Source organism: Dermacentor albipictus, chromosome 10 (assembly GCF_038994185.2).
Source record: "Dermacentor albipictus isolate Rhodes 1998 colony chromosome 10, USDA_Dalb.pri_finalv2, whole genome shotgun sequence".
In the NCBI taxonomy this organism is placed as follows: domain Eukaryota; kingdom Metazoa; phylum Arthropoda; class Arachnida; order Ixodida; family Ixodidae; genus Dermacentor; species Dermacentor albipictus.
In genome coordinates, this window is record NC_091830.1 from 83,508,953 (window position 1) to 83,797,310 (window position 288,358).

Genomic DNA, 288,358 nt, shown 5'->3' on the forward strand with positions numbered 1-288,358 from the left:
TATATATATATATATATATAAATATATATATATATATATATATATATATATATATATATATATATATATATATATATATAAACGAGTATGGCATTATTGGAGTTTCTTTTCCAAAAACCGAGCTGTGTAGGCAGAGCTCGGTCATTAGTATGCTGCCTCCATGTTAAGATCTTGCCACCGGAGGTGCGCACTTGGCCTCGACAAACTGGCAAAGTCAGTGCAAAAATCAGGAAAGCTTAGTTTGCGATTCCTTTTTACCGCTAAAACTCCCAGGAATGACAGCCCTGTACGAGTAATTCTAATGGAAAGAGAGACCTGGCAGATATTTGCCGCCATATTTGTACAGAATAAGCTTATTGTACTAACCATTAACGACCCCTATCTAGTAAGAAACTCGGACAAGGGTGTGAGGCCTTTTTTTCGATCGAAGTAAAAGACCTACATTTTTCCCTCCCACATGATGAGACCGTAAAACGTGTACAAGAATGCTTAGCGAACTTTGGATCGATAGCATTTCAGAACGAGACAGGAAATGTAGCTAGTAGGCTTTTTAGAATTGTTGTCGTTTCACCCTAAATCTACCTTTGTCTCTTAGGAGAAAAGCCAGTGCATTCAAGAAAGTTAAATTTCCATAACTTTATATCTTTCCCTCTCCACAGCGATATTTACCTCGCACGTAATGATCACAGTATACAAACGTTTCTTGATGTGACCAAGCTTGCGAAAGTGTGCAGATATGTAGACATTTTTTAAAATCTCATTGAATGTCCAGAGCTGGTGTTTGAGCAGCTTGCAGGAAAAGTGTTAGATATATTCATCAAAAACCTCAATCCGTTAGAGCTGACGCATGAGCTAACCAAAAATAACTGTTTCAGGTTTTTAGACGCCAGGTTTCCCATGTCCAGCAGCGATTTGTGCTGGTAACTCCAACCAAAGAGCGGGAAATTGCTTCTCTCTTTCCAGTCAGCACATTCCATATTAGTCAAAAGAAGAATCGTTGAATTGTGCCTTGTCAGTGCCTTCAAAAGGAGACGTCCGCATTCCATGTCAAAAATGTTTGTTGCTCAGGTTGACCGTTTGTTGTCTGCCGGATACATACAGGCCTTAGTATCAGCTGTCGTGGAAAACATTTTTAAGCAAATAAAGCCTGGCGAAGCTGATCGAGAGCCACGTCTGCCAGTTGAAAAGAACAAAAAGCTTGCAGCACTTCGGCATATACATGATGTGACCGAACAATTAAAGAGGGTAGGGCAACGCGCTGGCGTTGCGTTGGTTTTTTTTCCGCTCCAGAAAAACAAGCAAAGCTTTGCAAGTTTGCTTCATAGGTCAGGCGTGGCCATTGTACTGTGTAACACAGGAAGGGTTTAGTGTGCTGTATCTCTGGCGTGGTGTATATGATTCCTCCCTCTTGTGAAATAAGCTACCTGGGACAGACATGAAGGTGCTTAAATGCTCGTCTCAGGGAGCACGATAAAATGTCCACAACACGGTCCATGGCCATTTGGGTATTCACTGCCGCGACCACGGATATAAGTCCTGCTTTGAAAAAAAAAAAGAACGAATTGCTGGTTAAACATAGTTCGCAATGCACACGGTAAATCATTGAGACAGATTTCATGATGAAGTGTGATAGCTCGTGCCTCAATTCTGTTTCATTTGCACTTTCTTCTGGGGAAATGGCGCATCTTTACATGGTTTCAATGGCAAGTATTCCGTTTTCTCTGCAAGTATGTGGCTATCATTATTGGCATTGCGTATGATGTTTCAAGTTTTTTGCCGATCAATCAAATATTGCGCGTGGGAGCACCCTATATATTTATTTCTTCGTGCCTTCATGAATAAACTGTTGTAAGTCAGGCTTTTGTGCATGTCGCTCTCTCCTATCCTTGTCTTTATTGCGTTGCTTCTTTTCCAATGGCACGCCAGCAAGCCCAACTTCCACGACAAGCCTTTCCTCAGGCTGCAATATAAATCCACCGAAGTCCATGTGTCCACCAAAGCATCGATGTGCCCGCCTGGGGCAAAGACCCAAAGCATATTGAATGGGCGCGCTGGAAGAATTTTCGTCCTGTAGATGTGTGCAGCTCTTCTCCCAAAACTTGCATCGTTTATTTTTCCGGAGGATTGGTGCAGTTGACTGAGACAGGCCGCAGTGGTGACGTGCAGCGGCGTCTGGCTGAACGGTAAGTGCTTCGGTCTTCAGTCAATGCGGGCGGTGATTTAGAGTGGAGCGTAGGTGTAGAGAAACACCGGCTTAAGGAAGAAGTTCCACTGGAAAAGTTGCATTCAGACATTTCGCACCCCCCGACGCCCATATTGCTGGTGCTTCGGGCTGAAACGTGAAATATGGCCGCGATATCCGTAATAATAGCACTTGGGACGTGACAGACGCCAAGGCGGGTAGCTCAGAGTGCTAGGTTCTCCGGGACCCAGTGCATTCAGGTGCGCCGATGAGGGCTCAGGCGTTATTGACGGTTTGTTATGTAGAGCCACGGCAGCAAGGGACGCTCATGGTGTTACCGGCATTCGTTGAGTTCGTGTTTCCTGGAGGCGAGGCAACAATTTGCGCATACATTGGGAGCGGATAAGAGACGGAGGCTTGCACGTTTTTGGAGTAGGTCAATGCCGCCTGTGCATCCCTGATGGCTTCCCACAATGCCGTGCCAGAAGACGGCCTAGGGCACACCGACGGCGATGACAAGTGCTTTGATTGTAATTCTTCGTGGATCACTGTTCCTATCATGAGACACAACTATGGGTCCGTGGTGAAAGAATATCCGCCGACGTCCGGCTGAATGCGAACAGACTCAACATCGTCCAGAAGCGGATACGTTGTGAAGATGTCAGTGAGTGTAGTGGGGTTCTTATGGGCAAGGGAAATGAAGACGACTATTCCAATGCCTTTTATTAGGTGGCGTCCTTTGTCTGACTCTCACATACATTACCTGACACGGTGGCGGACCTCAAGAACACCCTCGATGTACGATGCTTAAGATTCACCTGGCTGTTGGCGAATTTCGAGGCTTTTCTTTACGATGGTAGAGCGAACCGCCGGGGTATGAAATAGATGGCGCAGCTGCTGCTTAAAGCAGTACAGTCAGTTAAGTCAATCTCGTGCTCGACGAAAACAATCATGTCTTCGCCACACCCGTCAAGTAAAATGAGACATGACAGATCTTGAGCGGGCGTCCCAACGATTAAGGGAACTTCATCGCTCATAGTCACTCTACCCGTCCTCCACATCTTCCCCGCGAGGACCAGCGAGGAGATGGGGTCCACGCTGGTGACTGCTTATAATGTAAGAGTTGTCTTTCGGTGTCGAAACTGTTGTGGTAGAAGTGGAGGGTCGGTTGGCCTGAGACATGCTAGTGGACAGTGTGCTCAATCGGCGACCTGAACGATGGTCCAGAGGGCAAACTGAGCGGGTAGAGGACTGAAGGTCGAGAAGTGAACTCCACCGCTTACGACGTCTCAGTGAGAGCGACGTGCATTTGGCCCGACTACTCGGCATAGAACCAGCAAATGCAGACACCCGATAATGGTGATCACACCGAAACGAAGATGAGGATCCATCAACGTAGCATGATGACGATAATATAAAGATGACGAAGACGAACGTAATAAACGCTCACATTAAGCTCTTCCTAATGAAAGTCTCTTGCAAGTTAGCACCTGTCCTCTCTCTTTGACTGCCTTTGCGCTTCGTTTGAATTTTGATCTTTTATTTGATGCGTTAATACCAGACCACCGAACCAAGGAGCTCATTTTATTAAGCTACATGGAGATTTGCGTGCAAGAAAGCTGCCTGAGCTCTGTTCTTTGGCCTGGTAAGAATGTTATGTTCTGCCATTTTTATTATATAAATAACATATAACCGGCCAACACAACGTACAGAGGTTGGACCCACGTGCTTCAGGTCAACCTTCTGCTATATTTCAGACCAAGGTCGCACACTATGAAGCTGCCGCTTCTGTGTACATCCAAGAGTGAAATCAGCGCTTTTAGGCATGTGTGCTGCAACGCTGCTGCCATGTGCGTCCGCACTTTTTTCAGCGCTTGTCAACGCATGGTCCGAGCAATCGGCCGCATTGACGATTACTTCACTATTCTGCACCACAAATGCTCGCTTTAGCGTACCATTGCTTCTGCGGCCCCAGCCAGCCAAGCGCTCTTCGTTTCGCGTCAGTGTTTGGGTGCTTCTTTTACGGAATGCAATCATTATTCATGCTTATGTAACACCGCATAACAGAAGCATGCGTGACATACGCACGCAAGTACCATGCACAGTCTATTTATTTCACCACCACCATTGGCTACAAGTCTACCCTTGTCCAAATGTCTCGGTCTCAATGTCCCAGTCTAATATGAAGCTCCAAATGCACTGTGCGTTTCGGGGGCACTTCAAGCAACTGCCATGGCTTTTATTGCAACCGAGGGTTAGCTATGGTTGTTTTTTTTTTCACAAACTGACGACTCTCGAAGTTACCCACTCTAGAGTGATAACAAAGGAAAGTTATGTAGTCAACCTTTATTCTACATGAGCGGTTAGAGGACTAGTTTAGACTAGTGTAGTTACTAGTCTAGATGAGGCTAGTGTAGTTACCCACACTAGACAGTTAACGAAACAAAAATTTTTACTCACCCTATAATGGTGATGGCTACTCAATATTCATTACAAGAAAATGGCATAATGTATAACTACTAGACAGCCAGAGTGGCCCATAGTAATTACCGAATCGACATAGTTCGTATTTCTTCTTTCTGTCTTTGACTTTTGTATAAACAATCCTGCTGTATTTGTCGCATTTTTATCAATATGGCCAAACGTGAACGATGGCGAAACAAAACGTCAGAGCTATAAATCAGTACGGGTTAGCATGCGCATAGCACACACTGCTAAGTACACAGAACACACCGCACTTTTTACTGTAGCCCTATCTCATATCAGAATTATCTGCCCACCACTAATTCACAACCAGAGCACAAATTCGACACCAACGATAAATAATAGGGAATCGGAACATGTAAATATTTTCGTTCTTCTGACTGTTTATACGTCTTCGCTGACAGTAGAAACCAGCCACGCTGGTATTGTAGCGCCTAGAACATTATTGCACAATAAAAAATTATGAAATTCGCTGATAACAGGAATAAAATATTCCAGTAGGAGCAGAATATTTCGTGGCAGTTTGCACTGTACTTTGTAGAGCGGTATATTTTGCCCCAAATACGTATTTGCCATCAGCAGGTTCATAAAATTAATACGAAGCGTTTAGGTCACACCATACCGATATCGGTCATCAACCGATAAAGACCTATATCGGTTGACAGAATTGATATAAAAAGTGGAGCCACCTTACTCTCATTTATGGTTGCGCGATAACAATCTCGCAGGATAAGGGTTGATATAAACAGACAATAATTTTTTGAACAAAAGTGTGAGCCTTCGCGAATTTCGTAAGAAGGTTTAATACATTGCACTATCTTACAGTATGTGAGCAGTGCTAATTTTTTATTTATTTTTATTTTATTTGAAAATACTGCCAGCTGCTCTTTAGCAGCCAAAGCAGGAGTGGTACATAGAAAATACAAAGGGATACTGTACAAGCAAAAAAGTCAAAATAAAATTCGAACACAGCAAGCTCACACACACACAGTGCTTCACAGATCATACTTGTACGCTACTGCGCAGAACAATATCTCTGAAGCTAATGACATGAGTTGAATAAAAATTCGGTACGAAAGGAATTGCGTGCTTCGCTCACAACTGAGAAATGGCCGATAAGAAAGAGTCAACAGTACGTTTGTTCGTTACCTCTTGTGGAAGCCTGTTCCATTCTCTTATCGTTCTAGGAAAAAATGAAAATTGATAAGCGATAGTTCTAGCCTGGGGTACAATAAGGGTAAGTTCGTGCTTTCCGCGGGTACTTCTACACGTGTTAAACTCTAAGTATTCCTCAAAATTCATTTTAGTTTGGCCGTTCACTATCGTGTAAAGCATCTTCAGACGGTGTAGCTTACGGCGTTCCTCCAGTGTTGGAAGGCCAGACCTTGAACGGAGATCAGACAGTGATACTTGTCTTCCGTAGGCATTAAAAATAAACCTGAGTGCTTTTTTTTGTACTTTTTCCAGCTTATCTGTATCAGTTTTAGTGTGTGGGTCCCAAACGACATCACCATATTCAAGTAGAGGACGCACCAGTGAAGTATAACCAACTAGTTTCGTCTTGCTTGTACAGTGCTTCAGACGTTGCCGCAGTAACCATAGTCTTTTTGAGGCTGTCGAAACTATCTTTTTAATGTGCGCACTCCATCTTAAATCGCGAGATATTTCAATGCCCAGATATTTAAACGTATCAACAAGAGTAACGCCGACGTCGTTAATTGTGTATGCATGCGATAGTGGACTCTTTTTTTTTGTTACGGTCATTTGGGAGCATTTAGGGATATTTAGGCTCATTTTCCAGGTCTGGCACCAATTAGCAATTGAGGTTAGAGAATTACTTAAGAGTAATTGATCATCTTTAGTTTGAATGGCATGATAAACAACACAGTCATCCGCAAAAAATCGGCATTGTACAGCAGTGTCAAGTGAGAGATCATTCAGATAAACAAGAAAAAGTAATGGTCCAAGGACGGACCCTTGAGGTACGCCTGAAAGGACTGGAAGCATTGATGATTTAGAGTCACCTATTTGAACATATTGTTGGCGATGCGTTAGGTAAGAGTCGAGCCACCTCAGAATACGCTCATTTCTAAAGAGATGCTTTAGTTTTAATATCATTTTGGAATGCGACACGCGGTCAAAGGCTTTTTCAAAGTCTAGAAAGATTATGTCGACCTGGCCACTGTTATCAAGAACTGCAAACAAATCATTAGTAATATGGAGTAACTGTGTCACTGTTGAAAGGCCACGCCTGAATCCGTGTTGACTGTTCATGAAGAAATTGTTGCCTTCTAGGATGCTGCTTAAATGTTTGAAAAGGAAATGTTCTAGTACTTTGCTAGCTGTGCACAACAACGACACCGGGCGATAGTTAGTTACTGTGAGCTTATCGCCAGTCTTGTGTATTGGTACAATTTTGCCTATTTTCCAGTCGGAAGGAACTTCTCCTTTCTCCAAACTTTTGCTAAAAATAACATAAAGATACTTGGCACACCACTCCGCGTATCTAAACAAAAGTGGGCACGGCGGAGGCACCGAGACCATGCGTCTCACGAATCCCTTCTTGTTTATTGTGCAGGCCGTCCTTTTCACTTTTTCACCTGTACCGGCCGAGGAACTGAACACCGACAATCAACCAAATGCCACTACGACTGCGCATCAAGTTGCCGGGTTTGACACATCGATTCACGGTGCCGACGATTGTCTATGGAGCCTGCGCGGTTGGAGAGCTACGCCAGACGTTCACGTGACACCAACGTCATCTACGTCTCCTACATGGGTGTACTTAAAGGACTGCAGTGCACGGATCACGACCAGTGGGCACGGCGGAGGCACCGAGACCATGCGTCTCACGAATCCCTTCTTGTTTATTGTGCAGGCCGTCCTTTTCACTTTTTCACCTGTACCGGCCGAGGAACTGAACACCGACAATCAACCAAATGCCACTACGACTGCGCATCAAGTTGCCGGGTTTGACACATCGATTCACGGTGCCGACGATTGTCTATGGAGCCTGCGCGGTTGGAGAGCTACGCCAGACGTTCACGTGACACCAACGTCATCTACGTCTCCTACATGGGTGTACTTAAAGGACTGCAGTGCACGGATCACGACCAGTGGGCACGGCGGAGGCACCGAGACCATGCGTCTCACGAATCCCTTCTTGTTTATTGTGCAGGCCGTCCTTTTCACTTTTTCACCTGTACCGGCCGAGGAACTGAACACCGACAATCAACCAAATGCCACTACGACTGCGCATCAAGTTGCCGGGTTTGACACATCGATTCACGGTGCCGACGATTGTCTATGGAGCCTGCGCGGTTGGAGAGCTACGCCAGACGTTCACGTGACACCAACGTCATCTACGTCTCCTACATGGGTGTACTTAAAGGACTGCAGTGCACGGATCACGACCAGTGGGCACGGCGGAGGCACCGAGACCATGCGTCTCACGAATCCCTTCTTGTTTATTGTGCAGGTGAGGCAGGACCATTTGGTTCATTCTTACCGTAGCAACAACGTATGCCTCTTGCTTCTGCCGTGCCCACGGTCCATTTTTGATCTTACATTGATGATGTATCACTGTTTTGTTAATCTGTTACCATGCTGTGGGGACATTGAATCTAATCCGGGTCCTTCTACTGATGACATTCTTAAAATCATACTCGACGACATACGAGACCTCAAGCAAACAACGAACAGTAAATTTAAAGAGTCTACCGACAAATTGAATGCCATTGACATGAAATTGGATAACTTAGCTTCAACGGTCACCAAATATACGAGTAAAGTTGATGCCTTGCAAGAGACAGTCGACAGCTTACTTTTGAAGATTGACGACCTCGAGAACCGAAGCAGACGCAGTAACCTCATCATTTTTGGAGTAAAGGAAGCAAAAGGGGAGGATATTGCCTCTCTTGAGCGGACTGTATCGAAAAATATCCTTGACGACCTGTTGAAGCTGCCCAACGTGGGCATTGAACGAATTCACAGAATCGGTAAGCCAACAAAGAATAAGTGTCGTCCAGTTATTCTCAAGCTTGTTGATGGGAGAGACAAACTTAGGATTTTGAAAAGCTGTGCTAAATTGCGAGATACAGAATTCAGTATTTCGGAGGACTTTTCGCCTAGGGTACAGTCTATCCGCAAGAAGCTATGGGCAAGTACCAAAGTAAACAGGTCCAAAGGGGATAAAGTCATCCTTGTTTTCGACAAGGTTAGAATCAATGGGACCCTTTACTTTTGGAATGAGGCGCGGAACGAACTTGTTCAGTCTACTAGGCAATGACCACGCTCTTGGGATGATTGCACCCAACAATGCAATCCAAACAACCCCCCTCCTCAGCCGACAGTTCCTCACAAACGAAGAGCTTTATCCTTAATGAATGTCAACGCTAGAAGCATTGTAAATAAAAACGACGATTTAGAAGGTTTACTCATTGCTTACGATCCTGACATCACCGTGGTCACAGAGACTTGGCTTCACGATAGCATAAATGATGCAGATGTTGTACCTGTCACGCATGAAATCATCCGTTACGATCGCTGTTCAAGAGGGGGAGGTGTGGCACTTCTGATAAAGAAAGGCACTCAGTATACGCTGGTCCCACACCATAAGCAGATTGAAATGGTGTGGATAGCTGCCAAACTTTCCGGCCAAAACGCACTTATCGGAGCTGTCTATAGGCCACCCAATGCTGATATTTCTATGCTGGAGGCACTACATGACTTCCTATACGACAACAAAAAGCGCTACAGTTGCGTTATAATGAGTGGCGACTTCAACATGCCTAATATAGACTGGGACTTGATGAGTGCTACTTCAACATGCCATCACGCGGATCTGTTGCTAGACATCGCATATGCGTTCGATCTACACCAGGTAGTGCATACCCCCACGCGCCAGACTGCCGCATCAAGTTCGATTCTCGACCTCGTCTTCATATCCGAAAATGTCAGTCAACTAGGTTATACTGTTGATATAGTGCCCGGTATATCGGACCATTTCTCTGTCCTTTTTAAAAGCCAACTGTGGCGTAAAGCTGAGCGCAACAAGCCAAGGGCCTACTATGATTTTAATAATGCAGACGATGTCAGCATATTAGATTTCTTAGAACTAGACTATGATTTCTTTTTACAGTGCCACAGAAACTTTACAAGTGTTAATAGTTTGTGGCAGCACTTCAAATGTTCGGTGCGTCATTGCATGAACAAATATATCCCGAAAAAACATAATAGCAAACGTCGAAGCCCCTGGATAACGCGCGAACTCATTCATATAAAGCGGCGCGTAAAACGATTATCGTCTAAAAACCAGAGAGATAGCGGCACCTTGGCTGAGCTGCGATCGGACTTGCGTTCGAAAATAAAATCGTCCAGATTCACTTTTTTTAACGTCAAAATGCACAACTTCCTTTCCAGCGATCCGAGAAAGTTTTGGCTTCACTTGACGCAAAAGAAGGAACCAGTTAACAAATTGAAAATACACGATAAGGACGTCATTGACGCAACTTGTATAGCAACGGCATACAACGACTATTTTTCGTCCGTTTTTCTGCGCAGTGCCGATAACAATATAGATTTCAGCCACGCAACTATGTATGAACTTCCAGAGCTAATAATCACAGCAGAAGGTATTTTTTCAGCATTGCTTAGCTTAGACATTAGGAAATCTTCGGGACCCGACGAAATCCCCAATGCGATCTACGATCGAAACACAATCATTAGTGACACTAGAATGCCATCATCATGATATCATTATCATTATCCTCATAATCAGCCTATTTGATGGCCGCTGCAGGTCGAAATCCTTTTCACTGCGATCTCCGAGAATCCCCGTCCTGGACCAAACGATTTCAACTACCACCGGCAAATGTCCTATTTCGCCACAGCACCTAGTCTTCTCTGGTCCTCTACTGCACTCCTCTTCTCTTGGTACCCAGTCTGTCAAACTAATGTTCAAACGATTTTCTCATCTGCGCATTACACGACCTGGCCAGCGCCATTTCTTTCTAATATTGCCTATCAAAATATGGTCTATACACGTTTGATCTGTGATCCTGACCATTCACTTTCTGTCTCCTTGCTCTCCTTAGCTTGTTCTCAAGCTTTTTTTTTTGTCAGTCTCCAAGTATCTCCGCACATACCAGCACCGGTACAATGCACTGATTATATACTTTCCTTTTTAATGCTAACAATAAGCTCCCAGTAAGGAGCTCGCGATGACTGCCGTCTGTGCTCCAATTGCGTTTTTATTCTTCTGTGAATTTCCGTCTCATGGTCAGGGTTCCTTGTGATTAGATTACCTAGGTAAATGTACTCCTCCACGGACTCTAGAGGCTAACTTACAATCCTGAGCTCTAGTTCCCTTGCCCGGTTATTTATCGTTGTTTTGCCTTCTGCACATTAATCTTCAACCCAGCTCTTACACTTTCCCTTTTGAGGTGAGGAATCAGCCATCGGCAAACCGAAGTTTGCTGAGGAATTCGCCGTCGACCGTTTATCCTAAACCGTCCCCGTTTAATAGCACGAATACTTCTTCGTAACACGCAGTGAACAGCATTGTAGACATTGTGTCTCCATGTCTGACCACTTTTCCATATACGTATCATACGTACTTCACTTGTGAAGAAATAAGGTCGCTGTGGAGTCTCTGTAGATATTTTTCATGGTATTTGCGTAAACGGTCTGTACTCTTTGATTATGGTATGCATCTATGAGTGCTCGTATCTCTACTGAATCAAAATGCTTTTTCGTAATCTATGAAAGTCATATGGACAGGTTCATTGTACTCTGCGGATGTCTGCATATTCTGATTAAAGACATGGATGTGATTCATTGCAGAGTATGCCTACCTGAAACCAGCCTGTTCCGTTGATTGACTAAAGTGCAGTGTTGCTCTTATACTGTTGGAGATTGCTTTGGTAAATATACTATAGTACTGGAGTAAGCTAATAGGCCTATAGCTTTTCAGTTGAATAATGTCCCCCTTTTTGTTCATTAGTAAAATATTTGCATTTTTCCAGTTTTCCAGTGTTGTCTTTCTAGAAGCCACACAGCACCAGCGATTACACTGGAACATTTGACTAGCCATGTGTAAAAGCCAAGACCCGCCGGTCAGATTTTCAACGATTGGCGACTCGGCTCCTTATATCTTTCAGGTTCTTTGCCCCAGTATAATGGTAAATGAAAACATGCACAGAGCTGAGGTCGTATTTTGCGTTAATATGGTGATCGTCAATGATGGTTTTTGGGAATATAAATCTTCTCCGTGAGAAAACAGACAGCGACCATCCTAAGCATACAGGCAGACAGACAGGCCAACTCAGCCGAAAGCATGCAGCGGTAGACAAAGAAAGCCTCGCTTTAGAAGGCTTCAAACATCCACAGAAATCTGCACTAACAAATTTGCGCAGCGCAATAGAAATGTATGGTAAAGAATGAGGTGGACTAATGTAGAATAAACATATTATTCACGCATGAAAAGAAAGAAAAATACAGCGTGAGGAAAAAGGACAGGGCATATATACTGTCGTTTTTTAAACTGTCAATAAGTGCAATGGAAAGAATATTCTGTATGCATGCGCTGGTGAATATAAATCAGACATGAGCGGTGCGTTCAGGGCTGATTTCTTTCTTTTTAGAAATAAACATTAAAATGTAATAAAACGAAGCCTCACATCTTTTTCACAGCTCCGAAATGGCTAAACATATCAGGGTTGCAAGGCGCCAGATGCTGCCGGATATAATATAGGACCTGGTAACAGGCACGCAATAGTTTTCTTGAGATCAAGAATAGTCAATACGGGTATGGCGAGGCGAACGTTACGTTTAGTGAAGTTTACCTACGCAGCAGGTGAAGCCTAAGAAAACTTGTCACATCAAACCATCACCCGAGAAGTTGCCAATTCTTGCAGTACTGAACAGCAGGAGATGAATGGAGATGTAGAATCATGAAAGATAGCATAGGCGCAACTATAAATTCATCGCACGTTATGCGCATAAAATTCTTAAATTCTGTGGTAATCTTCACAGGTATTTCTTGCGTCGTATTCGTGTTTATTAGATACGTATAATAATAAGTAAATCTAACATGGTACACGTATGTGTAATTTGATAGGTGACAGCGATGACTTTGAGGCATATTAATACTGTACACCAATAGGCTTGTCCGACGAATCTGATAAATAAACATACATCAATTTGTTTTATTCACCTAAATATTGAGCAGGAGAAATGTCCCTTTCATGTCTTCGATACCGTACTTCAACTGTTACATGCACAAACACCTTTAAGGCGATTTAATGAGCACACATGGCGTAGAACAATAAAGTATTTAACAGCGTCACCTATATTCATCAATAAGAAAGCCGTTTGGGGTATTTACATCAAAGCGCGCATATTTCAATATAATGCTCCTTAATACCTTCTCTAGTCTGCTGTGGATTTGCATTGGTGTTTGACGAAGAAATATATCCTTTGAGAAGTGCCTGTCTTCATGAGATTTGTGTGCTTATTTTGTAAGTTATAAGTGCTTCTATACCTATAATGCCTGATTCAGTTTAATCTAGGACGCTTTATTTAAATGACGACTGTACTTATTCTCACGCAATTTTTCCAAGGTTCTTCATCATCCAGTTCAGTATATTGCGCCGATCAGACAACAGGTTTCATCCATGAGGTTCACATTTTTGATAATAGTCATTGCAGCCATGCAATACATCGCTGATCCTGGATCAACCTGCAGAACACGACTTGCACGTGAGTAATCGTTTTCAGATTTCATGATTGCTATATTGTGGAATACATATGTTCATATCAACTCCTGGCCCCTTGACACTTGATGTATTGTGGTAATCAATGTATTAACGATCTGTCGCGGACATCATTACATGCTATTCTGCTCACCATTATTCAATCGAAATGCACGAAACATGGCCTTTTGCTTGTGCCTTTGTTTGTCGAAGTTCAAACATGTGCGTGCATGAAGAAGTGCTTCAATATCGGCAAAGTGTGTGAAGGACCTATTGAAAAACACTGCGCGACTTTGCAATTACAATATGCCTGGTAAAGAAACGCACACTTCTTGCACGTGTCTAAAGCAATATTGGCAACTTGAAGATAATGCGGCTCATTTTAGCCAGATTTGCTTACATTAGGTAAACTTTACATTCCTCGGAACCATAAGAATACTTCAATGACTGTGCTCGTCATTTAGTGTTTTCTATAGCAGTAGCTGAGTGACGGCTTCTGCGATGAATAAATCACACACTTACACATCACTATACGGCGAATGTTAAGGTGAGCGCCCAACTGGCAGATGAAACCGCTCAGTCTTGCTATTACCCTCGATGAAATTTTGGCATTCTCCTCGAAAGCGCGGCTCACGTTTGAAAAACTAGCACATCAAAAAGAATATGAAAACTTAGTTCTTTTTCTCCGAAACCAGGCAGCACAACTGTGCATGTGAAGCGAGGAAGCCTTCAATGTTCGATGTCCGCAGATCGTGAATTCAACTCTTTTGCCATTAAAGACTGGTGAATTAACAATCTATAAGTACAAGGAAACTTCCAGATAAACTATTTAGCGAAATTACGACCAGTTCTAGAGAATTACTTCGGAGTCTTTACTCTCACCTAAATGCTGTTGAATCCTGTAGAACAATGCACGATAACATATCATTTTGTGCCAATTGCCGGAGTGAATCTTATGGCACGTAAAAATGATCGCAACACTTTTTAGGCCATGCCAAAGTTCCCGAAAGAAAAACGGCGAATTCTCTTCTGTAGGACGTCTTTTGTTCACACCGGGGAGACCGTCTCTTTATTTTAGTACATGCATACAGCATTTTCCACTGCTGCTCTTCTCGCAGAGCCCTGACTAAAGCAACGCTCAGGTTAAATGATGAGCTTGTCTACACGTGCACTGCAAGAAATAGGTTGGCTATTGAGAAAATGTTGTGCGTGAACTTCATGCTTCTTGCAGTGGAGAACGTTCGACATTCAATGTGTTGCCCATTGATGACAGAAGTCTAAATATTTCAGCAACAAAGATATGACATGTAGTACGGCACTGCTTCTGTGCACCGCACAATGAAATTGTTACACTCTCAACCCTCATGAAAATGGGGGATTCCGTATCTCTGGAAATCAACAAACTACTCAAAATCGTGAAAACCCTGAGACTTCCTACTAGGCATCTGCAAGACATAGGATTTGATGACATTTCAGTTAACATGTAAAGTTAACTCAGCAAACCTAATTATAATGTGACGCTTGTGTCATTGGAGCTGTTGTACACTTTTACACGCACTAAATTTATTTTTTGTACATACATTTCTATACAGACTATACAGACCAAGAAGTTTGGCGTATATCTGCAAACGTTCACGTACGACAAGAATAATAAGTGTTCTTGTGCTAGACATATGAAACAGAAATAGCAAGAGAGCAAAAAGAAAAGGAACAAGTTGGCCTTTTTGTATAGCAAAGGAGATATTCACACCATCAGAAAAATGCAGTGGGATAGTCAATATCATATGAAAATAACAAGTTCACATCAGAACAAAATGCACTTGAATAGGGGATAGTAAAAATAACATGAATAAAAGAGGGAAAAAACAACATTCCATATTATTGTGCAAAATGCATGAGTAGTGCCTGCAAAATATTATCAGCAGAGAAAATTTCTGAGGGTAGATCATTCCACTGAACAACAGTACGAGGAAAGAATTAATTTTTAAACACGTTAGTGCTTGCACGGAAAGGGAGCCGTGACGTGACGGTGTCGAGACGCGCCTTACAGGCAAGGTTGAATGCACGTTCGTGCATTCAATTCAAGCGACTTGTACGTCGTGAAAAGAAATATTTGTCGTGCTACAGGTATTCGTGCTTCTAAGGTAGGGGTATGGTTTTCAGTCATTAGTTGTGACGGGAAATCAATGGACCTGAACTTGTTGAAAATGAACCGTATTGCTCGCCTCTGAACCATTTCAAGCTTGTGCTTTTCTTTTATGTAATAGGGGTGTCATACTATTAAGGCGTACTCTAATTTTGGCAATATATATGTTCTGTATGCTAGAACATTTAAATTTAAAGGTGCTGTTTTCAGTTTAAGACAGAAAAAGCCAAGCTTTCGAGAGGCGGATGCAGAAACGTTCGCAATGTGTCTCGACCACGATAGAGTGTTGGCAATCGTTATGTCTAGGTATTTATAATCGCAGACTTAGTTTATTTGTGCACTTTTTATGCAATATGTAAATATGATAGGTGGCTTTTTGTTCATGAGACGAAGTAAGACAGTTTTGTTAGCATTACGGTCATAGACCAGGTGGTGCACCATTTGAGCCTGGCTAAGGTAGTGCTTAACTGAACTTGATCACCACGGCAAGTAATCTCTTTAAAGACAAGATAATCGTCTGCGAAAAATCTCATGTGAACATGTGGATGAAAAGTTCGAGTTGTATCGTTAACATAGATTAGGAAATGAATCGGGCTGAGTACGCTTCCTTGAGGTACTCCTTATGGAACTGGTAATGCAGTAGAAGCATGGCCGTTCACGTCTACGAATTGACTACGATTTCACAGGTAGGCTCTTATCCAATTTATGATAAATGTAGGAAGGCCGAGCTTAGTAAGCTTTCCAAGAAGTTGGCCATGAGGGACGTGAACAAACGCTTTACTGAAATCAAGAAAGATGAGATCAACTTGTCCGGAAGAATCAGGCGTTAGAGCGATTTCGTGAACAGTTTTAAAAGTTGCGTAGATGTCGACAGTTTCTTTCGAAAGACATGCTGAAATGGTGAGAGCAAGTTGTTACTTTCAAGAAAATTACTTATGTAATGAGCGATGATCTGTTCTAGTGTTTCACAGCACGTGGATGTCCAAGAAATGGGATGATAGTTTTCAATGCTTAGGCCATCACCCGTCTGGTAGATGCAATGACACGAGCTATACGCGAGTCATCAGGTAAAGTTGCTGTGCTCATAGATAAAGAAAATACAGCTGTTAATATGTGTGCAATAGGCTCGGCATAACGGCGAAGAAAAGAATTTGGTATGCCATCCGGCCCCCAAGAAGATTTTTCTTTAACATTAAGCAATAAGGAACAAACGCCTTCAAAAGATATGAAACCTGAAACTTAGCACGCTTAAGAAGGAACCTCCGTGGCTCTATCAGCGCGAGTGAACACAGAATGGAAATATTCATTCATTATGTTAGATATTTCCTAAGCATGGGTGGCCACACTGTCGCGTTGCCTTATTTCTGGCAAATGCCTGTTTCCACTGCTAAGATATTGCCAAAATTTATCGGGGCTGGTTTTCATGCAATTTGGTAAAATATTGGAAAAATAATTTTGACGAGCAAAAGACAATGCGTCTGAAAGCTGGACTTGCTGGTGGCTAATAACTTCAGTGTTTTTCTTACGGCATTTTTGGCGTGTTTTATCCTGCGTTTTGTATGTACAATTTTTAGTGAATCCATGGGTTTCATTGTTCTGGTATAATCCGTTTAGTCAGCACGAATGCATCAATACAGTAGTTCACGCAGGTGTTCCTTATAAAGGTACTTCCTTATAGAGATGTATAAAGGTATACCTTCTTGAAAGGAGCCCTTCTTAGGGCGCGGAACGCACATGTGATTTGATGATTCATCGAACTGTTGTACAGTCTGCTCTGCAAGAGCCTCTATAAAACACAAGACCCATTGGCGATTCTGAAAGTACCAGACAATGAATTTTCTTCAAATCGGTAGTGGTGGGAATTTTTGTATAATGCGAGTTTTTCGCAACGCAATTGAGCAGGCAATATCCTTGATAGGAAGCTATTTCGCAGAACTCCTGTAATAAGTGTACTCTGATCCAAGAAGCAAGCTCTGCATGCCCTTCCTTCCGCTTTTCCTTCGAGAGAGTAGATAGCTTGGCTAGTTGGCAGAGATTCTTTGTGCAGACGCGCTGACAAATGGACACAAAGCACGCTTGTGACACTTGTGGTGCCTTGGTGTTCTGGGTCCGTTTGGAGAGATGAAACACTCTGTGTCAGGCCAACTATGATCACCTGAAGGCCAGTCTTTACCACGCACAAGAGTTAATGAAATTCGCGAAGAAAGAACGTGCTAAGAATAGAAAGTGTGCTAAGAATGAATTACTTTCATTTTAAGCCATAAAAATGTGTACGCCCGACAATCTAATCATTAAAGATCATTGCACGAGTTTCAGGGGCCGTGTGCCGGAATTTTTTGAGGAAATAGGTCGTGCAGTTCGATCAGTGAAGAAGTTATCCCCAATGCGCTGGTCAGCCTGTTGACTTCCGTTCGATATGTTCCTACCCCGTTACACAGGTACCTCATACGAGTTTGCCAACACGAATGTTGAGGTGGAGATTACACTCACCATTGTAACGACATAACGTATTGACGATAAACGGTATCACAGCTCTGTGAATTACATCTCATACTAAGAGATTGCGGTGCAAAGTTGTGATATCTTGAAAAATTTAGTAATAATAAGATACAGTTATACAGGTACAGATATCGCAAATCGCAAATAGAATCAGGAACCCTTTAGACTTCTGTCAAGCAAAGGACCAGGCAGGAGTTCGTAAAGGCTACTCAGCAAAAGATCATATCCACACTATCAATCAGGTGATAGAGAAATATGCGGAATATAACCAACCCTTATTATAGCTTTCATTGATTACGAGAAAGCGTTTGATTCTGTCGAAACCTCAACAGTCATGGAGGCATTACGGAATCAGGGTGTAGACGAGCCGTATGTAAAAATACTTAAAGATATCTATAGCGGCTCCGCAGCCACCATAATCCTCCATAAAGCAAGCAACAAAATCCCAATAAAGAAAGGCGTCAGGCAGGGAGAGACAATCTCTCCAATGCTATTCACAGCGTGTTTACAGGAGGTATTCAGAGACCTGGATTGGGAAGAATTGGGGATAAAAGTTAACGGAGAATACATTAGCAACTTGCGATTCGCTGATGATATTGCCTTGCTTAGTAACTCAGGGGACCAATTGCAATGCATGCTCACTGACCTGGAGAGGCAAAGCAGAAGAGTGGGTCTAAAAATTAATCTGCAGAAAACTAAAGTAATGTTTAACAGTCTCGGAAGAGAACAGCAATTTACATTAGGCAGTGAGGCACTGGAAGTCGTAAGGGAATACATCTACTTAGGGCAGGTAGTGACGGCGGATCCGGATCATGAGACGGAAATAATCAGAAGAATAAGAATGGGCTGGGGTGCGTGTGGCAGGCATTCTCAGATCATGAACAGCAGGTTGCCATTATCCCTCAAGAGAAAAGTATATAATAGCTGTGTCTTACCAGTACTCACCTACGGGGCAGAAACATGGAGGCTTACGAAAAGGGTTCTACTCAAATTGAGGACGACGCAACGAGCTATGGAAAGAAGAATGATAGGTGTAACGTTAAGGGATAAGAAAAGAGCAGATAGGTTGAGGGAAGAAACGCGAGTTAATGACATCTTAGTTGAAATGAAGAAAAAGAAATGGGCATGGGCAGGACATGTAATGAGGAGGGAAGATAACCGATGGTCATTAAGGGCTACGCACTGGATCCCAAGGGAAGGGAAGCGTAGCAGGGGGCGGCAGAAAGTTAGGTGGGTGGATGCGATTAAGAAGTTTGCAGGGATAACATGGGCACAATTGTACATGACCAGGGTAATTGGAGAAATATGGGAGAGGCCTTTGCCCTGCAATGGGCGTAACCAGGCTGATGATGATGATGAAGATTATACAGCTTAAGCGTCAATGATGCATTATGCGGCACCAACTGGCATGCCATTTTTTCTTGCTTTGAATGATATAATGTCGTTTGCAGAGCAGCGATATATGTTGTTGGTGCAGAGCTAATAATTTGTAAAATTCCTGCTGAAGTATTTTTTCAAACTTCCCAATTTTTGAAAATCTTTTTGCAAGATTCTTACCCTTAATTGAAATTCCGCTTCTACAAGTCACTATTATTCACCTTCCTCTCTCAAATCTAACAAATTTCTTCAAAATCGGTCTATTGGTTATTTCAGAAAAATACTTCTGTGTTTCCGTGTATTTGAATATCCCGCCTCTGCACTGGCCCCGAGCTAAACCTGCCTCTATGTTACCTTCGATGAAGTTCCTATTTTACGGTGCGAAAAGAGCAATTGAGTTCCTTTGGTGAAATTCGTGTGGCAGCTTTTGCTCAGTTTCCTGTGTCGTATATTGCTTTAGTAGCACACAAGCAATTTATTATTTCAATATCGGGCCGCATACTTTTCCTAATGACGTTTATAAACGTATCATGACATTGATGAGCACTGGAAATAAATAAAGTGTAAAAAGGCAGTTTCCATCAAGAGAATATACAAAACATCACTTACTAGTTTTCCGTTAAAAGTAGATGTTTCGCCGCGACTTCATAAATTATTTCTCAAAAGAAGGTGGTGAGGCTAGGTTACTCATTTTATAACATGAAAACTTGCAAAAGTGTGCGTGTCGCATGTTCTAAAGGCGGTGATTGCTAGCTTGACTAACGCTTCGATTCACACAGGCTCGCACATGGGCGTTGGTTATCAATCATTCAAAGATCAAAGTGATCATGCATTGTCACATCGCAAAACATTGCTTCTTAAGGACCCGTACTATACAGTGCAGCATATCATTATATTTCTTTGCCAATTTTACTTTGACTTCAAAACGATGGCACCCGCCATTATTTTTCGCACCAGCAAATTATTTCTGAGCTAGAATTGGCTTGAGTACGTTTACATCTATGCTTTTTCACCTAAGCGTGGTCCATCATCTCTTACAAGCCTCAATCATCTCAAAATGCTGCTTTCTTCATTTATTCACAAAGAGAGCATTCACTTTACTCTCGAAGATGAATTACACAATTGAAATATCTAGTATTTTAAATGTTTCCTTGCAGCTATAGGACCACGCCTGCTGACTGCTAAAGCTACTTTTGGTGAATTCATGCGAAGGTGTACCAAAGAAATGCATGCGTATGCAAAAACTGTTCCACCAGAAAAGGTAAATCAGGTACGTGCATTTCGTGGAGTTAAGAAAACTCCATCATTAGGATTGCAGAAAATTGATCGTCATGCTCTGGACACTTGCTCTCTATTAGGCATTTCTTACATTGAATAAGTACGCGTTTGATGAACTGATGCCATGCGTTTGAATATAGTCAGGCAATAAATTATTTCATTTGTGGGGTTTTACATGCCAAAACCACTTGCTGATTATGAGCCACACCGTAGTGGAGGACCCCGGATATTTCGACCACCCGGTTGTTGTGTAGGAGCAACTAAATCGAAGTACACGGGTGTTTTCGCATTTTGCCCCCATTGAAATGCGGCTGCCATGGCCGCAATACGAACCCGCGACCTCTAGCTCAGACGCCAAACACCGTAGCCACTGAGCAACCACGGCGGGTATAGATAATGAAGAAAACTGTTATATGTCGGTATTGGTAGAGCTGTGCTGCCCGAATAGGTGATACTTAAGTGCACGAGAAATCAAATGAATGTTTGGTTATTATGAAATATGGAAACAAATATATTGTATATACTTTTCGGCCGTTTGTAGCTTACACATAGAAGCAGCAGAGTGATGAAAGCCCATGCACTTGAAACAAATTTTTTAACTTTGTCAACGTTAAAGAACCGTGCCATCGAAATATCAATGAAATTATGTCTTGGACAATCTGATAAAAAAAATCTGTTATGAATTGCAGGTTCAGTCAGGCGCCCAGCTTCAATACACACCGAAGATATTTGTACCCGTCAAGAATTCAAAGCTAACATGTTTGCACGTGGTGCAACATGCACCTGTAAATAACGCCTCCGCTGATAGCCGACAAAAGTCGGCAATTTGCCGGCAACAGTCGCTGGGCCCTGTGACCTTCTTATCGAGTACTCCTTTTTACCCACACGATTATTGTTTGTTCTATTGTCTCCCGTGAAACAAAAGACAAGCGGGTAGATTGATGCCGTCATTTGGGAAGGAAACCAGAAAATTTAACAAGAGGCCTCGCTGAGACGGAGGACGTGTTCTGCCACCGCGCGAGTTCTCGCTCCAGTAATTCAATACTTGCGCGGAGTTTCAAAAAGGCACACTTTAAAATTAGCTCTTCTCTGTTAGGTACTTTGCGTTTCAGGTACACACGTTGTCGCAATTTTTATGCCCGCTGTGCACGCCAATAGTTGCGACCCCCTCCGCCAGACTGATCGGTTGAATGAGCAAGAGTCCCAGCCACGACCCCGGTGGTGCAGCACGCAGCGTCACAAGCAATCTGCGATTCGACTGGCTGTAGCCATGCGATCGCTACAGCCATCATGTGGCCACTTTCACACAATTTGTTGCTTGTCTGGGGGTCGATCTGGGGTCACATTTTGTCGACATCGATAGCAAATCAATGGTGTGCGGTGCTTGGTTCATGTCGGCCACCGTTTGATGCGCTATATCCCTGCTGTACTTTCGGCTAGTCACAGTCACCACTCGCGCCTTCCCTGTCGCAGGTATTTTCCATTCTTAGAGAACCACAAAGCATAAGCCTAATGCGTATGCGTGCGACTCTTATCTTAGCTGGGCCAAGTGTTGGCAGTCTACGCCTCTACGCTTTCGATCATCGCGCCCTCATAAACCACCGGAAGTGCGAGCCAAGACATGAGAAAGTAATGCGGCTAACACCCGAAAGATCTTACCAAAGTTCAGGTGTTTGGACAACATCACCACACTTGCAAGTGTAAACCTCGACGTATACAATGGCGTCAACTCGTTTGCGCGCAAGTGATTCAAGGCAGGCTAGCACGACATCCGGGACCACATGAATGTTACAAGTGCGTGTTTTACGAGTGCATTCCCGAACCACCACCATCCTGACCACTATCTTGTTCGTGATAGAAAAGCCAAACTTCAGTATCGCCTCACGTAATTGTCCCGGGGCGCCGATATCACGGCCTGGACCAGCCCAGGCCGATCACGTGAGGTGAAACTGAATGTCAGTTTTTCAACGCGAAAAAAAGGCGGCCCTGGATGCGAGAACGTCACGTGGAGTATCAGCTGCCATCTGAAGAGGCACACGTCAACTGGACGAGAGGTCGATCCCATCCGATTAGGGTTTATCGATGCCAGTCTTCAGCAGTGCGACGTAACACTGCGGAGTGCTGCCCTACGCCGTCATGTGGTCCTCTGGAATAGTTGCCGATGTCACGACTGGTTCCCCCGGAATTTGACCCGACGCCACGTCATTTTTCAGCGAAATTCTCCCTGAATCCAACTAAAAGTTCCTGTAATTACTTTTAACTGTGGCTTAACTATGTCCTACGTGCCCAGTCTACGAGAAAGTTTTGCACGCTACAGCCCCCAGCGAGCGTCAAATTATTCGGCGTAACCGGCTCATTAGCGCGAAGGCACACCCTCGCCATTTGGAGTGCATCGTCTGCGGCAACCGTGGCCGAGTAAACCGCGTGGTGAGTCCCCCGTCTCCACGCGTCGCTCTACACCGCTGCTGGTCCGACCACCACGTTCGCCGTCCCCACGTCGAAGTCCTTTACCTTCCCCACAGCAGAATACTTTTTGCGAATCAGGAAGGAGCTGTCGCCGAATGGCCAGCTTGCCCAATTTCTTCGTCTGTTATGCGAAATGTCAAGGTGTGTGTGTGTTTGTGTGTAGAAACGGAGTAAATAGTACTGCGTTTCTCGATACATGTACTGCTATTTCGATTATCAGCATTCGATTGAAAGATCGCTGGAACACAGGAAAATATACGCGCGCGACTGCTAAAAATAAAGCGTGTCGTAGACTTGGAGGGGAAATGATGCGTCCTGCTGATTTTTGGTCGGTTTCAGTCGCGGTTGAAGGACCGAGCTTTAGAGCATAGTATACTGCATTGGTCCACGCAACTCTCGATGCTAAGTAGGCAAACATCTCCAGCGTGAATTAGACGCTACGCTTGACTGTAGGATTGGAACGATTTTACTATGGAACCCGATGCCAACCGATATACTTGTACTTGCAGACCTATCAAGGCGACCTTATTCCGCGTTCTCAGTATGTGTTTCCTCCTGGTCGGAGAGTCTTGTTTTTTCGCGTGTTCTTAACGCTCGGGACGGGATGCTGCAGTGGAATTGTGCAGCCTAAGTACACTTGATCAAGAGAAATGTGATAACAGGAAGCACTACAGCGAAGCGTACTACCGCATTCACGAAGATGTATGCTTTTATAACATCGAGAGTTGCGTGCACCAGTACACCAAACTCAACATTTTCTTTAACGTATCGACGGTCGTGCTTTCTTGTTAGTCAACGGTTCTATTGAGCATGTTGCTCTGCCTCGTGGGCTTAATTTGGGAACATGTGAGAAAAAAGACGGAACTGACGTACGAATGGCAACAAGGTCCTGTGACATTAGTCCACCAATTCCCAACTATTCCGCTCTACTTTCCACGCATAATTGACATGCAGTTCTTCACTTCCGAGCAGGATAGGCACAAAGAAATGCTTGCCTGCGAAGTGTCGGCCTCATAAATCCCTCAATGCGAGCGTCCTAAAATGTTGCCAGAATCTCCCAGCCAATTTCTTGTCAACACAACTCAAGTTGGTCCGATGAATCAGAAATCATTGTATATCTCACGAAAAAGAATTACCACCGAACAGGCGGACGACGCACATAGTTCAGGAGTGTTGCATTGCTTGGGGAGCTCCGGAAATATTATAAAAAAGAAAGAGTACTAACAGACGTTTTGCGTCGACTGCCACCACCTTCAAACTATCACTAAGACAGACGTGAATCCCTCACCTAGCATTGACGATGCTTTTGACTGCATACCCGCCGCGAAGAACTTCATGTCGTATACCTTCGGTCATGGGTAACAAAAGATATCAGTGCGTCCGTCTGTCAAAGAAAATACTGGTTAGGTTACGCATAATAGACTCGGAGTTTAGGGTCACCTCGTTTGGCTTGTGTGACGCCACAGAAATATTCCAGTGCTTTATAGACAAGCTCCTACGGGGTCACAAATGAGACTTCTTTGTGCTAACCACATAATGTTATTATTTTTCGTAGAACTTTCCACCAGCCCAATGCGCAGCTGGTAGTTATATTGGACTGCGTCCAACCGGGTGGCCTCACTTTACGCCCTAAGTGTCATTTTTGTGAGCTTTGTGCTCTGACATCTCGTCGACAAGGACTTTCAGCTGCCAAATATTACTTTAAGCTTCTTTCCATGTACTCGATTTCGTTCGTTCTTCTCAAATGCTTATGTGACGTCAACAACATATCTCATATTCTATGAGCGTCAATCTCTTGTGAGAAATATAAAATATGCTAGTTTTTGTAAGTGTACAGGAATAGCATGAGTGACTATCATGAATATTTCAACCTTAACGTGTTTTCTTAATTTCTCGATATTGATCCGAAGGCTCCTGCTGGACGTATTTACTTTGATTCTACGCATATTGCAATAAATTTTACTGCTCACATTTTCAAACCCTGACACAGTTTTTTTTTTCAGCTGGTACCAATTGTATGCTCTATGTACAACACGTGCATTTCGCTGGCTGAGGATAAGAACCTGAAACCGGTAAGCCCTGCCTGCTCTGTTTTATAACTTTTTTGAAACAATAGGCTACTGTCACTTTTGCATTAACGTGAATGGCCTGAATCATTCTTCGCCTGTGGTACTCGCTGATGTGGCAGCAGCAGTCTAGAGTGAAAGCGCAGAATATCAGCCAAATAGTTGTGCATCTTGCGTTAGAATTGACCACTTCATATGCGCGTCAGTTTGTCGTGGTGAGGGTGCGTTCTATCTCCCGAATGGCTCAACATTTCTAAGTTCTAGCTGCATCCGCGCATGAAAAGAAATTTGAAGCATTTATGTGTTAGAATGTGTTGAAACTAAAGGCCATTCCTTAAGGTTTGAATTAGGTTGAAACTTGTTTATTCGATGTCTCAAATATGTGGACGCAGTTTTTCACAGCAAAGCTTTGATATAAACGCCTGCGGACCTATTGTCATCGCTGAAACTGGTGTCAACGTAAATTCTTTATTATATGAACAAACCATGTAATCATAAAGCATTTGATTTTCTGAAAAACATGTCAAACCTTCAAACACAACCTTCGAGCAATCATAATATATCACACCACCCTTAGTGATATGCTGTCGTATATAACACGCGAATTTTCGCAGAGCGCAATTTTTATGCTCATCTAATTTTTCTCATTTGAACGCGCATATTGGCAGCCTCTGGTTAAGGAGTACTTTGGGAAGTTGTGTTCGTGAGAAAACAAGTTGCGTTCAAGTTTCAATTACTTCGTTGAGGTATCTTAAAACAGATCCATTTTGAGTTGTCCACATAAATACATAGTTGAGCTAGAAAGTTTTCAATAAAGCTGCCCTGACACAATTTTATTGAAGCCTAGAAATGAACCTATAGAAACAAAGAAGTTAAGAATTACTATGGAGCGAGAAGTACTTCAGTGCCTTAAGGGGAACTGCAGGTATGTGTAATCAAAGAACCGTTTTCATCCCCATTGCGGTTTTCTCGCTCCTTCTTCACTCTTTTGCACTGAGAAGGATACATTTGAACGGGGCATGCCAACTCTTTGACTACTGAATGTGACCATTGCGCATAGCTCCAATCTGATTTTGCATGCTCAGGAAGACGCCATTACTTCAGATTTTGGTGCCTACCACGGGCAAAGTTCAGAGTCTACCGATCAAACTACACTGGATTGCACGGTGTCTCATCTTGCTCTGCTGCACTGCACCAGAAAGCTGGGCGAGGCCATATTTTTACGCGCAGAGGGACAAGGGGCGCATTTCCATTGGCATTTACCTCTACAGCAATCGCGCAATTAGGGAAGGTCAGCAGAAACCTCTTATTTGTGTTCATTCGTGTTGCGAGCGATGGGTGCCGCAATGCGGACACTTACGTAACCAGATTCGCTCGTGATGGCGAAACGGGCTCCAAAGTGCGCCGCTCAGGAAGCAGACGACCTTTGCTAGTCGGACATGGGCGTTCGGTCCGGCTCGACCCCTCCGCATATATATATATATATATATATATATATATATATATATATATATATACATTTATATGTACACATATACACATATGTGTGTGTGCGGCTCTGCTCGTACATTAGGTCAACAGAAATAATGACTGCGATTCAGCCATAGTGCCGGCAAATGTCATACTTTACCTCGATGGAACTCCTTGCATCTGGTTTCATACCCACGAGATCGATCTCATCAGCTGGAACACGTTCAAGTAGCAGTTCCTTGATTTTTTTGGCAACCCAACTGGTCCGCCGCTTCCCGCCAAGAAGCAAATAACGGCATTTGCCCAGACGTCTAGTGAGCCTTACCTCTCGTACACACCAAACGTGGAGGATCTGTGTCAACAACCCCAAAAGGACGTTTCATAGGCTGGCAAGATCGTCAACATTTTTGAAGGTTACCACATATGACTAGTTTATTCTGCTTGTCTTCACTAATGTGACTACCATTGACAGTGTGAACAAAGAGTTCCGGCCAGTAAAGCATGCGATATGCAGACGCATATCGGCTCAGGTCGAGCTTCTGCCGAAGACGTTGCAACGTCGTCCTGAGAGGCAACTCCTCCTCAACCAACCACATCGGCAGAAGTGACACGCATTGTATGCCGAGAGATCGAGGCCGCATATACGAATCCCTATAATTCCGTTCACCACGGTATCCGGCCCCTCGAAGACGGCTGTTTGAGTGATGTAGGCCATTTCTAACCAGAAATTTGTGAACCCTGGCGTCTTCTCTACTGTCTGCCATGCACACTACTGACGCCGCCCTATTCTATGCGGGCAGGCCTCGTTATACTAACGTGTCGGAATGGAGAACAGCCTATAATAAATGTATTTGTGGGCGCTACAGACGAGCTGGCCATATCGCTTGCTATGGCCGCAGGCAGTGGCCCTCTGTATTCTCTAGCTGATTTCCCACATACTCTGGCCCCTTTCTTACTACAAGCCGCTACCTTCCACGCATCAAATCATCTGCAACCAATGCCTCTGAGAAAGCCACCCGGTATGCCCGGTCGCCTCAGCCGCATCAATGAACATCTCGTTCCCCAATTCACCGCCACCCTACTTCGCCGTCCTTTAGTAGTCGATTTGCGCAGAAAAGCTATTCGCTGCGCAGCTTCTGGAGCTGAAGCTTTATTGTTGAATTTGATCCAATATCCTCTGTTGCCCTTATGTGCCGACCGGAGCACATTTCAAGTCCACGGTGGCGGCATCCCTGTCAGAGCTTTCGTTGTCTGGGACAGACGTCTCTGCCATGAGTTCAACTTTTTGTGGTCGCATGAAAAGAACGTACTTATACCTCCCCGACCCGACTTGTACGTCTCATTGACGTTGGGGTGTTCGCTGCTGGGATGTGCACATCTCGGGTTAGCGTGGTTGGATATCAGGTGGTTGGTATTGTTACGGTCCTTGTACAGTGGCCTCGCGAACTCACAAGTTGAATGAAATTTCCTTTGGCCTATTCCGCTCACATTCATTGCTCCGACAGTGGCCTGCGCCTTGAACTGCCTCGCCTATGTGATGCCAGAGACTTACCTCCTCCTTCTGGCCTACAATGCAGTGAATTTGTTCGCTTAACTTATAAAACCTTGACTCATGTCGCATTGTGACATTCGCCAGCTGTTGCAGATGTAGACTTCTATGGACACCTTTTACAGACGTCGCGCTCACGCGTGGTGTCAGTGCAACCTTCGAGTTCCTGAGCAGTAAGGCTAACGAACCTGCCTTCCCTTTGTGAATTTTGTCTTTATCAAGCAAGTACTTAGACGGGACTTTCCGTAGACCACCTTTTCTTTCTCCAAGACCATCAGGTAAAAGATTTGGTACCGGATGCTACACGTCCTCAGAAGGACGCTCTGACGCGAACTACTTACGGCAGCCGGGAAATTCATAGCATGATGACACTCCATTGCGCCTGAGCGTACTGAAAACTTTAGACTGATTCTTGAGTCGTATCAATATATTATTGACATAGGTAATGGGCCTTTCGAGATACATCCATTATCGGGCATCGTGTACACATTGATAATGCCAGCGCCATTAAGGAACGCCCATATCAAGCGTCTGCATCTGAGCGAAACGTCATCCAGGAGGAATTCAACAGGATGCTGGCGAAGGACATTGTCGAGCCATACTCCACTCTCTCAGCATCCCATGTTCTTTTATTTATTAAGAATGGATGGCTTCTCTTTTGAATGTACTATCGCCACCTGGACAACGTTACTAAAATTCTGTCTCATTGCCCGGAATTCTAGGTACCTTTAATTCTCTGTATGGTGCCGCGTACTTCTCTTTTATGAAGCTTCGATCTGGTTATTGGCAGAGGGGCATGGACCTGACGGAGATGGAGAAAATGGCTTTCGTAGGTCATGATGAGATTTACCAGTGAAAGGGCATGCCTTTCGCGCGCTGAATAGCGCCAGCCGCATTTCAAAGTATGATTGACTCTCTGCTTCACTTAATTTTGTTTCGCCTATCTTGCATAAACACCAAGAATGAATCTCACCGAATGTAGACATGTTCTGCCGTGCCAGACTAAAACTGAATTCATCGAAGTGGCGTTTTGGAAGTTGCCGCGTCACAATCCTTGGCCATATTGTGGATGTTGACCGTGTACATCCTGAGCCAAAGACATTCTATGGTGAAAGACCTTCCTTTACACAAGTCTGCTAATAATGTTCACGGCTTTGTGGCGCTCTGCTCCTATTTTTGCGGGTTTCTCAGTCAAATTGCAATAATTCTCTAACCGCTCCCAAATCTTCTCAAAAAGACGACTCTTTGGCTGCGACCCCGCACAACCCATGGCTTTCTCCGATTTACCCACACTCCCCACAACGTTCTCCATTCTGTTCCACTTCGATCCGTCAGTCCAAATCGAAGTCCGCTCTGATGAGAGTGGGTAAGGAATAGACGCAGTCTTGAGCCGGCGTCAACGTGGAGTGAACAGCACCATCGCCAATGTCAGCAGCTTGCTGCACGCATTGGAGCGAAATTATTCAATCATGGATCGTGAGTTCCTCGCTATTGTATGGCCAGTTGCAAAATTGCACCCGTATCCATTCGGCCGGCCATTCACAGCAGATTCTGACCACCATGGCCTCTGTTGGCTAGCCTCTTTGAAAGAGCTTGTACGAAGACTCACTTGATGGTCCCTGCGCCTGCTAGAGTACACCTACACGCCGGTATGGGGGACAAGGAACCCGCACACACAGGCAGATTGTTCCTACGAGTAGTTTGTCCACTACTGTGACTATTCGCGCCATGAATTCCTGGATTGCGTCTTTTCTGTGAGCCAGTTTCTTCACATCACCAACGAACAGCATCGGAATAACTACTGAAGATAAAGAACAAATTGCCTGCAATCCTCTCCCAGCGACGCCTCCTTGCGCATGTTCACCCTCCAGCGTGCTACCCTTCATCAGCGTCATGCGTGCCCTGGCGGTCTTGATCTCCTTCTAGCTATAGCATCGGACCTTCCAAATTTCATGCTGAGCTGCATGACGCCCCAACCACTGGCCACGTTGCTGTTACTCGTAAATTTGACAGGGTATGGCGTTGCTTCTAAAAGCCTACCCTAGCTATCTAAATGCGGCGTTACGTGAGCGCCTGCGAGCTCCGTCCATGCCGAATGAAACATTCTACGTTTCTTGCTGGGTATCTTGTGCCCATTGATATCCCAACTAAGCGCTTCAATAATGTCGGTTTAAATCTCCTCGGAACTTTCCTACATCTCCTTCAGGAAGCAAATGGGTTACTGTCGCTACCGGTTACGCGACACTCTACGCAATAACTCGAACGACGGCGAGAAGCTGTGCTACAGACGTGGCGTAGTTTTTCTTCCTGGACGTAATTTTAGTACACCGTACCCCACGTCGATTGTTGACTGACCAAGGCCGTACTTGCCTGTCTAGAGTCATCGACGATATCCCTCGCTGCTGTTATATGCAGAACAAGATCACCACATCATACCATCGCCAGCCTAACACGCTCAACAAGCCCTTGAATAGGACCTTAACAATTTACTTTCAAAGTATGTACCCGCTGACCCATTGATTGCGATCTTACACTGCCAAACGTAGCATCCGCATACAATTCCTCCAAACCCCACACAGCTGGATGTTCTCCCTTTTTCTTTTCGTTCGGGCGTAAATGAACTTTGCCACTGGGCCAATTTCTTGCTTCCATTGCACTGTCTTCTAAAGAACATGAACGCACCGCGATTGCTTGGGATCATTAGGCGTGGCAAATGGCACGTAGTTGACTTGCTGCTTCCCAAGAATAACGGAAGCCCCTTTGCGACCAGCGACACGGCGACGCAAGGTTTATTTCGGCTGCCCTCGTGCTACATTGATCCCGCTGAAAAACTTTCCTCGCTACGCATACCCACAGCACGCCCATCGACAAGTGCATGAGGACATGGACGCAACTGCGTCCTGCAGTCCCACTGCATCTCGGTTTCGTTGTCCAGTGAGGTTGTCGATGTTTCTATACTCAAGCATCACCACCCTTCCTCTCCTGTGGGTCCTTAGTAGCGCTGGGCCGGTGCTTTCGCTGTCGGGGTCATGCTACGTGCTACTCGAAGAAGAAGACGCCAACCCTGGGATTTATTACGTAGGACATATTAACGGCCACTGCCGGATGTGATGGCGAAGTACCTTGCTTGTTGTGGGGTGGCTTCCAGGTCGCCAGTGCTTTACACCCTTGCAATAACACCCTGTGAATAGTTTTCCTACTCGGTTTCTGCTCGTTATGTGTAGGTATATATGCACATATATTAGGCGGAACAGTTGTCAGTCACCATGAGCACGTCTATCATGATGCATATGTGCATGTGTGCGCGTACAGGCACATCATTAGAAGAAATATAACTGCTGCGACAATAATACAATGAAGAAGATTGTGGAGGAAATAGTTTTGCCTTAGAGAACTATAGCTATTTATGGTTGCAGAAAGAGAGCAGCTATGGTAACTAGGCAAAACATGACGTTAATTTTCATTTACCAAACAAGCTACGCATTATTAATAACGAACACAATATAGAAGAAACATCGCACTAATTAGCTTTTCAGGCTTCAATACCATTTGTATTGATGAGTTAGGTGGTGGTTTCCTATATGATTCTTCGTCTGCTAAGTTCGGTGATGATGGCGGTACACAGTGGTCCCGTGATGGAGCTCATTCGTCGATACAGTATGTACATCGGTGAGAGCAGTGCACAATAGCGATGACAAAAAGCGTGTGTTCCGTGACGAACTATGGCAAAACCCGAGCATATGCGTCAGTAACACTACAATTTAGTGAGTGAGCAACGGCAGAGTATTCATACAGTCGCAGCATGCAGGACACTTCAAACGGAAGGACCAACAACAAAAAAGTAAATTCCTTTTGTGCGTGCAGAGAATGCCTGAATGTTGTTTCGATTTACAATATTTCGGTGCTGTGCGCCTCCGACGACTGGCCCATAATTTTGTTTGAGCAAACGAAGGGAATCCAGCGCTACAGGAAATGGAGTCGCAAAAAAAAGGTGATGGACAGTTGCAAGATTACTATATCAAGGCATATGGGAGCCGTCTGAGGGGACGTGTAGAGAGTACACACGGTATATGTATCGATAAAGCGCAGGTAAGCTCCTTGAGCGAACCTGCATGAATGGTCGACGTTTCATGAGGGATGTGACTGTAAATGAACAACGGATGTGCCAGTATGCAGTAAGTGAGTTGTGGGAATGATTTTATCTGAAGGAAACAGTGCTGCAGTACACAGTATAATTATTTCTTTTAGGATCCACCCGTGCGCCGGAAGGCGTTCTTGTGTGAACAATTTGTATCGATGTGCTACAAATCTGCAGCACCTATTCAGACGGGTACTTCGTCAAAAAAGATTCTGATGTAGGAGCTCCTATAGTACATTCCATGAGCTCTCACGCATTCAGAAGAATTGCGGTGAGTGTGTTTGTTCGCAGCGAGGTGGCAGCTGCCACCGCAATGACAATATTGGCATATCGGAAGTGTCACAGGAGTTAAAAATGGGAAGGAAGAGTCTCGTGCACAGAGAACTGCGCTTTAACCACTCTAATGAATCGGTCACTTAGATGAACATGTCTGAGGGAAGTGAATTTAAAATTTAAAGTAATATCCGAGAGCATGCATAACACGTGCAACAGAAGGTGCCGGACGAGCATTGCCCTCACTGTTCAAGAAATGGTGCTGCCATAGAAGCAGCACGTTAGTTCCCGGTGATTTTGCTACAGACCTTTTACGCGATGTCCACAGCACTGTGCTCTCGCAAAAAGTTAAAAAAAATAAGAGACAATGGGTTCGCGGGGTGGCAACGAGGTTCCAGTGCAGACTACTGTACCTCGTTTCTAGGGTGTTCTCGCGTTCCACATGGGTTTGCAAGAACAAACTTCATTGCCTGAAACGGGATGGGCGACAATTGCATGCTTCCGCGCCTTCGCCACGATCGTGTCTTCGAATAATGCAATTCAACCTTGGTGACGGAAATGCTTCGACAGAATTTCTTCGAGCAACTGTACGTGCCTCTAGCTTCAATATTAGAGAACTACACGTGGGAGATGTAATGAAACCGTGAAGCGTGGCCTACTGTGCCCAATCTTATCTATGTACTGCTGTAGGCACATCACGTGGTAATCTAGTGCTGTTGAAGTACGGCCCTTCATTCGCTTGAGTATTCGGCGATACGATCGCTTTACGCTGTGGCCCCCGGTGTTGCCCGGTATCTCAGTGCAGGCTTCGGTAAAATAAATGTGAAGTCCTACTGTTTGTTAACAGCGCCCTTTGCATTCCTTGTACGACCGCGACCATATGGGTGGAAATGAGCAAATGTGCAAATCTCTGTGCAGGTATCCATAAAATTGGAGCATTTTATAAAATTATATTTCACACCTTGTGCTTTACACGCCTTCTTTCTTTCTTTCTTTCTTTATTCATTTATTCAAGACATTCCTTACAGAAATGCCTTGGGGGACGCGACCAACACATCCAAACATGCGCTGTATTTTTGGTAAACTAACTTGGCATCTATGGTGTGCGCTCCTATGACTGCCTTGTTTATTTCTGTGCAGGAAAGCTGTATGAACAGCTCAAAACATAAAAGCGTGCCTCGGAGCACGCGACCGCCTATAGAGCCAACCCCAGTATCACCCGCGCAATCGCAGCTGGAAACCCTTGTTCTGAGTTGTCGGTGATAGGCAAGTTTGTTACAGTGCTTCTCTATGTGCCCCGCATCAACAGAAGCCGAATGGTATGAGAGAATGGTGTCATATGATTAGTTACTGGCGACATCGCGCTTCCGCATAGGTGCGTCAACGAGTGAAGTTACACGTAGCGTTTCTTCATGTAAAGAAGTGAGAGAAATAAATGGCAATAACACTGTAATGCCTTTGCCTAGTAACATATGACTTAGAAATATCGGTGTTCCAGATTATAACCCGGCACAAAGCAACGTTTAGATGGCGACTCAAAGAATCGTGCCAAGGAAGGCACAAGAATGCGTTTGCCGTGCTAAGAATAGCGCCAGTCAGGGACTGCGCAGAATCGTGAGTGCCTAACTCACCGATAGAACTGTCATCAACATCTTCTACTACTTGGTCAAAATGACCTGGTTGTCATTGCATTTCGGCGTGTTTAGGAAGCGGAGGCACAGTGCGAAGGGCACGAATAAGGTAGAAAAATTCGTTTATACAATCGGACTATCCAGTTGGCGGCGTCGTTTTCCCGAGCGCTGGCGGCGTCTTTTGCTGGCAGTGGAACAAGCTCTCTAAGTTAGGTGGGAGTGGCCCTTTCACTGAAGTAAGCACAAATCCCAACGCTTCTGCATAAGGAAAATTTTATCGTGTTGTAGACGAGTTCATCAGCTATGTCAACATTTGTGCGTCTCGAAAAGTTAGCGCACATTTTTTTTTTATTTTTTGCTATGGAAACTTACATGCCAGGCTATTTTTGTTGTTCACATAGAGGAAGGACGGACGGCCCCGTGATAATCGGCAATTATACGCAATATTGCGACTACTTGCCGATTACCTTTTACCTCTTCCTCTTCCGATTTTACCTCTTCCTAATGATTCCAGTCCGAAGACTGGAATCATTAGGAAGAGGTAAAATATCATAACCTAAATTGAAATAGTAAACAGGCTGTAGGACTCACTACCACGCGAGCAGCTTGGTGTTTGTTCAAGTAGCCCATTGTCACCAATGTATGAGCTGCAAAGACGGCAGATCGGCTAAATATAATACGACATCCAGCGAACCAAGAGCAGCTGATAATCACAACTTGACCTCTCAGCATCCGTGCCAAAAGCTTCTTTGGTTTCCTTCACATTGTCCCCTCCTCTTTGGCTGTGCCGAACTAGTGCCCATTTGAAACCACTGAAAGACTTACCCGCAATGTTATCATTATGGGGCCGACTACATTTTATAGTGACCATGAGCACATACATGAACCATCAGAAAGTGGATCTGATCACAGATACCTTCTATAAAGACAAGGACACCTCGGAGGGTGCTATATACATGTCACTACTTCCAAGTGCGGTTCCAAGTATGGTTGAAGATAGGGAATATCTAGATACAGCGAAAGCTCGTTAAATCGAACTTCAATAATTCCAACTTATGGATAATTCGAACTGTACGATTTGGTCCTGCCAAGCACCGTAGAAGTCTATATATAAAAAAGTCCGTTAATTCGAACGCGAGAAGGTTCCCTCCCGGATAATTCGAACTACGCTCGCCTGGCACACGGCCAGAGAAACGCGCCTACTGCCTACACACAAGGCTGTATTGCCTCCGAAACGGAGAGAACGGCCAGAGAAGGCAAAATCGGACAAAAAACCTAACCGACGCGGGGTCAGCCAGAAGGCCGCGGCGGCTGCCGCCTCTCCGTTTTACGTAACCTCCGAGACTTCTTGCCCGTTGCTAATCTCGGAGGCTTTGCAAATCTTGTACAGCTGCTAATGTTGTGCGGAGATGGCACGGCAAGTGCCAAAACACAGCGAATCAAGTACGTCGCAGCTGCGCTTGCAATCAAGAACCGACGAATCAGGACCTTCGCCACCTTCACATGTTCAGCGTCTTTGTCTCGGCAGTCTTCATCGGTTGTGCACCTCTGTTTTCAGCTTAGGAGGTATTGGCCGTCGCGATTCATTGTGATGGTGTTAAGCCTCGGCTAACGTTCGTTTCGGCTGACATCGGTGGTGTGGCACAGTCGGACCCAGAGCTTCGACTTGAAGATGGCGTGTGCCCGCGGCACACGCCATCACTTTCTGACTCGCCAAATTGCTGACATGCCCTACTGCTTCCAAATCGCAGTGTACTGTTGCTCTCCTTCACTTTCGTTAGTTCGAACTTTCCTTAATTCGAACTCAAGTGACTTCCCCTTGCGATTCGAATTAACGAGCTTTTACTGTAGATAGGGACATGGAATGCATACAGCTATTTGTTAGCTTCCGCTCAAACCAAAGGCAGAACTTGCGCACCTTTTGATGGACATGAGAAACTCACGAATATGCAGCTTTCTTTAGAAAAGCTGCAACTCCAAGATGTGTAATGGTTGCATCTAGACGTGATGAATGCAGTTATTGGTAGTATGCTGTAGCAGTGATGGAATGGATCGAAATAACACTGTCGTGAGACATGTGACATATTTATCGCACAGGAGATGTTGAATGCAGATGATGAACAGTGAAATTAATAGCAGTTTCTGAGTGGGAGCGCTATTCTTCCGGCAGTTCAAATTTGTTACCTTTAAAAGTGGGGATGCTTCCCAGTTCTTTATCGCGCTGCCGGATTGTAGTAAATCTTGACCGCCAAGCCTCCACAGTTGACGTCTCGTTGGGCCAAATAAGTGCGGGGCTCTGGAGTAAATTGCCAGTGGCCTGGATAAGTAATGGCACAACGCCGCTGTGAACCGGTGCACTGACGCAGCGGTTCACAGCTGTTTTGAACCATCACCATTGAAGTGATCAGCAACATAAGAAACAAAAATATTTCGTTTTTAGTGGCAAATATATAGCTGTGTGTTCGGAGAACCTAGTAGCATTTACCTGAGAGCAAGCACTACAGGTCTTGAACTTCTGCCTTTATTGGCTTGTAAGTAATCCCTACTGACAGGCAACATATGTGACGCTTTTGCTAGTTTCAAACGTTAGATAGGACGAGTTTTGCAAATGCAATGCGGACGCCTAACATTCACTGCTGTACTTTACAAGTAAACGTTCAGCAAGGCACGTACATATGTTACGTAGACTGGATTTTCAGTCTTTCTGCCGAAACCGAAAGGAATCCAGAAGCGAGATCCCGCCTGTGGCTTCACGAGGTCCTTTACCAGAAAAAACGCCTTAAAGCGAAGCTGAAGAGTCTGTTGAATTCACTAAGACGCTCATATATGGATGCGGGAGCCCTATAAACCATGTAGGTAAAATTTGCGTTTTTTTTTTCAATTACGAGAGACGTAATCGTCGGTTGAAATTGCGCTGTAGCTCCGTCTCCCGTCGAATGCCGCGCGCTGCAGCTAACGCTGACGAAGCGAGCGGAGACCGAAAACCGCGGTGTTGTGACGTCAACTCTAGTGTTTCGTTCCTTCGTAGCGTCCGCGACCGTGCCTGACCGCGCTTGTTTCTGCGTGGGTGCCATCGTATTCTGCTTCGATCGACCCTGCATTCCTTTGTTGGTGCGTCTGCGTGTATGTAGAGTGGTAGTCAACGTGCGTGGTAGTCAACGTGAGTGGTAATCAACGTGAGTGGTAGTCAACGTTGTAGTCAAGAGATGAAGGTCACTACACGTACTGCATGAACCGGGAAGCTTTTCATGCGTTTAAACCATCTTTATAGATTGCCGACAGCTTTGGACAGTGCACAAATGCCAACGATCGCATCCCCGCTTACGTTCTACGAGGAGGCATGCAGGAACACAACACCACAGCTGGTTAACCGGAAACGAGCTCACTAGATCGGCGAAAGATCGGCGAGATTACTAGGTCGCTTTGCAAAAAACATACTCACCAAAGAGCATTTCCAAAACGAGGAGATCCCAACACTTTGCTTTCGTTCGCGTCGAAAGCACTGCTCGCACCAGCACCATTTGCTTCTTCGAGAGGCCGGCTCTTCGCAATCGGCTCGTACATGTCGGGAGTAACGCCGAACTCCTCAGAAAAACGCAGTCTCTCTAAATTTTCCATTACCTTCTCAGAAAAACAGCAGCAAACTACCTGGCACCACGCTTCATGTGTTGCGGCAGCGGTCGGATGCTACAGTTGACGTCACGAGGCGCCCGACTAATCACAGGCGGAAACGAGACGCGCGAGCTGGGCGTGTCCGCTGCTGCATTTTTCGTCGAAATAAAATATATTTGCGTTTTTTTTTCGCTCAATTTCGATACGATATACGAATTCGGAGGGTTGAAAACCATTATGTACAGTTGTTCACTCATTTTTTCTGGAAAACCTCTCAGCTTTCCTTTAAGGACGCTTTAAACTCATATGTGAAATCGTGTCTTGACGTCAGCCATTACATTTCAACAACAGCCATCTAAAAATATACGGTGGCTTATAGACACGCTTTAAATGACCTTTTTTATAATAGCAATATAAAAATGGCCTGACAGATAAGAGCTCATGTGTATAAGTGTATTTTAATCGATACACTTTGGATCGAATGCGACTTTTGGCGTTCTTGAAGAATGAAAACCAAGAAGGCTTCATTATTCTTGGCAGGCTGCGATTTGTGCATACTTTTCGCAACGCAGGTTCCGTTTTATTTCTTCTTTTTTTTTCAATGAGTCACAGTGTTACACTGTTCAATGGGTTACTTCTGCAAGCAAATCTCAATTAAAAGATAACCACTGAGCAGCATCCTGTAGCGCTCATTTACAGTGCTGGTATTTGGCAAGATATATCGTATGTAGCGATGACAAAGTTGAACTTGTATTATCACTGCAGGAGTAGTGTTTCTGCTGATACTGATGCCCGCCTCTCAGTTTCATTTATAAGTAACTTTCTGACGCCTTCCGACTATATATTGGAGCACAATAAATTATACAGCGAATTGCCTCCATACCTAACGTGTGTTACATTGCTGGAGTATGGGACTGGGAAATTGAACTAATATCGATAATAAATAGCAGTGGGGCTAGATTATTCTGTTGCAGCATTTATAGACGATGTCTCTATTACGAATATGAACTTTTGAATCATGGTGAGAGAATACAAGTCATTTGTAACTTAGTAAAGGCAGATAGCGGACGTAATATATTTATTCCCACAATGCTACATTGTAAAAGAAACCACATTTGTTGATTACAGGTACTTGATTGTATCCATTCTATGCTGATGAATAAGGTATGTATAGGTGCCTCTTTTGTTTCACGTCAATAAACACGCTCTACTGTCTCTTAGGTTAAAGTCTGGGCTGCATTAGTACTTATTCATCACGGAAGCCATACGTTGAAATCGTGCGCTATAAACCACATTTTAAAACATAGAACGATAAATAATTCTTACATTCGGGCTAGTTTGGTTATAGCCGTAAAATGACAGTGAAACACGGCTTACCAGCTATGATGGGGATCGCGCTGCCGCGATTAACACACTCATATTTTAGCAGGCTAGTGCAATTCACGGGCAAACACTTCTACTGCATCAATCTGAGGTTTCTTTTCATTATTAACGTACCCTTTGCTTGCCGTTACAAATGTCACCAAAAACAAAAAGAGGGCTCTCTAGAGGGGCCATGAGAACCTTGGCTTGTACCATTGCTGTTTTCATGTCTATGATGATTTTTCAGGTTTAATGGCGCAAGGGCCAGGTATGACCAGAGAGCGCCAGTTTTCACGTCTAGGCCACTGGGTTGGAAGGGAAAGTTCACTACTGCAGCGAAATTCTTCTTAATCTGGCTTGTTCTTATCACGATGTAACGCAGCAACAGCGCAAAAATGGGACGTCGATTGAAGAGATTGATGGCACGGATATGAACACTATATATTTTGTTTATGCACTTATTCTTTCCATTCTGGCACTTTTTCTCCTAATACCTCATCACTGGCGGTAACGCGTTGTCTGACCTACCTAGTCATCCCTTCTCTATCATTAATTGCAGCTCTGAACCCGTGAAATGTTGCAAATAATGTCTAATTTGTGTCTACATGCAAATTGCGCTCACTCGTCATTGCTATATAGTCATCTATAGCGCCGTAGCGTTGTGTTTTACAACGAAAGCTGTATATGACTAAGTTTCCGTAGTTTGTTCCTAGGTGAAATGGACAACAGATTAGAACGCCCGCCGAGAAAAATAGTGTAAAGACAAGGCTATTGCACTATATAAGCAGGAGAGGTATTGACGGTAGAAACAGCTGCGTTATCGATGGGACGGAAACCCACGCGTAGAACATGCATGCGAGGAGCGCCGGAGGGAACAGCAACGAGAGCATAAACGGCGCCGGCGTGAAACGACCACAGACGAACAACGTTCCCGCGATGCTTAAGGAAAACAAAAATCGCAAGCCAGGGCAATCATTCTACTTTGTGAAGATGGAACGGCAACGCAAGAACTTTGCTTTTCGTTCGCGAGCTTTGACTGTCGTCAACTTTCGCTGCCATTCGATCTTCACAGAATGGAATGGCTGTCATTTTTACCTTGTACATTGTGCTTAGCCTTGTGTCTAAAAAGACACAGCATGCTTCGGCATAAAAAAGCTACTCTGTGATCGCGCTCCCTCCTCCTGAGAAGAAGGGTAAGCTCCATGCAAAAGAAATTCAAAACAGGAAAACAATTACATGGAACCTTAAAACTGAAGGTGTGTTCGCTTCATAAACAAACCTGGTGCTGGAACTAAAAAAAAAACATTACGCAGTATACCGGCTGACATAGTAAGCAAGAACGTGGAGCCATTTCATTTCAGAGAATAGAGGCTAGTTAGCAGAGACAATCGCTCTTGTAGCCGATTAGTTTTAACGAGCGATATGTCATAAGCATGTTACAATGCTATAGTGTCTGAATAAAACCACTTTATGATTAAATCAGCATACACGTGCACAAAAACTGAACCATTTCCCACGCTTGTTAAGGTAACCACTGTACTATTTTCCTTAAGCGTGAGGCATAAGATGTGTGTCTGTGTGGCGACACTTCGTATTGTTGCCGATATGTTCATATATGAGATAAATATTTCCCTATTCAGTGGTCGGATCAAGGGATCTTGGTTCCGCTGAGCGAGACGCTAGGATCATGTTCGATATAGTTAGGTGGTCTTCCTCACGTCCGTACTCTCAGGACAAGAAGCTCCGACTTTTCGAGTGCGCAATGTAGACCGCAGTGCCGGAGGTATCTTTCGATAGTATCGACGGCTTCTTCTAGATAGCGTTCTTGTTGTCCAGTAGTAGGTGCTTTGGTCGAGAGCCTGACGTCATCGGTGTAAAGGGCATGGCATAGCTTAGGGATGGCGTTCAGTTGTTTCGGTAGCTTGATCATTGCGATATTGAAAAGGAGGGGTGAAATAACTGATCCTTGTGGAGTTCCTTTGTTGGGTAGCCGAAATTTATCGCTGCGGAGGTTGCAGACGCCTACTGTTGCTGTTCGGTGTGTCAAAAAGCTGCTGATGTAGTTATACATCCGGGCTCCGCAGCCTGTATCTTCGAGGTTGCGGAGAAAGGCTTCGTGGCTCACGTTGTCGAATGCGCCCTTTACGTCGATTGCCAGGATTGATGATCTGCGTCTGTGATCGAGGTAATCGAGCAAGTCTTCTTTGAGGAGCAGGAGTAAGTCCTGCGTGGAGAGGTGCTGTCGGATTCCGAACATGGTGTGCGACAAGTGTCCGTTGTCCTCGAGGTATGTTGTTAACCGGTCGTGCAGCATGTGCTCGATGAGTTTGCCCACCCAAGATGTGAGGGAAATGGGACGTAGATTTTCGATGAGAAGGGATTTGTTGGGTTTGGGGATTATGGTGACCTCCGCATGCTTCCAGGCTGCTGGTAGGTGCCCCTTTTCCCAGCAGTCGTTGTAGTACTGTAGCAGTGCTGTAGTGGCAGATTGCGGGAGGTTGCGCAGGAGCTTATTAGTTATTCTGTCCTTGCCCGCGACTGGTGTTTCTAGTGAGTTTGACTAATGCAGCGTGGGGCTCTGCCTGGGTGAATGGTCGATTGAGATCTGGGTTTGGTGCACCATCGTACGTCGTTCCGCTCACTGATGAAGTGGGCTTGTCGCTGCTTTTTGCTGAAGCTCACGAAGGAGATCATGCTCCGATCCAGCATGATTGTGGATCAATCTGCACAGATCTTGCCTCTGTTGCATTTTGGTGCGATTGGTAGCTAAGACAGCGCCTAAGAGAGAGCGCGTAGGAGGTTTTCTTGGTGCTGAGTGTCCCTTGCATGCTGTTACAAAAGGTGTGCCAATTTCGCCTGCTGAGTTGCTCCACCTAATCTTGGGCCTGTATGGTGAGAAGGGTGATTCGTTGCTTAAGTTTTCTATTGAGCTTTTGTCTCTTCCACCTCTTCAGGAGGCTTCTTTTGGCGCCCCCAGAGATGAAGGTTATGCGGGTCGACTGCGCGGGTGTTGGTGCTTAGCTGGATGCTCTTGGTGTAGTTTTCTGTGGTGATAAGAAGGCCCTTGAGCCAATGGTCGATGTCGTCGATTGTTGTGTCCCTTGAGGGACAATCGCTGAGGTTGTTCCTCAAGGACTTCCAGTCTGTTAGTCGAGCAACTCCAGTCTTGTTTGATTCCCGGTTATGCGCGATATCAAGTTGGATAATGTGGTGGTCGCTTCCGAGCATCTCCGAGAGTCGACTCCACTCGGCCGAGTGGACGTTAGCTGTGAACGTAAGGTCCGGGTTGGTGTCCCTGGAGGCTCTATTCCCGACTCTCGTGGCCTGCATTGGGTCGTTCCAGAATGTCAGCCTGTGTTGTTGAGCAGATTCGTGCGCTCGCGCTCCCTTCTTGGTGGTGTTAGGATAAGCCCATGCTGTATGTGAGGCGTTTAAATATCCAATTATGAAAACTTGATGGCCTTTCGCGCGTTTCCTGAGTTCACCGACAAAGTGGTCGAATTACGGAAGTTGATCACGAGGAGGACTGTATATGCTGGCGATCAAGAGGCTTTGCTGCGTTTTTCTGTCTCGTATAATCCCCACTAGGGTGTGCTCGGTGGGGATGTCTTCCATTTCGTGTTCCTGCGTTGTGAGAGTTTTCTTGGTAAGGATGGCTGTGCGGTGAGTTTGTGCATGAGCGTTGTATCCTTGAAGTCGGACGTTGTGGGTATTGGTTTCCTGTAGGGCAATTACATCTGTGTGGTCCAGTTTGACGAGTTCTTGTAGGTTTGCATATCGGGGACGGAAGGATCGACAGTTCCATTGCCAGATGCGCAGAGTATTTTGTGGGCTCTTTGTTGTGGTTTTAGGTGTCGCCATCATGAGGCACTTCAGCTTCACAGGCAGCTTCATAATTGGGTGAGATCCAGCGGGTGGTATTGTGACTGTTCGTGCGAGCCTTCTTTCTACCCTGCTCGGTCGTGTTGAGAAGGCTGTCGCGGTAGGACTTAGTGACATAATTGTTCTTCGCGTGGGCTATGAAACTGTTGACCTGGGCTGTTAGGCCGGTAACCTGGCTTGTGAGAGTGGTGACTTGATTTGCGAGGCTGGTGACTTGGGTGTTAAGGGTCGCAATCTTCTCGACAATATGCTTGGTGATGTTTTCAATCAGGACAAGGATGTTCTTTGTGAAAACGTCCTCGAAAGCATGGAGGTGCTTTTGAACTGTAGCTTCGATCACGGAATCAACTGCCCCCGTGGTTAGCGCTGTGAGTGGTTGCTTGCTCCCATGTTCGTATTCTTTGCATCTTTGGAATAGTCTGTCTATGAGACTTTGTTGATTTTGTAGCTTGCTCTCGAGGGCTGTTATGGCTACCGCTTCTGCCGATCCGAGGCTGGCACTGGCTGAGCTGCCTGTCACTTCAGCGTAATTCACGCGTTTTCGGGAACGCGACCGCGATCTTGATCGTGCTCTTGACATGGGTCTGCTAGTTCTTGCGGTGCTACTGGAGGCGTCACTTGAGTTGGCGGTGCTTCCATTGGCAGCGCCTAGTTCAGGGAACTCAAAGCGGTTGGAGCTCCATCGACTGTCTCGCTCTTGGATCCTGTTTTTCCATTGCTGTCTTACTTGGTAAGGCGGTAGGTAGGGCTTGAGCTTTTTCTTGCATTCTTTCCCAACCGTTTCGTGTCCTTCTCCGCAAATCTTGCACGTGGGATGGCAGTCATGGTTCGGGAGTTGGTTTGTTTTGCCACATTTGTAGCAGAAATTTGGGATTGGTTTTGGCAAATGTCTTGACGATGTCCGAGGTTGCCACAGGTTCGGCAATACAGAACTGATTTGCGGTAGGACTTGCATCGGTAGTCGCCGCTCGGATAAATGATGCTGTAGGTGACGTGTGGGCCCTCAAAATAGATGACCACCGCCGTGGACTATCCGAGCATGCGGGCGTTGAGGACTGTATAGCATGCTCGCACTCGAATTCCATCCATTAGTTCCGCACTGCAAGCCCCAGGCGTAATACCGTATATAACACCTTTGCTGACATCTTCGGGTAGACGACAGTCGGCTTTTACGTTGTAAATGTTGCCTCCTAGCTGTATGTTAGTGACCTTGGCTAAGTTTTGAGCATAGTTCTCGTTTGCTGTACTTGCAATGATGAGGTTTTCTTCTTTTTGCATTTATACTGGCACGTTTTCGTGGAATTCCTTTTGCAATATTCCGCTGTATGTTCTGAGTGCGTGAGTGACTGCGACGAGTGACCATTTGGCGAGTTCAAGGCCACCTTGTGGGCGGTAGACGATCTTGATGTCGTCCAAAGGTAGCGGTTGCATTCTGGATTTGCGCGGCAGCGGCGGCGGCGGCATGGCTGGCTGTCGTGTGGATTGGGTCACTGCGGGGGCTTTGAGTCGCGCGATTTCCTTCTTGCCTTTCCTTCCCCATGTCAGCCATTGGTCCTTGAGGTCTATCATTCTGCCACTGTTTTTATCGTAGGTCCAAGATTGCGCGACGTCGACTTCTTCCGCTGATTCTGTATACATTGCGCTGGTGTCTTCTTGTCGTTCGCTTGACGTCGCGTCCGTCGCCGGTGTTTCTTGGCTCATCTCAAGGTCTGCTTGTCAGCGGCAGCACCCGCGAGCGCCGAGCCTCCTCTTCGGCTCACAGTTTACGTGCCACGCACGTGCGGCAGTGAGCGCTGTCGGCCTCCTTCCACGCGCACCGTGTGCCTGTTGCACGTGCGATGGTGGTTCTCCCCAGCGGGCCGGTGGGGTCTCGCGCGGCATTAGGCTTAGCATGGCGTGGTATGGTCGGTGAAGATGTAGCTCGAGATCTTGACAAAAACGCACTCACTTTGAAAGTAGGTGGTATCCGCTGGTTCCGTGGAGCTTGCCGATTCTGTCGGGGCAAAATGAAAGGGGTGAGTGGCCTTTCTGTAGATATGGGCGCAAGACGCAGGAGCCCATGTGAGGAACGTCAGTACTTCACGGCCCCCTAGCGGAGCTCTCCCCGAGGATTGAAGACAATTATTATATAACGTGCAAGGGGTCATAGGAAGAGAGCATGAGGTCGTGAAGGCCGGGGTATGAGGCGACGGGATTACGCAGACGTAATCTATAGTCATCATCATCATCAGCAGCCTGGTTACGTCCACTGCAGTGCAAATGCCTGTCCCATACTTCTCCAGTTACCCCGGTCATCTACTAATTGTCGCCATGTTGTCCCTGCAATCCTCTTATTCTCATCCGCCCGCCTAATTTTCTGCCGCCCCCTGCTATGCTTCGCTTCCCTTGGAATCCCTTCCGTAGTCCTTCGTGATCATCGGTTATTTTCCCTCGTCATTACATGTCCATCCCTAGCCCATTTCTTTTTCGTGATTTCTTAAGTACATCTAAAGTATATTGTTACGTAAGAAGACGCAAATGAAAAGGTATATACAAGTATATTTACAACGTAATACGCCGCACTTGGCCAAGAGGCAACAGCCCGCGCTAGCCTCTAATCGTTGTCGTCGTCTTCTTACTGCTCGCCTCTTCGTCATCGGTAATACTATTTCGTAGCACTACCCCCGGCGGCAAAAGCACCGTCCCGGAGCGACTAAAGGCCGGACTTGGAAACAGTGTAGTAGGCCTTGAGCCTACTAACGTGCACGACATCACTAGGTGCCACAGTAGATGACGAGGTTGAGCTCACAGGGGCAATTTCGTACGTCACAGGCGTCACCTGGCGCAGCACGCGGTAGGGCCCTGTGTATCGCGAAAGGAGCTTTTGTGAAAGTCCGACGTGACGAGAGGGCGACCACAAGAGCACGAGCGCACCAGGCGAAAACTGTACGTCACGGTGGCGTGCGTTGTACTGACGCTGCTGAGTGGTTTGCGAGTCCGTCAGTCGAGCACGGGCAAGCTGGTGTGCATGGTCGGCGAGAGCGATGGCGTCGCGCGCATACTCGCTTGTTGAGATCGAAGCAGGAGGAAGTGCCGTGTCAAGGGGCAAGGTCGGTTCGCGACCGTAGAGCAGATAAAAGGGAGAAAATCCGGCGGTGTCGTGCCGGGAAGAATTATAAGCGAATGTGACGTAAGGAAGGCCAATGTCCCAGTCGCGGTGGTCCTTGGAAACGTACTTTGACAGCATATCGGTAAGAGTACGGTTTAACCGCTCTGTCAGGCCATTGGTTTGAGGATGGTATGAGGTAGTCAGCTTGTGTTGAGTGGAGCAGGAACGTACAATGTCGGCGATAACTTTCGAGAGGAAGTTACGACCACGGTCAATGAGCAGCTGTCGCGGGGCGCCATGAAGTAAGATAATGTCACACAAGAGAAAGTCCGCGACGTCAGTGGCGCAACTGGTAGGGAGAGCCCGCGTGATAGCCTATCGGGTGGCGTAATCAGTTGCGACGGCTACCCATTTGTTACCAGAGGATGACGTGGGAAAGGGACCGAGGAGGCCTAATCCAACACGAAAGAACGGTTCCACAGAGACAGTGATCGGCTGGAGATGACCGGCAGGTAGCACCTGAGGTGTTTTTCGACGCTGGCAGGTATCGCAGGCAGCAACATACTGTCGGACGGAGCGAGCAAGACCAGGCCAATAGAAGCGGCGGCGGACGCGGTCGTACGTGCGGGTTACGCCAAGATGTCCTGCAGTAGGTGCGTCATGCATCTCAAAGAGCACAGTCTGCCGTAGATGTTTTGGCACGACAAGAAGAACATCAGATCCGTCAGGGAGGAAGTTCGTTCGGTACAGAATGCCGCCCTGGAGGACATATCGGCGAACGGATGCGTCGGTAGGTGTAGAGCGCAGACGCTCGATGAGTACTCGGAGCGATAGGTCTCGGTACTGCTCATCGGCGATGTTAGCGAAGGCATACACAGAGAAAATGCCGTCGGCGGTACTACTGTCGGCGTCGTCAGGCTCGTCTACCGGGTAGCGAGACAGGCAGTCAGCGTCCTTGTGTAGTCGGTCAGATTTGTAGGTGACAGCGAACGAATATTCTTGGAGGCGTAAGGCCCAGCGACCAAGTCTTCCTGAAGGGTCTTTCAATGAGCATAACCAACAAAGCGCGTGATGGTCTGTGATAACGGAAAAGGGTCGGCCATATAAGTATGGGCGGAACTTCGCAACCGCCCAAACTAGGGCCAGACACTCACGCTCAGTGATGGAATAGTTGCGCTCCGCGGGTGAGAGGAGCCTGCTGGCGTAAGCGATAACACGGTCGTTGCCGCGCTGGCGTTGTGCCAATACTGCGCCAATTCCGTGACCGCTGGCATCAGTACGAACTTCGGTAGGCGCAGAAGGATCGAAATGGGCCAGAACGGGAGGCGTTGTGAGAACGTCGATTAGATGCGAGAATGCAGAGGCCTCGTTATCGCCCCACTGGAAAGGGGCGTCTTTTTTCAAAAGCTCGGTTAGTGGTTGTGCTATGGCCGCGAAATTTTTCACGAAATGGCGGAAGTAGGAACAAAGGCCGATGAAGCTGCGCACATTCTTGACACACTTCGGAACAGGAAAGTGCGTAACAGCATGGATCTTGCCTGGGTCCGGTTTCACTCCGTTCGCGTCAACGAGATGCCCAAGGACGGTAATCTGGCGACGGCCGAATTGGCACTTCGATGCGTTCAGTTGCAGACCGGCGCGACGAAAAACGTCCAGGACTGCCGAGAGGCGCTCGAGGTGCGTAGCGAACGTTGGGGAGAATACTATGACGTCGTCCAAGTAGCACAGGCATATGGACCATTTGAAACCGTGAACAAGGGAGTCCATCATGCGTTCAAAAGTGGCAGGAGCGTTACATAGACCAAACGGCATCACTTTGAATTGATAAAGACCGTCCGGAGTTACAAAAGCAGTCTTCTCGCGGTCGAGATCGTCCACAGCAATCTGCCAGTAGCCGGAGCGGAGGTCAATAGAATAGAAGTAGCGAGCACCATGGAGGCAGTCAAGGGCGTCATCGATCCGAGGTAGGGGATACACGTCCTTTTTGGTAACCCTGTTAAGGTGCCGATAATCCACGCAAAAGCGCCATGAGCCATCCTTCTTTTTTACCAGTACAACCGGTGACGCCCATGGACTACATGACGGTTCTATGATGTTATTGGCAAGCATTTTGCGAACTTCAGCGTGAATAACTTGACGCTCAACCGATGACACTCGATACGGGCGGCGATGAATAGGAGGGGCATCGCCGGTATTAATGCGATGTTTAACAGTTGTAGTTTGGGCCAAAGGACGATCGTGAAAGTCAAAAATATCGTTGTAGGAAAAGAGAACGCGGTAGAGCTCACGAGTGTGCTCGGACGGCATGTCAGGCGCAATCATTTTCTGTAAGTCGGCGATGGTGCAAGTGGTCGACTGAGATGGTAGAGGAGGATCGGCTGAATGGCTGTCTACCTCAGTAGATGCTACTGAGTGATCTTCGAATGAGCAAAGCTGGGCCAGAGACATCCCGCGTGGCAGCACTTGTGTCGTCAAGCCAAAATTTACCACTGGCAGGCAGACGCAATTAGCCGTAATAGATAAAACGGTATGAGGTACCGTGATCCCGTGTGTAAGGAGGACGTCTTGTATAGGAGCCGCGATATAGTGACCGTCGGGCACTGGTGGGGATGACACTAGGTCAACGTAAGTCAGTGCCGTAGGTGGCAAGCGAACAAAGTCGACGGAACTGAGGCGACTGGGGTGTGGTTCAGCGGGATCCAGAACAGGCAGGTCAAGGCGGAGAGTACTGGCGGAACAATCAATTAGAGCAGAGCGTGCGGAGAGGAAGTCTAAGCCGAGGATGATGTCATGGGGACAGTGGGCGATGACCGTGAATAGCACGACTGTTGAGCGATCGGCGAAGGAGACGCGGGCGGCACACATACCAATTACGGGGGCTGTTCCGCCATCGGCGACACGGACAACAATCGTCGTGGCGGGCGTGATTATTTTTTTCTGGCGGGTACGAAAGTCCGCGCTCATTACCGACAAATGCGCCCCAGTGTCTATAAGAGCAGATACAGGAACACCGTCGACTTGCACGTCAAGAAGGTTCAGATGAGTGGGCAACGTCAGTGGAGGATTTGGCGGCGTAGGGAGCAATGCAGCGTCACCTCGAGGCGCTGCATCATTCAGTTTTCCGGCTGGGAGCGGCGTCCGAAGGGAGTCGGCGAAAAGGAGCGACGGGGCTGGGGAGAGCGAGATTGTCGTCCTTGGGGCGAAGGTGAACGAGAGAGGGGCGGTTCGGCGCAGGAGAGTCAGTGGCGGCATTATCGGAGCGTGCGGCATAAGGACGAGAAGGGCCACCCGAGGGGCGAGAATAGGCAGTATAAGCAGACCGGGTCGGGGAAGTCCAGCGACTTCGACAGTGCCGAGAAATGTGCCCGATGCGACGGCAGTGAAAACAAATGGGCTTGTCGTCAGCAGTGCGCCATTCAGCTGGGTTGCGGAAACGTAGTGGGTAACACGATGCGGGACGGGGCGGAATCGAAGAAGCCGGATGGGTATCAGGGTGATGGGCCGAGTAGATGGTGTGAAGGCCCATGTTTTCGAACTCCCGGCGGACACCTGCCTGGATCAGGGAAACCGTGACTGCCGGTGCGTTGGTGGGGCTGGAGTCGAAGGAAGCCGGATAGGCGGCCTCAATCTCACGCCGAACGATCTTGGTAATATCGCCGGTGTTGTTGGGACGAGGAGCGTCGGCACAGGAAGAAGTCGCTGGGGTGTTGGGCAAACGGGCAAACTGCTGATCGATACGTCTGCTTTTAGCGAGTTCCAGGCGGCGGCACTCTTTGATAACAGCATCCACCGTCGCGACGTTGTTGAACACGAGCAAGTTGAAGGCGTCATCGGCAATGCCTTTGAGGATATGGGATACCTTGTCTGACTCAGGCATGTGTGCATCAACTTTGCGGCACAGAGCCAGGACGTCCTGAATGTACGTCACATAGGGCTCTGTTGACGTCTGCACACGGCCGGAAAGCGCCTTCTGCGCGGCAAGTTTGTGACCGTAGGGGTTGCCGAACAAGTCTCGGAGCTTTTGCTTGAACGAATCCCAACTGGTGAGCTCCTCTTCATGCGTCCGAAACCAAACTCGAGGTGTGCCACCGAGGTAAAAGACTACGTTGGCGAGCATGATAGTAGGGTCCCACCGGTTATTGCGGCTGACGTGTTCGTACAGGCTGATCCAGTCGTCGACGTCGTCCCCATCTTTGCCCGAGAATACGCCAGGATCACGAGGAGCAGGGAGAGAGATGTAGGTCGTCGAAGTGGCAGGAGGGGTCGGAGGCGGCTGAGTCGAATTGTCATCGCCGGGAGCCATGAAGCTAGGCTCGACGTACCGTCCACTGCGAAGCTCCGTGACGAGGTACAGGGAACGTCCACCTCCACCAGATATGTTACGTAAGAAGACGCAAATGAAGAGCTATATACAAGTATATTTACAACGTAATACGCCGCACTTGGCCAAGAGGCAACAGCCCGCGCTAGCCTCTAATCGTTGTCGTCGTCTTCTTACTGCTCGCCTCTTCGTCATCGGTAATACTATTCCGTAGCAATATAAAGCCATACCACCAAAAATATTGTTACGCACGAGGTGTTTAAGGCAGAACCAGATGAATCAGTTTCATAGGCGCGGTTGTTGAAGAGCAGTCTAGCGGCAGCTTGGCTAACGTCATTCACTTCTTCCACTTCGTTGTCTGCGCGGCAGGCGTGGTTCGTGACAACTTGTGACATGCCCCCGCTGGCAGACGAAGCCCGCCGGGCGAGTCAGTCATCTCGTGGATTGTAACGCCTCAGACGCGCGACGATAGTCACTTCAGCCTTGGCCGAGCGTCGTCCACTGCTCGTGAGACGCGCACTGTGGTAGTTTACTTCGCTGAGGCGCTCCAGAATAACGTAAGGGCCGACGTAGTGGGCGAGAAACTTCTGGCACAAGCCACGCTTCCGCAACGGCGTCCAGAACCACACAAGGTCACCAGCATCGAAGTAAACGTGGCGGCGACGCCCGTCATAGCGTATCTTGGACCGGTCCTGCGATGCTAGGGTGCGTAGTCTAGCGAGGCGTCGCGCTTCTTGTGCTCGACATAGGATCTCATCAATTGATTCGTTACCATGAGCGAAATAGGGAAATATGGTGTCGAGGGTGTAGCGCGGCGGACGAGCATACTGAAGGAAAAATGGTGAGTAACCAGTGGTTTCGTGTCTCGCGGTAATGAAGGCATAGGTAATGAAAGGCAAGATACTGTCCCAGTTCTTGTGTGCTGAATCGACGTACATGGACATCATGTTTGCAAGCGTTCTGTTTGTGCGCTCGACCAGACCATTAGTTTGTGGATGGTAGGACGTAGAATAGCGGAAGCTACATGAACACAGACGAAGGGTTTCTTCAATCACGTCCGCGGTGAACTGTTGCCCACGATCGCTGATTACTATGCGAGGAGGTCCATGTCGGAGTATAACGTTAGCCAGCAAGAAGATAGACACAACTGTAGCTGTGGCCGATGGCAATGCGGCGGTCTCACAATAGCGGGTAAGGTGATCTTCGGAAACGATAACTCAATGATTACCCTTGTAGGGTCGCGGGAAAGGGCCCAGAATATCTATACCAACTTCCTCAAAGGGGACGCTAGAAGGGGGAACTGGTTGAAGCAGGCCATGTGGCGCTTGTGGCGGACGCTTGTAGCGCTGGCATTGAGAGCAGCTGGCGACGTACCGTTCGATATCTTTCCGCATCTTAGGCCAGTAAAAACGTTCTTGAGCCCGGTAGAGTGTATGTGTGGAACCAAGATGACCGGAAGTTGGGTCATCGTGCATGGCGTGTAATACTTGGTGGCGAAGGTTCTTGGGGACAACTAAAACGTAGCGTGCACTGGTGGTCGAGTAGCTCTTCTTATACAGCGCGCCACCATCACGAAGGCGAAAGCGACTGCCTGCAGGTGACTCCTGTGCTGCCACAAAAAGCGGTTGTAAGCTCTCGTCCTTGTGCTGCTCGGATATGACGGTACCCATATCCGAAAATTCCGGAGACACAAAAGCGATGTATTCATCAAAATTGTCTGCATCACATTCAGTTGCTTTAAGTGGCATCCGAGAGAGACAATCAGCGTCAGCATGTCGCCGGCCACTTTTGTAGCAAATAACTAAATCGTATTCCTGTAGACGGAGGGCCCAGCATGCTAGTCGTCCTGAGGGATCCCGCAGATTCACAAGCCAGCATAGCGAATCATGATCTGTTATCGCAGTGAAGGGGTGCCCATAGAGATACGAACAAAACCGTTGCAAGGCGAAGATGACCGCCAGACACTCTTGTTCGTTGACTGTGTAGTTGCACTCGGAGCGGCTCAAGGACCAGCTAGCGTAAGAGATCACGAGCTCACTGTCACCAACACGCTGAACTAGCACAGAACCGATGCCTACGCCACTGGCATCGGTGTGAATCTCAGTTGGTGATGAAGGATCAAAGTGGCGAAGAATTGGTTGGGATGTCAACAGGAACTTGAGCTGGCGAAACGATGAGTCGCAATCTGCATTCCACTCAAAGGGAACGTCTTTGAGTGGAAGCCATGTCAGCAAACCGGGGAATGAATCGGCAACAATAGGAGCACAAGCATAAGTAACTTCTTAACAGCTTGACAGAGTTGGGCACTCTAAATGCTTCTACGGCCGCAGTCTTTTGTGGATCTGGTCGGATGCCTTCTTTAGCGACCAGATGGCCTAGCACAAGGGTTTGTCGTTCCCCAAAGCGGTTTGTTTTTTAATTGAGCACAAGACCCACTTTCTCCAAGCAGTTCAAGACCAAATCCAAACGTTTATTGTACTCACTAAACGTTCGCCCGAAGATCACAACGTCGTCTAAGGAGCACATGCAAACTTCCCATTTTAAGCCGCGTAATATCGAGTCCAGAGACCTTTCGAACGTTGCGGGCGCGTTACGTAACCAAAAAGGCATCACGTTGAATTCGAATAGTCCGTAGGGTGTTACAAATGCTGTGTTTTCTCTGTCGTCCTTGTGTATAGGATATTGCCAGTAACCTAACCGTAAATCGACTGAGGAAAAGTAAGATGCCGCAAAGAGACAGTCGATGGCGTCGTCAATTCGAGGGAGCGGATATACATCTTTCTTAGTAACGGCGTTTAGTCGACGGTAATCAACAGAGAACCTCCACGTACCGTCTTTCTTCTTCACAAATATCACGGGGGCTGCCCAGGGACTAGATGATTCTCAAAAGGCGCCTTTGCATAGCATTTGTTGGACCTGATCGGTGATTATCTTGCGTTCTGACGGGGATACAAGATAGGGTTTTTGTCGGATGGGCTGGGCGGCTCTTGTGTTTATGCGGTAACGAGTTCTGGACGCAGGAATTGATGGCGGGCTATCGTGCTGCGCAAAGTCGAATACTGAGGTATGTTTCGTAAGCAGGGCCATCAAAACTCGACGCTCGTGATCGCTGAGTGACTTATCAATCATGGAAAGGGTGTTTGAGCTCCCGGGGCTCGAGGCACTGCTTGCTCCTCCATCGGGGAGCTCTGTAAGTACTGCCACCGATAGGGGCGAGTCTTCCTGAAACGTGGCTATCTTTAGGCCTTGAGGTAGTACTGCTGCTTCAGTGAAACAGTTTAGCGCCCACAGCCCCGCGCAACCGTTCGTCACTGAGACGATGCAGTGCGCAACTGACACGTTTTTCTTGAGGCAGTTCCAATGCACAGGTTCCACTGCAGCATCGAAAAAGATAGGAGTTGGAGATGAACAGGCGACGGCAACACGCATCGCAGATAAGGCGGGCCCAACTGTATCCTCAGACACGCACAACACACTCTCCGGGAAAGCTTCACCTTCAAAGAGCACAGGTGAAACACTGGCGTCGACACTGAGTTCTCCCGTCCGGCAGTCAACGTTCGCACCACACAATTGCAGAAAGTAAATCCCCAGAATCACGTCATGCGAGGAGCGAGGAAGAACAGCAAACTCTGCATTAAAAACTTTCCCACCCAGAGACACATCCACGTTACACGCACCAACCGGGTTTAATGATTCACCAGTGACTCCACGGGAACTTGTGCACTGGTCCCAACGAGACATAACCTTGCGTCCCAGAAGGCCTTTAAACCCCACACTCATGATCGAGAGAGTTGCTCCTGTGCCGACTAAAGCCATTGTAGAGACCCCATCAATCAGTACATGAACCTTATTCTTTAGCATGAAAATAGTTGGAGGCAGTTGAGTCGGCAGCACACATTTTCCAGCGACCTCACCTCCATCGGCCGCGCTGGCTAGTTTCTCGGTGGGGGCGACACGAAATGCGCCGAGGCGATGGTGACGTGAATCGCTGCCGAGGGGATGGTGATCGGGAGACTCGGAAGGCTGGTGGTGGCGTCAGAGTAGGGTCGGAGGCCGGGGAGCGATAGCGGTTCCGGGTTCTTTCTTGTGGCTTCCTGAAGTGGAGTCTCCTGGCCACTGAGTGCGCAGGGTACGACCGCTAGACCGCATAGTCGGCGCTGACGATCCATAGTTCGATGCCTGGCGTCGGCTACAGTACCTAGCTATATGACCAGGCATGCCGCAGCAGTAACACACTGGCGAAGGGCGAACTTCAGAATGCGGATTGAAGTATTCTGCCGGAGACATCGGTTGAGGGCAACGAGGCTCTTCCCCTTGAAAGTCGTAGGTAGCGGGGAGTCTTCGTGGACGAAAGTTGCGTGGGCGTGGATCAAAACGTTGAGGGGGCGAATCATTGCGTGGTGGTTCGATCGTAATATAATGCGGTTCGTCTCTGGAGCCATTAGGATCCGTGACGTTCACCGAGTGGTTCCAAGTAGCCGAAGGGGGTTCCCAAAGAGTGTCTCGGAAAACGGTGGAGCGGCAACGTGGCGCCGTATAACGTGCCTGTTCGTCATGTCGCTGGAGCTCCTCGCGGACTATTTGGCGGATGGTGGACGAAAGGTCTGGGAGTGGAGGGCTCGTGTCAACACTTGCTACGGTCGTTACATTGGCCAACCGTCCAAATTTTTGTGTAATTCGGTGAGTCTTCAGCGCCTCGAACGTAGGGCAGTGCCATATCAGTTCTGATACAGTGTGCAAGTTTTCTTTACCAATGAGGAAGTTGTAGACGTCTTCCGCTATTCCTTTTACCACGTGCCCCAATTCATCTTCCTCTGTCATTTGAGGGTTGACGGTTCGGCACAGCTTCAATATTTCTTCGGTATAGGTAGTGCAAGTCTCACCGGGTTTCCCGAGCTCTCTGGGCTAATGTTAGTTCCGCACGTTTCCTCTTTGCGTCCGAGTCACCGAAACACTTTTTGATCTCCTCAACGAAGCGTGTCCTTGAAGTTAGCATGTCAGCGGGGTTGTCATACCATACCAACGCTGTGCCAGCCAAGAAGAAAACAACGTTCCTAAGCTGACTGGCAGCGTTCCAATTATTGTATTGGCTTACCCTTTCGTAATGGGTTAGCCACTCATCCACATCTTCCTCTGCCTTGGCCGAGAATGTGCGTGGCTCTCGGTAGTGCTGGATAGGCACAGGGCTCGCCGAGGCACTGCTGGTGAGGGTATTTTGCTCTGTGGCCATGATTGAGCACGACGGCGAAAGTCCGGCGAGGCGACGGCTTTGGCATAGCTCTTGTGCTGGTGGCTCCGTTGTAGGTCGTGGCATTTACCCCACACAGCTCATCCAAATGTTACACACGAGGTGTTTAAGGCAGAACCAGATGAACTTGGTTGATAGGCGCGGCTGTTGAAGAGCGGTCTCGCGGCAGCTTGGCTAACGTCGTTCACTTCTTCTTCCACTTCGTTGTCTGCGCGGCAGGCGTGGTTCGTGACACCTTGTGACAATATTATAGGCTTTTTCTACCCAAAATCCCGATTTCATTTTGAGCCCGCCGTAGTGGGGGAATCTGGAAATTTCGACCACCTGCGGTTCGTTAACGTGCACCTAAATGTACGCACACGGGGGGTTTCGCATTTGGCTCCATCGCCATGCGCCTGCCGTGGCCCGAATTCGATCCCGCGACCTCATTCTTAGGAGCCCAAAGCCATTGCCGCTATGAAAGCACGGTGGTTAAGTCGAACAAAACAATCTTACAGACATCCCTAGAGAAGTGCCAGGGATATTGGCGTTATGTAACTTTGGAGGATGGACGATGACTTGACTTGGGAGGGCGCTCGATAAATCACTTTGGTCGTTGCTTCTAGAGAATAAGTAGTGGCCTGTCACCTGTTTCTGAGCACCAGTCAGAGAGACGTGCCCACTTTTGCATATGCCTAGAACATATGCGGGCAGTACCTCTGCCTCCAGCTTCGCGCCGACACCATGAAGCTTTCACTGAAAACGCGTGCATACTGTGTACAGCCGCGGCCACGCCTGTATAGAGCGCGGGAGCAGACGGCCTTGCTCTGCAGGGCGACACCATGCGGCAGTTGCGGGATCTGACGCACTGTGTCCAGGAGCATGCGCGGCCTAATAGACATGCAGGTCGGCGCACGCCGCTTTAAGCCAGAAATTATGCTGGTAAGCGCACGTGTTTTGGCGGTTGTGCGCATTACCCGAGGGCGCCATCTTACTACGCGCGATGACAAGGGAATTGCGCACCTGAGTGATAGCGTGTGCGAGTCTGTCAGGGCACTTGATATGAAAAACTATTGCTTCACCAATCGCAGATAATGTTATCGGCCAATGAAATGACAACATCGCATGCGTGCTGCCTATATTAAACATAGAAGTCAAACCTTTTCGCAGAATTCATTCGCAATGGCTCTCCGACTGACAGCGGATGAGCGACGCACAATAGCTATTATGGGGCGCACAATGTCCCAAAGAGTGATAGAGTCGGGCGCGTGTTATAAGCTGAAACGCGTAATTTTTTGGCATGGCTATACCGAGAGCGCTCTGAGGAAGCGTACATATTCGTTTAAACAACTGCCCGTTTCAACGTTGCCACTCGTGCAATGCACTTCTGCATGTCTATTAGGCCGCGCATGCTCCTGGGCACAGTGCGTCAGATCCCGCAACTGCCGCACGGTGTCGCCCCGCAGAGCAAGGCTGTCTGCTCGCGCGCTCTACACAGACGTGGCCGTGGCTGTACAATATTGTCACTTACCAGTGACGGAGAATAACAGAGCGGAAAAACTGCGAATGAGAAAACCAGCTTTTTATTGGGCGAACTTGTTCCCACAAAAACAAGTTACATTCAAAGCACACCAATGGCGGCGAACACGGTCGGCGATCGTCTAAATCTGATCAACGGGTCAAGCACGTGCGCTTTTACACAGCAGTCATCGAAGGCAGCAGAGTAGTCGCTGATGCCAGTGTGTCTTCCAGAAAGTCCTAGACTCGAATAGATTCGCGGCGCGCATACATGTAATCAGATTACACCGGCTTCGGTGACAAGTTACAGCGGATAGAACCATCGATAACATTCCAAAAACTTCCGATGCATGCAGGCGCGTCCTTCACAGAGCGATAACATTTGTGAGACGAGTGAACATGTGCACTCGATAAGCAAGTATACCTGTAGATATATATAACACATACTGCATGCATCTTGCACACATCGAAGGGGATGGATTAGAAGTGACACAGTGTCATTGCGGATATAAGGTGAGGAACATGTGCGAAGTCCGTACTCCAAGCCCACATTGCCGTGATATTTTTTTCCGTGAACCTCCGAGAATAATTGTACCTACGAGAAATCGGTAGTAGATAAATAGGAAGAGGACTGTTCAGTTGAGCTGAACTGGCGCTATGCAACTTGAATTAGTGCGAAAGCTGCGCACAGCAGAACTCGCTGATAAGATTTCGCAGTCTTGGCATGCAGTTCAGCGTTATGTTGGACGCAGGCTAGAGGATTAGAGACTCAGAGCACTGCTCCTATCAGTATAATAAATTCAACACTTTCACGTTTCCTTATTTTTTCGTAGAGTTCTTTACTGTATACGAAGCTACACTTGCCGATTGAGTACACCAACACTGGAGAGAAAGCTTTGGTAAGTGCTTCAAGATTTGTCAGCATCAGGTAATGCATCTATATTCCTGGAGCAGATCTAAAAAAATATCTACGCATGAAATCAAAAAATGAAAAGTATACGTTATGTTCCATTCACTAAGTCTTCTAAGTTGGCTGTTGGCGTTGCCTCTATATTGCCCGTAAAATTATAGCACAGCTAAAGAAATGTGCACAAATCCTCCCCAACAAAGCAAGTGGTCGAGGCAAGGTTTAAATAAATATGCGTTACACTCTGTTCATAATCGACGTGCATAAACTTATATCTATAATTTCCAGCGTACCTTTCTCCAGGTGTCTTTTGTCTGGTGTTTCTGGCTATTATGGTGCGTCGCATCTGTTCAATTAAAGTGGCCTCTGGTTACGAAACTGAATTACTGTAAACAGTAGTAAAGACATTTCTCTCCCTGTTACGTGGAAAAGCAGAGCAACAAGAGTCTGTACTGACAATTACTGTAGAAAACGAAATGAAACGCACGGACAGTGTTGCGGCCCGCAGGCTACTTTCCAACAGATTCGGCATTAGCGAAATTAACTGTAGTGACGAGCGCAATACAGAAACAATAATGGTAAGCAAACAGAAATAGGAAGAAACGACAGCTTGCCATTCGGGGGTGCTGAACCATCATATGCCAAAGTAGGCGTGAGATACTCTACCAATTGAGCTACGGCGGCGACTGTCATCCCGTCTAATTCTCTGTGTATTTGAGTATTGTACTAAGTTTGAAACTGGAAGAGTACATAGTGCCACTGCGGCCGATGTACGGCATCAACACGGGTGTCACCTAGTACGCGATCCTCAAACGGGCAGCTGGCCAATATTCCTAGTCAACTACTTGGAGGCATAAAAGCTGGTGGAGTCGAAAACCTCATATAAAAGCGGCGATATTGGGTACCGAGAGGCCAGATTTTGGTTAAGGGGGGGAAACGAGAGCTTTTAAACCTATTGCATGATTACCCATTGATGTATTGATGTATTTAAAACCTATTGATGTATTAAAAAAATTATGGGGTTTTACGTGCCAAAACCACTTTCTGATTAGGAGGCACGCCGTAGAGGAGGACTCCGGAAATTTCGACCACCTGGGATTCTTAAGCCTGCACCTAAATCTAAGCACACGGGTGTTTTCGCATTTCGCCCCCATCGAAATGCGGCTGCCGTTGCCGGGATTCGATCCCGCGACCTCGTGCTCAGCAGCCTGACACCATAGCCACTGAGAAACCAGGGCGGGTCATGTATGTATGTATATGCTTATGTATGTATGTATGTATGTATGTATGTATGTATGTATGTATGTATGTATGTATGTATGTATGTATGTATGTATGTATGTATGTATGTATGTATGTATGTATGTATGTATGTATGTATGTATGTGTGTAGAAATATAAAAATAGATAGGAGGGCCTGCCCCCTCACTCCCGAGCCCTTCCTGCTTCTACGGCTCGACGAAGAGATTAGGCAATGAACCCAAGGGAATCCTAGGATAAAGCAACCGCACTAATTAATAAAATCGCAAATATTAGGAAAATATAAACAAAACTGGAGGAAAGCGTGTGCCACCGGTGGGTGTTCAATCGGTAAGCACCGCCCATGTCATCCTCAAACTGCGAGTACCGTATGGCGCATGTTGCAGCGTTAGAATAACTCAATATATTACTGTGTCTCAGATATGCGCTTTCTGTGATTTTTTCTAGGTGTGCTTCTTTAACGCAGTCGAAGGTACTGGTGCTGGAATACAAGCTGTAGACGACACCGTTGCATTTTTCCGGATGGCAGTATTAACATATGGATGGACGTGAAGGAAAATATTTCTGAAACATGTGACTTTCACCAAACGAATTTGCATCATGAACGACTAGGCTCAAGAATGAAATGTGTACACTTGTCACATTCGGAAGCAAAGATGAATATAAAGGATTTAAGAAAAGGAAGTCACACAAGAAGACTGAACGAAAGATGATTCTGCTGTTGTGGTAGTTTAGATGGTGTTCCCTGATATCTGATAAAGACACTTACGTATTAATCCCTTGCCTACCTATGAAGAGTATAATACAATGAATGTGCGAAAATGTAGCACGCGATTATTGTAGATACGCATATTGATTTAAAGCTAGTAAATGATCGTCTTGCACGAGGTGTACAGACTGTCCTTGGCCTATGTATGTACGTGCTATGGTTGAATATGTGGTGGTTCTTCAGAAGGTATAAAAATTTTACGTTAGGATGTTGTCCGCTGTCAGCAGTACTAGGAGTGCCTTACTAGAAGGTACATGTTATAGGGATACGTTAAAGAAATGAAACAGATAAGCAGCTTATATATACTTAGTGCATAGTGTCTGAATACCAGATATCTTGCGCCAAACATACGACCACAAAGGAAATGCGCACACACAGGATACAGACGCGGTCACATCTATGCGTGTACTGTGGAAGACACGCCATTCCTTAGCGAGTTACCACCTCTTTTCCGCACATGGTGTCACTAGACTCTCATTGCGGGCTGACGCCAGATATCCGCGGTGTTTGAGCCAACATTTCTTTAAAGGTAACCTGTGGCAGGTAGTTCTATTCCAGTTTATAAGGCGGTCTACTCGAAACAACTGGCTAAACTTGCAAAAAAAATTGAAATTGAAAATCGACTAACTACCAAGAATTCACAAAAGAAATTTTTAGCTAATTATGTTGTGACCCATACTGAAATTTACAAATTACAGCAGTGGACTTCGCAAGGTGGATTCACTTGGAACGAATCCTCAGGACGACAGCAGTTTCGAGATCTAAATTCTCGAACTCTACGGAGAAATGCATTGGGATTCCAGTTACTTCTGTGCTTCAGTGCATGAAACGACATTTTCAAAACGAATTAAAACAAGACGTAAATTGCAGTATGGGCCATATTGTAATTAGTTAGGAACTTATTTAGTGCATGTTTACTAATTAGTTCATTCTGCATCTCAATTTCTTGCGCATGCTATTCGCCGCTTCGAGCAGAAGAGCTCGTGAACTATAATTGAGATATTTGCCACTGGCAACTTGTAAAGATTTTCGAAAGTGTTCGCTGAAACACCCTGTATATAAGTTGAAAAGGATTCTAACAAACGATACGTAGCCCAGTGCTGTAACGTTTAGACTACGCGAATAAATACGAGCAAGTTGAACGAGTATCCAGAAGAAATTTCCTAGTGCAACCCAGTGCGTTGAGGCGCATGGCTCATTGTTTTATCGGAGTATTCATTTTTGGGGACATTCCATGCGATCTTGCGCGCTCATCGCTAAATACAAATATAAAAGCTGATTTTTCAGATTTCAGCACGACATCCGATGAAAACGTACATAGCTGCACGCTTTCCGGTTTGGTTAGGGTTTCAACGTCAACTAGCGATATATGTCCAGTCGTGGTTGCGCTCCAATCGCCATTCTGGCGCACAGGAACACCTGTATTCCAAGACTGCCGATCAGACACATTTGTTTGCTGGAACGACTTGCAAACAGCTGTGCAGACCCTGCCATCTTTTGCCTGCTTATTTCCGCACGTAGAAGCTGTGGCAGCACATGTCGTTGCGAGATTTTCGGTGAAGCTACACACGCCTCACATCGCGCAATCCTGCCTGCGCTTGTTAATTGTGAGAACGCCAGCCGAGCAACTCCTGCGAAACGCTAATCGCAATGAAGCAAGTAGGGCCCGCAAATGGCGGCAAGAGCGTTCTGTTCGGCAACATGCAAGGACAACGTGCTCCTGCACGCTTCAGGCACGCTGCTGCTCGTCGCGGGGGGCGCCCAGGCGTGGCGCTGCGGAAACAGGGGGCCGAGGCTAAGCGACAACAGCGAGGTGACCCCGGTGAAGGAGAGAGAATAACATTTTATTGAGTGAAAAGTTAAGGGGCGTTGGGAGTGGGTGGGTGGGTGCCTCTTCCGAGACTCCACTACTGCGAGCTACTGGCAGGGTCTGGTCGAGGAGACCCCTCAGGGTCTCCAGGTCAGCGTCGGCGAGGTTGGTTACCCAGTTCTCCTTATTTGAGATTTTTTTCCCAACAGGAGGGGAATTCAATTTCGGGGCCTGCGCGTGAATTTCCGCATCACGTGAGCGAGAGTTGGCTTCCCCCCGCACCCCGCCAGTGGCCTGGATAGGCCGTAGGCCAGATGGCATGCCACAGTACGAGGTGGGCTGAAATATTCTGAATAATTCTCGAATCCCGGGCATCGGATTCGCTCAGAATCGGGTGGGGCCCCGCGTATGTTCTGCGATCCAGATACTGGTGCTCAAGGATGTCGTGTGGAGACGAGAAAGGGTCCGATCGGGGTGTATCGGGCTGCAGTCTCGCTCGGCAAGCCTATTCTTGAGCGTTAGCACGTGCGCTTTCCTTCCGCGCAACCCTGGCGTGGCCCGGGCACCAGATGACACTGTGAGTTTCCTGAAGCGTGTAACCTACTATGCGTAGGGCACACGAAGGCACTGTGGCTTGAATGAACAGGCGACAAGCCACTTGTGAGTCCATGAGGACCACAGATTGATGGCCAGCTGCGTCTTGGGCCTTAATTGCCTTTGCGACGACGGGGTTCTCCGCTGTGCCTAGGATTTAGTCACAATTGCGGCACCAATATAGAATTTCATCGGTCCGTCGGGCTTGCAGCCACTACTGTGAGGCCACCTAGCTCTGGAGTTGCATCCGTGTACGGTGCGTCAGCAGAATTTCCTAATCTTTTTTTTTTAATTGTTGTGTCCGAGCCTTTCAACGGCTCTGGTGGTAAAAGGGCTCACGTTTTTGGGTTTTGGGGTCACTATGAGGTTTTTTGGCAAGATTCGAGGTAGACCCCTAAGTATTCCTCGCTGTAGTGCAGTCATACGGGGTTTCCATGTTTCCATGGGGTTTCCATCTCCATGTTTCTATCAGCTTTCTACCGGTTGGGGATATGTTGAGGCACTCTCGTTGCGACATAGATACCGCGTCCTTTAGTTCTTCGAAGGCATTGTATACTCCCAATGCATTTAATTTTGCCGTGGAGGCACCCATCGGGATTCCGATAGCGGCTTTGTGGCTTATTCGTGTAAGGGCGCATATCTGCTCCAGTTCAGTTCTGGTGAGGAAGCCTGTATGTTATGCGGCTGATGACCAAGGAGTCAAGAAATCTGAAAGTCTCGGCCTCGCTAAAGCTGTTAGGATGCTTCGTCACTCTTCGTATAAGTCTCGAGGTTTGTTCGACTGTCGTTCGGAGAGTTCTGACTGTTTTATCTGCGAGTTCGTTACGTTTAAACCGAGTACCAAGTACATGTATTGTGTGTGCCTCTCTGAGCTCTTCTCCGTCGAGCCGGAGTGAGAAGTCTTGTTTGCAGTACCTTCTGCCGTGAATTCTGATGAGTTCAGATTGCTCCGGCACCCTAGCCATAGCTTCCTTTACAGCAAAACGGTGTACCATTTGTATCGCCTCTTGTAGAACGCTTTTTGTGCCCCGTGGATGCTTCTGGTGCATGATGTCATCTACGTAAAGGGTGAATTTTAGGCCCGGTATTTGTTGCAGTTGTTCAGCTAGCCTGTTCAGGCCCATATTGAAGAGCAAAGGGGATAGTGTTGATCCTTGCGGAGGTCCACGATTGGGCATTCTGAGAGTTTGAGATCGCAGTTCTCCTAGCCCTATTGTGACATTTCGGCCCGTTAAGGAGTGAGCGAATGTAGTTGCAGAGTATTTCTACGCATGCCGCATTGATAAGTTCTTGTAGAATTAGGTCGTGTACCATGCTGTGCCACCACTAGTGCGACCACTACGTGATCTGCCCCCTTTTAGATGTTGTTTATCACCTCGTCATTCAGTAATAATAATAGGTCCTGCGTGGCTATGTGCTGCTCGAAACCCTACATGTTCTCAGATAGGTAGTCGTTCTCTTCTTGGAGGTTAGTTAATGTAGTTAGTATGACCTTTACAAATATTTTTCCTAGGCATGAGGTCAGAAAAGTTCGTAGCGTAGAATATTCTGTCGTGATGAAGGGCGGACTGATTAGGAGTGACAATAGTTGCGCAGGACGGATTTGAGCAACATATGCGGTAAAAGCACGCTAGCAGCTTTGTCTACGTCTTCGTCGGCCTGTTCTATGTACTGAGGAAGCACGCCCTCTTCTGTCAGCATGTAGTCGTCAGACGGCTGGGCGCCTGTATTGGCGTCCGTGCCTTGCGCTGAAATGATCGATTACCTCAGGAAAGGGCCCGCTATTCTCAGGAGCTCCCCCAGCAATCTGCAGAGTATGTACAGAACACTGTCAGCCGTGGTACTTCTGAAGTTTCCACCTGTTCTTTTGTGGAAGCTGTAGCTTGCGAGAGCTCATGAGCACCTAATCTTAAGGAGCCCTTACTATACTCAAACGAACTAGTTGGAGTGATGCAGTGTAAGGCCCTAATGTGAGCGATACACAGCCGGCTTCTCAAAGTGCTGGAATAAAGACTGTTCTCCATGGTAAAAAGATCGGTACTGAAGAGGCGAATCTTAGACTTATCTTAGGCACATTTAGAATTTATTAAACAAAAGACATTCCCAAACCTCCACAAATAGAGCAAACTGTACCCACTAATGCAGCGTTGGCGTAGAGGTAGAACACCCACCTCGCGTGCAAGTGGTCCGTGGTTTGAATCGCGGTGCCGGCAATGTTCCACCGGATTAAAAAAAAATCCGCGTGTTGATAAAATTGTACAAACAGGCCTGGAGTGTGGCCTGATCCCGGTGACCAGAACCGGTAACGCACTCCCTCACCAGAGCAAGATTGGCCACCCTGGTGCAGTACTTGGCCACGACCTCCTATATGAACACAACAATCAAACCCCGGCCCTCAGTCCCCAGCAGCTGCTAAGCAACTGACTACGGCGGCGGTCAGACCTGCGACGAAGCGGAGGGTGCTAAAAATCACTGGCTCCGGACAGGCCGCCATTGGAATATGAACCTGGCAACGTTTAACGCTAGAACGTTATCTAGTGAGGCGAGTCTAGCAGTGCTATTGGTGGAATTAGAGGGCAGTAAGTGGGATATAATAGTGGTCAGTGAAGTTAGGAGGCCAAAAGAAGCATATACAGTGCTAAAAAGCGGTCACGTCCTGTACTACCGGGCCTTAGCGGAGAGAAGAGAACTGGGAGTCGGATTCCTGAGTAATAAGAATATAGCTGGTAACATACAGGAATTATATAGCATGAACGAGAGGGTGGCAGGTCATGTTGTGACACCTAATAAGAGGTACAAAATGAAGATTGTACAGGTCTACGCCCCTACATCCAGCCTAAACAGTGAAGAAGCCTAAAAACAGTGCAGAAGAAACTAGGAATTGGCAAGAATCAGATGTATGCGTTAAGAGACAAAGCCGGCAATATCATAACTAATATGGATGAGATAGTTGAAGTGGCTGAGGAGTTCAATAGAGATTTATACAGTACCAGTGGCACCCACGACGATAATGGAAGAGAAAATAGTCTAGAGGAATTCGAAATCCCAAAAGTAACGCCGGAAGAAGTAAAGAAAGCCTTGGGAGATATGCAAAGGGGGAAGGCAGCTGGGATGGATCAGGTAACAGCAGATTTGTTGAAGAATGGTGGACAGATTGTTCTAGAGAAACTTGCCACCCTATATACGCAATGCCTCATGACCTCAAGCGTACCGGAATCTAGGAAAAACGCTAACATAATCCTAATCCATAAGAAAGGGGACGCCAAAGACTTGAAAAATTATAGACCGATCAGCTTACTGTCCGTTGCCTGCAAACTATTTACTAAGGTAATCGCAAATAGAATCAGCAGCACCTTAGACTTCTGTCAAGCAAAGGACCAGGCAGGATTCCGTAAAGGCCACTCAACAATAGATCATATGCACACTATCAATCAGGTGATAGAGAAATGTGCGGAATACAACCAACCCTTATATATAGCTTTCATTGATTACGAGAAAGCGTTTGATTCTGTCGAAACCTCAGCAGTCATGGAGGCATTACGGAATCAGGGTGTAGACGAGCCGTATGTAAAAATACTGAAAGACATCTATAGCGGCTCCACAGCCACCGTAGTCCTCCATAAAGCAAGCAACAAAATCCCAATAAAGAAAGGCGTCAGGCAGGGAGATACTATTTCTCCAGTGCTATTCACAGCGTGTTTACAGGAGGTATTCATCGACCTGGATTGGGAAGAATCGAGGATAAAAGTTAATGGAGAATACCTTAGTAACTTGCGATTCGCTGATGATATTGCCTTGCTTAGTAACTCAGGGGACCAATTGCAATGCATGCTCACTGACCTGGAGAGGCAAAGCAGAAGAGTGGGTCTAAAAATTAATCTGCAGAAAACTAGCGTAATGCTTAACAGTCTCGGAAGAGAACAGCAATTTACAATAGGCAGCGAGGCACTGGAAGTCGTAAGGGAATTTCACAATTTCACAATTTATTTATTTATTAGTAAAAATACAGATAATTGCATGTGCGTAGTATACATAAGGAGGTCCCAAAGTCAAAGACTGTATCGGGACCTCCTGCTAAAGACACTTGTGATGTTATACAAACTTTAAAGCAACAGTAGTACAGAGGAGAACTAAGGGTAATATCAAAACATGTTTATAGCATATGAGTAATAAGAACACTTGTTAACAGCAGGACAGTATAAAAAACGGAATACAAAAGAAAAAACGAGGAGAGTTACAGTAAGTATTTATTATGAATGATTTTAGTTCTTTTTTAAATTGGTATATATTTTTTGCATTTTTGATGATAGGGGGTAAAGTGTTCCAAGCGATATTGCGGAAAATTCCGCAGTCTGTTTACCATAGTTAGTTCGCACTTTAGGTAGAAGAGAATTATTATTGAGTGCAAATCTAGTGTGACTATGAGCTATTAAGTCACAAGGTGAGAAGCAGATTGATGGTAGTTCCTTAGTCATATATTTGTAGAATAAAATTCCTAGATTATATTTGGTCAGTTCTGAAATGGTTAGGATGTTGTTTTCATGTAGTTGGGATTTTCCATTAGCAAAGCGTAAACTGCTTGTAATTATTCTTATGGATTGGTTCTGGATTACCTGGAGGGATGCCAAGTGAGTGTTATAAGTGTTACCCCAGCATAGTATGCCGTAGTTAATATGAGAGTGAATGAATGATTAGTATAGCGAGATTAATGTATTATGTGTAAACTAGGGACGAGTTTTAATTAGAACGCGAATACCGCATGCTATTTTCTTTTTGACGTGAGAAATGTGATCTTTATATTTCAAGCTGCAGTCAAGAGAAATCCCAAGAAATGATGAGCATGGACTGGGAGAGATGGAGTGTGAGCCGAAAGTTAAAGAAGGGGAGAATGCCGAATGTTGTTGATGTGAGGAAAATACAACAAATTTAGTCTTAGTGGCATTAATGGATAATAGGTTGGCATTACACCAACTTAAAACATTTTGTAGATCAGTATTTAGCTTGTTAATAAGAAGTGACATGTGTTCATCAGAGGAAAATATGGTAGTATCATCAGCGTACAGAAGGCACTTAGTAGAGGACAAACAGTTAGGTAGGTCACTGATATAAATAAAAAACAGTAGTGGTCATAAGATGGATCCTTGAGGGACGCCAATGTTAGTGGTTTGTTCTCTGGAGTAGACGTTAGATACAGACACTATTTGAACCCTATTTGATAAGTAACTTTTTAATAATGAGAGCGCAGGACCACGAACACCGATAGCCTCAAGCTTAGCAAAAAGGATGATGTGGTTTAAGCAGTCGAATGCCTTTGTTAGATCAATAAAAACTGAACCTGCAAATAGACCATCGTCAATTATTTTTTTTAATTGGTCAGTTAGATGTATGAGTGCCAAATCTGTGGAGTATCCATTACGAAAGCCAAATTGGCATGAAGGGGGAATATTAAATTTAGTGAGATATTTGGTTAGACGCATTGCGATTAATTTCTCCAGAACTTTGCCGAAAAAGGGTAAAATACAAATAGGGCGGTAGTTATGTATTAATGTACTGTCACCTTTTTTTGAGAACTGGAATGACTTTTCCGCGTTTAACGTCGTTAGGAAACACACCAGTCTTGAATATCGAATTAGTAATATGAGACATGATATCAGAAATTAGGTGGGCAATCATTCTAAAGGTAGCAGGTGGAACTTCATCTATTCCAGCACTGGTGGGTTTTAGGTGACATATAACGTTATATATTTCTTCTGGCGTTGTGGGGGAAAGAAAAAATGTGTGAGGGAGACCATTAGGTTGAGTGACTTGTGAAGGAGAGGGTGTGTCATTATCAAAAAGTTAGGAGCTGAAGGCGTTGGCTATTTCGTTAGGGCAGTTATACTCTGAGTTATTGTATATAATTTTTGATAGCTGTTCTGTTTTAGAATTTCTGTTTAGAAAGGAGTTGACGATGTTCCATTTCAATTTGCTATTATTGCCGGCTTGTAAGATTTTTTGGTCAATATATAATCGTTTTGCCACTTTTAACTGGTTGTTTATAGAGTTACGTAACCTTTTATATCGTGCAATTATTTTGGTATTAAAAGGCTGGTTTTTAGTTTTTTTGTACAGGTTATCACGTTAACGCAAAGCTGCTAATAACTTTTTAGACATCCATGGATTCTGAGAGAATGCAATGGTTTTTTTACATTTCCTTTTACAAGTGAATTTATGAATAAGTGATATAATTACAGTAAGAAATTTAGAAAATGCTTTTTCAGGATCATTATAAGTTTTTATTTCAGACCAGTCTATATTAGCAATGGCAGTTATGAAGCTCTCTTTGCCCAGAACGTATTTGAAGTGTGGAAGAGGGCAAGGACTCGAGTTATGTTTAAAACGTAGAAGCAATGGGTAGTGATCTGTTACGTCCATATCAAGAACTTTTGCCTCTGGTGAAGTTATTAAGTTAGATAGGACATGATCAATTAGCGTTCCTGTGCCACTAGGAACCTGTCGTGTAGGAACATCAATTAAGCATTCATATCCGTAGCTTTGTAGTAGACTGGTGTAAGAAATAACTGTTGGTGATGTGTCATTGAGTAGGCTAATTTTGATATCACCCATTATAATGACATTTTTATTTTCTAGTGAAAGGGTATGATCAAGATTATAAAAAAGTCGTCGACTAATGATGAAGGCGAATGAAAAATGCATCCAAATATGAAATCTCTGTTATCATTAGAGGGAGAACAATTAACTATTTCACTCCAGACAGATTCGCAATTTATTATCATCATAATCATCAGCCTGGTTACGCCCACTGCAGGGCAAAGGCCTCTCCCATATTTCTCCAACAACCCCGGTCATGTACTAATTGTGGCCATGCCGTCCCTGCAAACTTCTTAATCTCATCCGCCCACCTAACTTTCTGCCGCCCCCTGCTACGCTTCCCTTCCCTTGGGATCCAGTCCGTAACCCTTAATGACCATCGGTTATCTTCCCTCCTCATTACATGTCCTGCCCATGCCCATTTCTTTTTCTTGATTTCAACTAAGATGTCATTAACTCGCGTTTGTTCCCTCACCCAATCTGCTCTTTTCTTATCCCTTAACGTTACACCTATCATTCTTCTTTCCATAGCTCGTTGTGTAGTCCTTAACTTGAGTAGTACACTTTTCGTAAGCCTCCAGGTTTCTGCCCCGTAAGTGAGTACTGGTAAGACTCAGCTATTATATACTTTTCTCTTGAGGGATAATGGCAATTTGCTGTTCATGATTTGGGAATGCCTGCCAAACGCACCCCAGCCCATTCTTATTCTTCCGATTATTTCCGTCTCATGATCCGGATCCGCCGTCAATACCTGTCCTAAGTAGATGTATTCCCTTACGACTTCCAGTGTCTCGCTGCCTATTGTAAATTGCTGTTGTCTCCCGAGACTGTTAAGCATTACTTTAGTTTTCTGCAGATTAATTTTTAGACCCACTTGTCTGCTTTGCCTCTCCAGGTCAGTGAGCATGCTTTGCAATTGGTCCCCTGAGTTACTAAACAAGGCAATATCATCAGCGAATCGCAAGTTACAAAGGTATTCTCCATCAACTTTTATCCCCAATTCTTCCCAATCCAGGTCTCTGAATACCTCCTGTAAACACGCTGTGAATAGCATTTGAGATATCGTATCTCCCTGCCTGACGCCTTTCTTTATTGGGATTTTGTTGCTTGCTTTATGGAGGACTACGGTGGCTGTGGAGCCGCTATAGATATCTTCCAATATTTTTACATATGGCTCATCTACACCTTGATTCCGTAATGCCTCCATGACTGCTGAGGTTTCGACTGAATCAAACTCCTTCTCGTAATCAATGAAAGCTACATATAAGGGTTGGTTATATTCTGCACATTTCTCTATCACTTGATTGATAGTGTGAATATGGTCTATTGTTGAGTAGCCTTTACGGAATCCTGCCTGGTCCTTTGGTTGACAGAAGTCTAAGGTGTTCCTGATTCTATTTGCAATTACCTTAGTAAATACTTTGTAGGCAACGGACAGTAAGCTGATCGGTCTATAATTTTTCAAGTCTTTGGCGTCCCCTTTCTTATGGATTAGGATTTGGCGGACAGGCCGCCATTGGAATATGAACCTGGCAACGTTTAACGCTAGAACGTTATCTAATGAGGCAAGTCTAGCAGTGCTATTGGAGGAATTAGAGGGCAGTAAATGGGATATAATAGGGCTCAGTGAAGTTAGGAGGCCAAAAGAAGCATATACAGTGCTAAATAGCGGGCACGTCCTTTGCTACAGGGGCTTAGCTGAGAGAAGAGAACTAGGAGTCGGATTCTTGGTTAATAAGCATATAGCTGGTAACATACAGGAATTCTATAGCATTAACGAGAGGGTGGCAGGTCTTGTTGTGAACCTTAATAAGAGGTACAAAATGAAGATTGTACAGGTCTACGCCCCTGCATCAAGTCATGATGACTAGGAACTCGAAAGCTTCTATGAAGACGTGGAATCGGCACTGGGTAGAGTGAAAACCAAATACACTATACTAATGGGCGACTTTAATGCCAAGGTAGGCAAGAAGCAGGCTGGAGACAAGGCAGTGGGGGAATATGGCATAGGCACTAGGAATAGCAGGGGAGAGTTATTAGTAGAGTTTGCGGAACAGAATAATATGAGGATAATGAATACCTTCTTCCGCAAGCGGGATAGCCGAAAGTGGACGTGGAGGAGCCCGAACGGCGAGACTAGAAATGAAATAGACCTCATACTCTGCGCTAACCCTGGCATCATACAAGATGTGGACGTGCTCGGCAAGGTGCGCTGCAGTGACCACAGGATGGTAAGAACTCGAATTAGCCTAGACCTGAGGAGGGAACGGAAGAAATTGGTACATAAGAAGCCGATCAATGAGTTAGCAGTAAGAGGGAAAATAGAGGAATTCCAGATCCAGCTACAGAACAGATTCGCATTTAGTGATAGGTAAATGTAGGTCATGTCGTCTGCGATAAGTAAGATCAGGAGAGATATATATTGCCGCACCACCAAGACTGCTAGTTAATCTGTTACAATATTCTGAATTGTAGTTAGGGAAGCAATAAAGATTTTTGTCATCGTCTGACAATTAGGTTCAGTCAAGGCAATTATTGAGAATGAGCTAGAAGATGAAAAAAGGAAATGATCAATCTCCTCAAAGTGTTTGCGAAGGCTTCGAGCATTGAAATGAATGACGGAATGAAATCCACTTATGAAAGAGTTAACTTGATTAGGTCCTAGGAAAGAGGCCATGATAAGCGGTGAGACAATGAACACTGGTTGCTATGGTATTAGTCTATTCTAGTCAAGTCGGAATGATCACGGATGCGCAGAACTCTGCTGCCTTGATTTGACAGTTGTCAGTCCAAGGAAACATCCACTTCTTTTCTTTCTTCAGTGTTAGGGCTTTTCAGTGTTAGGACTTAGGGCAGGTAGTGACGGCGGATCCGGATTATGAGGCGAAAATAATCAGAAGAATAAAAATGGGCTGGGGTGCATTTGGCAGGCATTCTCAGATCATGAACAGCAGGTTGCCATTATCCCTCAAAAGAAAAATATATAATAGCTGTGTCTTACTAGTACTCTCCCACGGGGCAGAAACCTGGAGGCTTACGAAAAGGGTTCTACTCAAATTGAGGACGACGCAACGAGCTATGGAAAGAAGAATGATAGGTGTAACGTTAAGGGATAAGAAAAGAGCAGATTGGGTGAGGGAACAAACGCGAGGTAATGACATCTAGTTGAAATCAAGAAAAAGAAATGGGCATGGGCAGGACATGTAATGAGGAGGGAAGATAACCGATGGTCATTAAGGGTTAAGCACTGGACCCCAAGGGAAGGGAAGCGTAGCAGGGGGCGGCAGAAAGTTAGGTGGGCGGATGAGATTAAGAAGCTAGCAGGCACGGCATGGCCACAATTAGTACATGACCGGGGTTGTTGGAGAAGTATGGGAGAGGCCTTTGCCCTGCAGTGGGTGTAACCAGGCTGATGATGATGATGATGATGATGATGATGACGACGACGACGACGACGACGACGGTCGTGCCCACTAACCTACCGCGGAGTCTGCCATTGCTGGGGCGACGCACGCCCAACACTCTTGCACATCTTGTCGAGGTGCTTGTGCAAACAGCACTTCAAGATGCCTAGCACATCGCTTGAGCGATGGGAAGTACAGCCGACCGGCGATACTCTGGTGGCACGAGAGGCGCCTCTTCAGCAAGTTTTTCGAGCGGCCATGGCAACCGGAGTCCTGGAATGAGGCCACCACCCACTGTAACTTAAGAGCAACGACCTCGATGCCTGAAATAATTGTTTCCTTCTCTCTCTTCCCCAGGGTAGGTATGAATGGCAAATATAGTTGTATCTATAAACATTGTAAACATTTTATTGTGTTAAATGATTGTCTGGCATGCAAGCTTCGTAATGCTGCAGTGTTTATCAGCAGCGCTACGCATGTGGCTTTAGAAGGAAACCGGTATTAAAGCATCTTCGCTTTCCTACAGTAGTACCACACCTTGAATTAGGCTGCTTACGTCTGCACAGTAAACGCTTTGATGAGATCTGGTCCCTGCTAACATGTATTTCGCGCTATCGCTCAAGCAACGACCGCTACGTGTTTTGTTGCTCTTTTGCCAACAGCATTTTGTTTCGTTAATTGGCAGCTGATTCAACGGCTGCAATATTCCCAGGCACTTCGGGATAAGCTGGCGGTAAAACGTCAGCATATCAAGAATGTACTGGAGGCTCTTGACATCCCCATGAGCTGCATACTTTCGGATAGTGCGCAGATTATGTGAACTTGAGCAAAGAATGCCATTTTCTGGCATGAAACAAAGGACGTCAACATTCGCATCGATAGTTCTGTATTCCGTAACTAAAATGCCATCCCAATGTTGGGGCTGTGCCGTAGAGCATTTATCATATATTGAATTTTTTCGTCATACAAACGCAAAAAGACAGTGACATCGTGCAAATTTCAAAGAAAGAAGTTTTGTTTAGCCTCACCTAAAATAGTGAATTGGCAAAATTTTGGACCCAATTTTAGGCGCACAAATTGAAACAACCACGGTGGTACGTGATTGCAAGGTTGGTTGCGTTGTCTCAATGTACTTATCTTAAAGCGACGCTTTGTATGTCTCACTTATTCCTCCGCGAGCGCAAAAAAACCGCCATACAGGATTGCCTACTTACACATCTACCTAGGACACTGTAGTTTACATTTGCAGCACTGCACCAGCGTCGTCTCGCCACCCTGTCAGTGCCTGATAACGGCGTGAAACGAAGAGCTCAGCAAGGGTAGCGCATGTAAACAATGTTCGCTGGAAGTGCAAGTTGCATCTTCTGGACATGGGACCAACCCAGTCCTGAATAAGTGAGCTTCCCTGCTCATCGGAGACAGCATGTCCGCGTTAACACGAGCTTGTCTTAAGATCTGAAAAAAAAAAACATCAACGATCCTTTCTTCAAGAAATATAGTTGAACGCCACGCTACTCAGACGAACTGTATATCTCTGCATTGCATTAAGCATGTTACACAATGCCTTCCCGGCCGTCACCATGGGTAGGCTGCAGGTGCAGGGAACGGCAGAAGTGGCTGCCATACGCGAACGTAAGTGTGAGCGCCATCGTGCCCGTGAAGCCAATCCTGTTTCTCGGCAACGGAATGCTGTGCCCGTTGCGTGGTCGTTGGCTTTGGACTTTTCTTCAGTTTGTATTAGGGGAAAGCTTCGCGTTCCACTAGCCTTCTTCAACAAAGTGGCTGTGATTTTTTGGAAAATAACCGTGACTGCAGTCCGCAGCATTCAAAACGTAGCGTCTGATAGGGCGTAAATACTCTACTGAGTATCCACTCAATCGCAACGGATAACAGTCTCTTAGCCTCATGGCATTCAACACCCGGTAGTCGACGCACAGGCGGGCAGACCCAGATTGTTTTGCTGAGACAACAACTGGGAGTGCGTAAAAAGACGCCGAAATGCCGAGCGCGACGGCCTCGATTGTTTCATCCAATAATTTGTATAATAGTGCCCCCTTATGGTCACTTGTGGGTAGCGAGATGCATCGCCATGGCCTGGCGTAACAGTTGTCGGTGTGGTATACGAGGACGTTCGTTTTTCCTAGTTTTCTGTGGAAATGACAGGATTTGTAAATTGGGCACGCTCCAGCAGCATTTATTCAAAGCCATTAATCGCTTACACTGCCGCAATAGGCAGAGCCCTGCATTGTAGTGGAATTTGTAGCGTATTTAGTGCCAGTCCAGTACTAGTGGGAGTTGGCTCCCCATGAAGAGAAGGCATTTCAGACAGTGAGGAAACATATAAACGCCTTTTGCTGAATCGGGGATCATATCACGACCTCCAATTATTTCTCCACCAAATATCATCACCAACAAGCCTTCTAAGCGTTAGACACGTTGTCATTTCGCTCCGGAATGGAATGCCAGGCGGTGTCATACTGCCACTACGCTTTCACTAGTAGAACTTTATGTCCCTTTGCACACATGCGCACAGTGCTGCACAGCTTGATTCATATAAGGAAACACTTGGCTATGTGTGGAATGGTGCTATGACTAATTTCTGCGACTTTCATTTTTACTTTTCGTTCCCTAGCTCCCGATAAACTTTCATACCTAGGCAAACAATAATTCCCATCGTCACTGCCACAATTTGAAGCTAATGCTCATACTGTAAAAAATGTTTTATCTGTGAGTTGTAGGGAGTTGGATAACGTTCTATAAACACCACCGACAACAATTAAGGCAGACATAGTAGTATCATCTCGCGTCTTCCTGCTTTTCAGGGAAGATGTATATGCCTAGCCGATTCATCCGTCCATCCGTGAGCCCGTCTGGCGCCTGCACGCCGAAAACTCCTCCGGTGCAACCGCTTGCGGAAGCACACAAAAAAAAAACACAGAGAGGCGCGCGACCTGCTCGGTCAGTATTGACGACAGTGCTCTCCGTCGCAGTTAAGCGCGTGCAAAAGTTTCTCAGCGGCTCCGAAATTGGTAAGCTGTGTGTCATACGTACTACTGAGGACCAGGCTGCTTTCTATCAGCAACGTGACGAGCAGAACGGGGCAAAAGCTCGTCTACTCCGTGTCGATGCTGTAGCCTGGCCACAAGAACGAGGATGCGAAGCAGAGTGTAAGGACCAAGAGAACAGCGAGGAACCGGCACGCTACCAAGCCGTCGTTAATGTAACCGTCGTGATTAAGCCATTGAATAACTCCGGGACCGTACGTTTCTGCTTCGCTAGTTGAGCATCTGTACGGAGTGCTTGGACGATGACATTTTAAATGTCGATCACGGTTGCAAAGCTACGCACAAGAGCTATGAACAACGATAGCAAGGAATTGGTATATAAAGTGAAGTTATTCATGTATTCACATATGTTTAATTTTAAGAATGCTCGTAGAAGCGACAGAAGCAGTGAAATGGTTCGATTACAACGTATACATTGCATCATTTAACTTCATGGCTGACAGAAGAACTGCTAAGATACTTTAAGTGAACGGCACCTCACCGAAGAAGACGCCTTAACGCCACCGCCTAACTCGAGCACGCTTAAGACGCCGGCGAGCTCACCCAGTTGCGCACCAACAATTCGGAAAGGGCTCTAAGGCCACCGAGCTTACAACCTTCCATGAATGTATGTCGAGTAGCAGTCTGATAACTCATGTTTTTGTTTGGACCATTGTTTGCTGATGAAGACTCAGTGAAAAGTTGATTCGACAATATTTCCGCACATGCAAGGTCTTTCTGGGTATTGGCGCAGTGGACTAAGATTTTGTGCTGGACGGCATTAGGAAATACCAGGGGCTTCTTGCGCAACCTTAGTTCCTCTAATCGTCTGCACAAGCTAAAGAGATCTAGGGCCTTATTTATGAGTTGCCCTGGTACGGTTGTTTATTATTTCAGCCTTTTTTTTTGCTTTCCATTCCGTACTTGAAATCGGAGGAAGTCTCTTTAAATGAGGTACATTGCCGGTGTACTAATCATGTTTCCTGGTGAGCATATTTCACCAGGAACAGATGTTAAACGTTATTGCCCACCGCAAGGCGCTCAATTATTTGTCTGAAGCGCCTCAAACGATATCGATGGTTCTAACCATGGCCTAGTCTCACGGAACCTTCTTTTATGAGATTGTAAACGCGACACGGATAATGCAGAAGGTTATGAAAGACACGCCAGCACCAGCGATTACGCTGGGATCTTGAACGAGCCAAGCATAAAAGCCGGCGCGCTTGACCCGCAGATCAGATTTCAGCGATCGGTGAGTCAGGCCGCTGGAACCACTGTGTGTGGTGATACTTCCTTTACTGAGCACAGCTTCACCCAAAAAACAGGTAGTTTCGGGACTTGCGTCAAGACACTAGTGACACTGGAGCACTATATCACAACAGCATATTCTAGACGAAGAATGTCGTCACATCGCCTACACTGCCTTTCGCCAGTGCTTTCGTTTCAGTGAAGCGACTAAGGCAGTCCGTTTACAGGACGACTCACTTATTTACGAATGTTGGCGTCGGAAGGGTTCCAAGCAAATCGATCACGATCTTCCGAAATGGATGGCAAGGGGGCTGAATCAGCTGTTGTAATCAGGCTGACCTTGTCCGTGGTGCCTTGCTTCGCTGGCAATCATGACATATTTGACGTAACGGGCGAAGTCAGCTGTGACGCGCGACCAATAATACTCCTCTTGTATTCTTGCGACCAGTCGGGAAAACAAGAAGTGCACAACTCTCTGATCGTTATGCATGGCGGGCAGGACGTTTCACCGGAGTGTTGAGGACACATCGAGGAGGTAGTTGGCACGGGCTTGGTAAAAATGCTTCACCAGTACGTCGTTTCCCAATTAAAACAACCGCGATTCGCACCTAAATACTCTCGGGACAAAGGCAGATTCACTTCGAAATACTTAGCAAGCCTTCTTTGCTCTGGGTGCGCTAGCTGTTTCTCGGCAAAGTCATCTTCGGTCATTGCTACATATAGCTGCCGTATACGTAAGGCTGAAATTTCGCCGTAGCGCAAATTATCGCACGGCACCCTTTTTCCGTCGTAGAATAACTCGCTTTCGCTTTGGACAGTGACTGATCTGCGCATGCTATAACCCTTACAGCTGTAACATTCCCGAAATAGCACGGCGCTGAGTCTTAGGCTACTTGAATCGGCTTGGATTTCCATCTCGGTGACTTCATTGCAGTGTGAAAGCAACACTGGCGAGTGAAGCCATCGATTTAGATCTTTACGTGCATCGTGCTCCCGTGTTTCCCAATTAATGTCGACGTGGGATTTGTGAGATGGGTCCCGCAATCTCGAAAAGCCTTTTTCAAAACTCCTGTATTAGGCACACAAGCCAAGGAATCAGCGCACTGTCATCGTGTCGATGGGCCGCGGGAACTTAGCGATGCAGCTGTCTTCTGTGGGTTGCGACGGACTCTAGATTTACTGATGACGTCGCTTCGGAACAGAAGTTGTTCGTAGGCAAAACGGCGCATTCCTGGCTCCAGAGAGAGTCCGGATAAATTCATCACCTCTAGTACTGTCTCAAGCCGCCTCAGGTGATCGTAAGAATTCGTGGCAAAAACTATAATTTTCATCCTCGTAGACGGCACATTCGATACAGCCTCCTGATACTCTGAAACTGGAGCATTTCCTGCTTGTGGACATTAGAGAGCTTTCAAGCGCAGGCACTCAATATATGCATCGGCTTGCCAAAGGCACAACTGAGGAAGCCCGCGTATGCCCATTATCAGTACACCTGTCCCACGAAGAACTTCGTGTATATTTATGCTCAATAACATGAAACAACTGTCATCTATTAACGTCGGTTCTACTTCAGCGGCCGGACAGCAGTTTCATAAGTGCACTCCACTACCCCCTACCCCTCATAACATCAGTCTATGCCCTTCCATATCACCCCGTCAAACCACCATGGGTGATGGTTCAACCTTCCGTATGCGTGCATGTCCCCGGCATACTAGAGAACTAGGTTCGCGTTAGCGGACTACATATACTTGCTCTGGCATACATATGGCCAGAATACAATACATATGCTCATGTATATAAAGACGGCTCCACTTCACCAAAGGCATCGACAGCAGCTGTGGTGATACCAGCCCAGCAGATAACTCGATGTTTCCTTCTAGAACATAATTCCACATCAAGCGCTGCAGAGCTTGTAAATATGGGGGAAGGGATTCGCCACATCTGGGGCGAAATACTTCAAAAGTGGAGCATTTTCATGGACTCAAAACCCCTGCTGCAAATTTTGGAATGCTTACTGCGCCACAGCACATATCAGGTTCTGGCACTGCAGATCACCGAGCTACTTTCATGAGCTCAAGTAAAATACCACCGCATAGTATTGCAGTTGATGCCGGGAAAATGTGGGCTCAATGGTAATGAGATGGCCCATGCTGCAGTAAGGCGCGCCCTCAGCAATGACCTGCGAACTGTAGTGCCATTCTTCAGACCGCACATCGCATGCCTCCTATCAGAATTATCGAGGAGTGCGAAGAGAAGATAGTGGGCCCAGCCAGGCACTCGTCACGCCCTCCTTAAAAGGCTGGATACCGATATGCAATTTTCGGTTCTGCGTGGAATTCCACGCTTTCATAGATGCCTGATACACAGAATGCGATTAGGCATCGCCTTCACGCGTAAATACTTGCACATCATTGGACGGACAGACTCCCCGGACGGTTCAGTGTGTGGCGTTGTAGAGACTACAGTCCATATGCTCTTTCTGTGCCCTGAGTATGTGCGCAAAAGGCTCACAATGGCAGCTACCTTGAGACATTTATACAATAGACCACTGTCGGAGGACCTCTTGCTAGGCGCATGGCCACAGAGTTAGCATACTATAGAGACAATGCGTGCTCTTTCACGTTTCTTAGGCGGTACGGGCCTGAACTCACGCTTGTGATAACATTCATACAACGTGTCCTTCACCCCATTCCTTCCAATATCATTCTCCATTGTGACCCTTTTTCTTCCCCTCTTCCACTTCCCTTATGTAGAATAGCAGGCCAGATTCTCCATTACCCGGCCTACCTCTCTACACTGTCCAATAAATAAAACAACTTTTTCTTCTTGCTCTACTTTGTTTCTCTATGTTTATGCTCAAATCTGAAGCGACGTTGCAGTGGGATCAGTGCAAAGTATTTTAAATGATTTTTGAAGTAATGCTACTAGTTTCGTGGTGATGAGGCAGAATTGTTCTAGCAGATAAGCCTAATGCAAGCAATGGGAAGCGTAAGGTTTAACAGTCTCATACGCGGCTATATATTGTGCTGTCTGCAATACACTCTCATCTGGAAGCAGCCATACCTAAACAAGGTAAGGTTCTTAATGTGGGAGAAAGTCAATGCTTCGTCCACCAATGCCACTGTGATCTGAACCAAGCTGAAACGCAATATTCGGACCGGCCAGAGAGGCAGAAACCATGGGGCCATCGATCAGCCTTTGTATTTTGAAAACTAGGAACCATTTGGAGACGCATAAATTCTTAGTATTGGTTAAATGGTTACATCAACTTTGAAAAAAATTATAAAAACAACTGCATGCAAGAACTGTAATCTGATTATGAGGCACACCATAGTGGGTAACTCCGTGATACCTCTGTACCATTTTGAGTTTTTTACCGTGCAACTAAATCAAAGTCCACACAGCTTCATTGCCTTGCAATGCCATCTAAATGCGGCTTTTTCCAACGATATCGAACCGGTGACGTTACGCTCACGAGCGCAACGCCACAGCGACTGTGCTACAGCGGCGGGTGAGTGGCTATGTGCATCGCTCTGCGAAGCCAGCAGATGGCGGAGCCAAGAAACGCCTTGGGGAAATTAACTATAGTTATGACCGCACTGAAGAAGCACTAAGGGTAAGCGAACAGAAATAGGAAGGCAGCTTGCCACTCGCGCTACCTGCACAATCATATTCCACAGTACGCGTGAGATGCTCCACCACTTGAGCTATGGCGGCAACTGTCATCCTGTCTAGTTCCACGTGCATTTGTGTATATGCACTACGTCTGCCACTTTAAGAGCATGTAGCACCACGGCGGTGGATGTACGGCATCATGTCAACACTGGCGTCAGCCAGTACGTGATCGCTAAACGGGCAGATGGCCAATATGCCTGGTATGCTACCTGAACACATAAAAGCTGCCGTTGTTGAGAACGTCACGTAGAAGCGACGATAATGGGTAACGAGAGGCCCGATTTTTTAGCCACAAGTAACGCGCGACGTCTTCCTTTGCTAGAGATGGAGGAAAGGAAAGCTGCTAAGCTTATCGCATGCATGCATGTATGTATGTATGTATGTATGTATGTATGTATGTATGTATGTATGTATGTATGTATGTATGTATGTATGTATGTATGTATGTATGTATGTATGTATGTATGTATGTATGTTCGTGAAAAGGGAAAGAAAAATAGAACTGAGGCCCTGCCCCCCCCCCCCGAGCCCTTGCTGCTTCTAACTACTGGTCATAATTATAGCAGTGATTATTCACTGAACCCACTGGAATCCTCGGAGAAAGCAGCAGCACTAATTATTGAAATCGCAAATAATTGGAAATTATGAACCAAAGTGGAGGAAAGCGTGTGCCAGCGGCGTGTGTTGAGTCTACAGGCACCTCCCGCGTTATCCTGAAACTGCGAGCATCGTTTGGCGCATGATGCAGCGTTAGAATAACTGAATGTATTACTCTGTCTCAGATATGCAATTTCTTTTATTTTTTCTAGGTGTGCATCTCTAACGCACTCGAAAGTACCGATGCTGCAATATAAGCTGTATACGACACAACTGCACTTATGGGGGTGGTAATCTTCACCTATGGATAGACGTGAAGGAAAATATCTCGGAAACATATGGCTTTCAAGAAACGGATTCGGATCATTCACGACTTCGTTCAAGATTTAAATGCGTACACTTGTCGCAATAAGAAGCAAAGAAGTTGAATATAACGGATGTAAAAAAATGAAGTCACTAAAATAGACTAAGCGAAAAATGATACTGCTGTTATTGCAGTTCATTTGGTGCTACCTGATATCTGGTAAAGACACTTACACAATAATCCCGTGCTTACCTATGAAGAGTATGATGTGTTGAATGTGCGAAAATGTAGCATGCGATCATTGTAGATATACATATTGATTTAAATGTGGCAAATGTTCGTCTTGCACAAGGTTTACATACTGTCGTTGGCCTATATATGTACTTGCTATATTTTGAAATGTGCTGCTTCTTCAGAAGGTATAAACATATTACGTTGGGATATTGCCACTTTTAAGCAGTACTTCCAATTGCCTTACTAGAAGGTACATGTTATAGGGATACCTTTATGGAATGAAAAAGACAAGCAGCCTATACGTATGTTGTGCATCGTCTCTAAAAACCACGCATCTTGCGCCACAAAGGAAATGCACACACACGGGGTACAGCAGCTGTCACCTGTATGCGTGAATTGGGGAAGACACACCGTTCCTTAGCGACTTACCACCTCTTTTGCGTACATGCTGTCACTAGCCTCTCATTGCGGGCTGGCCCCAGATATATAGGGTGTTTCAGCGAGCACTTTCACATTTTTTGAAAGGTTGCCTTTGGCAGATAGCTCAATTCTAGTTTATGAGGCGGTCTACTCCAAACGCTAAACACAACTTGCACAACGAGCAATTAGGAAGAACTCACTAATGAAATTTTTACCCAAGTATCTCATGACCCACATTGCAATTTACAAATTCTAGCAGTGGACTTCGCAAGGTCGGTACAGTCGGAACGAATTCTCAGCACGACAATAGTTTCGAAATACATATTCTCGAACTTTGCGGAGAAAAGCATTGGCGTTTCAGGTACTTCTGCGCTTCAGTGCATAAAACGACGTTTTTTTAAACAAATTAACTGGAATGCCAATGCATTTCTCTACAAGGTTGCCGAATTTACATCTAGCAACTTGTGGCATCTTGAAAATGTTTTCCAAGTGGATTCGCCTTGAGCCACAGTATCCAATATGATCCAATATCCAATATGATGGAGATCCCAATCGAATATGAGTCATAACGTAATTAATTAGAAATTTCATTAGTGAATCATTGTTGGTTAGTCGATATTGTAAGTCGATTTTGCAAGTATTGTCCTCCGCTTGGAGCAGACCAGCTCATGAACTATAATTGTGATATCTGCCACAGGCAACATGAAAAGATTTTTGATGGCGTTCACTGAAACGCCCTGTATATAAGTGAAAAAGGATTCTAACAGATCATCCGTAGCCTGATGCTCTAGCGTTTAGCCTACGGGAATAAATGCGAGCAGGTTGAATGAGTATCCAAAAGAAATTTCCTTGTGCAAGCCAGTGCATTGAGGTGCATGGCGTGTTTTATTGGAGTATTCCTTTTTATTTGCTTACCATGCGATTTTTCGCGGTCGCCGATAAATACAAATATAAAAGCAGATTTTTCACATTATAACACGACATCCGATAAACATGCGCATAAGCTGCACGCTTTCCATTTTGGTTAGGCTTTCAACGTCAAGTGGCGAAATGTGCCCAGTCGCGCTTCTGTTCCAATCGCACAGACTAGCGCACAGCAACACCTGTATTCTAAAACTACCGATTTGACCCATTTGTTTGCTGGAACCACTTGTAACATAGCTGTGAAGACCCTGCCATCTTTTGCCAGCTTTTCCCCGCACATAGTAGCCGTGGCAGCACATGTCGGTGCGGAGTTTTTCGGCGAGGCTCCACGCCCATGACACCATGCACACCTGCCTGCGCTTTTTATTTGTGAGAATGGCAGCAGGGAAACTCCTGCGAAACGTTGATCGTAATGAAGCTAGGAGGGCCCACAAACGGCGGCAAGAGCGCTCACTTCGGTCACATGCGGGGACAACGTGCTCCTGCGTGTGTCATGCACGCTGCCACTCGACGCCTCGGATGCCCAGGCATCATCATTAACATCATCATCATCAGCCTATTTATGTCCGCTACAGTACGAAGACGTCTCCCTGTCATCTCCAATAACCCTCTCCTACGCCAACCGATTCCAACTAACACCCCCAAATTTCCTAATTTCGTCGCACCACCTATCCTGCTGCCATCCTTTTCTGCGGCTCCCTTCTCTTGGTACCCATTCTGTCACCCTAATGGTCCAACAGTTGTCTAATCTGTGCATTACATGACCTGACCAGCACCATTTTTTTCTCTTTATGTCTATTAGAATATCGTCTTTGCCCGTTTGCTCTCTGATCAAACCGCTCTCTTTCTGTATCTTAAAGTTATGTCTAGCATTTTTCGTTCCATCGCTCTCTGAGCGGTCCCTAACTTGTTCCCAAGCTTCTTCGTGAGACTCCAAGTCTATGCGCCATATGTCATCACGGTTAAAATGCACTAATTGTGTACTTTCCTTTTCAATGATAACGGTAAGCTCCCAGTCAAGACCTCACAATGTCTGCCGTATGCGATCCGACCCATGTTTATTATTCGGTGAATGTCCTTCTCATGGTCCTTCTCACCCCACACATTGCACCGCAGACTCCTCGTCGCCACCTTAACTATTTCAAAATTACTCGACCTATTGCTTGACCGGCCGTTCTAATGCCTCAAAAACATGCCGCCAACGACTCTCCTGAATACCTCCTAACCTTTCGCATCCCCAACACGCTCCCAAGCCCCCGTATTTCTTAAAGATTTCATTTTTCTCTTTCTTTTTCTTTCACCCCCCCCCCCCCCTTTGTTGTGTCTTGGTACGGCCCTGGCTCCCCCCTGCCTTTTTTTTTCTTTTTTTCCCCCCTTTTTTCTGCTTCTATTTCTTTTCTTTCCTCCCCGCGTGCCCACTCTCACGCTCTTGTCCCTTCGTCTTGAGAATGAGGCTCACAGACGTCGGACGACAACGCCTGTTCCCTCTTGTAATCTCTCTCTTTAAAACCAGCCGCCAGCGACAACACCCGCACGTGACGTCACTGCACTAACCCTTTAAAACTAACACGCCGAGGATGACGAGGCCGCCTTTGACGAAGATAGGTCCACCTATCGAAACGTTGGCCAGCCTGTCTGAGGTACTTCAACCCTGTTTAAAAAAGTTTATACCACACTTCTCATGGTCAGGCTTTCCTGTAATTAGTTGACTTAGTAAACATACACCTTCACACTGTAGAGGCTGGCTTGCGATCTTGAACTCTTGTTCCCTTGCCGGGTTCTTCTTCTACTTCTTCTTTTTTGCTTCTTCTTTTTTCCCCGCTATTTGTCATTATCTTTGTCTTCTGCATATTAATCTTCAGCCCCACTCTTACGCTCTGCCTGTTAAGGTCCTCGTTCATTTGTTCTAACTCGTCCGCAGTGTTGCTGAATAGAACAATGTCATTGGCAAAGCGAAGGTTGCTGAGGTATTCGTCTTCGATCCTGACGCATAAGCCTACCCAGTTTAATAGCTTGAAAAGTTCTTCCAAGCACACAGTGAATAGCATTGTATAGATTGTGTCTCCTTGTCTGACACTTTTCTTTATAGGTATCTTCATACTTTTCTTGTGTAGAATTAAGGTTGCTCTGGAAGGTCTGTATATATTTTCCAGGGTATTTACGTAAGTGGTCCGTACTTCTTGATTGCGCAATACCACTATGAATGCTAGTATCTCTACTGAATCAAATGTTTTTTCTTAATATATGAAAGCCATATAGAGAGGCTTGTTGTACTCTGCAGATTTCTTGTAAACCAGATTAATGACATGGATGTGATCTATTGTAGAGTATCCCTTCCTGAAGCCAGCCCTTGGTTGACTTATGTCCAGTGTTGCCCTGTTCTATTGCAGATTATTTAGGTAATATTTTAAATAAAACTGGGAGCAAGCAAATGGGCCTATATTTTTCATTTCTTTAAAGTCGCCCTTTTTGTAGATTAGTATAATATTTGCATTTTTCCAGTTTCCTGGGACCCTTGCAGTCAATAGACACGTCGTATAGAGAGCGGCCAGTTTTCCTAGCATTATGTCTCCTCCATATTTGAATGAATCGACTGTCATTCCATCCTTTCCTGCCACTTTTCCCCATTTCATGCTTTGCAAGACCCTTCTGACCTCATCTCTAATTATAGGAGGAGTTTCTGTATAATGTTCACTATTGTTTCGAATAGAGTACTCCTGAGTCCTCTGGGCACTGTACAGGTCAGTATGGAATTCTTCCGCTGCTTTTATTATGCCTTCGATGTTGCTGATGATATTAGCCTGCTTATTTTTCAGTGCATACATCTTGGTTTGCTTTATACCAAGTTTTTTCGTCAGTGATATCAGGCTGCGTCTTTTTTTTATGACTTCTTCGCTCTTTCTCATGTTATAATTTCTAACATCACCTATTTTCGCTTTGTTGATTAGTTTTGACAGTTCTACGAATTCTATCTGATCTCTTGAGTTGGAGACTTTCATTTGTTGCTGTTTCTTCACTAGGTCCTTTCTTACTTGGGAGAGCTTGCGTACTTGTGGCCTTTGTGCCTTGCCTCCCACTTCTTTTGTTGTCTCTGAAGCTAGCCTCGTTACGATTCCATTCGGTACCACTATGTCATCATCATCATCATAATCATCATCTCTTTGTTCTACGGCGGCTGAATATTTGTTTACAAGTACCAGCGTAAATTTGTGTGCTTTTACCCTTACTGCTTCTAAGTTGACCTCTTTTTTTCTTGGCCAATTTTGCTATTTCTTTGTTCAAATTCAAGTGAATCCTAGCCCTCACTAACTTATCATCACTGCACTTTATCATACCTATCACTTCTACATCCTGCACTATGCTGGGATTGGCAAAAAGCGTGTCATAAATTTTATATCTTGTTTTACCATTACGGCTTTTTGAGATCCACTTTCTGTTGTTAAGTTTCAACAAAAAGCTATTCATTATTTTCAGCTTATTGCTTTCTGCGAGTTTTACCAGCATGTCTCCTCTAGCATTCCCAGAATCGACACCGTAGTTGCCGATAACCTGTTCACCTGCCTGCTTTTACCCCACTTTTGCATTGAAGTCGCCCATTACTACTGCATACCGAGTTTTCACTGTTCTCATCGCTAATTCAACATCTTCATAAAACTGATCTGCTTCCCCATCGTCGTGACTGGATGTGGGAGGGTAGGCTTGTGCTACCTTTACTCGATACCTCTTATTAAGTTTGGTTACGACTACTGCTATCCTCTCGGTAATACTGTAGAATTCGTCAATGTTGCCCGCTATGTCATTATGGATTAGGAATCCTACCCGGTATGGCTTCTTATCAGGGAGACCTCGATAGCAGGGAACATGACCGTTATTTAGCAATGTCTAAACCTCACCAATTCAACTAATCTCACTAAAGCCGATAATATCCCAAACAATGCTTGATAATTCGTCAGAGTCCTGCTAAGCTAGCCTCACTCCGGAGGGTTCGGGTGTTAAACGTTGCAAGGGTCAGTTTGAAGTGGCAGCCTGTCTGCATCCCGACATTCTTAGCACCCTCTGCTGCGTTACAGGTCTGACCGCCGCCTAGGTCAGATACTCCGCAGCTGCTGGGGACTGAGGGTTATTCGGTAATTGAGTGAGCCATGTGGGAGGGGGTGGCCGAATACTGCACCAGGCGCTAGGCAGTTGGAAATTGTATGCCTCATTTAACCTACAGTGCCGCTGCCTTCGATCATTCAGACATGGTTTGAGCGTTTCGCGCTTTTAATAAATTGATGCCTCTGGTGCCGCCGCCGTCGCAATACAATTCTCGGGAATGCAAACGAAAATAAGCAAGAAATAGTAACGATCGTTCCTACATGCTGGAAATCTGTGTATTACTCTACAGCTAGGTGTGGTTGCTACTTGCTTTCCCTTATTCAATGCGTGAATACTGAAAACAAAAACCTTCCGGTCATTTTTCCTTGTACCTCTTGTACGGAAAGTTCACATCTTCAAAAAAAAAGCCCGTTGTGGCAGCACTCCTCGTAAATTGCTGTTGATATGTTTTTGAAGATTTGAAGTGTTATCGAGTGTGTAGTACCGACATTTTTTCGAGCATTTGGTTCCCCGAATACCTTTTCATGATCTCTATGAGATTGATCCTATGTATAGCAGGCTCACGAAGAGGGAGCCCATTTGAAAATGACAACAAAGTTTGCCTTCAGTACAGAAATTTCTGTTGAACAACAGGATTTTTCTGTCGTAACTACAGATTCCTGGTGGAGCGACATACTTTTCTGATGTACAACAGGCATTTCTTGTTGTGACAACAGAAGTACACACTGTCGTATGTCTGTTTTTACAACAGAAAGCTGAAGCTCTACAAAAGATTTTTACAGTACTACAGAAAAATTTGCCATCACAACAGGCACCATGTTGTCCCAACTGAAATGATCCTGAAGTAGCCCGACAAACTTTTGTAGTGCAACAGAGATCTGTTGAAATAATACAGAAGCCTCTTGTGGCCACAGGCCTCCAATTGTCACAACAGAAGCGTTCCTGAAGTAATGCGACCAACTTCTATTGTATTAGAGAAAAATGTTGTTGTAGGACAGAAACCTATCATTGCAACAGGCCCGCAATTGTCATAACAGATGTTCAGTATCTGTTGTACGACATAAGTTCCTGACGTTTTTGTAATGGACAGACATTACTGACTTCACGACAGAAATTCTGATGTCGCAACAGAAACATTCTGTCGCGAAGACCAAGGGTTCTCAAGTCGCAACAGAAACGTTCTGTAGCGACAACAAAAGTTTTGAAGTCGGAACAACAGCTTTCTATCGTGACAGCAACTCTGACGTTGCGACAGCGATTCTGACGTCGCAACAGAAACATTCGGTCGCGACGGCCAAGAATTTGGAAGTCGCAACAGAAGCGCGTTCTGTCGCGGCCCTTTAAAACTGAATGTCAGTCTCGCATCGGTGGTGTACACTGTACTTTTCTCTTGCGCGGTAATAAATCGCGCTTCTCTGAAGCCAGCAATGCTGATAACACCGACACTGGTATTAAAGTCGACGTGGCCAATTGTTATAACTCTGTCGGGACGACGCAGCACCAGCAACGCCCTACCGGCCTCCTCAAAATCGGCCGCTGTTCAAAATCTTACCATCTTCAGGAATGGGTGCGTATCCGTTTTGTTTTATTTGGTAAGATGTGGCACACAGGCCTGTGGACTTACCTATGTGGTCACACTGACACATTAGTTAATTCTTAGAAATATTTCACAAGCTTATGCGAAGCGGAAAACAAGTTTTGGGTTGTGCCACAAAGTTGCATGAAAAGGTGTCTCGCTCGGGTCTCATTGCTCTGGTACAGCGCTGCCGTGAGAAGCCAGTACGCTGTCAGAATGAAGACTCATCCACGATTGTTTATGTAGCTATATTGCATTGGAAACACGATTTATATGCGTGCTCAAATGTGTAAAGAGCGAGAGGTAACTATCAAAATTAGCAGAAACAACCCTAACAGTGTCCCTGGTCACCGTCGTCTATTTCTGAATTTCTTATTCAATATGGATATCATACAGCAAAATCGATGTTCTCGTACTCTAGGATGTACCTGTTGATGGGAACTGTGATAATATATGGTACGCGGGAGTGGGAAGTATAAACATATGAAGGCAGTGCGCCGTGCGGCGACGAAGAGGTTAGCGACTCTGCAAATACCCGCAAGAAAGCCATCATCAGCATCGACACCACTTTGGGAGCGTCAACAGTGGTGCCTCAAAAAGCGTGGCGCGAGAGAGTGTGGCCCGTGGCCCCGCGGCGTGAGCAGTGCGCGAGGTTCGGCGTTCGACGGCAAATTGCTTCCTCGCTGGGCGTCCGGCCCTAGGAGCTATCGCCCCCCGCGTCCCGACGCCGCACCCGAATCAACGCTGTCGCCCGTGGAGAGGCTACCTTGCCCAGTTCTCCCGCTGGGCAACTGGTCCAGGAGGGCTGGCGGTCCTGAACCGGGGCGATCGAACATTCGGGTGAGCGGTCACAGAGCTACCTCGTCAGCTGTGGACGCGACTCGGTGACTGCGGCCGTGGGCTCCCGAGTGCAAACCCCGCCGAAGGGAAACCGGGCACGCAGAGGCTCCCTATATCGACTGTTGCGCACGGCCACGTGAGCCCCGCGAGGCCATCCGACACGGCTGTCCGACCCCACTGGCCGATATCGGTTCCACGAGGTCTCCGACACGGTGACACGCGCTTCCGCGCTGAACTGTAGGCCGATTTTAATTGATTAATACGTGTATATAGCTGCATGTCACCTGAAGTAATTTGGGGAACTGTCGCCTGTGTGTGCCGTTTTCTACATGTCATGTGCATCAATACATGTCTGATGTGTGTTTGTGCTTCTGCGTGCTGCTTCTGCCTCTTTCTGGAGTGATCCTGCACCCAATAACATCCCAGTAACAACACATCTGCTCTTCTAGAGATGTGGCAGTTGACGCGGGGTAGTGAAAGCGCATTTTGGCTTGTAAAATACAAATGTAAGCAATAACACAGACGGCGATTGTTACTGTTAACATAGCCAAAATGTACTCTGTCAGACACGTGCAGCGTGGTGCAGTAGTGAGATGCTGGGGTCGGGCTCCTCAGATCCCACCTTCCAATTCCGGGCGGGAAGGGCTTTTTTACTTTTATATTTTTCTTTTCTTGTACTAATAAATTTACGTATCCTTAAAGAGGTCTCCGTCAATTTTTAATTAACTATTGATCAGGAACTACAGAACTTTTGATTACAAGACGTCACACTACAGACAACAGAACTACAGAGGACAGAACTACAGACAACAGAACGACAAAAACAACGTCCCGAAACACGACAGACTGAAAATTTCCTGTTGTGTTTTTCAAGTACAACTTTCAAAAGAGTACGATATCGAATCTATGTATTGACGGTAGACCTGTTACGGCTCCATTTGCCATGGCGAGTTCATTCAATGATTACTTCTGTTCCGTGTTCACAAAAGATGATGGCAATCAGCCAAACTTTACACTACCTCACGAATGCCCTGCTATAGGTGACGTATTTCTCGCTTCTTAAGAAAGTGGACAGAAAAAAATCCACTGGAATATACGGCATACCTAATACCTTCCTCATTAGGTATGCCGAATGGTGCTCAAAGTATTTAACCATAATAATTAAAGAATCCTTACGGCGATCGGAACTTCCAAATGATTGGAAGTATGGAAGAATTTTCCCCGTTCCAAAATCCTAAAATCCATCACATAGTGCGATATACCGGCCTATTTCCATTTTATGCACATGTGTGAAGACACTTGAACATGTCATTTTCAAACGTATGTCAGAGTTTCTTGTAAATAACAAACTGATCGATTCCAGGCAGCATGGTTTTCGCAAGAACCTGTCAACGGTAACACAATTGCTCGAAACCGTTCGGGATTTTGCCGCATCATTAGATAAGCAAAGCCAGAAAGACATTATATTCTTAGATTTCAAGAAAGCCTTTGATCGCCTGTACCATTCTAAACTGCTTGTCGAAATGAAATCAAAATTCAAGAACACTTCATTGATATCCTGGATAGAAGCATATCTTTCATTGCGACAGCAGATTGTTTCTGTCGACAGCATTAGTTCCAGTCCGGCCCCAGTTTTCTCAGGCATACCGCGGGGATCCATCCTGGGACCACTGTTATTTTTAATTTTTATTAATGACACTACTGAAGACATACCAATGAAAACTAAGTTTTTTGCGGACGATTGCATATTGTATAATGTAATTCAGTGTCTAACTCATTAGGCTCTTCTAAATTCATATCTGTCTAAAATAGACCGGTGGTGTTCTGAGTGGCAAATGAAGGTAAATGAGAAGACCGTATCAATGACAGGAACAAGAAAACGGATTCCCCCACACTTCCAATATTCAATAAATGGCCGCACTCTTTCTTCAGTAGAGAGTTATAAATACTTGGTTGTCATGGTCACGTCTGATCTCAGATCGAACACACATATTAACTACATACAAAAAAGGCCATGAAGAAGCTTCGGTATCTCAAACGTTCCCTACGTCACTCGACAGAAGAAACAAAGTTACTGGCAGAAAAAAACATTTATTAGGCCGATTCTTGAATATGCTTCCGTCTAGTGGGACCCATTTATTCAAGTTAATATAAGAAAACTCGAAAGCGTCCAAAAAAATCAATAAGATTCGTCTTCAATTCATACAGCTGGCACACATCTTCGCCTCAGCTGCTGGAAAAATCTAATTTAGAAACGCTACAACTAAGACATCATCGTGATAGGTTGAAATATATGTATTTAAATATATCATAATAATCTGTGCATCAATGAAGATTTGCAGATTCAACAAGTGACTCGTCGGTCCACATGAGGAAATCACTCGAAAAAAGTCAAAGAATTCGCCTGTAGAGCCGATTGCTTCTATAATACATTTTTCCGCGAACTATCCGAGAACGGAAGCGGTTCAGAGCACGCATTGCTGAGAAACCCACCATACAGTCATTCTTAAGTGCTTTTTTAATTCTTCCATCACCCTTTGATCTCCAGCAACCCTTATCATCTCGCGACATATGCTATGGCTCTCCCGCAATGTGCTCCGATACGTAACGAATTAAAGCAGTTCGTCATTTCGTGCGACGCGCATGGGCAGCTTGAATTGTCCGTGTTCATATCTAAATTTTTTTCTTGTGCAGCACTCTGTCAATATATCATTGCACAATTTCATATCTGTAGCACGGGTTCGTATGCAAGCGACGTGAAACCTATCGGTGTTCCGCTTCTTTTCAGTGCGTGGTGTGAGCCTTGTGTGATGTGTTTGTGTCTTCTTATTTGTGATCATTTCGTCATATGTATTGTCCACTGCTGCCTACGGCCTTCTCTGATGACTGGCAGTATTCATGAAATAAATAAATAAATAAGTGGGAATCACGGCAGGTGCAGATGTGCGGAATTAGCCTGCGTTGTATTTCCGCAGCGCTCAGGTATGGCGCTGCGGAAATAGGGGGCGAAGACTAAGCAAAAATGAATAGGAGACTCAGTAGAGAGATAAAGAATAACATTTTATTGAGTGAAAAGGAAAGAGGTGTTAGGAGTCGGTGGGTGACCGGCTATAGCGAGGTTCCACTGGCCATAGCTACTCGCCGGGCCTGGTCGAGGAGCCCCCTCTGGGTCTCCAAGTCTGTTTCCCACTGCCGCCAATTTATGATTTTCGATCCCAACAGGGCGAAAATCAATTTTCGTGCCTGCTCGTGCATTCCACATTACATGGGGAAGATATGGCTACCCCCCCCCCCCCTACCACGGGCCGCGGCCAGGATAGGCCGTAGGCCAGATGGTGAGCCACAGGCCGAAGTGCGGGTGGTATTTGTCGGAATTATTCTAAAGCCCCGGACATCCGCTCCGTTCAGACTCTGGTGGGGCCCCACATTTGTTCCGCGTTCAAGACGCTGGTGCTCAATGATGTCGGGTGGAGACGTCAAAGGATTCGATCGGACTGTACCGGGCTGCACTCTCACTCGGCAAGCGAATTTTCCAGTGAGAGCATCTGACCTTTCGTTGCCCGCAGCCCCCACGGGGCCCGGGCACCAGATGGCACTGTGCGTCTTCAGGAGCGTGTGACCTAGCATGCGTAGGGCACAGGCCGCTACTCTGCCTTGCATAAACAGGCGACAAGCCAACGGTGAGTCCGTGAGGATCACAGATGGCTGGCCGGCTGAGTCTTCGGCCTTAACTGCTATTGCGACGGCGGCTGTCTCCGCTGTGCCTATCCATTTGGTCCTAAATGTGGTGCCGATCCGGAATTTCATCAGCCCGTCGGGCTTGCAGCCGCGATTATAAGGCCACCTGGTCCCGGTGCTGCGTCAGCAGATTCACAAATATTTTTTTTTTTTCGATTGGTGTGCCCGAGATTTGCAACGGCCCCGGTGGTAAAAATGGCGGATGTTTTTTGGGGAATTGGGCCAATATAACGTTCTCCCGCATCATATGAACAACCACGAAGCTGTCATCGGACTCCCTATGGCGGCTTCGTAGGCCCTTCGCATAAGGGCGTCTATCAGCTCCAGTTCTGTTTTACACTACTCCTGATAAGGGAGGCCCTATCTAATGCGGCTGATAAATGCGGGAACAAGGCTGAAAGTTTCGTCCTCGCTAAAGCAACTACGATGCTTCGTGACTCTTCGTATAAACCTAGAGATTTGTTTAACAGCCGTTCGGAGAATTCTGATTGTTTTATCTGCGCGTATGTTATTTTGAAGCGGGATACCAAGTACGCGTAATGTTGGGGCTTCTTTGAGTTCTTCTCTGTCGAGCCGGAGCGAGAATTGTGGCCATTTGTGGGGCCATTGTACTTGCGTATGACTGGAGCCACTTTTTCCGAGCCGAGGTAATTCTCCCGAAGCTAGTTTATGAGTGCTATGTTGGAGCCTTTCAACAACCTGACAACTGTTTTTATGGTCCTGTTAGTGACCCTTTTTGTATTGTACGCCTCAAGCATGATTCACAGTATTGCCCATGGTATCGCTTTCATTAATGTGGTTCTCATAAGCTCGCAAAAGCGTACCCAGTTTCTGGCTTCCAGTACGCTTCCAGTCTGGCTTCCAGTACGCTTCCAGTACGCTTATTTCGGCTATTTCGATTCCGAGGTTGCCTTTTAGTCCTTACCTTTCCCACTGTCCAGTGATCCCCCCTGCAATCCCATAGGTGGAGGAGATGGGTGTCAATTATGTCCTTTTCCGCGGAAAGACTGATGTACTTAGAGGTGCTGCCATGAGCCTCCAAAATGTAAGCGGCCCACTTTTCCGCGTTAAAAAGCCTGATAATGTAGTGTAGTAGGCTGATAGGTGAGCTTGGTGAGTCTATTGAAAGGCTGATAGTTGTGGTTGGTGCTGGTCGCATTCATCGAGTCCTTTCTGTCGATATGTGCCTCCACACGTCACTCCACGCGTGTTTAGTAGACATCTTACGTTTACTGCAACTCACAGCGCCCCTAATTCTACAAGCTTTGCTTTGTGTAATATTCTATCATGCTACTATAACATTGGTTGTTTCGCCCTCATCACAAAATTGCGACTTTTGAAATAAATAAACGAATCAAATTTTCCAACGGCTGCACTCAAAGAAAGGGCATCCAGCAGAGAAGCCTGGTAAACTGCAACCACCACGTCGCGGACGCTTTGTTAGCTATAGCGGCGTGCTTCATGATTAGCGCGCCTGAGAATTTACATGAATATAAAGCGTTGCCACATTACTGGCAATGTGAATTGCAGTAAATATAAGCCTCCTAAGCAAACAGGCGAGGCGTCACGTACGCATAAGCACATGGACTGTCTGCACTCCACGATCGCGATTAGCATCACATAAATCTGCAGAGACTTAAAGCTGTCGCATAGTCTTGAGCTTCGTTTCCCGAAGGGCAGCATACGGGCACGGCTCGTTTTCAGCTGCAGCGTTCACCGAACATGAAGGAACCACTTCTTCCTGCGTCTAGACCGTGGAGTAGCCGTTGTGCGAATGCGTGCCATCCTTGCTTCAGTGCAATGAGTGTTTCAATGGACCTAATTAACAACTGGAGGCCTATTTCATCAATGTGAGGAATGCGGTGCTTTGGGGTGGAAGCCCCGCACTGACAAATGCTAACATGGCTGCTACGTGTGCGTAAATGATAGCAAAATCTGGAAAGGTCTGAACAACGGAGTTACGATTGTTTTCAGAAAACAAAGCTGTCTGACCTGGGTTCTCAGAATATAGCTGCTGCTCCGCTCCAGATTGCAACACGAACACGCGTACACACACTTCGCGAACTCAAGTAAAAATGCTAACGCAAACGAAAAACGTGCAGTTCATGTGAGTATTGTAATAAACGTAATAAAACTAACCCAATGAGTAGTTTTGCGCCACATATGAAATACAGCGAATAATCGCAGAGTGTTCATAGAATTGACATCGCAAGAAATAGATAGCAAAAAATAGATACCCTATGCCGCATGCCACGCAAGTACTTGCGGACGACTGGTTACAGCATCAGGCTGCTATGCTAGGGGTCCTCTATTCGAATCTGGTAGTCATGCGGATGTACTCGTTTACTTATTAAGCAATAAACGAAGGTATATATATATATATATAAATATATATATATATATATATATATATATATATATATATATATATATATATATATATATATATATATATATATATATATATATATATATATATATATATATATATATATAAATAATCGACACACCACGGTAAGTTGGAATTTGCCTGGGGTGAGCTTCAGCTCCCGATTGGAGGCTTGCAAGCGTACCGGATTAGGAAAAGGGTGGTAAATGCCTCAGCAACATATCGTTCTTTAACACTTTACGGGTGGTTTTGTGCGACATATGGTGAAAAATGTGGCTCTCCACTATTTAGAAACTGCGGAATAGCTGGTGCAAGCAAGGATCACCTGACAACGGATAATACCGAAGTAAAAGATACGGAAATGCTGGCCTAAATGTACGAAAGCATCTGATTCATTCAAAAGAATTCGTTTTGCTTTGCCAACACTGATTATCCTAAAGTGGTCGGTTGTGAAGCCTTGTGCGTTTTTCCAGTTCTGTGCACTGCCCTGTTCATATTAGGTCCATGTCAGTTGTGCATTAAATAGCAACTGCTTTCATTATTCCTAGTGGCAAGCCATCGTGTGGTTTAGGTTTTTGACAATGCTGACACGAGTGTGCTTACTTTAAACATCCCGACCCATTCCTACTAATTTTCTTGCAATATTCTGTTGCGATAAGCGCCCGACTGATTAAGAGTCGCGGTACTGCCGTAAGACGAACTTGAGCAACATGCGCCGTAAAACCATCCTAACAGCGTTTTCTACGTTTTCGCGGGCCTGATGTATGTACCCAGGCAGGCCTGAAGCTTGTCAGGGAATATCATAACTTAAAGCTAAATCATTGGTTCTGAGAAACCTTAAATGATGTTCGCCTAATGGTATTCGCAATGTGCGCTGCGATCTCAGCACTTCATTTATAGAGGAACGATTTGGAGCACAACATATGAAGTCTTAATTCCTGAGAAATCTAATGGCTCCGCAGTGTGCAAGGCAATATCTCGGTTTGTTCAGGTGCATCCTGCTTCAGGAGCTCAATGTGACGTGCTCGAAAATTGCACGGAACGGGAGGCTTTGCATACAGAGAATGCGTTATGTTCACGCAGCACCATTACCACTGGGATCACTTATGCTTTTTTTTTATCTGCAGCATGTGAAGCTATCTCTGATCATGATGGTGTGTGTTTGCTTTGTGAATGCGGAAAACTCACGGAGGGCTGAGTCGCATCATAGGACTGGGTGGTGAAATAAAATGTGCGTGAACGGAAGCGCAGAACTATAGGTGATGCATGGCGTGCTAGAAGAGGAAGTCTGGCTTTACGGGTATGTTGTATCCGTGGTTTTGATTCCTTTGAATCATGCATTTGTGTTTGACGTAGATGTATTTTTATTCTGCCCTTCCTTCAAACTTCTCCATCGGGCATGGTAGAAGGGCTCAACGGATAAGTGTTGCTAGTTACTTCATGGTAGCACAATAATCAAATGACTCCGACAAACTAGTCCTATGTGGGTTTGTTTTACCACGTGAGGACGCTAAGAACACCATTCAATGCACCGTATTTCTGAATAACTAAGCAGTGTACAGAAAGGTTTATCCTAGGCAGAAAATGGTCCATATGTATTGTAGCTTTTTCTGACACAAAAGTCATCGGCCCAAAATAAAGTCATTTAACACATGGGCCATAATCTTTCACTAAAAAGAATATGCTATGTGCGCTGCATAATTTATTTGGACTGTGTAAAACATGAATGTCAGAAAAGGTTATGTCACCTTCGCAATTAATATGCCGGAATATGAAATATTCGATTTCTGGAAAATTCTGATCAATTGAACTACACAGAAGCTCTCCGATACTGTATGAGGTAAAGCAATCTGTCTTACGGCATGCTTAGCACGCATGGCCAGTGGATTACCAAAATACAAGATAACGCTTCCGACCACTATCTGCAAAGCCAAATACTTTTATACACTAAAGTGTTTATATCACATCAAAGCATCATTTCATTTATATGAAAGCAATCTTCCGTATTTTGGTTTTCCACGCAGATTTCTGGTGGGTTCATGCGCTACCTACCTTCCTACCTGCTAATTACCTACAATGCAATAGTATTTACCTAGCTGCTGAACCAGACAAGATTGGTACGTCATCTTCCAATATATGACACTCGCCTTTGCTACGATACACATTATGATGGATTCTGGATCTTCATGCCGAGCTCAGCTTGCAGGTGAGAATGTTTATTTCTCTGTACAACGAGACCGCGCGGTAGAGAAAAGTCTACTACCCAACGCTGACAAAGCTATTATTGCCCTAGCAGTAACATGAGCACTGAAGCCAGTTTCTGTCTTCACCGCCGCTGTCGGCATCACCCTGAGGTTCCGTATACAGTTCAAAAGCAGCAGCGCCATATGGCGCCCTATGCTCCGAATGCTGTAGCTGTGAGAGATAACGCGCGAGGGTGAGCAAAAAAAAATTACCGACGATTACGTTACTTCCTAATGCGAAATTTGAGAGCAGCAAATGAGCTGTTTCACCTTTTCGATAGATTGAGGCAAAGAAATCGAGCAACACATGTATGCATGCCACCGCACAGGGCGAACGGCAGCGGCAATTTCGGCTCGGGCGGTGCACATTACAGATCCGCCGCCACAGATCTGGCTCTCTGATTGCCACCGCACAGGGGTTGCATTGGAGGAGGAGCGAAGAAAGGAATTAAGTTCGAGCCGGCGCTTTGACAACCGGAGACTCGCAGGAAGAGGGGGGAGGGGGGCGGCGTGTACACCCAGCGGCAAACGATGGGGGCAGAAGCGCGTGCAGCAAGCGGACAACACGATAAAGGGAGGAGGGAAGAGATAGCAGCGACTGACTAATGCCGCTGACGCCGATAGTGAGTCAACCCCAGCTGCGGAGTTGGTTTCAGGGACAACGCCGCCGATGCCGACACAAACAATATGATACCCTCGCTTCCGCAGCGCTAAGAACCAGGTCTAGCCGTGGGAAGGTGGTCACGTATTCGTCGACGTGCCGGGGCCTACGTGAAATAACCGGCGCGTCGGCAACTGAAGAGCACCCTATCCGCCACACAAGAACAGGGGGGGGGGGGACCCTTTCCTCCTCTTTCTGCATGGCGGCGACGGTGTTCTATGCAGTCACGTTATCTTGACTCTCTAGCGGCGTCAGCGGCATCCAGCGGTATCAGTCGGTCGCTGCTAGCACTGGGGGGATGAAAGGGGGGCGGAGCTGGTTACGAGGCCGACGACAACGCCGACGACGACGCGAAACCCAGGAACGGACGCCAAAGAGCTGCGCTCTAAAAGAAAGGACAGCGGCCGTTACAGCGCATGAAGCGGTGGAGCATGGCTACGCGAGCCCTATCTCATAGGTAATCGGCGGTCGAAGCAAAAACTAGACCAGTCGATATGGTTGCTCACTTCGTGCGGGCTGTCTGCTCCAGAGTAGTGTTGGAGGTCATGTTATCTTCTAAAGAGACCTAGCGTCTCTGAAGATAGAGGAAGCCAGTGTTCCGATAACGAGTGTCCGCGGTCATCAAGGGAGATCTGTTGACGCCTGGCTGTGGCCGCGTGAAACTATGATCGGTAATTTCATTAGTTAGAAAATGTTCACTACCACCTATATAGCTACGACCTTGCTGCTACGATCTTCCAATACTTTTTCATTGCTATCGATGTTTCACCTTTTGGGAGATAGGGTTCTTTTTTATAAAAATGCAGAAATCATCGACGACGTCTACCTTAGTAAACTAATGGTAGAATGCTCACGGATAGTTATTAGCTGTATTTTTATAAAATGATGCATTAGAAGGCGTATATTAGGTACGGTTAGTTGTTCCATTAGACAAGGCTGCAGAAAACGGGGCCCTTAACTATAGAACGCAAAATGAGCGAGAGAGAGAGAGAGGGAAATGAATATGAAAAACCAGGGAAATGAACCGGTAGTCTTCAACTAGCAATTGTGTGGTGCTAGTTTAGGTGGCTGTACATATACGCCGATGCCTAATGCATGTGCTGTCTCGAGCAGCACTAACGCCGACATGCAAGGAGATTGCGGTCTTCATATCACGCTGCCACAACCTTTTTGAGCTGTGCTGGCAGAGGGGTAAGAGCGCCAGTCCACGAAGAGCAATCTCTCACCACATTACTTTAACATTCAGTCGTTCGAAAGCTCCCGCCCGGCAGCACATATGAAAGAGAGCAGGAGAGTTTGCGTTAGGCGATGAAATTCGCCTCGCAACATAGTTGAGTGAATGCATGGGTTCTTCGCATCCACGAGAAAGTCTGAACACCAACAATATGGCGACATAGCCAACGAAAGCCCTTTCAATTAAAAATGGCTATATATATATGTACGAGGATGGCATTATTGGAGTTTCTTTTCCAAAAACCGAGCTTGTAGGCAGAGCTCGGTCATTAGCATGCTGCATCCATGTTAGGATCTTGCCCCCGGAGGTGCGCAGTTGGCCTCCACAAACTGGCAAAGTCAGTGCAAAAATCAGAAAAGCTTAGTTTGCGATTCCTTTTTACCGCTAAAACTCCCAGGAATGACAGCCCTGTACGAGTAATTCTAATGGAAAGAGAGACATGGCAGATATTTGCCGCGATATTTGTACAGAAAAAGCTTATTGTACTAACCATTAACGACCCCTATCTAGTAAGAAACTCGGACAAGGGTGTGAAGCCTTTTTTTCGATCGAAGTAAAAGACCTACATTTTTCCCTCCCACATGATGAGACCGTAAGACGTGTACAAGGATGCTTAGCGAACTTTGGATTGATAGCATTTCAGAACGAGACAGGAAATGTAGCTAGTAGGCTTTTTAGAATTGTTGTCGTTTCATCCTAAATCTACCTTTGTCTCTTAGGAGAAAAGCCAGTGCATTCAATAAAGTTAAATTCACATAACTTTATATCGTGCCCTATCCACAGCGATATTTACCTCGCACATAATGATCACAGTATTCAAACGTTTCTTGATGCGACCGAGCTTGCGAAAGTGTGCAGATATGTAGACATTTTCTTTAGTTCTCATTGAATGTTCAGAGCTGGTGTTTCAGCAGTTTGCAGGAAAAGTGTTAGATATATTCATCAAAAACCTCAATGCGTTAGAGCTGACGCATGAGCTAACCGAAAATAACTGTTTCAGGTTTTTAGACGCCAGGTTTCCCATGTCCAGCAGCGATTTGTGCTGGTCACTCCAACCAAAGAGCGGGAAATTGCTTCTCTCTTTCCAGTCAGCACATTCCATATTAGTCAAAAGAAGAATCGTTAAATTGTGCCTTGTCAGTGCCCTCAAAAGGAGACGTCCGCATTCCATGTCAAAAACGTTTGGTGCTCAGGTTCACCGTTTGTTGTCTGCCGGATACATAAAGGCCTTACTATCAGCTGTCGTGGAAAACCTTTTTAAGCAAATAAAGCCTGGCGAAGCTGATCGAGAGCCACGTCTGCCAGTTGAAAAGAACAAAAAGCTTGCAGCACTTCGGTATATACATGATGTGACCAAACAATTAAAGAGGGTAGGGCAACGCGCTGGCGTTGCGTTGGTTTTTTTTTCCGCTCCAGAAAAACTAGCAAAGCTTTGCAAGTTTGCTTCATAAGTCAGGCGTGGCCATTATACTGTGTAACACAGGAAGGGTTTAGTGTGCTGTATCTCTGGCGTGGTGTATATGATTCCTCCCTCTTGTGAAATAAGCTACCTGGGACAGACATGAAGGTGCTTAAAAACTTGTCTCAGGGAGCACGATAAAATGTCCACAACACGGTCCATGGCCATTTGGGTATTCACTGCCGCGACCACGGATGTATGTTCTGCTTTGAAAAAAAAAGAACGAATTGCTGGTTAAACATAGTTCACAATGCACACGGTAAATCATTGAGACATATTTCATGATGAAGTGTGAAAGCTCGTGCCTCAATTCTGTTTCAATTGCACTTTCTTCTGGGAAAATGGCGTATCTTTACATGGTTTCAATGGCAAGTATTCCGTTTGCTCTGCAAGTATGTGGCTATCATTATTGGCATTCCATATGATGTTTCAAGTTTTTTGCCGATCAATCAAATATTGCGCGTTGGAGCACCCTATATGTTTATTTCTTCGTGGCTTCATGAATAAACTGTTGTAAGTCAGGCTTTTGTGCGTGTCGCTCTCTCCTATCCTTGTCTTTATTTCGTTGCTTCTTTTCCAATGGCACGCCAGCAAGCCCCAGCTTCCACGACAAGTCTTTCTTCGACTGCAATATAACTCCACCGAAGTCCATGTGTCCACCAAAGCATCGATGTGCCCGCCTGGGGCAAAGACCCAAAGCATATTGAATGGGCGCGCTGGAAGAATTTCCGTCCTGTTGATGTGTGCAGTTCTTCCCCCAAAACTTGCATCGTTTGTTTTTCCGGAGGATTGGTGGAGTTGACTGAGACAGGCCGTAGTGGTGACGTGCAGCGTCATCTGGCTGAACGGTAAGTGCATCAGTCTTCAGTCAATGCGGGCGGCCATTTAGAGTGGAGCGGAGGTGTAGAGAAACACCGGCTTAAGGAAGAAGCTCCACTGGCAAAGTTGCATTCAGACATTTCGTACCCCCGACGCCCATATTGCTGGTGCTTCCGGCTGAAACGTGAAATATGGCCGCGATATCCGTAATATTAGCACTTGGGATGTGACAGACGCCAAGGCGGGTAGCTCAGAGTGCTAGGTTCTCCGGGACCCAGTGCATTCAGGTGCGCCGATGAGGGCTCAGGCGTTATTGACAGGTTTGTTATGTAGAGCCGCGGCAGCAACGGACGCTCACGGTGTTACCGGCATTCGTTGAGATAGTGTTTCCTGCAGGCGAGGCAACTATTTGCGCATAGGTTGGGAGCGGATAAGTGATGGAGGTTCGCACGTTCTTGGAGTAGGTCAATGCCGCCATTGTATCCATGATGGCTTCCCACAATGCCGTGCCAGAAGACGGACTGGGGCACACCGACAGCGATGACAAGTGCTTTGATTGTAATTCTTCGTGTATCACTGTTCCTTTCATGAGAAACAACTATGGGTCCGTGGTGAAAGATTATCCACCAACGTCCGGCTGAATGCGAACAGACTCAACATCGTCCAGAAGCTGATACGTTGTGACGATGTCAGTGAGTGTAGCATGGTTCTTATTGGCAAGGCAAATGAAGACGACTATTCCAATGCCTTTTATTATGTGGCGTCCTTTGTCTGACTCTGACATAGATTACCTCACACGGTGGCGGACCTCAAGAACACCCTCGATGTACGATGCTTAAGATTCACCTGGCTGTTGGCGAATTTCGAGGCTTTTCTTTACGACGGTAGAGCGAACCGCCGGAGTATGAAATAGATGGCGCAGCTGCTGCTTAAAGCAGCACAGTCAGTCAAGTCAATCTCGTGCTCGACGAAAACAATCATGTCTTCGCCACACCCGTCAAGTAAAATGAAACATGACATATCTTGAGCGGGCGTCCCAACGATTAAGGGAACTTCATCGCTCATAGTCACTCTACCCGTCCTCCACATCTTCCCCGCGAGGACCAGCGAGGAGATGGGGTCCACGCTGGTCACTGCTTATAATGTAAGGGTTGTCTTGCGGTGTCGGAACTGTTGTGGTAGAAGTGGAGGGTCGGTTGGCCTGAGACATGCTAGTGGACAGTGGGCTCAATCGGCGGCCTGAACGATGGTCCAGAGGGCAAACTGAGCGGGTAGAGAACTGAAGGTCGAGAAGTCAACTCCACCGCTTACGACGTGTCCGTGGGAGCGACGTGTATTTGACCCGAGTACTCGGCATAGAACCAGCAAATGCAGACACCCGATAATGGTGATCACACCGAAACGAAGATGAGGATCCATCTACGTAGCATGATGACGATAATATAAAGATGACGAAGACGAACGTAATAAACGCCCACATTAAGCTCTTCCTAATGAAAGTCACTTGCAAGTTAGAACCTGTCCTCTCTTTTTGACTGCCTTTATATTTCGTTTGAACTTTGATCTTTCATTTGATGCGTTAATACCAGACCACCGAACCAAGGAGCTTATTTTATTAAGCTACATGGACATTTGCCTGCAGAAAAGCTGCCTGAGCTCTGTTCTTTGACCTGGTAAGAATGTTATATTCTGCCATTTTTATTACATAAATATCATATAACCGGCCAACACAACGTGCACAGGTTGCACCCACGTGCTTCAGGCCAACCTTCTGCGATATCTCAGACCAAGGTCGCACACTATGAAGCTGCCGCTTCTCTGTACATCCAAGAGTGAAATCAGCGCTTTTAGGCATGTGTGCTGCAACGCTGCTGTCATGTGCGTCCGCACTTTTTTCAGCGCTTGTCAACGCATGGTCCGAGCAATCGGCCGCATTGACGATTACTTCACTATTCTGCACCACAAATGCTCGCTATAGCGTACCATTGCTTCTGCGGCCCCAGCCAGCCAAGCGCTCCGCGTTTCGCGTCAGTGTTCGGGTGCTTCTTTTGCGGAAGGCAATCACTACTCATGCGTATGTAACAGCCTGTAACAGAAGCATGCGTGACCTACGCACGCAAGCACCATGCACAGTCTATTTATTTCACCATCACAATTGGTTACAAGTCTACCCTTGTCCAAATGTCTCGGTCTCAATGTCCCAGTCTAAGATGAAGCTCCCAATGCACTGTGCGTTTCGGGGGCACTTCAAGCAACTGCCATGGCTTTTATTGCAACCGAGGGTTAGCTATGGTTGTTTTTTTTTTCACAAACTTACGACTCTCGAAGTTACCCACACTAGACTGATAACAAAATAAAGTTATGTAGTCACCCTTTAATCTACATGAGTAGGTAGATGACTACTGTAGACTAGTGTAGCTACAAGTCTAGATGAGGCTAGTGTGTTTACCCACACTAGACAGTTAACGAAACAAAAATTTGTACTCACCCTATAATGGTGATGGCTACTCAATATTCATCACAAGAAAATGGCATAATGTATAACCACTAGGCAGCCAGAGTGGCCCATAGTAATTACCGAATCGACATAGTTCGTATTTCTTCTTTCTGTCTGACTTTTGTAGAAACAATCCTGCTGTATTTGTCGCATTTTGATCAATATGGCCAAACGTGAACGATGGCGAAACAAAACGTCAGAGCTATAAATCAGTACGGGTTAGCATGCGCATAGCACACACTGCTAAGTACACAGAACACACCGCACTTTTTACTGTAGCCCTATCTCATATCAGACTTATCTGCCCACCACTAATTGACAACCAGAGCACAAATTCGGCACCAAAGATAAATAATAGGGAATCGGAGCATATAAATATTTTCGTTCTTCTGACTGGTTGTACGTCTCCGCTGACAGTAGATACCAGCCACGCTAGTCTTGTAGAGCCTAGAACATCATTGCACAATAAAAAATTATGAAATTCGTTGATAACAGGAATAAAATATTCCAGTAGGAGCAGAATATTTCGTGGCAGTTGGCACTGTACTTTGTAGAACGGAATATTTTGCCCCAAATATGTATTTGCCATTGGCAGGTTAATAAGTTTAATACGAAGCGTTTAGGTCACACCATACAGGGAGGTAGAACTATATCGGTTGCCAGAATTGATATAAAAAGTGGCGCCACCTTACTCTCATTTATGGTTGCGCGATAACAGCCTCGCAGGATAAGAGTTGAGATAAACAGACAATAATTGTTTTGAACAAAAGTGTAACCCTTCGCGAATTTCGTAAGAAAGTTTATTACATTGCACTATCTTACAGTATGAGCAGTGCTAATTATCTACGATCGAAACGCAATCACTAGTGACACTAAAATGCCATCATCATCATCATCATCATATCATTATCATTATCCTCATAATCAACCTATTTGATGGCCACTGCAGGTCGAAATCCTTTTCACTGCGATCTCCGATTACCCTAGTCCTGGACCAAACGATTTCAACTACCACCCGCAAATTTCCTATTTCGTCACATCACCTAGTATTCTCTCGTCCTCTACTGCCCTTCTCTTCTCTTGGTACCCACTCTGTCACACTAATGTTCAAACGACTATCTCATCTGCGCATTACATGACCTGGCCAGCGCCATTTCTTTCTATTAATTCCTATCAAAGTATCGTCTATACACGTTTGATCTGAGATCCTGACCGTTCACTTTGTCTCCTTAAGTAAGGCCTAGTGATCTTTGTTCTATCGCTTCTTGCGCAATCGTTAGCTTGTTCTCAAGCTTTTTTTCTCAGTCCCCAAGTATCTCCACATATACCAGCACCGGTACAATGCACTGATTATATACTTTCCTGTTTAATGCTAACGATAAGCTCCCATTAAGGAGCTCGCGATGACTGTCGTATGTGCTTCAATGCGTTTTTATTCTCCTGTGAATTTCCGTCTCATGGTCAGGGTTCCTTGTGATTAGTTTACCTAGGTAAATGTACTCCTCCACAGACTCTAGAGGCTAACTTACAATCCTGAGTTCTCGTTTCCTTGCCCAGTTATTTATCATTGTCTTTGTCTTCTGCACGTTAATCTTCAACCCCGCTCTTACACTCTCCCTCTTGAGGTGAGGAATGAGCCATCGGTAAACCGAAGGTTGCTGAGGAATTCGCCGTCGACCGTTAATCCTAAACCTTCCCCGTTTAATAGCACGAATACTTCTTCGCAACACGCAGTGAACATCATTGTAGATATTGTGTCTCCTTATCTGACCGCTTTTCCTTATAAGTATCATACCTACTTCACTTGTGAAGAAACAAGGTCGCCGTGGAGTCTCTGTAGATATTTTTCATGGTATTTGCGTAAGCGGTCTGTACTCTTTGATTATGGTATGCATCTCTGACTGCTGGCATCTCTACTGAATCAATATGCTTTTTCGTAATCTATGAAAGCCATATGGAGAGTTTCATTGTATTCTGCGGATGTCGACATAACCTGAGAAATGACATGGATGTGATTCATTGTAGAGCATGCCTTCCTGAAACCAGCCTGTTCCGTTGATTGACTAAAGTGCAGTGTTGCCCTTATACTGTTGGGGATTACTTTGGTAAATATACCATAGTACTGGAGTAAGCTAATAGGCCTATAGCTTTTCAGTTCAATAATGTCCGCCTTTTTGGTGATTAGTAAAATGTTTGCATTTTTCCAGTGTTGTGTTTCTAGAAGCCACACAGCACCAGCAATTACACTGGAACATTTGACTAGCTATGTGTAAAAGCCAAGGCGCTTGACCCGCAGGTCAGATTTTCAACGATTGGCGACTGTGCTGCTTATATCTTTCAGGTTCTTTGCCCCAATATAATGGCAAATGAAAACAAGCATAGAGCTGAGGTCGAATTTTGCGTTAGTAGGGTAATCGTCGATGTTGGTTTTTGGGAATCAAACTCTTCCCCTGGAGAAAACAGACAGCGACCATCCTAAACATAGAGGCAGAAAGACAGGCCAACTCAGCCGAAAGCATGCAGCGGAAGACAAAGAAAGCCACGCGTTAGAGGGCTTCAGACAACATCCACAGAATCTGCACTAACAAATTTGCACAGTGCATTAGAATGTAAGGTAAAGAATGAGGCGAACTAATGTAAAATAAATTTATTATTCACGCATGAAAAGGAAGAAAAATACAGCGTGCGGAAGAAGGACAGGGCATATGTACTGTCATCTTTTAAACTGCCAATAAGTGCATTAGAAAGAGTAATCTTTATGCATGCACTGGTGAATATAAGTGAGAAATAAGCGATGCGTTCAGGGCTGATTTCTTTCTTTTTAGAAATAAACATTAAAATGTAATAAAACGAAACCTCACATCTTTATCACAGCTCCAAAACGGCTAAACATATCAGGATTTCAAGGCGCCCGATGCTGTCGGATATATTATAGGACCTGGTAACAGGCACGCAATAGTTTTCTTCAGATCGAGAATATTCAATATGGGCATGGCGAGGCGAACATTACGTTTAGTGAAGTTTACCTACGCGGCAGGTGAACCCTAGCAAAACTTGTCACATCAAACCATCATCCGAGAAGTTGCCAATTCTTGCAGTACTGAACAGCACGAGGTGAATGGAGATGTAGAATCATGGAAGATAGCATAGGCGCAACAATAAATTCATCGCACGTTATGCGCGCAAAATTGTGGTAATCTTCACAGGTATTGCTTGTGTCGTATTCGTGTTTATTAGATATTCATAATAATAAGTATACAAACTATGGTACAGGTATGTGTAATTTGATAGGTGACAGTGATGACTTTGAGGCATATCAATACTGTACACCAATAGGCTTATCCAACGAATCCGAAAGAAAAAAACATACATCAATTCGTTTTATTCACAAAAATATTGTGCAGAAGAAATTTCCCTTTCATGTCTTCGAAACCGTATTTCAACTGTTACATGCACAAACACCTTTAAGGCGATTTAAAGAGCACACATGGCGTAGAAGAACAAGGTATTAAAAAGCGTGACCTATATTCATCAATAAGAAAGCCGTTTGGGGTATTTACATCAAAGTGCGCATATTTCATTTTAATGGTCCCTAATACCTTCTCTGGTCTGCTGTAGATTTGCATTGGTGTTTGACGAAGAAATAAATCCTTTGAGAAGTGCCTGTCTTCATGAGATGTGTGTGCTTATTTTGTAAGCTATAAGTGCTCCTATACCCATAATGCCTGATTCAGTTTAATCTAGCATGTTTTGTTTAAATAATGACTGTACTTATTCTCACGCAATTTTCCAAGATTCTGCATCATCAAGTTCAATATATTGCGCCGATCCGACAGCAGGTTTCATCCATGAGGGTCACGTTATTGATAATAGGCATTGCAGCCATGCAATACATCGCTGATCCTGGATCAACCTGCAGAACACGAGTACCACGTGAGAAATTGTTTTCAGGTTTCATGATTGCTATATTGTGGAATACATATGTTGATATGAATTCCTCTCCCCTTGACACTTCATGTATAGTGCTAAAGAGTGTACTGACGATGCGTCGAGGACATCATTGCATGCTATTCTGCTCACCATTCTTCACTGGAAATGCACGAAACATGGCCTTTTGCTTGTGACTTTGCTTGTCGAAGTCCCAAGATGTGTGTGCATGAAGAGGTGTTTCAATTTCGGGACAGTGTGCGAACGGCCTATTCAACCCTCACCCTCCCCTCATTGCGAGACTTTGCAATTATAAGATGCCTGGTAAAGAAACGCACACTCCTAGCACGTGCATAACGCAATATTGGCAAATTGAAGATAATGCGGCTCATGTTATCCATATTTGATCACATTAAGTAAAGTTTACATTCCTCGGAACCATATGAATACTTCAATGACTGTGCTCGTTATTTAGCGTTTTCTATAGCAGTTGCTGAGAGACGGCTTGTGGGATGATCAAGTCACACAGTTACACATGTCTATACGGCGAAAGTTAAGGTGAGCGCCCAAATGGCAACTGAAACCAATCAGGCTTGCCATTACCAAAGTTGAAATTTTGCCATTGTCCCTGAAAACGCGGTTCACGTTTGAAAAACTAACACACCTAAGAGAAAATGAAAACTTTGTCTTTTTTCCGAAAGCCAGGCAGCACAACTGTCCATTCGGAGTGGGGAAGCCTGCAGTGTTCAATGTCTGCAGATCATGAATTCGACTCTTTCGCCATAAAAGATTGGCGAATTGATGATTTATAAGTACAAGAAAACCTACAGATAATCTATTTCGCGAAATTACGACCAATTCTAGAGAATATTTTCAGAGTCTTTACTCTCACTTAAATGCGGTTGAATCCTGTAAAACAATACACTACCACATAGCATTTTGTAGCAATTGTCGGAGTGAATAATATGGCACGTAAAAATAATCACAACACATTTTAGGCCTTGCCGAAGTTTCCCAAAAAACGGCGAATTATATTCTTAAGAACGTATTTAGTTCACACAGGGGAGACCGTCTCTTTATTTTAGTACTTTGCATACAGCATTTTCCACTGCTGCCCATATCGCAGAGCCCTGACTAAAGCAACGCTCAGAGGTTAAAAGAGGAGCTTGTCTACACGTGCACTGCAAGAAATAGGTTGGCTATTGAGAACATGTTGTGGGCGAACTTTATGCATCTTTCAGTGGACAACATTGGGCATTCAGTGTGTTGCCCATACATGACAGAAGTTCAAATATTTCACTAACAAAGCTATGACATGTAGTGCGGCGCTGTTTCTGGGCACTGCAAAATGAACTTTTTACATTCTCGACCCTCATGAAAATGTAGGATTCCGTAGCTCTGGAAATCACCAAACTACTCAAGATCGTGAAAACACTGAGACTTCGCACTAGGAGTCTTCAAGACATAGCATTTGATGACATTTCAGTTAACATGTAAAGTTAACTCTCAAAACCTAATTATGATGCGACGTTTGTGTCATTGAAGGTGTTGTACACTTTCACACGCACTAAATTTATATTTTTCTGCATACATTTCTATACAGACTACACAAACCTAGAAGGTGGGCGTATATTTGCAAATACAAATGTAGGACAAGAATAATAAGTGCTTCTGTGCCAGACATATGGAACAGCAAAAGTAAGAGAGCAAAAAGAAAAAAAAAAGGAACAAGTTGGTCTTCTTGCATAGCAAAGGAGATTGTCACACCATCAGAAAAATGCAGTGGGATAGTCAATATCATATCAAAACAAGAAGTTCACATCAGAACAAAATGCACTTGCATAGACGATAGTAAAAATAACATGAATAAAAGAGCGAAAAACAACATTCCATATTATTGTGCAAAATACGTGAGTAGTGCCTGCTCAATATTAGAAGCAGAGAATATTTCTGAGGGTAGATCATTCCATTGAACAACAGTACGAGGAAAGAATGAATTTTTAAACAGGTTAGTGCGTGCACGGAAAGGGAGCAAGTTGCGAGCGTGACGGTACCGAGACGCGCGTGACAGGTAAGGTTGAATGTATGTTCGTCCATTAAATGCAAGCGACTTGTACATCGTGAAAATAAATATTAGTCGTGCCACAGTTCTTCGTGCTTCTAAGGTAAGGATATGGTTTTCGGTCATCAGTTGTGACGGCGAATCAGTGGACCTGAGCTTGTTGAAAATGAACCGTACTGCTCGTCTCTGAACCATTTCAAGCTTGTGCTTATCCTTTATGTAATAGGGGTCCCATACTATTGAGGCGTATTCTAATTTTGGCAATATATATGTTCTGTATGCTAGAAATTTTAAATTTGAAGGTGCTATTTTTAGTTTATCACGCAAAAAGCCAAGCTTTCGAGAAGCGGATGCAAAAACGTTCGCAATGTGTTTCGACCACGATAGAGTGTTGGTAATCATTATGTCTAGGTATTTATATTCGGAGATTTTCTTTATTTGTGCACTTTTTATGCAATATGTAAATATCATAGGTGGCTTTTTGTTCGTGGCACGAAGTAGGACAGTTTTGTTAGCATTACGGTCATAGACCAGGTGGTGCACCATTTAAGCCTGGCTAAGCTAGTGCTTAACTGAACTTGATCACCACGGCAAGTAATCTCTTTAAAGACAAAATAATCGTCTGCGAACAATCTGAAGTGAACGTGTGGATGAAAAGTTCGAGTTGTATCGTTAACATAGATTTGGAAAAGTATCGGGCTGAGTACGCTTCCTTGAGGTACTCCTTACAGAACTGGTAATGCAGTAGAAGCATGGCCGTTAACGTCTACGAACTGACTACGGTTTCACAGGTAGGCTCTTATCCAATTCATGATAAATGTAGGAATTAATTTTTTTTTAATTATGGGGTTTTACGTGCCAAAACCACTTCCTGATTATGAGGCACGCCGTAGTGGAGGACTCCGGAAATTTCGACCACCTGGGGTTCTTTAACGTGCACCTAAATCTAAGTACACGGGTGTTTTCGCATTTCGCCCCCATCGAAATGCGGCCGCCGTGGCCGGGATTCGATCCCGCGACCTCGTGCTCAGCAGCCTAACACCATAGCCACTGAGCAACCGCGGCGGGTAATGTAGGAAAGCCGAGCTTAGTAAGTTTTCCAAGGAGTTTGCCATGATGGACGTGAACAAACGCTTTACTGAAATCAAGGAAGATAAGATTAACTTGCCCGGAAGAATCAAGCGTTAGAGCGATTTCGTGAACTGTTTTAAAAGTTGCGTAGATGTCGACAGTTTCTTTCGAAAGACATGCTGAAATGGAGAGAGCAAGTTGTTACTTTCAAGAAAATTACTTATGTAATGAGCGATGATGTGTTCTAGTGTTTCACAGCATGTGAATGTCTAAGAAATGGGATGATAGTTTTCAATGCTTAGGCGATCACCCGTCTGGTGGATGCAATGACACGAGCTATACGCCAATCACAAGGTAAAGTTGCTGTGCTCATAGATAATGAAAATACAGCTGGTAATAAGAAAAGAATTTGGTTTGCCATCCGGCCCCCTAGAAACTTTTCTTTAACATTAAGCAATAAGGAACAGACGCCTTCAAAAGATATGAAGCCTGACACTGAGCACGCTTAAGATGGAACCTCCATGGCTCTATCAGTGCGGGTGAACACAGAATGGAAATGTTCATTCATTATGTTAGATATTTCCTAAGGATCGGTGGTCACACTGTCGCGTTGCCTTATTTGTGGCAAATGCGTGTTTCCACTGCTAAAATATTGCCGAAATTTATCGGAACTGGTTTTCATGTTTTTCGGCAAAATATTGGAAAAATAATTTCGATGAGCAAAGACAATGCGTCTGAAAGCTGGACTTGCAGGTGGACTTCAGTGTTTTTGTTACGGCATTTTTGGCGTGTTTTAGCCGGCGTTTTGTACGTATAATTTTTCTGTAAATCCATGCGTTTCATTGTTCTGGCATATTACGTTTAGTCAGCACGAAGGCATCAATACAGTAGTTAACGCAAGTGTTCCTTATAAAGGTACTTCCTTATAAAGGCATTTAAAGGTGTTCCTTCTTGAAATATGCACTTCTTAGGGCGCGGAACGCACATGTGATTTGATGATTCATCGAAACGTTGTGCAGACTGCTCTGCAGGAGCATCTATGAAAGACAAGACCCACTGGCGATTCTCAAAGTACCAGATGATGAATTTTCTTAAAACCGGCAGTGGTCGGAATTTTAGCATAATGCGAGTTTTTGTCAATGCAATTGAGCAAGCAATATCTATGACAGGAAGCTATTGCGAAGAACGCCTGTATTAAGTGTACTCTGATCCAAGAACCAAGCTCTGCATGCCGTTCCTTCCGCTTTTCCTTAGAGAGTGTAGATGGCTTGGCTAGTTCGTAGAGATTCTTTGTGCAGACGCGCTGACAAATGGACACAAAGCATGCTTGTGACGCTTGTGGTGCCCTGGTGTTCTGGGTCCGTTTGGAGAGATTAAACCCTGTGTGTCAGTCCAACTATGATCACCTGAAGGCCAATCTTTACCGCGCCCACGAGTTAATGAAATTCGCGAACAAAGAACGTGGTCACCCGGAATGGAAAGTGTGCTAAGAATGAATTACTTTCATTTTAAGCCATAAAAATGTGTACGGCTGATAATCTAAGCATTATAGATCATTGCACGAGTTTCAGGGGCCGTGTGCCGGAATCTCTTGGGGAAATGGATCGTGCAGTTCGATCAGTGAAGAAGTTAACCCCAATGCGCTGGTCAGCCTGTAGACTTCCGTTCGAAGTTTTCCTACACCGTTACACAGGTGCCTCATACGAGTTTTCTGAGTCTGCGCAGCTCACGATTCATATGCTGACCTTGCGAACACAAATGTTGAGGTTGAGATTAGACTCACCATTGCAACAACATGACGTCTTGACGATAAACGATATCACAGCTCTGGGAATTACATCTAATAGTAAGTAGGAAGATGGGGGCGCCAAATTGTGGTATCCTGAATAATGTAGTAATAATAAGATACAGCTTAAGCGTCATTGATGCATTATGCGGTATCAACTGGCATATCAAATTTTTTCGCTTTAAATGATACATTGTCGTTTACACAACAGCAATATCTGTTCTTGGTGCAGAGCTATTAGTTTGTATAATTCGTTCTCAAATATTTTTCAAGCTTCTCAATTTTTGAAAATCTTTTTGCAAGATTCGTAGCCTCAATTGAAATTCCGCTTCTAGAAGTCACTCTTATTGACCTTCCTCTCTCAAATCTAACAAATTTCTTAACAATTGGTCTATTGGTTATTTCAGAGAAATATTTCTGTGTTTTACATGTATTTGAATCGGCCGCCTCTGAACTGGCCCCGAGCAAAAGCTACCTCAATGTAACCTTCGATGATGTTCTTATTTTATGGTGCGGAAACAGCAAATAAGTTCCTTTGGTGAAATTCGTGTGGCTGCTTTTGCTCAGTTTCCTGTGTCTTATAGTACTTTAGTAACACACGAGCAATTTATTCTTTCAATATCGGGATGCATACTTTTCCTAATTACGTTTAGGAACGTATCAGGACATTGATGAGCACTGGAGATAAAGTGTAAGGCAATTTCCATCAAGAGAATATACAAAACATCAATTACTAGTTTTCCGTTAAAAGTAGATGTTTCATCGCGACTTCATAAATTATTTCTCAAAAGAAGGCGGTGAGGCTAGGTTACTCATTTTATAACATCAAAACTAGCAGAACTGTGTGTGTCGCATGTTCTCCTACAGGCGGTGGTTGCTAGCTTCACTAATGCTTCGATTCACACAGGCCCGCGCATGGGCGTTCGCTATGCATCATTCAAACATAAAAGTGATCATGCTTGTCACATCGCAAAACATTGCTTCTAAAGGAGCCGTATTATACAGTGCAGCAGATCATTATATTTATTTGCTACTTTTACCTTGACTTCAAAGCGATGGCACTCACCATTTTTTTTTTCGCACCAACTAATCAATCCTGAGCTAGAATTGGCTTGAGCACGTTTACATCTATGCTTTTTCACCTAGGCGTGGTCTGTCAGCTCTTACAAGCCTCACTCATCTTAAAACACTGCATTCTTTATTTATTCACAAAGAGTACATTCAATTTACTCTCTAGAAAAATACCACAATTGAAATATACAGTATTTTAAATATTTTGTTACAGCTATAGGACCAGGCCTGTTGACTGCTAAAGCTACTTTTGGTGAAGTCGTGCGAAGGTGCACCAAAGAATTTCATGCGTATCTAAAAACTGTTCCACCACAAAAGATGCATCAGGTAGGTGCATTTCGTCGAGGTACGAAAATTCCATTATTAAGATTGCAGAAAATTGATCGTCACGCTCTGGACTGTTGCTCTCTATTAGGCATTTGTTACATTGATGACTGCGCGTTTGATAAGCTGACACCATGTGTTTGAATACAGTTAGACACTAAATTATTTCATTTATGGGATTTTACGCGCCAAAACCACTTGCTGATTATGAGCCACACCGTAGTGGAGGACCCCGGAAATTTCGACCCCCCAGTTGTTGTTTACTGTGCAACTGAATCGATGTACACAGGGCAATTTCGCATTTCGCCCCCATCGAAATGCGGCTGCCATGGCCGCGATACGAACCCGCTACCTCTAGCTCAGACGCCCAACACCGTAGCGACTGAGCAATCACGGCGGGTATAGATTATGAAGAAAACTGCTAGATGTCGAAATTGGTAGAGCTGTGCTGCCCGAATAGGTGGTTCTTAAGTGCACGAGAAATCAAAATGAAAGTTTGGTTATTATGAAATATGGAAATCAACATATTTTATATACTTTTCGGCCGTTTGTAGTTTACACATAGAAGCAGGAGAGTGATGAAAGCCCATGCACTTGAAAAGAAGTTTTTCACTTCGTCAAAGTTAAAGAACCACCCCATCGAAATATCAATGAAATTATGCCTTGGACCATCTGATAAAAAAGAAATCTGTTATGAATTGCAGGTTCAGTCAGGCGCCCAGCTTCTATGCACTCCGAAGATATTTATACTCGTCAAGAATACAAAGCTAACATGTTTGCACGTGGTTAAGTTTAATAAACACATTTACAACGAAAGCGCGCCTTCGTCAACGGCAAATACTTCACGCACCTGTAAATAACGCCTCCGCTGATAGCCGACGAAAGTGCTAGTCGGCAACAGTCGCTGGGCCCTGTGACCTTATCGAGCACTCCTTTTTTACCCACACGATTAATGTTTGTTCTAGTATGTCCCGTGAAACAAAAGACAAGCGGGCAGATTGACGCCTTCGTTTGGGAAGGAAACCAGAATATTTAACAAGAGACCTCGCTGAGACGGACGACGTGTTCTGCCAAACCGCGAATTCTCGCTCCACTAATTCAATAATGGCCCGGAGTTTCAAAAAAGCACACTTTAGAATTACCTCTACTCTGTTAGGTACTTTGCGTTTCAGGTACACACGTTGTCCCAATTTTTATGCCCGCTGTGCACGCCAATAGTTGCGACCCCTCCACCAGACTGATCGGTTGAATGAGCAAGAGTCCCAGCCACGACCCTGGCTGTGCAGCATGCAGCTTCACATGCAATCTGCGATTCGACCGGCTGTAGCTATGCGATTGCTCCAGCCGTCATGTGGCCATTTTCACACAATTTGTTGCTTGCCTGGGGTTCGATCTGGAGTCACATTTTGTCGACATCGATAGCAAATCAGTGGTGTGTGGTCATTGGTTCAGGTCGGCCACCGTTTTATACGCTAAGTCACAATAACTGCTCACGCCTTTTTGTCGCAGGTATTTTCCATTCTTAGAGAACCACGAAGCATAGCCTAATGCGTATGCGTGCGACTGTTATCTTAGCTGGGCCAAGTGTTGGCAGTCTACGCAAGGTCGATTCAAATAAGTCGCGAAGCTTCGGATGAAAAGCGGTTCAGTACAGATTGTCACCAACATCAGCATGGGGGGTTATGGGAGCAGCGATTGATGCGCGACTATGTTTGGAGGGAACAAACACTGGGAAAAAAAACCGCGTTATTTAATTCAAGCGATACACAGTTAGACTCATTCAACTAAAATAAATTCCCAGAGAACTTTATATATTCGTGACGAGTTAAGAAAATACAAGTTTATTTAAATTCATTATTATTAATAAATGCATTTATTTTCAGCGCCCATCGCTACAGGGGGCGTTGACGCCATTATCACTCGCAATGCAATGCACGTCTTTAAATGGGCAGAAAGGCGCACTCGTAAAGCTCACCTGTTGAAATACGCCCCCTTCACAGTTTGCGCTTTCTTGGTTGTCGAAGTTTGTCTGAATTTGGTGACGCGGCGAGCTTCATCGCCTCTTAATCTGTTCAGTCAAAAGTAGTGAGTTACGACCATCAGATAATTGTGTAGTTGTTTTCGTGCCACTGGCTGACGGGCTTGGCATCCGACAATAGGATCAGAACTCTACACATAAAGCGTTCGTCGACTTCCAAAGAAAGTATGTTCTGTGCAGGGGTGCGATTTCGACAGCCGTACAGCTGGCCTTTTCCTGCATCTCTTTTTACGCTGAAAGCTCGAAACGCCCATCAAGTCGAATGACAGGGCATTTGAATATATAGCTCCAAAGCACGACAACAAAACAAATTTCGCGCCTTCGAAAACACAGTTACGTCACTTCTGCTTTTAACGAACATGGTGTCACATTATTCTTTCTTCCGCCGGAAGTGTTCCCACCACATACAGATGGCGTTAAGCACCATGAACCGCCTATGGACCGCCATGTTTTGAACGTATGGGCGCCTATGGAAGCTTCGCTACCAGGTATATTTACCTTGGTCTACGCCTGTACATTTCGATCGCGCCCTCATAAACCTCCGGAAGTGCGAGCCAAGACCTAAGAAATTAATGCGACGAACACCCGAAAGATCTTACGAAAGTTCTGGTGCTTGGGCAACATCACCAGTCTTGCAAGTGTAAACCTCAACGTATGCAATGGCATCGACTTGTTTGCGCGCAAGTGATTCAAGACAGGCAAGCACGACTTCCGGGACCACACGAAAGATACCAGTGCCTGTTTTACAGGTGCATTCACGAACCACCACCATGCTGGGCCACCATCTTGTTCGTGTTGGAAAAGCCAACGTTCAGTATCGCCACACCTAATTGTCTCGGGGCGCCGATATCACGGCCTGGACCAGTCCAGGCCAATCACGTGAGGTGAAACTGAATGTCGGTTTTGCAACGCAAAAAAAAGGCGCCCCTGGATGCGAGAGCGTCACGTGGAATATCAGCCGCCATCTGAAGAGGCACACGTCAACTGGACAAGTGTTCGATCCCATCCGACGAGTGTTAATCGATGCCAGTCCTCACGAGTGCGACGTAACACTGCGGAGTACTGCCCAACGCCATCATGTGGTCCTCTGCAATAGTTCCCTATGTCACGACTGCTTCCTCCAGAACTTCAACCGACGCCACGTCACCCTTCAGCGAAATTCTTCCTGAATCAAACTATACGTTCCTTTAATTACTTTTAACTGTGGCTTAACTATGTCCTGCGTGCCCAGTCTATGAGAAAGTTTTGCACGCTACAGCCCCCAGCGAGCGTCAAATTATTCGGCGTAATCGACTCATTAGCAAGAAGACAAGCCCTCGCCATTTGGAGTGCATCGTCTGCGGCAACAGTGGCCGAATAAACTGCGTGGTGAGTCCCCCGTCTCCACGCGTCGCTTTACACCGCTGCTGGTCCGACCACCATGTTCGCCGTCCCCACGTAGAAATCCTTTGCCTTCCCCGCTGCAGAATACTCTTTGCGTTTGAGGAAGGAGCTGTCGCCCAATGGCCAGCTTGCCCAATTTCTTCGTCTGTTGTTATGCAAAAAATCAAGGTGTGTCTGTGTTGGTGTGTAGAAACGGTGTAAATAGTACTGAGTTTCTCGATACAGCTACTGCGTTTTCCATTATGAGCGTTCGATTGAAAGATCACCAGAACACAAGATTATACACGCGTGCAATTGCAAAAAAAAGCATGTTGCAGACTTGGAATGGGAAATGTCGTGTCCTGCTAATTTTGCTTGGTTTCAGTCGCGATTGAAGGACCGATTTTTAGAGCATAGTTTACTGTATTGGTCCACGCATCTCCCGATGCTATATAGGCAAACATCTCCAATGTGAATGCGGCGCTACGCTTGACTGTAGGACTGGAACGATTTTACTATGGAAACCGATGCCGATCGATGTACTTATACTTGCAGACCTATAGAGGCGACCTTATTGCGCGTTCTCACTATGTGTTTCCACCTGGTCAGAGAGTCTTGTTCTTTCGCGTGATCTTCACGCTCGAGACGGGAGGCTGCAGTGGGATTGTTCAGCCTACGTACACATTGAGCGATCAAGCGGAATATGATAACAGGAAGTACTACAGAGAAGCGTACTACCGCATGTACGCAAATGTATGCTTATATAAGATCGAGAGTTGCGTGCACCAGTACAGTAAACTCAATGTTTTTTAACCTATCGACGGTCGTGCTTTTTTGTTACTCACAGTTCTGTTGAGTCTGTTGCTCTGCCTGGTGGCCTTAATTTGTGTACATGTGAGAAAAAAGACAGAACTGACGTAATAATGGCGACAAGGTCCTCAGACATTAGTCGACCAATTCCCAATTATTGGGCTCTACTTACACGCATGATGGAAGTATCACTTGACTTGACTCCGAGGAGGATGGGCTCAAAGAAATGCATGCCAGAGAAGTGTCGGCATCTTAAATCGCTCAATGCAAGCGTCCTAAAATGCTGCCGGAGTCTCTCAGCCAACCTCTCGTCAACACAACTCAAGTGGCTCCAATGCAGCGGAAATCATGGTATATCTCACGAGAAAGAATTATCACCGAACAGGTGGACGACGCACACAATTCAGGAGTGTTGCAGTGCTTGGGCAGCTCCGGATATTTTGTAAAAAAGAAATAGTACTAACCGACGTTTTGCTTCGACTGCCACCACCTTCAAGCTATCACCAAGAGAGACGTGAATCCCTGACCAAGCATTGACGATGCTTTTGACGGCATTGCCTCCGCGAAATACTTTATGCCGTACCCGCCGTGGTTGCTCAGTGGCTATGGTGTTGGGCTGCTGAGCACGAGGTCGCGGGATCGAATCCCTGCCACGGCGGCCGCATTTCGATGGGGGCGAAATGCGAAAACACCCGTGTGCTTAGATTTAGGTGCAAGTTAAAGAACCCCAGGTGGTCTAAATTTCCGGAGTCCTCCACTACGGCATGCCTCATAATCAGAAAGTGGTTTTGGCACGTAAAACCCCAAATATTATTACTTTATATCGTAGACCTTCGGTCACGGGTAACGGCAGATATCAGTGTGTCCGTCTGTCAAAGAAAGTATAGGTTACGTTACGCCTGATAGACTCGGAGTTTAAGGTCACCTCGTTTGGCTTGTGTCATGCCTGAGAACTATTGCCGCGCTTTACGGACAAGGTCCTGCGGAGTCAGACATGAGAATTCGTTGTGCTAACCAGATAGTATTATTATTTTTGGTAGAACTTTCCACCAGCCCAACGGGCAGCTGGGATATGTGTCTGACTGCTTCCGGCCAGCTGGCCTCACGTTACGCCGTAAGTGTCATTTTGGTGAGCCTTTGTGCTCTGACATCTCGTCGACAAGGACGGTATGGTGCCAAATTTTACTTTAAGTTTCTTTCCATGTACTCGATTCCGTTCGTGCTTCTCAAATGCTTAAGTGACGTCAACGACATCACCACTGATAATGGCCGTTCACGCAAGACACAAGTTTTGCACGTCGCGCCAATGAAAGCCTTCCATCAACGAGCACCATGACTCTCTTGGTGTGCTCTGTCTGCCTCGGAGTAATATGGAAGGGCGCATAGAAGGAGCATAGACGAAAAGCAAGAAGGAGTGGTACGAGGTTTAAATGCGTTAGCACTCTTGGCTTACTTCACTCGTAAATCTTTCCGTTTGGTTGTTAAACGTCTTACTTCATTCTTTGAGAACTTCCGAATTTTTTTCCCTTTCTTTATTTCAGTTTCGGGATAATCAACATTTGGGTCCTGTGAAGAGTAATACTTATTTGTTGTTTCGTCTTTTCGCTTAGCATAAAATTTCATTCAGCATAGTTCAGCGGTTGTCTTAGGAGAGCATTGGTGCGTTATAGATATTTTTGTTCAAATGTGGTTGTCGTCGGCAGTGATTAAAAGCGCGCTCTCTGAAGCTTACCGCTACTCATTAGAAATGTTAGCCAGTTGATCAATTAACACTGAGCATTGGCAAAGGTTCTCCAGGCGCGAGAGCAAGCTACTATGGAGTAGTATTACCTTGAGATACTTCATCTCATATTCTATGAGCATAAATATCTTGTGAGAAATATAAAACATGCTGGTTTTTGTAAGTACAGAGGAATAGCACGAGTGATTGTCATGAATAACTAACCTTAACGTGTTTTCTTAATTTGCCGATATTGCTCCGAAGGTTCCTGCTGGACGTATTTACTTCGATTCGACACGTATTGTAATTATTTTTACTGCTCACATTTTCAAACCCTCACATGTTTTCAGCTGGTACCCATTCTATGCTCTATGTAGAACGCGTGCATTCCGCTGGCTGAAGAGAAGAACCTGAAACCGGTAAGCTCTGCTGATTCTAATGTATAGCTTTTTTTGAAACAATAGGCTACTGTCACTACTGCATTAACGTGAATGGCCTGAATAATTCTTCGCCTGTGGTACTCGCTGATGTGGCAGCAGCAGTCCAGAGTGACAGCACATGATCTCTGCCATATAGTTGTGCATCTCACGTTACAATTGACCACTTCATATGCGCATCAGTTTGTCATGGAGAGGGTGCGTTCTATCTCCGAAATGGCTCAACATTTCTAAGTTCTAGCTGCATCCACAAATGAAAAGAAATTTGAAGCGTTTATGTGTTATAACAGTGTGGAAATTGAAGGGTCTTCCTTAAGGTTTGAATTAGGTTGAAACTTATTTAGTAAGTTTTTCATATATGTAGACACAGTTTTTCACACCAAAGCTTTGATATGTACGCTTGAGGACCTTTAGTCATTGCTGAAACTGGTGTCAACGTAAATTCTTTATTATATCAAAAACGTGTAATCATAAAGCATTCGATTTTCTGAAAGGCATGTCAAACCTTCAAACACAACCTTCGAGCAACCATAATATATCACACAACCCTCAGTTATGTGCTGTCGTATATGACACGCTAACTTTCGCAGAGCGCAATTTTTATGGTCATGTAATTGTTGTCATTTGAACGCGCATATTGGCAGCCTATTGTTAAGGAGTACTTTGGGAAGTTCTGTTCGTGAGGAAAGAAGTTGCGTTCACGTTTCAATTACTGAGTTGAGGTATCCTAAACCAGATCCGTCTTGTGTTGTCTTCATAAATACGCAGCTGAGCCAGAAAGTTTTCAATAAAGCTGCCCTGACACAATTTTTATTGCAGTCTGGAAATGAACCTATGGAAACAGACGAGTTAAGAATTACTATGGAGCGAGAAGTACTTCAGTGCCTTCAGGAGAATTGATAGTATGGGTAATCAAAGAAACGACTTATCCCCATTGCGGTTTTCACGCTCCTTCTTCATTGTTTTCGACTTAGAAGGCTATAGCAGAACGAAGCGTGCCAACTACTTTTTGACTACTGAACGTGTGTGTGTGGCTCTGCTCGTGTAGCATGTCAACAGAAATAATGGCTGCGATTCAACCACGGTGCCGGCCAATGTTATACTTTACCTCGGTGGAACCACTCGCATCTGGTTTCGCACCCGTGAGAGCTATCTCATCTGCTGGAACACGTTCAAGATGCAGTTCCATGATTTTTGTGGCAAACCAATTCGACGGCCGCTTCCCGCCAAGAAGCAACTAACGACATTTGCCCAGACGTCTAGTAAGCCTTTCCTGTCATACATATCAAATGTGGAGGATCTGTGTCTACAATCCCAAAAGGAGGTGTCAGAGGCTGGCAAGATCGTCTACATTTTTGAAGGTTATCACGTATGACTAGTTTAATCCGCTTGTCTTCACTAACATGAGCACCGTTGACAGTGTGAACAAAGAGTGCCGGCCAGTAAAGCATGCGAAATGGAGACGTATCTCGGCTCAGGTCGAGCTTCTGCCGAACGCCGTTGCAACGTCGTCCTAAGAGGGAACTCCTTACAACCGCAGAAGTGACGCACATCGTACGCGGAGAGCTGGAGGCCGCTTATACGAATTCATCTAATTCTGTTCACTACGGTATCCGGCACCTCGAAGACGGCTGTTTGAGGGATCCTGGCCATTTCTAACCAGAAATTTGGGAACCCTGGCGTCTTCTCTACTGTCTGCCATGAACACTACTGACGCCACCCTATTCTATGCGGGCAGGCCTCGTTATAGAAAGGAGTCGAAATGGAGAACAGCCTATAATAAATGCATTTTTTGGCGCTACAGACGAGCTGGCCATATCGCTTGCTATGGCCGCAGGCTGTGGCCCTCTCAGTTTAGCTGATTTCCCACATACTCTGGCCCCTTTCGTAATACAAGCCGCTATCTGCCACGCATCAAATCGTCTGCAACCAATGGCTCTGAGAAAGCCACCCGGCATGCCCGGTCGCCTCCACCGCATCAACGAACAACTAGTTCATCATTTCACCGCCGCTCTCTCTCGCCCTCCTTTAGCAGTCGACTTTCGCAGAAAAACTATTCGCTGCGCAGCTTCTGGAGGTGAAGCTTGATTGTTGAATTTGATCCAATATCCTCTGTTGCCCTTATTTACCGACGGGAACACATTTTAAGTCTACGACGACGGCATACCTGTCAGAGCTTTCGTTGCCTGGGACAGACGTCTTTGTCATGAGTCCCAGGTTTTGTGGTTGCATGAAAAGAACATCCTTAAACCTCCGACGACCCGAGTTGTACGTCTCACTGGCGTTTGGGCGCTCGCTTTTGGGATGTGCACAGCTCGGGTTAGCGTGGTTGGTCATCAGGTGGTTGGTATTGTTACGGCCCTTGCGCAGTGGCCTCGCGAACTCATACGTACAATTGAGTTTGTTTTGGCCAGTTCCGCTCACATTCATTGCTCCGCCGGTGGCCTGCGCCTTGAACTGCCTCGCCTATGTGATGCCAGAGACCCACCTCCTCCCTCTGGCCAACAATGCAGTGAATTTGTTCGCTTATAATAGAAAACCGAGACCCATGTCGCATAGTCACGTTCCCCAGCTCTTCCGGACAGTGACTTCTATTGACACTTTTTACAGACGTCACGCTCACGCATTGTGTCGCCGCAACCTACGAGTTCCTGAGCAGTAAGGCTAACGAACCTGCCTTCCACTTTTCAATTTTGGCTTCATCAAGCAAGTACTTAGACAGGTGCTTTTCGTAGACCACCTTTTCTCCCTTCAAGACCATCAGCCAAAAGATTTGGTACCGGATGCTACACGCCCTCAGAAGGGCAGTGTGATGCGAACTAGTTACGGCAGCCAGGAAATTCATAGCATGGTGACACTCCTTTACGCCTGAACGTACTGAAACCTTTAGACTGATTCTTTAGTCGTATAAATACATTTGTGACGTAGATAATGGGCCTTTCGGAGTAACATCCGTTCTCGTGCATCACATACACGTAGGCAATACCAGCGCCATTCACGAACGCTCTTATGAAGCGTCTGTATCTGAGCGAAACGTCATCCAGGAGGAATTGAAACAGATGCTGGCGAAGGCCATTGTCGAGCCATTCTCCACTCCATCAGCATCCCATGTTCTTTTATTTATTAAGAAGAATAGATCACTTCGATTTTGGGTGTACTATCACCACTTGGACAACGTTACTAAGATTCTGTCTCGTTGCCCGGAATTCTAGGTACATTTCATTCTCTGTATGCTGCCGCTTACTTCTCTATTATGAACCTTCGATCTGGATATTGGCAGATTGGTATGGACCTGACGGACATGGAGAAAATGGCTTTTGGAGGTCATGATGGGATTAACCAGTGAGAAGGTATGCCTTTCGCTCTCTGAATAGCGCCAGCCATATTTCAAATTATGATGGACATTACGCTTCACTTAACTTTGTTTTCGCCTACCTTGCACAAACACCAAGAATGCCTCTCACTGAATGTAGACATGTTCTGCCATGCCAGACTAAAGCTGAATTCATCGACGTGACGTTTTGGAAGTTGCCGCGTTACAATCCTTGGCAATATTGTGAACGTTCACAGTGTACAACCTGAGCCAGAGACATTCTACAGTGAAAGACCTTCCTGTACACAAGTCTGCCAAAAATGTTCGCTGCTTTGTGAGGTTCTGCTCCTATTTTTTCGGGTTTCTCAGTCAAATTGCAATAATCCTCTAACCGCTCACAAATCTTCTCAAAAAAGACGAAGCTTTGGCTGTGATCCTGCACAAGCCGCGGCTTTCTCCGATTTAAGCACACTCCTCACAACGTCTTCCATTCTGTTCCACTTCGATCCATCAGTCCAAATTGAAGTCCGCTCTGATGAGAGTGGTTAAAGAATAGACGCAGTCTTGAGCCGACGTCAACGTGCAGTGAACAGCATCATCGCCTATGCCAACAGTTGCGGCGCCCATTGGAGCGAAATTATTCAATCTCGGATCGTGCGTTCCTAGCTATTGTATGGCCAGTTGCAAAATTCCACCCCTATCCGTTCGGCCGGCCATTCACAGCAGATTCTGACCACCATGGCCTCTGTTGGCTAGCCTCTCTGAAAGAGCCTGCATGCAGACTCACTTGATGGTCACTGCGCCTGCAAGAGTACACCTACACGCCGGTATGGGGGACAAGGATCCTGCACACACAGGCAGATTGTTCCTAACACTAGGTTGTTCGCTACTGTGACTATTCGCGCAATGAATTCCTGGATTGCGTCTTTTCTGTGAGCCAGTTTCCTACCATCACCAGCGAACAGCGTCGGAATACCTACTGAAGATAAAGAAACAACTGCCTGCAATCCTCTTTCAGCGACGCCTCCTTGGGCATGTTCACCATCCAGCATGCTACCATTCATCAGTGCCATGTGTACCCTGGCGATCTTGATCTTCACCTAGGTATACCATCTTACCTACGCTCCAAATTTCGTCCTGAGCTGCATGACGCCCCAGCCCGTGGCCACGTTGCTGTTACTCGCAAACTTGACAGCGTACGACGTCGCTTTTATTGGCCTAACCTAGCTATATAATTGTGGCGTTATGTGAGCGCCTGCGAGCTCCGTCCATGCCGAATGAAACCGTCTACGCTTCTTGCCGGGCATCTTATGCCCATTGACATCCCAATGAGCCCTTCACTAATGTTGATTTAAATCTCCTCGGACCTTTCCTACAAGTCCTTCAGGAAGCAAATGAGTTACCGTCGCTACCGGTTACGCGACACTCTACGCAATAACTCGAACGGCGGCGAGCAGCTGTGCTACAGATGTGGCGTAGTTTTTCCTCCTGGACGTTATTTTAGTACGCCGTATCCCACGTCGATTGTTGACGGACCAAGGCCGTACTTGCCTGTCTAGACCAAAAACAAGAAAGGGGCTGGCAGATGGAATGGCACACTGTGGTATAAACTTTTTTAAACAGGGTTGAAGTACCTCAGACAGGCTGGCCAACGTTTCGATAGGTGGACCTATCTTCGTCAAAGGCGGCCTCGTCATCCTCGGCGTGTTAGTTTTAAAGGGTTAGTGCAGTGACGTCACGTGCGGGTGTTGTCGCTGGCGGCTGGTTTTAAAGAGAGAGATTACAAGAGGTTACCACAGTGTGCCATTCCATCTGCCAGCCCCTTTCTTGTTTTTGGACTTCCATGACAGCTGACGATGACGGAACAGGGTAAGTGCCCCTTGTTATCCTTTGCCCATGTAGCAATCCTTGGAGATAGCCAGTACAGATACCTGAAGGAACATTTTCCACCAGGCCCACACGCGCCATACATAAAACACCTTAGTGGGGCACAAACATCAGATATTCTACCGCTAGTATGTGATGCGCCAATTGACACCACACACTTTATTATCAATGTAGGCACAAACAACCTGAGAACACAAAGCGCCGCGGACACGATAGAGTCCATGAGCGACGTAATAAGAACCATTCAAGCCGCTCGCCCGAACGCACACATAACCATAACGACTGTCGCTCCCCGCCTACAAAACAAACACCGCCCACTATTCTACCAAACTAAGGCACTCATGAAACACAATGAGGAGATTAACAAGCTAAACTCACTAATTTTCAACTTAGAAAACGTCCATAACAATGTTGACACCATGCACCACGCGGAAATACACGAAGCACCACACGAACACCTAGCTTGGGATGGCTTCCACTTGAACCGCAGTGGAATAGAGCTAGTTTCCCAATACATCAAATCCTTTATTAAGGACAAGTACAGAAAAACTCTTTTAAATTCCACCTCAAATACCACCTCCACCAACTCTGCGGAACGTGCAACCGCGAACAACACAACTGTGACAGTCACTTCGAGGACACAGGGAATACAGACAGTGGAATGTGAAGCAAGCCACTGCACAAGTGAAACAGTCAACACAAGAACAGTTGGAACACAGACAGTGGAATGTGAAAAGAACCAGAAGGCACACACACCACCAAAAATGACATCAACCACCATGCAAACAGACACAATGGCAACAGACAACAGAAAACCCACCACCGAAGTCTACACACAGACCCCCACACGCCTGCCTGCACACACACAAACTCAAACAGAGACCGAGATCGAATTAAGCCAGGCATACGATAATAAACCGGCCGAACGGAAAAACACCCCACGCAAATCTGCCCGCAAGAAGACAAGTAAATGACAGACATCGCAAATCAATAATTCCTCAATGCCACGAAGCACCGAATTCCTACAGGCTAGAAAACTTACCAAAAAACATGTGAGCTACACCTCCCATCTGAAAACCTACACAAGCTGCACCGAGAAAAATATAATTCCTAAAGGCCTAACACTCAAGGCTGTACCAGCTCTAGGAACACTCCCACCACACCATCGCGCAAACTGGCAAACAACATTACATAATGCCTCACTTTCACTTTTGAATATCCTCAAAGAACACTGCGAAGAGCAAATCGAAACTTTTAACCACAGACTTAGGAACATAACCCTGACACCAGATGAGAAGAGAGATTTAGAACATTACGGCGAAAAACAATCTAGAAAATTGGTTCAAAAACAAAGGAAAAAAGCAAATTTTAATCAAAAAACAACCTTCCAGCCAAACAGCCACCACACCCAGACAAGAGGGACCTCGAGCTTAGAAGGACCAGACAGAAAGGAAATTTCCACAGAACTAAACCGCTCCAATGTTATAGACATTTCTAAAACATTAAGTCAAAAAGAAATAGCCGTACTCAGCAAGGGCTTAAACTTTTGCCCCACGAACAACACAATAAATGAATTCGAGCTTCACAAGGACCTCTCAGAATTCTCCCGACGAATGCGTATCCGACACTTTTTTGCAGACACACCAGACACCGGGACGACACCACTTAGAGCCCAATCCACTTGGACTCCCGAACCAGAACAAGCCATAGAACTTGACATATACCTTAAAACTATCACTAAAGAAATTATAAGCCAATCCAAGACATCTAAGCGACCTAAAAACATAACTGCGTCGGAGAGTCATATCATTTCAAATCTGAGCTGCCGGAATGACATTGTTATTAAGGAAGCAGATAAGGGTGGAAGTATAGTTATTTGGCCAATAGAAAAATACAAGCACGAGGCTTACAGACAACTAAACAACCCAGAACATTACCGCAAACTAGATAACGATCCGACATTGTCCTATACAGTGACAATTACCAACAGGCTGAAATCACTTTTGGCTGATGAATTGATAACACCATCAGAATACAAATTTCTTAAACCAAGCAACAAAACTGTCGGACGTTTTTACCTCCTTCCGAAAATTCATAAAATTCCATCCGCTGAACTATACACTGCTATTATCCCAGGCCGTCCGATAGTATCAAACAACAACACCCCGACAGAGAACATCTCCACATTCCTTAACCACTACCTTGGTAACTTGCCGAAAACACTTCCGTCATTTGTACAAGATACGCCCCACCTGCTGAGAATTTTAGAAGACATTAATACTAAAGGCACACTACCCCACAACACAATTCTCGCAACACTAGACGTCACGGCGCTGTACACCAACATTCCAATCCCTGATGGTTTATCTTCGATAAAACAAACGCTGTCTAAACACAGTGCACAACACTCTACTGAAGTTTACCTGTCTCTCCTTGAATTAGTTCTCACACATAACTACTTCGAATTTGAAGAGAGTTACTACCTACAGATACATGGTACAAGCATGGGTACGCCTTTTGCACCAACCTACGCGAACATATTTATGGGGATTCTAGAAACAGATTTCCTGTCGCGCTGCACTACCAAGCCCCACACATACGTACGATACATAGACGACATACTCATAATCTGGGGACAGGGCCAAGACAGTCTAGATAAATATGTATCCTTTCTAAATTCTGTTCACCCAACAATAAAATTCACATCAGAATCCTCAACTGAGCGCATAAACTTTCTGGACACAACAATATACATTGACAATGGTGAACTAAAGACAACGCTGTATAGGAAACCTTTCGACAAACAACAGTACCTAGAATATACCAGCCACCATCCCAGACATTGCAAACAAGGCATCTTTAAAGGCCAAGCCACACGACTACGTCGCATTTGCGTTGAAAACCAAGACTACATAGATAGAGTCGATCACCTTAAAGAAACGCTATCAAACAGGAACCACCCAAACAGTGACCTTCAAACAGCTTACATCGCTGCAACCAAACTTGATCGAGCCGAGGTCCTCAAGCCCCGCCCGAAGATCACAAGAACAACAACGCCTCTTCTTACTACTAAATTCTCAAACGCACTCCCAAACGTGAATAACATCCTAAGTAAATACTACCCGATTCTCACCAGCAACCAGAAACTTAAGAAGATTTTTCCCGACCCTCCTAGAGTAGCCTAGAGACGCAACACTAATTTTAAAGATGTTCTTGTGCACGCCAAACTACAGAAAAAGAAGTTGGGAACCAATCCCTGTGGTCGCCCCAGGTGCTCTACATGCAAACACATTCAATCCACTACTACAGTAAAAAGTACAGCGTCGAATTACACACACAAAGTAACTTCGGCTTTCACCTGTACATCAAGCAATGTAGTCTACTGTCTAGAATGCGCCGCTTGTAGCAAACAATACATAGGTGAGACCGGACAACAAATCAATACAAGACTCAATGGTCACCGCGCGGACACAAAACACAATTTACCCAAAGCAGTAGCCAGCCACTTTAATGAACATGGACATATGTTTGACAAAGCAAGGCTCTATATACTACAAACAAATTTCCGTTCCCCTCGCGAAAGGAAGTACACGGAATCATACCTCATACACAAGTTTAATTGCCTACACCCGACAGGAATTAATTTGGCACGCGGCAACTTAGAATCTTTAAAAGCTGTAACTTAAATCTGAAACTCTCATATCATCAACCAATACACAAAACACATTAGGCCACCAGCCAACTTTAATTCTTAACCTCACCTACTCTTTCATTTCGGAGGAAAAAAACGGGAGAGGGGGAGAGAGGAGGAAAAGAAAGAAAAAAAAAAATTTCCTGCCTACTACTCAATTTAATATACTCTTTCAGGATTTTACGTCTATACCAAGTGTACGATCCCCTTCTTCCATGTACACTTGCCCGCGCCCGCTTCTGCACGCGTCGCCCTCCTGTTTGCTATACCGATTTCGCCCCCCCTTCCCCCTTACCCCCTTTTTTAGTCTTTTTTTTTTTTGAAACCCCTCGACAACACATTCCGAAGTCAATATGCCTTTTTCGGCGCCTCAACCATCGCCTTCTGGATGCCGCCGTAACGACACCTACGTTAAGCGCGTGGGGCAGTGCCCCTTGAAAGACCATGCCGCTGCCTTTCAGTCAGCCCACACATTGCACCGCAGACTCCCCGTCGCCACCTTAACTATTTCAAAATTACTCGACCTATTGCTTGACCGGCCGTTCTAATGCCTCAAAAACATGCCGCCAACGACTCCCCCGGATTACCCCCTAACCCTTCGCATCCCCAACACGCTCCCAAGCCCCCGTATTTCTTAAAGATTTCATTTTTCTCTTTCTTTATCTTTCACCCCCCCCCCTTTGTTGTGTCTTGGTACGGCCCTGGCACCCCCCCTGCTTTTTTTGTTTTTTTTCCTTCTTTTCCCCTTTTTTCTGCTTCTATTTCTTTTCTTTCCTCCCCGCGTGCCCACTCTCACGCTCTTGTCCCTTCGTCTTGAGAATGAGGCTCACAGACGTAGGACGACAGCGCCTGTTCCCTCTTGTAATCTCTCTCTTTAAAACCAGCCGCCAGCGACAACACCCGCACGTGACGTCACTGCACTAACCCTTTAAAACTAACACGCCGAGGATGACGAGGCCGCCTTTGACGAAGATAGGTCCACCTATCGAAACGTTGGCCAGCCTGTCTGAGGTACTTCAACCCTGTTTAAAAAAGTTTTTGCCTGTCTAGAGTCATCGACGATATCCCACGCTGCTGTTATATGCAGAACAAGATCACCCCTTCATACCATTGCCAGCCTAACACGCTCACCGAGACCTTGAATAGGACTTTAACAAACATGCTTTCAAAGTATGTACCCGCTGACACATGGATTGCGACCTTACACTGCCAAACGTAGCATCTGCACACAATTCCTCCAAACCCCACACTGCTGGATGTTCTCCCTTTTTCTTTTCGTTCGGGCGTAAATGGTCTTTGCCACTGGGCCAATTTCTTGCTTCCATTGCAATTTCTTCTAAAGAACATGAACGCGCCGCGATTGCTTGGGCTGATTAGGCATGGCAAATGGCACGTAGTTGACTTGCTGCTTCCCAAGAATAACAGAAGCCCCTTTGCGACCAGCGACACGGCGACGCACGCTTTGTTTAGGCTGCCCTCTTGCTACTTTGATCTCGCTTCCAATGTGTGGCCCTTTCTGAAAAACTTCCCTCGCTACACATACTCATAGCGCGTCCTTCGGCAAGTGAGGAGTTTTTTTTTCGAAATGGGTCAAATCCACGTAAACGGAAGTTGAGAAAAAAGCAAAAGTTTGTTACCGGACCTAAATGCAACGCTATCAAAGCTAATATATGATATGCTTTACATGTCAGCTAGGGCAAGTTTATGACCACAAGTAATGAAAAATGAAGCGGCAAATATGCCCAATATTAGGGTGAGAACTTTGGATATGGCTCGTATTGAATTGAAACGCTTGATTTTAGGCGGTATTGCTATGAAAACTTTATTAAAATTGGCTTTCGAGAATGGCATCATGTAATTTTGACAGAAAAGCTATAATAACATTGGCAGCAGAGCACTGCATTTTGCATTTGATGATGATGATGATGATGATGATGATGTCCTTGATGAGTGTGGCGCTTACCCACTCGCGGGGATTGGCCAAGAGTCGGGCAGACTTTGCTTATGTGTTCAGAAAATCGAGGTAAAAATCTAAAATTTTGTTACATGAATTTAGGCGAGGGAAAATCGAAACGGTTCAGTAGATTGTCATGCTACATAGAGGAAAAAAATAATTGTCTATAATAAATCAATGAGGCAATAGAGGAGGAATGAATAGAATAATACGGTCATCAATGAAATCGGTTTGATTTAATAATAAATTTTTCTAAGGCGAAGCACACATTCCTGTGTGAGTGCCCAAGCTCAGACGCTCCGAAAGGCAGTAGTACCGGAGTGTTCAATGGCAGGCCAAGCTGTCGCACTGTAATTTCTAAACTCATTTTTCTCATGGTGGAGAAACACCGGCATTCCAGTAGGTAGTGCTCAATCGTCTCTAATTGGCAACGGCGCATTCTTACTTTTACGGTGGTGATGTGGCTTCTTTTCACTTCGTCGTCGACGTCTAGGGATAGATTTTCGCCGATCTCTTCATTGCCTTCCGAATCCATGAACAACGATATCAGAAAAGCGAAGAACTCGCGAAAACACGAACGAAACACTCTGAGCTGTCAGGCGGCAACCAACTCCTTGGCGGGAACTGACATGGAGGCTGCCATGGCTACATGACGTCACGCCAAAAGTGCTCTCCTATTGGGCAAATGGATTTGGCTCATTTTGATCCGTGCAACAGCTGGATCTGGCTCAATTTCGATACGAAATACGATCTGCGAACACGTTCGCCTGGCGTTATTTGACCCATTTCGTTGCGACGGGTTTTCTATGAGAAAGTTGCCTAGTTTTTCTTGCCATTACCGTTTTATCTGACTTAGTTTCGGTTTGTGGATTTGGCTCATTTCGAAAAAAAACTCCTCAAGTGTATGAGGTCACGGACAGAACTGCGTCCTGCAGTCCCACTGCATCTCGGTTTCGTTGTCCAGCGACGTTGTAGATGTTTCTAATCCCAAGCATCACCACCCTTCCTCTCCTGTGGGTCCTTAGTAGTGCTGGGCCAGTGCTTCCGCTGTCGGGATCATGCTACGTGCTACTCGAAGAAGAAGACGTCGACCCTGGGATTTATTAGGACGGACACATTAGCGGTCACTGCTGGATGTGATGACGAAGTGCCTTGCTTGTTGTGGGGTGGCTTCCAGGTCGCCCAGTGCTTGATACCCTCGTAATAACACCCTATGAATAGTTTCCGTACTCGGTTTCTGCTTGGCATATGTAGGTATACATGCAGGTATATTAGACGGAACCGTTGTCACTCACCAAGAGCACGTCTATCATGATGCGTATGTGCTTGTGTACGTGTATAAGCACATCATTAGAATAAACATAACTGCTGTGATAATAATACAATGAAAAAGATTGCGGAGGAAATAGTTTTGCCTTGGAGAACTATAGCTATTTAAGGTTGCAGAAAAAAGAGCCGCTATTTTAACTAAGCAAAACATGACGTTCGTTTTCATTTACCAAAGAAGCTACGCATTATTATTAACAAACGCAATATATAAAAACATCGCACTAATTACCTTTTCAGGCCTGAATAACATTTGTATTGAGGAGTTAGGTGATGGTTTCCTCTATGATTCTTCGTCTCCTAAGTTCGGTGATGATGGCGGTACACAGTGGTCATGTGATGGAGCTCATTCGACAATACAGCATGTACATCGGTTAGAGCAGTGCACAAAAGCGATGACAAAAAGAGTGTGTTCCCTGACGAACTATGGCAAAACCCGAGCTTATGCGTCACTAACACTACAATTTCCTGAGTTAGCAACGCCAGTAGTATTGATACAGTCGCAGCATGTAGGAGACTTCAAACGGAAGGACCAACAATGAAAAAGTACATTACTTTTGTACGTGCAGAGAATGCCTGAATGTTGTTTCGGGTTACAATTTTTCGATGTTGTTCGCCTACAGTGACCAGCGCATAACCTTGTTTGAACAAACGAAGGGAATGCAGCGCTACAGGAAATGGAGTGGCAAAAAAAGGCGATGGACACTTGCACGTTTACTATATCAAGGCATATGGGAGCCGTCTGAGGCGACTTGTAGAGAGTACAGACGGTATATGTATCGATAAAGCACAAGTCAGCTCCTTCAGCGAACCTGCATGAATGGGCGATATTTCATAAGGAGGGCAGTGATGGTAAATGAACGACCGAGGTGCCAGTATGCCGTGAGTGAGTTGCGGGAATAATTTTATCTGAAGGAAACAGTGCTGGAGGACACACTATAATTATTTCTTTTAGGATCCACCCGTGCGCCGGACGGCGTTCTTGTGTGAACAATGTGTAGCGTTGCGCTACATATCCGCAGCATTTATTCAGACGAGTACTTCGTCAGAAAAGATTCTAACGTAGGAGCTCCTATAGTACAATCCGTCAGCTCTGATGCATTCAGAACAATTGCGGTGAGTGTGTTTGTTGGCAGCGAGGTGGCAGCCGCCACCGCGAAGACAATATTGGCATGTCGGAGATGTCACAGCCATCTACATAATAATGTCACGTAATACAGGATTGAAAAATGCGATGGAAGAGTCTCGTGGACAAAGAACTGCGCTTGTAACCACTCCAATGAATCGGTCACTTAGATAAACATGTCTGAGGGAAGTGATTTTAAAATTTAAAGTAAGATCTCAGAACTTGCATAACACGTGCAACAGAATGTGCCGGATGAGTATTGCACTCGCTGTTCAAAAACTGAAGCTGTGTCATAGAAGCAGCACATGAGGTGTCGCTGACATTGCTATAAACCTTTTACAGGATGTCCACACTGCTGTGCTTGCGCAAAAAAAAAAAATAAGAGACAATGGGTTCACGGGGTGGCAACGAGGTTCCAGTGCAGAGACAATTCTTGTACCTCATTTCTGGGGTGTTCTCATGTTCCACATGCGTTTGCACGAACAAACTTCATTCCCTGAAATGGGATGGGCGACAATTGCATGCTTCCGCGCCTTCGCCATGAGCGTGTCTTCGAATAATGCAATTCAGCATTGGTGACGGAAATGCCTCGACAGAATTTCTTCGAGTAAGTTTACCCGACTCTAGCTTTATTATTAGTAAAGTGCACGTGATAGGGATAATGAAACCGAGAAGCGTGGCCTACTGTGACATATCTATGCACTGGTGTAGCCACATCACGTGGTAATCTAGTGCTGTTGAAGTACGGGCCTTCATTCGCTTGAGTATTCGGCGATATGATCGCTTTACGCTGTGGCCCCCGGTGGTGCCCGGTATCTCATTGCAGTCTTCGGTCAAATAAATCCTACTGTTTGTTAACAGCGCCCTTTGCATTTCTTGTACGACCGCGACCATATGTGTAGAAATGAGCAAATGTGCAAATCTCTGTGCAGGTATCCATACAATTGGGGCATTTTCTAAAATTATATTTCACACCTTGTGCTGGACACGCCTCCTACGACCAACACATCCCAAACATGCGCTGTATTTTTGGTGAACTAACATCGCATCTATGGTGTGCGCTCTTATGACAGCATTGTTTACTTTCTGTGCAGGAAAGCTGTATGAACAGCACAAAACATAAAAGCGTGCCTCGGAGCATGCGACCGCCTATAGAGCCAACTCTAGCATCACCCGCGCAAGCGCAGCTGGAAACGCGTGTTCAGAGTTGTCGGTGATAGGCAAGTTTGTTAATGTGCTTCTCTATGTGCCCCGCATCAACAGAAGCCGAATGGTGTGAGAGAACGGTATCATATCATTAGTAACTGGCGACATCGCGCTTCCGCATAGGTGCGTCAATGAGTGAAGTTACAAGTAGCGTTTCTTCCTGTAAAGACGTGAGAGAAATATACGGCAATAACACTGTAACGCCTTTGCCTATTAGCATATGACTTAGTGATATCGGTATTCCAGAATATAACACGGTACAAAGCAACGTTAAGATGGCGACTCGATGAATCATGCCACAAGAATGCGTTTGCCGTGCTAAGAATAGCGCCAGTCAGGGACTGCGCAAAATCGTGAGTGTCTAACTCGCCGATAGAACTGTAATCAACATCTTCTATTACTTGGTCAAAATGACCTGGTTGTCATAGCAGTTCCGCGTGTTTAGGAAGCGGAGGCACAGTGCGAATGGCACGAATAAGGTAGAAAAATTCGTTTATACAATTGGACTATCCAGTTGGCGGCGTATTTTTATCCAGCGCTGGCGGCGTCTTTTGCTGGCAGTGGAACACGCTCTCTACGTTATGTTGGAGTGGCCCTTTAACTGAAGTAAGCAGATATCCCAATGCTTCTGCATAAGGTAAATTTTATCGTGTTGTAGACGAGTGCATCAGCTATGTAAACATTTGTGCGTCTCGAAACGTTGGCGCGCATTCTTGAATTTTTGCTAAGGAAACTTACATGCCAGGCTATTTTTGTTGTTCGCATAGAGTAAGGACGGACGGTCCCGTGATAATCGGCAAGTAATCGCAATATTGCGACTACTTGCCGATCACCTTTTACCTCTACCTCTTCCGATTTTACCTCTTCCTAATGATTCCAGTCCGAAGACTGGAATCATTAGGAAGAGGTAAAATACCATAACCTATATTGAAATAGTAAACAGGCTGTAGGACTCACTACCACGCGAGCTGCTTGGTGCTTGTTCAAGTAGCCCATCGTCACCAATGTATGAGCTGCAAAGACGTCAGATCGGCTAAATATAATACAACATCCAGTGAACCAAGAGCAGCTGATAATCACAACTTGACATCTCAGCATCCATGCCAAAAGCTTCTTTGGTTTCCTTCACATTGTCCCCTCCTCTTTGGATGTGCCGAAATAGTGCCCATTTGAAACCACTGAAAGACTTACCCGTAATGTTATCATCCTGGAGCCGACTTCATTTTATAGTGACCATGAGCACAAACATCAACCAACAGAAAGTGAATCTGATCACGGATACCTTCTATAAAGACAAGGACACCTCGGAGGGTGAAATAAACATGGCACTACTTTCAAGTGCGTATGGTTGAAGGCGACGAACTCGCCTTGTGCTCAGGTGAAAAGATAGGTAATGTCTAGATGGATAGGGATATGGAATGCATACAGCTATTTGTTAGCTTCCGCTCAAACCAAAAGTAGAACAGACGCACGTTTTGATGGACATGAGAAACTCACGAATATGTAGCTTTCTTCAGAAAAGCTGCAGCTCTAAGGAGTGTAATGGTTGCGCCTAGACGTGATGAACGCCGTTATTGGTAGTATGCTGTAGTAGCGATGGAATGGATGGAAACGACACTGTCTTGATGCATGTGAAATATTTATCCCACAGGATATGTTGCATGCAGATGATGAACGGTGAAATTATTGGCAGTTTCTGAATGGGACCGCTATTCTTCCGGTAGTTCAAATTTGTTACCTTTAAAAGCGAGGACGCTTCCCAGTTCTTGATCGCGCTGCCGGATTGTAGTAAATCTTGACCGCCAAGCCTCCACAGTTGATTACTCGTTGGGCCGAATAAGTGGCAGGCTGTGGAGTAAATTGCCAGTGGCCTGAATTAGTAATGCACAACGCCGCTGTGAACAGGTGCACGGACGCAGCGGTTGACAGCTGTTTTGAACCGTCAACATTGAAGTGATCAAGAGCATGAGAAACAAAGAATATTTCGTTTTTAGTAGCAAATATTTAGCTGTATGTTCAGAGAACCTAGTAACATTTACCTGAGAGCAAGCACTACAGGTCTTGAACTTCTGCCTTTATTTGCTTGTAAGTAATCCCTGCTGACAGGTAACATATGTGACACTTTTGCTTATTTCAAACGTTAGATAGGACGAGTATTGCAAATGTAATGCGGACGCCTAACCTTCACTGCTGTACTTTACAAGTAAACGTTCAGCAAGGCACGTACCTACGTTACGTAGACTGCATTTTATGTCTTTCTGCCGAAACCGAATGGATTCCAGAAGCCGGATCGCGCCTGTGCCTTCCCGAGGTCTTTTACCAGAAAAAACGCCTTAAGCACGTTTTAAACTCGTATGTTGTGAAATCGTATCTTGACGTCAGCCATTACAATTCAACAACAGCCATCTCAAAATATACTGTGGCTTACAGACACTCTTTAAATGACCTTTTTTATAATAACAATAGAAAAATGGCCTGACAGATGAGATCTCGTGTGTATAATTATATTGTAATCGATACACTTTGGATCAAATGCGACTTTGGCGTTCTTGAAAAATGAAAACCAAATTGGCTTCATTATTCTTGGCAGTGTATGATTTGTGAATAGTTTTCAAAACGCAGGCTCCGTTTTATTTGATGTTTTTTTTTATAATGAGTCACAGAGTTACACTGTAAAATGGCTCACTTCTGCAAGCAAATCTCAGTTCAAAGACAACTACTAAGCAGCATTCTGTACCGCTCATATACAGTGCTGTTATTTGGCAAGATATATCGTATCTAGCGATGACAATGTTGAACTTTTATTATGTCTGCAGGAGTAGCGTTTCTGCTAATACTGATGCCGGCTCCACAGTTTCATTTATATGTAACCCGCTGATGCCTTCAGACTCTATATTGGGGCACAACAAATTATATGGCAAATTCCCTCCATATCTAATGTGTGTTACATTGCTATAATATTGCACCGGAAAATTGAAATAATGTCTATATTAAATAGCAGTGGGGCTAGAGTATTCTGTAGCAGAATTTATTACCGATTTCTCTATTACGAATAGGAACTTTTGAATCATGGTAAGAGAATGCAAATAATTTGTAACATAGTAAAGCCAGATAGCGGACGTAATATATTTATTCTCACAATACTACATAGTAAAATAAACCAAATTTTTTTATTACAGGTACTTGATTGTTGCCTGTCTATGATGAAGAATAAGGTATGTATTGGTGCCTCTTTTTCTTCACGTCAACAAAAACGCTCTACTCTACTTTAGGTTAAAGTCCGGGCAGCATTAGTGATTATTCATCACGAAAGCCGTACAATCAAATCGTGCGCCATGAACCACATTTTAAAACAGAGAACGGTAAATCATTGTTAGTGTCTTGGTTGCTCAGTTATAGACGTCAATGGCCAGTGAAACCAAACTTACCAGCTATGATGGTGATCGCGCTTGTGCGATTAACACACTCCTATTTTAGCACGCTAGTAAAATTGCTAAATTCGAACTCTTCGAATGCAGCAATCTGAGCTTTCTTTGCAATATTAACGTACCCTTTGCTTGCCCTTACAAATGCCACCAAAAATAGAAAGAGGGCTATGTCAAGGGGCTGTCAGGACCTCGACAGGTACCCTTGCTGTTTTGAAGTCTAGGCCACTGGGCTGGAAGGACTGCTCCAGCAAAATTCTTGTTAATCTGGTTTGTTCTTATGACGATATAACACAGCAACCTCGCAAATACGGGACGTCGATTGGAGAGATTGACGGCACGGACACAATATTTTTTTGTTTATGTACTTTTCGTTCCGTACTGCAGCTTTTTGGCTTAATACCTCATCACTGTTGGTAACGCGTTGTCGGACCTACCTAGTCATCCCTTCTCTATTATTAATTACAGCTCTGAACCCGTGAAATGTTGCAAATAATGCCTAATTTGTATCTACACACAAGATGCGCTAACTCGTCATTCCTGTATAGTCATCTATTGTGCCGCAGCGTTGTGTTCTTACAGCGAAAGCTGTATATGACTAAGATTCCGTAGTTTTTTCGTAGGCAAAATGAACAGATTAGAGCGCTCGCCGAGAAAAATAGTGTAAAGTCAAGGTTATTGCACTATATAAGCAGGAGAGGTTTAGACGGTTGAAATAGCTGCGTTATCGATGGGACGGAAACCCGAGCGTAGAACATGCATGCGAGGAGCGCCGGAGGGAACAGCAACAAGAACACAAACGGCGGCGGCGTGAAACGACCACAGACGAACAACGTTCCCGCGATGCTTAAGGAAAACAAATATTGGAAGCCCGGGCAATGATTTTACTCTGTGAAGATGGAATGGCAACGAAAGCACTTTGCTTTTGGTTCGCGAGCTTTGACTGTCGTCAACTTTCGCTGCCATTCGATCTTGACAGAGGGGAATGGCTGTCATTTTTACCTTGTACATTGTGCGTAACTAGAGTGGTAGAAAGCCGCGTCAAAAGAGACACAGCAAGCTATTCTGTGATCACACCCCCTCATCCTGCTGCGAAGAATTGTAAGCTCCATGCGAAAGAAATTCAGTACATAAAAAAATGACATAGAACCTTAAAATTGAAAGTGTGTTCGCTTCATAAACAAACGTCCGCTGGAAATAAAAACAAAAACAGTACACAGTATACCGGCTGAAATATTAAGAAAGAACGCTAAGCGATTTCATTTCTGAGGCTTCAGGTTAGTTTGCAGAGACAATCGCTCTTGTAGCCGATTGGTTTCACCTAGCGATATGTCATAACTGTGTTCGAAAGCTATAGTGTCTGAATAAAACCGTTTTATGAATAAATCAGCATACACGTGCACAAAAACAACTGAACCATTTCTCACGCTTGTTAAGGTAACCACTGTAGTATTTTCCTTAAGCGTGAGGCATATGATGCGTGTCTGTGTAGTGGCGCTTCGTATTGCTGCGGATATCTTCATACCTGAGAGTAATATTTCCCCAATCAATGGTAGGCGATTCTCCCAAGGATTGAAGACAATCCTTGGGAGAATTATAACGGGCAAGGGGTCATATGAAGAGAGCATGAGCTCGTGAAGGCCGGCCTATGAGGCGACGGGATTACAGAGACGTAATCTCAAGTCATAATCATCATCATAAGCCTGGTAACGCCCACGGCAGTGCAAATGCCTGTCCCATAATTCTCCAACTACCCCATTCATCTACGAATTGCGGCCCTGTTGTCGCTGCAAACCTCTTAATCGCATCCGCCCACCTAATTTTTTGCCGCCCCCTGCTATCCCCCTGGAATCCCTTCCGTAGTCCTTCATGACTATCGCTTATTTTCTCTCCTCATTACATGTCCATCCCATGCCCATTTCTTTTTCGTGGTTTCTTAGGTATATCTCAAGTATATGAAGCGATACCAACAAAAAATATTATAGGGTTTTTCAACCCAAAATCCCGATTTGATTATAAGCCCGCCATAGTGGGGGAATCTGGAAATTTGGAGCACCTGCGGTTCTTTAACGTGCACCTAAATGTAAATACACGGGGGTTTTCGCATTTGGCCCAATCGCAATGCGGCTGCCGGGGCCCGGATTCGATCCCCCAACCTCATTCTTAGGAGTCCAAAGCCATAGCCTGTATGAAAGCGTGGCGGTTAAGACGAACAAAACAACCTTAGAGACATCCCTAGAGAAATTCCAGGGATATTGGCACATGAACGATGACTTGACTTAGGACTTCATGCGATAAATCACTTTAGTCGTTGTTTCTAGGGAACATTTAGTGATCTGTCACCTGTTTCTGAGCGCCAGTCAGACAGACGTGCCCACTTTTGCCTATGCCTAGAACATATGCGGGCAGTACTTCTGCCTCAAGCTTTGCGCCGACACCATGAAGCTTTGACTGAAAAAGCGTGCATATTGTGTACTTTATTCTCACTTAGCAGCTGACGGAGAATAACAGAGCGGAAAAACTGCGAATGACAAAACTAACTTTTTCTTGGGCGAAATTGTTCCCACAAAAACAAGTTACATTCAAAGCACACCAATAGCGGCGAACATGGTCGGCGATCGTCGAAATCTTATCAGCGGGTCAAGCACGTCCGCTTTTACACAGCGGTCATCGAAGGCAGCAGAGTAATCGCTGATGCCCGCGTCTCTTCCAGAAAGTTCTAGACCATTCGCGGCTCGCATACATGCAATCAGATTACACCGGCTTTGGTGGCAAGTTACAGCGGATAGAACCATCAGTAACATTCCAGAAACTTTCTATACATGCATGCGCATCCTTCGCTGAGCAATAACATTTGTCAGTCGAAGGAACATGGTCACTCGATAAGCAAGTATACCTGTAGATATATATAACACATACTGCATGCATCTTGGGCACTTCGAAGGGGATGCATTAGAAGTGACACAGCGTCCTTGCGGGTATAAGGTGAGGAAGATGTGCAAAGTCCGTACTCTAAGCCCAGAATGCAGTGATATTTTTTTTTGCGTGAATGTCCGCGAATAATTGTACCGACGAGAAAACGGTAGTAGTTAAATAGGAAGGGGACTGCTCAGTTGAGCAGAACTGGCGCTATGTCACTTGCATTCGTGCGACAGCTGCGCACACCAGACCTCGCTGATAAGATTTCGCACTCTTGGCATGCACTTCAGCGTTATGTTCCACGCAGGCTGGAGCATTACAGACTCAAAGCACTGCTCCTATGAGTATATTAAATTCAACACTTGCACGTTTCCTTCTTTTTTCGCAGAGTTCTTTACTGTATACGAAGCTGCACTTGCCTGTTGAGTACACCTACACTGGAGAGAAAGCTTTGGTAAGTGCTTCAAGGTTTGTCAGCATCAGGTAATGCATCTGTATTCTTGGAGTAAATGTAAAAAAAATGTACGCATGAAATCAAAGAATGAAAATTATACGACATGCTCCATTCAGTAACTCTTCTAGTTGGCTGTTCTAGTTGGCTGTTCGGGTTGCTTCTATATTCAAACGGTTCAAACCTACCTCATAGATAACTTCGAATTCCTGCAGAACCGTGCTGCTCGTTTCATTTTTTTTTTAGAGTACTCACGTTTCACTGGCGTCACAGTGTTAAAGACTCGTGCTGGTCTTGATAACCTTTCTCGTCGTCGCAAACTTGCTCGCTTAACAATTTTCTCAATATTTACCATCATCCGTTGCTTCACAACGATTTCTTTCAATCACCATCGGCGGTCTTTCCACGCCGTGATCATCCTTCCTAGATCAAACGCACCATTTGCGGCACTTCATCTTTTGCAAAATCATTCATACCCAAAAGAATTATTGAGTGGAACCAGCTGCCTGCTTCAATCGCAACTGAAATAAATTCCTCTAAATTTTACGAACTTCTAAAACATGAATGCGATGCGTGTCTTTTCTTCTAGTTTTGTTCCGTTACCTCAATGTGTTTGATTTGTTTTGTGTGTGTTCTGTTTATTCTCTTGCGTTTTTTCATTATGTCTGCTTGAGTGCTGCTGTGCTGCTGTTTTATTCTTGTTGCCTATTCCTTTAATACGCGTCTCTAGATGTTTATAGAGTTTTTGTCACCCTCTATGAAATACCCTCGTTGTGAGGGCCTTTAGGCGTTTCTTGAAATAAATATTACCCGTAAAACTTTAGCACAGCTAAAGAAATGTGCATGAATCCCCTAAAAAAGCTATGTATTCGAGGCAAGGTTTCAATAAATATGCGTTACACTCCGTTCATAATCGATATGCAAAAACTTATATCAATAATTTTCTGCGTAACTCTCTCCAGGTGTCTTTTGTCTGGTGTTTCAGGCTACTATGGTGCGTCGCATGTGTTTAGTTAAAGTGGACTCTGGTTACAAAACCGAAATACTGTAAACTGTAGTAAAGACATTTCTCTCCTGTTACGTGGAGAAGCAGAGCAACAAGAGGCTGTGCTGACAATAACTGTAGAAAACGAAATAAAACGCATGGACAGTGTTACGGCCGGAAGGCCACTTTCCAACAGATTGCGTTCCCTTAACCAGTAATCAGTCTGAATGACCGGATTGTTGCACGAGGTTTCAATATATTGTATAAGGAACACAATAGCTTTATTGGTGAAATATGTATGTTATGTGAGCGGCTGGTGGTAGTAATGGAAAAGGCTCCCGCAGTAAAACTTGCTCTACTCTGTATTGCTACGCACATGCTAAACTCTTTAGCAACGGTGTGTTGTTGTCACCACAAATAATTTCGAAGGATTTTTCGAGTAACGCTACTAGTTTCACGAAGATGAGGCAGAACTGTTTCAGCAGATAAGCTTAACGCAAGCGATGGGAGGAGAAAGTTTTAACAGTGTCATACGCGGCTATATATTGTGCTGTCTGGAATGCACTGTCGTCTGGAAGCAGCCATACCTATACAAAGGGAGGCTATTATTCTGAGAGAAAGTCAATACTTCGTCCACCAATGCCACTGTGGATTGAACTAAGCTAAACCGCGATATTCGGCCGGGACAGGCAAGCAGTAACCACAGCGCCATCGATCAGCCATTGTACTTTGCAAAACACGAACAGTTTTGAGAAGCGTAAATTCTTAGTAGAGGTAAAATATACTTTAAATAAATTATAGAACAACTTTTCGTGCAGGAACCACAATCTGATTTAGAGGCACACCATAGTGGGTAACTCCAATATAATTTTTTTACCAGCCTGACTTCTTTACTGTGCAACTAAATCAAAGTCCACACAGCTTCGTTGCCTTGCAATGCTAAATGCGGGCGCTTCAACCGGCACCGAACCCACGACCTCCAGCTAACGAGCACAACGCCATGGCCGCTGTGCTACAGCCGCTGGTGATTGGCCAACAGTCTGCATCGCTCTATGAAGCCAGCTGAAGGCGGAGCCAAGAAACGCTTTACGGAAATTAACTGTAGTGATGAGCGCATTACAGAAACAATGATGGTAAGCAAACAGATATACGAAGAAAAGACAGCTTGCCAGTCGCGGGAACTGTGCCATCATATTCCCCAGTAAGCGTGAGATACTCTACCAATTGAGCTACGGTGGCGACTATGATCCCGTCTATTTCACTGTGTATTTGAGTATATGCACTACGTCTGCCATTGGAAGAGTACGTAGTGCCACCGCGGCGGATGTAAGCCATCAACACAGGCGTCACCTAATACGCGATCCCTAAAGGGGCACATGGTCAATATTCCTGGTATGCTACTTCAAGTCATAAAAGCTGGTGGAGTCGAGACTCTCACCTGAAAGCGACGATAATGGGTACTGAGAGGCCAGATTTTTGTTAAAAGGTGGAAAGGAGAGCCCCTAAACCTATTGCATGATGTATGTATGTATATATGTATGTATGTATGTATGTATGTATGTATGTATGTATGTATGTGGAAATAGAAAAATAGAAAGGAGGGCCTGCCCCCCGCTCCCGAGCCGTTCCTGCTTCTACAGCTGGACAAGTATATAGAAGGGATTAGGCAATGAACCAAAGGAAATCCTAGGGGAAAGCAACCGCAGTAATTATTAAAATCGCAAATATTAGGAAAATATAAACAAAAGTGGAGAAGAGCGCGTCCTCCAATTGCGAGTACTGTTTGGCGCATGTTGCTGCTTTAGAATACCTGAATATATGGCTGTGCCTCAGATATGCGCTTTCAGTGATTTTTTCTAGGTCTGCTTCTTTAACGCACTCGAAAGTACCGGTGCTGGACTACAAGCTGTAGACGACACCGCTGCATTTTTGCGGATGGCAGTCTTCGCATATGGATGGACGTGAAGGAAAATATATCTGAAACATGTGACTTTCACCAAACGAATTTGCATCATGAACAACTACGCTCAAGAATGAAATGTTACACTTGTCACATTCGGAAGCAAAGATGAATATAAAGGATTTAAAAGAAGGAATTCACACAAGAAGACTGAACGAAAGATGATAGTGCTCTTCTGGTAGTTTACATGGTGTTCCGTGATATCCGATAATGAAACTTACAGAATAATCCCTTGCCTACCTATGAAGAGTATAATATAATGAATGTGCGAAAATGTAGCAAGCGATCATTGTAGATACGCGTATTGATAGTAAATGATCCTCTTGCACAAAGTTTACAGACAGTCCTTGGCCTATCTTATACGAGGCACGTATATAGATTACGTGTTACGCACGTAATGTTACGCAACTATACGTTACGCAACTATACGCAACTATACGTGTGCACGTGTTACGCAACTATAGCACGTTTTACGTGCTATAGTTGGATATGTGCTGGTTCTTCAGAAGGTATAACAATTTTAAGTTAGGATGTTGTCCGCTTTCAGCAGTACCTACAAGTGCTTTAACAGAAGGTTCATGTTATAGGGAAAACTTTAGGTAATCCCACAGATAAACAGCTTGTATATATTGCTACGGCATGAGCCGGGCGAGGAGAAGAGGAAGAAGAAGTGAGCTGGTGCAGCCTCAGGACGCCATCTTGACTTTACCATCCATCTCGTCCCTTGAATAAAGCCGGTTTAACATTAACCGTAACAGTTTTGTGGTGGAGGTGCTGGGTACTTTGATCAAGACGACGGAGCTGCTGCAGCAAGTGCCACGCCGGAGCCGACGCCTCGCTCGACTGCCTCCAACACCACTTGAGATCCCGATGTCCCACAGCAGCGACGAACAGCCTTCTCTGGCTGCTCCAGTGCGAACAACCGGCGCCTGGATGCATCAGATGGAGCCCCACCCTTTCTCTGGAAAATTCGGCGAGGACGTGGAGGAATGGCTCACCCACTACAAGCGTGTGAGCAAGTACAACGGCTGGAACTCCACGACTCAGCTCGACAATGTGGTTCTGTTCCTCACAGACACGGCGCTAATGTGGTTCGAGAACCATGAAGATACGTTCACAACGTGGGACAGCTTCGTTACTCACCTCACAGAGTGCTTTGGCGATTCCACCACGAAACGGAAGCGGGCGGAGCAGACATTGCTTCAGCGCGCTCAAGTCCCAGGTAAGACCTGTACTACGTACATAGAGGCGATCCTGAAGCTTTGCAAGACTGTCAATCCTGGAATGTCCGAAGAGGACAAGGTTGGACACCTTCTCTAAGGCATAGCCGAGGATGTTTACAATTATTTAATCGGAAAGTACAGTCTCGCCTCGGTCGCCGACCTCATCAAGCATTGCCGCACATTTGAGGCCTTGAAGCTGCGCCGTATCACGCCAAAGTTTGGCAGGCTAGCAAATGTCACAACGGCGGCAAGCGTTGACGAAAACGACACCTTCACCTTTCAATTTGACCTTGCGGCAACTATAAGGCAAATTGTTCGTGAAGAACTTGAATGACACACCAAAGGGACGGATGTCGAACAGCTTGGTTGCACTTCCAACCAACCTCAAGAACATGCATCTGCTGTGTCAGCATTGTCTGCCATGCCAGGCGTTGCAGACTGTCGAGTTGATCAGCTGCGACAGCACCGACGTACCTTTCCCGACGACATGACGCACGATCAACGAACTCGTCGAGCTACCACCACGAATCGCAATTCGGAAGATCGCGTTTATTATTCGCAGCGTCCCAGGGTTGACTCCGAGGCATACAACGTCGGTCGCGCATCTCCTGTATGTTACAGCTGTGGCGCCTCAGGACACATTGCTCGTTTTTGTCGCCGGCGCCGACAGACAGCAACATATGGCCCATCACCAACTTGGCCTAATTTTAGACGTGATAGTTATGACGACCGTTGGCCGATAGACCCTGCAAACACCACAGGCGCGCCACCTCGGAATACCTTCCGTCAGTATAGTAGAAGGAGTGGCTCGCCAGCTTCTGACCGCAGCCTGACGCCCCCAACCAGTCGCCAACGCCGTTCACCGTCACCACGGCGACGTGCTACGTCTCCACCGCCGTCGGGAAACTAGCCGGCGCGGCCGATGGAGGTAAGGTCGCCGGACAGTCTGTGTATCTGCGAAATACTCCTCTGCCTATTATGATGGCGAAGAACAAAGTGCGTGTGTTAATTGATAGTATACCTGCAACAGCATTAGTGGACACTGGTGCAACCGTTTCCGTCATGAGTGTGACTTTCAAAGAGAGGCTGGGTAGGAAAGTTATCTTCCCGTGGAATGATGGTGTGACGTTTCGTGGTGTCAGCGGAGAGTGCTAGTTCCCCTTGGTATTTGTGTTGCAAGTGTTTTATTCGGAGGAGAAGATCTTAAAACAGAATTTCTCCTACTACTGCGATGCACTCACGATGTGATTCTCGGGATTGACTTTCTTCAGCATTGTGGGGCATCCGTTAACTGTGGCACAGGCGAAATTACTTTGAATAGCGCGATTCTCGCCACCCTTGCCGACACATCCTTACCAGTGAAAAACTATTGTGTTGTTTCGAACGATTTGCTGCTACCGCCTTGGTCGCTGTCACTTATCCCTGTCAATTTCGCTGCTGCCGACCTTTCATTGTTTGACGCGCAAGTCCAGCCACTTACGTCGAGCTGCGCAAAGAAAGATGTACTTGTACCACGCTCTGTCGTGAGAGTAGTGAATGGCGCCTCCAATTTGTGGGCTTTCAATTGTTCGTGCGTCCCTGCCGTTCTCCCGCATGATATGAAGCTTGCTGAATTTGACGAGATTACTTACAGCTCCATTAAAGTTCCAAGCGAGGAGGAGCAGTCTCATACTAGCGATCCCCAAAGAAGCATTTCTGAAGAGCAGATCCTACGAATGATTAACAAGGCACTGCCCTCACATGAGCGCCGCGCTCTCGCACAAGTTTTGTGGGCACATCTTTCTGTGTTCAATTTCACACAAGGCGACAAGCAGGCTTCACTCCCGCGTGCTCGTGCTCGCCACAGAATTGACACCGGATTTGCGCACCCCAATCGGCAAAAGCCTTACCGCGTTTCTTCAGCAGAGAGGACAGTTATTGCTGAAAAGGTGAAAGACATGCTGCGGAAAAGTGTTGTCCAAGAGTCTTCTAGTCCGTGGGCAGCACCAGTAATCTTAGTAAAGAAGAAGGATGGATCGTGGCGGTTTTGCGTTGATTACAGGAAACTGAATGCGGTCACCAAAAAGGATGTGTATCCGCTTCCTAGAATTGATGATGTCATCGACTGTCTACATTCCGCTGCCTACTTTTCATCACTGGATTTGCGATCAGGGTATTGGCAGATACCCATGCACCCAGACGATAAGCAGAAAACGGCCTTCGTGACACCAGACGGTCTTTATGAATTTAACGTTATGCCGTTCGGCCTTTGTAACGCGCCAGCAACATTCGAACGATTCATGGATACTATCCTCCGAGGACTTAAATGGGAAATTTGTCTGTGCTACCTCGATGATGTGGTGATTTTTGGCAGCACAATGAGTGAACATAACAGCCGTCTCAATCTTGTTCTGGATTGTGTTAAACAAGCCGGCTTGATCCTAAATTCCAAGAAATGTCGTTTTGGAGAAACCGAGGCGTTAGTACTTGGGCATCTGGTCTACAAAAACGGTGTGAGGCCAGATCCACGGAAGATTGAGGCAGTCAGCTCCTTCGAAGCACCGAAGTCAGTGCGGGGGTTGAGGAGTTTCTTGGGCCGTATTTTCGGCGCTTCGTCCCAAGATTCGCCGACGTGGTGTACCCCCTAACATGTCTTCTCCAAAAAGCCGACCCTTTCAACTGGACATCGGCTTGCGACGACGCGTTCCGTCAGCTAAAATTTCTACTAACATCAGGGCCCATATTGCGTCACTTCGATGCATCCGCACCTACGGAAGTGCACGCTGATGCCAGTGGCATCGGCATCGGTGCCGTACTTGTGCAACGTCATCAAGGAGCTGAACACGTTGTGGCTTATGCTAGTCGCTCTTTGACTAAGGCGGAACGCAATTACACTCTGACCGAGCAAGAATGCTTGGCAGCTGTTTTCGCTGTCCACAAATTTCGACCTTATATCTACGGACGCCCGTTCACTATCATTACTGACCACCACGCGTTGTGCTGGTTGGTGAATCTCCGTGACCCGAGTGGACGACTGGCACGTTGGGCTCTTCGACTGCAGGAGTACGACTTCGTTACTTCCTACAAGTCCGGGCATCGCCACGCAGATGCGGACGGTCTCTCCCGCCTTCCTCTGACGACGACGGAGTGTGACGAAGACAATTTTGATGACTGTTTTGCTCCCATTTCTTCTACATTCCCAGACTCGATGACTTTCAAAGCAGAGCAGGAAAATCATATTGCTTTGGAACCTATATTTGTAGCCGCATCGCGCCCTGTAGCCAGCGGTCGATTTTGTGTCCGTGACGGCCTGCTTTACAAGACCAATTATTCGGTTAAAGGCGCACGCTTCCTTCTGGTGGTGCCGCAGAGTCTGCGAACGGACATACTGAGAGCCATGCACAACGATGTGACCTCTGGCCATCTAGGATTCATAAGAACTTTGAACCGGACACAGGAGCGTTTTTACTGGCCCAGAATGCGGGACACGGTCAAGCACTACGTCGCCAGTTGCGAACAATGTCAACGCTACATGCGCCCTACGACCGCTCCGCCAGGTCTTCTCCAACCTCTGCCGCCGCCTCGCCTGCCATTTGAACAAGTGGGTATCGATCTTCTGGGCCCATTGCCCCGATCATCTAACGACAACCGATGGGTGATCGTATGTGTCGACCATCTGACCCGTTACGCGGAAAAGGCGGCCGTGCCATCTTCAACAGCTGCGTCCGTTGCAACGTTTTTGCTTCGATTCATTATTCTTCGACATGGTCCCCCCCATGTCATCATTAGCGATCGCGGTCGTCAGTTCGTTGCGGACGCCGTAGAAGAACTGCTTCGTCTCTGCAGTTCGCAGTTCCGTCATTCAACGCCTTATCACCCTCAGACAAATTGGCTTGTAGAACGTACGAACAAAACTCTAACATTCTAGCCATGTACGTATCTTCCGATCACAAGGACTGGGATGACGTACTCCCCTTCATCACCTATGCGTGTAATACTGCAAAGCATGAGACGACCGATTACAGTCCTTTTTATCTCCTTTACGCACGTTCACCGCTAAGCTGCATTGACACTACACTACCGTTGGACTTTCACAGCGAGTACTCTGTTGCCAAGACGCTTTGTCTTGCCGAAGAAGCCCGGCGTATCGCTCGTCTTCGTACTGTGGCATCGCAAGACCGATCGAAAGAGCGCTATGACAGCCGACACCAGTCTGTCTCGTACGCCAAAGGAGATTTTGTGTGGTTGTGGACTCCGCAACGTAAACGTGGGTTATGCGAAAAGTTTTTACCCCGGTACACGGGCCCATTCGTCATTGTAGATCGCTTGAGTGACTTGACGTACGTAGTGGCACGCTTGACGTCGACTGGTCGTCGGTCTAGCCGGACCCATTTAGTACATGTTGCCCGTCTTAAGCGGTTTCACCCTACGCTTTCCGAGTGATTTGGACTTGCCCAGCGGGCTTCGTCTGGCAACCGGGGATTGCTACGACATGAGCCGGGCGAGGAGAAGAGGAAGAAGAAGTGAGCTGGTGCAGCCTCAGGGCGCCATCCTGACTTTACCATCCATCTCGTCTCTTGAATAAAGCCGGTTTAACATTAACCGTAACAATATATAGTACACACTTTCTGAAAAGCAGAAATTTTGCGCCAATTATACGACCACAAAGGAAATACACACACACGGGATACAGCAGCCATCGCCCCTAAGCGTGTATTGTGAAAGACACGCCGTTTCATAGCGAGTTACCGACTCTTTTCCGTGCATGGTGTCACTAGCCACTCATTGTGGGCTGACCCCGGATATACAGGGTGTTTCAGCGAACACTTGCAAACATTTTAAATGTTGCCTTTGGCAGATAACTCAATTCTAGTTTATGAGCCGGTCTACTCGAAGCGGTGACACAACATGCACAAAAAATTTAAATTCAATATCGGCTAACTACCAATAATTCACTTATTAATATTTTAGGTAATTATGTTTTCATTCATAGTGCAATTTGGAAACTCCAGCATTGTACTTCGCAAGGTGGATTCACATATGGGACGAATTCTCAGGACGGCAACAGTTTCGAGTTATGAATTCCCGAACATTACGGAGAAATACATTGGCGTTCCAGTTACTGCGGTGCTTCAGTGCATCAAACGACGTTTTTAAAACGAATTAATTGCCACGCGAATGCATTCTCCCCAATGTTCCGGAATTAATATCTCGAAACTGGAGCCATCCTGAAAATTCGTTCCAAGTTGATCCGGCTGGCGACCTCCACGGCTCGAATTTGTAAACTGCAATGTGGGCCATATATTAATTAGAAACTTATTTAGTGCATTTTTAATATTTGTCGATTTTTCATCTCAATTTCTTCTGCATTTACTGTGCACCGCTTCCCGTAGACCAGCTCATCAAATTTCATTGTGGTATCTGCGACAGGCAACTTGTACAGATTTTCGAAAGTGTTTGCTGAAACACCCTGTATATAAGCGAAAAAAGATTCTAGCAAACGATCCACAACCCGATGCTGTAACGTTTCGACTAGGGGAATAAATACGAGACGGTTGAGTGAGTATCGAGAAGAAATTTCCTAGTGCAAGCCACTGCGTTATGGCGCATGGCGTGTTTTATTGAATTATTCATATTTAGGGACGTTCCATGCGATCTTTCGCGGTCGCCGCTAAATACAAATATAAAAGCTGATTTTTGACAATTGAACACGACATTCGATGAACACGCACATAAGCTGCACGCTTTACGTTTTGGTTAGGGTTTCAACGTCAATTGGCGAAATATGCCCAGTCGCGTTCGTGCTCCAATCGCCATAAAGGTGCACAGGAACATCTGTATTCTAAGACTGCTGATTAGACACACTTGTTTGCTGGAACGACTTGTAACTTGCTGAAGTGTTCACGCTGGTGCATGTGTACCCGGAGGGGCTCTTCACATCTGCGGTATAGTAAGCGACCAGCCGGGACCCAGTCCTTTCTCAGGTGGTCAAGGCGGCGTCCCAAGGGGAGGAATTGGTTCAACCGGCTTGTAGCCACAAAGCCCGCCAAGCTGTTCCAGCGTGGTTATCCCACAAAGTCTACGGTCGAGGGTTCTACAGTTTCTCCACTTGGGTCATGCTGGCGTGTAAAGGCCAAGAAGGTGGCCGGTTCCCATGTTTCGTGGCCTAGCCTGGACCAGGACATCTTTCACATGGCGCAGAGCTGACAAATCTGTTAGGATTATCAGCGGGCCTCACGTCATATGAAAAACACCCCCTGGCCGTTTCCACAGAGACCCTGCATGTAGATTTTGGGGGGCCCTTCAAAGGCCATTACTTCCCAGCTAGGCGGGAGGCAAGGTCTCGTACATTGAACTTAAAAGCTTTTTTGTTGGCGACAAACAAACTGCGTTAAGGGGGTGTAGAAAGCATGTGAGGCCCCTCGGACATATTCTTCGTTGGCCCGCCAGGCTCGGTGGCCTGCCAGGATCAGTTAGGCAACTTTGGTCACCGCACCTAGTTTCTTTCATTGTATGTTGCGTTGTACCAGTTATATAGTGCAATACCAACTCACCCAATCCTCAACCCTAGTGAGATGTGATTAGATAATGGACCCAAGTATATCCTACAGAAAAGCTACCGCACTTATTCTTAAAATCGCATTTATTAGGAAAATATAAACAAATGTGGAGGAAACAACTAGCCACCCGTGGGTGCTCAATCGGTAAGCACCTCCCGCGTCATCCTGAAACTGCCAATACGGCTTAACGCATATTGCAGCGTTAGAATAAGTGAATATAGTCTTGTGTCTTATATATGCACTTTCTGCGATTTTTTTCTAGGTGTGCGCCGCGAAAGCACTCGAAAGTGCCGGTGCTGGAATACAAGCTGTAGACGACATCGCTGCATTTACCCGGGTGGTAGTCTTCACATATGGATGGACGTGAAGAAAGATACCTCTGAAGCATCTGACTTTCAAGAAAGGGAATTTCGATCATTCACGACTACGTCCAAGATTTTAATTTGCACAGTTGTCGCAACCGGAAGCAAACATTATGGATATAACGGATTAAAAAAAAAAGAAGTCACACAGAAAGATTAAATGAAACATGATACTGCTGTTATCGTAGTTTACATTGTCTTCTCTGATCCCTGATATAGACAGCTACATAAATTACCTTTTACCTACCTATGAAGGGTATAATATAATGGATGTGCGAAAATGTAGCACGCAATCATTGTAGATGCGCATATTGTTGGCAAGGTAGTGAATGATCGTCTTGCACAAGGTTAACAGATTGTCGTGGGCGTATGTATACACGTGCTATTTTTGGATATGCGGTAGTTCTTCGGAAGGTATAAAAATTTTACGTTAGGATGTTGTCTACATTCAGCAGTACTTCCATGTACTTTACTAGAAGGTACGTGTTATACGGATACCTTTAGGGAATGACACATAGAAACAGCTTATAGATATAGTGCATAATCTCTAAAAACCAGATATATTGCGCCAAATATACGACCACAGAGGAAGTGCACAAACACGGCATAAAGGAGCCGTCGCCTGTATCTATGTATGTACTATCGAAGACATGCCATTTCTTAGCCAGTTACCACCTCTATTCTCTGTAGGTTGTTACTAGCCTCTCATTGGGGGCTCACCTCGGATATATATAAGCGAAAAATCATTCTAACAAATGCTTCATAGTACAGTAGCCCGATGCTCTAACGTTTAGACTACGGGAATAAACAGGAGCAGGTTGATGGAGCATCCAGAACATATTTCCTAGCACAAGCCAGTGCGCTGAGGTGCCTGCCGCGTTTGAGTGCAGTACTCATTTTTATGGGCGTTCCATGCGATCTTTCGCCGTCTCCGAAAAACACAAATGTAAACGCAGATATTTCACATTTTAATGCGATACCCGATGAACACGCACATCAGCTGTTCGCTCACCGGATTGGTTGGGGTTTCTGCGTCAAGTCGTGAAATACGTCTCGGAGCGTCCGTGCTCCAAACGCACATACTGGAGTACAGGAACATCAGTATTCTAAGAATGCACGTCAGAGACATTTGCTTGCTGGAAAGACTTGTAACATAGCTGTTCAGACTCTCCCAGCTTGTGCCAGCTTTTCGCCGCACACAGTAGCCGTGGCAGCACATGTCGGTGCGAGTTTTTTCGGAGAGGCTCCACATCCCTCACATCGCGCAAACCTGCTGTGCTTGTTAATTGTGAGAGCGCCAGCAGAGGGCCTCCTGCGAAACGCTAATCACAATCGAGCAAGGATGGCCCACAAACCGCGGCAAGAGCGCTCTGTTCGGCAACATGCAGGAACAACGCACTCAAGCGTGTGTCATGCATGAGGCGGCTCGACGCCGCGGGTGCTAAGGCATGGCGCTGCGCAGCAGGGGACCGAGGTTAGGCGACAATAATGAGGAGACACAATATATATATATATATATATATATATATATATATATATATATATATATATATATATTTATATGCTGGTTATCGTCGGCGAGAATGGTTTCCCACTACTCCCTACTTGTGATTTTCCATCCCAACAGGAGGGAATTCAATTTTGGGACCTGCTCTTGCATTCCCACGTTACGTGGGCTGGAGTTGGCATCCCCCCGCACCCCGGGCAGTGGCCAGGACATGCCGTAGGCCAGATGGCATGCCAAAGTCCACGGTGCGGGTGGTATTTGTCTGATATACCCTAAAGTCCCAGGCATGTTCTGCGTTCTAGACGTTGACGCTCAAGGATGTCGAGTAGAGACGTCAAAGGATTGAATCGGCGTGTATCGGGCTGCCATCGCGCTCGGCAAGCCAATAATGGAGCGAGAGCATCTGCCCTTTCGTTGCCCGCAACCCCCGCGTGGTCCGGTCGCTGTGCGCTTCCCGGACCATGTGACCTTGTATGCGTAGGGCACAGACCGCTACTCTGCCTTACATGAACAGCCAACAAGCCACCTGTGAGTCAGTGAGGATCACAGATGGCTCGCCGGCTGCGTCTTTGGTCTTAATTGCCATTGCGATGGCGGCTCTCTCCGCGATGCCTGTTTGGTCCTAATTGTGGCACCAATGTGGAATTTCGATCGGACTGTAGTGCTTGCGGCCACTCTTATATGGCCACCTGGTCCCGGAGCTACATCTTTGTACAGTGGGTCAGCAGAATTTGCAAATCTTCTTTATGTTAATGTGCCCGATGCTTACGGTGGCCCTGGTGGTAAAAGGGCTCATGCTTTGGTAAACTGAAGCCACTATGAAGTTTTTGCTCATCGCTTGAGGTAGAGCCAGTAAGTATTGCTCGTCTTGCACTGAGTTTCGGCGTGAAGAAGCCCATCGGGAGTCCGATGGAGGCTTTGTAGGCCATTCGTACCTTCTCCAGTTCCGTGTTACACAACTCCTGATAAGGGAGGCTCTATCTAATGCACCTGATGACGAAGGCGTGAACAATTCTGAATGTTTAGGCCTCGCTAAAGCCACTACGATGCTTCGTCCGTCTTTGTACTAGTCTAGATGTTTGTTTGACTGTCGTTCAGAGCGTTCTGATTGTTTTATCTGCGCGTCTGTTACTTTGAAGCCGAATACCAGGTAGGCCCATTGTTTGTGCCTCTCTGAGCTCTTTTCTGTCTAGCCGGAGCGAGAATGGCGGTTTACAGTGCCCTTTGCCACGAATCCTGAAGAATATAGATTTTTCCTGTGCGCAGGTCATACCGCCCTTAGGACCAAACGGTGTACAGCTTGTATCACTCCTTGCAGCACACTTTCTTTGTGGCCCAGGGTTCCTTCTGGGATCAAAAGCGTGATGCCATTTGCGTAAAGGGTATGTCCGGCATTTGTTACTGTCGTGTTCCTGCCCATATTGAAGAGCAAAGGGGACAGTGTTGTTCCTTGTGAAGTTCCACGATTGGGCATCCGGAGAGTCTCAGAAAGGACTTCTTATAGCCTACTGCGGCTTTTCGACCCGTTAGAAAGAAGCGAATGGGCTGTAGGTTTTTGCTCCAGAAGCCGCATTACTTAGTTCTTGCCGAATTAGGTCGTGTGCCATGCTGCGCCACCACTCATGCTGCTACTACGTGCTCTGCCCCTGCTGGAATGTTGTTGTTCACCCTGTCATGCAATATTAAGATGTGCCCTGCGTGAATGTCCTGCTGCGTAAAACCGTACATGTTCTCAGATAGGTAGTCGTTTTCTTCTAGGAGGTTAGTTAATCTATTAGTATGACTTTTTCAAATAATTTCCCTAGACGTGACGTCCGATATCTGGACCGCAGGTTTGGCACGCTGCGGGTTTTCCCGGCATCTTTTATAACAACTATGGATGCTTCATTCCACTGTGTCGGTAGCAATCCCGTGCCCCAAATCTGCTCGGCGAGCAGTCCGTAAGCTTTTCCAGATGCTCGTCACTAAGGTTTCGTAGCATTGCCTAAATTGGTTTGTCTTGCCCGGGGCTGTGTTTCGCTGTCCAGATCGTGCCGCTACTAAATGTTCGGCCTTTGAGATAGCAGCGTCCCATTGGCGTGGCCATTGTTCTTGCGTATGACTAGAACCACGGTGACCGAGCATACGTAATTCTTTCGAAGAAAGTTTATGAGTGTTTTGTTCCAGCCTTTGAACACCCGGGCAAGTGTAATTATGGTCCTGTTGGTGACCATATTCTATTCTCCAGCTCTAGTTTGCTTCGCAGTATTGCACATCGTATGTTTGTCATTAATGTGCTTCTCACAAGGTCGTAAAACTGTACGCAGTTTTTGGCTTCCAGTACGCTAGCACAATTGTTTGCCTTTACAGTTAATTCAGATATTTTGATTCTGAGTTTGCCTCTTTTAGTCTCTACCTTTTCCACCGTCCAGTGAGCCGCCTTGCAATTCCATAGGTGCAGGAGATGGGTGTCAATTATGGGCTTTTCCATGGAAAGACTGATGTACTTAGAGGTGCTGCCATGCGCCTCCAAAATGTAAGCAGGCCACTTTTGCGCGTTAGGTGATTAGTGATTTTGGTGAGTCTATAGAAAGGCTGATAATTTAGTTGTAGTGGATGCTGCTCGCATTCATCGAGTCCTTGCTCTCCATGTGTGCCTACACACGTCCCTCCACGCATGTTTAGTAGACATCTTGCGTTTACTGCAACTCAAAGCGCCACTAATTCTACGAGCTTTACGTTGCGCAATATTCTTTCATGCTACTATCACATTGGTTCTTTCACCCTCACCACAAAATTTTGATTTTTCAACTATATAAAAGAATCAGATTTTCCAACGTCTGCACTCAAAGGCGGAACATCTAGCAGAAAACCCCGGTACCCCAACCATCGCACCACGGACGCTCTCTTAACCGTAAGGGTTTGCCTCATCATTAGCGTGCTTCAGAATATTACATGAGTCTAAAGCATGTTGCATTAGTGGCAGGGTGAATTGCAGTAAATACAAGCTGCCTAAGCAAACAGGCGAGGCGTGACCTGCGCCAAAACACATAGACATTAGGTACCCCATGATCGCGATCAGCATCGGCAGAGCTTTAAAACTGTCGCATATTCTTGACCTCCTGTTTCCGGAGGCCCGCATATGGGCGCGGCCGGTTTTGAGCTGCAGCCTTCACCGAGCACGAAGGAACAAGCTCTTCTTGCATCTAGACCATGGAGTCACCCTAGCGTGAATGCGCGCCATCCTTGCTTCAGCGCAATTAGTGTTTCAATAGAGCCAATTAAAAAGTGAAGGGCTATTTCAGCAATGTGGGCAATGCGGTGCTACGCGACGAAAGCGCGGCGCTGACAAACGCTAACACGACTGCTAAGTGCGCGAAAAAGATAGCAAAAGTTCGAAAGGTCTCAACAACAGGGTTTCAATTGCTTTCAGGAAACAAAGCTGCCTTACCTGATGTCTCAGAATATAGCTGCTGCTCTGCTGTAGATTGCAACACGAACACGCTTACACAGATTTCCCCACCTCGTGTTGAATTACTGATGCAAAAGAAAGACGTGCAGTTCATGTGAGTATTGTTCTTCAGACACTTAATAAAACAAACGAAATGAGTAGTTTTGCGCCTAAATATGAACAACGGCGAATGATTGCACAACGTCTTCATAGAATCAACCTCGCAAGAAATAGATCGAAGCGCTTCGGCGCGCTGACTTTCCGTCGGGAAATGCTTCAGAATTTTCCATGCCACCTGCTCGCGCAAGTGCCCTCGGACTGCTGGTTACAGCATCAGGCTGCTATGCTAGGGGTCATCTATTAGAATATGGTCGTTATGCGGATGTACTTGTTTATTTATTAAGTAATAAACGTCGGTATATATACATATTCGACGCATCAAGGTAACCACACCACGGTAAGATGCAATTTCTCTGGGGTTAGCTTTAGATCACAATTAGAGGCTAGCAAACATACCTGACTCGGAAAAATGGTGGTAACTGTCTAAGCAAGATTTCATTAATGAACACTTGCTGGTGGTGCTTTGCAACATATTGTAAAAAAGTGTGGCTCTCCACTGTTTATCGGTTGCAGAATTCTAGGTCGAACCAAGAATAAGCTTACAATGGATAATACCGAAACAAAACATATGGAAATGCTGGGTGAAATGTACGAAAGTATTTCATTCATTGCGCTAACAGCCGAACAATTCAATTTTCTTGGTTTGTCAACACGGATTACCTAAAACTGGTGGGTTGTGCAGCCTTATGCGTTTGTCCAGTTCTGTTCACTCACTTGTTCAAATTATGTTCGCGTCAGTTGTGCATAAAGTACTATCTGCTTTCATCGTTCGTAATGGCAAGCCTTCTTGTGGTTTGGGTTTTTGACAATGCTGACACGAGTGCGCATACATTACAACATCCTGACACATTACCCACGAGCTTTCTCGCAAAATTGTGTCGTGATAGCCGCCGACTGATAAAGAGTCATGGAATTGCCGTAGGACGAATTTGAGCAACATAAGCGGCAAAACCAGCCTAGCAGTGATGTCTACGCTTTCGCGGACCTTGTATATGTACGGATACAGCTAACCCTCTTGCGTCACCATGTAGTTGTCAGACTGCTGGGCGCCTTTTGTGGCGTCATTCCCTTGCAATGCAATGATCGACTACCTCACGAAAAGGCGTGTTATTCTCCTGAGCTGCCCCAGCGATGTGCAGAGTAAGCCTGGAACACTCTCATCAGTGGCATTCCTGAAGGTTTTACCTGTTGTTGGGTGGAAACTGCAGCTTGCGAGAGCGCATCAGCAACTCATCTTAAGGAGCCCTTATATTCAAACTGACTAGTTGTAGCGGTGCAGCGTAACGCAGCATCGTAAGCGACACGCACCAGGGTTGTCAAAGTGCTAAAGCAAACATGGTTCCCCTTGATAAAAAGCGCGGCACTGATGCGGCAGTATATTTTAGACTTAGCCAATAAAAGACAATCCCCAACCTACACAAATACCGAAAAATGTACCCACTAACATACCGGGGCGCCTGCCCCTGTGGCGGCAACACACGCCCAACACGCTTTTACATCTCGTGGAGGGGCTGGGGCAAACAATAACACTTCAAGACACCTAGCACCTCCATTGAGCGGCGGGAGGTACAGCCAACCGGTGATACCCTGGTGGTGCGAGAAGCGCTCGTTCAGCAAGTATTTCGAGCAGTCAAGGCCAGCAGAGTCCGGGAATGAGGACACCACCCACTCTACCTCAAGAGGAATGATCTCTATGTTTGAAATAATTGTTTTCTCTATCTCTCTTCCCCTTGGAATGTATGAATGGCAAACCGAGTTCAATCTAAAAACATCTCAAGCATCTTTAGCGCAAAAATGAATGACATGCACACAAGCTACGTAGTACTGCAGTGTTTGTCAGTAGCACTAAACGTATGGCTTTAGAAAGCAACCGGTATTAATTCATCGTCGTTTTACTACAGTAGCACCGCGTCTTGACCTAAGCGGTTTGGATATGTTTGTTCGGTAGACGTTTTCATGAGATCTGGTCACTGCAAACATGTATTTCGCGCTATCGCTGCAAGCAATGACCGGCACTCGCCTTGCTGCTTTTTTGCCAACAGCATTTTGGCTCTTTAATTAGAAGCTGATTCAAAGGCTGCGATATTTCCAGCCACTATGGACAAAAACTAGCGGTGAAATGTCAGCATATTATTGATGTACTGGAGACTTGCTACATTCCCGAGAACTGCATACTTTCAGATAGCGCGAAATTATCTGGATTCCTGCCAAGCAGACCATTGTCCGCCAAGAAATGAAGGAAGTCAACCTTCGACGTCGATAGTTGTATACTCCCAATGTGCATATCAGCCCAATGTCGTGGCGGCGCTGTAGTGCATAATTCCATGTAATATTTTTTTTGTCAAACAAACCCTAAGCGACATTGACATCGTGCAACTACAGAAAGAAATAACTTTTGTTTAGCTTCACCTAAAATTAGGTCCATCATTCTCTGGGAAGTGCTGGGAGAATCTAGGACCAAATGGTTGGTGAACAAACTGAATCAGCCATGGTGGTATGTGAATGCAAGCTTGGTTTCGTTGTCTGCATGTACTTGTATTAAAGCAAAGCTCTGTCTCATTGATTTGCCCATGGGCGCTGCAAACGAACTGCAGGAAAGCCAATTTAGGCATCTTCGTAGAACACTACAGTTTACATTCGCAGTACCGCGCCACCGTCGACTGGTCGGCCAGTCAGTGCCTGATAACGGCGCCAAGCAAGGAGCTGTTAAACCAGCGTGTAAACAAAGTTCACTGGTAGCGCAAGTTGCATCTGCTCGGCATGGCATCACCCCTTCCCGGTTAACTGAGCTTCCCTACATATCGGATGCAACAAATGCGCATGAACACGAGCTTGTTCTAGGATCTGGAAAACAAATCAGCACCCCTTTCTTAAAGAAAAATGGTTGAACGCCACGCTACTCAGACGAACTGTATACATCTGCACTGCATTAAGCACGTCACGCACTGCATTCGTGGCCGTCACTACGGGTAGGCCGCGGTAGCAGCGTACGGCAAAATAAGTATCTGCTGTACGTGAACGTAAGCTCGAGCGCGATCGTGTCTGTAAAGCCGACCCAGTGTAATGCTCACGACATGCAGGGCTCGTTCCGTGGTCGTTCGTTTTGGACATTGATTCAGTTTGTATTGGGGAAATCTTCGCGTTCAACTATCTTTCTTCAACAAAAGGGCTCTAATTTTTTGGCAAAAAACCGCGACTGCAGTGCGGTGTACTGAAAACGTAACGTCTCAGGGGCCGTAAATAATTTATCGACTGCATCGAAACGGATAGTAGTCTCTTAGCGTCATGACATTCAACACCATGTAGTCGACACACAGGCCTGCAGATCTATATCATTTTGCGGAAACAACAACTGGGAGTGCGTATAGAGACTCCGACGATTCGAGCGCGACGGCTTCGATTGTTTCATCGAATACTTTGTATGGTCACTCGGGGGTTGCGGGCTGCATCGCCAAGGTCTGGCTAAATAGGTGTGGATGTGGTATACGAGGACGTTCGTTTCTTTCGTTTTCTATTGAAATGGCAGGATTTGTAAGTTTAGCACGCTCCACCAGCATTTATTCAAAACTGTTATCGCTTGTACTACCGCAGTTGGCGGTTTCCTGCATAGCAGTGGAACTTGCTTTGAGTGCATGTCTAGTGCTAGTGGAGTTGAGTCTCCTATGAACAGAAGCCATGTCGAGCAATCGGAAAACATATGAACGCCTTTTGCTAAATCCAGAATTATATCACAGCCTCCAATTAAAGCTCTACCCAATATCATCACCGACAAGCTTTCGAAGCGTAAGACACGTTGTCATCTCGCTCGGGAATGGAATGCCAGGCGAAGTCATATTGCCACTACGCTTTCACTAGTTGAACACTCGTTTGTGCACATGCGCACAGTGGCTGCACACTGTGATGCAAATAGGTGAACACTTGGCTATGTGTCTAATTGTGCTGTGACTAATTTCTATCACTTTCACATTTCCCTTTGGTTCTCTAGTTCCTCTTAAATTTTCGTATCTGCGCAAACGACAATTCTCAACATCACTGCCACAAATCGAAGCAAATGCTCCTACTGTAAAAAAAAAGAAATGTTTTGTCTCTGATTAGCCCGACTGTAGGGAGTTGAATTATGTTCTACAACCATCACCGACAACAATTAAGGCAGACAAAGTAGTGTCATCTCCCGTCTTCTGGTTTTACAGCGAAGATGTATAAGCCTGGCTGATTCGTCCGTCCATCCATCCGTATGTCTGGTACCTTTAACGGCAGTGCTCTCCGTCGCAGCGGAGCGCGCGCGTAGCAGTTTTTCTGCCGCACCGAAATTAGTATGCCTTGCCTCATACGTATCACTGAGGAGCAGGCAGCTTTCGATCAGACACGCCTCGAGCAGAACTGGGGAAACCGGTGATAAAGCTCGTCTACGCCTGGCTGATGGTGCAGACCAGGCGCAAGAACGAGCTTGCGCAGCCGAGCGTAACCAGCAACTGCGTTCAGAGGATCTGGCAGCCTACCAAACCGTCCTTAATGGAGCCTTCTGAATAACTAAAAAATTAAATTAAGGAATTTTACGTGCCAAAACCATTTTCTTATTAGGAAGCACGCCGTAGTGGAGGACTCCGGAAATTTCGACCACCTGGGGCTCTTTAATCTGCACCTAAATCTAAATACCACGGGTGTTCTCGCATTTCGCCCCTATTGAAATGCGTCCGACGGGGCCGGGATTCAATTCCGCGACCTTGTGCTCAGTAGCCTATACGATAGCCACTGAGCAACCACGGCGGGTCGGGATTAACCTAGTGATTAACGCCTGGACCGTACGTTTCGGCTTCGCTGATGGAGCATCTGTGCTGAGTGCTGGGGCAATGCAGTTTTACAATGTCGATCGCTGTTGCAAAGCTAGGCACATGATCTATGAACCACGAAAGTAAGGAGTGTGTTTATAAAGTGAGATTATTCGTGTACTCATATGTGTTTAATCTTAAAAGTGCCCGTAGAAGCGAGAGTAGCAGAGAAATGGTTTAACAGCTCAATTACAACGTACACACTGCATGGTTTAACTTCACGAAACACAAAAGAACTGCTAAGATACTGCTAAGATACTGCTAAGTGAACCGCATCTCCCCGAAGAAGACAACCTGGACGTCGCCGCCTACATCGAGGGCTCATGAAGAAGTACTACCGCTCACCAAGCTTCGCTTCTAACCAGAATGTTGGAAGGATCTTACAAACTATTCCGAAAGTATCTGCATTGCATCACGAGGTTAACGGATGCATCACACCACTACGTAGAACCGCCGAGATTGCACACGTCAGCAAGTTGCGCTGGTATTACTGCCCAATTCAAGTGACTGTTTCTCTGGGGAGAGATGGGAAATCTGTGACGTTCCGCGCTCATTCAGCAGGTTGGCCGTGAATGACAGACAGGAAGTTCGCGCGACCAAAAAATAACACCCGTGGAAATGATGGCATTTTCATCACAACTCTTACTCTCTGCATATATATATATATATATATATATATATATATATATATATATATATATATATATATATATATATATATATATATATATATGTATGTGTGTGTGTGTCTGTGTGTGTGTGTGTGTGTGTGTGTGTGAATGAGAAGAAAGGAGTAAACGAGGGGCCCAATTTTGTTTAACCTACAAAAAACAACAGACACCAAGGCCAACACAGCGGAAGCTACTTGCATTTATTAATTCAATAAAGAAATAATTAATTAATTGAAATGAATGTGCATGAAATACCAACTTGCCGCAGGTGGGGAACGATCCCTCGACTTGGCATTATGCGTGCGGGGCTCTAACCAATTCAGCTACCGGGGCGCGTTTTCCCATTTACTTTCTTGGGTATGTTTGTTTTACTGCTACAACTAACCTTGGGAGTGTTAGCCAGCGCCATAATTTACAAACCTTGGCGGCGCATGCGAAACATCCTTTCCGCCGCAGGCGTCTCGAGTGCGTGATCTCTTTAGGTGAAGGAACTTGGTTAATGAAGCGACACGTGCTACCTGAAGGCATGAATGCTGCCGCATCAGTAACCCTCGTTATGTAATGAACGATAACAAGGGAGGTTAACCGAGGGCCCCAATATTTATTATTCATATCGTAAGAAGCGCATAAACCAAACCGGATGTCTCAGCCCTCTCTGAAACTTCGTTTTCATTATTTTCACTTCCTTTCTGGCTCGAAGTGGAGGCTAACTGTTTGTCCTGCTCCCTTTGCGAAACAGCCGTGCAGAGTGGCGTGGTATACGTGCGTCTGCATGGCAGCAAAGCCTACTTCATGTACGAAGCGGTCGGTTGTGAACAATTCCCATTTGGTGCTCTCATTTACGAGGATGACTCCAATTAGATTTGTCTTTTTGTCTCACAGACATTGCCAATTGACACATTGGTCGGAGAGAAGACTGGCATGGAAGGGTGGCTACTTTTGCAGGCACTTGCTACGAGCCCTTTCTTGTCTTTGACCTGAACGGCGCCTACGCTGGCGGATTGCTGTAGCAGCTTCTGCTTTCGTTGAAAGTCCTTGAATCATCTTCATACGGATGGTAACTGTATTTCTAATTTTCGGGCAAAACTTTTATTTTGTCTCATTGTTTCCGGAGCAATCTGAACACTCCACGGCGGCCTCGCGGCTCTCTTGTTCACGGGAATGATTGCGTCGTTTGCACATTACGTAACTCTCACAGATTCATCTTTCATGACCAAGTTTCATATTTATGTGGCATTGCACTAGTGGTGGCACGTAAAAAAGTATGGAGCGCCTCGCATAGCTGTTTTTTCAGATGCAAAGGCACGCTTACTGACAAAACGGCTTGTTTCATGCATCGGTATTGTCGAAAGTGATGAATCTTACCAAATGGAACTCACGAGTAGAGATGTTTACTGCAATCACCCTCCGTAATTTGCTGTTGAACTTAAGGAATGACACCAGTTGTAGATCATTCTTTTTACATCAAGGAAAAAAATGTTATTAAGTTGCCAGATAACTCTCAAGGTACTTTTTCTTATGTATATATAGAAGTCTGCATATATATTATATCTTGTCTCCGTTTATTATCTCTTCCACTTGACGGAGGATCAGGTGTCCAGGTAACAGCAACAAGGTTAGTCTGTTTAGAGCGTCAATACATCCAGTTCTAAGTGGTACGAAGGCCATCGTATAGGGCAACATGCCTGTGGTCATCTCTGAAATACGCTGCTGACTCCTTCTTTTTCTACAAGTGGTTTCTTCATGTCAGGACAATGACACTGAGAATGGCTACATGCTTGGAAAGCTATAAGCGACGCGGCGCTGCAACCGATGCGATCGACTAGCCCTGCAAAGCAACCACACGGTCGTCCAGGGTTCACATGCTGGGGCGGGCTCCAGTCAGCCACAATGAAGGAGATATTCTCCCGTTTCGCGTGCCTCCAGCATGAAAGACTAACACTAAACAAACCAACAATTACGAAACATAAATGAATAGCCTCTGTTGTAAGGTAACATTCTTTCTCGCCCAAGCGGTCGAGCTTCTCAAGGTGTTTGAAATGTCGTTACATTTTTTTCTGCTCTCGCGTCTCGATGTCAAGGATTCAATTGCTGTTTTTCACTTGGTTGTGTATATCAGCAGAAAGAAATTACGCAGATCGGGTAAACCATCATTGCGTAATGTGAGAAGCGAACCTTTCATGAAGCGCTTATATTATTGCCGTGCCGCCGATGATATTCAGGGCAGCGTTTCAAAGCACAGCTGGTACCTTGCCTGCCAATGAATACGGCAAACGCGTGCGAACCCCCTCCTACCTGAACGTTTTGACTATGCGATGTACCGTCTTCGGGATCGGATTTCTTTGCTATGAGGATGTATCCAGGGCCGGCGTGCTCTTTATAACGGGCCGCCCTTGGAGGCAGTGCCAGGGTAAACTCTAACCCTGGAAAAATAGGCGTGGCACTCCTGAATGTGAAAAATAGGCTGTCCTGCATGTGACCCATTGGGCAAGTGAGCAGCAATCACCCGTGGTCAGAAAATTCCGGCAGGGCTCGCAAGGAAAGCTGAGCTATAATAATTAAAGAAGGAAATCATCGCATTTACTTGCTTCTCAGGGGCCCTTCGAGCTTGTCAGGGAACATCATAAAGAAAAATTAAATCATTTGTTCTGAGAAACCTTAAATGATGTTCGTCTAATGGTATTCGCAATGTGCGCTGCGATCTGAGCTCTTCATTTATTGAGGAACGGTTTGGAGCACAATATAAGAAGCCTTAATTCCTCAGAAATCTAATGGCTCCACAGTGTATAAGGCAATAACTCAGTTTGTTCAGGCGCATCCGGCTTCGGGAGCTAAATGTGAGGTGCTCGAAAATTGCACTGAACGGGAGCCTTTGCATACAGAGAATGCATTCTGCTCACGCAGCACCATGAGCATTAAGATCATTGATGCTTTTTTCTCTGCAGCAGGTCAAGCAATCACTGATCATGAAGGTGCGCGTTTACTTTTTAAATGCGGAATAGTGGCGGAGTGCTGAGTCACATCATCGCTCTGCGCTGTGAAATAAAATGGGTGTGAATGGAAGCCTGGAACTACAGGTGCTGCGTTGCGCGCTAGAAGGGAAAGTTAGGCAGCACGGGTATGTTGTATTCTATCAGCGGTTCTTACTCTTTTGAATCATGTGCTTGTGTATCACGTAGATGTATTTTTCTTATGCCCTTCCTACAAACTTGGTCACTGTGTTTAATAGTAGGCCGCAAGAAATAAGTGTTGCTAGGCGTTTCAATGCAGAACTATAATGAAATGGCTCTGACAAACTTGTCCTATGTGAGATTCTTTTACTGCGTGAGGACTCTAGGAACGCCGTGCAATGCACCACATTCCTAAATAACTAAGCAGGGCGCAGAAAAGTTTGTGCTAGACAAAGAAAAGTCCCTGCGTATTGTAGTTTTTTCTGGTACAGAGAAGTTATCGGTAAGAACATGGACCATGACATTTCATTACAAAGGATATTCTGTGTGTACTGCAGAATTTATTTGGCCTGTCCAAAACAAGAAGTTCAGGGCAAGTCACGTCACTTTCGCAATAAATAGCCAGAAATATTAAATAGTCAATTTCTAGAAACTTGCCATCAATTTAACTTTCACAGAAGCTCTCTGACACTGTATGAGGTAAAGCGCTTTATCTTACGGCATGCTTCAGTGAACAAGAGAGCCGGCACGGGTATCATATTACCCATATACGAGATAACACTTGTGACCAGTATTTACAAAGGGAAATACTTATATACGTTCAAATGTTTATATGATATAAAGCCATTGTTTTATTTATGTTAAAGCAGACTTACATACTTTGCTTTGTCACGCAGATTTCTGCAGTTGCTGAAACATGCAAGATTTATACGTCGGCTTCCGATATATGGCACTCGCCTTTGCTACTATACACGTGATTATGGATTGTGGATCTACATGCCGCACTCAGCTCCCACGTAAGGATGTTTATTTCTCGATGCAACGAAACTGGGCCCTACAGAAGCGAAACAGAAGCGTCTACTACCCAATGCGGACAGAGCTAATATTGTGTTAGCACTAACATGGACACTGAAGCCAGTTGCTGTCTTGGCTACCGCTGTCGACATCGTCCTGAGATTCCGTATACAGATGTGCAACATGGTACTATGGCGCCCTATGCCCCGAATGCTGTAGCTGAGAGAGATAACGCGCGAGTGTGAGCTAAGAAGTATGGTGGCTAGCTGCGTGCTGTCTTGCCTGTTGCTCGCTACGATCTCTCTATTTCCCCTGTCTCTCAATGTTGGGGGTGAGGTAGGTCTGCGTGCGGTAACGTTATGAAGAGCTCGCTAGGCAGCGAGCGAGGAAGAAAGCCGGCCGAGTGCGTCCCCTGTTCTACGGCCTTTACAGCGCATGGCGTGGTCGACCATGGCTACGCGAGCCCTATCTTGTAGGTAATCGGCGGCGGAAGCAAAAACTAGAGGAGTCTAGAAGGTTTCTGGCTCCGGGCGTGCTGAGTGCTTTAGCCATCTGTTGGAGGTGACGTAATCTACTTCTAGAAACACGTAGCGTCGCTGAATATACATGAAGTCGGCGTAGTGATAACGAGTGTCCGCGGTCATAAAGTGAGATCTGTTCTCGCCTGCCCGTGGTCGCGTGACACTGCCATTGGTAATGTAATGAGCAAATGTTCACTACGGCCCATATACCTACTATCTTCGTGCTCTTGTCCAATACTTTTTTCAGTTCTATCGATGCTTCACCTTTTGGGTGACACTGCTACTTTTTTGTTAGAAATGCAGCAATAGTACTATAATGATAGAATGCTTCCGGCAAGTTATTAGCTTTATATTAAAAAAATGATGCATTATAAGGTGTATATTAGGTACCGTTAGTTGTTGCATTACGTAGGGCTGCAGAAAACGGGGCCCTTAACTAGAGAGCGAGAGAGAGAGGGAAATGGATGCGAGAAACCAGGAAAATGAACTAGCAATTGTGTAGTGGTAGTTTAGGTGGCTGTACATATACGCCGACGCATAATGCATGTGCTGTCTCGAGCTGCAAAACGCCCACATGCACGGAGATTGCGATCTCATATCACGCTGCCACAAGCTTCTTCAGCAGTGCTCGCAGCGGGAAGAGAGCGGCTGTCCTTTAGGAGCACTCTGTCACCACACTACCTTAACATTCAGACGCCCGAAAGCTCTAGCCCGACAGCGCGAGCGTATGAAAGAGAGCACGAAAGTTTGCGTTCGGCGACGAAATTCGCCCCCAACTGAGTTGAGTGAATGCATGGGTCTTTTGCAACCGTTGAGTAACTTCGAACACCACCAAAATGGGCGATATGGACCAGGAAAGCCATTTCAATTAAAAATGGCTACCTGACAAGAAGATGGAGTTAACGAAGCTTCCCCTAGCGAAAGCGTCGATGCTAATTACGTAATAAAAATTACCGATGTCATTGCGTATGCTCGAGGGTCAAATTCCGCATCGCATTCGAAAACTACGCTATTGACACTTTTGAGCTCGCTGCATTTTTCTTTCTTGTTTCCTTTGTATTTCTTTATTTTTCTGGATATCAACATTGATGTGCAAAACTCGAAATGCATTGTGAAGTGGACGTGCGGCCACGAGCCGTGCGGGAGTGAGAGCAGCCCTCTCAGACATCTTTTCACGGAATGGACGCTAAAGAGTGACTGTCTTGATGGCTGACTAAAAGAAAAAAAAAACACAAGCGGCTGTCACACCGCGACAGTTACTAAAATACCTTTAACGCGTAACCGTTTGTATTTAGGAAAACCTGTACGTCACGCGAAAAGTGTAAAGCCTACAGAAAAATTCGTTTTTGCGATGCTGTTTAGTCGCTATAATGTTGTAAATGTAGATGACTGGTAGGTTTATAAGCGATAAGGAAAAATTCCAAGCGAAGTAAAAATGAAATTGACCGCACAACTAGCCGGATGCTAATATTTATGCATAACCATAGGGATACAAAAGGCTTCATACAAAATGCATAAGGAACTTTAAGCAGGAGTGAGCAAACTGAAATTTGGGATGGTCCAGACGAGATTTGGAGAAGGGCCAACAGGAAACCTGAGCGTTGGCCAACTTGGGATTGAGGGGAGGGGAAACTTGAAATTTGTGGGTGAGCCAAGCTTAAACTTGTGGGTGGGCCAACTGAAATTTGGGGCTGAGCCAAGACGACATTTGTGATGGGCCAAATTGATGTGTTAGAGTAGGCCAATTTGAAATTTCGGAGTGTGCTCACTGAAATTTGGGGGCATGGTTACGCGTACTTGCGGAACCTTGTGGAGTTTCTGTATACTTTCTTTTTAGTTCGCTTCAGTCATGCTCCTTAATTTTGCCATGAGTCAGCATGTACTGCTCTAGAACACATCAGCGCGTTGCTGCCACCTACTTATAGCCGTAGCGAACACGCATATGAACGGCCTGCCACTTTTTCACCGTTGACAAATCAGCCACTGTATAAAGTCAGTTGTGTGAAGCCCGTTTGGACAGCGCTGCTGCGTCGCACGCTATGCGCGCTGGCACGCGCTCACTTCGCATCCTTGTTGGCCTTCTGGGTAATAAATTTGAAACGAAAGTATAATGACCAGGAAATTTTAGGCGAGCTCAAAAACTTTGGAATGTGTTGTTTTCCGGCGCGAAGCAAACTTTCGCTTTGGGCGTTGTGCAGCTATAAAATATCTAATAATTTAGGCAGGTGATTATAAATAATCAGCTGGTAAATGATCGCGGAAAGGCTATCCAACCTGCATGACGTGACTGTTAACGAGACAGAGCTACCACAGACCCAGGTTAGTAGGATAGTGTCAAATGTAAAACTTGTCCAATTTCTTGGCAATTACATTATAAAAGAAAGGTCACCAAATTCTTTCACTTACAGAAGGATAGAAAGATTATATGGGCCATTCACCATTATACGAGTTTTTTAGAGATTTTCATATTGCGTCATGATAGAAAACATTATGAAGATGCAAGTAATGTTTCGAGAATTATATCTATGTATTGCAGTTGAAGCTTGTTGTATTTTATTAAGTCTTCATTGATAACTATTGACATGATGACATCTGTTGTGCAAAGAAGTTTCACCCGAGAACGAACCAATAAGTGAAAAAGCAGAGCAACTCACCACTGGGCGATTTTCGAGTGCGTAGCATTCTTTGAAATCATTCCTTAAGAAGTCTAAAAAGTTTGCGCTTGAAAACATGACTGCCGCGTTTTAAGAAATAAGCAACTGCAAACTGTACCACTAACACACTTAGTTTTGCTACCAATATTCTGTTTGGCAAATGAAAGAAATGTTGAGGTAATGCTTTTTTCTCGCATAATCTGTCTGCAAACACACTCGCCTTAGTTCCAACTCTTCAGAAACTTCTCCCTGTTTTTCCAGATGGTATTCTCTAATTGCTTGCGTTGTCCCTGCAGTCCATGCCCACGTAAGCTCGAGCCAGCATCCTAACTTCACATTGCTAAGGCCAAATGAAAACGCACTCGCTTGCCCGTTAAAATTCAATTCCTAAAGTTGTTTTACACCACTCGTCGATGCATGTGCTTACGGCGTATTGGTGTAAACGTCGGCTTCTGTACTAGATGTAGCGTCATCGAATTCTAAAGTCGGACAGTTTGAATGTCGTATATTTAATTATTAAAAGGTCAATGGTACAAAGCTACGAAGCCATTTGATACAAGGAGGACAATGTTTACGTAAATATGTGTATTTGAGCAACACTCTTACGCTAGCTGACAAAATATCGCTCTGGCGGTTGGTGCGCCCACAAGCCAGGTGGCGATGGGCTTAGAAGAATTTGTGCCTTCACATAAATTCACGTATTTAGGACTTGACGGTGATACCGCAATTTCGCGACACGCAACGGAAGGGCGAACTGAGCTGAGCACAAAAGTACCCCGGGCACTCAGCCAAAGGTTGCTACGCATTAAAAAGAAGTTCGAGTACCCGTCCCCCGAGGAATGTTGACGTTATTGAAATTTTGCCAATGAAAAGCTGTAACAACATAAATTATTTGGAAATTGTTCTTCTGCCTTCGTCAATAAAGTATTTTAGCCGTCTGTTTTACTTTCAGCTGTTGGACCACGCCTACTCCGTGCAAAAGCCTTATTCGGTGACATAATGCGCACGTGCAAAAAAGAAGTGCTTGCATATGCGAAATATATTCCACCCCAGAAGCTACGTCACGTACGTAAAACTTACTTACTCAATCTAGCATTTTTGTAATACAGTTTACTGGGTAAGACTAACGACGCAGTGCAAAAATTTGTCTGACACGCAGTTAAAATGTCACCGTGTAAAATTTACGGGTTATATATACATATATATATATATATATATATATATATATATATAATCTGGAACATATCACCAACATTTTTACAAGTACCAAATTTCTAAATATAAAGTAATCTTAGAAAGCTGACGATATTTACTCTCATTTTACTGTCCACATGGGCATGCTCCTGTGCTCCTCATGATCTGTAATTTTGCGTACATGGAATAGCTGCTACAAAGCAGTCATTCCAATTTACCAGTGTACCTAGGCTGTACAGTAAATGACCTCAGTAAAATCTTGAAATCAGCTGTCACGCTAACAATGTTGCTTTCAGCACTGCGTACGTTGTAGTCGCACTTTACAATGACAACAATTTCGTGTACGGAAGGCATCCTGAAACTTGCATTTCTCTGATGTGCTGCGACTTGGTCTGGATTAAAATTGGCAAAGAACATATAAATATATCGCGATATAGGGTCATCGTAGCGGCGGGTATGGCCTCCTTCAAAACTTGAACAGCACTTTTGTTCAGAATCACTTCATATATTTAGGTACCACAAAACTAAACGGAAACCTAACGAAACACTACACGGTACAAAGTACAATAAGCCTGAATGACGGTCTAGAAGCCCGTGCTTTCGCCATGTGCGCTCGTCAGAATATGCATTTGCTCAGGCAGGGAATTGGGTGGTGCGGTCGCGACCTCGCTGCTTGCCCGCAAAAGCTGCCTTTCTTGTTTTATGGTAATCCAGAGCTGGTCCGCCGGGGTGTAACACGAGCCCAATCACCTCGAAAGCCTGACCTTCATCGTTCGCCAAACATCTTCAATTATGTCTAAATCAGGGCTGTGGCTGGGCAAGTGAAGCTGCATGACAACTTGGTCATCTAGAATGTTATGGGCAGCTTGTTCAGTGTGGATGGCGGCGCGGTCGTCCTGAAAGCAGAAGAATCCCTCCGCGAAGGGCCAATACAGCACGTAAGGCATGAGCATTTGCTCTAATGTTTCCACGTAGGCGTCAGCTGTCATACGGCTTGGAATTCTGCGGATTGGCCCCAGGCCTTGGTAGCTGACCGAACCCCACACGTTTACGGCTGTGCATCCGTTTGTGTGCACGTCCCAGAAGAACCGTTCGTCGTACCTAAAAAAAGTGCGGCGTGTAGTCCGTACGTGTGCGTGTAAAATGGGGGATAAAAATGCTTTCCGGTAGTGTTCAGGACGCCAAACTCTCTGGCGTTGGTCCCACCCACTAGAAAAAGTTGATTCGTCAGACAGCACGACGTGTCTCCAATCTTCCGGTGTCCAGTCCTCGTGCCCATGTGCGAACTGAAGTCGCGTCGCTGGTGGCGATGGGACGCCTCAAGCACTGGCTTCCTCATGGCGACCCGGCTTTGAATGCCTCGTTCATGAAGTCGTCTGCACATGCGGTCAGCAGTGACGTGCCGAGCAAGCTCATCGCATATTTCACAGGCTGTGAGGAAGGGGTCGTCGACCGAAGCAGCGGTATTGAGAAGATCTTCTCTGCTTGTTGCCCGCTCATGAACTGCACCTGCAGCATCATCTATCCGGTCCTCATCTCTGAATACCTGGATAATTCTGTTTACGGTGGAAACGAGCCGCCCTACAGCAGCAGCTATTTTTCGTTGGGGCATTTTGCGAGCTATGTAAGCGTTAGCAAGCGCTCTTCTTTCGGTACTCTTCGAGACATCTTTAGCAGATGATTCTTAGATGCATGCTTTATATCGCCTCCGATCTAACGCCGTTCCAAACTATCGTATATTGCATTGGCTGTGGCCGCGCACATATTGGCATAACCGCTATTATGCTGTTTCATCTTGCTAGCTGCCTGAAAACGCCCTACTTCGCGCTTTCTTATCGCTTCATGCTATCGTATTATCAATCGCTAGGCTGTTTGACAGAAGTTACCCCGAGATGTCACCCGCGATTTGTGCCCGTGATGAATTTCTTATACGAGCAATGCAATTTCACTGTAATATTTCGTCTTTGTAATAATCTGCGCGCATAATGGCGTACCATGCACGTCAGAGGCACGCTGTCACGATGCCGTCAAGAGTGCCCGGAGTTGAGTCTGTGGTCAAAGTCTACATTGACCGCAGAATATCCCGATGTGTAATCTACTCTAGGCAAACCGGTGTTCTCCATCGGCTGTATCTTTAGACTCGTTGCATCTATGCCTAGATTCTTCCTAGTTGAAATAATAAAGCCGCCACAGTCTCTTTATGGTTATGGTACTCACCTGCTGGCCCGGAAGACGAGGGTTCGATTACGGCCACGGCGGTCGCATTTGGATGGAGGCAAAATGCTAGATCCCCGTGTTCTGTACGATGTAACTGCACGTTAAAGAAGCACACGTTGTCGAAGTTGTCAGGACTCATTTACTGCTGCATCTGCAGCCTGAGTCACATTGGGACATTAAATCCCATAAAACTAAGCAAAGTTCGCCTAAAGGGTCAGTTTCTTATCCGACAAGATGACACCTAGCGCTTTTCGCCAATCACTAGAAATTAAAAGCTTAGTTTGAATCACATCCACGCGTCTTTCTTGCTCAGGACACGCGCAGCTCTTACGCCCCGACCCTGGATCTCAAGGGCAGCGTGGACTAATCCGGAAGCGAGACAGTAAACCGCCAGAGCACTCCCATACGCAGTGTCCGAGAATATAAGCAATGAAGAATATGAACAATCATGCCATGGATTTGCAGATTTATTTATTGTCCAATCTTCACAAACGCCACAAGTCTGCATTTGCTCTCCTTTTAAAATTTATAATTTCCTTAAAGCACCAGCTTTGAGACCGAACTCGAAAGGCACGTGAGCTGTCGTCCGCCATTTCGCTTCGCCGCGGTAAGCAAACCGCAACGTGCTTTCTGGATCCACGTGAGACCACAACCGCGCGCGAAACATGGCGAAACAGACATGTCAAGAGAGCGTACTCTCCCCGCAGGTCAGGCACAAGCGAAAGACAAGACGAGCAGTGAAATCGAGCGGTGCTCCAGCTATTGTCAGCCGCAGAAAACATTCCGAGATAACAGAGCACAACACTTCGCGGCACTGGCGTCACTCTAAGCCTATCCAGGCGAGGCTCCGGAGCGTTCCTGTTAAGCGTGCTGGCGGCTATACATGCCAAATACACATGATTACGTATGATTATATCCTGTTTTTGCACTGTGTCCAGCACTGGTCAATCGTGTAAAACTGTAGCCAGCTATCCGCTGGGAGGACAATTGTTCGACGACTGCATTAATTTCAGTATGACAAATTCAGCAAGAGCTATTCAGCAACACAACAGCAGCAGCAGTGGGAAAATCGAAGGAAAAAAAACAACATAGGAGAGCTTCTCGCTAAAGTTAGCTTCACTGGGGCAAGTAATCCTTTACAAGGCAGGTAGCATGATGACAGGCATAAATCTAGGTATCTTTCAAAATACAAACAACGCATGTACTGACCCCTCCGCATAAAGTTTCGCACTGTGTTTAGGCATACACTGAAATAAGAGAAAGTGTTTTCTACGAAATCAAGCTTAAAACAAATAAAATGAAACAAAAAATACAAAGGAACTATAAACCAAAAACATTTCAAGCAAATATTACAACTGTAAAAGTATTATCTTGAAACACCACATACACAACAATAATGTTACTCTAAGTTTAGAAAGCCCGAGCCTAGGTCTTTCAACATGACATTGATGAAGTGGTTCTACTGATTAAGTATAGAGGAATACTGGATGATAATTATTATTTTGAAACTGAAAAATTCAGATAGTTGTGCTTTCACAGAAGGTACAGAAGGTACAGAAGCTGCAAGCCTTATTTAGAAAGCGCATATTTAAATAAGGCCAGTTTTATTGTGTGTTACATAACAAAACTGTTCATGATAATTCCGGTTATGTACGGAAGCAAGATTGGTCGCTACAAAACAGGCTGAGTGCTTCGGCGTTGTACTCTAAAAAAATGACACAAGCTAAAACAAATGTGAACGAGCTGGCGCAATAAGATTTCTCGGCCACTAGACCGGCAGATTATTTGTACATTCACAAGATGTACAAAACTTATTACGATCGCATGCAGAGCATCCGGCAAATTTCCACCAGTGCCCCCTCCACTGCTCTCACCAAGTGAGGAGGGAAGCGTTGTAGATTTGTGAACATGTGCCAGTTTTGTGACATTGCAACGCTTGAAGTACCTTTCAAGTGAAGAGTTGCAAGTAGAAGTGTATAAACTGTCTATGGCAGCCCACGAGTACTGCTGTCGCATGATTTTTTGGAACCTCTGGAATTTCTGGTACTTCAAGAAATGCTGTTTCTAGAGACTTCTGAGGCACACCGCAGCAGACCGCAGTCAGAAGCATCACAAGCTTCTGTAGGCAGCCGTGACCTAGGAAAATTGGCCAGCGTTGCTTTTGAAGTAATATCAAGAGCAGGAAACCGGAAAAAGGGAAATGAGAGTCTACCAATACTGAACTAATCAAACAACTTTTCGATAGCAATAAAAATATGCAGTTCGCAGGAAGACACGAACATTTTTCCGTCTCTAATGAAACATGTGACACAAGTAAGTGAGGACAACCGTTTCGATTATAAAATAAGTTTATACAAGAGGTGAAGGAATATAAAGAGTAGTGCTTTTAATGTTTGCTTTTTATAGAGTAGATACAAGAAAAGGATTGAGGGAGTTAAATGCTTAAGGATGAAATGTAAAATGTGGGCTTCCCACTGATCCAATAAAAATCGACGGCCTACGAATTCTGCTTGAGTTACTCTACCAATTCCGCTACAGCGATGGCTGTTCTCTGCCAACTTTCTTGAGTATACACGTCCATGTCGTGCATATGCCACCTGGTAATCGTAGCTGGCACTGTTCGTGTAATAACACTGCCAGAGCCAGATATAGCAGACAAAGGCACCTTAGAAAGTTGATAGAGGAATAGCCCCTAATCTTGCTCAATTGGTTTTGGATTAGACTCCCGCCGGCGGCAAGTTTTGTTTTCGTCCAATATCATTTTCGTTCTCCCTGTAAAGTGGATAACCGAAATCAAACCACCGTCATATTTCCCCTATGCTTTAATGCACTTCAATGTCTGTTGGTTGCATATTGAATCCCTTTAGTTCCTTTACTTTTCGTTCATCTTCAATAACATTGTACTTTTATTTTCGGGCATTATTATGTAATAATTACCTTAAATTCGTATATGTTTGCCTAGTTGTTTGGTTATTGCTGCTGTAGAGACGTTTAATCACGTTTTGGTATCACACTTATGAACCCAGAAACAAACACAATACTGACGTCTGACTAAAGGTTTCTTGTCGCTAGAGATCTGTTGACCTCTTGCCTGTTGCCTTACTCTTTGGACTTGTCCTGCTGCTATAAACCATTCGTTTGAGCGCAGCGCCTGTGCATGCCTTAGTTTATGCATGCTTCTACGGGTTGCTGTACATGTCAATATAAAAGCCTGCACTATGTTTAGGGACCTCTCCCCATTTTGAATTAGAAATTTCGGTTATACGTTGCAAGCTCTAAAATATTGTCGTCGGAGCATTCTACCACCCCAAGCAGTTTTCCTATTAATTTAGTATTAGAGGACGCAGGATAAATTGAAACGTCGTTCAGCCATGTAGCCAGGCTCCAAGCCCCACTGTCAACATAGACAATCTCGCCATCTCTCGCGACTGGCGTCCACATGCCACATGCATTCTTTGCCTCCTCCTATATTGAAGCTGAACACGCTTGCATGACGAACCCCGCGTCCTTGTTCTTAATATTTTTCTTCATGTTGTTATTGCATGTTCCACTGTTAGTGGTGAATGTTTTGCGCTAGATGTTTCGCAAAGGTCTTGACCATAATCAGTCCCATTGAAGGCAAAGCGTGAGTGATTTGCGCGTGTAACCCTGCTTCGCTGGGAGGAATCAGTGCTCTCAAGAATAGCCATGAACAGCATGCGAGCCTTCAAAAATTACTAAGCCTAAAAAATGTGATCAATTTCTGTTAATGTCGTGCCGTGCAGTAGTTTCATGCTGTGCAGAAGCGACTGTCATAATGTGACTTAAGCACCACGCTTAAGTCACATTATTCTTTGCTGAAACTCGGCGTCAGGGTCCTTCAACGAATAGCGTGTACCAGTTTGTTAGTATGCAATTTTGATGTCTACTGTAGTTTATACGTTGTTTGAATTTCCTTGCTACAGTTTATCTTATTTATGCTCTATTTGTGCATCCCTTGTTCGTATTTGGCCAGACGAAATTTATTGTTTATGTTTCCTCGGCTAAAGAAATACTGTTTTCAACAAGTACTGAAGCAATGTTTTGGCTCTAAAGCAGCAACAGGTGAAGGAAATGTATGAACGCTGCTCTTGGTGCACTATTAAAAACAGTAAACGTACAGATGCCTTGCATTGCTGCTTGCACTAAGCACGCTAGCGAAGTAGCCCAAGGACATGGAGCTTCTTCACAGCTGCTTCCTTCGACACACCAGTTTGGTGCCACTTCCCAGAATTTGCGCCAGCACTGCTATAGATGTATACTATTTCAACATTCCTGTCATCTGCAGCCCTACCATCTGCACATTTTCCTGCACGTATGGTACGAAGTGGAAAGTAGGCCTGCTGCGAACCGTCGCTTGGCATGCATTACCGCCAGTGCACCGGCACAACATTCCCGAAACGGTACCGCCTGATTGTGTAATGATGCTGGTCTGCATTGAGGAAGTACAGGAAGTTGTGCGAGAGGCCCGCTGCTTTCATGATAAAGTCAACGTTCTCAGGCTGCAGAGCGATGGTTCACAGTAGTATGCGCCACAGGGCTACTGTAAACCCGAAAAAAAATTCTCCGCACACCTCCAGGAAAAAAATTGAAAATATATACCATTTTATTCGGGCTGATGTAGTATGCGGTCTACCTTAGCACATACTGAAGAGACAGTTTTTCGTTTCGGCAAAGCTATTCCGACAATCATGTGTCGAGCAGGACCACGACGAACAGGTGGCATACGAGGTGTCTTCGACTGCTGCTGGTGTGTATTGCCGTTAGTTGGTATGTTCAGGAACGTTACGCTGAATGCATCCACCATTTCACAGGTCTTGTGAGTAAATCGATGTAAGCGGCTACATTCGTATTCTTCATTGAAAACATTCTCCAAGTGGTCCGCGAGCGCCTCTTTGGTGGCTTCGAAGGAACGGTGAGCGTCGGCATCCATCAGTAACGTAGCAATAATGATCCGTGCCTGTGTAGCCATGCTGTGCAAGAGCGTGCCGATCTTGGTTTGTTCCGAAGCGGTAGTTCGACCCGCCGCGAACGCAGTCTTTGAATTGGAGTAGCTATAATGGCTACTAACTGGAGAGGCGAAACGGGAAGGGCGGTGGAGGGCGGAGAGTGACCCTGGATGTTGCCAATGGAGTTGCGGGTGGCTCTGGGCTCGACAATCAGGCACCATGAATTGGCCGTTGTTTGGAGTGAGGCGGCCAACCCTGAGATCGCGAAGGCTCTCACGTGTGCTAGATAAATCTTCCTAATGGAAGTATACTTATTGGAGATATATTTATGTTGTTGAATGGAATGCAGATTTGGTAAGGTTGTCTCGTTTGAGTTCTACAGTTATGTAGCCCTTTATTTACTGTATATAGTCATTGAGAACACTCTACTGGAAGCTAAGCCACTGCCTTTATCAAATAGGTTCTTTTGGATGTCGTCGTGCTTATTGCAGTGCATAATATTGGTGCTTTTCTTGCAGGTTGTACCTATCGTGTGCGAAATATACAACTGCTGTAGGCCTTTGGGTGAAGACAGCAACATAAAACCAGTAGGTGCTTGGTTTCAGACTCGAACTATTCTATAGATTGTCACGTAGTGGTGACGGCTTATAATATAGCGGCAAATCTGTGAATGCGAAAGCTAACATTTATTGAACAACCTTGTGCCTCCAAAGCAAGTTACACTTAAGGCATAGCGATAACGGCAAACATATTCAGCAATCGTCAAAATCTGACCTGCGGGGCAAGCGCGTCGGCTTCTACGCATGACTAACCAACGTCTCCAGAAAAATCGCTTATGCGCGCGTGTCTTCCAGAAAGTTCTGCACAATTCTCGTCGCGCATACAACCCATCAGAGTACTCAAATTTCAGGAACAACAGACAGTGGATAGAACCAGCAATAACGTTCTAAAAGCTCCCGATATTTGCAAGCACGTCCTGCGCTGAGCGATTTCTTAGACAGTGAAAGGCGGTCACCCAATAAAGAGAAACACCTGTCAGCGCCGACCCGTCTCCTGAATTGCATCGTCTCGATGCTACAAACACAACAGGACAGCTAAAAATAAAGGACGCTTATTAAATAAAAGTAACAAAACAAAAAAGAAACAGAAGGAAGCTCAGTTACGTAATGCCCCAAAATCCATTAGCGCTAGTAGGACGGCTTCAGTCGCACAACATAGACTGTTTCAGTGACGCCGCTGTGATTAGCAAATGACGTCTGGCACGAACTCATAGTGGAGTGCGCCAACGGGTCGTGCAATCTCGTAGGGTCCAAAATAGCCACGTAAAAGCTTCTCACCAAGTCCTCGTCAGCGTATTCGGGTCGAAACCCAAACACAGTCGCCATGCTCTTATTCCACGTTTCGTTATCAAAGATTGTAGTGCCGGCTACCGGTCCCCTCTGCTGTATTTTGACGCACGGGCGAGCGAATTGTCGAGCTTCTTTGGCGTGCCGGAGATAAGCGGCGATGTAGAAATTCTCTTCGTCGGAGACGTCCGGCAACACGGCGTCGACAGTCGTCGTCTGGTTCCTTCCATAAACCCGTTTGAACGGCGTGATCTGCGTTGTTTCTCGCATTGCCGTATCGCAAGCAAACGCGACAAACGCGAGCATAGCACGCCACCTCTTGTATTCGACGTCGACGTACATCGATAACATGTCGGCGAGTGCCTTGTTCAGTCCTTTCGTTAGGTCATTCATGTGCAGCTGGTAGGCAGTGGTCCTCCGGTGACTTGTATGGCTATACTGCAGGATGATTTAAATTAGCTCAGCTCTAAAATTTGTCCCTCTGTCAGAAATAAGGGCCCATTTGATGACACGCCATTGATATTAAGTCATAGAAATGCCTTCTGCTTTTGACATCAACCGGCTAGCGTAAGTTATAACCCGTTCAACTCCATCTTTCCTAAGGACTAGCACGGTGCCGAGGCCAAGGATACTGGAGTCAGGGTGGATTTCGGTATCTGCATCCTCGTCGAAGTGTTCAAGTATACCTGTGTCGACTGCATGCGTCGTTTGAGTTCTTGAAATGCAACGGCCTGCGGCGTTTGCTACGTCAACGCGACATCCTAATTAGTTAGCTGTGCCGGTGGCTCAGTGACGCGTGAAAAGTCCTTGACAAAGCGCCTGTTGAAGGTACCACAGGCACACATACAAAGGAATCAACGCAATGCCTTCTTGTCAGTGGGCTGCTTGCACTTTGCGATGATAGCTGTCTTTGCAGGCCTGGGTGAACTCCAGCTTTGCTGACGACGTGCACTAGGAACGGAAGTTCATCGCATGCAACTGACCCTTTCCGACTTCAGAGGGAGCTTCTCGAGTGATGATGGCCTCTAGTACTGTAGCAAGCCGCCTAAGGTTTGCCAATACAGGTCTGCCTCTTCAATCCTATTAACACTCTGCACCATTATAATGCGCCAGAACGTTGAAAGCGCAGAGGAAAGTCCGAATAGCATGCATTTTTTCTCATACAGGCCGCCTTGCCTGATGAAGGCGGTACGTATCGTGATCGCTCTTGTTGACTCCTATTTGCCAGTAGTCGGTCTTCATATCTATTGATGTAAAGTATTTAGTGCTGCAGAGCCCATCTCATACACCGTCGATACGTCGGAGGGTCTATACGTCCTTCTTCGTCATCTTGTTCAGTCGGCTATAATTGACGCAGAAACGTCGGGCTCCGTCCTTTTTCCTCACCAAGACTACAGGAGATGCCCAACTGCTTTGTGACGCTCGATTATGTTGTGCGGCTTTTGGTCAATTTGTTGCCTTATAGCTTCACGTTCTCGCATCAAAACTTGGTAAGGGCTTTGGCGGGCTGTTCGTGCACAGTATTCGGTTATTATTCGATGCTCTGCAACTTGTTTTTCTCGAATACTGGATGACATCGAAAACCAGTCTTTCTATCATAGGAGAAGATTTCTGAGTTGTTGCTGATTACTCAAGGGGAGATTTGGATTTATGTCGAAGTCTGGTTCTTGAACTATGGTCGTCGGGGTACAAGCATCAGGATTCGAGAGGAATGCTGGCTTTGCAATGCTGGCTTCCGCTATTTCCTCGATGTGTGCGATCGTCCTGCCTTGTTGATCTGCTTGAACTCCTGGCTGAAGTTTCTCAGCTTCAATTTCGCTTTTCCTTCGTGAAGTCGAATGATCCCTCTTGCGACGTAAATTTCACGGTCGCACAGTAGACGCTGGTCGCCCTCGACGATACTTACTACGTCTGCGGGTGTTTTGCGTCGGCACACTGTCGCTGTCAACGGAAATGACAATGCTGGAGCGAAGCGGGATGCTGATTTGCTCAAGCACTGTCAAGGTATGGTGACTACGAGCGCTCTGCGGGCTGTACCCCTTCATCTTCGATTATCGCTATCGATTTCTACTTCAGGTTGATTATTGCGCCCTGATGGTTCAGAAATTCTTTGCCGAGAATGAAGCCTCGTGAACAGTGCTTGAGGATAACGAACGTGGTCTCGTAGCTCCGGTCATGAACAGTAATTCTTGCCGTGCAGATTCTGGTCGGCGTTATCAGGTGCCCTCCAGCTGTCCGGATTTGACGGTGATTTGACGGCGACAACTTTCCTCTATCTCGTAATTTTCTACGGACATCCGCCATATCACTGGGACCGAAAATTAGGCAGCTGATGCACTGCCGCGGAACGGCGCTGTGCCTGCTGGTACTGTAGATTTCCAAGCTCTAGACTCCACCCACTAAAACGACCCCAAGCTGCTTGTTACTCCGCTTGTCGCTCCAGCTTGCGGAGCTGCCGCTACTCTACACAAGAATATTGATCATGTGCAACATATCGCAGACAGCTCCTTGCCTGTTCGTGTTCCATCAGTTTCAACTGCCAGTATTCAATTGCGTTCGCGGGATAAGCCATCGCGACGTCAGAGTAACACCGAAGCTTATCGCAGACCACTTCATTTTGCCATGCATCAAAAAAAATGTACGAAGCTTAGCAAAAACCTGCCAAGCCTGTAAAGCCGCGAAAATGACCCGGCACGTGCGTTCAGCCGTGCAGCATTTTTGACCACCAGACATCCGTTTCGATCAAGTGCATTTAGACTTGGTGTGTCTCTTCCGCCCAGCCAAAGTTTCAGGCACCATCTCGCTTGTGTGGAACGGTACTCAAAGTGGCCTCTACAACATATCAAGGTCGAAACAGTGGTGGAACCATTTGTTGCTGCAAGGGTGTCGTGGTATGGTTGCCTTTTGACACAGCTACTGACGAGGAGCAAGAATTCCAAAGCTCGCTTTTTTCCCAGTCAAGACTGCTAGGCACGCGTTTTTATACTACCATAGCTTACCACCCACAAAGCAACGGCATTTCCAGCGTCTCCACCAACAACTGAAGGCGTCGTTGACTGTCATGCTCGAAATACAGCACTAAGTGCAAATGCTACCCCTAGTACTACTGGGCCTAAACAACAACCAAGGAGGATCTCGGAGTCAGTAAAACCGAGATGCTACATGGGCAGGCAATCCGTGTTCGAGGCCAATTTCTCAGCATCCAGCAAGGCACACCTCCAGCGACCACACGGTATTTAGAGAGGACACACTCCTGGCTCGAGCTGGTTCGACCTATGGCCGCACGTATCGCCCGCAGGCAGTCTGTAGTTAGTTTCTTGACAATCGACACAACCACGCACTTCTTTCTGCGGCACGTCTCCATCAAGCCACCATAAGGCTTCTTCTCCTCTGAAGTTGTCTTTCATGTTTTCGCGTTCAGAGAAAGCCTTCAAGATTCACGTTCAAGGCTAAAAGAAGACAATGTCGTGCGACTGCGTGTAGCAGCCTATATTGAACATTAACTCTTTGTTCTTCCGCCCTTCACACATCATCACCATCAGCCTGGTTACCCCCACTGCAGGGCAAAGGCCTCTCCCATACTTCTCCAACAACCCCGGTCAAGTACAAATTGTGGCCATGTCGTCCCTGCAAACTTCTTATTCTCATCCGCTCACCTAACTTTCTGCCGCCTACTGCTACGCTTCCCTTCCCTTGGAATCCAGTCCGTAACAATTATTGACCATCGGTTATCTTCCCTCCTCATTACATGTCCTGCCCATGTTAATTTCTTTTTCTTGATTTCAACTAAGATGTCATTACCTCGCGTTTATTCCCTCACCCAATCTGCTCTTTTCTTATCCCTAAACTTTACACCCATCATTCTTCTTTCCATAGCTCGTTGCTTTGTCCTCAATTTGAGTAGAACCCCTTTCGTAAGCCTCCAGGTTTCTGCCCCGTAGGTGAGTACTGGTAAGACACAGCTATTATACACTTTCCTCTTGAGGGATAATGGCAACCATCTGTTCATGATCTGAGAATGCCTGCCAGATGCACCAAAGCCCATTCTTCTTCTTCTGATTATTTCCGTCTCATGATCCGGATCCGACGTCACTGCCTCCCCTAAGTAGATGTATTCCCGTACCACTTCCAGTGCCTCGCTACCTATCGTAAACTGCTGTTCCCTTCCGAGACTGTTAAACGTTACTTTAGTTTTCTGCAGATTATTTTTACACCCACTCTTCTGCTTTGCCTCTCCAGGTCAGTGAGCACTCATTGCAATCGGTCCCCTGAGTTACTAAGCAAGGCAATATCATTACCGTATCGCAAGTTACTAAGGTATTCTCCATTAACTTTTATCCCCAATTCTTCCCTATCCAGATCTCTTAATACCTCCTGTAAACATGCTGTGAATAGCATTCGAGCGATCGTATCTCCCTGCCTGACGCCTTTCTTTATTGAGATGTTGTTGCTTTCTTTATGGAGGGCTACTGTGGCTGTAGAGCCGCTATAAATATCTTTCACAATTTTTACATACGTGTCGTCTACACCCTGATTCCGTAATGCCTCCATGACTGCTGAGGTTTAGACAGAATGAAACGCTTTCTCGTAATCAAAGAAAGCTATTATAAGAGTTGGTTTTATCCCGCGCATTTCTCTATCACCTGATTGATAACGGGAATATGGTCTATTGTTGAGTAGCCTTTGCACATAAGCCTTCAGTATCCTAGGAAGGAAGCCCCTGTAGTGACCGTCTGTTATCTCGCCTTGCCGCACCGTGGTGTTCATTTCCCCCTGCTCCTTCTTGAAACCGAGTTGGTTAAGCGACTGGGGTACCACCCCTGCCACACAGCAAACCTGATTTTACTTTTCTATAAAGTCAGTCGACCCACCGTTCTCAACTGAGCTCCACAGAAGCCTTTGGGAGTTGAGATTCCGTTAATTCCGTTCGATTCCGTTAAGAATCGGACAGATTGAAAGAATATTTTGCATCATTATGGAGGGGCACATTACCAGTGACGCATACCTTACCCAAGTTGGCGTCGATAACGTTCATTGCAGAGCGGCAAGCAGCTTCTGGCACTGTGACTCTAGCTGACATACCTTTAAGGGAGGTTCACTGGAAATGGCAGAGACGGATTGGCACATACACAGTGTGTAGCAAGCATGTGAAACCCCTCAGGCATAATGTTCGTTCGTCGCCGGGCTCGGTGGCCTGCCAAGCTCGGCAGGCAACATTGGTCACCGCACCGTAATAAACACCGACGAGCACGGCTGCTCGGTGGTCAGTCATCGTTCAGCACCACCACGCTGTGGAGCATCCGTCTATCGGAGGGTGCTCCGAGCCCTCCCTTGTTCACGAGCCCGGGAGGATCATGACACTGGCCACGAGGAGGGGATCCTCGTGACACTGGCGACAAGAGATGGTATACTCGTGACACTGGTGACGAGTACCCACGGATCGTCCCACGCCACCACGAGCGGCGAAACACCGCCCCCAGTTCCTACCGCCATGCTGCTGTACGGAAGGCTCGAGCCATTCGAGGGAGATGGGGCCGCCTGGCCAATTTACGAGAAGCAAGTCCACGTGTTCTTCCGGGCAAACGACATACCCGAGGTCGAACAGCGAGACATTTTCCTGGCCAGCTGCGGGACCCACATCTTCAGCCTCTTGCTCAACCTTCTGAAGCCAGCCATGCCGCACGTTAAGACGCTGGGTGAGCTGCTCACCATACTGCGCTCACATTTCAACCCAGCACCGTCCACACTAATGGAGCGTTTCCGCTTTAACAACCGGAGCCGCCGGGAAGGAGACCCTCAGGCAATTCGTTGCTGTGCTACGAGGGTTAGCGAGTGCCTGCGCCTTCGGAGACCAACTGGACTCACTGCTCCGGGACCGTTTCGTCTGCGGAATCAACAACCCCGGCATGCAGACGGGACTCCTGGAGCTTCCCTACCCCTCGCTGGACGACGCCGTGAAGGCAGCACTGGAAATAAAAGCTGCCGCCAAGGACGCCGGCGAGATTTCCCGTACGACTGGCTCACCGTCGGCGGAAGCGGTGGTCAACGAGTTGGCGACAAGGCAGTACCTGCGGTTACTGTGATGGTGCCCACTCCACCTCATAGTGCCAGTTCTCTCAATCACAATGCTATACGTGGGGGAAAACTGGGCACCTGGCACGTGTATACCGAAGGGGGAGGACGAACAGCAAACAGCAGCCTGATTCAAGCCCAGGTTTCACACAAGTCTGCGGCCAGGGTAGCCGTCACAACAGTATGCGGTGGGGGTGTGCGGCAGCAGGCTCAAGTTCATCTGCGCCCAGGCTCCATGTAGGGGCCGAGGACCCGCCGATTTTCGACATGTGGCACACAGGCTTTGTACCGTCGTCTGTGCCGCCGTACATGCTGACCGTCGAAATCTGCGGGCACCCCATTTCCATGGAGCTGGACACAGGGGCCAGCGTGTCAGTAATGGCCGGGAAATTCTTCAAGCGTAATTTCCCCGGCGTGTCCCTCGAGGCTTCGGGTGTGATCCTGCGCAGCTTCTCTGGGCAACTCTCCCAGGTCCAGGGTCAGGCACAGGTCAGCGTTCGCTTTAACGACAGGGAGGCAACCCTTCCCCTTTACTTAACGAAGGGGTCGTCGCCGACGCTGCTGGGTCGAAACTGGATTCATGCACTGGGCGTTCGTCTGGCAGAGTACCAGGAAGCCAGCGTGTATGTGGTGAAAGACATCCCCAGTCTTCTGACCGAGTTCAAGTCCCTCTTCCAGCCAGGGGTGGGCACATTTTCCGGCACGACGGCTGGCATCTATGTACCTGAAGGATGCTGGTCATGTTTTTTCGAGCCTCGCCCACTGCCAATCGCCCTGAACCACGGGGTCACCCAGGAGCTGGAACGGTTACAGCGAGAGGGCGTCTTGGTACCTGTCAAGACATCTTAATAGGCCACTCCCATCCTACCAGTCCTAAAGCGAGACGGCAGTGTCATGGTCTGGGGGGATTTCAAGGTTACCATCAACCCCGTCGCTACCGTCGAGAGGTACTTGCTGCCCCGGATTGAAGATCTCTGGTCAGCATTGTCCGGTGGACAGAAGTTTACCAAGCTCGACCTCAGAGATTCTTACCAGCCGCTGGTGTTCCAGGATGCCTCCAGGAAGTATGTCGCAATATCGACATCTTTGGGGCTCTTTCAGTACACAGGCTTACCCTATGGCGTGGCCTCGGCCCCAGCCATGATCCAGAGGGAGATGGACAACCTCTTCAGGGGTATGAGGCACGTGGCGGTGTACTTGGACGACATCCTGGTAACTGGCAGTGACGACGGGGACCACCTGCAGAACCTGCACAACTTCTTGGCACGTCTGCAGGACGCCGGCATCAAGCTCAAGCTCGAAAAATGCGTCTTCCTAGCCCCCAGTGTTGAGTACTTGGGACATGTCATTTCCCAGGCAGGCCTAGCGCCGGCTCCCCGCAAAGTTTATGCTGGCTCAAAGCACCTAAGCCCCAGAACAAGAAGGAGCTTCAGTGCTAACTCGGCCTCATCAACTTTACAGGAGCTTTCTGCCGAATCTGCCGCAGCATCTACAGTCGCTCCATCTTCTGCTTGGAGATTGTCAGCAATGGGTCTTGAAGAAGGAGCAGGACCGGGCCTTCCAGCGCATCAAGGAGCTAATCACCAAGGCTCCAGTGCTGGAGAACTTCGATCCTGATAAGCCTGTCGTCCTTACTGTAGATGCGTCGCCGTATGGTGTGGGAGCCATCCTGGCCCACTGGGACAAAGATGGCCAGGAACGCCCTGTGTCATTTGCTTTTCAGCGGCTTCATGCTGCAGAGCAACGTTACAGCCAGCTGGACAAGGAAAGTTTGGCCCTCATGTTCGGTGTCGAACGCTTCCACCAGTATTTGCGGGGCCGGAAGTTCGAGGCGGTCACAGACCAGAAGCTGCTTTTGGGGCTGCTGGGGCCTGACAAGGACGTTCCTGTGCAGGCATCACCTCGAGTGATACGCTGGACCTTAAGGCTGGCAGCTTACAGTTACCAGCTGGTTTACCGTCCGGGAAAAGACCTGGGACCTGCTGATGCCCTGAGGCGCCTGCCGCCTGAACCTTCTGAAGTGTTTATGCTAGAACACGTGTACCCGGAGGTGCTTTCGATGACTGCGGTATCTCAAGCGACCAGCCGGGACACAGTCCTGTCTCAGGTGGTCAAGGTGGTGTCCTGTGGAGAGGAATTGCTGCAGCAGGCCTATAGCCACAAGGCTGCTGAGCTGAGCTTACGGCAGGGCTACCTACTGTGGGGTACTAGGGGGGTGATCTCACGAAGTCTCAGGTCCAGGTTCCTGATGTTCCTGCACGTGGGTCATCCTGACGAAGAAAAGACCAAGATGGTGGCCTGGTCCCATGTTTGGTGGCCTCGCCTGGAACAGGACATCGCTCACTTGGTGCAGAGCTGCCAAATCTGCCAGCAGTATGAGCGAGCCTCGCATCATGTGGAGATCACCCGCTGGCCGTTCCCACAGAGACCCTGGTCCCGCCTACATGTGGATTTTGGGGAACCCTTCAAAGGCCATTACTTACTGTTGGTGGTGGACGCCTTTTCGAAGTAGGTGGAGGTTCTGCCTGTCACCACTACATAATCAGGTGCGACCATTGCAGCTCTATGGCAGGTCTTCGCCACCCAGGGGTTGCCAGATCTCATCGTGTCCGACAATGGTCCTGCTTTCGCCAGCACGGAGTACCTGGCCTGGTTGACGAAGAATGGAATCCGCCGGATGATGGTTCCGCGTACCACCCTGCTTCAAATGGTGGTGCCGAGTGGGTGGTGGAAACCTTCAAAGATAAGCTCAAGAAGAGCCAGACTAGGGATTTGCGGACGCAGATTAACCGGATACTTTTTCAGTACCGGACCACGCTCCACGATTTCACTGGCCGTGCCCCCTGTGAACTCCTGCTGGGTCTGATTATCAAGACGCCTTTGGACATCTTGCGTCCGGACCTCCGATCCACAGTGCTCTTGAAGCAGCTGAAGCAGGAGCTGGCTGCTGACCAAGAGTGCCGTCCCGAGCCTTTGCCAGAGTCGGGAGCTCCAGTTTTCGCCAGGCACTTCCGTCCTGGGCTACCCTGGTCTGCTGGACAGGTGGTGTCTCCTGCGAGCGCCACATCGCTGCTCGTCCGCCAGCCAGACGGGGCCATGTGGTACAGACATGCCGACCATGTAAGGCCTCGCATCGGGACGTGGCCAGCACGCTCGACTGCCACTTCTGAGTTCGAGCCCGCAGGAGGACTAACGGCAGCACCAGTCGCTTCCAGCGGAGCACCACCCACCTTGGATGCGGCAACTGTAGCCAGTGGTGCGACACCCGTTGGAACGGTGTCGAGCCCAACACCACTCACAAGGCCGACCACTACGGACCCTCTGGATGGAGCGAGGCTGGCTCAGTCAGCACCCGGCGTTGCCACACCCGACCCATCAACATCGGTGCCCAGGCGGAGTACTCGACCGCGGAGGCCACCGGACGGTTGCTCCCCTGGATAGCAGGCACCATCGACCCAGCTAGGGTGGAGGCAGAGCCTCATATTTCAAACATGGACGTTTGTTTTAATTTAGCAAACCAACTGAGGGTAAGGGCATGTGACGCCCTCGCAGGCATAATGTTCGTTCGCCGCCAAGCTCGGTGGCCTGCCAAGCTCGGCAGGCAATATTGGTCACCGCACCGCAACTAACACCGACGAGCACGGCTGCTCGGCGGTCCGTCATCGTTCAGCACCACCACGCTGCGGAGCGTCCGTCTATCGGAGGGTGCCTCGAGCACTCCCTTGTTCACGAACCCGGGTGGTTCGTGACACAGTTGTCCATGTTGGCCTCAGAGTTTCTTCCTACAGCCGTTCTTACCCGGTCCCGTAGGTGCAATGACCCATGTCGGCGTAAAGTAGCTTCATTTAAAAGAGGTACTTATACACGTTCTCGCCTATTCAGTGACCCAAGTGTTCTAGCAGTTGGTTTCAAACCGCAGTACATCAAGACAGCAGCATGATGCTGTCACCATTCGACCATGCACTGGCTAGTGATCCAGGTAGGTGCAAAGGCAGTAAGATACAAGCACAGATGCATACATGGGTAGTTATATAGCACCCGTAAAGTGCGTGAGTTGTCCTAACACTGCTGCCGTAATATCGTCACATTTATCCTCGAGGAAACGTACTTCACTCACAGATCAATAAGACGTTCTCTGAACACATCAAGTAAGGCATACCAACGACCAAAACGCTATAAACCGAGAGCTTGGTCAACAGGGAAAATTGTATTGCTGAGACCGAATATCCGTACAAACAGTGCTTGGTCATCCAGCACTACACTTGAATGACAGATAGATTCTGGCATATTTTGGCTAAAGCGTCTCGTTTCAATGGCCATACTCTTCGCTCTTTTGGCCATTTCGTGGTTGTGGGACTTTCACCGTCTATAAAAAGAGCCACCAAACTAAGGCGAAACAACTTATAATCATAGCCGCCTATACTGTCGCTAGAAATGGGCTGGTTAATGCCCAAATTTTTATACGAAGTGAAAAGCATTCTAGAAACATGCGGCTATTGATTTACATTGACAATCATTCTTGACGGTTCCTGCACATTTTCTTTCTGCACCATCTCTAAGGCACATAATTTCTACGACTTGGTGTAGAAGAAACCATTGGCGTCTTAGAGAAATAAATGTGACTTGCATCCCTCAGGAATAGAATTGGCAGAATTTATTGCTCAAGAGTGGTGATGAATAGGACATATAGCCATTATCAATGCTTTGAAACCACTTGTTTGGAATTCTCTCAGTGAAGCCGTCAGAAAAGCGTTACCTGGAGACACTTGTAGCACATTTTTGATACTGGAGCTCGCCTACTTGTAATATATATACAGTATATTAAAGGGCTGCAATACTTTAAAATTATGTAATCACAAACAATATCTATGCACTCACCAGGAGCACGAGCGTCTCACACTCATGCCAAACATTTGCTACACGTGTAATTCATTTGCCACACTGTAAGCACGGACAGTCGGAAAACTTTTGACGTTGCACTTTTATTGCGATATTTATTATATGGACACATCGAGGGGCATTTTCGCCGCCATCACCGTCAAGGCGACGTTCCTTATAAAGACTAAGTGCGATAGCATCGTGGCTACACTCCCTGTAGTTTGGATGTTAGTGAAAGTGTACGAAGTTTAGCCGATGATTGTGACTTGATATTGAGCGCACAATGGAAGAAGGCGGGATGAAGCGCGTTGGCTGCCATTGCCTGCAGCGCCCCGAGGTGGGCATTCTACTGCGGCGGATTTTGCGAAAGACGCGGTCAACCGCGGCTGCGCGGGCGCTATTTTGAAAACCATCATTGATCGGTACCGAGTCTCACTGCGACGAGCACGAACGGTTTCCCGTGCACTGTGTTCTTCCCATTGAGTTCGCTACGAAGGGATCGAAACCGTGAACGTCAATCCACTCGCTGCTACTGCCACTATTCCTCACGCCACCGTTCTGACAGAAGGTGTCAGCGGTCATCAAGTGAGACGTTTTCATCTTTGCCTCTGCGCGCTTGACACCATGTTGGTTATTTAGCTTGTAAGCGAATGTTTAAAACCTTATACTCACGATAAAACTACTGTCCTTAATTTGTATGGGTATCAGGTACTTTGCTATCGCCATCGGGGCTTTACAATTCAAGCGGAACTACGGCCTTTTTAATACGACTATCTATTTTCACTGATTTCAGATGGTTGACTGCATCGTGTCCAAGACTCGTAATCAGGTAGGTATAAATGATTCTTGAACGCCTACATTCAAAACTACCATATTTAGAACATTGATTGTTTTGCGCAACCTTTGTTTGTTTCGTGCACAGCTAATAGGAGTGTGTGAGGGTGCTAATATGTGTTCTAATAAGATATCTGGGCTCGTGCAGAATTTTACTCGTGAACTGCATCGTGAGCCCTCCCAAAGTACAGGACATGGTTAATTAAGGAAAAATGAGACATCCACTCAATCGTAGCAATTGCTACTAAGGAAACCCATACGGTTTGCTCAAAAGAAAAGCCTCGCAGATGAAGAAAAAATTGTCCATGTCGGGGACTCAAATCCGGAACCACCACCTTTCCGGGTCAATCGCTCTACCATCTGAGCTAACGAGGCGGATGCCCCGGAAAAGCGGTGGTCCCGGGTTCGAGTCCCGGACAGGGATGAATTTTTCCTCAGCTGCGAGGGTTTTATTTTTTCGAGGATCCGTATTGGTTGCTTTTGTATCAATTTCTACGACTGGGTCCATGTCTCATTTTTCCTTATTTGCCTGTCTCCACCTTTCGGGTTTCAGCAGAACTATTACGTCAAACTTTCGGCCCTCGTATATGACGAAAAAATTATGGCAGAAACCATCCCACAATGAATGTGAGCATTAAGGCGATTATCATTGAAACAATCTAGCCACATTGTACTGCCAAATCCTATACACATTATGCTTAGCACATCGTAGTGCCTATGTCACATTCTTCTCCTTGTCTCCCATCGCTCTGATTTGGTCTCAGTTCGCATACCAACATACCCCGCGCATACCAATGTGTAAGGCCTTATGCAGCCGCACTCCACTCTTGTGCTTCACAGCAGGCAAGCTGCCTTATGCAACGGCGCGGACGCGAAGTCCGCCCGTGGCTTGCGTTAGTGCGCCTTCGGTTGCATTCCGCCAAGCAAGGGAAAAAAAATAAGAGACATTGAATTATATTGGCATCACATGGCAACAGGACCCAGTTTGCAGTATGTCTTTATGCAAGTCCATGCCTATTTCCAGCCTACTTCGGTCCCTGGGTATTCCAAGCTCAAATGGGTAGAGCATTGGACTGATGTGCTCATAGAATCGCATTTCAAAACAAAAATCGGCCATAGTGGGTCACTGGTTACGAAACTCTGGTCTTCTGGTACTGTTCAATGAACCTCCTTGATACCTACTTCGGTCACTCGGTATTTGCCGCTGGATATGCGCCATTCTTAATGTTAGATTTCCATCAGCCGTGACGAAGGAGCCGACAAGTTCTTGTTAGAATATTGTTTGTTCACCAATGCTTATGGGCTCATTTCTCAGAGAAAAGGGTTCCCACAACCCATTTGCGGCACATGAAACTTCGCAGAGTGCCATTAAAAGTGGTGCGCTATAAGACATAACACCTCCTCCTGTTCTAATTGCACACAAGCCATGTTGAGTCCAGCTTCCAATCTGCCCGGTGGGTGCCGATCTCGTGCTGGGCAGTGTCTTGCCCCGAATGCTTGAGTCGTTCGATTCGCACCCGCAGTTCGGAAAGACGGTGTTTAACAGCGAGGAGCCTGTGCGCTGGCAGTTGCGGTCCAGCTTTTAAAAGCGCTCACCGCCACAAAGCGCGGCAAACAAGTCATCGGCCTTCGGTAATGGATACTTTGTGATTTCAAGGCTCATTGTTATCATATTATCTCCAAAGAGGCATATACCGCCATCACTTTGGAGTACAGGTTCAACGGGGGTGCTATATACTGCGTTATGGACCAGCGCTATAATTGATTTTTTTTTTCATCTACGACAACTCAGTCTCAGCAGCTCTCTGCAAAGCAAATAGAACGTTTCTTGTTTTGAGATACTCACGGGCCTGATCCGGCTTCATGTACAGTGTGGTCCTTTCTTCTGTAATCGGGCCTAACTCATTTTTCAAAAGGAAGCCGCACTTTGCGAGCAGAGTGTACAGCCTTTCTTCTCAACTAACACAAATGGAAACATCTGACTTTGGCAGCCGGTGAACGTTGTAGATCTTTTTCGGTTCTAGTAGAACTACGTGAAGCCACTTCCGGCCCATCAGTGGAGGTCCCTCTTGGTTGATGACGCAGGGAGGCTCACCGTATGAGCACCGTGCAGAACTCAACCACCATTGGACCGCCTTGTTGAAAGAAAAATTTGGTGATATTACTTGAAAGGCCCAACTGAGACTGCGGCACCAGTGTCTTGCTCCAGCTTGACTAAAACACCATTCGAGTTCATCTGCACCATTATATGCCCAAAACCGAAAAACGGTATGCCCTTTAAAACTGCCACTTCCAAGTGCTAGGCAACCTTTACCGTATTTTGCTTGTCCCTTGCGTGAAGCTTCGTATGCGGCGTAGCAGAGGGGCTTCTTTTGGTTACTTTTACGGTATTCGTGGAGTATGTGGGACTGGCTTGTCTGAAGTGTTTCGGCGAGCCGCAGCGAAAGCATACACACTACTATGTCTTCGATGCCGCCTATACGTTATCAATAGGACGAACCAAATGCACACCAGTGCGGGATCCATCAGTGATTTTCGCCAATTATTCGATAGCCACCATACCCTTCTGAAACGTGTCTGCTATCTTCTGTGAAACGTGCACGTTGCACGTCCTCTCTTAGCATAACACACACGAAACCATCCCGGGAGGAGCCGTCTAAATTGCATCCAAAATCACACTTTCGCGACAGCTTGCGAAGCTCGACGACGCAATCAGAAATAAACTGGCCATGAAGTAGCCGCCGCCTCTTAATTTACGCCTGCTCCGCAATCACCAAAAGCTTAGGAACAATTGTTTCTAGGATCTACAATGGCCCGGAATGCACCTTTTCTGTCGCTTTGAGGGACACCATTGACGATCAGGAATGATGTCAGCTGATCTTGCTATCAAGTGTAGACATTGGCAGAAGTTCCACATGTTTCTATTTGGTTGAGTTTATCGGCGAACTGCGTCACAATTGCATTGGCTTCGATCGTGATATCAGTAAGCGTAAGAGATCCAGTCTTCAAACAACAAATTGGAAGAGGCTGAATGGCGGGCACACTTGCTTTCCTGGACAATGTGCTATATTTCTTTGTTCCACCCTTGTCGCCAGGTGTTTCTATAAAGCGTCACAAAGGAGCAGACAAGCTCCCGGTAGCACAAAGTTTATGGGCCGATGCTTATGGGCTCACCGCTCGACCGAAACGTGCGGCCGCTAGCAAACTTTGATCGGCTTTTAACGATTTGCGGCACATGCGCACTCCGCAGAGTGCTTTTATCAATGGTGCGCTATCAGGCACAACGCCTGAATGATCATGTCTTGCCCCAACTTAGGTAATTCGGCATGCCTCACTGAGTAATCTCCATTCTAGAATGACCCACTTTTACGACGACTTTTGTTACTTGGTGTGTAAATGTGGGTCTGTGGTGCACTTCTACGCAGCATAGACCAATGGGCATGCTCCGGTTTCCATAAAAATCAGCATTTTCAATAAACATTAACAATCCCCACCCAACATTGAATGAGTAGAAGTGGAACTTATGATACTCCCAACGATGAGCTAAAAAATTAACGTTAATGCCGCCTGGAAGCTGTGAAGAATAGATGCACCGGCAATTTTTTTTTCGTCTAGGAAGTGTGGCACCTACGCAGCGGCGCATACAAAGTGGCCGTAATTGGCGTGGCGGATGTTCATGGAAGACCAGCGGATATCCAGAGTCACATACCTAGTGATCCAACTTGGCTTCACACGGGGTCATTGAGATGCAGCGGACACCATGAAATACACAATAACCAATTTTGGGGGGAAAAGGGCAACTGTCACCAATAACCGCTTCAAAGTTGGTGAAATATGTTATGCATACAAGGCACATTTAATGCTCGGTTGCAACCAACGTACGATATCTACTTAAGTGTGCCAGCATCCGAAACGGGTCATCTATGGGGTGTGTACTGTAGCCGCGCTCCTTTATATCGCTTGTCTCTGGAGAAGCTGCTTCATCTAACTGCGACGTCGCGAATACCATGAAACGTTCTCAGCGTGGCACCTGAGAGTGCCTCGGTCACACACTGGTTCATACTAGAAATGTTCACTCTCTCGCGCTTCCCTCTGCACACGCTGTGCCATCTAACTGTGGGCCCTCGAAGTGCGGGCGAGACCTCCAAGATGCCTGGCATGCCGGTACGTGCGAGTTCTGAAGAAAGTAAAAATTCCCTTCGCAATAAGCTAATGAGCCGTGCAGTCGTACTACTATGCTTGTGGAACGAGCGCGACGTGGGCTAGATTAGGCGTACCATCCAAAAAGTTTAAGGGGCCCCTGCAACTCTTTTTAAACATGACAAACAAATCATACTGGACGCCAGAAAATGCCTCCATAAGCACGTGGGACAAATAACATTCAATTCCATGCAGCGGGCGACATACATTGCCTCTTTAAAAAATGGCGAAGCCTTTCTAGGGCTCCGTGAAAACCCCGCCGTCTAAACTGCAAATGAAGCCATCGTATTCACGTACGACTATTGGCGTTACGTTTGAAAATGCCATGAACAACAAATCAATCAACGGCCACAAAAGTGTCCGCAGCATTAAAGATGCCCTTGATACTTGCTAATTTGAAACAATACAAAATACAATGGCGCTCATAGTTTCCAGACTTTAACTTTACACTTAAATGCGTGTAAATACAATTATTACCATGCATGCAAATTAAACTTTACACGCATGGCATTCGGAGGCTCTTGTCTGCTCGAGCTGTGCCGCCTCCTCCACAACGAAAGATGGTTGCATCGCTGCAGTTTCGCTGACCGCTGTAGTAGTGCACGTCCGCGCGTTGCAATGCAGCTTTAACTTCGTGTGGAAAATTTGTGCACCAATACACACACTTTAACACAAGTACACGTCCAGCACTAACGTCACGTGTGTCGTTTTTGCAGCACTGTAACTAGTGGGAGACACGGTTCGCTCGAATTTCATTAAAATAAACCCGAAAGTGCCACGTCGGTGTGCTGTTGTTGGCTGCAAAGACAGCTAAAATAATATAAATACACTGCACCGCCTACCGCGAGAGTAGCAGCTTCCGGAAGCCTAGTTAGATGGCAACCAATCAGTTACTTTAGCTAGTGTATCGTAGGCGCCAAAACTAGCTGCAGTACTTTTTACATGAACGCCTAAAGACCAATTTACACTGCGCACGACTGTGACGTTCAGTGAACGGAGTGTCGCGGGCACCGCGCCAATCCGCCACGCTCCGCTGTTCAAGAAGCTCTTAAAGAAGGAGCGGAAAGTGCGTTTCTTCTAAACGCACTGAATTAGGTTTGCTGCAGAATATTGCTAAAGTTATGTCATTTCAAGTGAAACGCTTTCCATCAGCTTGTTAGAATGTGCTGATGCGCCCATTTAAAGGATTCTTTTATTGCAAAGCAATACTACTTCAGGTCGCACTTCAGCCCGCTCCATGGCGAGGCGGTGGTAGGCACCATTGATCTTTAGCGTGACCTCGCTGCGTGACGTCACACCACGTGACCTAGAGTGACGTCACACCAGCTGTGTAAAAACGGGACCCCAACTCACGCTGTCGCGAGGCGAGGCGGTAGCCACCAACGGCGGCCTAACTCCCGCTCCTCTCACCAGGGGCGCTACGGTCAGAGTGACGTCACACCAGCTGTATAAAACAGCTCCGCTCCTCTCGCCATGGCAGTCATACAGCCAGATGTTACGATGGTGCCTACGAACAAGGCAGCTCGGCAGAATGCAAAGAGGAAGCGTCAGCGAGCTACGGAGACGGAAGAAGAACGAGAAGAACGACTTTCTAAGCTGCGTGCCCAGTATGCAGCTCGGCGACAACGTGCCATCGCCAATCTTGGTTAAGAGAGTTGAGAAGTCTGCGTCGCTTTGGCGGACAATTTGGGTTAGGAGGAAGTATTCCAGGTGATGCCACGGTAGAACATCTGTGTTATACACGGCTCCACACGACTTTGGCCGCTTGTACACCTCGGATGCTCTAACGGGCGGCAGCTGCCTCATGTCTCCACATAGAATGATATCGAAGCCCCCAAAGGGTTCCAACATCCTGTCCGGCCTTATTTCACGAAGCCGCCGGTCCACTTGTCGAAGCAGGTCCGAAGATAACATGCTGACCTCGTCGACAATGATACATCTCACTCCTCTGAACAGGGATAATTGTCTGAACAGGGATAGTGTACACTCTTCTGTGTACATTATTGCTTCGCAATCACCAGGCTTAACCAAGGTAAGCCACGGCTGTTTTTTTTTCCGTTGAAGAATGTCGTGATCAAGATTTAGCCCATTTCTCTCTATACTGGCTTCAGGGTTGGTCCACGATTTTAGGCGCACTGCCTCCGGGGTCGGCCCATAATTTAAGCCTAGAAATAGCCGGAAAGAAAACGTTCTCGACACTGCCAAGGAACATTGCGTTGAAACAGAAAAACGTTGTCTCTGCATCTTCTGCAAAATACAATTTTAATTCTTAAAGGCTTGTGAAGGGACATTTAGTGAGATATGATAACCATGCATTAATATGCCGAACGAAACTGAATTTTTTTCTGAATAGCCGCAGGCTGCACCATTTCAAAAGGAATAAAAGATGGCTGCCGCCGATCCCTCAGACGCTGGCTGCTCGCACCTGCCGGCAATAATGGCTTTATTTGCGTATAATAAAGATTCTTACATGTCCGTGTAACGCTTTCGAGCACTTTCGGCACGTTTACGACCTCATTCAGTCAACTCTAATTTGCTGAGGATCTGTTTTAGCGTCATTCTTAAGCTTCCGTTGCATGCTGCCGTGATATTCGACCAGCCACCGCAAGCTAAGTAAGGGAAAGCGGACCATTCGCAGATGCCGGCACCACCCTCTTTATCCAGTTATCGATTTTCGGTGCACTGGCTCTGCCCCATCGAATCCCTCTCCACTTGAGCGTTCTTCTCGCCTCTTGTCCGCGAATTAGATACGACGAGCCGCTCAGTGAGGGAAATGTTATTCGTTTTTCAAGCAAACAAAAGTGACCTGGCATGAACAAGGAGAGCGTTTGATTGGTCTGTTCAGACAACCCTGCTAGTGACCGCCCGATGCTTGCGTCGGCGGTTGCGCAAACTTGATGTCAGGAAATTGGAATAAAACATAGTGGAATAGTTTTACGTTGTAGTGCCCAGGTAACAAGGTATGTAATTGAAGCAGCACACTTAAATTGGACGCTTGAAGGCCACATAAAGAAGATGTATAACACTAATGAGAGGCGAAGAAACCAGACAAAGAGTTCTACATTGTTGTAACTTCTTCTTCTTCTTTTTTAATGCTCCCCTGCTTCCTTTATTCGTCTTGTTCAACACATCCCGCCCCCAGTAGCGCTTTCCAATTCAAGCTTCTACAATTTTTGCACTGGCCTTCTTATAAGCTTGCCATCTTGAGCTCTCACTCGGTAGGTTCGGATTATCACACCTTGACCAGGGAAGACGTCCACGACTCGTTCCAGTGACATTTAGAGATGTTAGGTTCCTCGATAAGTACTACATCATCTACTTGTAGACTGCTACTACAATGCGATGGGTAGAGGTGAAGTGCCCGCAGCTCGAGGAGGTATTCTTTCTTCCATCGGATTCCCAGGTGGTCCACGAGCTTCTGGCGGTAACGCAAGTTCTTGCTGAGGTAACATCGCGTAGACTCTGCACTTCAAGCTTCGTCGTTTACTGTTGGTTCGCTTTGGAGAGGCAAGAAATGAGCTCCCGACCAGAAAATGAGGAGGACATTGCGGAGAGGGCTCTCTAGCGTCCGTATACGTATAGGTTAGGGGTCTTGATAACCACCTCTACCCCCAGGAGTACAGTCTCAATTTGTACGCTGTTCAGCTTGCTGTTTACCATCACTTTGCGTAAAGATGACTTGACTGATCGGATAAGTCTCTCCCACCAGCCGCCCCACCAAGGCCCACCTGGCATAATAAGTTGCCATCTAAAAAAATTATGGGGTTTTACCTGCCAAAACCACTTTCTGATTATGAGGCACGCCGTAGTAGGGGACTCCGGGAATTTCGACCACCTGGGGTTCTTTAACGTGCACCTAAATCTAAGTACACGGGTGTTTTCGCATTTAGCCCCTATCGAAATGCGGCCGCCGTGGCCAGGATTCGATCCCGCGACCTCGTGCTCAGCAGCCCAACACCACAGCCATTGGGCAACCACGGCGGGTCAAGTTTCCGTCTATGCGATGCGTCGAGAGCAAAGATGCAAATGGAGAGCTCTTCTTGGTGTTCCAAATGTCCCATAGGTCTCGCGATGTTCTCTTAAATGCGAGAGCATTGTCGAAGTAAAGTATTGCGGGCACTCCTCTACGAGCCACAAACCTACGGAACGCTAGTAAGAAGGAGCTTGCAGAGATTCCACTCGTCAATTTAAGGTGTACAGCTGTCGTAGTCCCACATGTGAACAGAATATAAGCGTTGTATATAACTCCATCAGTCTCATGTCGCTTTATATATTGTAGGCCTGCAAAGTTAACTTCAAGCGGCCGTGCAGTGAGAAAGCTGTCTTCGGTCATTGGTGCAAATTGCACCCTTACAGGTTTGCCGTTGTATTTTTTTGCAGAGAAAGCAAGCATTGATGACCCGTTTAACTTCTTGACGAGCACGTATAACCCAGTAATGCTGTCGAATCTGCATCATAGTGCTTGCCACGCCGCCATCTAAAACTCTGCAGTGAGCCTCAGCAACAACTAAGGTCGTGAAGGGATGCTTTTGCGGTAGAATAACCGGGTGGTTTTCGTCATACGTCGCCTTCTTTCTATCAAGTCGGCCACCAAGTCGAAGGTGCCCACTGTGATCAAGGTAAGGGTGGAGACAGCGCAGTTCAGAGTGTTTCTGGACAGTGTCGCTAAGCCGAAAGTGTTCAATGTCAATCGTGAATACCTGGAGCTGGACACGAAAGATCCAAAACACTTGCGCCTTGTTTAGTTCGTCTGTCGAAATAGTTCCACCGAGCGACGTTTGAATACGACGACACCGATCCACAAATCGAAATACCCAGGCGGTGACGCGCAGGAGCTTCTGTAGGTTGCCAAACTTCGTTAAGCCAATCAGGGTGTCCAGTATTCTCGGCGCTTGAAGAAGTACATGTTGCGTGTCACACTCTGACTCTCTGTAGACCAGTGTGCTCATGTCTGAGTCTGTGGGCCAGGTTGGTCTTGGCTGGGGTAACCATTCACGTCCCCTCCAGTAGCTGCTACATATACGTAGAATCTTTAAACATACGCCCCTAGTCAATAAATCTGACGGGTTGTCTTCTCCTGGACAGTAACGCCATAGCAGTGGGTCAGAAATTGCTGCGGTTTCAGTCGCACTGGGCTTTACAAACTGACCCCACTTGATACGGTCACCCCGGATCCAGCTCAGTGTGATCGTTGAGTCTGTCCACATGACCCAGGAAAAATGCGTTAAATGCCACGATTGGCGGATGTATTTAAATAATCTGGCTCCTACTACCGCAGCCATAAGCTCGAGCTTCGGCAGTCTTAAATTCTTGGTAGGTGCTACGCGATACTTCGCTACTATTAGTGATGTAGCTGTATTTCCACCGTCATCAATTTTTCTCAAATAGGCACACGCTCCATAAGCCTTCATGCTGGCGTCGACGAATATACGTAGCTCTGCCTTCTTGACCGCTCCATATAGCCCATCTCTCACACAGCGCGAAATCTTTATGAAGCCAAGCTGGATTACGTCTGCGCACCATACTGTCCATGTCGTCTTGATCTCCTCTGATAACTGGTCATCCCAAGACTGACCTAACACAAACAGGCGTTGAAACAAATCTTTGCAGTGACGGTAAAAGGCAAGAGAATACCAAGAGGGTCGAAAATTCGAAAAGCAGCTTTGAGAAGTGTACGTTTTGTGTACGGCTGAGCTGAGGCTAGGTATTGGGCTATAGATTTGGAAGAAAATTTGAAGTAATCAGTTTCGGTATGCCATTGCATTCCCAAAACTGCAGTTGATTCCCTTGATGTACCTTCCACTTGCTCCTCCTGGTTGTCGAAAATGTTCTGTAGTTGCTGGTTATTGATCCTCCATTTTCTGAGACTCATGCCTGCATCTTGCATAATAGCCTTCGATCTCTCATAGATGCTCAGACTATCTTCGAATGTCTCTGCACCCACCAGTAAATAGTCTACTAAAATAGAAGCAAACGCTTTGTCCTCACAAGCGGTGTCCAAGTGGTGATGAATAGTTGCCATGAGTAAGAAAGGGCTTGATGTTGATCCAAATGGTACCCGGGTCATGCGCCATTCGACAGTATTACTGTTTGGGTGACGGGAATGGTATCAAACCCGAGAAACCGGAATGCTTCTCGGTTGGCCTCCTGTATCTCAATTTGTAAGAATGCCTTCTCGATATTCGAGTTGATGGCGACGGAAACCACCGAGAGCAAAGCAGAACTTGTAGTAACTGTGCACGTTAAAGAACCCCAGGTGGTCCAAAATTCCGCAGTCCTCCACTACGGCGTGCCTCATAATCAGAAAGTGGTTTTGGCACGTAAAACCCCATAATTTAATTCTTAATTGCAATAGGGGAGAAATGCAAAAACAACTGTGTGCTTAGGTCTATGTGCACGTTAAAGAACCCCAAGTGGTCCATATTTCTGGAGTCCTCCCCTACGGCATGCGTCATAATCGGATCGTGAGTTTGGCACGTAAAACTCCATTATCTAATTTTCACAACTGAGAATTATGTCGCGATAGCTCGTCTTCTGGTCAAAAGCGGTCAAACTGCCTGCTGTCTATAACACCGTCGCCCATTCTAGAACCGTATTTTCACGATTCTACGCACCCCCCGTTTCTAAACCCCCCCCCCCCGCCTCTGTTTTCGCCAAAATGTTAGGAAAAAAGTTTTCATGCTAATCTAAGCACCCCCGTAGTTGTTAGTAAAAGCGCGTATCCAAGGCCGCCAAACGCGCTTGCTCACTCCGGAATCATTGCTCGGCGGACCTGCAGGCACGCTGTCGATGCTTCTGTTGTACCCGTTCCGCAGCCATCTGACCCCGGAGGTAAAGACAAAGCTTCGTGACATCAATAGTGACGTGGCTGTGATTCCGAGTGGCGTTACGCCAGTGCTGCAACCCCTCGACGTTTCAGTCAGCAAGCCCTTCAAAGCCAATTTCCGACAAGAGTACGAAGAGTGGGTGCGTAACCCTGACCGGCAGAAGACGCCGACGGGAGAGCGGTAGATAGTGCCCCCATCAACCATCGGAGAGTGGATTTCGGACACGTGGAAGAGAATCCAAGTGGATGTTGTGGTCAAATAATTTTAGAAGCGCTCGATCACAAACAACTTTGACGCAATGGAAGAAGACCTGCTGTGGGATAGTGGGAGCAGCGGTTCAAGCGGTGCGAGGAACTCGAGTGACAGCGAAAGTGACTGAGCATGCTACACGAGCGGTGGGTGCACTGTCTGCGCCGATTTTTCTTTTGAATGTTTGCAAAAGGAAATGTCATTTCTCGCACCCATCTCTTCGTGATTTCGCAGCGAAAAGAGGGAGGGGGTGGGTCATTCTAGGTTTTTCGAATCAAAGCCCCCCTCCTGACGTTGGGCATCGCGATCGTGATAAAAAATGGGGTGCTTAGAATCGAGTAAATACGTATTTCTATATTATAAACCTTTTGAGCGTCTAAGCCAAGTTGTTTCCGAAATGCTTAAAAATTAGAAGAGCAACACATTTCTGTAGGCATCGCTTTGAAGCGTTACGAAAAAAGCTTAAAATATACGGGCGTAAATGTGCGTGGACGGCGCTATCGTCGCTTCCGTGGCAGCGACACCCCAAGGCATGGACACGAAGTACACCGCAGGCTTGCCCTTGTCCCAAGGGATCTTGAAGGAGCGCAGCCCAACACTATAGCAGGTTGCGCCAAAAAGACACTGGGTAAGCGCCGCTCTTCACGAAGCTCTCGCTACGTCGCTCAGTGGGTATGTTTCACAGCGTGTGCGGCAAGATGGGGAACGATTCTCAGCTCAAGCATCCCATGGTCCCCGCCTCGGAGGCCAGGCACGGCAGTGCACTTCTTGACAGTGCCATGAAATGTGGCAGGGTGTCCAGAAAGAGAAGTAAGCGTGGTTACCACTTGCTGTGTATCAAAACATTAGGAAACACCTGCCCACCATGCATTTCGGAACCACGCGCAGGCTTCAGGGGGGCGGCACTAGATGGCGGTTAGTAGCCTTAGGGAAACTCGAAAGAAAAGCGACACTACAATGCGCTCTTCATACATAACACGCTTTTATGGTGTCAATACATTGTGTGGGTTTGTTGGTTCAATGTGACGGATGGTCACCGTAAGATGGATCCTGATAATTAACTTCATTCACTGAAAGTGGCGTCAATATTGCACAGCGCATATTTTTCGCGATACCTTCTGATCCCACACGAACAGAGGAAACACATACACTGCGCTACACAGTCCAATGACACTTAAAGAAACCTGGCAGACAAACACAATCATCCAGAAGGAAAGCCACTCCAAAACTGGATAATAAGCCTCGATTGCGCTTCCACTTAAACAGCCTCTTATCGAAAGACACAACCTGTCGAGTGAAGTGGTCCTTCGTGTCGGTTGATCAAGGCGACTCTTCCATAATGAATAAAACCCTAGTAACATGAACAAATCATATGGTCTTTTCGAATGGTTATTTTGAACTATATTTACGAATATTCATTTTTCAGCGGGAGGACCAGTATACCATAAGATGTAATAGGTATTTCCTTTTTTGATAGTTTCTTGTGAGATCCACTAAATATAATATGCTCCACTACTAAGAACAATACAATGCTCTATAGTGTTAGCTTTGAATGCAAAGTCTGCAATATGCATTCCAAGGCGGTGAATCAGTTTTCGTGAAAGCGTGTTTTACTGTTTAGGCGGAAGTGTGCTGCCTTAAGAAAGGAGTTTTCTCTGCTGACCACATACACATGATACGGACATGCCAAAGCCTTACTTGACCATATTGAGGAAAATATGGCTTCGGGTAACTTGATTCAGGGCTATGCACAATTGCCATGATTAACGACGATCAACCAACACTGAACAATTATTTTAAAGTGATCGGACGTTTAGAAAGAAAGAGGTGTCGACAGTTCCTTTTAAATCACCGCCGCGGCATTGAGAAAAATACATAGTACGTGTGAAGCAAGACATTTTCAATTAACAGCAAGAAACAATGCATGATGGACGCTTTTAAATAAAAGAACCACGTGACCGATCGCCGCACAAATTAATACCAAAAAATGCCCCCTTCTCGAGTTGAAGATATAGGTTGTCATCCTCACTGCTTCCCATGATGACTAAAAAGGCATGCGAATAGCATATGAAGTGGCTGAATATGTACACGAGGACCTGAAGAACAGGAAGAAGCTTTGAAGGAAGAACTAATTTCACTCTCGCAGAGGTGCAGAGGTGACGTCCCTGCTAGTAGCGGTTATTCCAGACTTATAATGAAAATCATTATTTTGGAAGTTGCCATGCAGTAAACCAATAGGTCACTACGGACACTGATTCCAATGAACATTGGGCAGCACACTAAGAGTGAGGGTCCACATGCCCAGCCAGATGCATCCGAAAGGTGCAGTTTCGTAGAAACTCAAAGTAAATGGCCTCATTATTACTAGGCTCATCTGCGTGAAATGAGCGAATATTATTCGTGCCTGCTTGAACTTCAATTTCCTGAGCTCCCAAATTATATTCTTTAGTGTATGAGTTAGGAAACGCGCTTCAGCAAAGAGGTTAGAAGTATATAGCAATATGTAAAGGTGAGAGCCATCCTATCTGATATACGGATGATATAACCGGTATTCTACCTGTAAGGATACGATTATTTATTAGCTTTGTAGTGCATTATTTATAACAAAGTCGTATTTCATTGTACAGTACATGTCTTAGCGGGAGATGTCGTAGTTGACACAACAAAATAACCATCCTGAACCTTTTGATCCGGCTCCATCCATTTTGAACCATCCTGATCCGGCTCCCACGGACTTCCATGGGAGCCAGATCGTCAAAGTGAGCCAGCACAGGTGGCGTATTGAGTAGTGCAATGAGCTGTGAAAAGGCAGACGCTTCGGCAGGACCCCTGTTAAAATGAAGGTTGTTCTTGTGCACGCATGTGAGATGTCATGCTAAATCTGCAAATACGTTCACAAAGCCACCAAAGTAAGGGCCAAGGCCAAAAAAACGAGCGGAAGTTTTGCAAAGAACGGGTTGTTCGAAAGTTGATAAAGCACCTACTTAGGCGAGGTCAGGTAGGGTACCAGCCGCATCAAAAAATGACCAAGTACGGTGATTACCTTGCGACCGAAACGCTATTTGGAGGAGTTTAATTGAAACCGGGTGTTACCAAATAGCTGCAACATAGCCGTTGGTTGTTAGGCATGACTGGGCAATCTAGGTGAAAAAACGATGAAGTCGTAAAAGTAGCATAAGCAAGTAGGAAACTTGAATCCGCGAAAGAGGGAGTCCATCATTCTTTCAAATGTTGCTGGGGCATTACACAACCCAAATGGCATGGCTTTAAACTGGTACAGCCCATCTGGTGTAATGAAATTGGTCTTTTCGCGATCGTGCTCGTCAACGGCAATTTGTCAATAGCTAGAGCGAAGATCTACGGAAGAGTAGTACATCGCGCCATGGAGAGAATTGTGTGCGTCATCTATTCGCCGCAAAGGGTAGGCGTCCTTTTTTGTAATCTTGTCTAGGCACGGATAGCCGATACAGAAGCGGCAAGTGTCTTTTTTTCTGAGAAGCTCCACAGGGGGCGCCCATGGATTGGCAGATGGTTCAATGATGTCCTCAGTCAGCATTTTGTCAACTTTTGTTGTAATGACACGGGGTTCTGAAGCAGATATTTGGTAAGCGCGCCTACTGATTGGTTTAGCATTCGCAGCATCGATGGAATCGGGTACTAGTGATGTCTGGCGAAGATGCGGCGAAGAAAAAATCAAAAACATACCCGTAACATTCCTATAAGTGATGTAGATCTTCGGACTCAGAAAAGGAGATTTCAGCGGCAATCATATCCTCAAGGGGGACGTCAAGCGTAGTACTTGTGCCCGGGTGGCCACATCGCCACTGTGGATCATCCACGGTCAGGGCCAGAGGGCCATGTACATGTGAAGATGATATGCTGTCCAGTGTGACGCCTTGGTGAAGAAATTGTGGTGTGCGTCTATAGGTAAGGATAGGTATACACGGCCTGTTCTCCGCAACAGTCACAACAGAGTGAGGGAGCGCAACACACCGCATCAAATGAGTGTTTAAAGTAGGTGAAACCACATAGTCACCGTCAGAAACAGGGGGCTCTGAGGACGAGGTGACATACGCCACGGAAGCTGGTCGTAGACGAGCAAACTCGACGACACATAAATACGGTGGCGACTCGTTGTCGAGGCAACATGAAGAGTAAATGAGGGCAGATTTGGTGCTTAGGAAGTCTTGGCCAAAGACAACGTCATGGGGACATTGGTGTAGAACGGCGAATAGAACTGAGGTGTGGTGGCCAGCGAAGTTAACAGGCATAGTGCACATGCCAACGAATCAAGGTTGTCCACCGTCGGCAATGCGAACATGGGACGTGGCGGGCGTTGTAACGTTACGGACAGGACGGGAAAGGCGAGAGTTCATGGCAAATACTTCCCTCCCAGTGTCTATCACCGCCGAGAGCAGCACCCCGTCCGCTTCTACATACAAAAGGTTTTTTGGTTTAACCAGGATCAACAGAGGATTTCCGGGTATGTTGCCTAACGAAGCATCACCACTGGAAGCTGCACTGGTTAGTTTTCCGAAAAAGGACGACAAAGGTATGGCGGCGGTGAGCCACGAGGCAGCGAAGCGAGAGAACCCCGTTTCTGTGGGGATAGCAAACGGGCGTAGTGTGGAGTCGGGGCAAGAACATCAGGCTGCGGTGGCCCTTTGCGAGCACTAAGTTAAGAGGACCGACTGTCTTCTGGGCGGAAAATTTACGCGGGACAAGGTGACAACGGCCGGTGGTATAGACAATGGCGGGAAATGTAACCTATCCCATCGCAGTTGAAGCATATTGGTCTACCGTCACGTGTGCGTCACTTGTTTGGATTGCTCTCTAAGTTATTGGCTGATTATGGGCGGCGATGTCGAAATTTCTGACGGCAGGGCGACTTACAGCGTAGATTTGATGAATGCCAGCATTCGGTAGCTCTTCGCGTATGACGGTATTGATCAGCGATACTGCCGGGCGGTACTCTTCATATGAACGGGCATGCGGAAGAGATAGACGCAGCCTCAATGTCACGCTGCACAAGATGCAGCAAGCTTTCGGTACCAGGCGGCGGGACGTCCTCACACGTTCAGGTAACCGCGGGGCTGCGTAGCCGCTCAAATTATTTCATGAGACGACGGTTCTTCGCTTCTTCGAGGTGTCGTCACTCTTATAATGTACTCTACGGGTGAGCAGTCCTTACATAGTAGTAAATTAAAGGTGTCACTGGTTATACCTTTAAGTATATAGCTCACTTTTCAGCTTCAGACATTTCGTCATCAATCACCCAAAACAGAGCTAACTCTCCCTGAATGTACACGACATATGGTAGAGCAGGTGTTAGGGCCCGGCACGAAAGTTCCTTCTGGCGCCCACTGGTGCCCGACTGGCTTCCCGAAGAGCTCCTGCAGTTTTCACTTCCACGTGTCCCCACATGTCAGTTCGTCTTCGGGGCTTTGGAAACAAACATAGGCCGTTCCCTGGAAGTAGTAGATAATGTTATCCAGCATAGTGGTTGGGTCCCACCGCTCATTTTTGCTGGCCCGCTAGTATTCGGGTAAATAGTCTTCGACATCCATCGCGTCAGTAGCAGAGAAGGTACCAGGGTCTCCGTGTTGAGTCAGGACAACAGATGTTGTGGTAGCCGAGGCTTAGTCAGCGGGCGTCTCAGTCGACATAATCGTATCACCCACCAGATGTCCACTTCGAAGTTCCGTGGTGTCCTTCAAATATAGCCCCGCCTCCACCAAACATGTTACAGGGAGGTGTAAAAAAGGCTTAGCTACAGTATTGACAAGTGTGCTTGTTTTTTTTTCCGGGTGACCGGTTGTCACCACCTAACAAATGTTATCGCACAGCGCAGGACGTGCCTGCATGTATCGGACTTTTCTGGAATGTTATCAATGGTTCCATCCGCCGTCTATCTCCGAAGCTTGTGTAATTTGATTGTATGTATGCGCGACGGAAATAGTGTAGAACTTTGTGGAAGACACAGGGGTCCCAGCGATTACTCTGGAACATTCGATGACTGCTATATAAAAGCCGACGCGCTTGATCCGCTTATCAAATTCTTGACGATCGCCGAATGTGTTCGCCGCTATCGTTGTTCTTGGTGTGTAACCTGCTTTTGAGGGCACAAGTTCTCCCAATAAGACGCTAGTTTTGTTAACTACAGATTTGCTGCCTTTGCCACCGTCAATACCAAGTGACAATATTTACAAAGTGGCACCGAGTGGACGCTAAACAACAGAGAGGTCAAGCCGGGACAGAGCTCGCGTTGACACTCGCCTGCTATGCAACATCTTAGTGAATATGCGCCAGTGTTTGGATGCTATACCAAACGTCTTCTTCCTTCACATGATAGGTGGCTCGTAAGAATATTTAGCCTGAGCAAGTTAGAAAAATGTGGATTATTTAGTACTGTCAAACATGGAGGAAAAACAGTACACAGAATTTTGTAAGAATAGAACGTAAAAAGATAATCGTCAGGTATAGGAAATGCGGTCAACTGGCATAAATGGGATATTCTAGAGCTTCTACAGCGACAATAGAATCTTGCAGTATATAAAAACTCACAATATTGCTTGTAGCTCACCACGTGAACTATATATTCTCTTTCACAGAGTTCGCTTCTCTATACGAAGGTAAAATTGTCACCAAATTTTGGGAACGCTGCAAGGGACTCTACGGTAAGTACATTATTTTCAAAAAGGTTATAAATTACATTAAATTTTGGAACAAATTGAAACGTGGCATGTTGATTAAAATCATCGCGAAAGAATAGCAGGTTTGTTTTAATAAGCCATGAAACAATGGCGAGTGCCAATATAATGCCTATGATTACAATAGACGGCCATTACGCGAAAAAAGATGTAAGACATATTGTCTGGGTGTGTTAACTAGAATAAGCGTAGAGCCAAAGTGAGAAAGAAGTTTACTTAAGAGACCATAAGGTGCATTTCACCAAAAGTAATTAAACATTTAACTGGGTCAGATGAATTCTTTTTAGTTTTATTCCCTTTAGAGATTTGAGCCTGCAAGGTTGCATGCGCAAGCATTTTCTTAATATACTATGCTAAAGCGTCTTCTCCGGAACAAGAGCTTCTTCCTCCATAATATGAACCCACATTACAGAATACCTGCTACAAAAGTGTGTCAGCACTTATCGCGCAATTATCCATTCAGGCCTCAAGTATGTTACAAAAATTTTCAGACAAACAACCCTTTCTCACTCAAATAATATAAAAGTAATACCTAATAAAGTACGCACAATCAACCCTTGTAATTCTTACCGAGCGTAGAAGGTAAAGTTTTGGCATGTAAATTCAATTGTGTCACAGGTTCGTCATATGTCACAGGTTCGTCATAGGCAAATGTTTGGGCATATTGCGTCAACATGTTTCTGTGGAAATTTCAGTATACACCCACATTTATTGTATCCTGGTGTGTTTACTTGGGGCTACAGAAAGAAAGTCTCACATCAACATTATCGAGCGAACAATGAAAACGTTCATTACCTTAAAAAAATTTCACGTGTTAATATGCAGATGAAATTCTGCAGTCATAGTTTCTAATATTCGGCTGAGGTAGCCTATTTACATATAATCGAAGATTTCTTTTCCTATTAGGATAGCGAGCAAGAGGAGACATTAGTGAACATAAAGAAGCAGAGGTCGGCCGGCAAAGCTCATCTCTAGTTTTTTTCGGGGTCAGGGTAGTGGAACATACAAAGAAAGAGAGATTTCTGATGACTACAATGAGTTGCTTCATACATGTCCAATACCAGGATGTGTGCTATAGACACACAGTGCCACCGAAACAACGTTTCCACCAAAGCCATTAAACGCAAAGATATTTCACGCAGTCCTTACTCCGTACTTGTTCTAGAGACGAGTGGGAAGGCCCGTCTCACAGAAAAGATGAGCCGAAATTTTAAGGCGTGTCAGAGATCGTCAACCGGTCTCTACGCGGCTAAAATCTTCTAAGAAAATAGGTTTCACTTCAAAGGGGAAGAGTAAACTAGTGTAATTCTCTTGGCTGCATATTGAAGAAACCCCCCATATATGTGGCTTATTGTCTCGGGAGTGCACACAGACGCTGCACATACTCCAGATATAAAATAATGACAAGAAGAGTGCGTTTCCGTGTTGCACTGCGGTTTGCTTATAATGTATAAAGAAATGACACTCTGAGACCGACATCATCAATTAGTGGTCATCAATGGTGGGCATGAGAACAGTGTCTTTTGTACCGCTCTGAGCCACCACTTCTTCACCATGTAGACTCTGCTTGCGTTTGCCCTGCCGTGCTTATCGCCATCCTCAGCTAGCATGGAGAATGTGAGTGCGTCGCTGCCAACAACGAGCCTCGTCTGTACACTCGATCAACACGCGCTGAGTATTGATGCTCCCTGGGTATTCTTCGAAAAGCGGTTAGCCTCATCGTCAACAACAACTGCGGTCAACAGTTTTAACCATGAAATCCTGGACATTGGATTCAGTGGGCATGGAAACAGTGTTCTTTGTACCGCTCTAAGCCACCACTTTTTCTCTATGTAGGCCCTACTTTCGATTGTCCTGCCGTGGTTATCGGCATGCTCAGTTGGCTTGGCGCATGTGATTGCGTCGCTGTCAGCAACCAGCCTCTTGAATGCACTTGATCAACACGCCCCGAGTAATGAGCCCACTGGGTATTCTTCGAAAAACAACCAGCTCCATCGTCAACAACAGAAACTGCCGCCAACAGTTTTAACTATGAACGCCTGGACACCGGATTAAGTGAGCATGGAACAGCAGTCTTTTTACCGCTCTAAGCCACTACTTCTTCACCATGCAGGTGTGCACACAACCTTGACCATATGCTAAAAAATTTAACAAGGGCTATCTACTGCTGTTACCATGCCCACGGCTGCTGTGTGATACTTTGAACGAATGTTTTTCAATGGCATATCTGTTCCTGTGTTCCGGTGACACTGAAGCTAACCATGGACCTACCACCCGTGTTCCAGTGTGCCAGAATTATATGATACAGTGCCACAAGTATATGATGACTTACCCAAAAATTCTGCCGAACAAAAATACAGTTTTTTATAAGCGCGCTAAATATCACAAGAAGGACAAACAAGAGACGAACAACGAAGATTTGCATATCTTGAAATACACTGCTCAGCGTTTCATGGCAACGTGGAGGCTTGGACGCGACACAGCGAACTTACTGGAACTATTCATGTATAGCGCGAACAGTCCTCTTTTAAAGCGGCATTTTTCGCACCTTCGCTTTGACGAAATGAGATATAGTCTGTTCGAAGGATAGATACCGGAGGAGTTCCCTTTCAGTGGATATGATAGCAAGCGAGTTCACCTGGTCGTCAAGGAGTCTCGAACGAAAGCGACTTTTTATCTGCGACAACTTGGAAAAAGATCGTTCAGGCTCACAGTTTGCCATGGTTAGGCTTAATTACAATCACAAAGCTATAAAAAGGTTTGTAAACACATCAGTAAACTTTCTTTCATGCATCAGCTTCATTATTCCCAGGAGACTCGTGTCCTGGCACACAGAGTTCTGCAGAAAGTTTGCAAACTGAACGATTTCAGCGGAAAATTCTGGCTCAAAATCATTTTTTTATGTTTTCACCAACTTCTCGGCCTGCTTTGCCAGAGAGGCCTCGCTCCCAACTTCTGTCAGCAATTTTAGGGATCCGAACCTTTCGCAGAGTTCAGTGTAGGCAGCCTTTCGCACTCGCACAGCACAGCCTACACTGTCAAGTACAGCATTCTAGGTCTCTACGATAAAGTTTTGTCTACCTTGTAGCGCACTATCGTTTTTTCCGTCCGGGTGCTTACTCAAAACGATGCGTTTGCCCTCATCCTGATAACAGTGATTGGTACTTAGCGTGCGTGCTCTCTCTTCGAAGGTATCAAAGAGAGGTCGCAAATAATTAACAAAGCCTTCTATAGAGTTCAGCAAGTCTACAGTGGTTGAAATGTCTAGGCCTGGTTTCTGAAGTGCTACGCTCGTTCTGTCAATGCGCTCCAAGATTTCACTCCAGAAAATCGACATGAATGCAGTCTCTAGTTTTGTCATTTTCTTGGAGACAGTGCGCTTCTTTCCTAGTACAATGCTATATAGCTTATATATATATAGCTATAGCTTGACATAGCTATATATATAAGCTATGTAGTTATATAGCTTGATATAGCTATATAGCTATACAGCTTGATATAGGTTCAAGCCAACACAAGACTGCATTGAAATTTTTCAGAATGGTCTTACATGATTCCGCGTGTGTTGACCGCCTGGTCTCAGAGAGACTTTTCAAAACAAGCGGCTGGCCAGTTCCGCCCATGCTCTCCAAAAGATACCTCCATCGCTTAGGTGAGGCAGTAAAGAACAAATACAGTCTCTGAATTACAGTGAAAAATTTGACTGCCTCAAGGCAACTGTCAACGCTACACGCGCCAACTAAGTTCAGTGAATGACCAGCACATGGGACGTAGACTGCCAATTCGTTCAGGTGTTTGATTTGAGCTTGCAGTCCTTTGTATTTTCCTGACATATTACTCGCATTATCATAAGCTTGGACCCAGCAATCATCAATTGAGATGCCATTGGTCGTCAAGAGGGACATCACGGTATCGAAAAGACACAAAGCTGTATGCAATTGGAACAAATCCAATAAAGCGTTCGTACACTGTCCCATTTAAGAACTATCGTAAAACAACTGACAGCTGATCAACGTGAGTAAGGTCTGTAGTCGAATCAACAATTAAAGAGAAGTATTTTGCGCGTTTCACTTCGTCAACGATACGTTCCTTGACAGCACTTGCCATATGTTCAAAAAATTCATCACAAATGTTTTTTGACAGATACGATGGGTGACCTTTTCCTTTGTTCCCGTAGCATTTGATGTGCTCCTCTAGAAGGGGTTCAAACTTGGGAATGGCCTCAAGCACTCCCATATTATTGCTATTTCTCGGTGAACCAAAACTCTCCTCACTACCCCTAAACGCTAGGTTACGCTCAGCTAGAAGCTTTACTACAACGACTATGCGCTTCAACACCTCTGTCCACTAAGCGGTCTCAGTGACAAGATGCTTAACCAGTTCCGAGCCAATTGTGGTGCTCGAGTTGGAGCGGGCGAGCCATGTTGCCTCGTAGTTCGGGTGCTCGACACTATTTTCATGTGCGCAAACTTTTCTTCTGCTCTTTTCCAGTCAGAAAAGCCTTGCGTGGCGAAAGCACTGGGGTTGCTTGAAATCGAAAATAGTTTGCACATGAAACCGTAAACAGAGCATTTGAACTCTAAGTGCATTAACCAGTGTCGCTCGTACGCCTTCTTATTTATAGCCTTTCGCACGAAAAGATGAGGTGGCATATAGCGGTCCTGAGTTTTGTATTGCCTTTCGGAAGATGGAAAATTTTCTGCCTGATTTTGAAAATACAATGGCCCTTTATCCAGGCATACACTCCGAAAGCTTTCAGTAATAACGTCCGGCCACTTAGCATGGTCACTTCGGAGAATCTAGCAACGTACCCTTTGCTGGGGGGGGGGGGCGGGGAGGGGGGAGTATCTGTACTTCTTTGTTGCCGCAACGAGAAGCCGTCTCATTCGTCCTCTGAAGGCACACTTTGTTGGGGGGAACACGATTATTTGAAGCCAAACTAACAGGAAACAAGTGAGGTGGTTCTTGTAGTGTTGTGTTCTGGCGCTCGTCAGTAGAAGGAGACTCGTCGGGGAGGTTTGGCGCCTGTCAATCAGCAGTAGTAGGAATCGGGCCTGGCGGACCGGACACCCGGAGCTCTGGCAGGCGCGCGGCCGAGTAGCATAGGCGTTGCTGAATCAGCAACACGGCAGGGCTCCGTTAGCGTCGGGAGCTCAGAAATATGTACGACCGAGGCTGGCGCCGTATGCACAGGATCCAGACAACCAAAATGAGTGAAACCTTGCTTCTTGCCAGGAAACCGTGGTGATGGAGTTGGCAAGTTCTTCACAGAAGCACAGCCGATGCTATGGGGAGTTTGACACGGACTCTGGGTAGAGCGATCATACTGCTCCGCGGAATCTGCATTCCGTAGGTACTTTGTCACCTTTGGTAGCTTCTCTTCACGCTCTTCTCGTTCTAACTTCGCCTTTCATTTAGACGCCCCACTTGATGCTCCGAGCGAGCATTTTCGCATGAATGGATGCTAATTGTTCACCGGGTATTTCGTCAGTCCGACGCGACCGCAGGTGTCCAACAGTGGCCGTCCCGATGACTGGCGCACGCTGCCTGGATGGTCCGTGGCTGGCCGAGAGTGGTGCATCCCCCAAGAGTTCCTCAGCGGGCGGGCTTATGCAAGCTTAACCAGCGGCTCGGGGCCTAATCACAGCCTGCGATCAACTTGCCTTTATAGACGCGCGTCGCATCTGTCTGTTACAAGCAACAAAGCAGGCGTTCACATACGCATAGAGTTCCTTGTACAGATTCCCTCCTTCTCCCTACAAACTCACTCCTTCTCCCGTTCCAGTCTCGTCTTCCTATTGGCTAGGAACAATCGTCGGTTCTGGGAGGTTCTCGATTTTTATTTCACTCCGTTGACGCGGAGCGCGAGAACGAATGGGAGAAGTCGACTCCTAGCACGCGCGAAGTTATGCGCCCTCCTTTGCCTCTGAGTCATCTTTTTCCACTTCTTTGTGGAAAGTTCGGCTGCCGGTCTGACCTAATTTTTCCGTCGAGCGCGCGTCAGGGTGCGCAGCCACTAGGCAGAAATGGGCCCTGCAGACAGGCTTTTGTGTCCAGCTCTCCAACTTCCCCCTTCCCTCTTCCACAACCCTTGCCCGAACAGTGAACATTTCATGCCCCGCGGCACGCGGACAAAAGCTCGTGTGACGTCTTCTTTCCTTGCCTGCCTAGACTCTGCCATCAGACTCATCATCATCTGCTATCGGACTCATCCTCCCCCGCCCTAATTACCATCACGGTAAGGAAAAGTCGAAGGGGAGGCAATGTTGGGTACTGCAGCACATCTTTTCTATGAGAAGGACAGCGGCGGAACTATTTGGGAGGTGGAGGGTGGCGTGGTGGTGACGAGGGGCAAGGGAGATTTAGGTCCTAATCCTACATTATATGTTTTAGGTGTTTCCCCCTTGCCCCTCCTCTCCAGATACCATTGGACAGACGGACTGACAGGAAACATCAAAAACTCTTCCAAGCAAACGGACCTCGCTTCGTAAGAAAGAGGGCCCCACCAGGGTGGCGTGCAATTCCTGTTTTTGCAGCTCGACAAGCTCTCCTCAAATGATCAGGCTGAACGTTACATTAGGCTGGGGGCCCCGTCTGCCCGTACTGGTTTTCTCGCTTCATACATGTCACTCAAAGTTCCGTTGCCTATGTTCCATATACTAAGCAGGTTAGAATAAATGGGCCTCCTTCTCCTACTGTCTGAGGTGAGGCCCTGGGCTACAGCCCCCTTAGCCCTCACCCCCCTTAATCCAGCGCTGAAGCCTAGAGACTTGACTTCCCACGTCGCAAGCTGGTTTCTGCGCGGAAGCTTGCGCAACCGAAATCTTTACCGGGAAGATGATACGGGGAAGGCTACCTGCTTCGCATTCTAATCCGGGGCACCTCATAGTCAATTCTGTCCTTCGGACGAGTGTTTTTTGCATTTTCTTTATTGAAACATATGCTGCTCTGCACGTTGTATGAGTCATTCCAAAGAATGTATGCACTGTTCACTTCCGTGTGGTGAGTGCTTGAAGCCTCTGCCTTACGGGAGTACGAGCCACTCACCCTGGTCATGAGCATTGATGGTATCGGTTCGCATTTTTGATAAAAGACACGGACACCTAAAATGTCTACCAACAAGAGGCTCACAGCTGTGATATAAAAAATTTGACTCTTACATTGGGCACATGCACATGGTAAGAACCCATAAATTTTGAAAAATATGGATGCCGTGAGGAGCGTAAAATGAAGCAATTATTTTTCCCTATGAATGCATGATCAGGAAAAGGGGTAGCATCAGAGCTACCCGTTTTCAGAAAGGTGCGGGCTCCATCGCGTCCACTTCACGTCGAACGATTCGCACCACGTCCTCTGATGGCGATGCATACTGCTGTGCAGGCTAATCTTCACAAGTCGACATTGCGGCAGTATTGGGAAGTCTGGTGAATGGTTGCAGGACGCGTCGGCTTTCGGCCTGCTCGAATTGTCGGTACTCTTCGATGATAGCATCAACTGTTTAGCACCTTTGGCACATGGGCAGCTTAAAGGCGTCGTCAGCAATTTCCTTGAGCACGACCTTCTTAGTTTATGTCATGGCGCGATCGGCTTTACGACGAAGCGCCAGCACGTCCTGGATGTACGAGACATAAGACTCCGTGGGGGGTTGGGCATGGGACGCCAGTTCCTGCTTTGCGGCAAAACGAGTTATTTCCTGTATAACACATTCACCTACTCTTTTCTTCCGGGTTGCAAAGAAAGCCAGCAAAATATAAACGAAGAACCACGTGACGGAGCGCTTGCGCAGTGGAAACGTGCTGCTACAAGCATGCGTTCGGGGAACAAGGTCTGCTCTCGTCGGATGATCGCGAAAATGCATGCTGTTGGCCAAGCACTGGCGATGAAATAAAGAACGCCCTGCCGCTTCGTCGTCACCAGTAACGATGCAGCCAACCTTCTTAACCGAATGCACGCTTGAGAGCAGCACAATACCACTGCGCGAACGCTCCATCACGTGGCTTTTTTTCATATCTCGCGGGCTCTCTTTGGAACCCTGAAAAACGGACAACGGGAGACGTGTCGTAAAAGAAACAGCTAGATTGGTGGTCTCTGGAGGTGCTTTGACATGGAGTCATCAGCCAATAATTAAAAAGTTGGGTAAATAAACTTAATGAATTAGTGAGTGATGGGGAGAGCAAAAAATAAATTCTCGTTTACTATAGGCTATTGCGAATAGTATGCGTTCGGTTCAATTAGCTTCCGACGCGCCTTTCAGTTTTAATTTTTTTGCTCAGTTTTTGTGGCGCGCCCTTATATACAAGCAGAGTGATTGTGCTTGAGATGGCTGACCACCAACAACACGCAGCAGCCAGCGTCTCGCCATCTTCGGCTTCCGTTCTCTTATTTTATTCTTCCGTAAAAATACATATCAAATATTTCAGAAATGAATATATATTGATTTTGTAGCGTGATCGTCAAACACACAAATGAGCGTAGATTACATGAAAATAAAATTCAACTAAATAAACTGAAAAAGTAATCACGAAATTAGCAGAAAGGCCACCTGAAGCACTCACCTGGCTTAGCGAAATAACATAACCCGCAGTTAGCATGCACTGCCCCTCAGCCAACATTTTCTGTTGTGTGCGGTGCATAGAGCACGTAAGCGTATCGCGATATCACCTTTCCCTAAGACGCTTTCTTTTCAGCAGAAGCCTGCCTCTTTGCTCTCTTAAGGAGCCAGACCTTCACTTTATTAGCTGATTCCCATTCGCGACTGCTATTCGCTGCTGCGGTCAGCTACACAAAACCAACTGGGCCGCCGCTAATCTCGAAGGCCATGTGCTACAATGCGTAGATACCGCCGTCGCAGCGGGGTGCCGCAACAAGTCCAGTGGCTATGCGCAGTCCGGCTCGCGGGGGCCAACCGCTTTCGGCTTATGCTTAGCGCGTCACATGCACGAAAATCGGAAGTCATGCCGTCTACTTTGACATACAAAATAAAATTTGAACTGCGCGCCACCGTGAAAATTAGAAGGCGGGGGGTTCTGGGCACCCCTCACTGCGCGGTTGTCTTCCGGGCGCACGGCATTGAAGAATTAACTGCAACAGCGGGGGCAGTGTCTGATTTCCAACAACACCGCTTGTGCCGAACTCTTTGAAGCACGTTTTGCGACGAAGCATTGCTGAAATAGCCTATTTTCACTTCGAATGCCAATCTCCACTTCGTTATCTTACGCTGAGCGAATCGAACCCACGTCACAAGGTTTCCCGAACCTCTCACACCCCTGAGTCACTGGATATATGCAAATGAGTGTGCGCAAGCGAGAGCACAATTATCAGCATATGCAGGCACCGGCATGTAACGTTCATCATCTCGGAGCCCACGCATTGACTTCACAGCGACGCCGTTAGATGGCGCAGCGTGTCCAGAAACAAGCGTGGCCGAGTTCGGTGTCCGCATTACGTGTTTCTCAGCATGCGCACACACTTTCGCGATATGCATTTCAGATATTACATGCAGGCTTCACGGTGACGGCGCTAGATGGCGTCGGGTGCGCTTAGGCAAGCGCGAACGAATAATCCGGCTACAAGGAACGCCTAAAATACATCTCGTTTCAACGGCGGTCATATGTTCTGTCTCAATATTGGTTCAGTGATTCACGCAAAACCGTCGGCAGTCATGGCGAGATGGGTTCCACCGAATTTTCGGGGGAACTACACCCAGTTTTAGCTGCACCCACCACACCTAACGTCTTTCCCAGTAACTTGGACAACAATGTGCGATATGCCAAAATGGGTAGGCACGGAGGAAGGAAACTAAGGAAACCACGCCGCGCTGCGCGTGGTATCGCGCGCGGAGCGCGCGCGCTCGCGCAACATCCGGCAGAGCACGGTGCAGGTAACACAGCGCAACAAGACACAGTGACTAACGCAAACCCGCCCACACAGCGCCTTTGCCACGGCACGAAACCTACCAGAGCAACGCGTGTGAGCGTTCAAAAAATCAGAACAGCGCCGCCATTGCGGCCCAAAAGGCGTGGCCATGCCGCAAAAAAAAAAATAAAAAGCAGCAAAAAATGAGAACCTATACGTCATTTCCGCCACACTTTTCTCCTAGCGCGCGGATGGGGTAGGGCCTCTCCTTAGTTTCCTTCCTCCGTGTGGGTAGGGCACAATGCTGCTGTTGTCCGCGTAGTCGTGTTCAAAAGGAACCGTTTTACCAAGAAGTGGCACGGTGTGCGTAGTTCTGAGCATGTGTTGCTCTTCAGAGGATATTTTGACACAGATGTAGGACATTGGGTATTTGTGCATGGGGCACGTGCCATTCTTTAATGACTCTCTTTCAGACCATCCTGCTTTACTGAACCTGCGTCGCTTGGTACACGCCGGTTGAACTTTTTCACGCCATCTAGAGTCATTGTGTATATGCGATTTGACATGTGCCACCCTTCAACCAATCTCTCTTTTTACGCCACCTTAGGTGACTGGGCATGTGCCGATGTATACCAAACCTCTATGGCGCAGACTTAGATAACCGGGTATTTGCCTCTGGCAATGGGTCGGACTAGAAACTGTTTGACGCGAACTAGGGTACAATAGTAGTTACCACTGCGTATGTTGGGCGCTTCATTTAGGAACTTTGGTGCTGCGAACTTGGCTTATGTTATGACGCACACGGCATGGTGCCGCTCTTCAATGAAACTCTTTTACCCTAAACTGGTGTGACTTGATATGCTCCTCTCTTCCATGAACTTATCTGACGCCAACTTGGGTGTGCCAGGGTATTTCTCACAGGGTATTTCTCACAAAGAAGCCTACTTATTTCCCACTTTTCCAACTTGTTAGGCGTCACTGTTTATATGTCACCTTTCATAACAATCCTTATGAAATCATATGAAAAAAAATAACCGTCATTCATAGGATAAGTTGCTATAACCATTAACGTCGCCAATCATTCTTAAAGGCTGGATGCGAAAACATTTTTGCGCCGCACGAAGACCCTACGATTATTCAGAGTGTGTTACCCTGAGGGTAGACATCGACTGATTCGTCTCAAGACGCCGTTTTCACAAAGCAACAACAAGACTTGCTGCGATGGCTTGCATGTTGCCGTCAGCTTTTTTTCTTTGTCGCTACCTTCGGCTGTGGACATATTGACACGGCTACATTGTTTATTTTTTGTTTACACTTTTTCCGTAGCCGCTTTTTACCTTGCAAACATGTTAAAGGTTACCGCGCCGCCAAAAGCATGCCTGCACGCCTCAGAACGTTATTTATTTTTGTCCTTTAATCTATATTGTCTATTTTGTGTCCGGACCTTTTCTAATGAGATTACATGCAGAGCGCGAGTCCTGTTCTACATTGTTAGACACGCGAACACCAGAAATTTTCGGAAGTCTAGGCAAATCCATGTATAAATAAATAGCCGACGCGCTTAACTGGAAGATTTGATTTTCGGCACTGACCAACTGTGCTCGCAGCTATCATCGTGCTCGGAGGGTGACTCGTTCTGGGCACAGGTTCGTCCAATAAACTGTTACTTTGTGGTTCACAGTTGTTCCTGCCGTCTTGTGTTAACCTCTGAATGGCATGGCTCAAGACATATCACAAGTATTGGGACCATGCGTGCGACTTTCAGTTTTTCATAATGTGAATTTTTATTGAAGCGTAAATGGGATTTTCGTACGCGAATGTAACGCGGAATAATAGTGACATATTCTTTTCCACGATTGCATCAACATCATAGAAGCAGTATTAACCTGCTCAATGCATTTAACTGAACACCTCTATTCTGAATGTGTCAGTCAGGCAGCATACGCTACCAGTTTGTGTCCTACTTGATGAAGCATTTTTTTACTTTGCTTGTGTGCTTATATTTACGCCGTATTCTACGCTAGTTCAATGGTGCAATACTCTTAATGGGCTCTAAGAAACAAATGTCAAATTAATATGTGTAGCTCGATTTTCATAACTAAACAGATACAGGAATACGCAGCGGTGGCGTAGAAGTAGAGCATCCGCCTCGCGTGCAAGAGTGCCATGGTTTGAATCCCGGTGCGGCGCAATTTTCCACCAAATTAAAAAGAAATCCGCGTGTTGATAAATTGCACAAACAGGCCTGGAGTGTGGCCTGACCCAGTGACCAGAATCGGTAACGCACTCCCTCACCGGAGCAGGATTGGCCACCCTGGTGGAGTACTTGGCCACAACCTCCTATATGAATTCGACAATCAAACCCCGCCCCTAAGTCCCCAGGAGCTGCGAAGCAGCTGACCCCCGCGGCGGTCAGATCTGGGACGCAGCAGAGAGTGCTAAGAATCCCTGGATCCGCACAGGCCGCCATTGTAATCTGAACCTGGCAGCGTTTAACGCTAGAACGTAATTAGTGAGGCGGGTCCAGTAGTGCTATTGCAGGAATTAGAGGGCAGTAAATGGGATATAGTTGTGCTCAGTGAACTTGGGAGGACAAAAGACGCATATACAGTGCTAAAAAGCGGGCACGTCCTGTGCTACCGGGGTTTAGCGGAGAGACCAGAATTTAAAGTCGGATTCCTGATTACTAAGAATAAAGCTGGTAACATACAGGAATTCAACAGAACGAGAGGGTGGCAGGTCTTGTTGTGAAACTTAACGAAAGGTACAAATTGAACGTCGTACAGGCCTCACGAACGTCGTACATCCAGTCACGATGACCAGTAAGTCGACAGCTTCTATGAAGACGTGGAATCGGTGATAGGTAAACTCAAACCAAATACACTATACTGATGGGCGACTTCAAGGTCAGGATAGGCAAGAAGCAGGCTGGAGACAAGTCAGTGGGGGAATATGGCATACCCTCTAGGAATAGCAGGGGAGAGTTATTAGTAGAGCTTGCAGAACATAATAATATGAGGATAATGAATACCTCCTTCCGCAAGCGGGATAGCGGAAAGTGGACGTTGAGAAGCCCAAATGACGAGACTAGAAATGAAATAGGCCTTATGCTCTGCGCTAACCCTGGCATCATACAAGATGTGGACATGCTCGGCAAGGTGCGCTGCAGTGACCATATGATGTTAAGAACTCGAATTAGCCTAGAATTGAGGAGGGAACGGAAGAAACTGGTACATAAGAAGCCGAGCAATGAGTTGGCGGTAAGAGGGAAAATAGAGGAATTCCGGATCAAGCTACAGAACAGAAGTATTCGGTTTTAGCTTACGAAAAGGACGCAGTGTTGAAACAATTAACGGCAATATTATGGGCGTCATTAAGGAGTGTGCAATAGAAGTCGGTGGTAACTCCGTTAGACAGGATAACAGTAAGCTATCGCAGGAGACGAAAGATCTCATCAAGAAACGCCAATGCATGGAAGCCTCTAACCCTACAGCTAGAATAGAACTGGCAGAACTTTCGAAGTTAATCAACAAGCGTGATAGAGTTGACATAAGGAAATATAATATGGATAGAATTGAACAAGCTGTCAGGAACTGAGGAAGCCTAAAAGCAGTGAAGAAAACACTAGGAATTGGCAAGAATCAGATGTATGCCTTACGAGACAAAGCCGGCAATATCATTGCTAATACGGATGGCTGAGGAGTTCTATAGAGATTTATACAATACCAGTGGCACCCACGACGATAATGGAAGAGAAAATAATCTTTAGGAATTTGAAATCCCACAAGTACCGCTGGAAGAAGTAAAGAAAGCCTTGGGATCTATGCAAAGGGGCAGCTGAGGAGGATCAGGTAACAGCATATTTTTGAACCATGTGGGGCAGATTGAGCTTCAAAAGCTGGTCACCCTGTACACGCAATACCTCATGACCTCGAGTGTACCGGAATCCTGAAAGAACGCTAACATAACCCTAATCCATCAGAAAGGGGACGCCAAAACTTTAAAAATTATAGACCGATCAGCTTACTGTCCGTTGCCTACAAACTATTTACTAATGTAATCGCAAATAAAATCAGGAACACCTTAGACATCTGTCAACCAAAGGACCAGGTAGGATTCCGTAAAGACAACTCAACAATAGACCATATTCACACTATCGATCAGGTAATAGGAAAATATGCCGAATATAGCGAACCCTTAGATATAGCTTTCATTGATTACGAGAAACCGCTTGATTCAGTCGGAACCTCAGCAATCATGGAGGCATTACGGAATCAGGATGTAGGCGAGCCATTTGTAAAAATACTGAAAGAGATCCATAGTGGTTCCACAGCCACCGTAGCCCTCCACAAAGAAAGCAACGAAATCCCCATAAAGAAAGGCGTCAGGGAGGGAGATACGATCTCTGTATGGCTAGTCACATCATGTTTACATGAGGTATTCAGACACCTGGATTGGGAAGAATTGGGGTTAAGAGTTCATGGAGAATACCTCAGTAACTTGCGATTCGCTGATGATGTTGCCTTGCTTAGTAACTCAGGGGACCAATTGCAATGCAGGCTCACTGATCTGGAGAGGCAAAGCAGAAGGGTGGGTCTAAAAATTAATCTGCACAAAACTCAAGTAATGTTTAACAATCTTAGGAAGGGAAGCGAAGCAGAGGGCGCCAGTAAGTTAGGTGGGGCAGATAAGATTAAGAAGTTTGCAGGGACGACATGGCCACAATTTGTACATGACCGGGGTAGTTGGAGAAGTATGGCAGAGGCCTTTGCCCTATAGTGGGCGTAACCAGCCTGATGATGTTAATGACAGATCGCAGCAAATATTTTCGTTTTATTATTAAGAAAACTGAATGGGCATTACAATGTTCTATTAGAATATTCATTTACTTCTGCCCTTTTCTTTCCGAACTAATACTTTTTTCTTGTCCCTTTTTAGGTATGCCTGGGTAAGGTGGCCGGAAAATCTGGTTGGGGACTACAGACTATTGACGACGGCGCTGCGGTCGGAGTGAAATTCGTGTACTCATTTGGATGGACTTGACGCAAGGAACTTTATCGGAAAACAGTTCGGGGGCAATAGAAACTAACATTGTCTGTATGTTTCTCAAAGGCCACCTACAAAGAATTGGTTTATAGTGTTGTTCAAAATCATGAGAACCAACATGTCTTGACCACGTGAGATTGCAATAAATCGACTACAATGTAAATAAGATATTACTGGATGAATTTGATAGTAATTACCTAGACGATGTTTGTTCACTAATTAAAAAAGACATGGAAATATGTTCTGGAATAACATGCTGAAAAGAAACTATGTATACAAGATTGAAAGGAAGAAATAAAGGAGCAAAAATTGCATCGCCGTTAGTGCCGCGGACAAGCAAATTCCAAAATTTTACTTGTGACAGCTGCAAACACAATGACCTATAGGAAAGAGAGCAGATTTCATTAAAAAGAAACAATATTTCCTGCCATGAAATGCTGCATTCACACATGCAGTGAAGTCGTTATGTGGGCAGAGCGAGCGAAGGCTTCCACAAAAACAGGAACGATGCAGTGAATGGAGACTGGTCAAGTTGTAAGCAGATGGGCATTTACATTCTAGGGACCGCACGGCTGCATCAATCACCACATATGTAAAATGTTTAGGGGTAGCACGTCCCGCGACTCCACGTAAAGTAAAGGTCTCCTGTTGAGGCAAATTCAGGGCTCAAGGATTACGGTATTCGGACGCTGCCGTCAGCTAGAAGCTATGTGGGACTCAGTGCAAGATCTAGCAGTCGTATAATTCCTTGCCCATGTTGGCAGTGCAAGGCCGAGGCTTCTAGAGTGTCAAATGCGCTGAAGCTCATGCGTTCCAGACCTGGACCACTGATAGTACAAACCACAGCCTGGAGATGCGGGCCTGAAACGGAACCATAAGTGGACGAAACTTAAGGCTCCACTCTAAGCGGTGATGAAGGCACAGGCACATGATGGTAAGCAAGATGCCGCTATTGATCGCGGGAAAATCGCACCTCCAAATACCATCCTAACTTCCGCAGCTGCTGTTTTGTCACAAATAATGATAATATACTCATACGTACACTTTACAATTGAAGGGCCCCTGAAACGGTTTCTTCAAATTTGGAAGATGCGTAGAGTACAGCTAAAGTTAATCCTTCGCAACACAATTTGTGTAAAGCGTCTCATATTAAGAGAGTTGCTGACGATTACAAGTTACCCTCCTCCATACATAGTTTTCGCCTGACGTCACACCGTCGTCTGCTAGCATCATTCGCCATGTTGAAATACTGTAACCAATGCACGCGAATGTTTCTGCTATCTTTCGGCATTGATCTTGCAATTTCCGCACTGTCTCGTGTTAAAGGATAGCGACGGCAGGCGGAAGGAATTCTGCCCATCATATTTTGCCGAGCTGGTGGGTCCGACGCGTGCTCGCTACGAAGCAAAAGTAATCATGTGTCACGGCATTGATCCGTACACGTTGTGCGCCGGGATCAACACGACTGCGGACGTCCACTTGCCACCGGTTACGACGCATGCTGACACCGTAAATTATTTGTTGCTGTCGACGAACCGCGTATCGATAGCCGAAATGAAAGCGTACAAGTCCCTTGAAGCTCACAACTACTTCACAAGTGGCCCGGTTAACAGCGTGACATCAATGCGGCCACCGTCCGAGCGCGTCATCGTTTTGAGCGATGTGAGGCTGCAATCATATTAAAAATATACTTCTGTATATTCGTATCGCTGGAAACAGGGCAACGCTGTTAACAGGGTACCCATTTGTATTAAATGGTTCCTTAGCTGTTCATTGCGGCACCTTGCGTTTCTCACTGCCCCAAAATGCTTGACGCTGCCGGGCATTCGTTACGACACAAAATACTTTATTTCTTTGTTTGCTAGACTAACTACGGCCTTGCGAGACTCTGGTTAAATGTAGGCCTAAAAACTAGAGCCCACTGCTACAGCGTTTCACTCCTTCTTGTGCTATAGAGTTACTAGGGCAGCAAGGTGCCAATCAAAGCTCAAAATGAAAATTCTCGCTTTTTCGATAATCGGTTAAAATTAAATGCAAATATATACCCGGGCTCAGTGTGCACATTTCAAGAAGCACAGCGAATAAAGAGTTGCATTTAGTCTTTCCCAAGCATGAATCAGGCCATTCTACTACAGATCGGCCACTCCCAGCGCCTGCGAGAAGCTCCACTGAAATCCTGGATATTGGTTGACTGTGACGGAAGCATATGCCCAGCACGCTGTACCGACATTGCTGGTCTAGGTGAAGCCTGCTTGCATACTGGTGCAACACGTTTCACAATAGAGACAGCGGTGCGCAACACACACTTAAAGACGGGTACACAAAAGACAAATATTTCGCTCCCGGCACATCGCTTTTGCAGTGTGCAAGAGATTCAAAGACATTGACTTTGCATCATCAAAAAAAAAAGAAAAGCTTCATGGACGCAATTCCTGATAGGCCATTTGACAAACAGCAACAGCTCGGTACCCAGCCATCAGCTTCGCCACCTCCAATGGTGGAAGAAAGACCATTTTATTCTAACATTATTGATGGAGGAGTCCCACCAGCAATAGTTATGATCCTGCCAGAGTACAGTGACGGATTTGTGCCACCCAATAGCAATGAGCCTCCCAACCTCCGACAGCTGCCATGTCATGAAGCGCAGTCTGAGAACCTACCAGAACCCCTCTGTCGTGCCAAAAACATGCTCCCTCGACTAGCCATCACCGAAGAAATGATGCATCACGTAGAAGAGCTGACAAGGCGGCAGTCCAAATGTCCAGCGTGGTTTAAATATTGTGCTGGACCAATCACAGCTTCCTTGATGAGTGTATGTGGCACAACTATAACTCGGCCCTCTGAGAGCTTGCTGAAAAGGATATGCTATCCCGAATTGCAGCAGTTTTCAACAGCAGCCACATGGTGGGGTATTGATCATCAAATAGATTCAATTGCAGAACATGCAGCTGAGATGAAAAAAAAAAACACCACACTAATTTTCGGAGCAAGTCGGGCGTTTTCTTTAACACTAAATACTCGTGCCTAGCAGCCAGTCCTTACAGTTCGGTAACATGCACATGTTATGGGAGGGGACTCGTCGAAGGTAAGTGTCCGCATTCAGCAGCTTATAACACAGTAGAGCAAGTAGCTGTAAAGAATGCTGACTGCTGCCTCGAAGTAGTAGATGGAAAGCTGCACCTGAAGCACAGCCACACCTATTATTACTAAATTCAAACACAGGTGGCAGTGTGCGATCTTCCGTACTGCGATTTCGTTGTATGGACCAGATTATCGATGGGTGTTGAAAGAATACTGCGGGACAAGATTTTTATTCAACAACATCGATGCAACAGCTTCCAATCTTTTTACTAAGGCAGTCTTGCCTGAGCTGTTTGCCGGATATTTAACAAAAAAGGAGAGTATGAATTCTTCAGCTAGACAGGTATATTTTTCTAGTGTGAAGGACTAGAGCAGGGAAGAATGCTTGCATACGACGGCATAAACTGTAAATACCGCAAGTTACACTACAGCTGTACGGGAATAAAGCGGGCATCCAAGCAAAACCAGTGGTTTTGCGACGATTACGTAAGCTCGGAGAGCAGCCAGCAGTGATTTACTCGCTGTAGCAAAAATCGTGTTTTACACTTGTGCGGAACATACCCCGGCAGGACAGACATTTTGTTTTTTTATGCATATAAAACTTGCGTGGTTTGCAAGGTGCCCAATTTCCTTGAACGAGCATTTAATAGAATTTTAATTTGTGTGTTCTCATTTTATCGTGCATCAGGGCTGCTACTAGGTGTCTACATTCATGTACATTAAGGCCTACGGTGATTTCGTTCTAGTCTAGTTATTAAAACTTTCGACTTGTGCTTCAAGTTATATTATTGCAGTCATTAAAGAATAGTCCATTTCACTTTAAGTCAACTCTCAAGTTTTACATGCCCAAACAAGCTATTGTGAGCCACGCTGTACTGTGACGCATTAATTTTGAGCACTAGGTGTTCAATAACTTACGCGATAAAGCACGGTACACAAGTATTTTCGCATCTTGTTCCCATATAATATGGCCTTCGCTGGCCAGCATTCGATTCAGCATCCCCGGGCTTAACAAGGTAACGGCACTATGCCACCACTGCGGGTTACATTTATCAAATAATATGCACAGCCTACTACTTTAATATATTTGTTTAGGTCATTGTATAAATGTCTACATATCTTGTTGTATTATACCCTCCAAATAGTGCACTTCGTAATGAAAATTATTTACAGGCGAACAATGCTGCGCTATGAACACACATGCTTGCTCGAAAGACATGTTCTAGCCGTAATACATATATTTAGCTGCTCTGAAGTGACTTCGAACCATTAAATGTTGCTGCATCTTTATTAGTATTTCATATTGCGCATTGTCTCGCGCCGGGTACGATTGTTATGCGTCTGTGACCCCCTCGTTTGTTGCCATGTTTTGTACATTGCTTTTAGGGAGAGGGACAAACACCTAAACTGTGGTAAAGGAAACCGTGCGTGGACCAAGCGGAGTGCTAACATAGCTGGCGGACCACTCAGACGACGATCACCCCACAGGATTGGTGATTGGGGCGCCGGCGCACAACCCCCATCACCACTCGGTGGCGATTGGGCTGTAAATACTTGGGCCTATGCACCCAGGGGTAGAAAATGGCCGGTCCAAACGTCCTGGACTCCACTTGCGTTGCTATGGACCATCTGCTCTGCCTATATAAGTTCGCCCTATGTGTTTCAGTTACACCTTGCATTTCTGAGTGTGTCTTGCGTAAAAAGTTTCATCCGTGTCTGCTTCCATCCAACTGAAGCCTCCAGCGAACCTATCACCGTTAATCGTAGGGGCAGTACTCTTATCTGGCGTAGAATGTCAGAACGTCTCCGGCTGTGCGTCCCCGACGCCCAAGGGGAGAAGTAACACCTGAACCCTCGAGAGCGAGGATGAAGAATTAGGATATTTACAACAGCCTGTGGCGATTCAGCAGTAATTGCGAGATAAAATTCTGAGTGTTACGTCGCACCTCCATGAGTCCAGATACATTATTTAAACAGCGTTCATCATATCGCAATGCGTTCTTCAGAAGCTCACTCAACACACGTCCCGCTTTTTCGAGGAGCTGAGTTGAGTGCAACTTACTGTAAATAAGTAGTCTAATTTATTGCTCAATTGTAGGCCTGAGCAGACCACCGTCACGTGCGCTATACAGGGCGTCCCAACTATCACACACCAAGATTTTAAAATATGCAAGTATTCCCGAGCCCGCGAGTACACGCGAAATTGCCGCGCGACGGGCTGCTCGAGGCACTCGGTGTGTGATTCCTTCACGCTCGGATATACACTTTTATGTAGCACGTCTTGAGCAACAGAAAGCTGTCTGTTCTACAAAAGGCTTTACAATGTTCTGTTTGACACTCTTCATGTAATTACAATAGAAGTAGTTCATTTATTCTTTAAGTGTACTTGTGTATTCAGACGGAATGCAAAAGATAATCTCAACATCTCCAAGTGACGGCGACAAGCATTATGTTGGTTCTTTCCAACAACGTCGTATTTGTACACTTTTTTAGTTTCGGCACATGATAGTTGGGACACTTGGTATAAGCACATATAGATACATACACACGTGCAAAAACGCACATGCACGCTTTCCTAAACTACCTATGCCCTCTCCATTTCTACCAAGTGTTCTGCTTCCTGCAGCACAGGCACGCATGCACTTTAATATGCGAAGCTTTTCTTCGCCTAGCCCGAGCCAAGGTCAAACTTCAGGCCGTCGCAAGTCACAGAAGTTGTCACTGACGCATACGCATCCCCTTGTGCCCGCTCCGGAGCCGCTACTGGCTTGTAGCCTCGTTTCCTTGTGCTTTTCGCCGGTACGGTGTGAGCGCGCCACAAATTGTCCTGGCTTGGCCGTACTAGCTGCGCTACGTCGTGCATTGGCTGACACAACAATGGGCCCTCGAGAATATCAAGCAGTGGAGGAGCGTATGCGTGCAAAGGCTCTGAAGAGACGTGTACTTCGAAAAATACTTTGTCAAAGACGCATTTGTTGCGCCATCTAGCACATGCAATCTCCTGTTGTGGCTGCAACCGTACTTCGTCACCGTAAGTTGACCGGCGCAATAGGCGGTTCCAGCGAGCGTTTCCATTGAAGGACTTTACATTGTTTTGACTTTGCGGCATGTGCCCTGGAAAAATGATTCTCAATGACTTAGAGAATCATCACGGATTGTTTCTGTTGTGATGTTTTAAACACTGACATTTCTAATGCAAACGCTTTCAAAAGCTAACTTACTATTCTCTCTCTAAGCATGTTTACGTGCTATGGCCTCGCAGTTGTTTTTGCCTGTGTATTACGGTGGTAGACATTCTAACTACTTAAGCAACCGTCGATTGTTCCGAGCTGAATGGCAGCAAGTATAGTGAATCGACGACGCCATGCTCAGACGAGCAGACCAAAACGCTGAAACGTAAGGTGCCTCGACAGTACCGCGTGTCGTCGTTGATGATGGGGACACTTATACCCCTGATACACGGGCATAACTAAAGTCCTTTCCACTAAACCCCTTTTGCTACTCTGATGGACCCTTTACAGAAAGGAGTTGCGCCGATGACACACGGCACAGCGCTGAACTTCTTTAGGTAGTTCTTCAGATGAACGCCGCAAGAAAAATAGCGCTGGCTGTTAAAGCCACAAGAGAGAAAACATTCCTAAAAAGCTGCGCATTTAATTACACTTAGCTACTGTAGAACCTAAAAATACATTTTTTTCATTGTTGATGGCTAAAAATGCTTATGGTCGTTTATTTTATTCGCGTTTTTGCGTTGTTAGCAGCCATTTAACTTGGTCCAGCAACTATGTGCAGCCGGTGGTTTGCTGTGCATGCTGTTCATTGGTGATGCCCCCGTTTCTGTCGTCCTTTTTCACGTCTATGTCGTCCCTTCCTTTGTGCGCGTAGGCGTAACGCGTTTTATTCAATATGTTATTCCAACAACTGTGGTTTCTTCTGGGTATTTCCTGCGGCCGCTGATTGTGCAGTCTCCATCTCGCGACGTGAACACACCACATACGCGCAACAAACGACGGCGACACTGTTGGAATTCAATATGGTGGCACTAGCGACGTTATGCGAGCGTTTGAGAGTATAGCTAGAGGAAATCTTCACTATTCGACAAATATATTACCGCTAACAATTAAAACATTTTCGCAAGATAAAAAAAAACCTATGGGCACCATAGTTGTGTGGCAGGTTTCCATCTATTGATGAGTTGTGCACGCTGTGTGCGAGAGTAAATCCCTTTCCGCTCGAAAAGTAGTTGCACGATCTCCTTCTCCGAAAAGGAACTTTGCCGCAAAGGAGGTACTCCTTTGTCGTGTGTCACTGCACTTGAGCGCCTTTCCGGTAGATGTCCCCTTACCTAAAGGGCTTTAGTGTGCCCGTGTGTCAGGGGTATTAGGTATGCTTGAGGTACAAAGGCTGTGCAGCCTCCTCGTTGCGAGTAATAGGAAGTGGCCTGGGGCTCGCTCAAACGTGCCAGTCTTCTTTCGAGCGCGTGTACAAGTTGAACGCTGTGCTTGCGCAGCTGTAGTGTAAGGCTAGTGGAGCTGGACGGTGTGCCATTCCGCTTGTTTGATTTTTACAGCCAAGCTACAGCCAGCCATGCATCTTTCACAGACGAGCTCTTGAATGTCTGTCTGTCTGTCTGTCTGTCTGTCTGTCTGTCTGTCTGTCTGTCTGTCTGTCTGTCGGTCGGTCGGTCGGTCGGTCGGTCGGTCGGTCTGTCTGTCTGTCTGTCTGTCTGTCTGTCTGTCTGTCTGCCTGTCTGCCTGCCTGTCTGTCTGTCTGTCTGTCTGTCTGTCTGTCTGCCTGTCTGCCTGCCTGTCTGTCTGTCTGTCTGTCTGTCTGTCTGTCTGTCTGTCTGTCTGTCTGTCTGTCTGTCTGTCTGTCTGTCTGTCTGTCTGTCTGTCTGTCTGTCTGTCTGTCTGTCTGTCTGTCTGTCTGTCTGTCTGTCTGTCTGTCTGTCTGTCTGTCTGTCTGTCTGTCTGTCTGTCTGTCTGTCTGTCTGTCTGTCTGTCTGTCTGTCTGTCTGTCTGTCTGTCTGTCTGTCTGTCTGTCTGTCTGTCTGTCTGTCTGTCTGTCTGTCTGTCTGTCTGTCTGTCTGTCTGTCTGTCTGTCTGTCTGTCTGTCTGTCTGTCTGTCTGTCTGTCTGTCTGTCTGTCTGTCTGTCTGTCTGTCTGTCTGTCTGTCTGTCTGTCTGTCTGTCTGTCTGGTGGTGTATACCTTTGTCTCAGTGGAACCGTCACACAATGTGCCGAATAAATAAAGGAAAATGGAAATTTCCAGGAGCAGGTGCTTGGCAAAGCTTGAAGGGGTACGGAACCACTCCTCCAACTTAGTAAAAAAACAGTGCGCGAATATCGTAGGCTGCTCCGAACATCGCAGCCAAATTTCGACTGGTAAGTGGAGCGAAGAGCTCGCAAGCGCATCTCAAAGACACCTTTTTCTGAGGCCTTCTCTGTTCAATGGAAGCCTGCTGCTAGCTCTCTTCTGGACGCCTTACTTCGTATTATATCACACTGCCCGCACGCGGTTCCTATTGGCCAACAACTGACATTGACCAAGACGGGTGTTTGGATAAGTACCCTTCTTAACGTTGTTACTCTGTGCATTTTTATGCTGTTTGATAAAGAGACTGAAATAAGCAAAAATCTGCTTCTTGAATTCTGGACATAATTACTACTTTCGCAAGGAGCGGAATATCATCTGCTCATGCTCGGTCACGGCCGCCCGCGTAGCAAATAGATTTTGGCCACCCTGCTTATCGGTGTCGTGGCCGTCTTGTCTCGGTAATTGGGAATGTTTTTGAATACTGCACTAGCCTCGAACGTCGCAAAACTTTAAAAAACTCTGAAGCGATTTTGACGATTTTGTACAAACGTACTGAGTAGTTGGCGTAGGTTCTTCTGATTATTAGTTGACGCATCTAAGGACTCCGCGTAAAGCATGTAATTTATCATAAGGTTTTAAATATGTACATCGCTGCTGATAGCAGCACACTGCTCGGCGAAATTTTCAGCTGCCTCTACTCATATGACGTAAATCACCCAAATGACAGCAGTAGCGCGAGCTATCCGATTAGCTGCCAAGTGCGCGCCATCTATAATTTTTTCCACCTTTATGGTGAATAAATGATTTTCGTGGTAGTTGGAATATTAGCCAATTTATTTCAATAAAAAGAAAGTGACAGAACCAGAACGCACAAGAACAATTCAATACTACAAAAGCACTTCCGGCAGACAGCAAGCGTCGTCTGCTTGGGTTACTACGTGCTGTATTTTGACAAGAGTTCCCCGCTCGGAGTCGGTCTCAGTCTTGTCGCGAGCACTATGATTTGACATTGTTGAGTTCTGGACTACAAACGTAGCGATTGGCAATATGTCAAGTTGCGACATCGTGTCCCTCTGCAAGGAAGCAGACGAGAGGACTGGCTGCAGCACATTGGACTGCCGCTATCCAATCGGCGCCAGGATTTACCCGTTTGTGGCCGTCACTTTACAACGGAAGATTAATAACGCAATAGCGTTTTGCGAGTGCGGTATTGGGGTAAACGCAGGCGCAAGGGTACATGGCCTCGCCGTTTGACCATGTCGTTTCACGGTATGAGCAGAAGCGCAAATGTGAATGGTCTTTCAGCCTGATGCAGCCACCTGGTGGCACATCGCTCAACCGCACAGTAGCAGTAACGAAATACGTTCTTCTTTGCTGCTGGAGCAAATTTTTCTCAGGAGTGTAATTGTTAACACGTTGTTTTTTAAACGTCTAAAATGTTTGACGCTTGGTTAGATTAATATTTATTTGGCTGGTTAAGCTCTGCGCCAGCAGGTAGCTGGACCATGCAGAACGATGAGGTCGCTTACTTATGTCTACGCTAAAGTTCCTTCATCAGCTTGAGTTTATGCCTCCAGCCATTCGTCGAAACGCCCAGCTCGCCTGTGGTTACCGGAATACCAGAAAGGTTCGGCGCTGCGACAGAATCCTCGCAACTCACGCTAATTGGATAGCTCTCGCTTGGGGTCGACTGCGAAGCAGCTGGCGGAGAGTTTGGAAAGACTTCGCGCGTTCGCCCCTAGAGACCCGGAAGTTGACGACACGACGTTCTATCATGACGCAGAGCCAGGGAAGGTGGCGCTTAGCTCCGATCACTCGTAGAACGAGTTGAGGAGAAAATGAATGACTATGGAGGAGGGCAACTTGTAATCGTCCGTCACTCGCTTAATATGAGACATTTCGCACGAATTGTGGTGCGAGTGTCTAATTTTAGCTGTACCCCACGCGTCTACAAAATTTGGCCGACCCTTTTCAGGGGCCCTTTAAGGTCACCGTGCTCGCATGCTTGGCAGTGTGAGCTGACTCATAGCCGCTTCAGCTTGGACTCCATAGCATACCTCGCTTTGTATTCAACTATTAATAGCGTTTCAAAAGGCACCATTTGGATGTGGCTATTATCGGGTGGTGAAGCTGGCGCAGGACAAAGCTGGGCTGCCGCACGTACCACGGCAAGACTAGATCATAGGAGCTTGAGTGCACACTCAAGCCCTGTCGTGCCCAAAGAAAAGGTTGCGCATACACATTGCAGCTGTGTGCAGCTGCATTCTCGTACGTAGCGTAGATACCGTGGCCACCACCTGGTGCCGCGGCTAGTCCGCTGGATGAGCGCACTGCGGCTCCCTGAGGAAAAGTGGGCGCGGCGTGTCGTAGGCGACAAAATTATAAATGTCGCCTACATGAATATCAAAAGCTGAACGGTGCCACGGTGACGTTAAGTAGACAGAGCGTTTTGTGCCCGCCCCGCTCTCCCGTAGCATTCGCAGTGCAATTCATTGAAGAAGGAGGAAAAATACTGCGAAGAAAGTGTTTAAAAAACAAATTATGGGGTTTTACGTGCCAACACCACAGCCACTGAGCAACCACGGTGGGTAGAGAGTGCTTGATTGCCAATAAATCCGGTTCTGCAGAATGCAATGATTTACTTTTGAAGCGATGTATTTCTGAAATCGTCTATGTTAACATCAAACACAATTTTTACTACAATGTTGAGCCCTTTTGTGCCTTTGGCTGACTTGCAACTTAAGAGGAAAATGAAATATGGATTACAGACGTCGTTTGTTAGAGCTACACAAGATGTTACGCGGATACCTCATTTAGGCAGGTTGCGCTAGTGTAGAGGGCGAGATTAACTTAATGTTGCGTTTTTATTTCCTTGTGAAACCTTCTTTATAATACCACTAATTTTTCGAAGGCCGTATTCGTCTAGTTGCCTATTCACCTACTATTTCTAGCCAGTCTTTGTTTTCCTGTCAAGTTTGTTCTTTCAGTGTTACCTCTTGGAATGTGGCTTAATGCTTAAGCAGAAACTCAACGCTTAGAAAATGTCTAAGCGTGCGTCAGCACTTTGCTATTTGCTCATCTCCCGGCAGCCCGGTGTCATTATTTATTTTATATTGATTTTTATGAAAACTTATCAAACCTGATTGGTCGTTATCAACCTTATCGCAGTTCATCCGACCCTTAACATCCCTTATCTACCCAGCGTGTTTGCGTAGTGGATATCATGTTGGGCTGCTAAGCTCAGGGTCGCGCATCGAAGCCCGGCCACGGCTGCTACATTTCGATCGGGGTGAAATGCAAGAAAACCCGTGTACTTAGATTTAGAAATATGTTAAAGAACCCCAGGTGGTCTAAATTTATGGAGTCCACCACTACAGCATGCATCATAACTAGATCGTGGTTTTGGTATGTAAAGTCCATTATTTATTTTGATCAACCCTTTCCAACGTATAAGACTTGACGACCCTTATCGACCTTCCTAGGTCCTTATCTATCTTAATCGTTTGTTAAACAGAAAGCAGCTTTCGCCATAAGAGCTCTCACAAAATTACGTGCATTCTTTTCAGAACACGCATTATTATCCTAATAGTTTGCGTTCATTCATAGTCTTATCACCAATGGTATTGCTTCTTGGGGAAACACGTATAACTGCCAGCTTTCGTCTATTCAACACATACAGAACCAGGCTATTCGAATGATCACCAACAGTTCCTTTTACTCAAATGCTCTCCCGCTACTCCAGGCAAACTTTATACTACCTGTATCTGGCTTGTTTAAGTATCATTTAGTATTCTCTTTCTTAAATTACTTAACAAACAGTTTCTTTACGAATTTGTGGACTACAAATTACTCACGGATACCAATCACACAAGGTTTGCGCCTAATTACAACTTTTATTACCTAAATGTAACACAAACTATGGAAAAATGGCATCCTCGTTTTCAGAATTAAACATATAGAATGACCTATCCCATTCATTTAAACTAACGTCATCTTTGAATGTATTCAAACATGAGCTAATATGTTTTACTTATTTGTGTAAATAGTTTTCTGTCCTATAACATATTCTCTGCATAATTATGCTTTTTGATATATATACTTTTTTGTTTGTTTTCTCTTACCAATGTATTGCAAAATGCACATTCATTTGTTTTCCTTGTACTTTTTTATCTTTGCTGGTTTAACTAACGTTTTGTACATATCTTTTTTTTATTTCTTCCTAGAACCGAGGGTCCTGTTGCAGTCATGGACTTTGGCACCTTTGTCTGCATATTATTTGTTGTTTACTCATCGTTTTTTTAATGACGAATAATGCGAAACTGAAACTGAAACTGAATAGAAATGCTCTGACGAATATAAGTCCTCATTGCTCTTTGGCACCTAATCCATACGCGTCGATTCATTACCAACCGCAGTAAGACACATACAACCCTTCAGCACTCCCTGTCATCCTTATCAACTCACTTGCTGCTTATATATATTTGTTGTGCGACCCAAAGTTCATGAGCGCTCAAAAATAGGTCACATTTTGGAGCGTGAAGGAACGCCCCAACGAAAGGCACATTCGGCCGCCGGCGATACGCATCTCGGATTTGCGGTGTTTAGTATTAAATTTTGACAAAATTGTAATTTCCTATACGTCTGCAGAGCGCTAAGTCGGCTGTACGTGTGGTCCTAGAGATGGTTCTTATTTCACCATCACCAAGTTTTTTTTTTTTAACCGAGCATTCATAGAAACCGTTCTCATTTGACACATGTCTTACGCCGCCGTTACTGCACATTCAGCTCAGATCACGGTGGCAGATATGCAGATCAGAACACAGCGAACCTGCAGCGGTTCCCGATAAGGTCCCCTAGTTTCTCTAAGTGCCACAAGATGGCTGTTCATGCAGCGGCACGGGGAGTAGTGAGCGGCAACGCTTTTTCACTCGATACACGCACTTCGTAATTGCCACTTTACCCGAAGCTGTCGGTGATAAAGAGAAGAGACCACTTTGGTGACATTGTTTCTGCGCAGCTTCGTTACTAACCCGAGTTTTGTGAAGCAGCGGCTTCATGCTCGTTTAGTTGAACACGAAGGAGGCAATGAATTTGGGTTTGTTATTTGAACCTGGTACGCGGGTTAGCGCCAGGACCGCTATAACGGAGGTGTAGCCATCGCGCGTCTCTTTTGTTCTCTTGACCGATTACTTTTTCTTTCCTTAGTGTGTCAGTTTGCCTGCTCACTCGTTCGCCCGTTCCATGGCCTGATCGTTTGTTCGCTAGTTCGCTCGTTGGTTTGATCCTTAAAAGTTTACAGCATTTTTTCGAGCGTTCGTACACACTACTCGTAGATACTTACGTTACTTTCTTATTATATCATTAATTTACTCATACGCTTACTCGCTCTTGATTTGTCGGCTCATTTGCTTGTTTTAGTGCGAAAACTCTTCTAGCCTACCACCGTGAATTCCGTGGCTGCATCCTTGCAAGGATGCATGCATGCATGCGAGTGTACAAGGATACCTTCAGCTCCCTAGAGCTTGTTCGAGGAGAGAAGCCTGGGTCTCACAAGCACCACGGGTGGCTGTTTTGGTAACAGCCACCTTCCAGACTAGCATTATAACACTTAACCGCTGCCCCGCTGTGTGAGGAATGCCATGAGGACTTTTGTCGATCTATAAACCTCCCCGGCGGATTATGCCACTGTGCTAGGGGGCAGTGAAACTTCATAATCTACGCATAGCAACAGCCCAGCATTGCCTAACCTGACTCAAGAATGTGCAGTCACGGAACGCTACGCTCCTTGGCTCAGCCAAACCGTCCCTCATTTTATTTTATTTTCTTTTTACTTTCGCCCAATCGTGTGCTCGAGCGTGGCGAGGTTTTACGATGTGATTTTAGCAGTGCCCTTGCATTATTTGCTCTAACTAAAGTGCGAGAACTATGTTTTCCGAGTACCAGCCATAGAATAACCGTGACTCAATGGTGGGGTGATTTGCTACTCACTCCACCACATTGCACTATCGAGTGCAATATCAACCTACTCCAATATATGCAGGGTGTGCTCTTTTGTTGCTGAGTTACGGAAGACTGGTTAAACCTTCAGGGACTGCTCGCGTCTTTGTAGCCGCATTCGAGGTGCACATTTGCCTACTTACTATGACATGGGCCACGAGAAAAGAGTTGCAGCTCATGAAGACATTATACGGTTAGCTTACAAGGACCCAGTACCCCTGACAGCGCAGCTGGCAAACATCTCAAATTACTTTTGTTTGAAGATTTCGGCCTAGTATAAATGTGCTCAAAAAGAACCAACATTTTTTCATCTGCTCAACGAGGATAGACTTCGATGGAAGGGGTTCTCCTGATGGGGCTAGAATAACTTCCATAAAGCAATAGCTGTGAACTTCCTCTTGATGCACACAGTGGTTGTTCCAAGCAGCCCTGGTCAGTGGAGCCATGGATGGATTTCATCAATGGTTGAGCTGGCCTGTGTTTCGAATTCTGCATACTCACTGTGTGTTGTGTCGAGATGTCTAGTGAGACAGCCTTCATGAACGTTGAAATTAGAGGATTGTGTACGTTTATGCTCAACAAAGGAAAAGCCTTTTTCTGCTTTTCCAGAAAAGGACCTTCTGCAGGAGGTCCTCGCATACAGGAACAGAAGATGGTTACCTCATCTTATTATGTCGGACTGTTCCATAAGCCTCATCATTCGTGCTGACTTCTGGTGTACGTCGTTTCTTTCGGGGCCTTGTGAGTGGAGTGATTTCCTGGTCATGAGTTTCTTCGGCTTCTTTACGTATGTCTGTGGGAAATTGCAAGGTATGGCGTGATCTGCCCGCACGGTTCTCTTTGGAACGTCAAGCAAAGTGTTGCCACTATACGCAGCGAAGTACCTTTTTAAACCATTTCTTTCACAAAGTGCTTGCTGCAAACGCAATCCTCTTGGCACAACACAGGGTCTATGCGAGGAATGGCTTCTGCCTAGTTTTTTAATCGCTTCGGACGGGCAGGAGCATTAAACACGACAACCTTTTCTTTGCAGCTTGCGTAGCCACTGTTCCAGTTTTCAGCGAAGCACTTGCGGCCCATCGGTGCAATTTACTGATCAGCACCGCGGCGCTGGGCATTGCTGGCCTAAAATAAGTATCTGCTTGCTCAAAGAACTGTGACGATGCTGGTGACGACCACGCGAAGAACAGTTCAGGCCAAGCGAAGCGCGTGTGTGACATGGTCGAGCCGTGCGATGTCATCTTATTGCTACCGCAACGATATCTTTCATGTATGTTTTTGTTTCTTCTGGCGAAGTTTCACCGCTAGGCCGGACTGACGATGCGATCAGCAGCCCGGTTCGCAGGAGCGTGTCTGATACTTTGTGGGTCGCTCATCCCTTGCGCATCACCCGTGCTGTGTCCCCACCTATCTTTGACCGTGGTTTAGATACTCATTCTGCAAGCGTGAGCCTCTAGACAAGTGGATCAGAGATTCGACCCCTGAGCGTGGGGTCGTTCGTTCGAAACTCCCCATAGCCAACGTTATTTCTTTACAGTTTATTCTACTCTTCTAGATGGCGTTCATCGTGCTGCGCGTTACGGATGGCCAGTCAGACTGACGTACAGATTTCCTTTGCGAGTCGCCAAAGAGTATCTGTAGGTTTGTATATACCTACGCGCCTGTGTATGCAATGTGTAGCTCACGTGACTGTGCATACTCATTTTAGGTCCCATTTAATGCACGTGCTCAACGCCTCCATTTCTTGATTCATGTGCACATTTGTTTATTTATATATATTGTTATTCTGCGGAATCATAAGACGAAATCTAGTTCATCTATACTTTAGAAATTTTCTTCTATAATGTAAGAGAGAATTGCACATTCGTGTTCTTTCTGCTTGTAATCACAACATAAACAATAAATATGCGCTTTCGATGCGATTGTGAGTTTGGAGCTGTGTTGCGCAGTATTATTCTGGAAAATTAACATCAGGACTTATTCGTTTACTACAGCCCAAGGTCCCTACAGAAGTAAGCCTTGAAGATAAAGATACGCTTCGTGAGCTTCGTCATTCAATTCTCGTCATGCCGTATTCGTCGCGCCACGGTAGTCATGATGTCATGCCAGTTTCGCTATGCCGTCGTCGTTGTCGCCTTCCTACAGTCTTCGTGATACAGTAGTCATGGTATTGTGGCAACCCGTTGTGCTCATTCCGTCAATGTCGTAGCACTTTCGTCGTTTTGTCGACATCAACGTTGGCCTGTACATAAGAACAGCGTATGCACACATACGCGAAGCAGCGCAGGTCTCATAAAATTATGCAGATCTAACGCACACGTTGGAATATATGTGAAGAAAAGCCTTTAGAATGTTGTTAAATAAATGCTATAAATATTTTCCTATTGACTCCTTTATATTTGGCTTAAAGGAAACTGGCTTGCGCATGAGCTTTCACATAACCATGCTAAGCAATATTACGTATCCTATATAAGTATCTATTTTATCACTTCTTGTTTATTTTAAATGTACCAGTCGCTTCTTGAATAGCCCCCTCTTTTGGGTGTGGGTGTTGTACAAGAATTATAGTCATCATCAAAACGCAGCCATTGTTTGAAACGTCAAGCTGGCATTGGCACGGTATGAATCTACCGCTTCTGGTTAGTCTCCCGTTGTGGGCTTGTGCCATTCAACCGCACTCTTCTGGGCAATAACTTACCCTGCTGTCTGTATGTTTCATGGTATGGAAGTAATCATTGCCTCAATCAACACGGGGATACCCTCGTAAAGAGCTAGTTGGCATTAGCACATTATGCAGAGCCAGGTTCTCTCCCAATATGTTCCAGCGAGGGTATGTGCATAGTGTCGGCATGATCATCATATTATTGCACCAACACATCTGTTTGCCGAACCCCAATGAATACATATCGCCATGTAATGAACAAAGCAAACAAGAAGCAGTATGGTGGAGACTACTGCAGACAGGGACCTTCCCAAATCTAAACACACATTACCAGACCTTATTGCGCACAGTGCGGTGACACATGCCCGTGGTTCGGATATAAGCTAAGCCACTTCCACGTAACATGGGCCTGTCAGAAGAACGATTAGGTATCCAGAGTAGAAAACCCGAGTGCGGAACAGAGGGAGGGGATGCTCTTCAGCGCCAACCTGGACATCCAGCGTGAATTGGTGCGGCGAGCTCACTGGACAGCAGTCCTCAGCACAGCCCTCGACTAGGGGAACCAACCCTGTCTGAAGAAGACGGAAGATATCATCGGCAGATTGAAGAAGCCGTCTGAAGACAGCGAAAATCACCTCAATTTAGAGCACAATGAATGTTTTCCCCCTCCTCCTTGCTGAACACCCATTGCGTACATGTACCCTAGCATGGGAATCATAATCATCAATAGCGCCGTAGTATGGAAGTGAGTGGAAGTGATCTTCCAAATGCAGAGATCAACCGGAAGATCTAGTTAGCGTCCGCAGGACATGTACCACCCACTTCTTAACCAACCGATGTTGTGTGTATGTGCAATAGTATAAGAACAATCATGATCATCATCACGTGGACAGGCTTTTTAACCGATCATCCGTTGTGGGAGTGTGCCATAGTATGAGAACCATAAGTATTACCACGCACAGAGAACCGCGACGAGCCAGTCGATGCTGGCACACACAAAAAAAATTGTACGTGCAATGCGTCACTGCTTTCCCATCGCGCTGGTTCATGTGTATTACGAAGGTAATACAGAAAATTAAAGGTGTTCTGGCTGAAATGTTTACCATTGGGTTGCTGCGCCATTGGTCAGGGGTTCAAAGCTCGCCACCAGATGCGCATATTTTTTTAGGGAATGCAAAATTTATTGGCGATAAACCGACCGGCGACCAACAGACACAAAGACACACCGTCACACAGACAGACAGACAGACAGACAGACAGACAGACAGACAGACAGATATAGGTCAACCCAACCGAAAGCATAGACTGGTAGGTAATGAAAGCTTCGCTTTCAAAAACTTTCAACAAGACCAAGTGAAACCTTCACTAAAAATTTGGAAAGCTGGACAGTAGATAAAAGTATAAAATAAGGCTAAATAATGTCGGGTGATCTTATGAATTGTGCATGAAAATAAGAATAAAGTTAAGAAGGACCACAGGGCACATGCAATGTCCTATTTTTGAAGTGAAATCTGGAGTTTTACCGTAGTGAGAGGCTCCTCATTAATTTTGAAACACCTGGGAGACTTTATTTTACGGGCCCCCAATGCACGGCACACGGCGTTTTTAAATCTCGCCCCTCGAAATGAGAACGCGGCGGTTGGAATTTGATCCTGCGAGCTTACGCTTAGCAGCGCAATACCTTAACCTTTGAGCCACCACGGTGGATAACGTTCTACGAATGCAATAATGAGACCGATCTGTATGCATGCACAGGTGGATATCATGGAGACATCAGTTGTGCGATGACCATTAATTTCTTTCTTATTTTTTGGAGAACTAGAGGCCAAAATATAATAAAAAGAAATCGCACATCTGCCTCACACATCCCTAGTGTTTGAACAAACGTTTGAGCGTTTCATTGCGCAGCTCCTTGATGAGCTAAAGGGACATAGCAAATAGAAAGCAATAATTATTTCTACTATAGGGAAATTCCGTACTTTTGGCGCGATGCGAACGTTAAGTTCCTAGAAGTTCCCATGTGGAGCAGGTGTAGCCTAGGAAATCTTGTGAAATGAAAGAATCACCCCAGCATTTCAGAACTCGTGCTTTACTGAAAAGCAAAAGATTAGTGCACATGTGGAATTCTTAAACACAGCATAGGCCCGAACTGTAAACCGTTTGCAAGTTATTCTCGAAAAGTCTTCAATGCAGGTATACCATATCCATAAGGCGCCGTAATAATACCGAAGCAAGCCACGAAGTTTTCCACAACGAAGCACTGCTCTGATAATCTCGACAGGTTTGCCCTGTTTCGACTTTGTATGTGATAGACATAGCTAATAACAATGGATGTAGTAATAATAGCTACGGTAAAGTAGATAGATGATCGCGATGAGTTTGAGGCATATCAATACTGTACAATAATAGGCTTTTCCGGAATATCTGTATGATTAGATATATTACACAATTTTATGCACCGTATTATTTTGCTGAAAAATATTATTTCAGGTTATTGAAACCGCACTTCAAGTGAATCATAAGGAAGGCTTCTCAGGCACCAGGTTTAGAAATGGCAGCACATTTAAATAGTTGTGCTGTTTTCATTGAACAACAAATGCATTTATCTTATTTAGCTGAAAACGCATATACCTTACTATAATGTGGTTATCTACAATAGAATGTGCTGGCGTTTGTAGGAGAAGACCGTCCCTAGGTACTTATGCAATAGCTGTCTTGATAAAGCTTGCGTCTATCTTTTGTCATTTATACGCGTTTCTATATCCATTTTACTTAATGCAGTAAGCCCGATAGCGCTTTCTTTACACGAAAACTTTCTTTGTTCTCGAATTTTTCACGCACTTCTCTGAAGCTCATGCTTCACCAAGTTCAATATATTGTAGCCAAGCAGAAATGCAGGTTTTATCCTTCGGGCTCATGTCTTCGGTGATGGCCTTTGCCTCTATACAATACATCGTGGATCCTGCATCATCCTGCAAAGCACAACTGCCAAGTGAGAGATGATTTATTATTCTATGATTGCTCATTTGTGTAATATATATTTTCAGCTCAGTTCTTGTCCCATTCTTGCTAATCCACTTGGTGGCTATGTGCCCTATGTAGTACTCTTGGTATAGTGATAAAAATGTACTCAGATGTCTTACTACTCATTACTTGTCCGCTCCTCACCTTTCCTCAGTCGACAACACACGCAAGATTGCCTTCACCATGTGACACGGCTTGTCAACGTCTATCATTGTGCGCCTACATCAACTAGACTTTGAATTTCAGCATAGTTTGTGAACAGCATAGTCAAACACACTACGTGATTTTACAACTGAGACATGCCCGGCATGATACTTCACATTGTCGTGGCATATTGTTTTTACTCCGCTTTGTATGGCTTATGTGGGTTCTTCTCGTGCCGTACTTGCTCGACCAAATGTACATTGTATTCCTACATGCTGTATTGTTATGTACCCCACTCCTGCCTAAAGCCTGACATCCAGGCTGGCAGTATGTATTAAATAAATAAATAAATGAAGACTATGTTTCCATTAGACAGTGCCATATTGACCCTGGATTAGCATGATAAAGTTAGAACTAAACAAAGCCGCGGAAATACGACGATTTGTGCAGATTTATTTGGAACTATTTTGCGTATTTCAATTTTTTTTTATTTTTTCGCAATTCTAGGAGGGAATTCTACCAGCTGTAAACATCAGTACACCACTACAAAGCAGACTATCTGAGACCTACCACAGTTCTTGACACTAAAACGTGAACCTCCGGCCGCATATAGCTGTTTCATTGGAGATGAAGCAGCCAGTTTATATTTATTCATGTGAATCCACGCAGCATTCTCTTCAGCAAACCACCTCACATAGCCCCGAGACGAGCCGTTCAAAGACATTGAAAGAGCAGCTTGTCTCCCCGTGTACGTGCGTAAACGAAGTAACAGGTAAAGCTGAAGCGTTATCTCAGAAAACATAAATCATAAGTGGAAACTGCCTAATTAATCATAAAAATTAATTCACACATTCGTATGCTCTTCACAGAATCCTTCCTGGAGTGTGGACGTCTTCGTATGCGAAAAGCACATGTGATTTGGTCATTATTCAAAGCTGCCTACAGTCACTTCTTTAGGAGCCTAAGCGCAGGACAATAACCAATTGCGATTCTGACAGTATGGGAGATAATGTATCCCCTTGAAGCCGGCCGCCATGAGAATTTGACACAAATTCGAATAGCTGCTTAAGCGATTTGCAAAGACAATACCCATAGAAGGCAACTGCAATACAGAGCTGCTATACTATGTATACTCTGATCAAAAAGCAAGCACTCCCTGCCCTACCTTCGGTTTTTCCTACCAGAGAGTATAGTGCTCGCATATTTAGTAGAGATTAAGTGTATAAGCATGCTAGGAAAGGAACTGATAGAACGCCTCTTGCACTTTTGCTGTATTGATGCTCTGTGTCTGTCTGTTTGCGCTATTTCACTGTGAAGGTCTCTCGAGAGACTCCGCGAAAGGTGGAGTCCTACGAAATGATATTTTCGGTTGCTGGGTCGCGTGGAAGGCTTCACGTCTGTTGTCAAAATTTTCCGTAATAAATTTATCATTCAAATTGGGGAGGTATACCTTCGCGCTCATCCCATCAATTGTCACTAAGTGCCCATGCCTTACCACGAATACGAGTTGGAGAAACTTGCAAACAAGGCACGCGCTTCATGCAAAATTGATAGTGTGGATGCATCGCATTCAGTGTTAGGCTGTGAAATGAGCGCCGGCAGTGCCTATCATTGACGTTCAAGACAATATAGGTGGGGGCAAGGATTTCAGTGGGTAGGTGCCGGAATGCTTTCGGTGAACCCATCGAGCAGTTGCCTGAACTTTCTGAAGTCTACTCAAACCATATCAGTATGGAACACTCTCCCTCTCATTATGAAAAATACAAGATATTTACACCAATTCAAAACGGAACTCAAAAAGCATTTATTATTGACAAACTAATGAGAAAATTTACTGTAACCGTTCTTTTGTCCGTTCTTTTTGCTTATCTTGCTTTTTTGTTTGTTTTGTTCTTGTAAATAAACTACTGGTATTTTCTTCACATAGAATTCTTTATGTTACCGTGAGATAAGCTAAACCTTGTTGTTATTTTTAATGAATTCTGTATTTTGCTCTGTTAACGTTCATTTCCTGTTGCTTGTATAATACCTTATGATATGCTACTGTTGCTTTGAGATGTCAATTATCATAGCTATTCTTGTACAGGAGGTCCCCATACACTCTTTGACTATGGGACCTCCTCCTGCTTACTAAGCACTTGTAATTTGACCCAACTTCTAACAATAAATTCTGATTCTGATTCTGAAACCTACTGAATCTGGCGGACGCTCAAGAAAGAGGCTAACACTAAAGGGACGGGCATCCACTACAATCACCAGTGTATTGCGGTTCGTGGTACTAGTGCACCGTTAAGCAGGTACCTCGAAGCAATTTCTCGAGTCTGCTCAGCTCGTCATGTATGCTCTCACCATGCCAGTCACAAAAACCAAGGTGGAGCTTGTTCTCTTTCACTTATTGTTGTAACGCGATCGCACAGGAATAATTACAAAGGTCGTCTTGACCATTCGCCCTTACAATTGGTGGCACACAAATGGCCTTCCCGAAAACGTAAACTGAAAATGGGAACGCCACAAATGTTCTCCACAGGCACATCTGTACCTAGTTCCGGTGCAGATACGCAGAAAAATGGAGCGCAATATAGATGGAACGTGAAGAACCCACAACAGTACAGCCTTAAGTTTTACGAGGACTTGCGACACTTCTGATTTCCTTCAATAATGTATTAGTTCATGAACTACCACGCAAAATGCGTCCAAGCAAGTGCGCGTTTCATTATGCAGCTTAAAGATAAAATGTACATGCAAGGGTTCAGTCTTGTTGCGCTTTAAGTTACCTTGGAAAATGTATTTAAGGAACGCTTTGCAACCAGCTTAAAACTTCCCCTAGTAAAATTCGTCAGGCAGCTTTGACTCAGTTCAATGTATCTTATGCCGTTTTAGTAATACAAGAGCAATTTCTTCATTCAATGTTAGACCGTCGACGTGCCCTAAAGTAGCTTAAGAAAAACATCATAGCATAGCTGACGAATAAAAATAAATAAAACGTAATAAATGCAGTTCCGATCAAGAGGATATTACACATTTCACTTACGAAGTTTCCGTTAAATGTGGACTTTTTATCCGCGACATGATAATTTTTTCTAAACAATTATGCTAAGGCCGCGGTACATACTCCATACCTTCAAATTGGGCTGTGTGATTTGCGTGAAATGTAGTTCTGTAGAACTTAATTACTAGCTCGACGAACGCTTCAATTCACACAGGTTCGTCCATGCGTATTTGTTATTTTTTTATATTTGGAAGTGATCATGTTTTGCCACATCACAACATATTGTTTGCAAAGCACCTGTATTCTAGAAAGTAGCACGAAATTGTGAAATTCGACTTACCTGCAAGACGGACGTGTCTGGCAAAATATTTCACTTATCACAGCAAATAATGAATTTAGAATTCGAACTCGCTTTCGTATCGTTTATCCCCTTGTTTCTTAACCTACGGGTTATCTGTCACCTTTTGCACACATTACAAACTTTGGGGCACTTATTTTTAGTTAACCACAAAAAAGAGCGCTTTCTGAATACCCCAAGGGAAATAAATCAATTAAAATATCTTGTATTTATGATATTTCAATGCAGCTTTTGGTCCTCGCCTCCTGACTGCGAAAGCTATTTTTGGCGAAGCCATGCGAAGCTGTATGAAGGAAATGATTGCCTTTGTAAAAACTATCCCGTCAGAGAAGCTACGTCAGGTACGTGCACTTTATCAAAGTGCTAACTTTGTATGATAAAGATTGCAGAAAATCGCGCATCATGCTCTCGACATGTCTTGTTGTTTAGATAGTGGCTACCTTGAATACCCGCGTTTTATAAGCTTACGATGACGTTTATATATAGCTCTCGCACAAAACTGCTACATAATGAAATAGGTACAGCTGTGTTGATTGAAGAGGTTGTTATTATATGTGCGAGAAGTTAGAACTGTAATTTGGTTATTTTCAAATTATAACAAGTTCTACAATTTATTTACCCTAGGTGCTTAAAATAACGTAGATTGGAGACGGAGTAATTGCAATATAGACACTTCTCTTTAATGGTGGGCCAGATCAAGAGCGCGCAGCTTACGCACTTCATCATCTTTCGTGGCGCCGACCTTTGCGCGCACGGTCCTGTGGGGTGGGAGCCCCACGCTTGAACATCCTGTCTTGGCCCATCATCACCACCGTCACCACCATCATCAGCCCATTTCAACCCCTTCAGTCATGGCGTACACGTTTGTGGACGTGACTTATTTGCTAATTACTGTGCCGTGGTTGCAAGGAATAGACAACGAACATTAAGCATTGAGTAAATTGAACATTCTCTTTGCCTAAAGTACACTCACTCCTCTTCTGAGAGAAATCTATAGCGTTAGACGACTGCTTTGGTGAAGGCACTACCGCGTGTTACGGGACGTTTGAAGTGGGGCGTTTCGGTAGTAATTTTGAAAGTTGTTTGAATGCGACAGTGCTAAGGAGCTCGTGTCGCAGAAAAGCCAGTGTCGTTGGCGTTGACCATGAGCAATAAATCCCGGAAAGCACATCATAATAAATACCAACTTGCAAAATGTGCAGGGTGGGAATCGAACCAGAGTCTCTGCAGTGTGAGACGGAGACGCTACCACTCAGTCACGAGTTAGATAGTTCAAAACGGGATAAAAGCGCCTCTAGTGAATGCGGTGTTGCCTTAGAAACGCGCAGTAGAAAGTTATACTGTGGTGTATATCGGTAATTATGAGCATTTAGCTTACAGAAGTCGCTGTTACAGCAGTAGCGAAGTACGTTTCCGCTACATTTCTTCTGCGCTCGGCGCACACGCAGAGTCATCTTGCCCTCTATAAAATGCACAATCATTCTCATCCCGCCTTGACTAGCTTTCTAAGGAGCCTCCAGCACCTTGGCATGAAATTATGTAAATTTGTAATAAACACTTTGAATTGTTCGTTAGGGAAGAAATAAGCATACATTATACAAAAATCGAACATGCGTTTCACGCTGGATATCTTATAGCGGGTAAACAATGTAAGTAGAACTATTGCGCGGGACGTTTGCAATATACCGAAATGCTATTTTCTGCAATAGGTGAATTGTATTTATGTTACTAAGGGTTGTGGTTCCCCAGACTACAGGCAGTAATTATATGGGAAGAAAACAAAGCATGATAAATCTGAAGCAGATAACTTGTCCGATTGCAACTGCCCAATCGCAGTAAAGAAGTAATATTTTCAATGTAATACGATGTAGAAATGAAAGACGGCATGTTGTATTTCTGACAGAGAAGTCCAATATTGGGTACAGTGAAATAAAATCAGAAAGAGACTAGTCTAGTAAATGAGCCGTGTGTTATTTTCTTAATATTGTTTACAGGTAATGTTATCTGTGGAATAAGGGTAAGGGGTGTTAGGCACACTAATACATGTCACTGTAATTTGCCGATACAACTTACAAAATAGACTGCCTAGTCCTGTGCTCCTTCTGTAGCCCTGGACCTGCTTCTCTCAGAGCATCATTGCCTGCTTTTTGGGCTTAACCTGTAAAAATGGCAGGGCGTAACAAACAAGACAATACAATGTAGTGTTACCTTGGCCAGTCTTGGCTAGAATGACCTTTTGCAGAAAAAAAGATGAAAACTCGGAACTGTGGCACATCGGTCACCGATGTCGGTCACCGATATTCACAATTTTTCTTACTGTTATGTCTCAAGAAGCACGGCAAATAAACAAGCCAAAGACAATGTATGACAATACATAGCCTTAATCCCTCTTACCTCTGTGGAATTCCGGCTTCTCGCTTTGTCGTAATAATTCATTAATTTCTCAAACACCCCTCTCATGGTATTACGTCAGAGCTGGGCTCCTGTACAATAAAGAAAGAAATCTTATATACTGGTCTTGCAATGGTACACAGTTTGATTGGCCAGACCATTCCAGTCCCTGGCCCTCTCAAAGAAGAAGGACCATGTACAAAGAAGTACGTGCAGGTGGCAGATATGCATGTTCTTATGTTGAATGCGCAACGGCGCAGTGCCAACGTAAGGGAAAATTGGCTAGTTAAGAAGCTGAAATAATAAAAGAATGAATTCGGGAATCTTGTGTGCTTTTTGTAAATTGTGAAAGTTAGTCTTGTAAACACACGCTACTGTAGAAGAAGCATTCGTCATAAATAAATATTGCTATAGGGCTATGAATACAATAGAGTCCCAGACCCGACAGGAATATTTTATTTTGAGTCATGCTTTTCTCAAATATGCTAGCAGCTTAACAGAAAGTGGCGCCAGTACCAAGGGTCAACGCATGTTATCAAGAACGCATTTAGCTTATTGCTTACTTTAATGCGAGTGCACTACTATCTATCAACCTTAATTTTGCCTCTGTCAGCATGAAGCCTCTTTATACAGCCCTGCACAAGCTGAAAAAAGAACAGTGTCTTATTTAGAGTGGTCTTAGCAAACGCGGTGGGTTCTACTTCCCCCTAAGCTCGAGGCTTCGAGTTCCACCGAAGGTCGTGAGTTCGAATGCCTGACTAACTAGTTAATTTGCCTTTCCTTTGGCTTGAAGAGCGGGACCAGAGCCAGCTGTCAAAGTAGACGACGACAAGGAAGGTGGGAGCAGTGACACAAGGGTGTGCTTGCGTGACTCACACGACTTTTTTGCATCACACACCACGTTTTCCACACTACTGGGGGTGTTAGCTACGTAACACTTTTGCCTTATTGTGTGATTGACTTTGGAAGCGTTCCTCGGCTGTCGACCACAGCAAACCGGTGCTCTAACCATAACGCCACAATCGCATGCATACTTCTCACGTTCCAAAGAAAGCCAGCTCTTTCGAACGCTCGGCGTGCACATGCCCCTTATTAGTCTTTTTTTTATAAAGCTTGCGTATGACGTCATGAAAATCAACCATGATCCCCATATGTGCACGCATGCTGTGCCGCTTAGTCAGACCTCCCTTACGCCTCAGCTGGTGCGCAAAGACGCTCCCAGGCGTATGTGCAAAAAAAATATCACGAGAAGCAAGGAACACAGGTATAAAATAAATCTGCTGCGTCCCAGCTGGCGCACGGGTTGGAGAGGTCTTGTTACAGGGAAGCGTTCTATGGATAGGATTTGGCGGATCAAGAATCAAGAAGTCTTTATTGAGTAACACAAACAAAATGTATACACAGATATTTGGACCGATAGCCAATGAGGCTAGTAAGCGGTCCAATACAAAATAACATATAGGACAGCAATCACAAACACATTGAAGAAAAACTAACTTTGTAGCCTTGCTTCCATTCCCAAAAAATGTTTCTTGCATGTCAGTTTGAAATTCCTAGCTTGCTTTACTTCAATTGGCAACGAGTTCCAAATTTTCGCTCCTGTAAATTCTATTCGTCTTTCTCCGTACGCATTATGGCAAATAGGAAGGTTAAAATTGCCATTGCTGGCTTGTCTAGTGTTGCGGACGGGAATACTGAATGCACCAAGAGGTAAGGGGTAGTTGGTATTTATAATATTATTAACCATAAGAGCTATTTTGTAATCGCGTAAGGTTGTGAATGACATGATTTGCATTGCGTCAAAAATGTTATTGTTAGAACTATTCGAAGAAGGCAATCCCATGGTTTTCAAGGCACGTTTTTGTAGTCTTAGCAATGGTGTTAAATACGTTTTGTATGTGATTCCCCATGATTCACTGCAATAACTGAGATGACTGTGACATAATGAAAAATACAGTGATCTAAGAATAGCAGGTGGAAAGTGCCGCCGTGCCTTAGACAAGGTAAAACAACCGTACGCAACCTTTTTACACACACTGTGCACCTGTTCCTTCCAAGACAAGTGGCAGTCGAACATGACCCCTAAATATTTAAAAGAAGACACACTATCAATAACATTGTTGTCAACACATATAGAAAAATCACTTAATTCAATACACTTTTGTTTTGAACGAAAAATAACATATTTAGTTTTTTCAGTGTTTAAAGTTAGATGATTATTACGAAACCAGGTCGAGATACGTTGGAGTTCATTGTTAATAGGATTTTCTATTGATTCAAGTGAGTTGCCAGTAAAGATAAGTGCAGTGTCATCCGCATACATCAAAATTTGAGAACACTGTATTGCATTGGGGAGGTCATTAATAAAGAGCGAAAATAAAAGCGGTCCCAGAACTGACCCCTGGGGTACACCACACGTAACAGTTTGGTATGCAGACTTGAACTGTTTGAGGACAACTTGCTGCTGTCGTGAGGAAAGATAACTTTTAAAGAATTCAAGGGCCCCGCTACGCACACCATATGCTTCCAGTTTCATTAAAAGAATGGAGTGTGAAACTGTGTCGAAAGCTTTTTTGATGTCTATAAATACGCTTACAGCAACATTATGGTTATGAAGAGCAGATAGGATAAGCTGTGATAAAGTAACTACAGCCGTAACTACATCCGCACGTAGACAAACAAAGCACACAAAACGGTGACGGCCGTGGGACAACATTATCAACATCATGACATTTATCATGTGCTAGTGGAAATCCTCCCGTAGAAGAGGAGTAGACGTAGCACTTTCATCTAGAATATGTACAGTCCACCGAGATCTCAGAAAGACGACTTCCGCAACATCATTTACGAGAGCGTGAGAGCCGCTGGCTGCAACCAGCTCGTAGTGGTGGGAGTACACAGGCAGTACCCCCCGCCCGAAAACGGTATAACGGACGTAGCGGAATGCGTGCAGCACCTCCGGGACACCCACATCCAAACAACTGAAACCATCCAGCGCATGGTCGAGACGCCCGAAGTCGACCGCCAGCTCTTACACCTATGGGAAGCCCGTGAGGGCCCCCTGAAACGGTGGAAGAGACAGAGGTTAAACCGCAAGCTAAGTCTACGAATCGAGAAAATAACAGACGAGGCCAGAAATTACGCAAATGAGCTGACGCAGCGAAATTGGGTACAGTTTTGCACCTCGCTCAAGGGTACCCTGAGTACGGCGCAGGCGTGGGCCATCCTACGTTGCCTGATCGAGCCCGACAAAGCGAAATCGACAACCAGTTGGACGCTCCTAAATATCGCTCACAAGTTCCCCGGAAACGATCAGGATCTGATTGACACCCTAAAAACCAGATACCTGGGTAGCGACTCCATACAACCCTGCCTCCTAAAATATGAAGAACTAAGACCTGAACTGGACGCTCCTATCATGGAGGAAGAGGTGTATGCCGCGGCACGAGCCTCACAGCGCAATACTGCTCCCGCAGTTGACAAAACCCCAATGCCATGATTAGAAACCTGAGCCCGACGCATATCCAGGACTTGACCGAATACCTAAACGAGGAACTCTGGAGCAAGGGCCACGTACCGAACTAGTGGAAACACGCAGAAATCGTGACCATTCCCAAACCCGGCAAGAAGCCCGCGATCGACGCCCTGCGTCCCATCTTGCTGACTTCGTGCCTCGGCAGGCTGTACGAGAGGGTGATCGAAAGCCGCCTCCAAAATTACATAGAGGACGGTGACTGCTTCCCGCACAACATGCTTGGCTTCAGGCCGGGACTTTCTGCACAAGATGTGTTCCTAATCCTAAGGGAAGAAGTTCTCAAGCGCATCGCGAAGGGAGGAGAACACCTCCTGCTCGCACTCGACCTAAAAGGGGCCTTCGATAACATCTCTCATGAGGCCATTCTCAAGGGGCTGAACGACATCAGCTGCGGGGAGCGCATCTTTAATTACGTTAATACTTTCTTGACGGGCCGGATGGCAACCATCGGAATAGGCCATACTCGATCGGATACGGTCGACGTGCCGAACAAAGCAACACCGCAAGGGGCGATAATCTCCCCGATTCTATTCAACTTAGCGATGCTAGCGCTGACCAAAGAGCTGCGGAAGATCCCTGACCTAGGGTACGCCCTGTACGCAGACGACATCACACTCTGGGCCACCAAGGGCTCCCTAGCGCAAAAAGAGGCGACCCTTCAAGAGGCCGCTATGGCCGTGGAGAGATTTGCGGCAGTGAGCGGGATGCGTTGTGCGCCCGAAAAGTCCGAGGTGATCCGGGTGCACGGAGGAGGAATCTACAAATCCCCCGGCCCTATCGACCTCTATCTTGAGGACCAGAGAATCACGGAAGGCAATAAGACTAGGATTCTGGGTTTTTTGATCCAGAGCAAGCTGAAAACCTCCCACACCATCCAAACCCTAAGGTCTGCCACCAACCAGATCTCGCGGATTATAAAACGAATTACAAAAAGCCGCAAGGGCATGCGAGAAGAGGACACGCTTCGCCTCGTCCAGGTTCTAGTGATCAGCAGAATAACGTATAGCATGCCGTATCACTATCACTCGCTAAAGAAACGCGACAAAGAACAAGTCGATGGCATCAGCAGAGGTGCGTACAAAACAGCCCTGGGTCTCCCTGTCACCACCTCAAACGAGAAGTTAGCGGCCCTCGGGATCCACAACACCTTCGCTGAGCTGTCGGACGCGGTTTTGGCTTCGCAAAAGACCAGACTATGGAAGACAGCTGCGGGCAGAGCCATCCTCCACCGGACCGGAACGGCAACGGAGCTCTGTGACCTCGATGGGCAACGAGCACTCCCGCCTGAGATCAAAGGCAAGATCAAGGTGAACCCGATACCGAAGCACATGAGCCATGAACTCCATGAAGGACGACGAAAGGCTCGCGTCGACAGACAGCACCGACAATTCAAGGGTGACCCGTACGTAACGTACGTGGACGTGGCGGCGAACCCTGTAGGGGGCCTCTTCGCGTTAGCCGCCGTGAACGGGAGACCACTCCTTGACCCTCGTGGCCTCCGCAAGGGCAGAGACCCCAGCTGTGGCTGAGACCATAGCCGCAGCGCTGGTAAAAAAGCAAGCAGACAGGGTAGGCAGGGAACTTCATGCCGTTACCGACTCGCAACAGGCCTGCCGTAACTTTACCAACGGAAGAACACCGCTGCTGGCGGCTCAGATTCTAGGCCCGAGGCTGCAAGAACACCATCAACTCACGTGGACGCCGGGCCACGCGGGTCTGGAGGGGAACGAAAGCGCGAACGCCCTAGCTCGTGCGCTAATCAACCGAGCGCGACAAGACGAATCGTCTCATCAATCCCCAACCTTTACCTTCATGCCCCTGCCGTACAATTACTGCGACCGACTCGAAATCCAGCGACTCAACCGCAGGATTTATCCTCCGCCTCACAGAAAGCTCAGCACTGAAGATACCATAGCTCTCCGACTTATTCAAACACATTTCCAAACCTACACAGATACCGTAAAATGTTCCCACATAGACATCGCGGCATTTGCCCCTGGTGCGGCGACACACGCCCTACACTCTTTCACATGTCGGGGGGGGGGGGGGTGCGGGGCAGACCTCAACACTTAAAGACGCCTAGCACGTTATTTGAGCGGTGGGAGGTACAGCTGACCGGTGATACCCTGGCGGGACAAGAAGCTCTCGTCCAGCAAGTACGTCGAGCAGCCATGGCCAGTGGAGTCGTGGAATGAGGACATCACCCACTCGATCTCAAGAGCAACCACCTCGATGGTTCGAATAAATGTGTTTTTTTTCTCTCTCTCTCTTTCATACGTGGATCGATCCCGAAGATAGTGCAACACCGGGCAGACCCAGAGCTGAGGGGGAGCAGGTGTTAAGCACTCGCCGTACTTGGGCCGGCCTCGACGGTAGTAAAAGACCCTGCCGACCCGCGGCGGAGGTGACGCAGGCGTGAAGCACACCCCATATTCGACGCAGTCCCAAACATGGTACAATGGTGGCGCGACCCGCGGTGGTGGTGAAACAGTCGTTAGGCGCTCTCCATATGTCCGCAGATCCCGAAGATTGTGCAATGCCGGATAGACCCACGACGGAAGTGAGGCATGCATTAAGCACTCTCCATACGTGGGCCATCCCGAAGATTGTGCAACGCCGGCCCAACCCATGGCGCAGGCGAATCAGGCCATAAGCTGTCGTCATATTGTAAAGATGTTTATTGAGCGAGTCCAACAAACGGGCGGTAGCTCGGAACAGTGAGCGCGGAGAGCAAGATGGTGGTCTTCGAACGCCGGTCTCGTGCCCTCTGTTCTTGATGATGATCGGTATGCCATTCTCCTCCTTTCTTCATTACAATTGCCCCCGTCGAGAAAGGTGGAGCCATCCTGGCGATCTAACAGGTGGGTACAAGAGGGTCGAAGTACGGCTTGAGGCGGTTGACGTGAACAACATCACGTCCACGTCGACGACGGTCGCCTTGCAGCGTAAGAGGCTCAATGACATAGTTTACGGGGGAAGTACGCTCGACGATGCGGTAGGGACCATGATAATTTGGGAGCAGTTTGGACGACAAGCCAGGGGCGCAGGGTGGTACAAGCAGCCACACAAGTGCTCCAGGAGCGAATGTTGCGGCCGGAGAGTGATCATCATCGCGGGCGTTTTTCTGGCGTTGTTGGTCGGCTGTAGTAAAGCGCTTGGCTAGTTGTCGGCAATCTTCAGCGTAACGGGCCGCTGCTGACACGGGCGTGCACTCTGAGGTATCTGGTGCGTATGGCAGCAACGTGTCGATAGTGTGCGTCGGCTGGCGACCGTACAAAAGGAAGAAGGGGGAAAACCCGGTTGTGACTTGCGTAGCGGTGTTATACGCGTATGTCGCAAATGGGAGAACCAGGTCCCAGTTTGATTGATCAGATGCAACATGTGTCGCAAGCATGTCGCCCAGAGTCCGATTAAACCGCTCAGTGAGACCGTTCGTCTGAGGGTGGTAGGCAGTACACGTCCGATGTACAATTTTGCACTGGTGGAGAAGTGCTTGAATTGCATCGGAGAGAAATACGCGGCCACGGTCACTGAGGAGTTCGCGAGGAGGACCATGCCGAAGCACAAAACGCCTCAGGATGAAAGAGGCGACGTCCTGTGCTGTCGCCGTGGGAAGAGCAGCGGTTTCGGCGTATCGTGTAAGGTGGTCGACAGCAATGATAGCCCATCGGTTTCCGGCCGTGGTCAAAGGTAAAGGTCCATAAAGGTCAATTCCAACGCGGTCGAATGGGCGTTCTGGGCATGGAAGGGGCTGCAATGAACCTGCGGCAGGATGCGGTGGTTTTTTTCGTCGCTGACACTCGTGGCAGCCGCGAATGAACTTGCGGGCAAAGCGAAACATTCCGCGCCAGTAGTACCTTTTCCGTAAGCGTTCATAGGTCTTGAAGACACCACCGTGAGCACACTGCGGGTCGGAGTGAAAGGAAGCGCAGATTGTAGAGCGAAGCGTTCGAGGGATAACTAGGAGCCACTTCCTACCATCTGGCGAGTAGTTGCGCCGGTACAAGAGGCCATCACGGATGCTGAAGTGCGAAGCTTGGCGTCGCAGAGTTCGAGTGGTCGAAAGGGTGGGTGCCCCGGATAAAATGTCAAGAAGCGAAGCGATCCAGGGATCGTGGCGCTGTGCAGAGGAGACGGTGGCGACGTCAAGAGCTGACAATGGAAGGTCTATAGTGGATATGGACGCAGTTTCGGTGGATAGTGGTGACCGCGACAGTGCATCAGCATCGTCATGCTTGCGTCCGGAACGATATATAACGCGGATGTCAAACTCTTGAAGTCGAAGAGCCCAGCGGGCAAGGCGACCTGACGGATCCTTCAACGAAGACAACCAACATAATGCATGATGGTCCGTAACTACATCAAACGTGCGGCCATATAAGTAAGGGCGGAACTTGAGAAGCGCCCAGACTATTGCCAAGCATTCTTTCTCGGTGACGCTATAGTTTGATTCAGCCTTGGTGAGCGTTCTGCTGGCGTATGCGACGACATACTCTGCGAACCCAGGCTTTCGTTGCGCGAGAACAGCACCGAGGCCGACACCGCTGGCGTCTGTGTGCACCTCAGTTGCGGCCGTAGGATCGTAGTGGCGCAGTATAGGTGGTGACGTCAGGAGACGGCGAAGGGTGGAGAAGGCTTGGTCACACTCAGAAGACCATGACGAGATATTGGAGGCGCTGCTTAGTAGTTGGGTCAAAGGCGCAATTATAGAGGCGAAGTTGCGCACAAACCGACGAAAGTAGGAACATAACCCTATGAAGCTTCGTAACTGCTTTAGAGTCGTCGGTTTGGGGAAGTCAGTCACGGCACGTAATTTAGCTGGGTCCGGAAGCACACCATCCTTTGATACAACGTGACCAAGAATTGTAAGTTTTCGCGCAGCAAAACGGCACTTATTGAGATTTAGTTGCAGCTGAGCGGTTTTCAGACACGTCAGGACATGGTTGAGGCGTTCTAGATGGGTTGCGAAATCTGGCGCAAAGACAACAATGTCGTCGAGATAGCAGAGACACATGTGCCACTTCAAACCCCGCAGAACCGAGTCCATCATGCGTTCGAAGGTGGCAGGCGCATTGCAGAGGCCGAAGGGCATGACATTGAATTCATATAGACCGTCAGGCGTGACGAAGGCTGTCTTTGAACGGTCGGCCTCTGCTAAAGGTACCTGCCAATACCCGGAACGCAAATCTAACGACGAAAAAAACTCGGCACCTTGTAGGCAATCAAGGGCATCGTCAATTCTGGGTAAAGGGTACACGTCTTTTCGAGTGACCTTGTTTAGGCGCCGGTAATCCACGCAGAAGCGAATCGATCCATCCTTTTTTTTAACGAGAACCACAGGGGATGCCCACGGGCTTTGTGAAGGGCGAATAACGTCGCGTTTAAGCATATCGTCAACCTGGTCGGTAATAACTTGACGTTCCGCGGTGGAGACGCGGTAAGGGCGTTGTCGCACTGGCGAGTTGGAGCCGGTGTCGATGTTGTGAACAATGGTAAAAGTTCGGCCAAGGGCACGTTGGGCAACATCGAAGGAGTCGCGGAACTGGTAGAGCAGCTGGAGAAGAGCAGTGCGTTCAAATGGGGACAGTCCGTCTGCGATGGACGAATCGAATAGGTCAGCAGCTGGAACATCAGAAGGGGTAAGAGCACTGATGACGTCGAGGTCGCGTCGAGCTGAATCTTGCTGCACGGAAAAAATTTGGCCGACATCAATGGGTTGCACGCATCCAAGGGATTCACCTTTAAGCAGTCTCATGGGATATGGAAGAGGATTTGTGAGGCAGAGAGCGCTTGTTCCATTCGAAATAGAGAGGGTCGAATAAGGCAAAAGAAGTGGCTTCCGATTTAGAAGAAGGCATGATGGTTCAAAGAATGCAGCTTCATCACATATGCTGTTGCAGAATACGGGGAGCAAAACAGCTGCTGTCGGCGGAATTTCTGTGTCTTCTGTGACGACTATTTTGTGTGCGGCTTGATGAGCGGGGTAGTAGGACTCGTCACACAAGGGGAAGAGCTCAAGTTCAGATCTGGCACAATCAATAACGGCGTGATTATACGATAGAAAGTCCCAGCCAAGTATAATGTCGTGCGAGCAAGAGGAAAGGACGATAAGCTCGACAATGTAGTGTTCTTTATAATAAGTCGAGCAGTGCAGGCAGCTATAGGCCGAACAGGGTCTCCATTCGCTGTACGTAAGGGCATCATCTCAAGAGGCGTGGTCACCTTCCGAAGCTTGCGGCAAAGTGTGGCGTCTATAACAGAAACGGCAGCACCGGTATCGACAAGAGCATATGCACGGATGCCTTCTACGAAAACTTCGACAATATTCGACGGCAAAGTTCGAGGACTTGAGCATTTCGACAGCGCAGTTCTTGCCTCACGAACTGCGGAGGCTAGTTTCCCTCATTTTCAGGGGCTGGTCGACGACGCATGGGCGACAAGGAGCGGCGACGGGGTGAAGGTGAGCGACGAGACGTGGGTTGCGGATAGTCACGTGAAGACGTGCTTGGTTGGGGACCCGGATCTTCATAACGAGAGCGGGGACGATCTATGTAGTTCGGTGAACGGGCGTCTGAATATCCTGGCGCGCGACGGCGGCAGAATCGGGCGATATGACCAGGGCCACCGCACGCAAAACAGATCGGCCGGTTGTCGCGCGTTCGCCAGGGATTTGCAGGGATGGGAGCAGACCATGTCACGGACGGCTGAATCGGGGCTGCAGCATACGACACACCATGGGGTGGTGAGGGCTGTTGAAGCTGCTGCCGCTTTACTACCTCAGCGTAACTAAGAGGCGCGGCGACAGGTTGCTGCTGAATGGGCACCGGCATGGCCTCGGAAATCTGCTCTTGAATGACGTGTCGAAGCACGGGAGCCAACGGGATTGGTCGCTGCAGTTGCTGCTGTTGTGGGAGCTCCTGACGCTGAGCAAACGGCAGGAGAGACAACTGACGGGCCACCTCCTCACGCACAAATTCTTTCATTTGTGCGATAAGGTATGGCTGGGCAGGCATGATGTCCAGTGCAGCGAGCGGTTGATTGTACGTCTGAGATGAACGTCGGGTGAGAGCCCGCTGCCTTCTCAACTCGTCGTAGCTGTGGCACAGAGTTACCACTTCAGACACTGTGCCAGGAGACTTCGCAAGAAGCATCTGAAAGACATCGTCGTCGACGCCCTTCATGATGTGCTGTATTTTGGCACTTTCGCTCATTGAGGCATCGGCGCGCCTGCAGAGATCGAGTACGTCCTCAATATAGGCGGTAAATGTTTCATTCGGTTCCTGTGCCCGTGTGCGCAGCCGTTGCTCGGCGCGTAACTTCCGCACGGCAGGGCGACCGAAAACGGCAGATATTGCCTCCTTGAAAGCAGACCAGTTTTCAAATTCCGATTCGTGGTTCGTATACCACAGCTTCGCCACGCCAGCCAAGTAAAAGTTCGCGGTACTCAACTTAGTAGCGTCATCCCACTTGTTGGGTCCACTAACTTTTTCGTAGGACGACAGCCAGTCCTCGACGTCCTGGTCTTCCGTACCCGAAAATACCGGGGGGTCTCGCTGGCGAACGGGGCCGGGACAAACGGCGGCCGGGAGAGGTGGCGGCTGTTGGGCTGCGTCAGCTTGCATGGTCGAGTGCAACGTGCGGGATCGGAGTTCCAGGGTGCCGACGATGTGCGTACCCAGCACGATCCACCAAATGTAAAGATGTTTATTGAGCGAGTCCAACAAACGGGCGGTAGCTCGGAACAGTGAGCGCGGAGAGCAAGATGGTGGTCTTCGAACGCCGGTCTCGTGCCCTCTGTTCTTGATGATGATCGGTATGCCATTCTCCTCCTTTCTTCATTACAATATGTTGGCCGATCCCGAAGATTGTGGATTACCAGGCAGACCCACGGCAGATGTGCAGTTTGCCATTAAGGGGCACAGATACACAGTTTCGCTGCTTATCCTTCTTCAGAGTCGAATGGCACTGAATCTTTCTCAAAGTTTGCCGCCAGTGCTGCAAACGATATGCAATGCACCAACAAAAGATAAACTTGATTTGACTACCGCTACTGATTAGGGAATTACTTTCCACCGTTAGTCCAATACGTCCTAAGCAGCGACGCGTAATGTAGCACTGGTGCATTAGTGTAAGGCGCGGGTCACATCTCTGGCCGTGCTTTTACTCGTTATCACTAGCAGTTGTGAGGTGAAAGCAGGCGACATCAGTGCGCAGTCAATGCCGATGCAAACTTGCGCAACAATACACTACGCAAATCAGCACCCCACAGGCACATCAACTGCTAATATCGGCTTTGTCACAGACTACACGAAGTGACAAGCTAGAAAATGCCGGTGATTCGGCAGCAATTTTTTTCATTTACAGGGGCGATAGGCATGCTGCGCTGTTCATTTACATGCAAAGAAACAATGGCGAAGCCTGAACGCCACAAAAGAGCTCGCATGAGGTCAAGAATATTAACCTATAGCAAGGAAGAGTGCCATATGGAAAGGCAGGCGCACAAGCAGGCGGTGGATCAGTGATTTGTAGATGAGCAGCTTTCCGTCACAACGAAGAATTCAAGTTCATTCGAAAATACCGAGCAATCATTTGACCAAAGCCACAGAATCCACAACGCTGCACGGGGGCACTTTGCAGCAGGTAAAAAATGCGGTAAATTACGAAACCCGAGATGAAGCTCATCCGAAGCCACCACAGAAAACAAGCCTGCACGTGCGTGGCCATGTACTGCCGCACGGAGGTGTCGTTACGCACGTTCCGAGCAAAAAGTTAGTTCGATTGAACTTTTATTACCCCATTAACGAAATGGATATAGATAGTTTTCATGTGACGTCATGTACGCGGCTCTCACTGCACTAGTACCCAAAGACGGCGGCGACGATGATGTGAGTGCAATTTATTATCACGCGCACATTGTTTTGCTTGTTGACAGTGACAGTTTTCACCGGTTTATCACTCTCATCGTTCAGTCGTTCGACGCAGGATGGGCACGTCGTTCTGTCATCCTGTCACCTTTCTTGATTACGCTCCTTCTCGTCCTGCTAGTACCTAAAGATGCGGCCGTGATGACGTGTGTGCCAACAATCTGTGCGAAGGGATTCCTGGCAATCGCCGACAATAACGGTACTTGCGACATCAGTCACACTAAACTTAACCACTTGTCATATCCCAAAATAAGATTCTTTTGTAAAACGGGGTCGGAGCCGTTTAAACCCGGTATCGGACGCGGCGGCTACAACGCTCATGTGGCTACGGTGCCGTAGGATGTTCCTGTATTTTTACGTTTCCATAACAGTGTGCCCAAAGTCACCACGGCCGAAGTTGCGAAATTCTTCGTCTAGAGAATCCTGCTACGACATGGCACACCAGAAGTCCTAATCACCGACAGAGGAACTGCTTTTAAGGCGAGGCTTACTCACACTTGCTTGCAATCCATCCAGACAAATACACGCAGCACCCGCAGACGAAATGCCTTACAGACCGCTTGAATTAGACCATCTCCGACATTATATCTATATAGAGTACGTGCACATCGAATACAAGATGTGAGAAGCGGTCCTTCCCTATGTAATCTTCGCTTAGAAAATCGCAGTGCAACGAACAACGGAGAACAGGCGTTCAAGCAGGTTTACTGAAGAAACTCCATTACTACGCTGGACGCGATGCTGCCGCAGGTCACCGACGAGTAAAATCTCGAAGTCAACGCCCATTTCCAGTACGCGGAAGAAGCAGGACAGCTCCCCGCTTGCACATGAAGAACCATCCAAACACGGACAGCCGTTACTACAATCATCGAAGACACTACGTGGACTGCGAATCAGGTGACCATGATTCAGTTTGGATGCCGATACGCCAGTGAACGCTCCGAAACTTTTAAGTTGCAATTTTGGACGCTACATGATTATCCGACGTACTGACGCACTGGACTGTGGGGTGGTGTCAGGCGGTATTACGCAATCACAGTGGTACCGGGCGGGGCGTGATCTAGATCGTGTTGCGCGCCTTAAGTCCTTCTACCATTGCTAACAAACTTTGGACGTTGTTCTTTTCTGTGTTTTCAATTTTTTTACTACATGTGCTCCAGTTTCGTAATCCCGTTTTTGCAGCAACAGTACGATACTTTCTAAGTGGGGCACACTGACAAGTTTACTTGTCGCTTACTTAAGGACTGCTCTTCGCCGTCTAACAACCTAAGCTTACGCTCAGAGCAAGACACGACTGTATGATTTTCACCTTACTCGAATGTTATCATTCATTCGATATACTGGGTTCTCACCGACCCCTGCGTAATGTGACTGTCTGCGTGACGTAAATTGTGTAACACATTCTGGAAGGCACGCGGACGCCAGTGATTAGGCTGGAACGTTCGACGAGTCCTGCAATAATACTCTGACGCGCTTGACCAGCCGATCGGATTTCGACCATCGGCGACTGTACTTGCCGCTATTGTTGTGCGATGACTGTAACCTGCTTTTCTGGGCAGAGGCTCGCCAATAAATAGTTTCGTGATTCACAGTTGTTCGTTTACTTTCCTTGGACTTGATCTCAAAGGATATACAACTTTATTTCTACTCTACGCTCCCAATACGTAAGGCTTTATCGTCACCATGCAGCCATTTTCGCCTAACAAACATGCTTCTGTCGCGAAGATTTTATGTCGCAGCAAAGAAGCACGTGGACTTGCCTGGCCTAGAACTATCTCGTCGCATGCTCATGTTAGGGCTCCCGTCGGCGCACAGCATTTTCCTGTCGAAATATCCACAGATATTCTTGCGTTTTTAGACACCAGTTGAATAGAGAGGGCATTACCAAAAGTTTCTTGCCAAGCACCCGCCGCTGTGGCTTAGCGGCTGCTAAGCACGAGGTCGCGGGGCAAAATCACGGCCACGGCGGCTGCATTTCCATGGGGTGAAATGCAAAAAGGCGGTTGTCATGCGCAATGGCGACACGGAAATGAACCCGAGGTGTTCAGAATTAGTCTAGAGTGCCCCACTACGATGTGCCTCATAATCAGATTATGACTTTGACAAAGTAAACACCGGATTTTTTTTTTCTTCTTTCCAATATTTGGTTCTGTAGAACCACACACACAATTACGAACACAGGGCTTTTATTTGTATGTCCCTTCACTTTACCTACTCCATTGTCTTAACTCCTCTTCCTCACCTCTTAAGCAATACCCGACTACTGGCTGAGCTCTAATACCAGCGACGCGCCAGAAGAAGAAAAGTTTGCCACAGCCTCCCCCCCCCTCCCCCGCCCTGGCGAACAAGTGGCTGTGGTCACATGAAGAGGTAGTTAGATGGAGGGGTTGCAAATTGGAGCCGGTTTGATGCTTACCAGTGCAACTGTGTCTTAACGCCCATTGCGCAGGAATCGGCAATGGTATTCATAATGTTCGATGACGGGGAAAGGACCGTCGTAGCGGGGCTGAAGGGAACGATGAGGTGTGTCAGGACGGAAAAAAAAGGTGTGAGGATGTTTGTAGATTTGAGGGTAGAAAAATGTCGCGTTTGTTCGTGCGAGCATAGGTTGGCGATGGAGGCAAGTTGCGCATAAAAACTCGTAGATACTGGACGAAAGGGCATGGATCCGAAACATTCGGCCTGGGTACAGGGTTGACGAGAACACTGGACGAACTGAGGTTGCAGCCATAAACGTTCTCAGCTACAAGACGGGCTAGTTCTGGATGGCCTGTTGACCGAAAGCCGAGCAGCACAATTGGAAGGTGTGATACCCAATCCTCTGCGAGAGGCTGAGGGGTGAGTGCATCTTTCAGGTTGCGATGTAGCCGCTCGACTTTTTCGTTGGATACAGGGTGGTGAGCCGTTGTGCGAATGTGCGCACTACACAGAAGGGATGTCACAAACGTGAAAAGTACCAACTCAAAAAGTGTCTTGCCTCGATCAGTGGTCATCATTGCTGGTACACCAAAACGGTTAATCCAGGTAGACAGAAGAGTATGAGCAACTGTCCCCGCCGTTAGGTCAGACATTGGAACTGCTTCAGGCGCCCATGTGTATCTATCAGTACACGTAAGAACATACATAGAACCGGGGCACGGTGGCAAAGGCTTGATGATGTGCAAATGAATGGTGTTGAAACGCGAATCGGGGAGAATGAGTCTGCCCAGTGGAGGCTTGGTGTGTCGTTGAGTATTGATACGTTGACACGCTCTACAATTAGGCACCAAATTTTGTATATCAGCGCGATGCCCAGCCATATGCAACGTTCGATGATAAGGTGTTCCGTGGCACGTACGTAGGGATGGCAGATTGTCTGCAGTGTATCAAAAACCACGACGAAGAAGATTAGGAACATACATGCGGGTATTTTAGCTGAAACGTCGAACCAGAGTGTGACGTCGTGGTCGGTAAAGTTGACTAGTTCCTTGCGGATCCACGTCTCCGATGTAGCAGATCGGAGACGTGGAAGTTCACCTTTGTATGCTTGATCAGCCGAGAGCGAAAACAACAAAAGGTGGACAGATTTTGTTGTGGCACTGATGGCAATATTATTGAGAGTTTCTGCTGTCTTGGTAAGCCTTCTTTCGGTAGCGTGTGTTAGTCGTGAAATAACCAATAAAAGCTACACGTCGGAGATCTCCAGGAAGTACCTGAAATGCCTCATTGCGAGGTAGGCCATAAGTAGCTCTCGTCTGAAAGTACTGTAACGGCGTTTAGTGTCGCGTAATTTCCGGGAAAAGAAGATGAGGACCCATGCATCATTAACCTACCGAGGAAGACGGGCTCCCACGGCTTCCGAAGAAACGTCCACTATAAGGCTAGTGGAAGTGGTCTGTGAAGGCTGATACAGGGCGGCGGCTGGTGAAAGTGCGGTATTAGCGGTGGCGAAAGCTTTGTCAATGACCATGTCCCAAGGAAGTAGGTAGACGCAGATTTCATAATGAAACGGAGTGCATGAAGAGGCTGCACCAGCTTAGAGCATCCAGGGATCAAACGGCAATAAAAAGTTGAGTCCGAGATAATGTCGCAATTTACGGGCGGACAGGTGGTGGGCAGTCGATGACGGCTTGATTCTTGTCAGGCAGATGAGTGATGCCATGATTATTGATGTGAGGTCCGCGGAAATCGTCCCCGGAACACCAAACTAATATTTGTCAACATTTATGACGAGATCGTAACCACAAAATGGAGTAGATACTTGACGTAGATGTGCTTTGGGGGTTTCAGCATCTCTGCTGGCAACGAGAAAACCAGCTGTGTAGGCAAAACAATACGGTAATCCTCTGATGACTTCGTCTATAAAACACTAACAGGTTTGAGCTTGGACGCGCAAACTAACAGGCATGTGTACATACTAAAGAATATCAAATGGGGTATCAATAGCAGTTTTTGGAATCGCGGTTAGCTCTACGGGGGTGTGGTGATAAGCTTTTGCAATATCCATTTTTCGAATATATTGTTTTGCGGGTAAAAAAAACATTGCAATCCTGAATATTAGGTACGGGATAACGGTAGGGAACAGAGACCGCATTGAGTGCGCAATAATCACCCCTGAACTGGCAGTCATTATCCTTAGGCACATGTGTAGCTCTAACGACCACGAGCTTGATCACTGACCAATAATTTCTAGTTGCAACGTATGCTTGAATTTCTTGTGGGCAACTCGAAATTTATCAGGACCTAGTCGGCGGGGGCGGCAATGCATTGGCGGACCTGTGGTTACAATACAATGAGTTACAAGGTGTTTAGGGAATTTATTAGTAGGATGGAGAGCAGTAGCATGCAACAAAACTCTTGATGGACAGGCCCGTGATGTTCTCCATCAGGCGACAGCGGCTCATGTCGAAAATCAGATAAAATTGCTCTAGAAATCAGCCACTAAGACGACATAGAGGACATCCGCTACCCAAAATAGCCATGGCAAGCTTCCATCAACACCCAGATCCAGGGTAAGAGACTTCTGTTCGTAAGTTGCGTTCACGGAAGAGTTGATGGCTTGTAGGGGTTCTCACTATGCTGAGCCGCCGGTCAGCGTTGGACGCAGGTTATATGCTGACATCCGCACCAGGGTCTACCAACGAAAGCAGTGCTGCGGTTCGGTCCCTGAAATGACCACCCGCCACTGTTATTCATGGCCGATCTTAGCTTTTTCCGCGTGCCACGAACAGGGTGACACACATTGACGAGCCGCGCTAAGGTCAGTCATTGAAGTTACAAGTGTTGCGCAATTCCTGATGCAAGTCGGCGACTTGAGGTGCGAGCGCGTTTACTGTTTCCCGAAAAGAACCCACTTAAGGAAATGGAGATCTATGAAGTGCAATTATGGCTGCCGGAAATGAAGTGGTCCCTCACGTTGTCGGCCAGTTCGCCGAGTCCCGACAAGAGGTTATGCTTAGCTGCGATGACAGGAATGTATACGTGCGCTGGAAGACGTAGAAACAGCTCACGTAAAACGGCCTTGTCCATAGAGTCTAGTTGGTCACCGATGAGTGTTGCGAGGGACAAATAAATTAAGTTGGACGTCGCTCACCGAGCTCTTGGCTGTTTTGGAGCTGCTGAATACGCCGATGCGCAGGCGACACGATACAGCGACGAAGAGCCTCTTTGATTGTGGTGTGTGGCATTTCCTCATCACGGCCATAGCCTGTAGTGGCATAGCTTTAAGCAGACGATCGTATTTCCGAAGCTCCGAGGTGGCACCTTGCTTGCCGGAACTTGCTCTCAGTTCTATGAACCATAACGTGGGAAGGAGGAGCCATAACTCTGATAGCGTTACCGTAGCTGTAGCTCCTATATTACACGCAGAACGTACTTGAGCGTTCGCAAAGGTAGTCCGACGGAGTTGAGCTTGTCTGGAGTTTTGGTTTGATCCATTGAAGGTCGAGTTCATATTCCGCGGCACCAGTAACTGTGGAACCACCAAGCGCAGTTAGGAATACAGGGGTTTTATTTGCACGACCCTTTATTTTATCTACTGCATTGTTTCTAGCTGCTCTTCCTAATCTCTTAAGCCGTATCCCACTATTCGCTAATGTCTTAAACCAGCGACGTGCCAGAAGAAGAAACGTTTGCCACAGATCCTTTCACCATTCCTAAAGAGTTGTGCTACGTCTCCTGCGTCATCGCTAAATGGGTGGCTGATAACCTCCGTCCACGCAGGACGCAAGTAGTACACGCCGCATGTTTGAAACCCTACTAACAAAGTGCACTGACTTGCCCAAGTGCACTGGGCAAGTCAATCCTCCATGTCATTTCTTATATTTTAGATGTTTTCCGGAAGGCGCATGCTGAAAGTATTAACTTTTATTTGCCGCTTAATACCATAATTTTATTACGAAAACATCATGTGGCCCATTGCGCAAAATTCTGTCTTCGTTGTCGACAGCGTGACTGAGCGATGGTATCAAAAGTGGCCGACGGCACAAAAATTAAGAACATGTGAAAAACCTATGGATTGGAGTGAACTTTCTCAGGTAGTTTCCCTAGACAAAGTGAAGCAAAGGCTTTAAAAAGGAAGTCGGGTACGTTTTGATTGGCGTGCGAATCGAAACCGGTCCTACAGGGGGTGAGTCTACAACTGTTCTGCATGACCAAATGTGTGCCCAGTGTACGCGTGATTGCATACGTCCTGTTGCAGCAACCTGGCTGACAAAAGGTTTCACCAAAGGAAATCTAATGATTTCGCATTACCATGCGTATGCAGTCTTAAGTGTCTGTCGTATTCTTGTTAGCACACGGCCTCAAATATGGTCACCTTACTTTTCAGGTGTTATACGTTGAGTGTTATATCTACAACACCTGCATTCCCCTGGCTGAAGAACATAACTTGCAACCGGTAGGCGCTCGCACATATTTTTTATACATTTTAATGTATTCACTAGTGTCACAATGGAATATAACACAACCTTATATATAGCTTTCATTGATTACGAGAAAGCGTTTGATTCATTTGAAACCTCAGCAGTCATGAAGGCATTATGGAATCAGGGTGTAGACGAGCCGCATGTAAAAATGCTGAAAGATATCTATAGCGGCTCCACAACCACCGTAGTCCTCTATAAAGAAAGTAACAAAATCCCAATAAAGAAAGGCGTCAGGCAGGGAGACACGATCTCTCCAATGCTCCAATGCTATTCACAGCGTACTTACAGGAGCTATTCAGAGACCTGGATCGGCAAGAATTGGGGATAAAATTAAATGGAGAATACTTTAGTAATTTAAGATTCGCTGATGGTATTGCCTTGCTTAGTAACTCAGGGGACCAATTGCAATGCATGCTCACTGACCTAGAGAGGCAAAGCAGAAGAGTGGGTCTAAAAATTAATCTGCAGAAAACTAAAGTAAACAAAAGTAAATAGGTAAAGTAAAGTAACTAAACTCTCTCGGAAGAGAACAGCAGTTTACAATAGGTAGCGAGACAGTGGAAGCGGTAATGGAATACGTCTACTTAGGACAGGTAGTGACCGCGGATCCGGATCATGAGACTGAAATAATGGGAAGAATAAGAATGGGCTCGGTTGCGGTTGGCAGGGATTCTCAGATCACGAAGAGCAGGTTGCCATTATCCCTCAAGAGAAAAGTGTACAACAGCTTTGTCTTACCAGTATTCACGTACGGGGCAGAAACCTGGAGGCTTACGAAAAGGGTTATATTCACACTGAGGACGACGCAACGAGCTGTGGAAAGAATGATGGGTGTAATGATAAGGTATAAGAAAAGAGCAGATTGCGTGAGGGAACAAGCGCGAGTTAATTACATCTTAGTTGAAATCATGAAAAATAAAAGGGCATGGGCGGGATGTTTAATGAGGAGGGAAGATAAGCGATTATCATTGATGGTTACGGATTGGATTCCAAGGGAAGGGAAGCGTAGCAAGCGGTGGCAGAAAGTTGGGTGGGCGGATGAGATTAAGAAGTTTACAGGGACAACATGGCCACAATTAATTCATGACCGGGGTATTTGAAGAAGTATGGGAGAGGCCTTTGACCTGCAGTGGGCGTAACCAGACGGCTGCTGCTGATGATGATGATGTCACAATGGAATTAACGTGAATGGCCGATGGCATTCTTGGCCTGTGCTGCCCGCTCACTCATGAGCAGCACGCAATGAAGCACGGAAAAACAGGTGTGAAAGTCGTGCATCATACGTAGCATTTGTTCGCTTATATGCGCTTCAGTTGGTCATGGTTTGGTTACATTATATCTACGAAATGATTGGACACTTCTATATTCACGTTAGATCAGGGTTATGAAGGCAATTTCGAAGGCTAGAATTGTTAGAACACTGTTCCTTGTGAAACATAATTCTATAGTTAGTCATTTTACCTAAAGCGAGTTATTATATTTTACAAGTACGCAGGAGTTTATCGAATCAAACTTTTCGTGAATATGCGTTACGAGCTATAACAATTGTTTCAAGCATCGTGCAATAAGTAAGCATAAATGCTTTTTATATAAGAAAATTAACCAAGGAATTCTGTGCTCCCTAGTGCAAAAATTTACGTACGTCTACTCGTTTAAATTCACAATATATATCATGGCACTGGCAATCTGCCTCAAGCGGCACACTATAAACAAAGTGAAGTCTGCCGCGGTTGCCTGGCTAATTAAGCAAATCGGAGCTGACACCGCGTGGGCGGTGTCTGCTCCGAATGGTCCGATCCGATTGCTCCGATTGCTCCGATTGCTCCGACCTCCGCTCATGCAGCGGTTCGTTTTCATATATGGTATCAGTGTACGTGGTCACCAGACACCGGCCCGCCACTCTGGCGCCACCAGCGTGCGGTCGACTAGCAAGACGGTTGAAGCCTCATGGCTCCAATGCACCCTCCTCCACCAGTTTCCTCCTGGCGCTCTGTTCTCTAACGCTTTCTTTCATCACCCCGCTGCACTCCCTATGGTTCCGCTGCACCCTCGTCCTCCGCTTTCCTCGTGGCGCTCTCTTCCCTATCGCCGCCTTTCATCCCCCGCTGGGCTCCGCGTTCGATATTTCATCTTTCGATATGCACTTTCGCTCATTTGCGCCGAGGGACGCAGACGCTCAACACAGGAGCAGGCGCCAAGGAGCTGCGCTCTAAAACTTCTGCCAATGAGGAATTTTTTTCCCGAAAGCAATATCTCGTCTGTAGGGACAACCTTGCAACGACCAAACGGTATCCATCTACCCTCAAATAATCGAAGTTGTATATAACAAGTGTGTTTTTATCGGTATCCACTTTTTTATGAACAGAACAATACAAGTGTTGTTAACGTTATTATTGTTATTCAAACGCGCACATAGGTTGCATCTTGTTAAGTGCTACGTTACAAAGTTCTGCATGTGATTAAAGAAGTTGCGCTAGCGTTGCCCCTACTTATATTAGGTCTTTACAGAATGAGCAGTTTGAAGGTCTTTGTCAAAAACATCTAGTTGAGCGATGAAATTTCGAATAAAGTGATCCTGATGCAATTTTTATTCAAGTCAAGAAAACCACTTATTCAAATAGACTCGTTAAGAAATACATTGCCGTAAAATGTTACTCAATGCATCTAGAGCAAGCGGACATATTGCTGATCAGATATTGCTTTTGATCTCTTATGCGGTTCTCTCGCTCCTTCTTTATTGGCTTACTCTGCGGGGCCTACAGCTGGATAGGGTGTGCCAACAAATATCTGCCGACTGCACGTCACTGTGGCGCGTAGTTCAAATTTTCATTTGGGTGTTCATGTAAACCCCACCACTTGCAACTTTGGCAAATACGAGGCGTCAAACTCAGAGGCCACCTCTCAACTTACACTTTAGTTCACGGTGTCATAGCAGACTGGAGATCTACGCGCGGAAGTGTTTTCTCGCATCGACTTGCAAAAAGCACCTTGTCTTTCGAACTTGCCTACACAACATTCGCGCAACTTGGCAGGTCTTTATGATTGCTGATACCAATACATCGAGTGCAGATGTTTCGCGTTGAACTGATTCCAAACGTAACAAGCTTGGACCATGATGGCGACAGGTCTCGAAGTTGCCCAACTTGGAAAGCAGGCGACCAGTTTCAATAGAATGTTGGTGTTTGATCTGCCTCACCACGCGCCTGGAGCACATCACTCACTGTCATTCTGAGCATGCGGTTGTCCTCAGTGAGACCCTACGACCTCAGCAGGTGGGCTTTTCGTGGCACCAGTCGTTGACCAGGGCATCTGTGCTACGCAGCATATGCATCCATTAGGATTCATCTAGTTACTAAAAGGCACTATGGTGGTACCATCTACAGCAGCGGCAAGCGGGGTAGTTGAGCCCATACGGTGTTTTTGGAATAATTACCAGAGGGAATTCTGGCGTTAGTGTCTACGGGAGCTGCAATGGGGGGAGGTTCGGGCAGCGTTGGAATTATGGGAATAACATGACTTTGCCTAAACTTCATTCTTCTCGTTTCAACGGGCTACGCTACTTTGTAAATTTGTCATTTGCAACAAAGTGTTGTCTAATATATCATTAAATAAACATTGGTAATATTGTCCGACCCCAGGATTCGAGCAAAGCACCACTAGCAGAGAAACCCGATGTTGAAACCATTACGACACGGACGCATGCATCAAAAAGCCACATAAAGCTAGAACGCCCTTACGAATTTCTTGCGGGCAATGTAGCATGTTGGGACGATCGGCGAGCTTTAATATGGCCACCTCGACAGGTTGAGCTGCTGCACATAGTAGTGATTATGCTTGTTTGCGCAATGTTCTGCACTTAGCAAAGTATTTATCGCTTTGAAATTGAGGAAAATGAAGACGGATAAAGCGTAATAAACACAGCAGCATAAACCTCTGATTACCCAAGTACGATGATCAGACAGATCCATCAACTTGCCGTCATTGCAATGGTGGCTGGATGATCGCAGCGCAGGAGTTCCCTTTTGTAATTACTTCAGGAAACTTTATGGTTCAGCAAACATGGGAATGGAGTTAGTACATGGATTTGAGTTAACTTCGTTCTGCTATCATTAAATTGCTGCGTGACCATGCAAAGTGGTCATACTTAAGACAGAACTCCACTCCAAGTTATTGCATTTATGTTACTAAAATTGTATGAGGGGACATTCAGACACTCGACCTCTTGAACCGAAGCCTGATATTGCGGCCATTCCACCAAGGGCACATGGACAAGCGGAACCACCGCAATTAGGAGCAATTGTGGGTTCTTGCAGGGTTTTATTAACCTCTGCACTAAAGAAGTATAAAGTGCATGGAAATATATAAGAATGTAGGCTGTCACAGAGTAATAAACGAAGCCACAAGAATGTCGTAATTCCCAAGCTACAAGGTCAGAGTAATTCACGATTCCTATGCTAACCATCGTCTCGATGCTGGCGAAACAATCGCAGCGTCAAAAGTCCTTCTCATAAAATTAAGAATGAACAGTTAACAATACATGGAATTGTAGTGCGAATAGCGTGTATTGCACAACATTTGCAATGTGCACGGGAAGGCGTACTCGCAACAATGTGCTCCACTATGTTCATGCTACGTTCAGAGGACCAGCTGTGTTGCACCAACTTCCCTGACGGATAGGAGGCAGATCCAAATTCCGCATTTCAAAATGCTATCATCTGCTCATACAGGAAGAACGCCTGCCAAGGCGCCTAAGTTCGGCTAGGAGTAAGCGTGCTGGCAAGCTTACATGTGCTGCCACGTTCAGCATGGATCGAGTCTTGTTGAGCGTTCACAACTCTTCGAAATTAGCGAGACCCGACGGCTACGTGACCGATGGAGCAGAGCGGCCAAATGTGTATATCTTCGCGGGCAGCCATGGGTGAGCGTTAGTAGACGATAGCGGACTTCTTTATGAATTACGTAACTATTACTAGAATTAGAAACGACATTTTTTCTTACTACTGTCCATTTATTAAAATGTGTCAGTAAATATTAGGAACAGGAAGAAGAACCTGTAAGAAGAGGAAGAAGTGTACTGATCCAAACGCCGCCCTTGTTTGATGTCAGCTAACAGCTAGCAGCAGCCATTTATTGAAATATGCTAAATGACGAAATATATGACAGGTGCCCGGTGGTTGGATGAGTGAGAAGGAGTCTTTGTTTGAAAAAACCGTGCTTCACCAAAAAGTGACTTCGTGCTGCACCGCTTGGGAGATCCGCTCGCCGCGCACGACTACAAAATTTGGCTGAGATGTACACAGCAGCGTATGCTATCCGATGACGTCGTTTTTTCACCAAGCCCGAGGAGTGGTTGAGGATAACTTTAATAAGTCCACGTATGAATCACTCAAAAAAACGTTTCATATTCGAGCCATAATGACGCGCATGGAGCGCCGACGATATCGTCATAGCGGTCTTCCATTTGGTAAGCTGAGGCCCTCACGACTGACACGACCCAGCAAAGAGACGGCAGCTTACTTCCGAGAAGAATTACTCTCCCGCAACGGGAGCTTACTGTGTCACTATGATTGTTTGATTGTTCTGCTATCCTGTGCGTACGCGTAGGCAATCAGAGGCATTTTTCGTATTTGGCATGATTTCTCTGTTTACCGAAAAAAGTGAGCACGCAATGCGTACTTGGATGAAACAATCTCTTCGTCTCGTTTGAGAGCATTGGGGCCGTGAGGGGACCGGTGCGCGGATGCGCCAATACTCTTGCGTTCTCGCTCTCTCCCCTTCCAATTTCCAGCGTGCGTCACTCGAACCCTCGTGTTAAGGCGACACGGCTCCTCTTTCAGCTCACAGCGCGATTCCTAGGTGCAGCGTCCGATGCGGGACCCCTCTGACATGATCGCTGCGCCGTAGCGCGTCTGGTGGGAAAGCGTTCCCTGCGATGGGTGCCGTCTTGCTGGCGAGGAGTCATGCGTCTGTGTGGTGCTCCCAAGCGAGACAGAGGACGATCCCACCGAGGCGTCAGCCCCATGATCGCGTCCACCTTCATGAGGCGTCGCGGCCGTGTTGTCCGTGCCGATCATGACGTTTGGCTCACGTATATCATTTCCCACTTGGAGACACCGAGTTATTTGGTTCGTTCCACTTTCTCAGGTGCACTTTTCGTCTTTGTTTCACTCAAGAGCATGCGGAGCGAATGAGTGGGCGGCGCGAACGGGGTGCGATAACGCTATCGCGTTCCACTCTTGAAGGCGAAGCTGAAGCGTCCACCAATATTTTTTGGTGCAGGTGAAATGCTAAGACCACCATGCACCGTGCATCGGGTGAACGTCAAAGATTGCTAGGTGGTTGAGATCAATCGGGGTCCCCCACTACGGCGTGCCTCAAAATCAGATCGTGGGTGGCGCACGTTAAACTCAGAGTTTAATTCTGAATATTGCGAGAGCACTGGAGACGCCTTTAGCTGGCTGTATAAGAGGCTCTCGACGTTGTTTGAGAGAGACCGTGCCACCGATATACGAAGAAACGTGAAGGTCTTTGGCGAAGGGTAACTTTTAAATGGTCGTATAACTATTTAACGGCTATGGGCAATGTTATGTGGCTCAAGAGGTCTGTAAAGTGTTTTGAATTTTTTGTCGTTAACAACAGAGCTAGACAAATGATGCGGTTAACAAAAAGTATCGGCTATGATTGTGCAAGCAGTTGACGGTCCAGTGGTAATCGGCCAGTAGCGGCAATGGCACTGGGCAGAGTTGCAAGGACTAAAGCCAGGCGTTCGAGGACAAACGCCATTACTTAAATCAAGGCATTCCACATGCTGTAGGGATTACTAATATGATTGCCCATTAACGTTTTCCCGAGTAGCCCGTGGACATTGGCTACATATTACAGCCTCCCCTTCAGGCAAGAGCACCTGACAGTCCAAGCTTGGCTCTGTAGCGTTAGTGCGAAAAATGTTTTTTTTTTGTTTAAACTTCTAGTAGCCTTTATCTTTTTTGGATACTGTTTTCGAATCTTTTTCCAAATCATTTGCGAGCATACAAACTCTTACAGTAGACTGGTTGGATTCGAGAGCTTGCTTCAGTTTACCGTAAGCAACAGCGCACAGATGAAGCATAAGAAGCTGAATCGGATGACAGGTACCTTCAGTAAAAGAAAGCTCTACTCCGAGGGTACGTTAATGACGTCATTAATTCCAAGTCCGGAGGGCACAATGCCACAAATTTGCATTATGCTCAGATGAACGAGAAGAAAGCGTGCAAAACTTCATGCATAGCAGTAATATTAGCTTGAGGGTAAACTAAAGCCGTATTCGCAATACCATCAAAAAACCAAGAGCTTTGGTGAACAGGAGACTTTTTCGAATAGGTAGCCTTCTTTCGAAGAACTATGCTTCCAAGTTTTGCAACTGTTGAGCGTGAAAGTGCAGAACGCAGCAAAGAAATATGCTATAGCACTGGTGGAATGACTATGAAGAATCGTTTCTCAAGTCATGTGAAATAAGTGTCGTGCCATAGATGTTTATTGGAGATGAACACTGGCAAAAAAAACAGCTCCTGCATGGCACTGATATTCTACGGATAGATAAAATTCATTACTTTTAAAAAAGAAGCGTGACCGCAATGCTCACCTCATTGGCTCTGCCACAGTGCAGTAAATTTTGACCGCCAACCCTCAATAGTCGAATAATGGTGAGGTTCAGTAAGCGAAGGGCTCAGGAATGCACGGTTCAGTGGCCGGGCCTGCTGATGGTGCAAGCTACCAGTGAACATGTGCATATGTGCCTACTTGGGTCAGGTTGATTCTAGAGAGAGAAGCAGTCTATAAAGACACCCTAAACGTTGAAGTGACTGGATTCTGGGCGCTGATCAAGGAAGATAACGCCTTTTTCTTCTTACTGTCAATTTCTTCCGGAAAGGTAACAACAGTGCCATTTTAAGAGCAAATATCGATCTCTTTATGCAGAGTACTAAGTGACTTTTATCTGAGAGCAGTCACTACAGGCCCGGAATATCTGACTTGGCCTAATTCAAAGCTGTTGAATGGCAGAATTGCGAAAAAACATTGAAGTTTGAAGCTTTCAATAGGCTGAGTAGTAAAACCTCAAAGCAGAACTTAACATTTACGGCGGTAGTACACAGAGGTTCAGCAAAGGCTGTGGCAATGTAATGGGAAGTGGATTGTGAGTTTTTATGCCTAAACAGAGAGAAGTGCTGCAGTAACACCATTCGCACCTGTATTTTCCTCAGGTACTGTACCAGCAAGCAACGTCTGTTACAAACTTTAAACTGCTACAACGTGAAATATCATCACGGCTTCAACCATTAGATTTAGTGAACTGCCACCTGACAATATAGTGTGGCATGTAGACACGCATTAAACGGCTGCATTTTACAGTGAAGGTGTATAGCAGTAAATTTTCGTGTCGTTATCGTTAGCAAAAAACTCCACATACGTGGGCCAATCCCGGAGGCAGTACAATGCTCGGCCGCCCAGCGGCGGAGGTCAAGCAAGCGTTAAGCACTCCACATACGTGGGCCCATGCTGAAGACAGTGCAATGCCGGGTCGACACGCGGCGGAGGTGAAGCAGACGTTAAGTACTCCCAATACGTAAGCGATCCTGAAGATAGTGCAATGCCGGCCCGACCCGAGGCGGAAGTAAAACAGGCTTAAGCACTCTCCATACTTGGGCCCATCCCAAAGATACTGGAATGCCGAGCCTGTCCTTGTCGGAGGTGAAGCAGGAGTTAAGCAAACCCCATACGTCGGCCGATCCCGAAAATAGAGCAATGACGGGCCGACCCACGCCGGAGGCGAAGCAGACGTTAAGCAGTCCCCATACGTGGGCCAATTCCCAAGATAGTGTAATACTGGCCCTACCCGCAGTGGAGGTGCAGTTCGCCATTAAGGGGCCCACATACACAGCGTTTCACTGGTCATCCTTCACAGAGTGGAAGGGCATTGAGACGTTTTTTGTATTGATAAACGAAAGGCGGTTTTACACGTGCATGAACAGATTTGTTGTTATCGATGCATTTTGGGACGTAGGTGTCTCTCAATGTTGCTGAAACGTCAAAAGGTCGTAGATGCCTAAACTCTCCTTTGTAGAGTTTTACTTGTGAACCTTTGCCACGACTGTCCCATGTTTGTTTTTACCAGATTAGCATGGTTACTACAAACAATGGCTTGCTTCTGCAAGGAAATCTCAGTACGCAGACTGTCATTAGGCAGTTTTCGACAGTCCTTAAATTTTCGAGTGCTATTTTTTTGCAAGAGTTATCTGATTTGTGGATTACAAGGTAGAATCATTATTACCAGTGCAGTAGCAGCGCCACTGCTGCTACGGCGGGCAGCGTGTCAATTTCATTTAAATATTACTGGCTGATACATTTCTACTGAAGTGTGATATGCAATATATATTATAGTAAGTTTCCTCCGGATAAAAGATTGGGTACATTGTTTGAATAATGAATTACAGAATTTAAATATTGTCTATATTATTTACCAGTGAATCCAGTGCATCCGACGGCAGAATTTATCAGTTTATCACTTTTCAGATTTTCTTGTTGGGAATGATGAAACTGAGCCATAGCAAAAGAATGAAATGAACTTAAGCTTAAAACAGACCAGGTATCGGACATATTCTATGCATGCATCTATGCATGATTAGCATGGTTACTACAAACAATGGCTTGCTTCTGCAAGCACATCTCAGTACGCAAACTGTCATTAGGCAGTTTTCGATAGTCATGAAATGTTCGAGTGCTATTATGCGAAGCATATTACTAGAGCTCAATGCAGCTCCTCAGGCGCGGCGGTGTCGCCTTCAATACCACGTGACACCGTGACGTCACGACAGAGGAGAAACGGGGCTCCAACTCGCGCCGTCGCTCGCGGCGTCGCGGCGGTATATAAGCAGCTGCGCTTGCCTCCGCTAGACACGAGGTGAGATGCCTCCTGGAGACAGAGCTGCTCGTTGGAATGAGAAGCGAAGGTTGCGGCGTGCTACAGAGACTGTTTCTAGGTGGCTTTGCTACGGCGCAGCGACTACGCGCCCCGCATCGGACGCGGTGAGCGTCGAGCAACGCAGCGTTCGGCGCGACAACGAAATGTGCGCCTGAGCAAGCGCCGCACGCCTGAGCCGACGCCGACGACACCGGCTTTTCTGCGACACGACCTCCTTAACGCTGTCGCGTTAAAATAAAGGCTAGTATGCTTCGCATCCTGGGCTTAACCTTAGCTAAGCCACAGCCAGTTTTTTTTTTTTTTTTTGCAAGAGTTATCTTATTTGTGGATTACAAGGTAGCATTAATATAACCAGTGCAGTAGTAGCGCCACTGCTGCTACGGCGGGAAGCGTGTCAATTTCATTTAAATATTACTGGCTGATACATTTCTACTAAAGCGTGATATGCAATATATATTATAATATATTTCCTCCGGATAAAAGATTGAGTACATTGTTTGAATACTGAATTACAGAATTTAAAGATTGTCTCTATTATTTAGCAGTGAATCCAGTGCATCCGACGGCAGAAGTTATCAGTTTATCACTTTTCAGATTTTCATGTTGGGAATGATGAAACTGAACCATAGCAAAAGAATGAAATGAATTTAAGCTTAAAACAAGCCAGGTATCGGACATAATCTATGTCATTCCTGAATAATCTATTCTATAGTATAAAAATTTTTTATATTACAGACAATTGATTGTGCTGTACCTATGCTCCAGAATAAGGTACGTATAGTTGCCTGTTTTTCTTCATACAAAGAAAACGCTCAACTGTGCTTTATGTTGAAAGAACAAACATGCGCTCCTCGTAGACGCCGCCCGCTACAAACACAACGGATGTTTCGTCGCAGTAGTAGTTGACCACAAAACATAATGCAGCCCAAGTCTGACAATAAACACGAGACACGTGGAAACGGCGGAATAGCACAGGCCATAGCACAATCAGTGGTTCACAAACGCCAGTGCGCAACTTTGCAAATCGAAGGATCTCCCATCTCGTGTTGTGAAGTTGAATGTCTGTGTTTGCCTGTGTGTTGTGGTCTTTGGGAGGTCGGCCTTTAAATGTTGTTCTACAGAGTAGCAGCTCAAATTTTTCGGCTGAGCACGTAAGAGGAGTGCTTTCTAAATATTCCTTGACGGTGTTGATCGCTTCTTCTAATCGTTGTTTTATTGACCCATCGGTGTAGTTGCTTATCCAGAGTGTAATATCATCCACATAGATTGTGTGTTGTAGGTGTTGTAGGCACTCGATCGTTTGTAATGTGCTAACGGGGCCAATATTGGATAACTTAAGTAGCATAGGTAGTGTTACCAATACTTGCGGTTTGCGTGCACTGCCTATAGACACTTCCACAGATGTGAGGTGCCCTATTGTGATTTTTGCTTTCCTGTTCGTGAAGAAGTTCCGTATGTAATTGTACGTCCACGCACCACAGCGTTGGTTACTTGCATGAGCCTGTATGACATGGTGGTGGATATCATCAAGTGCTTTTCTGAGATCCAGCCCGAGCGTTGCTTGAGTTCTTCTCCCAGGGTCCTCTATGATCTTATGTGTTAATTGTGACGCGCTGTTTTGTGTAGCGAGTTTTCTCCGGAATACTATCGTCGTACGTGGGAGTACATCTTTGTATTGTAGGTAGTTTGTGAGTCGGGCGAGGAAGGCGTGTTCTATCACGATGTTAGTGATATAGGTCTCATATTTTCAAGTTAGAGGCCTTTGACAGGCTTGGGTATAAGAACGACTTGTACCGTTTTCCATTGCTGTGGTATGTTCCCTTGCCACCGACACTCAATATTAAAGTCTGTTAACTTGCCAATAGATTCCTCGTCTAGGTTGCGGAGTGTTTTGTTTGTAATAGCGCCCGCGGGCGCGGTGCCGATTCAGTATTCAGTTTGTGGAAAACTGCTATTATCTATGCTTCGCTGAATTACTCATCGAGGCCAGTATTTTGTGCCTCCCCATACCCGTGGTGACGACATGGCGGAGTCTGGCATGTGTTCAGTTTCGACCTCTTTGAGAAATTCTTGTTCTGTGCCTTCATGAGCATGATGAACTTTGTTGATATTTTGCCTATGCACTTTTTTTGCATCCTCCAAATTAGGGATTGCCTTAATAAGTTCCATGTCTTGCGTAGTGCCATTTGATGGTCCATGGCGGTACATGTTCCCTCGCATTATTAGCGGAAAATTTGTTGTGCGTATTGTTCAATGTCCTTGTTTAGACTGGCTATCCTTTTCCATAGCGTTCTGTTGAGTTTCTCTGTTCTTCACCGTTCTTGCGGCCATTGTTTGGCTTTCCCCATATGTAAGACCTACTGTCCATGATATAAAGTTGAGCTTCTGGGGGAACTATATGCGGTGCCTTGGAGATATCTTTCTTTAGAATGGTTATTCATTGGTCAATGTCTGTAATGCCTTCTGCAGTACCCCTTCTCCCTCTCTCATATTTGAGAATTCAACTCAGTCAACGAGCTTAAGCAGTTTGGCATTGCCTGTGCTGAGAGCCCCGTAAGTAGGATTTCAGTAATGGAGAGATCACTCCTCAAGTCTAGGTGTGTATTAAGCCATCGCGCTGACTGTGTTCTGTAAAAATGATGCCGGTTGTGGAATCTTCACAGACACTGCTTCCTTGCCAAGTTCGTGGCCATTGTAGGGTCAGAGTGTAGTGTAGGGCCAGTTGCAAATCATTCCGAAAATCCCTGGCCTTGTGTTGAACATGTTTAGAGCCCCACGTGGAACGAGAGGAATAAAAGTATTCGCTTATTATCATAATTCCATCGCCCACGATGGTAAGCGCGTGTTTAAAGAGTGTTAGGAGTCTGTGTCGTTTAAATTTGAGGTTACTAGACCAAATGAGGACAAACCTACTGTCGGCTGTTCTGTTTGTGGGTATATTATCTGTAGCAGTAACTAGTGTGTTGCGTTACACTGCCGTGCGGTTCCTCAGCCCTAAGTTTGCGACGGCTTTGGTCGCACCTTCGGCACTCCCGACCCACCTGTACCCTGACAATTTGTCGAGACCGTGCATTTCTGGTAACGGGGTACTTTCTCGCTTTTCTTTATAAGATCCTGATATAGCATAGCTTTCTTCTTTTCGTAGCTTCTACAATTCCATTGCCATGATGTATATTTGTTTTGTCTGTCCGCGGCGGCAGTTGATTGGGAACCTACGGGGTCAAATTCACCGCTCTGGGGTGTAGGGGTTTAGGACTTACTTTAGTGGGTTCTACTGCGCTGACTTGTAAACCTGCCGAAGCGGGCCCCTTTTCGAGTTCTGTTACTGTAGTGGATAACATATCTAGTTACAATCTAGTTAAGTGAATGTGCATTTGTATATCTGTGCTAATTTGCTGCATAATAACCGTTCTGCACTCTTTTGTTTACATTCCCATGGTATCTTTAATTTCGTTCATGGTGTTGGTTTGTGTTTTGTACTTTCTTAGTTTTTACTTATTCGGGAATCCACTCGTTGCTCAAATTTGTCCTCGCGTTTATGCAGTACGTAAACGGTTTTCGTTTTCTTAGGTTTACTAATGCCCTCACCGATGTTCTGTACAGCCTAACGTTTTGACAGGAGGGTATAAATACTCTCCTCCATAGTTGTTACACTGTCCTTTGTTATAAATGCTGTATCATCGCGTTCAACCTTGCGGTTTTTGTATTCGCGAATTTGTTCCCTAAGTTCCTAATGCCTTCGCTTGTTGCGACAATTTTCTGATTTTTCAGCAGAATTATTTGTTTAAGTTGTGCTAGCTCTTCTCTAGTTTGTTGACTTTCTCATTAGGAGCAGCCATCGCTTCCGCGCGCGCTCCTTTGACCCCATCCGCCCAGCTCACCTTCAGTGGTGCAGTGACGCCAGGGGTTTGGGATTCCCTGCACCTTGGCTGGGAGCGTAACCTCGACCTCGATATGCTCCTGAATATTGCGCGACTTGTGCTCTCGACCGGTCCCTCGTGGAGCTGGCATTAGATGGCCTGTCTTGTGCTGCATGGTATCTGTCATCTCTTTCTTGCTTGGCTCTTTCCAAGTGATGCTTCTTCACTAGGAATGGGACATTTTATTTTGCCTTACAATACAATCTGATGTGAGGTGGCTTTTGTCACACACATTGCTCCTGGCCTTCCATTCGCGCTTTTCTGGAGGATTTTGGCATCGCGGATACTCCGCATTTTCGGCTAATTCTGTCGTTAATTGGAGGGAAAACAGCTGCCCTGTGTCCTAAGGGCCCGCATTTGTAGCCCAAATCCACTTGTTTTCTATATCAAGAGCAGCGTAGTAGGGTTCCTCTGTATTTCACGCAGTCTGTGACTCGGTAGACCTCGAATAGTACAATCACGTTGGTAGCGTTGTCTATTCGTTTGGTCATGAGTACAGGTTCGATTCTGGGTGTTATGACGTTTGCTGTAATGTCTCGGGCGATATGAGCTAGCGGTATTCGCCGGTGTAGTGCCAGGCCTTAATTTTATTTATGTAAACGTGGACTCCCTGAGAACTAACGAGGGTTTCAAATATTGTGCCAAAAAGAATGAAGAAATAAACAGAAGAAGGCGGCCCAAGACCAGCTAGCGCACTTAACAGCGACAAGAATTTCGACAAGGGAAGAAGGAAGAAGAAAAGGCGGCTGTGAAACAATTATTGAAGGCTCGCAATTTTGGAAGATGCAGAACCACTGCGCTGTTCCTGGAGCTCCTGTTGCGGTACCTGAGGCGGCCGCCTGTTGGTGCAGAAGCGCAGTGGCGCGTGGTGCAACGCCATTTAGAGAAGGCCTGGCTGTTGCCTGCTCATAGAAGCCTTTCTTTGCAGCGTAAGGCTGTGCCGGGGAAGAGTCCTAATTGAGGCCTGAGGCATTTGCTTTGAGTCCGCCTCTTGAAACGGTTTTACCCGCACTACTGTCTTAGAAGTGTTTTCTGGGGCTACTCCCTGCACAGGTTTCCAATTATTGGGTGCCTATTTAGATGCACCCAATTCGTTGGTAGCTGTTGGTGTCTTCTGCGATTGAAGTGCTGAACACAATAATGTTTTGGCGGTAGTTGGGGCTGATGGTGATTTGCTCTTGTGCTTCTCAGGGTGTATGGATAGCACGGTAGAGGCTGCAGGCGAGGCGGGCGGCTCCGTAGTCGGTGATCCGAAATGCCCCTTGCTCTCTAGCAATTTTCTTGCAGTATTCCCTCGGAAGTGGCGGTTTTCTGCTAGGTATAGTGATTTGGCGAATGCGCTGATCTGTCTGTTTCATGCCATTTTCGCCCATCAGAGGCTTCGCGGCTCAGCAAGGGTTCTGTAGGCTTGCGCTGCCCCAGCGAAAGCCGTCTGCTCTTTACCTCAACTTTTTCTCTCGAAATGTTTTTTTCCCTCTACGCTCACTTCCATCTTGCGAAAAAAAAAAACCTCGCGCAAGGTGCTTAGGGCACCGTTTTCATTGTTCTCCTTCGGAGGCGTAACTGCGTCGTCGCGTGCGTGGCGGAGTCGACGGCGACTGCTATCCAGTTGTATGTTTAGCTCAACTGACGGCGTGGCAAACTTGAGTAAGGGCGTAACATGATACTCCCACCTGGTTTCGGTGTCCGTATGATCGCGGTGACTTGTGGAGTCGTGACGAGAAATTCGGCGCGTCAGATGATTATCCGCTGAGAATCATTCACGAAATGCGCAGTCGACGTGACACGCCACTGTAATTTTCGGACCTCTTCTCACGGCGTATTTTAAGTTCTCAAAAATATCCCTATAGATGTTGCAGAGATGTCGCTGCCTTGGAAGGCTGCAAGTATAACGTTCTTTTGACGTGAGTCTTCCCTGAATAAATCTATGTTGGATTTGGTTCTTGATAATATTTACAAAATATGCTGCCTGTTTTTGAACTCTTAGACAGGCGCACCCAAGGTTTACAAACACGTGCAACATTTGCACAGTAGTTCTGGCTGCAGATGTTGTAGTGTGCGCCCACAGCCTGAACCGACCACTGACAGAGGGTGCGAAATCACTACATTTAGCAAGTACACCTGGTGCACTTGAAATGGGATGTATTCAAAGAAACGCCACGTCACTCCAATATAAATTCAAGACATTTATAAAGCTTTCACTCTGAGTCTTGAACTCCGTGATAAGTTGTCCGAGAATGTCCGCGATCAGTTCGGCTGACGAGAAATTAATGTTAGGTAAATATAGAAAGGACCACTTCCTTGAGAAAAATGGCATTATGTCACCTGCACTCATGTGAAGGCAAGTGCAGCAGACATCGCTGTTTAAGGTTGCAGGCAACGGTACCGCCTATTGAGCATGATGCGTAAGAAACTGAGAGCACTGTTCCAGAAGTCCAACAAATCTGTATCATTTACTCTGTGGTGCTTTCTCGCAGAGTTCGTTCCTGTATACGAAGATCCGCTTGCCTTTCGAATATGGTTACAATGGAGAGAAAGCTTTGGTAAGTGCTTCAACCTTACCCACCAAGCTCAGGTTATACACCTGTATTCGTGGATGAACATATAATAATGTACACATGAAAAATAAGATTCCGGATTTTCTGAGTTTATGACGGCATACCTGTGCACATTTCCTTGTATGCCTACTATGCTTTCTAAAGCAGACGAGCCCATTGTCTACAAAAGTGGTCGAAAACAAAGACATATCGAAACACATAATAATGTCTTAAATCATACGTACCAAAGCTCAAGAAGTGTATTTTCTTTTAAATTTCCCAAGTTGAATATTGCTTTGTATGTTGCATTAGGATTTACGAAAAACGCCGTACGCGAAAAAAATCGATTGTTGGCCTCCGAACCGCTCTTTAAAAGATTTGTAACGTTCACAACGTCCAAGAGGGGTGCATGTTTCGAGAAAGTTTATGCAAGTTCCTAAAATGGGCGAAACCTACAACATCAAAGTCGCGGAATAACCGGTACATCGAAAAGAACGTGTTGCTGCTCAGTATCGGCTGCTACAACGGCACTGTTACGTGTTGTCCATTGCGCAGAACCTATAGCAACGTTAATAAAGCGCATACACATCCCACAACGCGCGCGTGATGTAGGCAAGATTTAAATAAATACGTGGTACACGCTTGCCATGATCGTCTTGCAAAAGAACTATCAATAATTTTATGCATAACTTTCTCCATGGCTCATACATCAGGTATTTCTACATGGTATGGTGCGCCACTTTCTCAGAAATAAAATTGGCCTTTGCTGAAGGAACCACAAAACGAAATAACTATAATTTATTGTCCTGCAATTCAACTGGCTGTCACATGGAGAAGCAGAGCTAGACGCGGCTGCACGATCATATCGGCAAAGAACGAAATAAAACTTGTGC

General features: G+C 46.1%; 2 protein-coding genes and 1 long non-coding RNA gene across 3 annotated transcripts; all 3 read left to right on the plus strand.

Moving 5' to 3' along the window:
* The first annotated feature begins 10,162 nt into the window (after positions 1-10,162).
* Positions 10,163-81,672, plus strand: LOC135918608 (uncharacterized). The gene is made up of 8 exons (XM_070527026.1): positions 10,163-11,589; positions 13,288-13,426; positions 20,599-20,711; positions 25,189-25,257; positions 39,053-39,088; positions 58,156-58,221; positions 59,937-60,118; positions 81,434-81,672. The coding sequence occupies exons 2-7, from the start codon at positions 13,342-13,344 to the stop codon at positions 60,039-60,041; spliced, it is 474 nt and encodes a 157-aa protein (XP_070383127.1). The 5' UTR covers positions 10,163-11,589; positions 13,288-13,341; the 3' UTR covers positions 60,042-60,118; positions 81,434-81,672.
* A 39,535-nt stretch (positions 81,673-121,207) lies between these two features.
* On the plus strand, positions 121,208-153,593 carry LOC139050493 (uncharacterized). The gene is made up of 4 exons (XR_011508905.1): positions 121,208-121,247; positions 138,948-138,983; positions 142,501-142,566; positions 153,533-153,593. It is a non-coding gene; the product is annotated as an uncharacterized lncRNA (long non-coding RNA).
* Positions 153,594-168,112: 14,519 nt separating this feature from the next.
* On the plus strand, positions 168,113-225,802 carry LOC139050367 (uncharacterized). Its single transcript, XM_070526610.1, has 6 exons — positions 168,113-168,156; positions 172,282-172,394; positions 180,226-180,294; positions 192,797-192,832; positions 210,725-210,790; positions 225,617-225,802. Exons 1-6 carry the CDS (start codon positions 168,120-168,122, stop codon positions 225,719-225,721), a joined length of 426 nt encoding a protein of 141 aa, XP_070382711.1. The 5' UTR covers positions 168,113-168,119; the 3' UTR covers positions 225,722-225,802.
* The last annotated feature ends 62,556 nt before the right edge of the window (positions 225,803-288,358 follow it).

Bases quoted from the DNA above. Each gene is read 5' to 3' on its own strand.
- LOC135918608 (XM_070527026.1), top strand. From the start codon at position 13,342: ATGAGGTTCACATTTTTGATAATAGTCATTGCAGCCATGCAATACATC. The intron at 20,712-25,188 runs GTACGTGCATTT...TTTTTTTTTCAG, and splicing joins CACCAGAAAAGGTAAATCAG to CTGGTACCAATTGTATGCTC. The intron at 39,089-58,155 runs GTATGTATAGGT...ATTTTTTCGTAG, and splicing joins ATTCTATGCTGATGAATAAG to AGTTCTTTACTGTATACGAA.
- LOC139050367 (XM_070526610.1), top strand. From the start codon at position 168,120: ATGGATTGTGGATCTACATGCCGCACTCAGCTCCCAC. The intron at 180,295-192,796 runs GTAGGTGCTTGG...CACTGATTTCAG, and splicing joins AAGACAGCAACATAAAACCA to ATGGTTGACTGCATCGTGTC. The intron at 210,791-225,616 runs GTAAGTACATTA...GTCCCTTTTTAG, and splicing joins ACGCTGCAAGGGACTCTACG to GTATGCCTGGGTAAGGTGGC.